The sequence below is a fragment of the Anolis carolinensis genome, chromosome 1 (assembly GCF_035594765.1).
Source record: "Anolis carolinensis isolate JA03-04 chromosome 1, rAnoCar3.1.pri, whole genome shotgun sequence".
Lineage (NCBI taxonomy): Eukaryota > Metazoa > Chordata > Lepidosauria > Squamata > Dactyloidae > Anolis > Anolis carolinensis.
Genome location: NC_085841.1, coordinates 261,533,020 through 261,821,377, shown reverse-complemented (window position 1 = coordinate 261,821,377; position 288,358 = coordinate 261,533,020). Strand labels below are relative to the sequence as shown.

At 40.2% G+C, this 288,358-nt stretch overlaps 2 protein-coding genes across 7 annotated transcripts; both read left to right on the top strand.

The window, feature by feature from the left end:
- The first annotated feature begins 32,099 nt into the window (after nucleotides 1–32,099).
- c1h11orf24 (chromosome 1 C11orf24 homolog) lies at nucleotides 32,100–75,200 on the top strand. Of its 6 annotated transcripts, XM_062967569.1 has the most exons (6): nucleotides 32,116–32,253; nucleotides 34,586–34,664; nucleotides 55,719–55,963; nucleotides 64,135–64,375; nucleotides 68,162–68,275; nucleotides 71,763–73,771. In XM_062967569.1, exons 4-6 carry the CDS (start codon nucleotides 64,222–64,224, stop codon nucleotides 72,881–72,883), a joined length of 1,389 nt encoding a protein of 462 aa, XP_062823639.1. In that variant the 5' UTR covers nucleotides 32,116–32,253; nucleotides 34,586–34,664; nucleotides 55,719–55,963; nucleotides 64,135–64,221; the 3' UTR covers nucleotides 72,884–73,771. The 6 variants fall into 6 exon arrangements, with proteins under 6 accessions (XP_062823642.1, XP_008106877.3, XP_062823643.1 ...); XM_062967572.1 differs by lacking the exons at nucleotides 34,586–34,664; nucleotides 55,719–55,963 and adding an exon at nucleotides 73,818–75,200 and having other exon boundaries at nucleotides 32,100–32,253; nucleotides 71,763–72,915; XM_062967570.1 differs by lacking the exon at nucleotides 34,586–34,664 and having other exon boundaries at nucleotides 32,112–32,253.
- Nucleotides 75,201–132,737: 57,537 nt separating this feature from the next.
- Nucleotides 132,738–272,989, top strand: lrp5 (LDL receptor related protein 5). Its single transcript, XM_008108703.2, has 23 exons — nucleotides 132,738–132,980; nucleotides 178,166–178,562; nucleotides 192,394–192,591; nucleotides 196,083–196,279; nucleotides 200,835–200,966; nucleotides 214,788–215,184; nucleotides 216,194–216,365; nucleotides 236,704–236,920; nucleotides 239,720–240,009; nucleotides 240,234–240,460; nucleotides 244,153–244,337; nucleotides 245,951–246,274; nucleotides 247,709–247,911; nucleotides 251,066–251,277; nucleotides 252,344–252,534; nucleotides 256,463–256,672; nucleotides 260,530–260,655; nucleotides 263,623–263,859; nucleotides 264,483–264,593; nucleotides 266,432–266,668; nucleotides 267,430–267,569; nucleotides 269,050–269,147; nucleotides 271,694–272,989. Exons 1-23 carry the CDS (start codon nucleotides 132,860–132,862, stop codon nucleotides 271,953–271,955), a joined length of 4,884 nt encoding a protein of 1,627 aa, XP_008106910.2. The 5' UTR covers nucleotides 132,738–132,859; the 3' UTR covers nucleotides 271,956–272,989.
- The last annotated feature ends 15,369 nt before the right edge of the window (nucleotides 272,990–288,358 follow it).

Genomic DNA, 288,358 nt, shown 5'->3' with positions numbered 1-288,358 from the left:
TCCAGCAACTAAAGAAACTATTCACCTCCCAGCCAATTCTACAGCACCCAAATCCTGGAACCCCTTTTGTGGTGCAAGCGGACGCCTCTGATGTGGCAATTGGGGCTGTACTCTTACAACCGGTGGGAGATCACCTCCACCCCTGTGCCTTTTATTCTCGTCAACTAACCACACCAGAGAGGAATTACACCATTTGGGAAAAAGAACTACTGGCCATAAAGGCAGCCTTTGAAACTTGGAGACATTGGCTAGAAGGGGCCAAATTTCCCATTGAAGTCCACACTGATCATCGTAATCTAGAACATCTAAGAACTGCCCGCAAACTAAATCAGAGGCAGCAACGTTGGGCTTTATTCTTTGAACGTTTCAACTTCCAGATCCATTATGTGACCCCAGCCCAAACCAAGCAAGCAGACGCCCTGTCACGTAAACCGGAATACGCTGCAGGACGCAAGGAGACCTTTGAATCCCAACTGCTACAACCTGAGAACTTTGCCACGCTCACGGTGGGGAACACCAAATCCATTCCCATTGGTTCAACTTCCCCTACTCCAGGACCCATCTGTGCTCAAGAAATCAGGGCTAGTCAGCAAGCAGATGCCTGGGCGCAGGACCAACTTCGCCAAGGTCTGCATTTCCCCTTTTCGCTTAAAGATGGGCTGCTCTGCTATAGAAATCATGTTTATATCCCACCCGGACCGGGCAGGGAAAAAGCGCTTCGTCTGTGTCATGACTGCAAACCAGCAGGACACTTCGGACTATTTAAAACTATGCATTTGATCCTAAGGGATTTTTGGTGGCCAAGATCCGCAAGGATGTGGAAAAATATGTCAACACCTGCCCAGTATGCCAGCGCTCCAAGATACGAAGGGAGAAGCCCTCAGGGCTTTTACACCCCCTTCCTACCCCATCTCGCCCATGGGAAATAATTTCCGCGGATTTCATCACTGACCTACCACCTTCCTGTGGATTCACCACGATCTTAGTGGTGGTGGACCTTTTCACCAAGTTAGCCCATTTCATTCCCTGCGAAGGCCTCCCCACGGCCAAGGAAACTGCGGATCTATTCCTTCAACATGTTTTCAGACTACATGGATTGCCCAAGAGTTTAGTCACAGACCGTGGATCTCAATTCACCTCTCGTTTTTGGAAGGCACTACAAAAACTATTGGGCATAGACTCTCGCTTATCTTCAGCTCATCATCCCCAAACAGATGGGCAAACGGAGCGCACCAATGCCACTTTGGAGCAGTATCTTCGCTGTTATGTAAACTATCAACAGGACAATTGGGCTTCTCTGTTACCACTGTCTGAGTTTGCCTACAACAATGGAGTTCAAGCTTCTACAAAAGAAACGCCGTTCTTTGCAAACTACGGCTTCCATCCACGTTTCTTCCCCCCTGTCATTGAAACTTCAGAGGTTCCCGCAGCAGAGGATTGGCTGCAGGAACTCACAGCGGTGCAACAACTTTTGCTCCAGCAACTGGACCAAGCCAAGGAGGACTATAAACGCCACGCTGACAAACATCGCCAGCCGGGCCCCGAAATCAAGGTAGGAGATCGGGTTTTCCTGTCCACTCGCTTTCTGCCCTCCCACCGCCCTTGCCGGAAGTTAGATGCCCGTTTCATTGGTCCCTATCCAGTGGTGGCGCAATTAAACCCCGTGACTTTCAAACTCCAACTTCCGCGTTCAATGCGCATTCACCCAGTGTTTCACCGTTCCCTGCTCCTTCCGGCGGATGGTGTGCGACCTGATACAGACCAACCGGCCCCCCCTCCTGTTTTGATGAATGGGGAGGAGGAGTTCGAGGTTGAGGACATTTTGGATTCTCGCTTTCACCGCCGCCGCCTACAATATCTCATTGACTGGGTGGGTTTTGGCCCTGAGGAACGCTCTTGGGAAGACGCCTCCACAGTCCATGCTCCTGATCTAACCCGTCGCTTTCATCAGACCTATCCCACCAAACCACGACCTCGCGCCTCGGGGAGAGGGCCCCAGTTTGGGAGGGGCCTTGAGGAGGGGGATAGTGTGATGACCCATGGGCCTTGTAGTCCTGCTCAGGACATTGTAATTCCTGATGAAGATGAAAACTTGGGTTTTTTACCTTCCCAGTCTGAACTGGATTCCTCTCAGCCAGATCTTTCCCAGGCAGATCTGGGAACCTTGCACCTGCAAGAAAGTTGTCTCCCAGAAGTATGTCAAACAAGCCCAGAACCTACTTCTCCCGTGTTCTTGCGCCGGGAGTTTTGTAAACAACAGAGAAGTTTGGAATCAGCTTCGCGCAGGAGTGCGAGGATTGCAGCTAAGAATGTGGCCAATTAAGACTGCTTCTCGTGAGAATCTTTGGGGAGTCTCACATCTGGTCTCAGAGTTTAGCTTTCGGTTCTGATTCCCAGAGAACTGCTTCGGCGGGAAAGTTAGACTCTATTTAGGTGTTTTACCCGCGTAGTAACTTCGCGGAGTCAACTCGTCAGCCGACGGAGCGAGTTGTGTCTGGACAGCGCGCTCCGATTCAAGCCTCGCTCCTGCTCAAGCCTTGTCTTGCTATCCAGCCTTCGCCTTGCTTCCCAGCCTTTGTTTATCTACGGACTTTGCCTTGTTTCCCAGGATCAATCCTTGCCTTGTTCCACGGATTTTATCAAGTATTCCACGGACCTTGTTCTTGTTCTTAGTACCTTGTTCCACGTTCAAGCCTTGTTTCAAGTATCAAGTTATTTCCTAGCCTCGCTCAAGTTTCATGGACTAAAGGACCTTGTCATCTCCCCTCACTTTGCTTGGCAAAGTGAGTGTTTCGGTTATTGGATTACAACTTTGGACCTTAATATTTTTTATTGGACATTGCTTTTTTGGACTAATTCTGACCTTTCCTGAAAGGTCTAATTCTGGACTATTTTCTACACTTGTTTTTATTAACTTTATATATTCCTACAATAAAGATATTAGATAGATTCTGGCCTCTGTGTATGGTTATTGGTGCTCTGCAGCCTGGGTCGTGACACTCACCCTAAATGATTGGTGAATTAGCAAAGTAAGATGAACTGAACAGAGTGGTAATATACTGGGGTGAAAGTTTTAGTAAGTATGCTAAACTCACCCTGTTTTTTCCACCTCTATATAGAACCAGTGAAAGGGAAGGTAAAATAGCCACCAATGCAAACAAAGTCCAGACATATCCCATGGTGCAATTTCTCCAAAGGAAAGATCCATGGAAAGCCAGCACAGTATTGTGATTTGAATGTTGGATTAGGATTCTGGAAGACCAGGGTCCAAATTCCCTCTCAGTCATGGATTCTTACTTGGTGACATGGGCACATGACATGCTCAGGGGAAAGCCCTCTGAATAAATATTTCCAAGTAACCACAGTGATGGGGTTGCCATCAGTCAGAAATAACTTGAAGGCACACAACAGCAGCAGCTCATTGAGTTTGGGGGGATGAGCTTATTGCCAGACAAATTTTGGATGCTGCCAGTGATACCCTTACAGGGAAGTAAGATCATAGACACCTCCATGGATTTTTACATCTAAATAAAAAAAAATCTGCTGTGGTGTGGTCTGTGTGTGTGATGCAAGATAGAGTAGGCCTGTTGTTGCATTGTGGTGTACCCTAAAGTCAATTCTAATCCATGGCAAACTGAAGGCAACCCTGTCACAGGACTTTCTTGGCCAAATTTGCCATCACAATTCCTCTGAGAGAGGTTTGACTTGCCTAAGTGTGTTTCAATGGCCGAGTGAAAATTTGAACCTTGGTCTCTCCACTTGTTTACTCCCCAGCAAGCAGGGTGTTTTTTGTTGTTGTTGTTGTTGTTGTTTGTCTAAGTGGCTCCTTTTTTTGTGTCAGGAGCAACTTGAGAAACTGCAAGCCGCTTCTGGTGTGAGCAACTTCTGCCTCTAATAGGAAGAAGGAGAGCTATGAGGGGAACAGCTAAATGCATATATCCTCCTCATCTCAAAGCACAAGGAGGCTTCTTCAGTTTGACAGCTTCTTGGGGTTGGAATTATTGAGCTTTTCAGAGTTTGCTTTTGTGCCTCCAAAACTGAAGGAGAATCTGAAGCCCTTAAGGTGAGTGTGTATGCAGTGCCGCATCCCTGCTATCTCCTTTTATTCTTTCCTTGAGAAGGAGTGAGGGATGGACCAGCTTCTGGTGCCCAGAAAGTCAAATGATGGGAGAGCTGGCAGTCAAATGATGGGAGACCTGTTTGGTGGGCACTCACATCTGGCCAAGCTTCTCTTGCGAAACTTCACACAAGTATGCAGGGCCGTAGCCAGAAAAAAAATTGGGAGGGGTTTTGAAAATGTCGGGGGGGGGGGTTGAACCCCTGACCCCCCTCCCCCCAGCTACAGGCCTGTCAATATCTGCTTGAGATAGTGCCTGGAGGGCCTCTTAATGTTTTGCGTCTCATAGACTTAGCATGGGGCTTTGGTTAATCAGTTAAAATTCATGAATAAACCAGGGGTTTTTTTATCTGAAAAATTTCAGGGAGGGGGGGGGGGGGGTTGAACACCAGTTAGGCTACAGGCCTGCAGAAGTATGTATAACTTGGTGATGTTGGAAATGCAACAATGCGTAGCCTCACAGTGAGCAGTAGCAATAGGGTTAGCTACATAGGGTATCCTCCCTCTATGTCTACCTAGCCTGACCCCTCTGTGATGTAAACTGATACTTTTAGGGGTGTTTGTCCACCTTTTCTTCTTTCCGTGAGTCCTTTCTCGACCTTCTAAGATATAGCTATGTTAAATCAGCACCCTGAATAACCTTCCTATCATAGAATGGAATCTCCACAATAAAGCTTAGTTTCCTTCTCCAAGCCACTCACGTGTTTACTCCTTAAATCAAAATTTCTAACTACTGAATGCATTCTAACAGCAGGAAGGTGAAAAAGATGCATCTCCTCCTTTGTCTTCCCTCCCTTATTTTCCTAGAGAAAAATAGCTCTGCTATTCTTTTCTAGAGGACAATAAGATATGTTTTTTTTGTCCAACAGGAATTCAGTAGGAATCTGTCTTTGTGTCTAGTAGTACCTTTTTGATTAAGGGAGGGAAAGCATTCACTGCAGGAGAGATGGAAAAAGAGCCCTCACATGCAGGCTCTCTGCCATGGGAAAAAATACATTCAGGGTGTTGTTTTTTTTTTGGGGGGGGGGATTTCTTGAGGATGAATACTTATGTGTGGATGCATGCAACCCCTTTATTGCCATTCTCCGCTGGATGCCATTTTGTCCAATTGATGGGTTCTAGGATTGCCAACTGGGTCAAGTTCAGCTGGATGCCACAGGAGGCTGTTTTGTTTAGGTATGTTTTTTGTTGTGTTTGTTTTGGCTTGGGAACATGGTCTGGGCAAGCCTCTGAATGCTAGATGCTGCTTTTCATTGTTTCTCCCTCTTTCTTTGACATCTGAAAGCAAAGTGGGGGGAGGAAAAGGCAGTTTCTAGCAAAAGAACACTTCTTGCTGTGGTCAGCTTGCAGGACAGGAAAGGGGTGGCAATGCCAAGAGTGGCACATTCACTGGATCATCACACAAGATTATTCATCTCCCTAACTATTCTCACATGGGAAAAATAAAGACAATTCAAAAAGCAGATCCTATGTTGCAGGACCAAAGGGAAATCTTCTGAAATGTAACATAAACAGTTGGATCAATGTATTTGAAAAAGGCCAAACCCACTTTTAAAAAATCTGTATGAAATGTTTGATGAAAAATTATCAATTACTTTATGGAGTCAGATCCTATTAAGTCTGTGATCATAAATCTACTAAAACTTCCACATGTATTTTTTCTTTGCATTCCAAAACAGAGTAATTATTTTTGCATTTAAATAACACAAATTATGGTATGGTATGTTGATCTGAATTCCGGATTAGGACTCCAGGACACCAGGGTTCAAAGCGCTGCATGACCATAGAAACTCAGTGGATGACCTTGAGCAAGTCACACTCTCTTAGCCCCAGAGGAGGGCCATGGCAAACCCCCTTTGAACAAATCACACTAGAGCATGAATCCACTTTAAATCCAGTTTCTGCTTCCTGCAGAATTCTGGGGTTGTATGTTAATGAGGCCTAGGGCCTGTCTGGCTGTCCAGTTTAAAAGCCCCTCCCTAAACTACAAGCCCCAGAATTCTTCAAGAGGCAGAAATTGGATTTAAAGTGGATCCATGCTCTGGTGTGATGAGGTCCTAAGGAGCATAAGAAGTCAGAAATTACTTCAAGATATGTAACAACCCAAAATGACTTAGATCTTAAATCTGTTTGTTTTTGCATCTGTTTGTGATAGCTTCCTTAAAACGTGAGTGTGTGTTTGTGAGCATACATGCATGCATACATTATGATAAGTAAAGCCATATTATTTCAGAATACTGTCACTCATATATTGGCTGGATTGACACTTCTATATAATCCATTATCTGCTGCCAGATTATTTGCTTTGAACTGAACGATATGAGTCTACAGTGCCATATACAGGTAGCCCCTAAGTTACGCCCCTGTGGTGTTTGTTTTGCTGTCTGTGCCCCTGCTGAGAAGATTTCACCTCACTTTCTGTCCCTGTTGTTTTCCAATTCATTTAAAGTGGAAAACAAAAAATAAGTTTATATTCATTTTTCAGGATGTCGTGAAAATAATAAACAGAATCAAGATATTGTTTATACACGTCATGGACTTCAGAGCTTCAAATATATATAATTTAACTAATTGCAAATGAAGATGAAATGAAAGCAATTTGTCTTACAAACCAAAATAAATCCCCGAATGCTTCAACATGCATGCTGCATCTGGTAACTCAATAATAAAAAAGACAATGACAGAGTAAGGGAACAGATTTCTAATCCCATGTGCCAGTCTTAGTTGCACTGCAATATCTAACAAAAACGAAATGCTTTGTTTAATTTGCATGGAAAGATTAATGTTTCAGATGGGAGGAAAATTGAGATAATCTGTACAGGCATGTTATAGTCAGATCATGAATTTGCAACATCAGCCATTCCAGCAAGCTAGTGAGCATTATAGGAGCTACATGCCTCTCAAGGCTGACTCATATCATTTCCATACTGGGTTCCATTTCTAAAATAGGAGCCTTGAGTTGTGGTCTTCTAGATCCTGAAGCCGTCAAGAATCCTAAAGATAGGCAGAGTATATACAAAGCAGTCCTAGGTCTAGCTGGATAATTCCCAAAGATGGCAAATATACTCAGAGGAATAAGCAAGAGGGAAAGCCAAATGTACATTCCAGGGTCAAAAGCCTAAAGTCCACAAGTCCAAAGCCATTGTCTGAGAGTAGTCCATATTCCTGAGAGCACGAGAGTTCAAAGGTCCAAGTTCTTTACTTAAGCACTGATGTTGCAGCCAGCAATTAAGTAACAAACTCCAATCTATTAAATCCTACTTTCAGAGGTGTTGCCTGTTGCTTGTCCTCTTCTCAGTTAGCCTCAACTATCTTCTCAGCTGAGACCTTTCTCTCCTTAACCCCACAAATGCAGAAACAGTTAACTCCTCTTCATCCTGCTCAGCAGAAGTCTCTTGTATTTGGTCAGCAGGCTGAGTAGTCGTTTTTTCAGAATGTGGCTGAAGGAGTTGCTGTTCATTGCTAGGCTCTGGTTCTACAGCTGAGCCTTCTATCAGCAATCCCTCATCCACTCTATCTATGACAGAAGCGCTCCAACTACCACCAGCCTTAGTGGACATAATGACTGTTAAGGGATTATGAAAGTTGCAATCTGAGAACACCTGGAAAATCACATAAAGTAGAGTCTTGCTTATCCAACGTAAACAGGCCGACAGAACGCTGGATAAGCAAATATGTTGGATAATAAGGAGAGATTAAGGAAAAGCCTATTAAACATTAAATTAGGTTATGATTTTACAAATTAAGCACCAAAACATCATGTTATACAACAAATTTGACAGAAAAAGTAGTTCAATATGCAGTAATACTATGTAGTAATTACTGTATTTACAAATTTAGCACCAAAATATCACAATGTATTGAAAACATTGACTACAAAAATGCGTTGGATAATCCAGAACGTTGGATAAGCGAGTGTTGGATAAGTGAGACTCTACTGTATTTCACATACATGGCCAATGGACATGCTGCTTAAGAGCTATTATATCAGAGAGTAACTTCTCCAGGCACTTTCCTAAGGCACGAGGATAGACAGGGTGACTTGCCACAGAAGAGACAGATGTATTACTACACTAACTGAGGCTAACCAACAGGATTCCAATCAATGTATGCATCAGGCCCATGTGATACCATATTTTTCTAACAGAAGAGGAATTTTCATAATTTACTTCTATCAAATGCAAGCCTCTTTGGAAAAAAAATAAGTATGGCCAAAGCCCAATTGCTAGATCCACTAAATCAATTGTTGATTTGTATGTCGGCACTTCTAATAGCAACATTAAATAGTAAGCCAACATTCACACAAATCCAATTGACTGAATGGGTCTACTTAATTGCCACAAGCAACTGATTTTAATCTGATATCTTCAGTTCCAAGAGCAGACTGCAGTGCTTCTTTTGCCAGAAAGCAAGTTTCCTACATGGATGATTAATTTATTTGGAATAGAGGTGGGTCATGAATGCCTGGAAGAAATAATGAGCTGGATGAGGAAAAACAAAATGAAACTGAATCCAGGCATAACAGAGATGCTTACCATCAAGGGTCCTAATCAGGGATGGAGGTGTGTCAACCGGACCTGGATGGGATTACCCTCTCCCTGAAATACTGTGTTTGTAGCTTGGGGGTACTCCTGGATCTGCCTCTCTAAATGTCAGCCCAGGGAGATGTGATGGTCAGGAGTGCTTACTACCAGCTTTGGCTGATATGTCAGCTGTGTCCCTTCCTAGAATCCGAGGATTTAAGGATGGTAATGAACGCACTGGTAACCTCAAACCTGGACTTCTGCAATGCGCTTTACATTGGGCTACCTTTCGGAAACTCCAGTTAGTTCAAAACCCGGCAACCAGACTGGTTACAGGAACTTCCAAGAGTGAGCATATTACACCCATATGAAAGTTGTTCCACTGGCTGCCAATTAGTTTCTGGGAAAAGTACAAAGTGTTGGTTTTCACCTTTAAAACCCTTCAAGGTTTGGGTTCAGGTTGCCTACAGGGTCGCCTTCTCCTGCACAAACCGCCCTTTAGGATACTTAAGTGGGGGGCATTTACTCCAACCAGCCAGAATCCGACTGCCAACCATCACCCAAAGAACCTTTTTCATCGGCTGCCCCAAGACTGTGGAACGATCTGCCAGAAGAGATTCGACAGCAAGATCAATTTAAAACACATTTGAAGACCTATCTCTTCCAGCATGACAACCCAGCTATTTTAATCACAAATTTGAAACTTGTGTCTTATGTTTAATCTTTTTTTGTGTATTTTAATATGTATCTTGTAGAAATATATTTTAATATGTGTATTTTATAGAATGTTTTAGATGATTATGTGTTTTTAGCAATGTTGTAACCTGCCTCAAGCCACAAGGAAAGGCGAGTAAGAATTTTTTAAAAAAATTATGTACTACGTAATCTGCAAGATGAAGAAGCCATAGCCAGACACAAATGAACTAATAAAAAGGTCATTGTGTCCCTGAAAAATCTGGAAGAACTGCCAAAATTTTGCCGTAAGATTTTGGTAGCCTCTGCTGCAGTAGGAATAGAATGCTAGTGTTGTCAAGTTCAATTCTTTAGCATGCAAGAATGTACAGTTAAACTACTGGTCATCCAATATCCATGCAAAGGCCTCCAAATAAGGAGAGTCCACCACCCTCTGCAATAGTGTTACACCGTCAAGATCCACAAGAATGCCACTGAGATGAATCTGACAATTTCAAATATAGAGAATCTTCTGATTCTCTCCTCCATCAGATCCAGGACATGCTTGACTTGCTGTGCTCTGCATCCACTGACTCAACTCATGCTGGACTTTGTGACTGAGGGAGTGGGGTGGAAAGCACAGCTTCAGGATGGTGGCATTGGCTCGCAGTAGAAAAAGCCAGTAGAAAATGCAGCTCAAAACTTGGCTATGCACAAGTTGTACTACACATAGTAGAACTGATTTTGTTTAAAATAGTCACGTTTGTTTCCATGACCAAATCAGATTGTTTAGTGACAGCATTACAGTTTTGCATATTCTTTGCAAATGTTAGATTGGTTCCTTTTTGGGGATCTTTTAAATTGGTACACCTTTTTTAAAAAATCCAACAGGTTGTTCATTATTTTAATTTAGCATTAGCCACTGCAACATGGTTAATATGGAAAAGCTATGGGTTGGGAAATAATTTTAAGTCCTGGCATTAGAACTGGCAGATGGTCCCCAATTCCAAAGCAAAGAGGCAAGTAAATCCTGAATAAGCATGACTTTTTAATAGAAACAGGTAACCATTATACCAGCGCATCTGAGAAATATTTCACATAAATGTGGTTTTTCCCTTCTCTTTTTAGGTCTTATATAGATGCAAAGCATATACCAATCTCATTTTGTGTCTTGTATGATCTTTACATATCCATCTTTCAATATTTGTTTTTCATTGGGAAAAATTAAAAAGCAAGGATCATGCTCAGAAATTAAAGAAAAACATGATTATCACAAATCAGTCAACAGCTGGGCAACTTGGAAGGCGCTGAAGAGACTGTGCTCTGATGCCACAGAGCCAGTCTTAAGAAATGAGGCTACAAAGTGGAGTCCATGGCATGAGAGTGTGGAAAAGAGCAAACCACAGACCACTTACTACAATGCAGCCTGAGCCCTGCCACATGCACAATGGAGGATCTTCTCACAGTGACACCAGAGGCACTCCAAGTGGCCAACTTCTCATTAAAGGAAAACTAGTATAATGCCAAGTTCTTAACTTTGTTTGTGTGTTTTTAAATACATAATAACTGTACCCTCAATTCACTTCTGACACGATAAATAAATAAGTCAACAGCTTATTAAAAAGCTGACAGGTTATTCAATTTCTTTTTTAAAAAGAGATGCAAGGACATAAACAAGTGGAAGTAGAAAATGTTCACAGAGTTAATCTCCAGAGCAGGAAAATATGGGTTTCAAAAAATAATGTAAACTCAAGTAATAATGATACCTGCTGATTGCCGTATAAAAGTTTAGATTCAATTGGGAAAGTGAGTATTATTGATATCTATCTCAGAAAAGGGATTCAGACTTTCTGTCTGAAGTTTTTGATTCTGTCACATTGAATGTAGCAAAGATAGAAAATGTATTCAAAATTGCACACCAGTTCTATTATACTGTGGTTGGGAGTGATCAAACTGTAGTCCAACACATTTCAGAGGCAGCAGGTTGTGGGAAAGAAAGTCATGCTCCTGAAAATGAAGTAAAGTACATTTTTTCTATATTTGAGGGATGTGTGACTATGATTATACTGATGGTTTCAATTGTTTCATTGTTTTAAATTTGTTTTTAACCATAGTTGTTAGCAGCCTTGAATGTTATTTCTTTAGTGGGAAAGTAAGATTGAAATGTAATAATTAAAATAAAGTCATAGAGAACAAATTATGAATAAATTGTAATCAATTACGCATGGTCATGCTAGAAGAGCAACCACATATGTAAGCAGCTCTGAATGGCTGGTATTTTTTCCTGGAATAAGAGTTGTTGAACAGGAAATGACAAAAGCTCATATTTTACACTTGTTACATACATTTAGGGGAGCCCTGGTGGCAAAGTGTGTTAAAGCACTGAGCTGCTGAACTTGCAGACCAAAAGGTGCCAGGTTCAAATCCCGGGAGTGGAGTGAGCGTCCGCTGTTAGCTCCAGCTTCTGCCAACCTAGCAGTTCGAAAACATGCCAATGTGAGTAGATCAATAGGTACCGCTCCGGCGGGAAGGTAACGGTGCTCCATGCAGTCATGCCGGCCACATGACCTTGGAGGTGTCTACGGACAACGCTGGCTCTTCGGCTTAGAAATGGAGATGAGCACCAACCCCTAGAGTCAGACATGACTGGACTTAACGTCAGGGGAAACCTTTACCTTTACCTTACATACATTTAAGGATAATTTTGAGAGGTCTTCGCCCCCCTGTTTTATTTTTCTCCTGCCTTTTTCACAATTTCTCTCCAAATTTAGTCAAGTAATATTTAATAAACATTCAAATATGAACTTTTGTCTATTGATAATATATTTCTATTTGCATTTCTAAGGATCAATTTTGTAATATAGGCTGCTTTATGTGGTTATGCTTTTTTCTACAACTTTGAATACTTTCGTATGAAATTAGGCTAAGGCTGGATGGCCATTTGTTGGGAGTCCTTTGTGTGTTCCTGCATGGCGGGGGTTAGACTGGATGGCCCTTGTGGTCTCTTCCAACTCCAGGATTCTATGATTCTATGAAATACAACAAACTTCTTTAAAGTAACAGAAGCACTGTGTTTGTCCCGTATGAAGAGAGCAATAAGAATTATCTGTTGCACAAAGCTTGGACAAGGAGAAATCATTCCGCTGCCCAAAGCTTTCCCAGGGCCTTTTCAGTGGCTGCCCCAAGGCTGTGGATCCATCTCCCTAGAGAAACTAGAATGGCTGTAGGTCAAGATTTTTGTATCCTGACAGGCTTTTAGACTTCAAACTTTCCAGGAAAAGGCTTTTGAGAGGGTGTTTTATTGTTTTAAATTCTACTGCTTTTTATTTCCATATAAGCATATGTTTCAAATTATTTTAATATTGTTACTGGTTTAATTCCAATTTAATGTTGACCTCCTGTATGTTTTTAACTACAGTGAGCCCTCAGTATCCAGTGGGGTTTGGTTCTAGGACCTCCCATGGATACCAGAATCCATCAATGTTCCATTATATAAAATGGTTTAGCAAAATGATTTCCCTTATACAAAATGGCCAAAGTTTGGTTTTTGGAGGGGTTTTTTTTTCTTAAATATTTTCAGTGGTTGGATCTGTAGATGCAGAATCTGTGGGTACAGAAGGCCAACTGCATATTGTGATCATTTTAATTCATGAGGTTCTTAAGTCTCAATTTTGGGAGATGAATAAATTATAAATAAAGACTACTGAGAATAATGGGACATGAGAGAAGCCTCCCACATGATGGTAAAACATCAAACATCTGGGTGTCCCCTGGACAAAGTCCTTGCAGATGGCCAATTCTCTCACACCAGAAGTGACTTGCAGTTTCTCAAGTTGCTCCTGATATGAAAAAAACTGAGAATAACAGCACAAACCAAGTTGCTAGTACCAACTAGGTTTGATCAATTGGACCAACTGTTTGATGGTAAGTCATTAAACCTCACTGATTCCATAGGTCTACTGTTGGTGTACTCAATAATTTTACTTTTGCTGGATGGATCAACATATGTTCCAGTAGTGGATATTGTCTATATCATGCTCTCACCCCTCAACTTTAAAAATAACTAGGAGATTACCCAGAGCTCAAAAAGTTTCAGATTTATCTTTTTCAGTTAGTCTAGGGCCATTCCTAGCTTCAACAGTCAAGCCATAAGGAAAGGTGGGTAGATCCCAAACTGCAACTGAGGAAGAGCCACCTCCTTATTGTATTATGTGGGAGAGACAAGTTGTTTTATGGACAGTGGTTGTGTGCTTTCTGTCTGTCTGCCCACCTACCTGCCTACCTGAACCTTTTGGCCTAAGTAAGGCAAGTGAGTGCTCTTTTGTGAAGCTGAGGTGCTCTTGCTGCTTTCCAAACAAGATCCACATTCCTCTCTCTCCATCACAGAAGAAAACAACAGCTATCTCTGAAGCTGGCAAAGCACTCCTAGGATATCACCTTCCCAATCTCTGAGCTATTTGTTTTAAAAAAAGAAAATTAAAGAAATGAATTGACATTGTTCTCATTTATATAAGTTTTTTAACACCTGACCATTGAGCCTAGTAGAATAGAATCCTGTCCTACAGCTGAGAGCGTCCCTGTGTTTGTGTTTTCACATCCTTTCTTATATTGGTCATGTTTAAATGGGATATTTCCTGACTTCAACCACTAGATGTCATCAGCATTCAATTCTACACGTATCTGGGCTTTTTAAAAAAAGAAGCCAGCCTAGCACTAAAGATCTTTTTTCCACAGCTTGGTTTCTGAGAAGAGTTGTCTCTATCATGTTGTATAAATGTGTGCCTTTATGCCCCCTGTTGACATATGGCAACATCAGGAATTTCACAGGATTTTCTTAGTCAAGGAATACCAGCCCAGAAAATATAATCTAAAAAGTTCCACCAAGGATGGGTAACATATAGGGCTTCAACTCCAAGGATCCCTCACCATTAGCTAGGTTGGGTAGGGCAGTGCAACTCCTGGAGGACCTCACCTCCCCCAGCTTTGAATTATGGCTGTCTTCTGCACATTGATTCGAATGTTAGCTAAGCTTGGAAATGATGTGCTAGTGACAGACAGAAGCTTCTGTGTCAATGGGATTGTAAACCTACTTTAAGGAATAAACTTTACTAATCCCTACTTCAAAGTCTCTGTCCAAAGTGCTTAATCCCACCTACTCCCATTTTTTTTTCATTGCTGTAGATAGCTCTTTCAAACTTCTGACTACAATAATACACCCCCTGATACTGAAACTGCTTACTAACATTGGCCATGTTATTTATAAGGTGTCACTTTTTGCAATAAAGAGGTGTAATTGCATCCTTTTGAGGTTTAATATTAACATTAGTATGTTGTGCGTTCTGGCACCTAACAAGTCATTTCCAATTTATGGAGACCCTAAGGTAAATGTGCCATGGAGTTCCCTGACAGGAATTTTTTATTCCGAGAGTCTTCCTTTGAGGCTGAGAGAGTGTGACTTGTCCAAGGAATTGGTTTGTTGAGTATTGTTTTGATTGAGATTTTGCTGCTGTCTTATATTCTGCTGTTTTATCTAATTGTGTTTTATCTAGATTGTCATATTTTATCATATTCTTATTTTCTGTTTTTGCTTTAATTGATTGCTTGTATTGTTTTTAGTGTCTTGTGGCCATTTTGCCCCATATGTAAGCCGCCCCAAGTCCCTTTGGGGAGATGATGGCGGAGTATAAGAATAAAGTTGTTGTTTTGATATTATTATTATTACTATTGTATGACACAGTAAACAAGATAGATATGCTGGATTTTGTTTCACAAAATCACAAGTCAAACACTTCCCAAGTGTCTAGGACTGTGTGATGTATTTTCGGATGATGCGCGCAGATCCCAGTAGGGTGGCCTTTTGCAGTTGGCAGATTGTAATTTTGTCAATGCCGGCTGAGATCTTTTGGCATGGCACCCAATGTGCCGATCACCACCGGGACCACCTGCACTGGTTTCTGCCAGAGTCTTTGCAGTTCAATCTTGAGGTCCTGATAGCGGCCGAGTTTTTCTTGTTGTTTTTCGTCAATTATTATTATTATTAAGGGAGTTTCCAGGGCTGAGCTGAGATTAAAACAATGGTCTCCAGAATTATCATCCAATGCCCAAAGCACTACATCATGCTGGCTGTCTGGGTTATGACATAATGAGTAATATTTGTTCGTCATGTCAAAAATAATGAGCATTTGGAACCACTTTTGGACATTTTTCTATTTTGAACTTTAAAAAACGATACCAATTAAAAATTAGTAATGTGATACTCACAAAATTGCAACTAACATACGTTTTAAAAACAACAGCACCAATGTGTTAACTGATTTTACCAAACTAACATATTAAGGCACTAGGTGTACTTCCTATTGAATTCTGAGTAGGCACACATAAATTTCTGGCTGTGCTCTTGCTTCAGCTTGTAACTATTCCAAATAATGATTAATTCTATCTCTAAAGATCTCAGGCTTGAAGCTGAGCATTTTACTTATTTTAGTAGATGGCGTCTTAATTTATATTATATTCCTCACCAAAAGGGTTCTCATGAAGAACCAGCATTTGACCATGATTTTATTTAATACGTCATTTTCAGAAGAGCTTTGATCATACAGACATAGGTATGATCTATGGACACCCTTTTTACTGTGATTGATCAATGCTTTGGAATCCTGGGATTTGCAGTTAAAGTGGTGTTAAACTTAAAACTGCATTAATTCTACAGTGGAGATGCATCCATACTCTTTCCAGAAAGAATGGCAGGCCAGTTGGCTTTCCATACAAGGCCAGTCCACGACAATTTGCTGGCTAAGGTGAAGAAAATAGTCTGGTTTCTACTGGGGCACTACACTAGCATAGGAGTACAGTGCAATGGTGATATCACTTTCTTCATACTCATGCAGGGGGGAGGAGAATGCTACTATTAATGTGTTGTGGGTTTTGGCATGCTGCCAGTTTTCTGAATGCCTGGCTTCTGCTCTGTGAATATATATGTGTGTGTGAGTGTGTGTGTGTGTGTGTGTGAAGTGTCAAGGGAGCATGCGCAGCGGTCCTGTGCCACAGTACCAGTAATGTTGAAGCCGTCCCAACAATCAACGGCTCACAGCATCATCCATTCATAGACCACCACTTTGAATAGCAGTGATCTATGATACTGCGGCTACTACTGCTACCACAGTGTGCGCTTCAGATGAAATATCAGGGCTATCACACTACTATAGTCCTCTCCTGCTGCTTTGGATAAACTAGGAAGGCTATTTTCTGTTTTCCCTATCACTGGCCAGGAAATCAGAAGACATTTACTTCTTGGGAGGAGAGCAATGACCAATCACGATAAAATACTTAAAGACATCACACTGGCAACCAGGGCCGGCCCCACCATGGAGGCCACGTGAGGCGGCGGCCTTGGGTGCAGATCCCCGGAGGGCGCCGTCAGGCTTCCCCCGCCCCAGCGGGGACCATGGGCCCGCTCGCCGGTGAACAGGAAGGTCTGTTCGGCGACGAGCGAGCTCAACATGGCTGCTGCCGGCTGGGTGCCCTGCCTCCCACCCAGTGCGCCCTGGCCTCGCTGGGCTTGTGGCCTGGCTGGCCTTGCCCAGCCGGCAGCCGGCCAGGCAAGCCTTGTGGCCTGGCTGGCCTTGCCCAGCCGGCAGCTGGCCGGGCAAGGCCGCGCACTGGGTGGAAGGCGGGGCACTGTCAGGGCGGTGCCCCGCCTCCCGCTCAGCGTGCCCTGGCCCCGCCTCTCACGCTGCGTGAGAGGCGAGGTCAGGGCGAGCAGCGTGGGAGGCGGGGCCAGGGCGCGAGAGGCGGGGCCCGCCAGTGCTGAGGAAGGCGTGGCCTCCCGCGGCACATGGCCACGCCTCAAGCGGCGCCAGCGGGGGGGGGCGCTTTTCCCCACCCCCGCTTAATATTTAAAATATTCTCCGGCCGGCCCTACTGGCAACAAAGGTCTGCATAGTTAAAGCAATGGTATTCCCCGTAGTAACCTATGGATGTGAGACCTAGACTATAAGGAAGGCTGAACAAAGGAAAATAAGATGCATTTGAACTGTGGTGTTGGAGGAAAATCCTTAGAGTGCCTTAGACCGCAAGAAGATCAAACTAGTCCATACTCCAGGAAATATTGCCTGACTGCTCACTGGAGGGAAGGGTATTAGAGGCAAATATGAAGTACTTTGGCCGCATAATGAAAAGATAGGAAAGCTTGGGGATGATAATGATGCTGGGGAAAATGGAAGGAAAAAGTAAGAGGGGCCAACCAAGGGGCAAGATGGGTGGATGGTATCCTTGAAGTAACTGGCTTGTCTTTGAAGGAGCTGGGGATGGCGATGGCCAACAGGGAGCTCTGGCGTGGGCTTGTCCATGAGGTCACGAATAGTTGGAAGCGAATGAACGAATAAACAACAATGCTGGCAGCTGTGCAGTTGTCAGTTAGCCAGAACAGGGAAATGCTGGAGACTCATTCCAGACATGGCTAAATCCTGGGAGAAACTGGGATATTATATCTCAGTTCCTGCTGGGATTTAGTCCCCGTCCCTACCTCAAATCCTGGGCTTTCTCCGGTGGGGGGGGGGCAACATGCCCTCCTGGGTCAGAAGGTCATGGAGCCAGTCCCCAGTCACCACCTAAACATACCTGAGGGGCCTGGCTGCATGCTCAGCCCCTCCGTTGAAAACTCCTGGCACATCATAATGATTTGTCAGGAGGTTGGGGGGGGGGAGGATCTTTTAGTATATGTGCTGCCGAAGCGAGCACGGGGGGGGGGGGGGGGGAGGATTTTTAATGCAGAGCAGGATATAAATATCTATGTTCCACAATTCTAGGCTTGCCAACTCAGTTACTTCTTGTTATCAAAAATTGACTTCCCTCTTCTTTTTTTGTATTTTATTACATTGCCCCAGACCAGGCTCAACTCATTAAAAACGTCATGTCTATATACATATAGGTTCTGTGGTTACTGAGTACTATGCCTTTCTTTCTGGATATTCCCTAGACAGAGCCAAGTCTCTGCAAAGCAAAACCCCTATTCAACCCCATATCTATAAATATTAAATAATAACTAATGGAATCATTCCCAGATATTAAACAAGTCTTCCCAAGGTTTTCCCACCCTTTACAGGAAATCATAGAGACACTAATCAAATCAACCCTTCTTTGTGATTCTGAGGGATTCCTCAGAGCCAAGATTAGGCTGTGACTCCAACTCCTCAGGGTTGACCTTCCCTTCACCCTCGAACCTTTCCCTCTCTGCCCCTAGATGAATGGATTAATAAAATGGAATAAAATAAAGAAGACCAATTTCTTCTAATCCTGTCACCCCAAGAAACTGCAATACGACATATAAGAAATCATACTTTTCTTTAACAAGTAAACCAAACTTTCCCTGGCAGGTCCCCTGGGCTGTCTCTTTCTTTTTTCTCCCTACTAAATTCTTCGCTGTTGCGAATCATCGCATAGCTGAACTAACAGCTCCAATATGTTACCATTCTATCTCTACAATTAGAACCCTCTGATACAGCGAACCAGCACAAGATCCACCAGACTCAAGGTTATTGAATATAACCAATAATGTGTGGTGGTTACGTGACTTTGAACAACATGCCTTCTTTGGGAAACAACATAAATTCTTCCAGTGGGTGAGGTAACTTCCTGCTGGGAGGTTGATTGCCAGCAACTCCCAGGACCTAAGACTTTATTTACCCACTTGATTGACTCTCTGGTTTCCCAAGTCACACCCTATGTGAGGGATTATTCCAAGCCCCCAAAACCCATTAGTGCAAAGTACCCATTATATCTAACCTGGACAATAGAGCCCGTGCCTCTCAGAGGTAGGGACAACAACAGACCTTTAATTTCTAAACCCTACTAATCCCAGCTGTTCTCTCTTCCAGTCACAGGATTCTCAGGATAAAACCAGTATGCCACCTCATTTGGAGTGGAAAACATTATTCCATTTCCATTGTGTCGACACAAGATTAAATTGTCTTGTTGGATTGAGGCAGGGTGCCATCCTTTCTCAGGAAGCAAAATATTTTGAGCATCTCTGGTCAGCAGCAGCACTTTGCACTGGTGCCTTGACATGTTCAAAAGTATAAATACTATTTTTGGATAACCACAAGAATGAGTTCCCAATCTGTCTAACTGAGGAGACAGCCCCACTGAGTTCAATGGAATTTATTCCAAGGTAAGTTTGTGGCCTCCATATCAAGTAGCTAATGGATCTGGCAGGTTCTGTCAAGGCCTATTTAAAGTAACCAGTCTTGCTATTTAAAAGGGCTGATCCAGACAAAACTAATTGAATACATATGTTGTGTAAACATTTACAGTAGTACAGATGGACCCTATTTTTTTAAGGCAAGGAAAAGTGTAGCACGTTAAACAGGTTCATAGGAGTGGTTGCATCACTGTGAAAAAGTTCCTATGCCAGAAGCAATAACTAACATCAATAAAGGCAAGCATTGCCACCAAGTAAATTATATATATGTTATTGCTGATGCCAACTCCTGCCCTTACTTAATACAGCAAAAAGAGATGGAGATGAATCAGACAAAAATTGTCAAAAATCAAAATTACCAGGATCTACATATAAATGGAACTACTGTGAGACATTGGATATGTTTTGCTAGAATGCTTTTGAATGTTGGTTTTCTTGGGATGCTTGGCCATTAACTTCACTTTTATAAATGATGCTTGTAATAGAAGTAGATTTCTAAAGACTGGAAGCTCTATTATTTTTCCTTTTACCAGAACATACAATGAGGATGGGCTCCCGGGAAATAAATGGGCTGAAATTTAAGGAATAAGTCAACAATTTTCTAGTGGGATAACCCTTGTAGTCTGTTGCAGGAAAACAAGACATTGAAGCTTGTGGCAACTTTTTATTTGCTAAACTTCTGTAAGTGGCAACTTCTTTAGATATATTTAGACACAGTCCATAGAAGTTCAGATCAAATAAATATCAGGCTGAGGGAGTGATTTATAATTCAAATAAATAAATCTAAAGTTACAGATGTATGAGTGTCGGTCTTTTTCCCTTGAGAGAAGTGGACAAGTTAAACATGAGCCAACAATGCGATACAGTGAAAAGAAGAAAAAAAAGGGATTTTGGCCTGCATAAATAGGAGTATAGTGCCTAGATCCAGGGAAGTCATCCTACCCCTCTATTCTGCCTTGGTCAGACCACACCTGGAACACTGTATCCAATTCTGAGCACCACAATTTAAGAGGGATATTGACAAGCTGGAATGTGTCCAGAGAAAGGTGACTAAAATGATCAAAAATCCCCCCAAAACTGAAGGATCTAGTAACAATACAAGAGACAAATAGAAATGTGTCCTGGTACCAGTATTTTCAGATCAAAGAGGCCTATAAAAGAGATAAGTTGGTGGGTTTTGACCAAGAACAGGGTTTCTGGGATAAATTTATTCTCATAAATAAGAAAAATATAAGTATAATGTATAATAACCTACTGGCCTGGGATACGGAAACAGTGACTGTAACAAACGCAATGGTATTATGGGCGAGAAATATAGAAAGGCCCATTCAGATGTATGAGTGGGAATCCATTTGGAATAAAAAAATTAAGTATACATATTCCGTAGACCTGAAGGAGAATTGGCTCAAACTCTTACACAGGTGGTATCTGACACCAAAAAAGATTGGCCAAATGTATAAAAATACAAATAGCAAGTGTTGGAGATGTAAAAAGCTATATAGGCTCCTTCTTCCACATGTGGTGGAAATGTAAGAAACTAAGGAAATTTTGGACTGAAATCCTGGAGGAGACCAATACAATATTGAAAACTAAATTTGTTAAAAAACCAGAATTACTATTATTAGGCTTATATGACCCTGAGGAGAAGGTTGACCCCAATACAGACAAACTCTTCACCTTTTTTATTACTGCAGCAAGACTCGTTATCGCAAGACTCTGGAAATCCACACAAATCCCAACAAAAGACTTATGGCTAGAGAAATTATTGGAAATCAAGAATATGGATCAATTATCCTTTCTGATCAAAAGAATGAATGGAACAGCAATGAAAGCCACTGACTGGACTTATCTCGAGGACTATTTTAGGGAAAAAATACAAACAAGTTAAGTCTGATTAGGAACAAGATAAGAAGAATCATAGATGGAAGTCCAAATTACACCCACCCGCACCTCTTTCTTTCCCTTTTTTTTTTCTCTTTCTATCCCTTTTCTTTTCCTTTCTCCTTCTCTCCTTTTGTCTGATTTTTATCTATTTGATTATTGTATTAATGTCACATTGTTTTAAGGTGAATGTATATCTGTTTATTTGTTTGTTTGACTGTTGAGAAACTTCACTAATAAAAATCATTCTGAAAAAAAAAATGATCAAAAGTCTGGAGGACAAGCCCTATAAGGAGTGGCTTAAAGAGCTGGGCATGTTTAGCCTGTTTAGGGGAAGTTACAGGGAGGAGAGAGCAAGCTTGTTTTCTGCTGCCCTGGAGACAATGGCTTCAAACTACAGGAAAGGAGATTCCACCTGAACATTGGGAAAAACTTCTTAACTGTGAGAGCTGTTCAGCAGTGGAACTCCCTGCCATGGAGTGTGGTGGAGGCTCCTTCTTTGGAGGCTTTTAAGCAGAGGCTGAATGGCCATCTGTCAGGGATGTTTTGAATGTGATTTTCCTGCTTCTTGGCAAGAGATTGGACTGGATGGCCTACAAGGTCTCCTCCAACTCTAGGATTCTATTATTCTAAGTCGAATTTCTATTTCTGTAGTACAATGAACAGGGAATTACAATGGTATGTGCAGATGGAGTGCTTGAAAGCAATGAAGAACAAAAAAGGAAGCTAGTCAGAACCAGTGCAATTTACTAAAGAGTGACCTGTTTTCAGGAGTAATTAACTTCAGGTTACATAAGATGAGCTTTCATTCTCATCTGTTACCTGGTCACATATGCACTGAAATAAGTGCACACATGAAATCACTGCACATGAAATCTCCAATATTTTCTTTTCCAAGGAAATCTGCACTCTTCATATAGTGAGTCAGCAGGAGGACTAAATGCTACATAATGTAAAGCTGTAAGTTAAGAAAGAAATTATTCCACAAGACGTGAGATAAATTGAGAGTGTCTAATAATACAAAGAGATTAACAGCAGCATAGATAAGGTTTCCCCTGACGTTAAGTCCAGTCATGTCTGACTCTGGGGGTTGGTGCTCATCTCCATTTCTAAGCCGAAGAGCCAGCGTTGTCCGTAGACACCTCCAAGGTCATGTGGCCGGCATGACTGCATGGAGCGCCGTTACCTATTGATCTACTCACATTTGCATGTTTTCAAACTGCTAGGTTGGCAGGAACTGGAGCTAACAGCGGGCGCTCAAGCCGCTCCCGGGATTTGAACCTGGGACCTTTCGGTCTGCAAGTTCAGCAGCTCAGCGCTTTAACTGTCACGACCCAGGCTGCAGAGCACCAATAACCATACACAGAGGCCAGAATCTATCTAATATCTTTATTAAGGAAATATATAAAGTTAATAAAAGCAAGTGTATGAAATAGTCCAGAAGTAGACCTTTCAGGAAAGGTCAAAATTAGTCCAAGAAAACAATGTCCAATATGAAATATTAAGGTCCAAAGTTGTAATCCAATAACCGAAACACTCACTTTGCCAGGCAAAGTGAGGGGAGATGACAAGGTCCTTTAGTCCATGAACTTGAGCAAGGCTAGGAAATAACTTGAAACAAGGCTTGATACAAGGCAACAAGGAACGAGGAGCGAGAACAAGATCCGTGGAATTACTTGGCAAAATCCGGAAAACAAGGCAAGACTGAGTCCTGGAAAACAAGGCAAGGTCCGTGGAGGTAAACAAGGCTGGAAACGGGAACGAAGGCTTGGAAACGGGAGCGAAGGCTTGGAATCAGGAACAAGGCTTGAAACAGGAACGAGGCTTGGAAACGGAGCGCGCTGTCCACACACAACTTACTCCAGTAGCTGACGAATTGACTCCGCAAGATCCCTTTGTGGGTAAGACACCTAAATAGGGTCTAGTTTTCCCACCAAAGAACAGTTCACTGGGGAACCAGAAACGAAAGCTAATCTCTGAGTCCAGATGCATGACTCCTTAAAGTTTCTCATGGAAAACAGGCTTAATCAGCTAAATTCTTAGCAGCTATCCTAGCACTCCTGCGAGAGGCCGCTTGAACTCCTCTCTGTTGTTTACAAAACTCGTGGCGAGAAAACACAGGAGATTTAGGCTCAGGGCTTGTTTGACAGACTTCTGGAAGACAAATCTCTTGCAGGTGCAAGGTTCCCAAATCTGGCTGGGAAGGTTCCAATTCTGACTGAGACGGTGAAAAACCCAAGTTCTCCTCTTCATCTGGGACTACAGTGCCATGAATGGGACTACATGGCCCATGACTCATCACACTATCCCCCTCCTCAAGCCCCCTCTCAAACTGGGACTCTCTCCCCGAGGCGCGAGGCCGCGGCTTGGCGGGATAGGTCTGATGGAAGCGGCGGGTTAGATCAGGAGCATGGACTGTGGAAGCGTCTTCCCAAGAGCGTTCCTCGGGGCCAAAACCCACCCAGTCAATGAGATATTGTAGGCGGCGGCGGTGAAAGCGAGAATCCAAAATGTCCTGAACCTCAAACTCCTCCTCTCCATCTACCCAAACAGGAGGGGGGGCCGGCCGGTCTGTATCAGGGCGCACACCATCCGCCGGAAGGAGTAGGGAGCGATGGAACACTGGATGAATGCGCATTGAGCGCGGAAGTTGGAGTTTGAAAGTCACGGGGTTAAGTTGCGCCACCACTGGATAGGGGCCAATGAAACGGGCATCTAACTTCCGGCAAGGGCGATGGGAGGGCAAAAAGCGAGTGGACAGAAGAACCCGGTCTCCTACCTTGATTTCGGGGCCCGGCTGGCGATGTTTGTCCGCGTGACGTTTATAGTCCTCCTTGGCTTGGTCTAGTTGCTGGAGCAAGAGTTGTTGCACCGCTGTGAGTTCCTGCAGCCAGTCCTCTGCTGCGGGAACTTCTGAGGTTTCAATGACAGGAGGAAAGAAACGTGGATGGAAGCCGTAGTTTGCAAAGAACGGGGTTTCTTTAGTAGAAGCCTGGACCCCATTGTTGTAGGCAAACTCTGACAACGATAACAGGGAAGCCCAATTGTCCTGTTGGTAGTTCACATAACAGCGAAGGTATTGTTCCAAAGTGGCATTGGTGCGCTCAGTTTGCCCATCCGTTTGGGGATGGTGAGCCGAAGATAAACGAGAGTCTATGCCCAATAGTTTTTGTAGTGCTTTCCAGAAACGAGAGGTGAATTGGGACCCACGGTCTGTGACCAAACTCTTGGGCAATCCATGCAATCTGAAAACATGTTGGAGGAATAGATCTGCAGTCTCTTTGGCCGTGGGAAGGCCTTCACAGGGAATGAAATGGGCTAACTTGGTGAAAAGGTCCACCACCACCAGGATTGTGGTGAATCCACAGGAAGGTGGTAGATCAGTGATAAAATCCGCAGAGATTATTTCCCATGGGTGGGATGGGGTAGGGAGGGGATGCAGAAGCCCTGAGGGCTTCTCCCTTCTTGTCTTGGAGCGCTGGCATACTGGGCAGGTGTTGACATATTTTTCCACATCCTTGCGGATCTTGGGCCACCAGAAATCTCTTAGGATCAAATGCATAGTTTTGAATAGTCCGAAATGCCCTGCTGGCTTGCAGTCATGACACAGACGAAGTGCCTTTTCTCTGCCCGGTCCTGGGGGGATGTAAACATGATTTCTATAGCAAAGTAGCCCATCCTTAAGCGAAAAGGGAAAATGTAGTCCTTGGCGAAGTTGGTCCTGTGCCCAGGCATCTACTTGCTGGCTGGCCCTGATTTCCTGAGCACAAAGGGGCCCTGGAGTAGAGGGAGTTGATTCAATGGGAGTGGATTTGGTGTTTCCCACTGTGAGCGTGGCAAAGTTCTCGGGTTGTAGCAGCTGAGATTCAAAGGTCTCCTTGCGCCCTGCAGCGTATTCCGGTTTTCGTGACAGAGCATCTGCTTGCTTGGTCTGGGCTGGGGTTACATAATGAATTTGGAAGTTAAAACGTTCAAAGAATAAAGCCCAGCGTTGTTGCCTCTGATTTAGCTTGCGGGCAGTTCTTAGATGCTCTAGATTCCGATGATCAGTATGGACTTCAATGGGAAATTTGGCCCCTTCTAACCAATGTCTCCAAGTTTCAAAGGCTGCCTTTATGGCCAATAGTTCCTTTTCCCAAATGGTGTAGTTTCTCTCTGGTGCGGTCAATTGACGGGAATAAAAGGCACAAGGATGAAGATGATCTCCCACCGGTTGTAGGAGTACAGCCCCAATTGCCACATCGGAGGCGTCCGCCTGCACGACAAAAAGGGTTTCAGGATCTGGATGCTGAAGGATTGGCTGGGACGTGAATAATTTCTTTAGTTGCTGGAACCCTTTCTCTGCTTGATCTGTCCAGCGGAAGGGCTGTTTCCCACGGATGCAGCTGGTGATTGGGTCAGACCAGCGGGCAAAGTCTGGAATGAACTTGCGATAGTAGTTCGCGAACCCCAAGAATCGTTGCACCTCTTTCTTGTTGGTGGGCGCCCGCCATTCCAATACTGCTGAAACCTTTGCCGGGTCCATGGAGAGCCCTAGTGGCGAGACGCGGTACCCCAGAAAATCTACCTCTTGTAGATCAAAAGCACATTTTTCCAGCTTGGCATAAAGTCCATGATCCCGCAATCGTTGTAACACCATTCTGACGTGGTTCTCATGTTCTGATTGTGATCTAGAAAACACCAAAAAATCGTCCAGGTAGATGATCAAGAACCGATCTAGATAATCCTGAAAGATGTCATTGACAAAATGTTGGAACGTTGCGGGAGCTCCACATAATCCATAATTCATAACTCGGGACTCGAATAATCCGAATTTAGTCTGGAAGGCGGTCTTCCACTCGTCCCCTTCTCTGATGCGAACTAGATTATACGCCCCCCGAAGATCCAGCTTGGTGTAGACCTTGGCTCCTCGAAGTCGGTCTAGTAGGTCCGAGATTAAGGGCAGGGGATAGCTGTTCCGCTTAGTGATATTGTTCAATGCTCTATAGTCCACCACCAAGCGTAATTCCCCTGATTTCTTTTTCACAAACATCACTGGGGAAGCGGCTGGGGATTGAGAGGGTCTGATGAATCCCTTGCGAAGGTTTGACTCTATAAACTCCCTGAGAGCTTCTTGCTCCGGTTCAGTCAGGGAGTAGAGATGTCCTCGCGGGATCGGAGCCCCCTCCACCAAGTCAATGGCACAGTCATAAGGTCTATGTGGGGGTAATCTCTCGGCCTCTTTTTCATTGAATACATCCCAATATTCTGAGTACTTCTTGGGCAAGGTGATAATGGGTTCAGTGTCTGTGGCATGGCAGACCTTGGCTACAAGGCAATGGTTTTGGCAATATTTTGAAGCAAACTGCAGTTCTCTGTTGGACCAGGAGATGCTTGGGTCGTGAAGTGTCAGCCATGGAATTCCCAAAATCACAGGGAAATGGGGAACCTCGGTAACAAAGAAGGAAATCTCTTCCATATGTTCCCTTATCCACATTCTGGTGGGTTCCGACCACTGGCTTACGGGACCCGTCTTGAGGGGGCGGCCATCGATGGCTTGCACCACACGGGCATTCTTGAAGTCATGGTATTGTAATCCCAGAGAGTCGGCATACTCTCTATCAATGAAATTGTTTGTGGCTCCTGAGTCTATCATGGCATGGACCATGACTGGCCCCTTTTTTGCTGACCACAAGGTGACCACTAGAAGAAATAGGACCCCGGTTGGCGGCTCTTGAGTGGGTTTTTTGACCGGGTTGGCGAGCCTCTCTACGCCCGGTCGCTGGCTTCCCCCGCCGGCTGTGCGCCAGCCGCCTCAGACGTCTTCGTCTCCGTGGAGGACGCCGCCGCCAGACGGGCGGCGGGCTTCCCTTTGGCTGGGCACTCTCTGGCGAAGTGGCCCCCGTTTCCGCAGTACCAACAGAGATTTAGGCGTTGGCGGCGGGCCTTCTCGGCGGCATCTAACCTGGGACGCACATTGCCCAACTGCATCGGCACCTCCTCGCTCCCCCTGGGGTATGGGGCTGGTGGTGGGGGTCTCCATACTGGACGCGGCTGAACGCTGGTGGAAGCGGGAGGTTTCACCCCAGCTCTACCGCTCTGGCCTCGGACCCATTGTTTTCTGTTGGCAAGCATGACTTCAGCTCGTAAACATTGATCAATGAGTGCTTCAAGAGAGTGGGGGGGATCCACCTTGGAAATTTCCTCCAACATCTCGATGTTGAGACCCTCCCGAAATTGTCCTCTGAGGGCTATATCATTCCATCCGGTGCTGTGGGCCAGCACTCGGAACTCGGCTATGTACTGGGACAAGGGTCTGTCCCCCTGAGAGAGGCGCCGGAGTTTATGGCCGGCTGCCTCCAAATTGTCTTCGATCCCCCAAGTCGCCTTAATGTGATCCAAGAAGTGTTGCGCTGATCTTAGGTGTGGGGAAACTTGGTCGAACAGTGCCGTCGCCCAGTTGGCCGCTGGCCCGTCTAAAAGGCTGTAGATCCACGCCACTTTGATGTCTTCTTGGGGAAACTCGGCATTGCGGGCCTCTAGATAAGCCTGGCATTGGCGACGGAAAACATGAACCTTAGAAGCTTCTCCAGAAAACTTGGTTGGCAACGCCAGGGCCGGGAGACGGATTCCGCGTTCCTTCAATCCCTTTATTTCTCCCTCCTGCGCATTGAGCTTATCACGGATGCGATCCACTTCCTCCTTGTCGATGGTGTAGCTGAGTGGCTGGCCTCCCGGTCCGGCTCCGGTAGACATTCTGGCCTAGGTTAATTGGTGCTTAGGGTGGCGGAGTCAAACTGTCACGACCCAGGCTGCAGAGCACCAATAACCATACACAGAGGCCAGAATCTATCTAATATCTTTATTAAGGAAATATATAAAGTTAATAAAAGCAAGTGTATGAAATAGTCCAGAAGTAGACCTTTCAGGAAAGGTCAAAATTAGTCCAAGAAAACAATGTCCAATATGAAATATTAAGGTCCAAAGTTGTAATCCAATAACCGAAACACTCACTTTGCCAGGCAAAGTGAGGGGAGATGACAAGGTCCTTTAGTCCATGAACTTGAGCAAGGCTAGGAAATAACTTGAAACAAGGCTTGATACAAGGCAACAAGGAACGAGGAGCGAGAACAAGATCCGTGGAATTACTTGGCAAAATCCGGAAAACAAGGCAAGACTGAGTCCTGGGAAACAAGGCAAGGTCCGTGGAGGTAAACAAGGCTGGAAACGGGAACGAAGGCTTGGAAACGGGAGCGAAGGCTTGGAATCAGGAACAAGGCTTGAAACAGGAACGAGGCTTGGAAACGGAGCGCGCTGTCCACACACAACTTACTCCAGTAGCTGACGAATTGACTCCGCAAGATCCCTTTGTGGGTAAGACACCTAAATAGGGTCTAGTTTTCCCACCAAAGAACAGTTCACTGGGGAACCAGAAACGAAAGCTAATCTCTGAGTCCAGATGCATGACTCCTTAAAGTTTCTCATGGAAAACAGGCTTAATCAGCTAAATTCTTAGCAGCTATCCTAGCACTCCTGCGAGAGGCCGCTTGAACTCCTCTCTGTTGTTTACAAAACTCGTGGCGAGAAAACACAGGAGATTTAGGCTCAGGGCTTGTTTGACAGACTTCTGGAAGACAAATCTCTTGCAGGTGCAAGGTTCCCAAATCTGGCTGGGAAGGTTCCAATTCTGACTGAGACGGTGAAAAACCCAAGTTCTCCTCTTCATCTGGGACTACAGTGCCATGAATGGGACTACATGGCCCATGACTCATCACATTAACGCACTTCACCACTGGGGCGAAGCAGCATAGCTTCCACAAATTGAGCAATAAGAAAACCCTGTGAAATTCATTTGGTTGCCAGTAACTCAAGAATCACCTTGAAGAAACATGTACACACAAACATGTGCAACCTTTAAAATGTTAACACTTTCGTATGTACAGACCTGCAAAGAGCTGGGGCTGTTAGTTTTTCTTTTTCCTCACACATAGATATTCCTTGATTGATTTCAAGGATGCTTCAAAATAAATAATTATCCATTACCCTCCCACTTATGCATCTTCCACCACCAGGAACACCCTCACTCCAACAAAAGAAAAGATGTGACAGCGAGGACCTCAAGAAGACAGGATACATTTGTAGTTAATTTCACAGAGCTCCAAGTTTCTGAATGTGATTATATATCCGCTCAGATTATATATTCTCCATGGTGGCATGGAGAATTCACTGACACTTTGCACAGTAATTATTAACCTGGTATGCTCCCTTCTTTTTTCTTTATTTTTTTAGAGTTATATCTCTATAGTGTATCACAGAAATTGCACTTTTGAACAATAACTCTTTGCCCTTCACACCATGGGATCATTCGGGAAACCTGCTTTAAAAAAAAAACCGTCAAAGAATCCTACTGCAGATCCAAGAAAACCAACAAGCAGCCCCCCCCCCCCCCCAAAGAATGGAATGAGCAGACACAGAGGTGGCAACAACTGGCAAAAGTCAAAGAGTTATATGGTGCTGCATGGAAAAATATGTCAAATACTATTTCGAATAGTTGGATATCATATTAGAATTCTCCTGTGGTTTGTGCCAGCTCATATAAGAAGAGAAGCACATAACTTTAATGGGGGTGAGAAGCTACAGTGAATGGGTTGGAAATCTGGGCATGCCTAACTGATGGATTATTTTGGAAGAATTGACCAATCAAAAGATGGGAGAGGGAACAGGGGTCTCTGCCCTGGACCCACAAGCTACTTTGCTTAGCAAAGCAAACGGATGGACTGTTTCTGTATTGCTTTCATTTATTGTATAAATGCTCATCAGAGTACTTTCACTGTCTTTTGCTCAGTGAAGCTAAACAGCCAGGCTGTTAGGAATTGTGGGAGTTGAAGGCCAAAAACACCTGGAGGGCCCAAGTTTGCCCATGCTTGGGCTATACTGACTGAGGGATTCTGGAAGTGCAGTCCAAAAATAACTTTTCTAAGCTCCGCATGCAAAGAAAATTGTACAAAACATAGTAAATCAGCCTAACAGTTTAAAGCAAATCCTGTAAAACATGGAATTATGTAAGAGCAGAATAGAGGCTATCCTCCAGAACCATGTCTTTCTAAATAGTATTAGTATCAGTCTTTAAATAAACATTATATAACTCTCCCAATCCTGTAGAAGCAGCTAAGGAACCCCAATGGAGCCTGAAGTTTGCAGTCGCTAATGCGGATTTCATTTTGCCAGTATCTGGATTTTAAATTCCACATATTGGAATGAATAATGTTGGGTTGGTTGGACTATTTTTCTCATTGAGTTGCTGTGAGTTTTCCGAGGTGTATGGACATGTAATAATAATAATAATAATAATAATAATAATAATAATAATAATAATAATAAAATAACTTTATTCTTATATCCCGCCCCATCTCCCCGAGGGGACTCGGGGCGGCTTACATGGGGCTATGCCAGAAGCAATCTATGTACCAGAAGCAATCTTTCCTGACGTTTCACCTGCATCCATGGCAGATATCCTCAAGGTTGTGAGGTTTGTTGGAAACTTGTCAAGTGGGGTTTATATACCTATGGAAGGCCAGGGTGGGAGAAAGAACTCTTGTCTGTTAGTTTTATTAGTGGCCACAACTACTGCACTTTATCACACCCCACTCTTATTGATTGAACTCTGTAATGAGATCCTTAATTCCCTCTTGTAGAGTCTGATGAATTTTATCTTACAGTTTGTATATTATGTTCAGACTCTAGTGTTCTAATGTTTTATGTTGATATTTTATGCTGGTTTGTATGTTTATACTATTTTACCTATTTTACATTGGTTTAATTATGCTGTATTTTATTGTATTTTTGGAACTAGGCTTGTCCCCATATGAGCCGCCCCGAGTCCCCTCTGGGGAGATGGGAGCGGGATATAAAAATAAAGTTATTATTATTATTGTTGTTGTTGTCTGTTTGAGGCAGGTATGAATGCTGCAATTACTCACCTTGAATAGCACTGGAAAGCCTTGCAGATTCAAGGCCTGGCTGATTCCTGCCTGGGGGAATCCTTTGTCAGGAGGTGTTAGCTGGCCCTGATTGAGCCATGTCTGGAATTCCCCTCTTTTCAGAGTGTTGTTCTTTATTTACTGTTCTGATTTTAGAGGTTTTTTTTAAATACCGGTAGCTAGAAATTTGTTCATTTTGATGGTTTCCTCCTCTCTGTTGAAATTGTCCACAGGCTTGTGGATTCCAATAGCTTCTCTGTGTAGTCTGTGTAGTACAGGCATGGCAAACTTGGGCCCTTTCCAGGTGTTTTGGGCTTCAACTCCCACCATTCCTCACAGCCTCGGGCCCTTTCCTTTTCCCCCTCAGCCGCTTAAGCGGCTGAGGGGGAAAAGGAAGGGGCCCGAGGCTGTGAGGAATGGTGGGAGTTGAAGTCCAAAACACCTGGAAAGAGGGCCCAAATTTGCCCCTTCTTGCTTGAGGGCATCCCTGGCTTCAGCTAACGCGATTTGATGATGTCACGAAGCGCGACTGGGAAATGGGGCGGCAACGTGGGCGGGGAGAGAGAGGGAGCGAAGGAGAAGCCAGGACTTCCGGTTTCTGAGGGATGGTGACGTTTTGTTTGAAAAGGATAGGCTGGAGAGGGGGCGGGGAGGCCACGCCCACGCCACTCCTAGGGGGCGTGGTCCCACGAAGAGGGCGTGGCTTCTCCTCCAGCGCCGATCCCTGGCGTGGGCGTGGCCTCGGCGCAGCGAGGGGCGTGGCTTGGAGGAGGCATGTGGGGGCCGCCCTGCCTCCTCGCCGCCCCCGTTTCGCTTCCGCGGCGCTCCTCGCCCAGCTTCGCCGCCGGACGGAGGTGGGATGCGGCTCCTCCGAGGAAGGGCCGCCCAGCCTTCTCTCTCCAGGTTCCTCCTCATTCCTTGGCCTTGCAACCTGTGGATGGGCTTGGGAGGGGAGCGGAGGGGAAGGGGTGTCCCGACTCCCAAAGTGCGCCTGTGCCCGAGTTCTCTTTGCGTTAGAATCAATGCAGTTTGGCACCACTTTAACTACCACGGCTCAATGCTTTGGAATCATGGGAGCCGTAGTTCGCTCTTTGCCAGAGGGAAGCCACAACCCCTAGCATTCCATCGCGTAGCGCGGTATCAAACTGCATTAATTCTACAGTGTAGCTGCTCCCGAGTTGGCCATTTGTCATCAGTCCTTCTGATGCTACCCAGGGAGGAGGGATCAAACGCGGGGTGGGAAGAGGCTGAGCTGCTTTCCTAGGCCTGTTCTGTTCAGGTAGTTGCTGATGGAGCAGTTTTTGGAAGTGTGTCACTGCTCTGAAACTCTGAAAGTAACATCTGAAAACAGGGGCCTGTCCTGTTGTTAACTGTTCCGTTGTTAACTTTTTTCATCCCGGTGTTGTGGCTGGAAATAGTACTTGCAGGGGTATAATATGCTAAATAAATATGTAATACAACATACAGTAGAGTTTCACTTATCCAACATAAACGGGCCGGCAGAACCTTGGATAAGCGAATATGTTGGATAATAAGGAGAGATGAAGGAGAAGCCTATTAAACATCAATTTAGGTTATGATTTTACAAATTAAGCATCAAAACATCATGTTATACAACAAATTTGACAGAAAGGGTAGTTCAATACGCAGTAATGTTATGTTGTAATTACAGTACTCACTTATCCAACACTCGCTTATCCAAGCTTCTGGATTATCCAACACATTTTTGTAGTCAATGTTTTCATTATATCGTGATATTTTGGTGCTAAATTCGTAAATACAGTAATTACAACATAACATCAATGCGTATTGAACTACTTTTTCTGTCAAATTTGTTGTATAACATGATTTTTTTTGTGTGCTTAATTTGTAAAGTCATAACCTAATTTGATGTTTAATAGGCTTTTCCTTAATCCCTCCTTATTATCCAAGATATTCGCTTATCCAAGCTTCTGCTGGCCCGTTTAGCTTGGATAAGTGAGAGTCTACCGTACTTGCAGGGGTATAATATGCTAAATAAATATGTAATACAATATACAGTAGAGTCTCACTTATCCAACATAAACGGGCCGGCAGAACCTTGGATAAGTGAATATCTTGGATAATAAGGAGGGATTAAGGAAAAGCCTATTAAACATCAATTTAGGTTATGATTTTACAAATTAAGCATCAAAACATGTTATACAACAAATTTGACAGAAAAAGTAGTTCAATGCGCAGTAATGTTATGTTGTAATTACTGTATTTACGAATTTAGCACCAAAATATCATTATATATTGAAAACATTGTCTACAAAAATGCATTAGATAATCCAGAACCTTGGATAAGCAAGTCTTGGATAAATGAGACTCTAATGTAGTTCTTGGAGGGGTATAATATGCTAAAGAAATATGTAATGCAATATAATACTAATAATAATACAATAGAATAATATTAATTATATATTATATATTACAAGGGCCCATGGTGGCACAGTGTGTTAAAACGCTGAACTCCTAAACTTGCGGACCAAAAGGTCCCAGGTTCAAATCCCGGAAGCGGAATGAGCGCCCTCTGTTAGCTCCAGCTCCTGCCAACCTAGCAGTTCAAAAACATGCAAATGTGAGTAGTTCAATAGGTACCTCTGGCGGGAAGGTAATGGCGCTCCATGCAGTCATGCTGGCCACATGACCTTGGAGATGTCTGCAGACAGCGCCGGCTCTTCGGCTTAGAAATGGAGATGAGCACCAACCCCCAGAGTCAGTCACGACTGGACTTAACGTCAGGGGAAACCTTTACATTTATTATATATTACATGTAATATTAGTACAGTAAAGTCTCGCTTATCCAACCTTCGTTTATCCAACATTCTGGATTATCCAACGCAGTCTGCCTCCCACCCAGAGCCACAACTGTTTCTCTGTGCAGCAAGGACTGAACTTTTTACAGATTTAACTTCCGACAATGTTGTTTCTGTAAGTTCATTTTATGCAGTTTGACAGCACTTTAACTTTCATAGCATTCAGCCATGGCAGTTAAAGTGCTGTCAAACTGCACTACAACTACTATTACTAGTGTAGATGTACCCTGAAAGAGCAGCTATCAAAATAATAAGGACAGTGTGCTTAATCCTTCAACCACAACAGATCTGATTGAATCCATAGGTGATTGTCACTGATTCAGTCTCTTGTTAGGATTAGCCATTGCATCTAGACCAGAAGTATTTAACTGAGAGATTGGTATGCAAACATGCAGGTTCAACAAGAAGAGGGAGTGAAATCAAGGAAATACTGAACATAGGACAGAAGGACTTCTTATGGATGAGGAGCTCAAGGTAGTGATTTCCCCCAGTTCTTTCTATTAAAGTTATTATGTATTTAATTTTTTATCCTAGCTGTTTCCCAGCGTATGGACTCAAGGTAGATGATGATAAATATAAAACAATGCAGACTAAAACAATGGATTACAATGTAAATATAAAGATTAAGTAAAGGTAAAGGTTTTCCCCTGACATTAAGTCTAGTTGTGTCCAACTCTGGGGGTTGGTGCTCATCTCCATTTCTAATCCGAAGAGCCGGCATTGTCCATAGACACCTCCAAGGTAATGTGGCTGGCACGACTGCATGGAGCGCCATTACCTTCCCACCAGAGCAGTACCTATTGATCTATTCACATTTGCATGTTTCAAACTGCTAGGTTAGCAGAAGTTGGGGCTAACAGCAGGAGCTCAGCCCACTTCTCAGATTCGAACAGCTGACCTTTCAGTCTGCAAGTTCAGCAGCTCAGCGCTTTAACTCACTGTACCACCAGGGCATAAATAATAATATAATCTTTAATATAAATATTATATTTATAATGTATAATAATACATTATAATAATTATAATAATTATAATATATAATGTAATTTATAATTCTTATAATTATAATAAATAAGTAATAATAAATAAAAATATAATATTTAATATAAAGATTATAGACTATTAATTAAAGGTTAAAATATCAATAAAATATCCCCCCCCCGGTAGGTTGTTAGAAGGATGAGATACAAATGTATGAAATAAAAGACTATTAAGCAATTTATGTTACTGAAACCATTCTAGTTCTCCATAGACCTGAACTATATCTAGGGCGGAATGATTAATAAGATTTGTTTTCTTTGCTCCAAGTCTTCCTGGTTTGAGGTAGGCCATTATGGTCCTCAAGGTGTTTTTGACCCATAGCTCTCATTAGCCTTATTTGTCATAGTCAGTGTTTGAAGCATTAAAGAGACCAGGAGTCCAAAAACTTCTCAAGATCCACAGTTGTCTGTTCTTGACCTAGATGTTGCTGTCTTTTTATTCTTCGCTCTGGCACATCAGTAATCTGAGCACAGATCTTCATTTGGAGTTGTTGTTGTTGTTGTTATTATATTCTTTTATGTCACTATACACAGCACTTTTCAAGTAAAAAGATCAACAGAATTGTTCCCTGGCTTCAGGCTTACAATCAAATGAAGACATGGCACAAAAGGAAAAGGGGAGGCCAGTTTGGGAAGGGATTAAGTCCTGCAGATAGATCTTTTCTGTCATTAGCATTTGGGATGGAGGCAGGGCCCATCCTTGGCTTCTGGGCCTAGGAATGATGATGATAATGATGATTAATGCCATTGAAAATTAACTGTAATGTGTTTTGAGCTACTTTAGGGGCTCTACTCAATACTGTTAAAAGTTTTCTTTTTGATACTGATCATTGAGTGGTATCCTTGAGAATTTGTACATGGAGGAATGCAAGGTACATAAAGCTGGTGTTGGTTATGTCATTTATGGCAATTAGAAAAAGGGCTCCTCTGGTTGGAAGTTCTTGCTGGCTACTGCTGCGATTGGGTGCATTTCTGCACAGGAGTGTGTGGATATGCAAATGGACAGTTATGATTGCTGTTTGCATATTGTTTGAACTTCTCCTAGCTGCTGACACAGTTTCAACAGAGGTACATCTTGAATTCAAATAGAAAATGACCTTTGTACTTGCCGCATGTCCATTTGTCAATTTCATGCGTGCAAAAATGGAAATAACAGAAAAATGTCTGTGAGCTGAAAGACTAAGATGCTACTTTGTCCCATCTTCTTATGTAAAGCCCAGGCTCTTTCATTTTTGTGACATGCCCATAAGTCCTGTTGGCCACCTCCTGTTCTGTACAGGATGAGTTTTGCCTTTCTTTTAGCCTTAAGCTTGATTTGCTTGCTTGGAGCCTCTGAAGATAGGGGCCCGCTGAGCAGATTATATGCCAGAGAACATTTTTTTTTGGAGTTGCGATGCATCTCAGCCTGGACTTCATCCCAGTAGTATGTGGTGTTAGCACATGAATCACCGACTTTTGGCAGGAAGCAAGGCATGACAGTTTTCTAGCTCTTTTTCAGCTTTGTAATTTTAGTTTGAGAATAACAGTTCGTACTAAGGACAGTTAGTACTAAGAATATCTGACCAAGGGAATCCTTATCTCAAGGAATCTTTAAACTGAGGCCAAAGGTCTTCTTGAAAGCTATTGACAAAGTTTCTGGTAGTTCACTTTTAGTGGCGGTTTGTTGTTTCGCTCTTCTGTTTTCATGTATTTTGTAAAAACCTGCAAGACTAGAATGTTTGCTCAGATATCTATCTTAGACCCAAACCAGTTACCTGCACATATATTGGACTAAAACTCCTATGTTGTTTGAAGATGATCAGGATTGTCATCCAAGACATTTTTAGAGCACCAGCATAGACACACACTGTTGTATGGTGACCTGAACAGACACAATGATCTAGTGTTGAAACCAGAAATGCTAAATATGCTAAATATGTTGGTTATTACAATTAACAATTTTTTAAAAAAAGAATGCAAAGAAAGCATATTCTGTTTGTTTGAGAAGTCTCTAAATTTATGTAGGTTGCAGAGCCAGGACCCTTCCACACAGCCTTATACCCCAGAATATCAAGGCAAAAAATCCCATATTATCTTAATGTGGACTCAGATAACCCAGTTCAAAGCAGATATTGTGAGATTTTCTTCCTTGATATTCTGGGATATAGGACTGTGTGGCAGAGCCCCCAGTTGGCAAACTAACAAGTCTCTAAATTTATATTGTACACCATTTCTTCAGAAAAGATGTATGGGCTTTTAATGATCTTGCTCTTCTTTCCTTCTTTCTGGCTTTATCATGTATTTGGGAGTTCTTTCAGGCTTTGAAAAATCATGTTCTTGCTTGTAATTAGTGGTGTGCCTTTTCCTCCTTGTGATCTAGTGTGGGACCCTTGAGGGCTGAGAAGAGGAATGTGTAATTTTTGAAGGCATACTTCTCCCACACACATGCCTCTAAGCTGAGAAACTTACACGTTGGAGGGTGAAGATGAGGGATGGGCGTGGAAGAGAAAACAAGGAAAAGAACCTCTCCTTCCTGTTGCATGGTGTTTGTAGTATTGGGTGTAGAGATACAGAAAGCCTTCTGTAGTCACCGATTCTGCGTTCAGATTCAGTCATCTGTGGCTCAATATTTTTTTAAAAATCCAAAAAGCTAATCTTTCGGCAGGCCTACCCAGTATATTTTAAGTTGTGAATTTTAACCTGCATTGTATTAGTGGATTTTAACTTGCATTTTAACTTTGTGTATCTTGTACCTCTTTTAATAGCATTCTATCTTTTTTTTCATGAAGTATCCTGCCTCAAACCTCAGAGAGAGGCAAATAATAAATTTGTTGTTGTTGTTATTTCACTTCATCCTTTGGGAACTATGGTTGGCTGCTGTCTGAATTATGTTTATTCACTGCTTTTTCTCTCACTGGGACAGTAGCAGAGGTAAGGTTTTAGTTGTTTTTGTTAATATTTCCCATCAAGTCAGCATTGATTTATAAGGAACCGTGGTGGCGCAATGGGTAAAACGGTTGTGCCGGCTGAACTGCTGATCTGAAGGTTGGGTGGCTTACCTAAAGGCTGCCGGTTTGAATCTGTGAGACAGTGTGAGCTCCCATCTGTCAACTCTAGCTTGCGGGGACATGAGAGAAGCCTCCCAGCAAGATGGTAATACATCCTGGCGTCCCCTGGGCAACGTCTCTGTAGACGGCCAATTCTCTCACACTAGAAGCGACTTGCAGTATGTTCTCAAGCAACTTGCACTATGTTCTCAAGCAACTTGCACTATGTTCTCAAGTTGTTTCTGACATGCTAAAAATAAAATAATTTAAAAGGCATTGATTTATGGCAATGCTAGAAATTAGACTTCCATGATGTCCCTGTCATCAACTGCCCTTCTCGCTGTGGCAAACTCAGAGCCATGGCTTCTTTTATTGAATCACTTCACCTGTAATTTCATTTTCTACTTTTTCTACTGCCTTTCATTTTACCAAACATTATTGTTCCGACGAATCATATCATTTCATGTTCAAAATATGATAGCCTCAGTTTAATAATTTGCCTTTGGACAATTGTTTCAATTGGCTGCTATTACTATTGTTGCTGTTGCTTATTATTTATTAGCATCACTATTATTGTTATTCTGAGGGAATTACAACTTTTCAGTGTATTTTCAGTTCAAAGTGGCTTCTATCATCCCACACACATCTGGTACTTTGTAGAAATTAGGACATTTTTGTACTATCATTTTAGGGTACTGGCACCACAATACAGAAACTATATGTTTGAACTTGCAAAAGCTACTTTAAATACAAGATGGTTTGCATGCTTTTATGTCACAGTTTTTACAGGTGGTTCTGACAGTGCTCTGAGATTCAAGTAAAATAGTTTTGCATGAAAGGGTCTTTCTTTGTTTGTGGTTATCTGTTTGCATAACCAAGAGAAGAAAGAATGAATGTTCTCTTGTAATGCAGCGGGGGAAATAACCTAGTGTGATTGTTGTACTACACCTGGTTTGGCTAGCAATCAAACATGAAGCACAGATGCAGGAAAGAAAACACAAATACAGACAATCCCCAAGTTAGGAACAAGATAGGTTCTATAGGTTTGTTCTTAAGTTGAATTTGTATATATGTCGGATATTTGTTACTCGGTGACTGCCTTTCTCCGGTTAAGGGGAGAAGGAATGGTTCGAGAGGAAGAACTCATTGCAAGCAGCTTCTTATGGAGATACAGAAGGTTTTTTTTATCAATAGCCAGCATTAAGGAAGGATTCTTAGCAAGGTATTAAGTAAACTGCTCCCAAGAACACAAAACAAGGAACAATTAGTCTTAATAACCGGCACACCTCTCCTGCAAACAAATCAATGTCAATATATTAAGAGATCAAGTTTCATGGCAAAACTTTCATAGGTTGCTTTGTGTGTGCGGTTGGTTTTAGCTAAATTTTGTACCTAGCTTCTTGTTGTCATAAGCTATGTTTACATCCCTCTTAAGAGGATGGAGTTACTTGTGATATTTGTAACATTTCTGAGGGTACGGGAGAACTTGCAAAACTCCCTGGTGAGTAGGACACTTCCTCATAAGTGATGTAAGGGAAGGAGTGATTGAGACAGTATTATGGATGAAAAGCCATCCTTGATACCCTTGGAGAGATGCTGCACTTTGCTTCACTGGTGATCCAGCTTGTGGACCATGGAATTGAAGTCTTCATTGGTGGTATTTCCCAATGAAATGTGCTTCCTTGTGTTCTTTCTAGATGAATGGTTCTCAACCTGTGGGTCCCTGGGTTTTTTGGCCTACAACTCCCAGATATCCCAGCCAGTTTAGCAGCTGTTAGGATTTCTGGGAATTGAAGGCCAAAACATCTCGGGACCCCAGGTTGAGAACCACTGGACTAGATTAATCTAGTTGCTGTGATACCATACTTAAGTGAATTGTGTTGTATTCCAGTGTCAAGAAAAAGCAGCAGTTCACAGAAGTGTAAGCAGGAGGTAGTCTTCAAGATGTAATAGTTCCTGCTAGAGATGCAAAAATTCTGAAGGGTTTGAAACTATGCTTTAGAAAATGTCTTCTCTTCTTTTCATGGGAAATATTTTAATTGAAAAAAGTTATCCTTTGCAAATCACTTTGTTATTTTAGGAATTATAAAATATATTATGTATAATTTTGTTTGGCCTAAATTATATTTGTTGTATAAAAAGTACAGTTTGTTCAGACAGTAATTACCAATAGCCCAGTATTTCCTGTATATGCATCTAGCCCAGAGGCTGAGAATCTGTTCAGAGGTTTTGGACTACATCCCACACGATATCTTACTCATCTTGATGGGTGCAACTGATTTAGGTTATAACAGAATGAAGTACATGGCTTTCCTTTGACCTTATTTCCATAGTTTTCAACAAAAAAATTGAAGATTTTTTGGGTGGAGTATTTTCTCTCCTTTTCTTGACCTACCAAGCCATTGCCTGGGAATATATAGCACTTAAGTTAAAATTTCATACTAATCCTTTGTGCCAGGGTTGTGAAAATCATAGAGCCCTTCAGATTTTATTAGACTGCAACCCCAAGCATCCCCTGCCATCAATTGTGATACATTCTGGCAAAAGCCATGCAGTGACACTTGCACAGGCATAAGATTCTCACCACTGTTCTGTGTCATGAGAAGAAAGGAGAACTAGGCTCCAATGAATGTACGTACTTCCGCTAATGCTGATGTTGTGGATATGGTCTCCTGAGCTATCTTGGGTACTATTGGAGATGCTGGCTTATAGCAAGTGGTCATTCAGTAACGAATAGAGCATGAGGTGAGCTGAATATCAGCCCAGCCTATGCTAAATTGCTGGGAAAACTGCTGTCTTCTTGTACTGGTTAATCCTTACTGGATTGAAAGTGATAGGAAGAACTATTCCATCCTTCTTTATGGGTTGGAAAGGGACAGACTGCAGTATGAGTGAGCTAGAGAACATCAGGGCAGATATTACTTGTGCTGCCAAGATATCAGTTCACATCATCTTGCCAGTGGCAGTCTCCCATTCAAGACCTTTGCTGTCTTGCAAGTACTAAGTCTTACGGGAGTGGTGATGTCTCTAATGTCTGGCAAGAAAATTGTCCTAATACCTTTGACAGCTGCAGGAATGAAACTGGGATTTGTCAGGAATACTTAATGCTACACTCTTACCATTAGTAACTGTGGCTCAGTAAGTCAGAAGTTTTGGTTTAAGAGAGCCTACATGGACTATGATTCTAGAAATGACTTGAAGTCACAAAAAAAAAAACAACTTAGACTCAAGCATGCAGGAGCTGTGTAAAGGAATCACTGTAATGCCAATAGTAGGATGAAAGGAGACTAGTTCAGGATTAATATGAGTTGGACTACTGCATACATTTTTTCTGGGTTATAAGTGGTGAAAGTCCACAGTACCCGCATGACTCTTGATCTGTGTAAACTACCTATAAAGCTAAGATGCAATTGCCAGAGTTCAAAGTGTATCTTCGAAGGGTTCAGCTGGCAGTTTTCTTTAGATGTACATTATGTTTCTTTTCAAAGTCTTTGTTTACAAGTCAATTCTAATAACTCAGACAAGTTTCTAAAATGTTTTAGGTTTTTCATTAAAAATCAATGCCCTTGCATTCTTGTTCCACTCAATGCAGGAACAGCTCTGATTAGTATTGACATAACAGTGGTTCGCAAATCACACTTACCATTAATGCCACCTAATACTCGTGTTTCCTCAAATACTGGTTTAGAATGAAATTTATTTTATGTGGCTTGAGACAGCAATACTTATTTAGTCTCATAAAGTTAGAAACCCTTTTTAATGATTTGTAAAATGTACAGAATTATCCTGTTCCTCCTAGATGAGCTCCTCCAACCTGGTTCCCCGCAGATGTGTTGAATTCCAGCTCCCACTATTTCTAGTCAGTGCTGGGTGAGGATGGTGAAATTTGGAGTCCAGCCCATCTGGAGGCATTGGCTCAGGGAAGGCTATTTTGGCCGCAGAGGAAGGGAACAGCAAACCTGCTCTGAATAAATATTGACAAGAAAACCTTATTGACCTTAGGCCCACCATAATTTAGAAGTTACATGAAGGGAGCCCCTTCACATTCAACTATTATATATTGATAATGTTAATTGTACTATGAGACTTTTCATTGTTCATTAGTTTTTGTAATAATTTTAATAGTAAATTCATTCCTGGAAATGCAATAGGGATGTCTGTTTACCAGATTCCCAGATCTCAAAAGACTTTTTCAAAATAGCTTTTCTGAAAATGGAGAATATCCAGTTTTCATGAGCTCCTCCTGACCTTTAGCAACTCTCCCTAATAACCAAAGTTCCTGCAATTCATGTTACATTAATTTTTCCCTCATCAGAACATTGAAATTTTTGTAAACTCTTTTTATAAAAACATACATTCAAGATAGCTTTTCACCTTGTCTAAATGCTGATGAAATTAGCACTTCCTAAAATGCACACACATATGCAAATCATAAAACTTGCAAAAAAAAAGTAAATATAGGCATGGCAATAACAATGCCATGCAAAAATAATGTGAGCTATCAGGCAATCCTACCTGGGGCAGCAGGAGCGTAGGATTCATATGGAAACATTCACTATGCCTTCTGTTACATCCAGATTAAAACATACAGAGCTAGATGTCACCTTTTTAAAGCTCCAAGAGCTAAAGAAAGTAATTCTGTATCTTAATAGAAAGATAGTTATTCACTCAGGAATTATTGTTCGGAAATGTAAACTCTGCTCTATCCTTAAAATTCTGAATTATAACAATTTTGTCCTTGTCTAGTGTCTACCACCCTGTGAAGTCTTGCCTAGGCTTTATATGAATCCCTGAGTGGACCAACGGTAATTCTGCCCTCTATGGTGTTAGTCTGATTGATGTTAATCATAGGTATTACCTGGGTTAATTGTATTTTGGCTCATATTGCATGATCACAGGAGTTAGGCAAGTGTCCCTGAGAATTTGAAACACTGCTCTTTAAACTGCAGATCACAGGCTTCTATCGTGGGATCTCAGAATGGAGACATGGCAGTTAAAATGGAATCATAATACTGTATTTATGTAATGTGGAAATGCTTGTTTATAACTAGGCACTTGGGAAATGTTATCATTTATGGGTCAGTTTGGATTGATTCATAAAGTGATATTTTACAGACACACACCTGGCTTATCATAATTGATTCATGGGCTGATGCAGATTATTTAAGAAGTACAATGTTCCTGATATAGTATTACATCAGCATCCTTTCTTAGGCTGTTACAGTGGCAGTCCTGCATTGTAGGGGCTATTGCTGTTCGAACAGCCACCACAGTTGTTAAATTTGTGTTTGAGTATTGTACAAAACTCTTTGCGCCAGAACATCACTGGGGCAAGCCTTTGAGGGTGATTTCCTATGCCTCCTGCTTTTTTAACCAATCTATACAATTATGTTGATTATAAACACTGCGCAGCTATAGTGATTATTAACTTTGCAGCCTATATGTGGTATTAAAGCAGGATTGTCACTATTATAATGTTTTATCTGTTTTGTTGTTGGCTTTGTTGTATTTTCTCAGATACTTGTAATAGGGGATAATCTAGTGTGGGTGCTGTTAGCTGCCCTGAGCTCCAGTGAAAGAAAATGAAGATTATACATAATCAAACAAATAGCATTGCCCTAAACTGTTTCATGGAGGCTGTTCTTTCTTTTTCAGACTACAGTGGAGCCACAATAAAGGGCAAGGCATTAATTTCAAGAGTATTTATGAGCAACTGTGAGCTTAATCCCTATGGATAAATTTTAACACATTGAAAGCAATCCCAAGTATCTAGGTATAGGAATTTTGTAGAATAGCACAAAAACAGGGTTAGACATGGGTTGACTTCCAGATGTTGGACTGAAATCCCATTTACTAACGTTGGCTGATGCTGATGAAAATTGTAATTCAGAAACAGTTGAAGGGTATAAATTTCCCATCTCTCCACTAGGCTTGAGCGATCCATGAAAAAATTGATTCTAAACTCGTTTCAAAAGTAGGGGGCGCCAGCGTTTCGTTTCTGATGTCATTTCCAAATTTTTCCCCCAAAAAAATTCGAAATTAACGAAAATTCGTTAGTTTCAAAATTAATTCGTTAATGGCGGACGCGCATGCGCAGTGGCCAAAAAAAAACAGCACGAGGGGAGATTTTACAGGACTCTCCCGCCCTCATTTTTTGAGTGATCTTCTTCAAACTTGGTACAGTGGTAGAACACATCTAACACTGATAGCTCACCAAAATTTGGAACGTTTCCCTTATCCTCTGATTTTTGGCGAATTTTCATAGCTTTTATAATAAACCATTTTTTAATAATTGCAGAAATCTGTTCCTGGTTTGAAAGTCTTATTTCCTGTTAAATTGGGTTGTCTTTACTGTGAAAGTCATTGTTCTACTTCAGAAACTTTGTTTTTGTGGCTGAAACTTTGTTAAATTGGTGTGTGTGTGATATATACTATATATATATATATATATATATATATATATATAGTCCCTGCATATGTGTGTGTGTGTGTGTGTGTATAGGTAAAGGTAAAGGTATCCCTTGACGTTAAGTTCAGTCATGTCTGACTCTGGGGGTTGGTGCTCATCTCCATTTCTAAGCCCAAGAGCCAGTGTTGTCCATAGACACCTCCAAGGTCATGTGGCCGGCATGACTACATGGAGTGCCATTACCTTCCCACCAGAGCGGTACCTATTGATCTACTCACATTGGCATGTTTTCAAGCTGCTAGGTTGGCAGAAGCTGGAGCTAACAGCGGGCACTCACTCTGCTCCCGAGATTTGAACCTGGGACCTTTCGGTCTGCAAGTTCAGCAGCTCAGTGCTTTAACACACTTCGCCATCGGGGCTCATTGTGATGACTCATGGGCCATGTAGTCCCGTTCCTAGTGCTGTTGTGACAGATGAAGAGGAAAACTTGGGTTTTCCACCATTTCAGCCAGAAAGGGAACTTTCCCAGCCAGAATTGGAGCCCTTGCACCTGCAGGAGGTTTGTCCTCCAGAAATCTGCCAAACAAGCCCTGAGTCAAAATCTCCCCCATTTTCTCGCCGTAATTATTATCAGCAACAAAAAGGAGTTCAGCAGGCTAATCGCAGAAGCCTGAGAATCGCAGCAAAGCATTCAGATGATTAAGCCTGCTTCCATGAGAAATTTTAGGGAGTCATACATCTGGGCACAGAGATTGACTTTCGTTTCTGATTCCCCAGAGAAGTGTTCTTTGGTGGGAAAACGAGAACCTATTTAGGTTCCTTGCCCTTTAGGAATCTTGCGGAGTCAATTCGTCAGCTACTGGAGTAGTGTGTGTGGACAGCGCTACTCCCGCTCCCAAGCCTCGTTCCTGTTTCCAAGCCTCGTTCCTGTTTCCAAGCCTCCGCTCCCAGCCTTGTTTACTCCCCGGATCTTGCCTTGCTTCCCGGACCTTGCCAAGTAATTACCACGGATCTTGTTCTTGCTCCTCGTTTCTTGTTGCCTTGTTTCAAGCCTTGTGTTCCAAGAATCAAGTTACTTCCTAGCCTTGCTCAAGTTTCATGGACTAAAGGACCTTGTCATCTCCCCTCACTTTGCTTGGCAAAGTGAGTGTTTCGGTTATTGGATTACAACTTTGGACCTTAATATTTCATACTGGACATTGTTTCTTTGGACTAATTTTGACCTTCCCTGAAAGGTCTACTTGAAAGGTCTACTTGAACTATTTCTTACACTTGTTTTTATTAACTTTATATATTCCCTTAATAAAGATATTAGATAGATTCTGGCCTCTGTGTATGGTTATTGGTGCTCTGCAGCCTGGGTCATGACAGTTTGACTCCGCCACCCTAAGCACCAATTAACCTAGGCCAGAATGTCTACCGGAGCCGGACCGGGGGCCCAGCCCCTCAGCTACACCATCGACAAGGACGAAGTGGACCGTATCCGGGATAAGCTCAACGCGCAGGATGGTGAAATAAGGGTTTTGAAGGAGCGCGGAATCCGTCTCCCGGCCATGGCGTTGCCAACCAAGTTTTCTGGAGAAGCTTCTAAGGTTCATGTTTTCCGTCGCCAATGCCAGGCTTATCTAGAGGCCCGTGCTGCCGAGTTTCCCCAAGAAGACATCAAGGTGGCGTGGATTTACAGTCTCCTAGACGGGCCAGCGGCCAACTGGGCGACGGCACTGTTCGACCAAGTTTCCCCACATCTAAGATCAGCGCAACACTTCTTGGACCACCTTAAGGCGACCTGGGGGATCGAGGACAATTTGGAGGCAGCCGGCCACAAACTCCGGCGCCTCTCCCAAGGGGACAGACCCTTGTCCCAGTACATAGCCGAGTTCCGAGTGCTGGCCCATAACACCGGATGGAACGATGTAGCCCTTAGAGGACAATTTCGGGAGGGTCTCAACATCGAGATGCTGGAGGAAATCTCCAAGGTGGATCCTCCACACTCTCTTGAAGCACTCATTGATCAATGTTTACGAGCTGAAGTCATGCTTGCCAACAGAAGGCAATGGATCCGAGGCCAGAGCGGTAGGACCGGAGCGAAACCTCCCGCTCCCACCGGCGTCCAGCCGCGTCCAGTGTGGAGACCCCCGCCACCAGCCCCATACCCCAGAGGAAGCGAGGAGGTGCCGATGCAGTTGGGCAATGTGCGTCCCAAATTAGATGTCGCCGAGAAGGCCCGCCGCCAACGCCTAAATCTCTGTTGGTACTGCGGAAACGGGGGTCACTTTGCCAGAGAGTGTCCAGCCAAAGGGAAGCCCGCCGCTCGTCTGGCGGCGGCGTCCTCCACGGAGACGAAGACGTCTGAGGCGGCTGGCACACAGCCGGCGGGGGAAGCCAGCGACCGGGCGTAGAGAGGCTCGCCAACCCGGTCAAAAACCCCACTCAAGAGCCGTCAACCGGGGTCCTATTTCTCCTAGTGGTCACCTTGTGGTCAGTGAAAAAAGGACCCGTCATGGTCCATGCCATGATAGACTCAGGAGCCACAAACAATTTCATTGATAGAGAGTATGCCGACTCTCTGGGATTACAATATCATGACTTCAAGAACGCCCGTGTGGTGCAAGCCATCGATGGCCGCCCCCTCAAGACAGGTCCAGTAAGCCAGTGGTCGGAACCCACCAGAATGTGGATAAGGGAACACATGGAAGAGATTTCCTTCTTTGTTACCGAGGTTCCCCACTTCCCTGTGATTTTGGGTATTCCATGGCTGACACTCCACGACCCAAGCATCTCCTGGTCCAACAGAGAACTGCAGTTTGCTTCAAAATATTGCCAAAACCATTGCCTTGTAGCCAAGGTCTGTCATGCCACAGACGCTGAACCCATCATCACCTTGCCCAAGAAGTACTCGGAATATTGGGATGTATTCAATGAAAAGGAAGCCGAGAGACTACCCCCACATAGACCTTATGACTGTGCCATTGACTTGGTGGAGGGGGCCCCGATCCCGCGAGGACACCTCTACTCCCTGACTGAACCAGAGCAAGAAGCTCTCAGGGAGTTCTTAGAGACAAACCTCCGCAAGGGGTTTATCAGACCCTCTCAATCCCCAGCCGCTTCCCCAGTGATGTTTGTAAAAAAGAAGTCAGGGGACCTACGCTTGGTGGTGGACTATAGAGCATTGAACAATATCACTAAGCGAAACCGGTATCCCCTGCCTTTGATCTCGGACCTCTTAGACCGGCTTCGAGGGGCTAAGGTTTACACCAAACTGGATCTTCGAGGAGCTTATAATCTAGTTCGCATCAGGGAAGGGGACGAGTGGAAGACTGCCTTCCAGACTAAATTCGGTTTATTCGAAACCCTGGTCATGAATTTCGGTTTATGTGGAGCTCCCGCAACGTTTCAACACTTTGTCAACGATATCTTTCAGGATTATCTAGACCGGTTCTTGATTATCTACCTGGACGATTTTTTGGTGTTTTCTAGATCACAATCAGAACATGAGAACCATGTTAGAATGGTGTTACAACGATTGCGGGATCATGGACTTTATGCCAAGCTGGAAAAATGCGCTTTTGATCTACAAGAGGTAGATTTCCTGGGATATCGTGTCTCGCCACTAGGGCTCACCATGGACCCGGCAAAGGTTGCAGCAGTATTGGAATGGCGGGCGCCAACCAACAAGAAAGAGGTGCAACGCTTCTTGGGGTTCGCGAACTACTACCGCAAGTTCATTCCAGACTTTGCCCGCTGGTCTGATCCAATCACCAGCTGCATCCGAGGGAAACAGCCTTTCCGCTGGACAGAGCAAGCTGAGAAAGGATTCCAACAACTAAAAAAAATTATTCACGTCACAGCCAATCCTTCAGCACCCAGATCCTGAAACCCCTTTTGTCATACAGGCAGACGCCTCCGATGTGGCAATTGGAGCGGTACTCTTGCAACCAGTGGGAGAACATCTTCACCCTTGTGCCTTTTACTCTCGTCAGCTGACCGCCCCAGAGAGAAACTACACTATTTGGGAAAAGGAACTTTTGGCCATAAAGGCAGCCTTTGAAACTTGGAGACATTGGTTAGAGGGGGCCAAATTTCCCATTGAGGTCCACACTGATCATCGGAATCTAGAACATCTAAGAACTGCCCGCAAGCTAAATCAGAGACAACAACGCTGGGCTTTATTCTTTGAGCGTTTTGACTTCCAAATTCATTATGTAACCCCAGCCCAGACCAAGCAGGCAGATGCTCTGTCACGAAAACCGGAATATGCTGCAGGGTGCAAAGAGACCTTTGAGTCCCAATTGCTGCAGCCCGAGAACTTTGCCACGCTCACAGTGGGAAACACCAAATCCACTCCAATTGAATCTACTCCCTCTACTCCAGGGCCCCTTTGTGCTCAGGAAATCAGGGCCAGTCAACAAGCAGATGCCTGGGCTCAGGACCAACTTCGCCAAGGACTACATTTTCCCTTCTCGCTTAAGGATGGTTTACTTTGCTATAGAAATCATGTCTACATCCCCCCGGGGCCGGGCAGGGAAAAGGCACTTCGTCTGTGTCACGACTGCAAGCCAGCAGGGCATTTCGGACTATTTAAAACCATGCATTTGATCCTAAGAGATTTCTGGTGGCCCAAGATCCGCAAGGATGTGGAAAAATATGTCAATTCCTGCCCAGTATGCCAGCGCTCCAAGACAAGACGGGAGAAGCCCTCAGGGCTTCTGCATCCCCTTCCTACTCCATCTCGCCCATGGGAAATAATCTCGGCGGATTTTATCACTGACCTACCACCTTCCTGTGGATTCACCACGATCCTAGTGGTGGTGGACCTTTTTACCAAGCTCGCCCATTTCATTCCCTGCGATGGCCTTCCCACGGCCAAAGAGACTGCAGATTTATTCCTTCAGCATGTTTTCAGATTGCATGGTTTGCCCAAAAGTTTGGTCACAGACCGTGGGTCTCAATTCACCTCTCGTTTCTGGAAAGCACTACAAAAACTATTGGGCATAGACTCTCGTTTATCTTCGGCTCACCATCCCCAAACGGATGGGCAAACTGAGCGCACCAATGCCACTCTGGAACAATACCTTCGCTGTTATGTAAACTACCAGCAGGACAATTGGGCTTCCCTATTACCGCTGTCGAAGTTTGCCTATAACAATGGTGTCCAGGCTTCAACTAAAGAAACCCCGTTCTTTGCAAACTACGGCTTCCATCCACGTTTCTTTCCTTCTATTGTTGAAACCTCAGAAGTTCCCGCAGCAGAAGACTGGCTGCAGGAACTCACAGTGGTGCAACAACTTTTGCTCCAACAACTAGACCAAGCCAAGGAGGACTATAAACGCCACGCTGACAAACATCGCCAGCCGGGCCCCGAAATCAAGGTAGGAGACCGGGTTCTTCTGTCCACTCGCTTTTTGCCCTCCCAACGCCCTTGCCGGAAGTTAGATGCCCGCTTCATTGGTCCCTATCCGGTGGTGGCGCAACTTAACCCCGTGACTTTCAAACTCCAACTCCCGCGCTCTATGCGCATTCATCCAGTGTTCCATCGCTCCCTGCTCCTTCCGGCGGATGGTGTGCGCCCTGATGCAGACCGGCCGGCCCCCCCTCCTGTTTTGGTGGATGGGGAGGAGGAGTTCGAGGTTCAGGACATTTTGGATTCTCGCTTTCACCGCCGCCGCCTGCAATATCTCATTGACTGGGTGGGTTTTGGCCCCGAGGAACGCTCATGGGAAGACGCTTCCACAGTCCATGCCCCCGATTTAACCCGCCGCTTCCATCAGACCTACCCCACCAAGCCGCGGCCTCGCGCCTCGGGGAGAGAGCCCTATTTTGAGAGGGGGCTTGAGGAGGGGGATAGTGTGATGACTCATGGGCCATGTAGTCCCGTTCCTAGTGCTGTTGTGACAGATGAAGAGGAAAACTTGGGTTTTCCACCATTTCAGCCAGAAAGGGAACTTTCCCAGCCAGAATTGGAGCCCTTGCACCTGCAGGAGGTTTGTCCTCCAGAAATCTGCCAAACAAGCCCTGAGTCAAAATCTCCCCCATTTTCTCGCCGTAATTATTATCAGCAACAAAAAGGAGTTCAGCAGGCTAATCGCAGAAGCCTGAGAATCGCAGCAAAGCATTCAGATGATTAAGCCTGCTTCCATGAGAAATTTTAGGGAGTCATACATCTGGGCACAGAGATTGACTTTCGTTTCTGATTCCCCAGAGAAGTGTTCTTTGGTGGGAAAACGAGAACCTATTTAGGTTCCTTGCCCTTTAGGAATCTTGCGGAGTCAATTCGTCAGCTACTGGAGTAGTGTGTGTGGACAGCGCTACTCCCGCTCCCAAGCCTCGTTCCTGTTTCCAAGCCTCGTTCCTGTTTCCAAGCCTCCGCTCCCAGCCTTGTTTACTCCCCGGATCTTGCCTTGCTTCCCGGACCTTGCCAAGTAATTACCACGGATCTTGTTCTTGCTCCTCGTTTCTTGTTGCCTTGTTTCAAGCCTTGTGTTCCAAGAATCAAGTTACTTCCTAGCCTTGCTCAAGTTTCATGGACTAAAGGACCTTGTCATCTCCCCTCACTTTGCTTGGCAAAGTGAGTGTTTCGGTTATTGGATTACAACTTTGGACCTTAATATTTCATACTGGACATTGTTTCTTTGGACTAATTTTGACCTTCCCTGAAAGGTCTACTTCTGAACTATTTCTTACACTTGTTTTTATTAACTTTATATATTCCCTTAATAAAGATATTAGATAGATTCTGGCCTCTGTGTATGGTTATTGGTGCTCTGCAGCCTGGGTCGTGACACTCATGTATATATAATATACATACACACAATGTGGAGAATATGTGGAAAGGTAGATAAGTTGGGAGCCACAGCGAAGGCACTTCCTGGGAGCAAGGTCTAATAATAATAATAATAATAATAATAATAATAATAATAATAATAATAATAATAAATCCCTTACAATATCCAAGATGGCTCACTGCTACAGAATCTTGGGAGCTTTAGTTTGGTATGGTACCATTATTGGCAGAGAAAGCTAAGCTGTAGGAGTTGAAATCCAATCATTTATCCTCCCTATAGAATCAATTTTATATGCATTTTTAGCTACAGAAAAGCTAAAATCAGGACAGTAAAAGAACAACACCCAGAAAATGGGAATTCCAGACAGGAAACAATCAGGGCCAGCTAATACCTCCCAACAAAGGATTCCCCCAGGTAGGAAGCAGCCAGGCTTTGAAGCTGCAAGGCTATTCAATGCTAATCAAGGTGACCAATTGCAACATTCACACTTGCCTCCCACAGACAAGAGTTCTTTCTCCCACCCTGGACCTTCCACAGATATAAACCCCACTTGCCTAGCTTCGCACAGACGTCAAAACCTCTGAGTATGTCTGCCACAGATGTGGGTGAAACGTCAGGAGAGAATGCTTCTGGCACATGGCCATAGAGCCCGGAAAACTCATAGCAACCCAGCCAGTAGGCTGTTGCTGAACAACCTATGAACTTTTAGCATTAAAGGAAAAAATGCCCAAGATTTTATCACTTAATACTGTTGGCATGTCTGGAGAAGAATAGAATGCTTCTATACCAGGCAAGGGCAAACTTTGCCCATGTCTGGAATTAGGAATTGTAGGAGTTGAAATCCAAAACAATTTGACAGAAAACTGGGAGTTGTAGTTTGGCATGGTACTGGCTCTCTTCTGCAGGGAAGGCTAGGGACTTTGTAAAACTACAGCTCACATGACATGGCACTGAATCTGTTGCAATTGAGCTGGTGCCAGAATCCTTTCCGGGAGATCTCCTCAGTGGAGATATCTCTTAAAGGGATATTCTCTGGCTCTAAGGATTCCGTTTAGGAAGGCAAGCCTTGTTTTGGTATTCCCCTTTAAGCCTGGCTGAAGAAGCAAAACCAAACGGCGGCTCCAGGGCGAGGAGAAGGCCAAGCGCAGGCAGGCATGGCTCTTCTCTCTTCTCTTCGCTCCCTCCCTACTTTGCGGAAGGCTTCTACTGAGCCGGTGTGGTCCCCGCGGGGGGGGGGGGGGGCGATCCGAAGACATCAGAAAAAAACGAAAAAAGGTACTTTTATTATTCAAATTTGTAATATTTGTAAGGCAGTGAGCAGATGTTTCAATATCAATTCAAAAGTAATTACGAAACGAATTTTAAACGAATTTAATGAACTAACGAAAAATTTGCTCAAGCCTGCTCTCCACTAAAGCTTTAGTTTGAAGTGTAGATCTTTTGCAGCACAAACGTATTTCTTTATTTCAGTATTTCTGTCCCTGCCACCTCTCATGGGATCTTAAGGCAGCATAGAGTTAAAGCAGTTTCAGATAAAATCAATTATTTTAATAGGATTAAAAATAGTAAATAAATCAGCAGATGGAAACATCAGGAAAGGCCAAAGCTATTAAACCCATGTATATATACATGTATGGAGTTAAAATTTCTGGAAGAAACATTGACACCTTAGATATGCAGATGATACCACTCTGATGGCTGAAAGCGAGGAGGAGCTGAGGAGCCTTATCACCAAGGTGAAAGAAGAAAGTGCAAAAACCGGGTTGCAGTTAAACTTCAAGAAAACCAAGATGATGGCAACCAGACTGATTGATAACTGGCAAATAGAGGAGTAAAACGTGGAGGCAGTGACAGGCTTTGTATTTCTGGGCACGAAGATTACTACAGACACAGACCTCAGCCAGGAAATTAGAAGACGTTTACTTCTTGGGAGAAGAGCAATGACCAATCTCAATAAAATAGTGAAGAGTAGAGACATCACACTGGCAACAAAGCTCCGCATAGTGAAAGCGAAGTTATAGGAAGATAGATGCATTTAAACTGTGGTGTTGGAGGAAAATTCTGAGAATGCTTTGGACCGCAAGAAGATCCAACCAGTCCATACTCTAGGAATAATGCCTGACTGCTCACTGGAGGGAAGGATATTAGAGGCAAATATGAAGTACTTTGGCCACATCATGAGAAGACAGGAAAGCTTGGAGAAGAGAAAGATGCTGGGGAAACTGGAAGGAAAAAGGAAGAAGGGCTGACAAGGGCAAGATGGATCGATGGTATCCTTGAAGTGACTGGCTTGACCTTGAAGGAGCTGGGGGTCGTGACAGCCGACAGGGAGCTCTGGCGTGGATTGTTCCATGAGGTCACGAAGAGTCGGAAGTGACTGAATGAATAAACAATAACAACAAAATGTGTACACTTTGGCCCCATCTACACTGCCATATAAAATCCAGATTATCTGCTTTGAACTGGATTATATTAGTCTACACTGCCATATAATCCAGTTCAAAGCAGATAATCTGGATTTTATATGGCAGTATAGAAGAGGTCTTTAAGAAATGTAATAAAACATCACTAAAAAGCCCTGTGTTAACTAGATTCCCTAAAAGAGAACAATTTGGCACTATCTGGGTCTCCAAGGCATTCCATAAATGGGGTGCTACTCCAGAGCAGGTCATGTCCCTCTGTAACATATTGTTCCCAGTGAAATTTAGTCAGAGGTTGGGCTAATGTTTAAAAGGGGAAAGGACATATCATTTAAATAAAAGTTGGAATGTTCAAAACCATCATTTTTTCTTGTGTTTGGGATGCCTCCCTTGATTCATAATGTTTCTACTGCTTGTCATTGTAAAATAAATAAAGCCGCTTAAGGAAGTGAATTACATTCCTGGGCACCAGGTTTCACCAGAGACTGGTAGCAACATACATATTTCCTGAGATGGATGTCTGTAGAACAGGTTTAGCAATGGAGCCCCTGCCAATCCAGCTTCCCTTTCAATATTTATGTGGCATTGAGTTGCCAGCTAAAGGCAAAAGGAGCATGGTGGAGCTGATTTAATGTGATCTTTGGAAGGAAGGGAGGGGAACTTAGCCATATCCTCACAGTGTGACCCTCCATGAAGGTGATGTTTAAACACAACTCCAGGTTTATGCTGCCCTAGGTTTCATTAGCATGACAGCTATTTTCTGTGTGTTTTGATGTCAGCTACTTTTGTGTGTCTGCATTTGTGGAAACAATTGGATTGATGCAGGCAGGGTGGGGTAGAATAGATGAAGAATAAAACTGGTATTTGGCAGTTGCACAGTTGTACTGCGACGAAGAAATAAATCAAGAATTAAAGATGGGCGGTGTGACTCTCATCAAAATAGTGCTTCTGGGTGTTGGTGAATTCCTGGTCTGTCTGGTTCACCACTACTTCTTGAGACAGCAAAAACATATGCTATTGTACACTATATTTGGGAGCTCGTGTGACTGAATCCTCTTTTATACATGCATGAATGCACATAATTTAATTATGGAAATCTAGAAGTAGAGAAGAGTTCTATCCCTGCTTTCCCCCCGATATACCTGTCAGCCTAGAGTTAAAGTAAGATCTTTATGGAAGAGCCTTTATCCATGTGAGGACTCCCCACCATTACCCACCCAATGTGCCACGCAGGGTGAAATTATATAATCAAAAAATAGATTGGACAAATTATGGCGCTACAGATGTTGTTGAAGTCCAACTCCCAGCATTATTAAAAAATATTGGGTACAGAATAGCCTTCAGGCTATATGTATATGAACATAAATGGTTTTCATGTTTAGACTTGGGCCTTGTTTCCAAAATATCTAATTATGTGTGTTCATAAAAATACAGGTATTTCAAAATTCTAAGAAATTCAAAATATTTCTGGTACCAAGCATTTCATATAAGGGGTACTCAATCTGTACATGCATCTCTGTTAAATGTTGATTCAGTTACTATTACTGGTATTAATGTCTCGTAGCTCATAAAGTTAAACTTGCTGATTAAGTTATCTATTTATTTATACAGAGACAGGGAAATGGTTAGTAATAATAAAGTAAAAGTAAAGGTTTCTTCTTGACATTAAGTCTAATCAAGTCCGACTCTGGGGGGTGGAGCTCATCTCAATTTCTAAACCGAAGAACTGGCATTGTTCGTAGACGCCTCCTAGGTCATGTGGCCGACATGACTGCATGGAGTGTTTTGCTACCTTCCTGTCAAAGTGGTACCTATTGATCTACTTACATTTGTGTGTTTTTGAACTGCTAGGTTGGCAGAAGCTGGGCTAACAGCAGGAACTCACCCCACTCTCCAGATTCGAACCGTCGACCTTTTGGTCAGCAAGTTTAGCAGCTCAGCGGTTTAACCCACTGTGCCACCGGGTTAGGAATAATCAACAATAATGAGAGGTGTAATCCAAAAACATATCAGAAACACCAAACTGCTCATTCTTGGTTTACAGTATAATTTTCTGGGCATCTTTCAGCCAGCAACATGGAAAAGTAAAATCACAGGTATGCCACACAACTTTTCATAACTTTTGCCATTAATACATTAACATGGAAGTTAAAGTCATCCTGATTCTCTTTAAGTCTCACAAAGAAAAAGAAAACTTTTAGGAGTTTGTCCTCTGAGTTTATGGATTTCCGAAAGCAAACTTCACCCAAGAACCACTGGGGAAGTAGGCTTTGAGCTGCTTTGAGTTTCAAAATGATGTTAATTATGTGCAGCATATGTGAAAAGTAACAAACCCTTCATTTCCTTACGGAGGCTATGCATTTGCAATTTCGGTTGTGCTTTTCAATTATGATTAGGCCCAGGAAAGCAGCAGTCCAGTTTCAAGGCAGAGTTTTATTCCCTGGAGGTGTTTGCATTGACAGATTGATTGTCCTGTGCTGGCTTTTATAACCAGAGCGTTTGGCAGTTCATTTTTCTTTTTATTAAACCGGATTGTTTCAGATATGCCAAACCTAGTGTCATGTCATAAATACGAACCACAGCCTAGTCATTTTTCACAGGAAAGCCTTCAAAGAGCAGTGTAATCAACCATAGCGGCCTATACAACATATTGGCAAACAAAGTGGCAGGTGAGAAGTACTGTATGTGAGAGATATTAACTTTGAGCCAAGTTAAAGCTTTAAACGTATCCTCTTTGCCAACACAGGCAGGAGCCCCATAGCCCTCATGTATACAAGTAAGACTTTTGTTTACTGGAGGCACTTCATTTTTTGGTGATAGGTTTGGATCACGTTCTTGATCAGTTATGCACCTATGATCAATTTGTATGACTTTGTATAATCCTCATTCTTGTTTCCATGGACGGAATTTCAATGTCCAATCTTTTTCATATGGATTCATATGCTGAAAAAGTTTGCCAAAGAAAATGAGTCCATTATAGAGAATTTTAAAGTACGCTTTAGAACAGAGATGGGAAACTTGTGGGATTACCAGATATAAGGCCTGTAATAGAGTTCCCTATCTGGCCTGCGTGCTTCTTCTGATACAATCTCTAATTTATAACAGGAAATGGTTTGTTTGAACTTTGCAACTTGGAGGGCTATAAAATTGAGCTGTGTTTCATATGTTTGGTAGGGAATTGTCAACTTGGTAAGAATTATGTTTGCATTGTTCAATGTGCACTGACCCGGTTTGTAAATACAGTCTTGCCCACTTCAAGAATGCAGATCCCAAGACTCTTCCCATATTGGAATAGGGCTCCTGAACTGAAGAATGCTTCCTATTATTTGGTCCATTGAACAACATGATCTAGAACATGTTGGATTCTCCAGGAGCTTCAGTTCATAGGAGGAGATAGTGGTTTGCAGTGTTATCTTTTAAGCAGAGGTTAGAAAATTATTTCTTTGGACTACTAGCTTGAGAATTCTAGGGGTTGTAGTCCAAAGAAGTAATTCTTCCATAGTCTTTTAGAGAGGTTGTCCTGTCCTGGATGTCTCTTTGTTTTATATTATGAGCTGAAAATGAACTCCGGTTTACTGGAGTTGTTTGAAGATAACATTGCTCTTGGGCACAAGGAGAAGCCATTTGCTTCCTACTCAATAACTTCATGTTTCAGGTTTTTGTTTTTTTTAAAAAACTGGTTTACGATGTTTCCAAATATAAAACAACCATGATAATTTGTACTTGTTTTAAAAGTTTATACTTCAATTTCTCAAGTATTTAATAACTAGGTATCAGATTAAAGGTATTTTTATGTAGTTTCTAAAAATGTAATATGTGTGGGTCATAGATCTTGATTTTTAGATATTTAAATTTAAAGTGAAAATATATGTATAAGAGATCTTTCAAAATTCTGTTTCTCGGATTCTAATCAACATTTGTTGGTCAAATTTGAACACTATTATAGATTTTTTTGTGTAGTTTCATTTGTTTTTACCCCATGTAATTATCTTTAATAGTTTTTGAAATATTTTTTTTTTAAAAACCAGAAAGTAGTTACTCCTCTCTTGATCTTCCCCCTTTGGGTGCTCTCTCTTACTCTCTTGGGTGCCTTCTTGCTCCTCCCACTGGGGTATAAAAGGAAGGCATGAAAACAGCTGTGGGTCATTCCAAAAACAGCTGTTTTACTGTGCAGTTGTCTGCTAGCTTGAGTTGCTGTTCTGAGACTTAACACCCTGTTAGTTGCTATTAAGGTTTCCTTTTATCCACCTGACTCCAGAAGATGCCTAAACATCTATCAAAGCAACTGAACGTTTTTGAGTTCATGGCAAAAAAGAAAAAACCAAATATTGAAGACCAAGAAGGCAGCAGGTACTGATGAAGACCCCAGAACATTCACACCTGGGTTGCTGGTGAAAACTGAGGAAACTGTGGAAACTGAGGTGTCTACCACTGGTTCATTTCATTCAAGCCCTGCCAAAGAACCCATGGAACAGGAGCAAAGACAAGAAGCTGTATTATTGTTATACCTTGGACTTTATATGAACAAGACTGTTTCTGATAAGCAACTGACAGCTCAATTAGTGCAAAATCCATGGACTCCATTGTCAAGATATGTATTTCCTGGATAAGAGGAGGCGTCTAAGTTTTCAACCCAAACTGTTCAACAGATTTCCCAGATTAGCCTATTCATTTCATGTACAAGGTGCACTCTGGAAGTACTGTTTGTTGTTTGGCCACTGCAGTGCCCACTCACTAAATCTAGCCTTGGCAAAGACTTGCAGCATTCCACATGTCAGAAACTGCCAAGGAACAATATCATCTGTGTGCAATTTCTTCAGAGCTTCATCCATCAAACTGGAACTGTTGAAGAAGAATATAAAAGACTGAATCAAGAACAAACATCCTGTTGCCGCTTTGTGAAAACCATTGGGTTGAGTGACATGCTGCAGTTTTGAGTTTCGTTGAACTGTACAGTGTGGTGGTGAGAATACTTTAAGAACTAAAAGAGTCCTCTATACAAAAATGAGACTTCTTCTCAAGCTGGACATCTTCTTTTAGCTGAATTTGTAGTAATCATACACATCCTAAGAAAGCTTCTGTCATCTTCCCGTCAGCTTAGCAAAACATTACAAAGAGTAGATATGGACATTTTTGGTAGTCTGCAACATGTCAACAGTCTTTTAGAAAAAGCCAGGGAGATGTGCACAGAATCTGTGAAAGAATTTCAGGAAATCTTTGATGCAGCAAGATCAGTGGTTGAGTGTATGGGTAGAAAAGTTAGGATTTTTCACATTTGTTCAAGGCAGACTTGTAAAAGCAACCTCCAGGCAACTTCATCAATATCAATGGAATACTTGAGGCCAAATGTGTACATCCCATTTCTGGACTTTTTCTGTAGTCAGCTTCAAGAAAGGTTTACAAGGCACAGGGCTGTAATTCAGGAACCACTAGTGTTCTTCCCTATTAATTGTGGTCATTTAAAATTCAACTTGAATAAGTGCACAGGACTTTACAGTGGATGCCTTCAAAATATTGACACAATGATGGAAAAGTCTGACCTGTGGTGTAGAAAATGGAAAAAGACCACACCTGCAAAAAAAAAAAAAACCGTTCAAATGCACTGGAAGCATATCTTGTCTGTGATAGACAGGGTTTTTTTTTCTGAATATGAAGAAACATCTTTAGATTTCTGCAACATTGCCAGTGTCAACAGCTACAAATGAAAGATAATTTTCAATTCTTAAACGTTTGAAAACATATATAAGAAGCAGAATGGGACAAGAAAAATTGCCTGGACTCTTGAATGTTTACCGAAGTTTATCGATAAAGCCTGATTTCTGTCAAAGTGTATTGACACAGTTTTCAGGTGTTTCCAACAGGCGTTGTGGTATTCTTTTGTAACTACTGAATTACCAATTAGAAGTTGTTTTCAGAGGGTTTTTTAAAAACTTTGTTGCTGAAGTAGAAATTTGATTTAATTAAGTCTGTATAACACCCTCCCCCCGAATGTTTTGTTCTGGCTACGGGCCTGTCTACACAGCTGAAGTTGGATTTAGGGCAGGTCTGTACACCCTGTGGCTCTCCAGGTGTTTTGGACTTCAGCTCCAGAATTCCTGGCCATTGGACAAGAGGTGTAGGACTTCTGTGAGGGAATCCCAAATACTTGGAAGGCCACAAGTTGAGCAGGCCTGATTTAAAGCATTCACAGAGCACTTGATGCTTCTTTTTAGCAACATTTAAAATCTTCTTTAAAAGTTGCACCGTCTTTGAACCATAGTTATGACACTGAGTCAGGAACTGCAAGGTTCTGCTTAAACCTGGTAGGATAATTGCCATACCTCACAGCAGAGCTTTTCAAACATTTCATGTTGGTGACACACCTTTTATGCGTGCATCATTTCATGACACAGTAATTCCATTTTATTAGCAAACCATAGATTAAACCAAGATATATGGGCACACACATACATTGTAATAATGATACAACATATTTCATGAAAATCTTTCATTTATATATTTTTAAAAATATATGATTTGTAAGATATTTGTTATTTCATGTTAAGTTTGTGCGACATACCTACACACAGCAGTCCACACATTAATATGTTGTGACACACAGTTTGGAAAGTTCTGCCTCACAGGCTTGTGGTGCAATTGTTTTGAAATCTACCAGGTTGGTAATGGTATAGAGAACTACAAAAACAAGATAACCTCAGGAGAACCCAGGAATGTAGAAACTTGGGTAGAAAAATCCTCTGAATTCTCAGTAATTCTGAAGGCTGCGAGTTGTGGGGGGAAGGGTTGGTGTAGAAAAAGTCAGAAGGTAAAGTTAAACAAGAAGTAGAGCAGGGTTTTTTGAAGTTCTTTTTGCTGATGGGAAATTTCTCTTGCGGTGGTAAGTGGTGTCTAAAAGAACTTTAGTGGCATCCTAAGAAGGGAGCCTTCATTGCAAAGAGGGAATCACTTTTGCGAGGTTCTGATAAGTGGAGTGAAAGAGGGAACAACGGAAACCATTGGAAAGGGAGCTAGAAAATGTAGAAAATCTACAAGAGTAAATAAGAAGGGATACAGGACTACTCTGTACTCTGTGGCTGGGTTTTTGAGCTTGCTTGTAACTTATCAGACATTCTCTTGTCCTCTTCACTTTTGCACTCCTTGCAGGAAGCTTGCAGGTGGGATTGTGGGCACAAAATGAAGGCAAGAGACAGGGCAGCCTGAGAAGAGGGGCAGATGCAAAGGTCCTGTCTTCCAGGACCACACCAGAGGCCAGCAGGCCCCAACTGTAGCCATAAAGAGGATGTTACTAACCACTATGCAAGCATGAGCTGAGCCTTTCCCCAGAATGGAAAAGTGTTTCTCTATGCAGATCATAAAAAGCTGGGTCAAGCATGTATTTTTAAAATAATCCATCAGAAACCCAGACAGATGTTCTTCGTATTTCTAGGCCTGGGTTATGTGACCAAAAGATTACTGTTTAGTTTGGGACATGTCAGAAAGCTGTTCAGGGCTATTTATGGTGTGCAAGATTTAAACCTTTCCAAGAGATTTTCCACATCATTGTGTTACATATAGAGGCTTTGGCTGTGGTGCCGTGATAGACGCCATACACGAATTGGAAATACTTTGTATTGTTAATAGGGTATTCAGTGTTGAGCCAAATTCTTATATACTTCTATGACTTTTTCACCGCTGTTTAACATCTTACAGGACACCCACTCCTGTTGGGGAAAACATTTATTCTTCTTCCTCTATGCCTTTTCTATACTCTATTTTAAAATGCATCATGAGTTTCCCTTAATATTATAGCTGTAGACTTGACATAATGAGTGAATTTTATTTTGAGAGTCTTGACCATATGTTACATTCTAAAATGGAGCAAAGGTTAACTTTACTTTTTTAAAAGAAATATATAATTAGCAGCCTTAAAACACAAGTAGTTTGAATGTATGACCTTGGAAAAATGGTTCTTAACTGTTGGCAAACATTGACTGGCATCCTGCTGGCTACATATATGCATGTAAGATTCCCTTACATGTGTGTATAGCTATGCATTTCTTTTTCACAATGTGTCCCACTTTTAGTGGCATGATAATTCTTTTCAACCTCTAACCATCTGTTTGAAGCATTTGTGGCATCGATATTTTACCATTCTAAAATGTTCACAGCCACTGTGAACACTGTTTCTCAACAGAGGAATGGTGTTAAACCTAATTTTATCTTTGCAAAATGCTTCCGCATATACTGTGAATTTCACTGAGTTTGAGAAACACAGTTTGCTTACACCATATTGAATCATCCAAAGGGAGCCCCCGTGGCTGCTTTCATTAGGATGTTTTGTGGACTTGGAGACAATTGCATTGCATGACAAGGTTGTAACCCAATTATATCTGCAAAGATTTGTTCCATTCCATCTTAAAAGCTGAAACATTTTGCAGATAGACATACAAGACACCATGCCTTTGCTCTGAAATGGAATGTACATTCCTGTAAATATACAGTACATGCAAGCAACACTTTATTTTGCTTTGGTGAGCATTTGCAAAAGGTGTATACTAAATTGTGAACCTTGGTCGGTCTTAACTATAGTGGTGTCTGTGAGTGTTTTCTTACTATGGGAATAATAAGGATCTTCCTCTAATATTCCTTCAAAATGAAGTTACTGTAACATGGCCAAACACCAATTACTTGAATTAAAAATATTCCAGATTCATTATGATCCATACTTTCCCTGGATTAATTTATGCCATAATAAATGTAAATCTTCAAGGTGCCACAAGTCTGTGTTTTTGCAGAAGTGGACTGACATGGTTACTCCTCTAGAAGCTGAATAACAAATCTTTCTTGTGCAATGATTTAATTCTTCCTTTTTAATTTGCTGCAATCCTCTAGCCCAAGAAAGCCAGATGTGTATTCCAGCATGCTTTTTTAAGCACAGAGCAAACACTCTTAGTTGTATCAAAAATATTAGTACAAATAATTTTTTTCTTGAAGGAAGCAAATAAATTCTTAGAAGCTGCAATATACAGAAAGGAGATTCCAGGCGATGAGACATAGAGAAGCCTTTTGGCAGAGCAAACACATTGTTGTATGAATGGCAACAATATTTTGATTGCACTCCCTATTGAAATTGCCAGTGAATATGATGATTTCCAAATAGACTAAATCTTTTGTGAAAAATATTGAAATACCCCATGACAGGATGGGCATCTACTTAGAGATCTACATTTTACATATTTTAAAGAATCTGTGATTAATGTTAAGTCCTGGATCAGCTTCCTTGTTTATTTAGAAAACGTTATGCAAGCAAGCAGTATGAACAACCACAAAGGGAATCATAAAAGTGTTCAAACTATGGGAAGTGGAAAGAAAAAAGGCTTTCCTATAACAGCACATTTGATGCTGTTTCTATTAGCTAACGTGATGGAGGATGCCATATTAAAGTTGTTTTTCATACAGTAATATAATTCTGGCAAGCAGCAAATTTGATCCTTCAGTATTTCAACCAAATAGTGAAGGAGCTAATTGGAGTCTTTTATTAGTGAAGTTTTATTAGTTAAAATATAGATTAACAAAAAAAAAAAGGAAAACTGTGTTTTCAAAGGCACATTTCATCTTCCATTTCTTGCCTAGATATGATACTATGTAAATGTTACATACTGGAAGAATTCAGATTGGCTAGCTTGGAGAAAAGGGGTAAATGCAGAAATGTTTTTCCATGACTAGTGAGTGAAGGATAAGTAAAACTAGTGGCTGTTTTCCTGAGCACTTATCCAGTTCCAAGGATAACACAAGTGAATACTTTATGAAGACAGAGAAATTGTGTCAGATACTTTGACTCAATTTCACTTGTGTCAGTTGAACTTGAGCCAGTCGCTCATCTTAGCCTAGTTGATGACAGGATTATTGAATTAAAAACTGATTGGTGAGAGTTGTCTTTCAATGTGCTGGAGGTCAGTATAAAGATTGGCCATCTTCCTCCTCCCCCAAATGCCAGAATTAGGGGGAAATTGGAGGGCATGGAAATCTGTAGCACCCTCTGCTCAGAGCCTATGAAAATGACATGTCTATCTGTGCCAAAGACGATTCTGTATTCTGAGAAGCTAAAGAGCACCATGAAGAAAACTACTATTGTGGCATCTTGCATTGACAGTGTCAACATCTTTCTAATTCTTTTTAAAAGCTTGAGGATTGGTTGGGGGGGGGGCTGTAGCAAACAGCTGGTCAGAGGCTACAAATGTCACTCAAAAACTTGGAAAGTATATGTTGGCTTTTTTCCATTCAACAGATGTGTCACTTAAGGCCATGACTGACTGGTAAATCTGGAGAACGCCATCCAGAGAAGCTTCATCTTCTTCCAAGACAACCCTTCAAGATGTGGGCAGCTCTTGTTTCCTGCTTCCTAATTTCCCTGTGTGTGTCCGAAAATGGGAGCTCCGTTTTAAGGGAGAGTGGGGTCCAGGTAAAACACATACAGCTCACTAGTGCTAAGCAGTGTGAACAAGCTTGTAAAGGCCTCACGGCTTCAGGTACGTCTATCCTGCTTCACCATCAATATTTTCTTTTGTGGGGAGTTGGGTTCTTCAGCCGACCTCTTTTGCAGCATTTGTAATTACGGCTTCTATATGCAGCAGCTGAATGACTTCACAGTTTCGGCTAAATTGAAAACAGAGCAGGGGCTGTCCAGACGTTTACAGTGCAGCAAGCACAGAGGAGTCTTTGTATGGAGCACCAGCCTGGAAACTGTTACATTACTTAACTTGCTGCACAGCCAGATGTCTAAATTTGGTGATGTTTCACATTCCTGTGTATATTTCTTGCCTTATTGTTGGGAGGCCTTAAAAAGTATTTCAAATTCAATTTGATCTGGATTTCAACAGTCACTTGAGCCAGCCCTCTTACAATTTGAGGCTGTTTTAGAGGTACATTGTCTCTAATAGAGTCCTCTTAAGTTTTCTGACCTCAGAAGATCAGGATTCACATGGCCTTGCTTAGGGCTGGGAAGGCGCCATTGTCCCCATAATGCTTCTGGACTTCAAGCCCCATCCGTCTCAATAATTGGTTGTATCACTGCAGCTGATAGAAGTTGTAGTCCAGCCATATCTGGAGAGCCACTGGGTCAGCATTCCCTACCTTGCTTAGCATTAGCCTTGTTGCCGATGGAGAGGTAGTCATGGGATGTAGCTTCAGTGCAGTCGTTGGGGGTAATTTCCAAGAAAGGAAAAAAGGTTTCAAAAAGTGTTAAAGCAGCAACAGCAGCAGTACAGCAGATCTGAAGCTTCCAGTGACAGCAGTAGAGCAAGTGAATTTCATCAATACAGGAGCGGAATCAACCTTAATTCAGGACTTTTATTGAAATAATTACATTTCTATATCGGAAAGTAAAACCAACTAGTTAACGCACAGCAGGCATTTTGTCTCTCCGTGCTCACAGAGAAGAACAAATAAAAAAGACTCAGGGGCTTGCCATATGATCAGAAAAAGAGGTGTGTCCCTGAGAAGTATCAGTCTAACCAATACGATGATAGGAGGAGAGAATAGAATGACAGGCAGGCAGAGAGGCCAATGGGGAAGGGCTTTTTCCTGTCAATTTACTCATCTACCGATCTAAGTTCTTGATGAGAACTACAAGCTTGTGCAGAATGTGGTTGAGTTCCAACAATTTTAGCAGTATCATAACATTTTAACTGATAGGACTCTATCTTATGAAATCCAAGAATTTAGTTTGCTGAGAGACTTTGAATTTCCTGCCACAGAAGCCTAATGTAAGGCATACCTGAATACCTCACAATCTACCAAATCCTATTATTTCATAGCATGGGACTGAGGTAGTTAAAATGGTAGGCAGCTATAGCACAAATATACAAACAATCTCACTTCCTTGTGGCAGCTTCATTAATCCTTACACCTCTGTCCCCCAAACCTCTTAAATAAAACATACTCTACATTTGTCGTGCAATGTGAGTTTCCAAATCTTTATGCAGACAGTTTGTCTGTCTAGTCCCAACTGGGAGTCATTCCCCGTGGCCTCAGGCATAGTCCTCATGCAGTCCTGCTGTCTGACATACTTTCAGCTGAAGATAGCAGGGATGGTTCGGAGGATGTTGTGCATGCAAACATATGCTTTGCAGCTGAGCTTCGGCTCTCTTCTTTGTGATTGAAAATCCAGGTCTGCTATGTCTTTGTGGCTGCATTTCTCTGTTTTAATCTTGTTCTCTTTTCCTTTTCTGAAAGGACAGGTTGTGAGCTTGAATATTTTCTGCCCTATTAACATATAATATGTACAGCAGCATATTATTAATAATACTTTGAATATAATTCTAAAGGCTTATATGTACAGACTAGTTCTTTTCTTGTCCCTGCTTCATTCCCTATGTCTAAGGAATTTAGACAGTATTGTTGTCATGTCACTGCAGTCCAATATCATCCCATGTTCCTCTCAGGTTGGATATTTTATTTGTCTAGGAAACCCTGGCTGGATAGGTAGAATAATAGTTTCTACTTGGCTCTATACCATCACTTACAAATTTCCAGTTTGTTAATTGATTCTCCCTGTTTTTGTCATTAAGTCTTGCTTTCAGCCAGTGGATTAGTTGTGAATAGCATCTGAAATGTCCTATCTGTAGCTTCCTTTAATTGCTCCAGTGCTAATTTTGAGAGAAAGGGCTTTAATTACTAACTTTCTTACAGTCTGTTATTAAGGACTCCTAGAAAAGACACTCATAAAAAAAGGCAAAATGGCTATTTATCACAAATATAAGGCAAGATAGATGGGAGAAGCTTTTAAATTAAAACCATCTCCATACAGGGGGTTTACTGGAAAAGTGTGCTGTGTCCTTAAGTCCCTATGGAACATCTATTTTAATTTCACTGTCAGCTGATTAGGAAAGAAGAGCTCCTGAGGTGCTACAGTGGAAGCTGTTAAAGCCTTGAAATAGAAAGAGTAGTGCTTTTGTTTAACTTTGTTGTTGATATAAACCTATAACTTTGGAAAGCTATTTTATTTATTTATTTACTATATTTCTACCCTGCTCTTCTCACCTTGAAGGGGACTCAGAGCAGCTTACAGTTTGGCCACCTCAGTGCCACATTGCAAATAAACAGTGTATGAATATAATACCCATACAAATCAAAGCATATTTAACATAAAATACAAGACAAAAGTCTCACCTAGCATAGTAACGTCCAGAAATAAGATATAAATAAATATTAAGCATTAAAAACATTAAAAACTAATTACAATTATTGTGGAGACACATCCATTAAATAGTATATTTCGCTAAGCTTAGTCATCAGTGATAAACATAAGTCAGCAAGAAAATTAAGATAAGTCTCCATAAAATAAATAAATGAATAAAAATAAAATAAAATCTGAAAACAAGACTAAAATAAAAGTCCCCACTAAAGCCAAGGAGGAACAGAGTAAAATGTTGAATATGGCAGAGAAGTCAGCAGCCCCAAGCAAAGCCTGGTTTTAGTACTAAGTTGATGGTCAAATGAGGACTGGTTGGTAAAATTCCCAGTACTGTCATCATATATGGTATCAGTGACTTGAAGTAACTTCGGGCAGTGGCTGGCTAGCTAGCAAAGAGGTCACAGCATGGTAGCGGGAAATGGTGGCGATGGTAGAGTGGCTTTGCTACACCAGCTTCTCCAGGTTGATGCTGAGCAGTGGGAGGGAAGGCCAAGTGGAATGCAGATCAGGGAAGACGCCAAGCGGGTTGCAACACTTGTTGCTTTCACTGGTGGTCGGGTCTGCGTGAGGCCATAGGAGCCCTAGTGGAATCAGGCCCTCAATAGAACGCTAATCAGCCGGATAGCCGATGGAAAAGGCTGCTCCGGAGCAGTTAAAGATGGCAGAAGGGTCTCTCAGCGGCTGTTGGAGAGTGCCTGGTTGTTAGGCTGGCTCCCTCCCATTTAGGGCCGGTGGCATGGCAGATTAATGGTTTTGGGGGATTACAATTCCCAGAATTCACCATCTAGTGGCTGGCCATGCTGGCTGAAGACATTATAGAACTTGCAGTGTTCCAGGCTCAGCACAAAATTGACAAAAATATACCAACAAAGCAATAGTATGTTAACAAACAAATTAAAAAGAAACCCCCCAAAAATCAGTTCAGCCTTCCCACAATATGGGATTAGTATCAATTTAATTCCCATCCTCCTAGTTATTGGCTAGAGTAGAGGTTAGAGACATGTCAGCTCTGAAGGGTTTTCCTTGCCTGATATATGATGGGGTACTGAATCTAGTATAAGTATTGGGTTCATTTTATTCCAAATGAGAAGTATGATCTGCTTTTCTTGTGACATTCTAGGTCATCGCTATTGCTGGTCAGTGCTTTATCAGAGCCACTGTGTCCTCCTACGATGTCCCCAGCTGAGCGCATGCCAGAATGCCAGTACACAGGATATCAAAGAACTAATGGGAGGTAATGTGAACTTAATGGAATCTGGGTTTAATCCAGTGCAACCACCCATCTATCCCCAAAAGACCCCATAGGTTTGACTTACAAGGTAATATTCTGTTATCTAAGGGAAGGGAACTGCAAATCCCAGCAGACTATAACTAGGATAACCACGGGTGAGGAATGCTGAGAGCATCTGGATGACTACATGATTCTCACTTTGCCTAATCCTTAATTTCTAGATGGTTACCATGTTGACAAAGAGTTCTGGTGGATTGCCACAAACTCAGATAAATAAGTAAAAGCCCTTATGAATTGTGATTGCAGGGTTTTTTTTAGATTGATAGTTTATGATAAAATACCATATTTACTCAAATCTAATGCTCTTACTACTTACTTAGGCGATCCCTCGTAGACCGAGGATGATGGCCCTCCAAGTGTAGTGTCTTGGCGGTGGGTCCATAGGTGGCTGTGAAGCCCTATTCTTCATCCACATGTTCCCCCACAGTGAAGACATCGGTTTCCAGGCAAAAGGCGGACCCATTCAGGGTTGGCTTGATGAGCCTTCCTCTTGGCACGTTTCTCCCTTAAGCCCTCCATTCATGCCTCTTCGAATTCTGCAGCACTGGTCACTGCTGACCTCTAGTTAGAACGCTCAAGGGCCAGGGCTTCCCAGTTCTCGGGTGTCTATGCCACAGTTTTTAAGGTTGGCTTTAAGCCCATTTTTAAATCTCTTTTCCTGTCTGCCAACATTCCATTTTCCATTATTGAGTTGGGAATATAGTAACTGCTTTGGGAGACAGTGATCGGGCATTTGGACAACGTGGCCAGTCCAGCGGAGTGGATGGGGTAGGAGCATTGTTTCAGTGCTGGTGGTCTTTGCTTCTTCCAGCATGCTGACATTTGTTCTCCTGTCTTCTCAAGAGATTTGCAGGATTTTTCGGAGGCAACACTGATGGAATTGCTCCAGGAGTTGAGTGTGGCGTCTGTAGACAGTCCATGTTTTGCAGGTGTATAGCAGGGTTGGACAATGGCTCATCTAATACTGACCTTTATGGATAAATTACATAGCCAAAAGTGGGCTGTGCATTAGATTTGATAGTGCTTTAGAATAACAGAGGGACACAGCTTCCCTTACTTGGGAAGCCACCACTCGACTTGATGGGGGGACATGGCCTCCCCTTGCCTGTCAGCCATTCTGAGGCAGAAAGCAGAATGGCCAACGGCAGCATATTCAACAACAAATCTTTCCAGTTTTTTTGCAATGCGCACCTTCAAAATTGAGATGTGCATTATAATCGATGGTGCATTATACTTGAATAAATATGATAAATACCACCTGATAGTTTACACAGAATAGCCATTTATGATGATTTAGGTTAAACAGTGTGACAAAATAACATAACCAAACAACGACACCGACGAAATAAAAGCAGAAGAGTGAAAAAATCAGAGGAGAATTCACTTTCCAAAAAACCCACCAAGCCTGGTAAAATATAGTTTTCATTGCTCACTGAAAAGTAGGACTCTTGACCCAGTTGCCAATTACCAAGAGATCCTGGCCCCAGAACCATTTAGAGCTTTAAAGGTGAATGTTACCACAGTTTGAGCATACAGTTGAGAACATTTCACTTAAAAGGCATTGCCAAGTAGCAACTAACATTTTATTTGAGGATGTTTGAGTGGCCAGGAGATGGGATCCTCATATTATTATCTGCACCAGAAGCAGGCAAGAACACGCACCAGTAAGGATATATGGGAACTCTGCAGCCTGCCAATTGAACCTGAGACCACATGGGACCTCTTAATCCTGGAGGGCCAGAAGGAAGAGGGTGGATTGAAGATCAAGGCACGGAGTGAGCAGGATCCTACTGTTGGGAGGATGGCAGCTGAAACAACAGGCATCTGACTAGGAGTCACAACACAAAAGTTTGAGGCAGTCCTAATCAACACAAAGCCCCTAGAATATTTTAGTTCAGGGAAAGAAAGAAATTAAACTCTACAGAAATTGAATCACATGGGGGTTTTTTTTGGGGGGGGGGATCCTTTGAGATGCTCGCACTTCCATTCATCCTTTGCATCTGTAGTTTCCTGGGCCATAGAGGAAGTCTTGCCATTTGTATTCTGTTGGCTGTCAAGTCAAAAACTGGAGGAAGAGTGTGTAATTAGAACGGTTTTAGCATTAGTGGCGATCATTGGATTAAACTGCTGCAAAGTGCCTTTTGTTCTAATTCAAAGTGACACCATACAAAATGGAGCATGTTAGCGACTGAGGAAACAGGCTTGTAAAGCGTATGCATGAATTCTACTGTACATATGTTTTTAAAGGACTGCTTTTCATGGTTATTTCGGGTCCACAAAAGGCTTTTCAGGGATTTAGCAACCAAGTTTAGTTGTGTAGATTTGTATAAGACAAGAAGGGAATAGATCTAATGAGAAATGTGTTTTCTTTGTTTCCACTGTTGCTTTAAAAAAAAAAGATATTCAAATATTTAAGTAAATTGAGTAAGGAAATCTTTAAAAAGACTTCGAGAAATTGCGAAACCCATAGGCAAATTATATTTAGGAAGCTCAATACAATCTCCAGAGCAGAGTAATCTCTTCTGCAGATATTGATGAACTGCCATGCTCATCAGGCGTCATCAGACTGGCAAGTGCCAGTGAGAACTACAATCCAATAAGATCTGAAGGGCCACAGGCTCCCTGCCCATTGTCCAGACCTAGTATATCCACTGAGTACTCCTCCACCAGTTATAAGTTCAGTCACCACATCCTGTAGAGACAAAGAGAGTTTAATACCCCAACAGCAGCAGCACTTTCTCCAGTAGCGACAGAGGTTTGGACTTCTTTAACAAATCTTTGGTAGCAACCAGACATGTGCAGTCTTTTGGGAGATGATCCCTGTTTTTGCTGTTCACACTGGAAAAGGTAGGGGTTTAAGACCCATGGGGCCCCTGGTGGCACAGTGTGTTAAAGCGCTGAGCTGCTGAACTTGTGGACCAAAAGTTCCCAGGTTCAAATCCTGGAAGCGGAATGAGCGCCCTCTGTTAGCCTCAGCTTCTGCCAACCTAGCAGTTAGAAAACATGCAAATGTGAGTAGATCAATAGGTACTGCTCCAGCGGGAAGATAACAGTGCTCTATGCAGTCATGCTGGCCACATGACCTTGGAGATGTCTGTGGACAGCGCCGGCTCTTCGGCTTAGAAATGGAGATGAGCACCAACCCCCAGAGTCGGACAGGACTGGACTTAATGTCAGGGGAAAACCTTTACCAACACACACACACACACACACACACACACACACACATATATATATAAAGTCAAGAGCTACCACATATCATGTGTGCAAGATCCAAATGAAAGACAGATGTGTTGTTGCTAGTTAATGTGGTCATTCATCCGTCTTTGAGACAACAGGCACCCCAAAATAAATTGCCCTTCAATGTACAACTTTTGGGATTCGCATCTAATAGCTTTATGGTTCATGTCTTTGTTTTTGCTTTTTACAGAATTCATGATCCGTAAAAGAAGAGACCATGATCTTTTCCATAATATGAATTATATAGAAAATTCCAAAGAGAGGATGAATAGGATGAATGAGAAAAATATAGAAGTGCCTCTTTCATCAGCAACTCAGGCAAAGTCAACAACAGAAAGCACTGCAATCCACAGAATATTAACGACCAAATCCGTTATAAAGGAAGTTACTAATGCCAGTTCTGTAAATGCTACCATTTTCCAAGATAGGGCCAAGTCAACAGCCATAAGCAATCGCACTAACAGCAAAACCACCGAGCCACAGAACGTAAATATCAACAATACAAATATGAAACCAGGCCCCAGCCTTCCCACTTACACCACATTAGCTACCACACCTTTGCTTTCAGGAAATAATACTAATAATGTTAAGATAGCCAAAAGTCCTAAAGGGGCGAATGACAGTATCTTGACTCCAGAAGTAGTTGAGATAATAACACCAACAAATATTCTTCTAAGGACTACTACTGCTACAACTCTTCCCCCAATAACAAAACATTTTGTGCTTCCCAAAATAGTGACTCCACCCAGCACTTCTGCCCCAGAAAACATCCCTTCAGGTGCAATCACCCACAGTCCACCATTAACTGCCACGAACATACCTATAACAACTGCAATGCCAACTATAGGAACAACAACCAGAGCAACAACCTTTGCATCAACAGTAAAGTCAGCTGAATTCACAACGGTTGTGACAGATAAGACAAAGACTTCTGTAGGTGTAGTAACTCCAGCAGTCACCACAAAGGGTGCTGAAATATCCACAACTACGCAGCAAACGGGACCTTCCAGTCAACTGGTGGAGGCAACACCTTCTACACATCCCTTGGTGCTGTTCACAACAAAAAGTTCACCAACTCCATCCAAATCAACAACTGTAGAACATGGCAAAAATCAGCTGGACATAAGTATTGAGAACAGATACCGGGAAGTAGATTTCACCTTGCTCTCAGCAGTGCTTCTCTTTGGAGTCCTGTTCTTTGTAACAATTGTAGTTCTATTTGCCATACAGGCCTATGAGAGCTATAGGAAGAAAGACTATACTCAAGTAGACTATCTAATCAATGGAATGTATGCAGACTCAGAGATGTGAAAGCAGTTGAGATGGAAAGGATGACGCTGAAGGTATGCAGTGGTTGTTGAAGGAAAAAGAAAAGCCCCAGGTGGCTTGTCTTTCCTTTTTAAGCCTCTAAGACCAACTGAAAGTGCTTCCAAATTACTTTTGGTGCAATGTAGGAGAAATGCCATGTATTCTACTTTTTACAGTTTTTTTTAACACACACTTACAGGTTGCCATGGATATATTGTTTCTCAAACTGCAGCATCACTTGTAGTGTACTCATTTTATCTGTCATTGCCAAGGGCTGTCAGCTACTAAGGGGAACTCCCTTCTCTGAGGACCATTTTTCCTTCTAAATTACCTTGAAGCCCTACCTACTTCTGTGAATCAATGGTTTAAAAAGGTGTTTCGCCTTTTAAAAAACAACAAATAGTAGTGGCATTCCTGACACTTGCATAACCCTTAGGAACTGTGTTGACTTCTGGTGATCCAAATGGCTGACCAAGAATAAGATTCTTGCAGATAGCCTAACCTCAAAGAGTGCCAAACGCAACAAACCATAGCTTTGCGTAACTTGTGATCTCTTTAGTTACGGTACAATTCTCTTCCCTTCTAGCTACAGTAGAAGCTGTTGGTTCAACATGCAGCCTCAGAACCAGTGCTTGCTCATGTTTAGAAAGATTCAAAGTCCTCTATAATTACTAAGCATTCCTATTGTTCCCTGTTTGGGGAGGGGGGGGGGGGGTGGAGTAGCCATCTTGTCTCAGTGACCTCTCTGCTTGTTGAAAAAAAATCTATTTAATAGACTCTGTTAATACCGTGCTGTTTCCTAATCATGGTGGTTCTTCCTTGAGGGGCTTTGCACCTTTATATAATTTTATTTTTGTACTCATTCACTTAATAAATGAGGCCTGGAAGGCATTGTACAGGTGTCCTGACTGTGTCTTTCACCTTCTGATCCCTCCAGCCCTGTTTTCCCAATTTCTGAGGACACAGAAATCTTTTGACAACCTGAATTTACAACCTGAATGCTGTCTCTCTCAATGAAAGGTGGAAGTTCCTGAAATGGGTCACATCTCAGTCTCACTCTGAAAGGAAGGAATGGCACAGTCCTTTGTGGAGCACCTTTAGTAAGAACAGCTCTTCATTACTGTCTCATACTCCCTTTTCTTGCACCTGTTTGCTTCACAATATCTTTCCAACACAAACACCAATAAGAAAGTTTGTAATAATAATAATAATAATAATAATAATAATAATAATAATAATAATAATAACAACAACAACTTTATTTTTGTATCCCACCTCCATCTCCCCGAAGGGACTCTGGGCAGCTTACATGGGGACAAGCCTGATCAGACATAGATTAAAACCTTCCTCCTATCCTTCAATGAGACTCCCTAAGTGGGAATTGTCTCTTACATGCACCCACTGTACCCATCCCTCATGGACCAAAGGAAGCTAGTCCAGGACAAGAGTCAATGGAGAAATCTGCCAGGCAAGCAAACAAGTTCTACAGCATCAGAGCACTGCCAACATCCTACCTGTTGGAAAGCTTGGGATGAGGCTAAAGATCAGCTTCATGCTTTGTGAAAACAGGGCAGAGATATCTGGAAGCATCTCTGGTCTGTGGGCACAGTCTAAACTTGGTCATATGAATGTTGTGTGGCTTCAAGTCATTTCCGACTTACAGCAACCCTATGGGGATTTCTGGGCTGAGTGTGTGACATGCCCAAGGTCACCCAGTGGATTTCCATGGCTGAGTGGGGAATCAAACCCTGGTCTCCAGAGTTGTATTCCAATCCTCAAACCAATCCCTTACACCCAGTAAAGATCAGTGTCCTTATCAGTATGACCAAACCATTCTTCTTAGCTACATTACTTTTTATAGCCATGGTTTATCTTAGTGAATTATTCCATTTAGTGCATTTAGACTACAGACTAAAGCATGCCCAACAGATTTCCTGGCCAACAAAGCTTACTGCTAACAAATGCCAACTCATGATAAAGAAAGCACTACTATGTTATGAAAAACTACCACTTGTTTCATATATGATAGTAAATTCAGTGACAGTAAAGCCATACAGCCAAACCATGCAGAATAAAAAATTAAAATGTAGAAAACATCCATTTTGAGGGAAGACATGGCTAGTCCACATGGCTCCTTTGTGGAAAATCTGTATTTAGAAAAACAATGTGTATTTGAGAAAGCGTGCACTGGGCCCACATAGCAGAAAGGACTTTCCATATCATGCCTACCCAGTTTTTGTAAAACATGGGGTTATCAATAAGCCTTCATTTCCATTGGATGTGGTTGACCAACTTTTGAATAAATCAATAACTTTCCTGAGGTCCTTGTTCTGTCAATAATCAGTGTGTGTGTGTGTGTGTGTATACATATATTGCTTGCATTGTGCCTTTCTCCCAGAGCTGAGTCTCAGGGTACCTCACATGATTAAAACAAGTACAGATAAAAGCAGGAAAATATAAAAACTGACAGCATGTTAGAGTTCAAAAAACTTCAGCATATCAAAACGCGCACATATCTTTTTTTTAAACAAAATATCAGCAGTAGTCTGGTAAAATCTTTCTCAACAGGTAGTCATCTGATGAAAACCTGCCTGCATTTAAAGGTTGTGGAGATGTTGTTTAACTAAGAGCGATATTCACCCATGTGAAGGACATAGAAAAGGGGGAACATTACTGGGATGTGTGGACTAGAGCTTAGCATCCTCCCCATTCTAGCCATATTGTATTCACGTATGCCCAAACACTTATGTTCAGAGGTTGGACTGCTGCTGAACACCCCATACCCTGAACTGTATGAATTGATGTTCATGGTTTAATCATCTGTTGTATGTATTTGCTCCTTTGAGCAATTTTTTCTCAAAACTTGTTTTGCAAATGATTCCATTATAGAAAATGAAATTGACCTCTCTCACCCTAGACTTTCCACAGATATATATTTACCTCTTTGCTTAGTTTTCTCCATACCTCACAACCTCTGAGAATGCCTGCCATAGATGTGGGCGAAACGTCAGGAGAGAATACTTCTGGAACATGGCCATACAGCCCGAAAAACATACAACAACCCTATTATCCCGGCCATGAAAGCCTTCGACAACACATTACCGTTTTCTCATTTGTGTCTGCAATTAATGTATATTTCTTTGTTAGATGCATTTGTAGGGATGAGCCAATAGGGGGTGCTGTTGTGCCACTCAAGAGGCACATGGGGCTCCTAACATCTCCAGAGATTCTGGGTAGCAAGAGATGCCTCCAGGACTTGAGCTTCCTTCCTGCTCTGGTGTGCTCCTCCTCCTATTTCCTTGGCTGAAGATTTTCCTCCTCCTTCCCTCTGTCCAGCTCCCTAGTGAACTATGTTTGAATTAGAGATATTCAACTTTGCATTGAGCTGACCCAACATCCTGCTGACCCCAATTAAACAGATGGAAACTATTTGGGTAGGAATGTACAGCTTTTAAAACAATATAAACAGCAAACATTTATGTGCATAGTTCATTCAGTGTCTAAGGCACTTAGCTCCCAGCAGACAGAAGTCAATAAGTATGGTACATGCCAAGACTTAACCATTTATTAGATTCTCTTTTCCTTCCCAGGATCTAACAACATAATATTTTAGTTCGGTTTTTGTTTGGTTCAAGTTATGTGCCCAGGTCTCTTCCCCAAATCCCTGCAATCTTAAATTCAGCTTGAGAAAAAGAGGACAAGGGAAACAAAGGTAAAGAGAGAAATTATGTGTTTCAATTATATATGCTTAAACGTATTACATTTAGTTACCTAATAATACAATTCTTCAAGTAGATTTAAATGATAAATGAAATGTTCATTGACGGTAAAACCAATGCGTTGCAAAACAATTTGAGCAAAGACAAATAATGCGGCTTAGTTGGAAGCAGAAGTGAGAACAAATGGCCTAAGGAAATAAAAAGGTACAGTATTTAGTTTAGGAACAAAAATAAGGATGGGTGCCAGGGAAATTACTTGGGTCTGAGTATTTATATTATTGATGGACCACTACTAAGGAGGTCTTATGGCTAGGAGTCATTTGCAGGTAAGATCACTGTGGGAGGACCACAGAAGATGTCAAGGTCTGATTAGATATCAAAGTGAAGGGCAATCCTTCACTTTCCAAGCCTTAAATGTTAAGATCTGGTCATAGAAATAAGCCTAGAATTTGACAGGGGAACCAATAAAAATGGCATAACGTATTCATAACTCCAATTAAACTAAGTTCAATAGAATCTACTTAGTTTAAATGCAGGTTGGGGAAACATTACCAGAACTTTCAGGATATTGTATTTTGGGGTTCTTTTTCATTTGGGGTCACCTGGCAAAATAAGAGCAGGGCTTGGAACATGTCCTTTCTGGAGTACAACTCCCAGCACTTCCTAGCCAAGCAAGATTGCCAGGTCTTAAGAGCACCAGATTGGAGTCTTTGGTATTTGATATGCTTTTCGAAAACTTCAGACAGGCAGAAAAATCTCAAGGTAAGTGGCGTTACAGGAACAGAAGATTTTGTGCTTGTGTGTGAAGTGGTTTTAATACTGAGAGACCTCTCTCTTCTCATTCCCCACAGCTTTCTGGCTTAGCAAAAAATCGTGCCAGTAGACCAAGATTTCAGGGGCAAGGGGAGAGCACTGAGGAGGGACAACATTAGTCTGTAGTACCAGATGTAGCAAGAGCCATACCTTGCTAGATCTGGACCACCAGTGTCATGAATAGTGAGCTGCTCTGTTGAACAAACCATGACAGCAATGGCAGGAGGGGAGAGAGTTGTGTGTAAGCCTTTGATAAGTCCCAATAGCAGTCTAAGGAATGAAAAAACGGCCCACTTGTATAGGAGAGGGCACATAGGATGAGAGCTTCAGCAGGAGCCCTGTCAACTAATGCTGTTACTACTAAGGGCATATTGTTATCTGCCTGTTGCATCCACTCACTATGATGGCATATTATCTGGTGAGCTAAAGTCTGTCCCCATTTACCCATGTTGCCTTCAAACAACACACATTTATCTGATACGGAAGTAGTGTTTGATTCAGCCCAAACCATGTGCCTGTCTTGCCCATGATACCAAAATGATCGCGGTTTGTTGTGCAACAACTATCAAAATCACTCAGAGCAAGTTTCAATGGTTTGTGGGGCAACTTGGTTTTGTGGCAAGAAACATATGAGCCGGAGGATGTATGTGGCAATTGATGTTGGTAATGTATCATTTGTGTGTTCAAGAGAAAGTCTCACTCCATTCACACACAAAAAACATACATTTTGTCCCACAGATCTTAAATGTGCAGTTATTAGAACATTTTTAAAGATAAAATTTCCATTGGTATTAATTCTATGGCTAACTGTCCTAGAAGGAAACATGTGAGGAAGGTTGCAATTGCTACATTTGCCATCCCCAAACATACAATTTCGGTTTTATAATACCTCTGTTTGTGTCGGTAACATCCTCTTTTTTCCAGGTTGAATTTCTATTTGAAGGTGAGCTGAAGCAAATCATAGCTGGAGAGAGAAATGTGTTATTGTGGATCTTAAAGTTTTTCTGACATAGTGACTCTTAAGACAAGGCAATCACGGGCTTTTCTAGGCAAGATTTATTCAGATGAGACTTGGTTTTGCCTTCCTTTCAGACAGAGAGAATATGAATAGTCCAAGGTTATCCAGTGGGTTTCCATAGCTGACTGCCACTATACTATGATGGACCTCCACAGGGAGATGATAACTCTCCCCAAAAGCAGAAATGCGCCCTCCCTCCAATGCACAACAATAAGACTTCTATTATTGCCGATTTTAGAGCTTTGAAGGTAAGGCCTAAGTCTAATAATAATAATAACTTTAATTTTTATAGCCCACTTCCATCTCCCTGGAGGGACTTGGGGCAGTTTACATGGGTAGCAAGCCCAATACAACAGAGATTAAAACTAACCATAGATTAAAATATAACTCAATAAAATAAACAACATTTCAAAAACAATAACATAAGTCTAGGTGAGCCCAGTGGCACAACAAAGATTAATATTTTCTTTGGGCACTTTCAGACCCAGGTATCTATGAATGCTTTTTAAAGGTTGAGCTTTCCCAAGCAACTGTTCAAAGGTATGCCAATCATATTGTGGTAACCTAGTATGCAAGATATCAAATTAGGGATGTTTGTCACTGGTTCCTTCTTGCTCCTGAGAGGATAGAGCTGCCACCTCAGCATGTAGGAAGAGAGAAGCTAGAGGGCAGAGGCAAAGTTGCGAACCTGACTCCAGAAGAGAGTGTAACCTCAACATGAACAGGTCAGACACTATCCTCAAATCCTTGTCTGGATTAATTTCGCTGTTTACACTCTCATTAAGTCTGATTTATCCCAGACACCTGTTATAAACCTCAAAAGGCCACTCCCAAAGAGATGAAAAGTAGAAACAGAAGTAAATAGCATTAACACACTGATGACGCAAAACCTCTAGTTCTCAATTTGCCTCTCCCATTGTTTTTATGTGGCTGTTAAGTAAGATGTTTCCATGGGAGACATCATGGCACATTTGCCCAAGGGCCAGGCCATGGAGAGGCCATGTCTCGGAAGCTTCAACAGAACTACTCATCAAAAGCAGTGTAAAAATGATGCTTGCTATTCCACTCCCAGCAAGGCAAAGCCAAGGTTTTATGATATAAATCACCTAGTAGTGAGGACTTTGCGGAAATGAGACCACAACATCTGAAGGCCCAATGTTTGGGAGCTTCTTATCTAGAGCTCTTTGTAGATGGTTGGGAAACATACGGCGGTCCCCCCTCAGGTCTAGCCAGACTGGCCAATGGTGAAGCAAAATGAGAAAAATAGGTCATCCACATTAGACAATCTGAAGATTTCCCCATTCCTGCTTCAAAAAATGGATGTCCCATTGTCCATAGATCTTCCAATGGAGGGATTGTGGAAACTTAATCAGAAATTCATGGAAGACTAAACCACACCAAGCAGCACTGGGGCAAAGAAGTTATAGAAATCTCTTGCCATTTAAAGATTGTTATTTTCCTACCCTATATAGATCACAGCATTAAGGCATATGACTTTCTATATGTGTGCATGGCTAGAAATCATTTGGAGAAGCCCCTTGTGCTTCTGTGAAAGCCATGCAATCCTGAATCCTGTGTCCTGTTCAATAAGTTGGAGAATGAAGCATGGATGCTGATATCCCTTCAAATATGTATACTCTGTTGTCTCAAGAGTCAATCACGAGATACAAATTCTGGAAATAATGATATACTTGGGGTAGCTAGAAAAAGGAACACTGTGCTTCCATTACTTCACATTTTGTGAAGGCACCTTAATCCAAGCTATAAAGGGAGCACAATACTCCACTCTTGAACTTGTGAATTTCCTTCAAGATTCCACCTCTCACCCATTCCCCACATTTCAGATCCTGGGGATGATATGGTAACAAAGCACAACAACCTGTATCTCTGTCTTCCCATCAAGCTCATGTCGGTGCTGCACTAAGCAGATGGCAGGAAGAGGTTTAAAACCACTTTGCCTGGCTGAACAATTACATATTGCATGGCAATTTTCCCACTTACTGACCTGGCATTTCACAACACCTCAAGGCTAACAGGAAGTTCTTGGTTGAAAGAAGTCCTTCTGCTGAATCACTATGACCATCTATAGTCTTGTGACAAGTAGCTTCTATGGCTGCTGGCTGTAAGTCAAAACCCAAAACTACTAGAAAAAAACAGCAAATGAGATCAGATTTCTATATAAGAATGAATTTCAACAATGCAGATTTTTTTAAAATGGGGTTATTTTCACTGACAGATAAATTCACCAAAATAGTTTCTAGACTGCAATTATAGACAACCCTGAGCGATGAATAATGATTTAATTGCAAAGTTAAGCTTGTCCATGTGGCTGTGCATGCTCCTAAATTTCAGGGACATGATGATCACCAATATTAAGAAAAAGCAGCTTTAAGAACCAAATTGTCACAGAACAGGGCTAGCCACGGAGAGCTACTTGCAGGCTCTTCATTTCAGGGTTTTGGCTCAGTTCAGAGTTTATCCCAGTTCAGTTCAGTTAGGCAACTGGGCTGACCTGCAGCAGAAGTATATATGTGGGAGTTTATGCCACTTCTACTGGCATGTGTTGCATTTGCTGTGGTCAGATTATAGAAAGAAGGGCATTTGATCTAGGACATTTAGGAAAGAAAACAAAAGGACAAAGATAAGCATTCAACCTTCTGTGTTCTTATGCATCACTCTTGTCACCTTTTCAGCCTTCATCATTTTGCTTAAGCATTATGTAAGGCACTTAGATTTGTTTTGTATTTTAATTTTTTTAAAATAGTTGTGATGATCAAGAGAAAGAGAGATTTTCAAAACACTCAATCCCATGGGTAACCAAACCTACTTTTTTGAGATGGCAATCCTCAGAATCTCCCAGAATTTTAGTCCAAAGAAAAGGTAACTTTCTCGGGATCTAGAGTCAACCACAGATTTTTAAAACATTTGAGTTAAAGCATGAGTCACCATATAGTAGAAATGTACACTAATATAAAAAACAGGCAAGCTTTTTGAGGATCAGCATTTTTGCCTTTAGGTTGAGTGTGCAGTTGGCACAGCAGGTCAAGTTGCGGAAGATATGTTGGTTGATTGAGAAATGTTCAAGCTCTGGGCTGAAAAGTTATCATGTATGCTCCTTGTGAATATTATCTCCTCGCATAAAGAAGTTGATAATTATATCATGCTTTGCATACCATTTGAGAGCCTAGCCTACCAGAAGACAGAATGAGGAAAGACCATGGGCAGAAAGTACTGGGGGCAGTGGAGATACACATGCACACATCGCCATTCTTTTCAGGTACAGGACAAAGCTGTGTGTGGCATACACATACCCCTCAGATTGTTATTGTGGTGGAAAGACACTTTTCCATCAATAATATGGAAGTAAAATTGAAGTGCCAACCCAGTTCAGTTTGAGTACCTCTTATCTGAAGTGCTTGTGAACAGCGATGTTTTTGGATTTTGAAAATACCTGTATTTTCATATATGTACATAATGAATGTCTAAACACAAAATTCATTTATGTTTATATTCACCTAATTCACATAGCCTGAAGTTAATTTTATAAACCATTTTGAACAATTGTATGCATGACATAATGTGTGTATGCACTGAACATCACGAAGCAAACATATCTCTATTTCAGCCACCCATGGAGATGATTTCGGAGTATTTCAGATTTAAAATTCCAGTTAGGGGATGCTCAACCTCTATATAGATAGGGTGTAGAATGAATATCTCATACTTTATCTCAGGTAGAAAAAAATGTTCAAGTATCTTTACACTGAACCTTGCTGTTAAAACAATTATATAAGGGCTAAACTAGATATTAAGTGGACTGGATATTCCCTGCAGCCAAGCAATTTTCTTCCCATAAATGGATTTTCTGAGAGATTACATGTCTCAAAAATCAGATTTGCAAATTAAATTCATGTTTACCTTCTAAAGGCTCAAGGCAAGACACACTAAATGTAAAACATGTAAGTGTTGAAAATTGTGAGCTCTCAGGAACAAACTTCTTTTACTTCTTGTTGGGGTACCTCTGCACAAATTGGGAGAAATCTATTATCTGGTTCAGCAGTCAGGAAAACACAGTATTTCTGGTGTTGCTAGGGACCATTTCCCAGCGTTCCTTACAGTTGGTAGATAGGGCAGAGAGCTGCCTTATAGCAGATTGTAATACAAGCACACTTTACTGCTGTGGTTTTCCGTTCGTATTATCCATTGGTGAAGTTAATTGATAATAGTCTAGGTAAAGTCTTCATAACTAAAACAAGGTCTGACCAAGTTTGTCTTACCAGAGGTGGTCAAATTGCTTCCCACACTGCCATCTAGCAATATATTATATTCTCAATTTTGTGGGGGAAACAACATTTTAAAAACTTTATGTCTTTCTAAAACATGCTTGAGAAGATTTGCCAGAATGATTCCTTTCGGAGCCTGAGAGCAGAAACTATGCCAGGGAAGGGCAAGTGATTCTATAGGCTTTTCATGTCCAAAACTGGTATGTCTTGAACCAAGTGCAAGCAGCAAAATGGAATGAGGGAAGGTGTACAGAACTGCTTACCATTGCTTCATGGCAACTTTAGCACACAGCAGTTTGAAGCAAGCTAGTATCAGCAGCTGTTGGACAAAGTCAGTAGAGTAGTCAGGAACAGAATGAAGCAACTGCCTCAGGTAGTGAAGGCTGGGAGGGAATCACCAATAGCAAACCCTCAGATGCTCCTCCTGAGTCCCAGAGTATTCTCCCTCTAATCTGTCCTGTAGTCCCAACACCAAGGATAGATAAAGTGCACCCTCTCCCACTGGTATTCTCTGCAGCCTATGGCCCACACCACACACCCGATGCTCTCTTAACCAATAAACAAACAAAAAAGCCACCAAAATATTTCCATTGATTTTAAGGTACATCTATAATGTAGAATTAATGCAGGTTGACATCACTTTAACTGCCATGGCTCAATGCTGAGGAATTATGGGAGCTGTAGTTTGTCACCAAAGAATATGCACTTTCAGGTTTCCACTTCCCCTTAAAATGGCCCATGTCCTATGGTGCTTGACTACTGATTGGGATTACTGTTTATGTTTTAAGTTATTTTAACTTTTGTGTTATTATACTGTGATTTTATTGTGTTACTGTTTTTATTGATCTAATACTGTTTTGGGCTTGTCCCAGTGTAAGCCACCCCGAGTCCTTCAGGAGATGGAGTGAAGTATAAATAAAGTTTTGTTGTTGTTGTTGTTGTTGTTGTTGTTGGAGCACCAGCACTCTTTGGCAGAGAAAAGCGAAGACCCTGTAAAACTGCAGCTCCCAGGATTCCATAGCCTTGTGCCATGGCAATCCTTTAATGGGATCAAACTGCATTCATCCCACAGTGCAGATGCAGCCTTGGAATCCTCCAGAAGCATTGAGTCTGTGCTTAAACAGTTGACTAGGAGAGCGTCAGCTGTGTGGCAGGAGCCTCCTCTTCTTCCTTTCCATGCAGAAGACAAAAAAGGAAAAACTAACAGTGAGGCAATTCTTGATAACATCCTCTAAACTACGTTCTGGCTGCTGGCAATTCTAGTGTGTCAAAAATGCCCAAATATGGTAAAGGGGTTTGGGAAATACCATGGTGCAAATGTGAGGTGGAGGGAAGGGAGGTTGAGGAACAGATTTCCTGTAACTGGGTTTGGACAACGGGATCTTTTGTAGCCAAACATTATCTTGGGATGTTTAATGTAGACATCATCATTCATTACGAGGTAATGATAAACAGCCTTTTACTGCATAGTTACTAGCATGATTGATTTACACTTGCTGCATTTTTAGTCCATATTCAGCCAGCTCAGACGTCTGGTCATAGCATAGGCTCTGATGATTTATGCCTCGGAAGATCAATTTGAGAATATGTAGGTAGGAGCCAGGCAGGAAAAAAATACGGCAACCACACGGGAGCCTATATCCCATGGGACACTTTGAGTATCTCTTGAGACATTAACCACAACACCCTTTTCGACTTGTGTGGGATTGGAGGGAGAGAAGGTTTCTTCAGATGTTTATCACAGGAACAGAGCTAGGCCCTGTGGAGCTTCTGCAGAACATCAGACTGCTGACTACCAGGATAAGTGGACCACGTCTCCTTGTGGGACTTGGAAAACAAATAAAACACAACAGCAAGAGAGAACATTGTGCACTAGCAGGAAAATGTAGACAGGGAGCCAATATATCTAGTCATTACCTTTAATGTCAAAGAAGGTAAACTGCCTTAAATGAATCAGTAAGACTTCAGTAAGGCCTTCAACAAAGTCCCCCATGACCTTCTTGCAAGCAAACTAGTCAAATGTGGGCAAGGCAATGGTACTATTAGATGGAGCTGTAATTGACTAAGCGGCTGAACCCAAAGCGTGCTCACCAATGGTTCCTCTTCATCCTGGAAAGAAGTGACTAGTAGAGTGCCACAGGGTGTGGTCCTGGGCCCAGGTCTGTTCAACATCTTTACTAATGACTTAGATGAAATCTTAGAGGGCATGCTTATCAAGCTTGCACATTACACCAAATTAAGAGGGATAGCTAATACTCCAGAGGACAGGATCAGAATTCAAAATGACTTTAACACATTAGAAAATTGGGCCAAAAATAAGAAAACGAATTTCAACAAGGACAAATGTAAGATACTACACTTAGGCAGGAAAAAAAATGAAATGCAGAGATACAGAATGAGTGACACCTGACTTGACAACAGTCCATGTGAGAAAGATCTTGAAGTCTTCATGGACAACAAGTTGAACATGAGCCAACAGTGTGATACAGCAGCTTAAAAAAGCCAATAGGATTTTGGGCTGCATCAAAAGAAGTATAGTGTCTAAATCAAGGGAAGTGTTGGTGCCTCTCTATTCTGTTTTGGTTAGGTCTCACCTGGAATACTGTGTCCAATTCTGGCCCCCGCAATTCAAAAGAGATATTGACAAGCTGGAAGGTGTCCAGAGGAGGGCAACTAAAATGATCAAAGGTCTGGAGACCATGCCCTGTGAGGAGCATCTTAAAAAGCTGGATATGTTTAGCCTGCAGAAGAGAAGGTTAAGAGGAGACATAATAGCCACGTGAAAAGGTGTCATAAGGAAGAGGGAGCAGATTTGTTTTCTGCTGCCCTGCAAACTAGGACTCAGAACAATGGGTTCAAATTACAGGAAAGTATATTTCGCCTGAACATTAGGAAGAACTTCCTAACCATATGAACTGTTCAAAAGTGGAACTCTCTGTGTCAAAGTGGCGGTGGAAGCTCCTTCCTTGGAAACTTTTAAACAGAGGCTGGATGGCCATCCGTCAGGGATGCTTTGATTGTGCTTTTCCTTCATGGCAGGGGAGTGGACTAGATGGCCCTTGTGGCCTCTTTGGACTCTCTGATTCTATGATTATGAAGATACAATTGATCCATTATCCAGGGAGAAAGATAAAAAGGGTGTGTTGACAAATGGAGTGCACATTTCTTCTCCCTCCCCACAGAGACTAGTCCTGCCACAGCTTTATTGTCTGAATTGCTTCTCACCTCCATCCTCTCCGCACCAGTAAAGAGCAGCAGTGGTGCCCCCCACCCTGTGCATGTGAGTCAATAACAGGATTGTAGTTGGAAGAACAAAATTAATTTAGGTACATTTGTTTAGAACAATGAAAATAAAATAATGAGATTGACAATTTAAAAAAAAAATCTCTACGTATAATTGGCACTCCATATCCATGAATTCAACCATCCAAGGCTTGGAAATATTCCTCTCCTCACTCCAAAAACAAACTTTAATTTTCCTATTTTATATAAGAGTCTTGAGCATCAGCAGATTTTGGTATCTATGTGGGGTCCTGGAAACAAACTCCAGCAGTTACCAAGGGCTACCGACTTACAAAAGACAGAACTGTTACAAAAGGACAATTAATGTTCCATCATTTGTCCATTACTTCCTGGGCAATGATTTTTAATGACCTCTAATTTCATCTTCATTGACGAGAATGACAGCATAATTATGCTCAAATCCCGGCAAATTGGATATTTCCATGGTTAAGTCTATGCATTCCACCAACTTGACATCATTTGCTTTGCTCTTTGTCATCTTGACTGATTTCAGGCCCAAACATCTACAGCTCTGGTTGTCCTATATAGTTAACATCTAAGCTCAAACATGTTACAACATTACTTTTCATTCTTTATACGAAAGAGATACACTCCAGACTGCTGTCCTCTAGTTACCAAATGTACAAAAACAAAGCTTCAACAGCAAAAGCTCAGTAATTATCTTCCATTATAATAGCCCACCATTTATCTGAAATATTAAAAGCTCAGCACTTGTCCTATTTGCTACGTACATGTACTATTAACTATACCCGTAAGTATAATTTTTAACTATGAATTTTAAACTCATGGCCTGTGTTTACTGGATTCTACTCTCTTCTGTGTCTTTCAATATATGTGTTTCATAGAAATGCATTTTAATATATGTATTTTGTATAATGTTTTATGAAGTGTTTTAACTATGTTGTGTCCCATGTTGAGTTGCAAGGACAAGTAAGAAATAGAATTATTATTATTATTATTATTATTAATAATAATAATAATTCAATATTGTCATAACATTGATAGACTACATGATTTGTCTTATGCATCTATGAATAAATGACATCAAAATACCACATCCCTTTTGAAAATGTTCTTCAAGACTAAAGGTTACTCATGTTTAATAAACTTTGTTTTTTTGTTTTGATTGTTTTCAAGTGCTGGCCAAGGTCTTTAGGCACTACATCCAATGTGCCAATCACCACTGGGACTTCTTTTACTGGCTTGTGCCAGAGTCTTTGCAGTTCGATCTTTAAATCCTCGTATTGCATCAGCTTTTCCAGTTGCTTCTCGGCGATTCTGCTGTCACCTGGGATTGCAACATCGATGATCCATTATTATTATTATTATTATTATTATTATTATTTCCTTGCATGCTCCTGTCCATCTATTATTTTAAAAACCCTTAGTTTTCATCCTTTGTGAAAGTTACATATACTGTATTAACAAATCAGTACAGTTCTGAATTTTTTTCTATTGCATGAATAGCTTTGCTTAACCCCTTTTAAAACTAAGGTTTTATCGAATGACAGTATGATCAAATTATATATTAAATAATGCCCTAGTTGTTTATTATTATCATGAATAGTCTGGAATTCAGTTCATATTGTTAACCAGCCAAGTCCCCCTTACAGATTTATATGCACACACACACAACATGCAACCTTTGACCAGGCTAGCTTGCCACCCACCCACAGACTTTGGATGTGGGAGATCTGCTGAACAGATTGACTCTGGATATTTTATTTCCCAGGGGCCCATTTTCTTGACACATAAAATATATTTTTGGATAAGGAGAAGCCATGATAAGAATGTTTATTTCCAGTCCTGTGAAATAGCTCCCATTTCAATGTGCATAAGTCATGAAATATACTAATAGAAAAAGGGGACTCACTCAATTTGTCTGAACAGCAGGAAGTTTCTGAGAACAACATTCTCTTCAGGTCCACCCCCCCCCCCCCCCAGTTTTATTGGAGTTACAGACTTATAGGGTCTTTCCACAGTCAAGCTCTTTAATATTGCTGAGGTCTTGCCCTTGCACAATGAGCAAGGGCTAGACCTTTGTATGTTGTGTCTGCAATGTCGGTGCACCAAAAATGCACTTTGGCCCATTTTTGAGTAAGTGGGGAAGGAAGCACTCCGCAGCATGTTTATTTATCCTTGTTGCAGCAGTTTTGACAGCAGTGCACAGGGGCTAGGGAAACCCATACCCTGCTCACCCTCTCCAACATTTCACAGGTGACAGACAACCGGGGCACATGTCACCAACCAATATTAGAGTGCAGTCAAGATGATTGAAGTTCTTAATGAGGAAGTTGTACTTTTCCTGCATGGCAGGGGGTTGGACTAGAGGCCCATGTGGTCTCTTCCAACTCTATTATTCTATGTGTCTATGATTCTAAGTTCACAAAAGGTAGAAGAGGATTTGGCCTCTGAATAAGAAAACAACAGTTCTTCTCTCTCAGGTGAACCAGATCTTTGCTTGTACAATAAACCATTGTTAAAAATAAACCTTGAGGTAGCATTATATCCCAAAGAGGCCTGACCAAAACCCTAGGTGGTCCAGCCCTGTGCATAGTGATCAGACAGAGAACTATAGGAAGCCCAGAAAGGAGGACATGTGTATAAAGCACATTACTATTCATGTTCCTAGCAACCAACATTAAAGAGCATACTGTCTTGGATACCAGAAATAATATGTAATGACCACAGGCAACTAAAAGGTTTCAGCGGTTCTCAACCTGTGGGTCCCCAAATGTTTTAGTCTTCAACTCCCAGAAATCCTAGCAGCTGGTAAACTGGCTGGGATTTCTGGGAGTTGTAGGCCAAAACATCTGGGGACCCACAGATTGAGAACCACTGATCTATCTATACTAATTTCCAGATCTAGTGTTTTCTCCCTTCATTATTGTTAGATAATTGTGTGTTGCACCTAACACGTCCTTTCCAAAATGTTTTCTTATTACATATTATATTTGTTTTGCCACTTTTATTTGTATCATTTAATGCACCTAATGTTAAAATTAACTATGAGGGAAAGACAGGTGTTGTGGCATATTACCATTTCAGTTTTTCAAATTGGCTTCAACTGCTATGCCTACTGCTCGTAGAACCATCTGACCAATTCAAAAGGAGCATGTCCTTTTCACTCTCTAATAATTGGAGAAAAGAAGGCTGATAGTTGAGACACAGCAAAAACAGACAATGGGAAATCGTTTCACTTAATGTCATCAGTATTTCTTCACATTACACTATAGAGTGCAATGTTTCTATAAAAGCTAATCACTCTGAACCTAAGACAGAATATTTGCCAGGCTGGTTTAAAGAATGGCATCCATTCTGCATATTGCTCCCCCACAAGTGCACTCCAATTCTGTTTCCTGGAGAAGATGGGCACAGTAATCCAACACATCCTGGAAGGCACAAGGCTGGGAAGAGCTGATGTAGCCAGAGAAAACTGTCAAGAGCAGTAATAGCTAAAGACTAATATACCTCTAACGTAGTGGCCTAAATCCCTATGCTAGCCTCTCCCTACTAGATCACACTGATTGAATCAATAGAATTTGCTCATGTGTTGATTGATTCAGTGGGTCCGCTTAATGATGCACACAGTGTTTCTCATCTAAAGAATGTGGATGATAAAATCAATTGCCAGTTATGAGATTCTGGAATCAAGCCTAGTCCATACATACAGTTCTTTTCAAAATATCCAGAGAAAGTCTCTGCTGATTTCTTGACAGAGTATGAAAAGCATATCCAAACCAGTCCCAGCTCCAGCAATTGCTCTTTATTAACTTAACTCGTGGATTCCTTTATCTGTGCCTGTTCTCAATAATGGCACTCTTGTTTTCCTGCCAAGAGTGTCCCACTTGCTCCCCACGGCTTCATTTAAAACTGCAAGGATCAGCTGAGGGAGCATGCACCCATTTCTGTGGGCTCTCTTCCCCCGATCCTAAACCACAAGTGAGTCACCACTGCATTGTCACCTCCTCTGCCTGATGGGGACTAAGTGGAGTACAGAGAAAGGATGCCATTCTCATCTGTGAGCCAGAAATCCTGATAGCAGGAAACCAGGTTGAGGAAGTTACGTAACTCACCAGCAGCCACAGCTGTGACTAAGTCATGCCTGGTGCAATAAAGTGGGCTATGGAAAACCCATTAACTATTGCAGAAAATGAAACACAGTAACTCAGCCTTGCTCTTGGCTCCTGCACTACTCTCGTGCTACAAATGGACCTGCCAGTCATCTCTTCAATGAGGACATGCTTTCTTCTTTCAACATCAAATTCTGAGAAGTGAACAAAAAGATACCAATACAGCAGGCATGGGATACTGAAGGTATTCATTTTCCAAGTGGCATAGGCAACAATAGTTATGCGGGAAGTTGCAGTTCCACAATATCTAAAAGGTCATTTCTAATTACTAAGTTAATAAAGAGTAATTGCTGGAGCTGGGACTGGTTTGGATATTCTTTCAAAAAAGGTCTATTCTACAATAATCCTGCTGCATTGATATAATTTTGTGAAGGGGAAATTGAGATCTTCCATATATAATCCTCCTAGATTTTACCATTGCTTTTCGCATATTGATTTCAGCTATGAAACAATTACCTAATGAGGAAAAGACTTGTGATTGCTATTGCCAAGAGTTTGCTGCTCAGGAATCTGTCTGATGAATTGTACAGGAGAAAGATGATCTACTCTATAGTCTGTTGAATAAAACCACTCTCTCTCATTCTCTGCTAAGAGCATTTTAGATATAATTTTTCTCTAAATGTCAAGGACAGAACGCCACAAGGTTCAAGATAACAGAGTTTATTGGATTACAGAACTCAAAAATGCCCGTAAAATACAAGGGCCAGGCAGTATTAGCCTTTAGGAGCAAAAAGGGGCAAGGAAAAACGTTCAAAAGATAAACCGGATTAAACCGGAGTTTAATCCGGGTAAAAACAAACTGCTTGCTTCAGCCTGGGGATAAACAAAACAAAAGCCGAGGAACAAAAGATACAAAAGAATGCAACTAATTGGCAGCAGATTCCTCTCTGCTGCCAACACTGTGCTTAGAGTAACTTGCGTCGCTCCCACACACACAGCAGACAGGATTTCCAACACGAACAGATCAGCCAAGGATTGTAGCAGTAGAGTAGACCCAGTTCCTTTCCGTAGTTCAAAGCCAGAAGCAGACGTTTGTAGATTCCAAGTCCAAGAAGGGGGGAAGACAAGCCGTGGTCAGTTCAGTCCGAGTTTTCAAAACAGGAGATGGCGTCCGTCAAGAAGACGACGGAAGGTCAAGGTCTCAGCACAGGAAAACACACCAGTCTTCAGGAAAGCGTCCCACACAGATCCCAAGCGTTCGTCCAGATTACCTTGCCCAACGCAATTTGCAATTGCTCCCAAGCCCCATTTTATGCCAGTTACAAATCCTCATCACTGTCAGCTGTCCTCCTTAACCCGGGCGTTTCCTCATCACTTTCCTCATCAGAGCTGGAACACCTCTGACTACGCCCCACAGCATCTCCAGCTGTGGATCCCGTCCCATCCCTCCAGCTAAGCCATGGGTCTAATCCTGAAGGTCCCCATTCATCTTCTATCCCATCATGACCAGTGGCACCCAATTCCTCCCTTACCCGAGTCCAATCCATCTCATCCTCCTCCGAGCTAACCAGCCCCTCCTCCATTCTCTCCGTAAACCCCTCAAAAGACTCTTCGTCAGATGGTGCTGCAAAAATGTCTCGCAGTCTTTTTCTTTCTCGCTCCTCGAGAGTATCTGACTCTCGAGGAGTCTTACGCCCACGTCTGTCAGTAACAGAGCCATGAGGCTCAATCATAACACTAAACATTCATCTCAAGAAGAAGTGTACATTTAAAAAATGTGAAATATCCATGAGACATGCTTGCGAGGACATGTATCATTAAATATCATTCATGTCTATAAAATTCAGCCCAGTTTCTGAAGAGCACATAATCCAATTTAGTTTACATTTTAAAAGCCTTATGACAGAGTTGTGTTAACATCAAAGAACACTGGGGTTAATCCTTTCCATAATGCATACATTAGCTTTATGCTTTGGATTTCTTGAAGGATAGGAGGAGTGTATACTGATGTAACACTAAACCATGGTTGAGCTCAGTGACTTTTAATCTTTGGTCATTCATAACTTTTGGCCTTTATCTCCCCAAATCCTTCAACCTCTGATCAAGCTCTTTAGAAACTTCTGGCAGTCCAAAACACCTGGAGGACCCACATTTGAGAACCACTAGACTAGCATGAAGAGCGTCGTCTTCAGGCAAGTACACCTCCCCACTTTCTCTTCAGTTGAATAGGTTTGCTCACAAAAAGACTCTCCCTTTTTATGTGAACCCAGCAATTATGGGTTGCATACAAGGCAGAATTGTTCTCATTTACCACATTGCTTAGCAGGCAAACTATGATTGTGCATTTTACTCAATTTGGAAGAAACTGCATTAGGAATGGCATTAATAAAGTTCATAATGAACTTCAGGTTGGTATGCTGTGTATTTCTCTCACAGGCAACTATGTATTAATGCCATTCCTAATACAGTTTCTTCCATATACACACACTCTGTGTGTGTGTGTGTGTGCGCGCGCGCGCCATATCATTTTAAATCTGGAAAGCCTAATAACAACTAAATTTAGATGAGCTGGACTCTAGGCAACTACATGAGAAATAAGCTGGTGGAGTGGATATATACTGGTGCATATGAAATTGCCACCTCTCCCTGCACCCTGTCAGTCTAAAATCTGTCTGGCCAGGAGATCTATTTGCATTACAAATGCCTTTCTTCTGCTCCCTGTTACAGAAACAACAGCCGCCCACTCAAATAAATATCAAAAGAAAGATGCCCATTTAGTTTAAGTCCCTACCCCCCCCCATTGTGAACTTTTAAAAACTGACTGCACAAATAAGAGTGCCCCACACCAGTTTTGTACTGTGCCGCAGCCATGAGTGACTGGAACACTGAGCAGAACTCTTGGACTAGTTGGAAATGTAATGTGCCAACTGCCATAAACATGCCTTTAGAGTGGCTGGCAGGACAACTTTGTGCATGGCTTTGACCATTTTACTTTTACTTACCATAGCTAGCAGCCCAATGGTTAATGATTATCACCCGTTGGAGTCCAGCCTGCTGCCAACAGCTGTTATTATTTTAACACTGGTGTTAAGTGAAGCCACTTGAGTAATACTTTTCTAAGCCTCGATGAAAGACAAAGAAACAAGAAGCTAAAACCTTTACTAAATAAAAATGGATGAAAGATAAAATCCTTCTGCACAACTGTTTACAATTCAAGACTCTGAAGCATGAAAAAAGGCTAGATCACTTGAATAAGAGTGCTTGCAACTTACATACAGATCCTAGGAATAATTCCCTACGGGAGATCACCTTAAGGAGAGAAACAGACTGGTTGTTCCCACACAGCCCAGGACCCCTTTGCACTGAGGTTTTCTGCAGTCAGCTGCATTTCTAATTGCAGCAGAAGTCCTCCTTGATTGAAGAAAGAGCACCCATAATATCTTGCGATGTTCTGTCCTTGTAAGTGGATTGCTGGGTGGTCCTATCTTTCAATCCTATCTTTCACTTATTTAAAACATTCACAGAAGCAATACACCTCCGTGAGCCTCCATGTATTGCCTCCACCCACCCACCGTTTAACTTTCTCCACATGTGACTTGGGCAGCTCACCCACCCACACATAAAGATGCCTGAAGAATTTGGAAGGGGGCTGAATTCTGGAACAAAATTACCTGATCCACAGTTCATAAATTAATGTGCAAGACTGGAACACAATTTGCTCTGGAATCCATACTTCTCCCAAATCCTGTGAAGTGGTCCAAGGACTGCCTTTAAGTTTTCTTAACAGTTTCTTGCCATTCAAAGCAGCAACAATCCTCCTGCCACAGAGATTTAAAGGGCACCTGTTTTTGAGATAATAATCATTGTTAGCTGAACATAAAGCACTACCGCTGTAGCTTCATAGGAGGTCCAGAAGGGAGAGATGTGGGAAAGCAATGGCACAACACAGGTCTCATAACTGCACCCTTCAGCCATACAGTGGTCCTTTGTGTTGTGAGAAGTGCAGAGCTGCTCCTACCTTCATCTGGTCTCATTTTGCAGTCTGAGGAAAATGTCTTTGTAAAGAGGTACCTGGATATGACACATATAATATATACAGTAGAGTCTCACTTATCCAACACTCGCTTATCCAACATTCTGGATTATCCAACGCATTTTTGGAGTCAATGTTTTCAATATATCGTGATATTTTGGTGCTAAATTCATAAATGGGAATTATAGGAGGGATAGCTAACACTCCAGAAGACAGGAGCAGAATTCAAAACGATCTTGACAGACTAGAGAGATGGGCCGAAACTAACAAAATGAAGTTCAACAGGGACAAATGCAAGATACTTCATTTCGGCAGAAAAAATGGAAATCAAAGATACAGAATGGGGGACGCCTGGCTTGACAGCAGTGTGTGCGAAAAAGACCTTGGAGTCCTCGTGGACAAGTTAAACATGAGCCAACAATGTGATGCAGCAGCTAAAAAAGCCAACGGGATTCTGGCCTGCATCAATAGGGGTATAGCGTCTAGATCCAGGGAAGTCATGCTCCCCCTCCATTCTGCCTTGGTCAGACCACACCTGGAATACTGCGTCCAATTCTGGGCACCACAGTTGAAGGGAGATGTTGACAAGCTGGAAAGTGTCCAGAAGAGGGCGACTAAAAAGATTAAGGGTCTGGAGAACAAGCCCTGTGAGGAGCGGCTTAAAGAGCTTGGCATGTTTAGCCTGCAGAAGAGAAGGCTGAGAGGAGACATGATAGCCATGTACAAATACGTGAAGGGAAGCCATAGGGAGGAGGGAGCAAGCTTATTTCTGCTGCCCTGCAGACTAGGACACGGAACAATGGCTTCAAACTACAGGAAAGGAGATTCCACCTGAACATCAGGAAGAACTTCCTCACTGTGAGGGCTGTTCGACAGTGGAACTCTCTCCCCCGGGCTGTGGTGGAGGCTCCTTCCTTGGAGGCTTTTAAGCAGAGGCTGGATGGCCATCTGTCGGGGGTGCTTTGAATGCGATTTCCTGCTTCTTGGCAGGGGGTTGGACTGGATGGCCCATGAGGTCTCTTCCAACTCTACTATTCTATGATTCTATGATTCTAAATACAGTAATTACTACATAGCATTACTGCGTATAGAACCACTTTTTCTGCCAAATTTGTTGTCTAACATGATATTTTGGTGCTTCATTTGTAAAATCATAACCTAATTTGATGTTTAATAGGCTTTTCCTTAATGCCTCCTTATTATCCTACATATTCGCTTATCCAACATTCTGCCGGCCCGTTTATGTTGGATAAGTGAGACTCTACTGTATACTTTGATTCCAAGAAGCCCATAGTAGAGACTTGGGAATCTTACACTGAGTTAGACCATTAGTCCTGAATGTTAATAGCACTTCGGAATTTCAAGGTAGGAATCTTTCTCAACCTTGCATGGAAATTCCAGTGATGACTGAACCTGGGACCTTAACATTGATAGCTCACTCAAGTGATAAAGCTCAAGGAGTTTATCAAAGTTTCACCCAGATGAAACTTTTCCCGAGAAACTAAAATGGGAGCTGGTTTTTTTTATTTTTAAATAATGTCCAGATTCTCTGGGTCTTTCCTAGGCCTCTTCTACAGTGCCATTAAAATCAATTTTATCTGCTTTGAACTGGATTATATGGCAGTGTAGACTCATATACTCCAGTTCAAAGCAGATCATGTGGAATATCTGCTTTCATAATCTGGATTTTGTGGCAGTGTAGAAGTTTTAAACTAAAGATGCTGATAGACTTCTATTTTTACAGTGTCAAGATGGAGCAGCTGAATTGTTCAGTGGAGGAAAGGAAAAAAATTCAGTGAATATTGTCCATAATCGCCTGTCAGGCTTCCATGTTATAGAAACATAGATGAAGTTGGTTGGTCTCTCCCCCCCCCCTCTCTTTTTCTCTCTCTCCCCCCCGCCCCCCCTCTCTCTCAGAAGAAGAAAATTCTTCCCTCTGATGTCACTTTTGTATCAGCATGCCAGCACAGAAACAAATCATGGTCATTCACAAGTTAAACTGCAAAACCGTAGTGCAATCAGTGGCTAGGTTGGCATTCTCCCTACCATCCTTTAAGAAACAATTGAGAACCTGGATGTTTGGGCTGGCCTTTGGAGAGACAGCTATTGGATGACCAGCCTCATTATTCTGAATGTTATTAGGTTCCTTTCATCGGGGTATTTTAATCTAATGATTTTATCTTATATTGCTGCTATAGTCCCCCCCCCCCCCCACCTTTGAAGTTGGCTGAATTGCATTGATGGTTGTTTGATATTATTACTGTTGGATAAACCTTTGTTTTAACTTTTGTTTTATCATCTTCTTGTGTTTTAAACTGTGTATATTGTTAATGTATTTGCACTGTTACTTTTGTAACATTGTGAGCCGCCCCGAGTCCCCACAGGGAGATGGTGGTGGGGTATAAATAAAGTATTTTTATTATTATTATTATTATTATTATTATTATTATTATTATTATTATTATTGATGAGTTTTGCTCTTTATGGGTTTTTTCCCATCACCAGGTTTGTCACAGGGAGGTGACAGAACAAATGGCTTTTACTTTTGGAAAATGGCATTCATAATCTTTTAGAAAAACATCTTTTGGGGATCATAACATTCAGAAAAGCATGACCTTTCAGAGAAGAGCCAAAACCCTTTAGAATAGAATCTTCTCTTGTGTTATACAACCAGATGGAATTGCAAGGCAGTGGTTTCAGTTGTTAGACTGAATAACCTGATATCTCTGATCTGTTAGGAAAATAGAGATTTTGCCAGTGCATAAAAACAGCAGTGCTTCAGAAGTGTTTTTCAGTGCCCAAAAATATATACTCTCCCATAAAACAACTTGTTTTACATCATGCACTCAAGAGACAAAAATGAAGTAGACGTTGATTGAGATAACATATTTGGTTAACTCACAACCTTCATGTGTTCAGCATACACAGGAACAAAACTTATCAGTACAGTTTCATATATGTTTGAGATAATTCTCTGTGCCATCTGGCCAAGACATCTCTAACAGCAAGCAAGTGTGTGATCTGAGGTCTGAAGTAGTCTGCAGTCTGTTATAGTGATCATGTGGTCTGCAGCCCCTTTTATAATGTCTCAGGAACCATGGAGTAAAGGACGCTGCATACCAGAACATGCATGCAGGAAACAGTAAGCAACAGGATCATAGATAAACAGATGACAACCTTTTTCAAGCCTTCTCTGGTAATTTCCAATATTTACAGTGTTGTATGATAGGTGACATCCCTGCTTCTATGCCAGTTTGCTACCTTTGTGTGACAAAGTCCTCCTTTTTCATTCCATATTATGCTCGCTACTTGTTAGGCTAGAAAATCTGGACTTTCAGTGGTGAACAAATTATTTTATTTGGTCAATACCTGAAAGAGGGCACATGGAGGTTACTATTAGGCAGCTGCAGAATGTGCTTCCCATTGACTTCTCTTTGTCCCCTAATGATGTCTCAGGAATGCATCCTGTGATTCTGTGTCAGTGCCAGTCTGCTTCCTTGGGTCTTGTCTAGCTGGCACATTGCAAAATGGGCAGTGGCATTCCGGTGAGAATGTTTCTCCCATCTGTTGACTTAAGACAGACTCATCTCGCCAGCAGCTATTTATGTAATAACACTACAAAATAACTAAACAGATTTTAAATTAGCTACAGACTACTCTGAAAGGAAGAGATCTGCGAAGCTTAGCAAGTCTGGGCTTGGATGGGATCTGCCTGTGACTCTGTCTGGAATGTTCCATGCTTTGGGTTCTAAAGAGGCTTTTCCAGTCCAGAGGGCACTTCATCTTCCAGGGACAGGGCCGAGATCAAGCAAAGGGTCCCATCACTAGATATTGGTTTGGATTTATGTATTTGGATTGTTTGGATCTGTATTTGGATTGTTTGTATGACTTTAATATGGTGTAAGCCGCTTTGGGTCCCATGAGGAAGAAAAGAGGGATATAAATAAAGAATTATATTACTACTACTACTACTACTACTACTACTACTACTACTACTAAATAGGGAGAGGCAACTTCTGTGATTCCTCGCTTTCTTCTATAGGCATCCACACTGTTTCAAAGGATCCCCGGCTCTCCAGAACAAATTTCCCATTTCCAGTTATGACAAATAGACTGGTAGTAAAGGTAAAGATAATGGTTTGCCCTTGACTTTAAGTCTAGTTGTGTCCGACTCTGGGGGATGGTGCTCATCTCCATTTCTAAGCCGAAGAGCAGGCATTGTCCGTAGACTCCTCCAAAGGCATGTGGCCAGTATGACTGCATGGAGTTCTGTTACATTCCTGCAGGAGCAGTACCTATTAATCTACTCACATTTGCATGTTTTCGAACTGCTAGGTTGGCAGAAGCTGGGTCTAACAGCAAGAGCTCACCCCTCTCCCTGGATTTGAACCTCCAACCTTTTGGTCTGCATGTTCAGCAGTTCAGCGGTTTGACCTGCTGCACCACCAAGGGCTCCTCAGATTGCTAGTAGAAGGTGGAAATTATGACCATCACTTCCCTGCTCTGGTGGGATAGTCTCATGGGTGGGATGCTCTTCCTTGCAAGAGCCAATACCAGTATCTGTATCTCAATGGATGGTGCCTTATAGAAGGGGTGGGTAACTAAGTAAGGTCTGGGGACAGCCCCCACAACACTCCTGGAGCTGCATGAACTACCAAAAAAATAAAACAACTTCTTTCCCCTGAGGTGGCTAGAATTCAATTTCTGGGTTTAAAAAACTGATGTTTCCTTTTGTTAAACAGTACACAAGATCCTAAAATCTAAAAACTAAACTATTGAACCTTTAGGACCAGCAATACACCATCTTCTTTTTGCCAGAAAAGATCAGTCTGGAATTCTGGAGCTTTCAAGGGCTGCAAAAAATATCCTTGTGGGCCACATGCTGCCACAAGGCCCATATAAAAAATATTGTAAAAAGGCATGGAATAGCCATGATAGAATAATATTTATACAGTGCTATCTGGTATAGGAGCTGTTTAGAGTGCCCCATTTCCAAAGCTCTTGTTGAAGGTCTTGTTGATTTCAGCAAAACATATTTTCATGCAAGTTGCCTCACTGCCAATAATCATTTCTTTACTATTTTCCAACAAAGCATCATTGATTTCTCCTTTAGCTTTCTCTAGCATTGTTTTTTAATGAGCAAAATAGGCTAGTGATCCGAAGAGCACTGTGGTAGATGGATCAATAAGATCAATGTCATGACCCTTCAATAGTGACTCCTGGCCTTTGGAACTCCTACACTCATGTAGTTTGCCTTTCCCTGTTAACCTTTTGAAAACCCGTCAAGCCTTATTTTATGTCAATTGGCTCTTAATGTTTGACAACTATTTCTTGCTTTATTTATTTCGTGTCAAAAGCATTGCATAATAAATAAGTTTAAAAGTGCTTTTTTGTTGGTACCTTTGTGGCTGACCGTGCTATTGTTCATATTTTTCTTGTATTAACAACTGATCTTCACTGTTGCCTAGAGGCCTATAAGTGCAAAAAGGCTCTAAAATGTTAGGATTCTGTAAAAATGGTCCAACAAGGAAGCTTTGTTTATTTATATTTGTGTGTGTCTCTGTGCGTGCCATTTTGAAGAGTAGGTAAAGCACCATGAGATGGACGGAGTCTAACTGGCTCCATAACACAAGAATAATAATGTTAATAATTTCAGGCAGAAAGAAAGTCTGGGAAAGGTTAGCACCATTTTAGTGTGTTGCTGACACAAAGCACTTCATATGTGATTCCAGGTGCTTGAGCCAGTTCAGAGAATGCCAAGTTCTGTAGTGTAAACAGACCTTGGCATTATGTTGCTCAATAGTGTTGGGAAGCAGAGAATAGTAACAGATTCCAGCTGGAATTTCAACAGAATTTTAACTAGGCAAAAGGACTGGAATTGGTTACAGTGGAATTTGGCCCAAACGGCAGATTTCAATCCCCCAACTCCTGAGAGAAGTGCCACAAGTGGCTCAGGATCTCAGCTTTCCATCTCACCCGCCCAAACTTGGCTCCTCCTGCAGCCAAGCCGATCCTCACGCTGTGCGAGGCCACTTCGTAGCATTATATAAATAAGCATGTCTGGGAAGCATGCCACCTATTGAATCCCCTCTTGAAGCATAAAGGCTTTCCTTCAATGCCTTTGATTTAAGCAGTGCCTCGGCCTCAGCCTTGCTCAGCTTCTGAAATCTGACAAGACTGTTGCCCGAGGGAGAAGATGGCTTCGGGCAGTAATAAGGTTCATGAGGTAATTAAGTCGTACATATTAAATTCCTAATTAAACATCCAACAGCAGTGAGTGTGATTTAGGTTATTAGCTTCTGTGAAAATGCTTGCTGCCCAACATTTTGCTAAGAGGTAGGGGACATTTAGAACAGAATCCCATCAAACAGAATCGTGATGTCTCCTTTGGGTTAGCCATCACTCTTAAAATGTGTAAGGTCTGTACTTGTTCCAAAAAGAGATAGCAAAACAACTTGCAGCATGGAGAGTACTATTTCAAACAAGACAGCCAAGTCAAATGTATTGTTTAAATAATATATTTCACGTACAAATACCACAGTGAGCAAGTGATTGCTCTTCATTACAGTACTTTATAACATGCAGTTTCAATACTGTTTTAAACTACTACAGTAGTGTCTCGCTTATCCAACCTTCACTTATCCAACGTTCTGGATTATCCGACGCAGTCTGCCTCCTGCCTGGATCCACAACTGTTTCTCTAGGGCAGCAAGGACTGAGTTTTTTACAGATTTAACTTCCGACAATGTTGTTAGCATAAGTTCATTTTATGCAATTCTATCTTTATTTGTTGTCAATGGTTTTAATACATTGTGATGTTTTGGTGCCAAATTTGTAAATACAGTAATTACTACATAACATTACCGTATATTGAACTGCTTTTTCTGTTTTGGTGCTTAATTTGTACAGTCATAACATAATTTGATGTTTAATAGGCTTTTTCTTAATCCTTCCTTATTATCCAACATTTTTGCTTATCCAACGTTTGGCTGACCCGTATATGTTGGATAAGTGAGACTCTACTGTACTTCTTTCTGGAATTGCTGCCTTCTCCCAAGTAAATATACAAAGGACTGGCAATTATGATATTTCAGTGTAAAATTAAATTACAGTAGAGTCTCACTTATCCAACACTCGCTTATCCAACATTCTGGATTATCCAACGCATTTTTGGAGTCAATGTTTTCAATATATCGTGATATTTTGGTGCTAAATTCATAAATACAGTAATTACTACATAGCATTACTACGTATAGAACTACTTTTTCTGCCAAATTTGTTGTCTAACATGATGTTTTGGTGCTTCCTTTGTAAAATCATAACCTAATTTGATGTTTAATAGGCTTTTCCTTAATGCCTCCTTATTATCCAACATATTTGCTTATCCAACATTCTGCCAGCCCGTTTATGTTGGATAAGTGAGACTCTACTGTATACTGGAAGGATAAGGGAGTCTCTATCTCTCTGGGTTCTGTTTGGGGGGAAACAGTGCTCTTCTGGAAGTCTTTCAAAAGAAGGAACAGGTGTTACTTTACAGTGAATAGAATCAAGTGTATTTCTGGAGAACAAGAAATATGTTTTACAATGATAAAATCAGAGTATTTATTGAAACAAGAATTATAGATGTCCTTTGATTTCTTCTCGGCCAAATTGATGTAATGTCACAAAACTACTTAAGAAAAGAAATGAAAGTACTTGGTTGTAGAAATTTCAGTGGCTAGGGCACTTTGGGAAGTGGCAAACAAAGGATGTAGAAAGGCAGAATGCATTGCAAGCTGGGTAAACACAATCTAGTGCAGTGGTTCTCAACTCAACCTGTGGGTCCCCAGATGTTTTGGCCTTCAACTCCCAGAAATCCTAACAGCTGGTAAACTGGCTGGGATTTCTGGGAGTTGTAGGCCAAAAACATCTGGGGAGCCCGGGTTAAGAACCACTTGGTCTAGTGTTACAAATCAGCCCTATCACAAATATTGTTTGACTATCCTGTTGCACTCTCACAATAGTGTTTGAAACCTCATAGTAGTGATATGGACAAAGGGGTTTAATTCCACATAATATAACAAACCACTAGCACAGGGATGAAGAATTTCTGGTCTTTCAGATATTTTTGAGCCATTGGCCAGATTGACTAGGCTTGTTGGGAACAACTGTCCAAAATCTTCTGTAGGATCAAGGTTCCCAAGATGTGCCCTAGCAGCTTATGCAAAGGGCAATATACCCTTCTAGCTATGACTTAGAAGATTGAATTGTCTAGTATAGATATTTATCATATACACCCAAATACAGTTGTCCCTCTTTATCCACAGAGTTTGTATTCACAGATTCAACCAATTGTGGCGTGAAAATTTTTGCAGGGGGTGGGAATTGGGGGGGGGGGGGGAATCCAAAAAACAAACCTTGGCTTTTACCATTTTGTATAAGAGGTACCATTTTCTATAGCAATGTATATAATGTATATAATGGGACATGTGCCTCCACAGAGTTTGGTATCCACAGGAGGTCCTGGAATCAAACCCTTGTGAATGCCAAGGACTCACTGTACATTTTATTCAAGAAGCTTTCATTGACAGCAGCTCTCCAGTATCTTTGTATTACCCACTATAGGCTATTTGATTTCTTTAGCAGAAGATGTCATTGGTTAGACCTTTTGTAGGCAGAGTATGTGATCTATAACTGATTATAGATCACATACTGTATAGATTATACAAAATGGTAAAAGCCAAGATCTTCGACAAATCTTTAAGCTTGAACAACTTCACAGATTGTGGTGAGAATAAAGGCTGAAGCCTGCATTCTAGATCCCATGGACTCAGTCCAGCATCCTCTCAGCATAGTATAAATATCCGAAGGTGGATATATACCAAAGCAGCACAACCCTATACAGAATAGCAACATCAATGTGCAACTGCAATACAAAGTGTAGGATGTTATTATTCTGGTGTTCCTTCAAGTGATTTCTGACTTATGCTGGCCCTAAGGCAACCCTATCATGGGTTTTTGTGTTTTGTGTTTTGTTTGTTTGTTTGTTTTGTAAAATTTGCTTTCCTCTGAGACTTGAGTGGATGCAATTTGCCCAAAGTGGGTTTCCATGGCCAAGTGGGTTTTTGAACCCTGGTCCAGAGCTCAAATCACTATGCCACAATGGTTCTTCAAAAGTATAGAATGTAATACTTACTATCTGCACAACTCAACTTCTGATGTTCATTGCACCTTGGTGACTTTTTGGCCCTGTTTATGTAATTTGTCTAAGTATGTTTCCCTCTGTGAATTCTGGCCACAGTGAGAGATAAATATGATGCACCAAAGAAATTCCTTATTTCCACAATATACTTATTCATCCTGTGTTGTTACTGAGAAGGCAGAAGAAGCCAGGTAAACTTTGGTGTCTACAGTCACACTTCATGCCATGAAGGTGTTAAGGGATTCTTTCTTGCCTATCTTGAGTTCTTATTGCTCCCATTTGATTGCTTCCAAATCTCTGTTTTGACGCTTTTATACTTGCTGATCCCATTATATTTGAGCAGCACACACATGCTTAATTAGCTCAGTCTGTTTTCATCTTTTGCCTTTCTCAATAAATTACTAAGAAATCATTAACATTTCAGCCTTTTTCATCAAACTTTATTATTTTCCTACAGGTAAGCAGTTTCATCTCTGTAGTAGCCTTTCCAAAGTAAGCCACAATGTTCTTTGATTTTCAAAAGTTAGGATCTAATCTTAGAGGCTACTTAGTACTTAATGTTTCTAAGGGCAAAGCTAAATCTTATAAAAAGAACATAGGGTCCTCATCTTTCTGTTTTCCTTTATGGCAGTAATGCTGGGGACATTTACCAGGAAGAATAAACAGCAGACAAATTTGCTTAACCACTTGCCTCCCTGTCTCCAGGCTGATTATTGCCTGAAAATGCTCTAAGCAGGTTGTTTATAATTACCTAAGCCAAATAGATGAACTCAGGGACCCTTTCACCTTATGCAATTATAGTGCTATGATTCAATTGCCTTGGCTGTATCCTATAGAATCTTGGGGTTTACAGAGTACACTACATATTCTCCCAAAACTACAAATCCCAGTTTCCTATCAGAATTTGATTTCTTGTTTTCCAGATAGTTTCTCTTATGTGTCCATTTAGACATCATTAGAGGATTTGCTGCAACTTGGAGATTTCTTATGTCCCAGCAATACAAAGGGAAATGGGTAACTAAGCAGAAGGAAAGCATTTATTTACTAAAAATAGATACTGAGGAGAAGGTGGAAAATGGTTCCTGGTGTTTTAAGATGAAGAGAGATTAATAGAGCATTTGGGGGCAAAGTCAAAAGAATATTGCTTTTGGTGAACCACATCCTTCCCAGAGTCACCACAAATAGCTGGCGGGTGCGGAAATATAAAAGATAGTCAGCATTAAAATACAGACCAGAGAGCTGGTGAATGATGTAGGAGTTCTAACTGGTATTGAGAAACCTCTAGTCCTCTTTTAATTGCTGAAAATGAAAGAATGATAAAACAATGTGATACACCAAATATGTTGAGCATAGGAAAGAAGTGCAAGGGATACACCTCCACCACAGCAGTTTAACAGCTATCATATTTTATGTGTTTAAGCTGAAGGGAGAGGGAAAAAATACAAACACAATTAAATAACAGAATACCTAGGAGAATGGTGGACAGTAGGGAGAGAGAACAGAGTGGCGGGTGAATTCAGAGTGAATGCCAAATTGGGAATATTAGTTCAAAAGTCATTCAGGAAATGGGGCTGGGAAGAATAGTTGTGGAAGGACGTAGGTGAATTAAGAACTGAGTCAATTTTATTAGCTTCCTTTATCATGCAAAACCATTGTGAAATAATTATTAGTTTGAATAACTGTTGTCTAAAAATAAATACATTGACCTATTTAAAAACAGGAAGATGTTATGGCCTGGGGGATTCTAGAATAATTTTTCTCACTTACCAATCAAATATTTAAAAGAAGATTGGTTAAAATCAGACCACTAGCCCCAGGCAGACTAGACAGATCAGTGGTCCCCAACCTGTGGTTTGTGGACCACCAGTGGTCCCCATGAACTAAAATACGGTCCCCAGCTTCATCATTACTACATCATTGTAATGAGAGTGACTGGTCTTGCAAAACCCTCTTATAGTGCAGAGGCAATGGGGATGTCGGGAGGGAAGAAGCTGCCTACCCACGAAAGGCACAACAACAAGCCTCCTGTCTGCTGCTTCTCCTCCTCCTCCTCCTCCTGAGCAGAGCTGTTCCATGTGGCGCCTAGAAGCAGGGGCACCTTGGTGTCTTTGTTTTTAGGCCTGTTCCTGGGGTTATTTGGGGTGCTGATTCAGAAAATTACATTGAATAGACCACATTAGCTCTAGATTACTAATATGGTTTTCTGTGAGCAAACAGATGGCGACTACTGGATGGCATATCAGAAACTAAAGCTGATGTGGTCTATCCAATGCAGTTTTCTGAATCAGCACCCCAAATAACCAATCCAAATCTAAAGTTGACCAAAAACTGATTTGTAACCCTTTTGGTACTAATGTTGGAGAGTGATCCCTGGTCAAAGTGATCCCCAGTCAAGTGGTCACTGGTCAAAGTGGTCCGTGGTCAAAAAAGGTTGGGAATCACTGTATTAGATCAATGGGAACTTGGTAAATCATCACTGATGCAAGTCCCCATGATTTAATGGGTTACAAGGTTACCTATTGCCAGGTGATTCTGGAAGCTATAGCCCCAAATAAAGTTTTCAAGCTCTGCATGACAGGAAGGCTCAAACTGGAAGAAAAGTCACCTAGACATTTCATAAATTCTATGAATACAGCAATGAAATTGCACACTAAAAACCACATCCAGAAGATGTTGTCCTCTATGTGGAACAAGCAGATAGTGCCTGCAGTTTATTTGTAGAAAGGTGGTAGAAGGCTGGATGCAACAAACAGGCTGGAAGAATTACCTAGCAACCTCAAGGATCCAAGGCCTTCTAGGAGGCCCCTTCTGTTGGAGATAGCAACCTTCTCAAGCCTCCTCTATCCAATGTTTTGTCTGTTTATAATGTCTCGTTTATTTCCTGAAGTCTATGTTTTCTTTGGTTTGCAATTTGCTTAGCTCTATGTACTTAAGGCAGTGGAAGGGGCTGCAGACCATGTGACTGGTTATGTAACTGTTTAGAATGCAGTTTAAAAGGATGACAGTTGACGAATGACAGTTTGAGTCTTGAGTCTGTTTGAGTACAGAAGCCAGTGTTAGAAGTTAGAAGTCAGTTGAGGCTTGAGTTCCTTGAAGTAGACTGTTATAAAAGAGAGCTATACAGAGAAATATAGTTTTGAAGATACTATTAAAGACTATAAGTTAAAGATACAAACTGAAACATTTTAAAGCTTAACCTAACAAGAAATGTATCTGTATATATAAATAAATGAAGTTGTGAGTGAAAGAGTCATGTCATTTTAAAGAACTTGAATCTTTGTCTGCTGAGAGCATAGAATAGAAACAAGATATTTACACACCCAGTGATCTTCCATTATCCAATAAACTAAAGGAACACTCCTGAAACTCTGAAACTCAATATGTTATGATTCTAACAGGCCATAATCCCAAATAGGTTATGATCCTAATAGGTCATAATCCAATAGTCCAATACCTACAGCAGCAGGCAGAACATGATGAAAAAATTCAGACATTTCATTTTCTTAGGAAACTCAACCAAATCATTGACAGTTCCAGTGTTGATGCCCACAATAATAATTGGAGACAGCCCTCACTCTCTATCACACGACAAATGTACTTAAGATGACAATTTGGCTCAAGCCAGAAATTAATAGACATTGAATCCACCCTTAGAATCTAACTGCAGGTACTATGATTAGTTCACTGTCTCCGAGAGTGTGCCTTCTTTATGCCTGTTGGAAATTACAACATTCTTCATGCCTCCTCTCGTAATTTGTTTATCTATAATCCTGTTGTTTTCTTATTGTATGTATGTTCTGATATGCAGCTTTCTTTCCTTGCCCTATATTTTGCTGAGAAATTGTGAGAGGGGCTGCAGACCACATGATCCACTCTGGGGTGAGCACAGAGCACAGACTTCTTTTAGACTTTGGGACTGAGAAGATTCTATTCAAACGGGTTTTTGGCTCTTCTCTAAAAGGCCAGGCTGTGGCACAGCTAGTTAGTAGCCGACTGCAATAAATCACTACTGACTGAGAGGTCATGAGTCCGAAGCCTAAGTCAGATTGAGGGTCCCGCCACTGAATAGCCTACCTCATTGTTTATCTAAGCAACTCGAAAGACAGTTGCATCTGTCAAGTAGGAAAATTTAGGGACTGCTTATGCAGAAAGGCTAATTTAACTAATTTATGTCACCATAAAAATGTTCAGCAGTGTGCGTGCAGAAGATGAGGAAATATTCCATCAAGAATTTGGTGTCACAGTGGATGAAGCAGCATCTCCCCCTGTGGCCAGAATCGAGCATACCTTCATGAAGCCGGAAGCTGGAAAACGTTAAATTACCTCTGTGTCTGTATCCGTATGTCTAATCATAGAATCATAGAATAGTAGAGTTGGAAGAGACCTCATGGGCCATCCAGTCCAACCTCCCGCTAAGAAGCAGGAAATCGCATTCAAAGCTCCCCCGACATATGGCCATCCAGCCTCTGCTTAAAAGCCTCCAAAGAAGGAGCCTCCACCACAGCCCGGGGCAGAGAGTTCCACTGTCGAAAAGCTCTCACAGTGAGGAAGTTCTTCCTAATGTTCAGGTGGAATCTCTTTTCCTGTAGTTTGAAGCCATTGTTCCGCATCCTAGTCTGCAGGGCAGCAGAAAACAAGCTTGCTCCCTCCTCCCTATGACCTCCCCTCACATATTTGTACATGGCTATCATGTCTCCTCTCAGCCTTCTCTTTGCAGGCTAAACATGTCCAGCTCTTTAAGCTGCTCCTCATAGGGCTTGTTCTCCAGACCCTTAATCATTTTAGTCACCCTCCTCTGGACGCTTTCCAGCTTGTCAACATCTCCCTTCAACTGTGGTGCCCAAAATTGGACGCAGTATTCCAGGTGTGGTCTGACCAAGGCAGAATAGAGGGGGAGCATGACTTCCTTGGATCTTGACGCTATACCCCTATTGATGTAGGCCAGAATCCCGTTGGCTTTTTTAGCTGCCGCATCACATTGTTGGCTCATGTTTAACTTGTTGTCCACGAGGACTCCAAGGTCTTTTTTGCACACACTGCTGTCAAGCCAGGCGTCCCCATTCTGTATCTTTGCATTCCATTTTTTCTGCCAAAGTGAAGTATCTTGCATTTGTCCCTGTTGAACTTCATTTTGTTAGTTTCGGCCCATCTCTCTAGTCTGTCAAGATCGTTTTGAATTCTGCTCCTGTCTTCTGGAGTGTTAGCTATCCCTCCCAGTTTGCTATCATCTGCAAACTTGATGATCGTGGCATTGAATGTTTGCCCTGTATATGTACATTGTGATCCACCCTGAGTCCCCTTCAGGGTGAGAAGGGCAGAATATAAATACTGTAAATAAATAAAAGAAATAAATCTCTAAAATGTCATGCTTTTCTAAAATGCCTTTATAGCAATTAGATACCACTCAAATGGTTATGGTTGCCATTCTGTGGAATCTTGGAATTGATATTTGATGGAGAATTTAATAACCTCTGCCCAAGAGTTCTGCTGTACTGCATCCTTGGCTATCTGATGTGTGGAACAGGATGAGAGCAGAAGTGGTGCAAAGCACCTGATAGCTTATATGTATTCTTCAGGCCATGCCGGGCTAATGTACCACAAGAGAAAACTTATGGTGGAAGGAAAACCAATGATAACTGCAAGTCACTAGAATTGCGGCTGAAAAGAATGAATGGGAAATGCTGCTCTACTTCAGTGGGCATCAGATCAAGCCCACAGACCAGAAATAAGTACATTAGCTGACATCTGCTTTCAGTATGGTTTCTAACTGTTGTTGAGCTGCATCATTACAAAAGAAATAAGGAAGCAATAGGAACACACAGTCCCCTCTGCAGCTTAATTGAAATACTGTAATAAATTCAGCAAACCTCATTGCTACTGTCAGTATTCAAAGGAATTGGCATTCTTGAAAGGTCAATATAAATATAGAAATATAGAAATATAACAGCATTTATTTTAACTTTGATACTTCTGCAAATTCCAAAATTAATACTCCCATTGATATCATACTATTGAGTGCCCATTATGTTGAACAGGCACATACACAAATTCCTGCCCTAAGGATTTTTTCTTATTAATACAATTATGAATGAGATCAAATTTAAAGATGCCACAATTATAATATATTTACAGAGAGAGGGATGATGAAAAGGTTTATTGTTTTAGCTGGATTTCACATGTTTATTATTTATTTTAGTTATTTAGATGTCTTTTTCACATACACACCCCTCCTGACATATTCACATATAATAATAAACAAATGCAAGATTTAAGAGAGACCAAAATAATACTGTTGCATTATGGTTAGATATGACTTTTACTTCTTGCCTGCTTCTCCTCATGGCTTGAGGTGGATTACAACATTGTAAAACACACATTCATCTAAAAACATTCATTAAAATAAACATATTAAAACATATTTCCACATAATACATATTATATAAGGTGAAATCTTGCAATGCAGTATAAAAATCAGATATTTATTTGTATCTAATTAAGTGGATAAGTCTTTTCCCCCTGCCATTGTTCTTTGCCACAATGTTGAGTTGATATCACGAAGAAAGGCCACTGCTAATCTCAAACTATGAGCTCTAAAATAGGATTTTACACTGGCAGCTAATTTGGGCCTGTGATAAAAGACTATTTCATACTCTTTTACATGTTTCTGAAAGTTTGCCTGATAGAACACAATTTTGTCTGATACAGGATTGGGAGTACGAATCTGAAAATGGGAATGCTTAGGAAAGAATGGAATAATATCTCTTTCTTTTATGGATTCTCTGCTTAAAACTGCATCATCTTTAGAATGGGCTTCATTAAAAAATCAGGACTTAATTATATATATTTCTAAATGGTATACAGTTGTTCCCTCACAAGGATGGTCCTAAATCATGTTGGTACCTGAGAAAGAACACTACATTTGATCTCCTCTGTTTCTACTCTCAATCAAGTCAAGGTACGTAGTATCCAAAACATAAATTATTTTGGCACATGATGCAGGTAATCCCATCTTTTTTTTTTTTACCAACTTTTAGAACAGAGCTCTACAAACATTTCATGTTGCTGACACATCATTTTTATATACAAACGGGAAGTGAAATCAATTCCTTATAAGAAATACAAACACATACATAAATTGTGATAATGAAATGTATGGGCTCACAATATATCTCATGAAAACCTTCCATTCACATTTTCAAATATATAATTAAATATATGCTGTATTACCTATTTCACATAGACTTGGGGGTTTCTCATTACATTTGTGCAACACACCTAGACATTGCAGCCGATACTCTAACGTGTTATGACAACACAGTTTGGAAAGCTCTGTTTTAGAGGATAAAAACACACCAATGAAAACAAATTAAATGTCTGTTATTTGACATTTCCTGATACTTATAGTTTGAGATAGTCACCTCCCCCCCTCACTGCCAGTGATGCCCACCACTTGCTTTCAGAATAGATGGCAGCTACAGACTTGGCTGTCTTGCAAAGCCATACCGAAGAAATCCATGGCACCTAAAGCAGTGGGAGACACAAACACAAACATTTCCTACCCTATCCTCCCCCCCCCCCCCCAATGGTGCTTGTCTGAGGTGGTTGACTAATCAAAGGTGTATGAGAGACAGAAGATAAAAGGTGTGTCTAGTAAGAACCAATTTGGGTTGGAAGATCATGAGGCTTTGCTATCATTTCTTTAAATAAAGAGAAGTAACAGCACCTGTACACCACCCCAGGTTAGGCCTGATTTCTTGTACATGTACTTGCCTTACAGGAGACGGCTGCCAGATAATTCCATCAACCTAAAGTATTATAATCCCCATTAATTGGGTGTTAGTAATTAATTTTTATTCAGATGTCTAAAAAGCAAAACATTTGTCAAAGGCAGTATGTCAAGCATCAATTCATAGACATAATGGGCCAAACAGATTTTATTCCTTTACTTGTTCAGGGTGTGTGATGGCACAAAGAGAAAAGGTAGTTATCAATGAGAGCTGAATGGGGTTTGAAGGGAGTGTGAGATATTTGGAATTCAGATAGTAGAGACGGCAGATATGACATAGGTGGGGAGAATAAAGCAGACCAGGAATTGCCACTTAATCTTTTGCATATGCATATAGATTTTATCATAATCGTTAATGTATGGTCGGATAATGTATTAAATTCCTGTACTCAATAGGCCCATTTACCAAATGGTTAGAGGCAATGGCAAGGAAGCAAGGATGTTGCCCTAGAATTGAGGTACATACCACTGCTTTAGAAGAGGTTAATTTCCTGGTAGTTCTAGTAAGAAACTCCTCGGATAGAAGAAGCTATTTTAAATTAAATCAGATCACTGATCCTTCTAATAATAACACTTTGCAAATATGATGTGTTATTCCTAAATGATCACGCATCCTGTGCAGTTAACTATGCTTTTTAGGGTTTTTGTAACAATTTCACAACAAACCCAAAAGTAAGAGCAGTACATAAAGTCCAAAATGAATTGTAAGACTGAAAGCAACTGGTTTTTCTGAGGCCACCTAATATGTTTACAAATGAGCTCAGAACTGAACAGGGGTGGAGAGAGGCAACCATGTTACAACCCAGGTAGGGCTCAAGATTAGGGTCTTCTTCACACTACCCAGTTAGCATTTTGGTAACAGTGACTTTTGTAATGACTTTTTGTAGTTTCATGAAGGACTTAAAATTCTTTTATCAGAGAGTTCCTCTACTGCCTCAATAGGCTAGACATTCTAGGATTCCATAGGATGCAGTCGTGGCATTTAAAATGGTATACAAGTGCTATAATTGTGTAGTACAATAAAGACATAGAAGATTTATGATGACTTTAGTGGTTCACCACATACATGGTTGAGGAATAGCATAGTGGTTGGTGGCTTGTACATGTGGACTTTCTTAAAACTCTAGACCTGTGTGATCAATGAAAAAATGTTTCAATACTCATTACTAAATTGGGGGGGGGGCACAAATAGTTTCTAAAATGTTTCTAAAATATCATAAGGGGTCCGTATTGTAACTATAACGATATAACAAAATTTCCGTTACTTTTTCGTTATGTAATTGCGCAAGTGGAGAAGCTTCCGGGGCTCCTTTCTCCCTCAATTTTAGAGCTATTGAGATGAAACTTGCTACAATTGTAGAACAAATTCACCACTGCCCCCCCCCCCCCAAGTTCAAAACATTTCACACATCCACAAATTTTGGGGAATTTTAAAAAGTTTTTATGGACAACAATTTTTTATGTTGAATTTCTCCTTGAATTTCTATTTTCAATGATACAACATAATCAGGGCATCATTTCCCCCAAATTTCAGAAAGATTTGCACATCCACTTATTTTTAGGGAATTTTTGCTGTGTGGAAAGACCCTTAGTGCTCTTCCATGCAGCCATATAACCCAAAATATCAAAGCAGAATAACCCCAAATATCTGCCTTGATCTGGGTTATCTGAATCCACACTTCTATTTAATCCAGTTCAAAGCAGCTATTGTGGATTATCTGCCTTGATACTCTGGGTTATATGGCTGTGTGGAAGGACCTTCAGGGCTATTCCACACAAACATATAACCCAGAATATCAAAGCAGAATAACCCACAATATATGCTTTGAACTGGGTTAACTGAGTCCACACTGCTCTATATCCAAGTTCAATGTTTGGTGATAAATTTGCAAATATAGTAATTCCTACATAACATTACCATGTATTTAACTGCTTTTTCTGTTGATTTGTTGTAAAACATGATGTTTTGGTGCTTAATTTGTAAAATCATAATATAATTTAATGTTTAATAGATTTTTCCTTAATCCCTCCTTATTATCCAACATTTTCACTTATCCAACACTTTTATTTTTCAGTGATTGGTTGGGGGGGGCACCAAATATCTGTTCGCTTACACTTGAAAATTACCTAGGGCCGGCCCTGTCTCTGGATCAATCTTGCGTGAGACCTCCAGTACTTCCGTTTTGTCTAGATTAAGCTTAAATTTGTTTGCTCTCCTCCAGTCCATTACTGCCCTTAGGCAGTGGTTCAAGTGCAGAACTGCTTCCTTGGCGTCAGGTGGAAAGGAGTAGTAGAGTTGGGCATTGTCTGCATACAGATGGTACCGAACTCCCAAACTCCAGATGATCTCTCCTAGTAGTTTCATGTAGATGTTAAACAACATTGGAGATAATTATAAGCCCTGCAGCTGTTGTTATTTTAGGTGGTGTACCTTCAAGTTGTTTCTGACTTACAGGGCATGATGTCTTAGCAAGATTTGTCCAGAGGGATTTTCCACTGTCTTTCTCTGAGGCTGAGAAAATGTGACTTGCCCAAGGTCTCTCAGTGGATTTCCATGGCTAAGTGGGGATTTTCTCTGGTCTCCAGAATTATACTCCAATAGTCAAATCACATTACTCTTGGCTCTGCAAATATCCTAATGCTGCTCCTTTTCTGGCTGTAAAAACTGTAAATTGCGTCTCCTAGAGGTCTTCAAACAGCACACTTATAGAAGGGGGCAGCAAGAGATTCCTTTATAAACTCTTTACATAGATTTTTATATTCAGATTTGCACATTTTTCTAGTTCTGAAATGAATGCTTGCAATTTTCTTTAAAAATATTATTCATTTGCTCTGTGGATGTGTTTTGAACAGAATATATATGTTTGTGGCTTAATAACTTCTCCTCTTCTAAAATGTAAGTTTGAAACTCTTTTTGGATGTTTTCTTCAATTAGTATCCCATTAATCCTTATTCTTTGATAAACTATGCCTGCTGAGTATGTGCTGATACAGTTGAGCCAAAGGAGCCTTTTGAAGACAAAAGGTGATCTTTAAGAAAACTGGCACAAAACACCTTAAGCAAAGTGGGAATGTGATCTTCTGCAGTACATACAAAAAACATAGGAAAACACATCTTCTGTTTCCTGTTTATAAATCAACTCTGAAAGAGGGATTTTGAGTAGGAAATTAGTGGGTAAAGGGATTTACAAGCCTACCACATGATTGCCATAATGAGAAAATGTACACAATATATAAAATTAGGTTGTTTGGATTTGGAGGCCTTGAATATGGCAATTACTCTGCCGAACAGTGGGATTGGCTCTGAATTCAAAAATTCCTATAGCTGAGCTGATGGCCAATTAAGCACCTAATGGAATTTAGTGACTGGGGGATAGTTGGCCAAATAATTTCAGTCCATAGAGGATCTCTTCAGAAGCAGTCTTACAGCTGCCTGGGAATTCATTACGACCTCATCACATTAGGGTAAAATCGGTGGCATGTGCCAATTTTATCCTAGATCACCCATGGAGCCAGCAGGCTCCTATCACATGATATCATGCCAGCTTTGTGGGTGAAGCAGAGCGGAGTCGGCACATGCCACCGCCAGGGCGATATGGGAGAGCTTCCCTGTTGCCATACAGTCTGTGTGGGAGAAACTGTGAGCATCTCATGCGCACATGCTTCCCCCCATGTGATCGGCCTCCCTTGGATCCAGGTGATGAGGGGCATGGGGTGCAAGATTCCCCATGCCTTGTGGTGGAGCAGCTTATGATAAGGTCATAAGTCTTAAACATTGGGAAATGTTGTGGATTAAATCTGGGTCCTTATGTGAATAAAGCTTGTGATCCAGACCAGAGTTACTATCTCAAAGGTGTTGATACATTTGCCCTAGCAGATAAGAAGGAAAAATATCCAATGGGGGAAAATGAATAAACTGAGAATATGTTAAAGCATCTAAGCAGGGCTGACAAAAGAGAAGCTGCAGATCTAGAAAGGCGAGGATTAAGACTAGAGGAAAAAATGGGAGGTAGCATGTTGTGGAGATGTCTTTTAGCTGTAAGGTATTAAACGCTGCACTTGGATGCCTGAGAATAGAAGGCAATAGTGGAGAAAAGGAGCCGTGGAAAGAGCGGCTGCATGCTCAGTCCTTTTGACCACCTGAGCTTTTCATTCCCACTCCAACAGGAGCTATACACTCTTAAAACATTCTGTTAAGAAACGGTAGATTTTGTACATTGTGCATTGACACATATTACAATCCCAAATGTGCTCATAGCTAGTATGCATTTCTAAAGTTTACAAGTTTACGTGTCATTTTTGTTCATCCTAAACTGAACATATCTGAATACGTATAGCACTGACAAGAGTCAGTCCGTTGTCTGTACCAGGAATGAATGGTTGGTAGACCAATGTTCTAAAAAGCTATCATGTTACTGTCATTCAAATAAGAAACAACTTATTCAACAAACGAGGAGTGTGTATGTATGCACCTGAAATTTCCAGCATCAAAGGAATGTCATTATGTTTTTCTTACTGCAGAAAGTAATGCTTTAGAAGTAAAGTTCTTTGCAGAATATTTCAAAGAATTATTGTGACATAGTAATGATAACAGTAACAAAACAAGCAAAACAATAACAATGTTTTAATCAGGATCCAAAGAACAGCACACTTTCATCCTGTCTACACTATTTAATGCTGTTCATAGCTAACTTTAGACTGCAGTAGCCTGACAACAAACTCCCACAAAGCTGCATGAGAGAAAGCCCTTAATGTGGATCAGTTGTCTGTGGTTTGTGTACTCACAATCTGGTTCTCAGACTTGTTCCAGGATTTCTTATCTGCACAATGAAAGCACTTTCTTCAATAATGCTTTGAAACTGACTTAAGTGGTTAGTGTAGATGTGCCCTTAGTTCTAACTGCCAATGGGATGGGTGGAGTTGTATTTGTTGTCTATAACCCTTCTGTGCCACGTGGTAAGTCTCTTTTCAAGTGCGCAAACATTCAAAAGCATTCTGGTGTAATATGGGGTAACTACAGGAAAGGAGATTCCACCTGAACATCAGGAAGAACTTCCTCACTGTGAGAGCTGTTCGACAGTGGAACTCTCTCCCCGGGGCCGTGGTGGAGGCTCCTTCCTTGGAGGCTTTTAAGCAGAGGCTGGATGGCCATCTGTCGGGGGTGCTTTGAATGCGATTTCCTGCTTCTTAGCAGGGGGTTGGACTAGATGGCCCATGTGGTCTCTTCCAACTCTACTATTCTATGATTCTATGATTCTATGTTTGTTTGATTGAGAAGGTTTAAATGATTCATACATGCCTCAAGACCTTGGCCACTATTATTATTAACTGCAGAGTTCCTGGAGTTAGTAAGTATGTAAGTGTTCCATTTCTTGCAGCTGGATTATTGAGTGAAATTCTCTTGGCTTAGAGTTCAGAGGTACCATTTGGTCTCTGCCAACTTGAGCATTAGCCAAAAATTAGAAAATATCACCAGAGGTAGTATACTGGTAGGGATGGTCAAACAAACAGTCCTGATAATGTGATTTCAGAAATATAGGAATTTAGATCAATACTGGAAAGGAGTATTTGGATTCCTATACACCATGGGTCTTGCTTTATAGCTGGTGTTTCTTGAAACTGCCTGGGTTGTTTTTCAGTTCCTTGTGCCAGAGATTATTCCAGAGCCAAGTTCAATATTTGCACCATGACTAGTGTAACATCATCACTTCCTGGGAAAGTTGAACATTATTTAATTAGTTTGCTATTTATTTGGAGCAGCAGCTATAATTGTACCAGGTGTAGAATATCTGTGAGGTTTTTTACAACAGATTTTGAGCATTGAAAAGAAAGACCAAAACTAAAAAGAGCAATTAAAACTTGAGGAAAGTGTAATTGTCTCATGTTGAAATTTGGTGGTTATGATTCATCAGAACCAATGTCCATTGACTATAATCTTCAACAGGGATTTTCTGCTCCCCTGCAAAATGTTCTAATTTCCCAAGATTTCTAACACTGTAAAGAGTGAAACATAACACTCATTCACACCTAAAAATCTTGTATATGCTATGTTCACATTCCCTTGGGGACCTCTGCATGTTTAATTTGGATGCCTAAAATATATCCATAGCTGACATTTTAACTTAGTGAAATACTAGAAGTTGGAGAGTGAAAGAAAAATTCATTGGAGGGGGAGGGCAGAATTCTTATTCAAAGGGGGCAATGCCTAGATAACCATATCAGTATAAATATAAGAGAAAGATACAGCAAGTACTCTGAAATCAGGATGTGAACCTCTCACGTACGCAAGTGTTAGGAGTCTAGTTGAAATGGATTTGATATTGAATGTATTGGAATGCACAAATCCTATTGCAACCTTTATAAATTGCTTAACAGAGAGAAAAAAGATCACTGCAACCAGGTCAAAGTTGAAAGGGGGTGGGTATCTGATTAAGTAGTTTTTTAAAAAACTATGGTACATGTATGTAACCTTGCCCAAAATTGTCATAGTAACAATTTTCAAAAACAACTTAAAATGTGTAAATAAAATATAGGGTGGGCTATAAAGACCACCTACATTTTGAAGGTGTATACCAGGGGTCCCCAAACTTTTTAAACAGGGGGCCAGTTCATGATCCTTCGGACCGTTGGAGGGCCGGACTATAGTTGGCCACCGAGCAATAATAATTAATAATAACAACAACAACAATAATAAAAACGAGGGTTGGAAAAGACCCTTTGGGCCATTGAGTCCAACCCCCTTCTGCCTTTGTGTGCCGAAAGCACAAGCAAAGCACCCCTGACAGATGGCCTCCCATCCTCAATGTTAATAATAATAATAATAATAAAGAGGTTTGAAAGAGAACCCTTGGGCCATTTAGTCCAACCCCCTTCTGCCTTTGTGCACCGAAAGCACAAGCAAAGCAGCCTCAATGTTAATAATAATAATAATAATAATAATAATAATAATAATAATAATAATAATAATAAGGGTTGTAAGAGAAGAAGAGACCCCTTGGGTCATTTAGCCCAACCCCCTTCTGCCCTTGTGCTGTGGGGGCCGGATAAATGGCTTCGATGGGCCGCATCCGGCCCCCAGGCCTTAGTTTGGGGACCCCTGGTGTATACAAAATGAACAAAGCTATCTAGAAAAAAAATGTATATATTTCTGAAAAGTACATAATACACTTTTGTTTTAATTAGTGTTCAAAAGCAGTTCGGAGAAATCATTTTGTAAAGATGCCATTTTAAATCTGCATGCAAAACCCACCTCAAACTCCAATCTGATATCCCCACAGGACCATGGCATGTTTATGAACTGATCGCCTTGGCGATTGCTAAGTGGATGCTCTTACTGCTTCCACATTTTCTGGCATTCTAATGGTCCTAGGTCTGCCAGGAATTTTCTTTTCAATGTGGATCCAGTTGCCTAAGGATCCATAGCAAAAATCGTACAGATTCATTTCAACTCAGCGCAATGTGTGTATGAAACACTCTCTGCATTGTCATCACAGAACAGTTGTTTTTATAATACACTCGGACAACAAAGCCCCAATGTTTGCTGGTACAACTCATGATTGGTACTGAAAACGGCTGAGCCTAACCTTCCAAATTAGATCTACCCCACTGCTCTACTCCCACTACAGCCCACACAGTGCCCTCCCAAAATATGGGAGACCTTAATGCCCCAACCTGTATAAATAAATAGTAATGAGTTAAATGAAAGATACATTCAATCATTAAAAATACTTGGAAAATAAAGATATCTTTGGTGCTGAACGTTAGTGCCAGATAGAAAGGGAATTCTATAAATGGTGTGCTACCAGTGAAAAAATCTTGAACAGTGCAATGGAAAAAATTATTAGAAACTGAAATTACAGGCATCATAGGGCTATGTGATGTAGGAACCTTACAGAAGAGAGGTACATAAAGGCAGCCTTCATCCTAGAGTAAAAATCATCTCCACTCCAAGTCCACTGGGGATTCACTGCTACTATTGAAATTTGTTGGTTGCCAAGATTTCTACCACTGCTATAACTGCAGCCAAAATTCAGCAATTATTAGAGCATTTTGTAGTGCATGCCGGCACATTGAAACTCTTTCCTTTCTGTAATGGAAGAAAAGACTGGAAAGCTGGATGAAACTGGAAAAACTGGAGAGCTGGATGAGGGGACTGTGTCCCTGTTGGTTCTCCTGGATCTTTCAGTGGCTTTTAAGACAATTGATCATGGTATCCTTCTGTGTCATCTTTCTGGGATGGGACTTGGAGGAACAGTTTTTCAGTGTCTCCGTCACTTCTTGGAGGAACAGTCTCAGAAGATGGTGCTGGGGGACTCCTGTTCCACTCCTTGGCCACTGGCCTGTGGGGTCTCTCAGGTCTCTGTGCTGTCCCCATGCTGTTCAAGATATACATGAAACCACTGGGAGAGGTCATCCTGAGTTTTGGAGTGCAGTGCCATCCATCCAAAGATGACACCCAACTCTATTAGTCCTTTCCACCTAATTCTAATGCTAAACTAGTTCCTATGCTAAACTAGTGCCTGACAACTGTAATAAACTGAATGAGGGCAAACAAAGTTTAATCCAGACAAAACAGAGGTGCTCCTGGTCAGTCGTAAGACAGATCTTGGAATAGGGATTTAACCTGTGTTAGATGGGGGGGGGGTCACACTACCCCTGAAAACGCAAGTGCACAGTTTGGGGGTACTCCTGCATTTAAGTCTGAACCTGGAGGCTCAGCTATCAGCAGTGAACAGGAGTGATTTTGCATAGTTAAAGCTAGTGCACCAACTGTGCCTGTTCCTGGAGAAGCTGGACCAGGCCATGGTGATAATATGTCTTGGTTACATCCCAATTGGACTGCTGTAATGTGCTCCATATGAGGCTGCCTTTGAAAAATGCTCAGAAACTTCAGTTGATCCAAAGAGCAGCAGTCTGATTGCTAACTGGGGCTAGCTACAGGCAGGGCCAGCCCTAGGTAATTTTCAAGTGTAAACGAACAGAATTTTGGCGCCCCCCCCAAAAAACCAATCACTGAAAAATAAAAGCATTGGATAAGTGAAAATGTTGGATAATAAGGAGGGATTAAGGTAAAGCCTATTAAATATCAAATTACATGATTTTACAAATTAAGCACCAAAACATCATGTTTTACAACAAATCAACAGAGAAAGCAGTTAAATACATGGTAATGTTATGTAGGAATTACTATATTTGCAAATTTAGCACCAAACATTGAACTGGGATATAGGGCAGTGTGGACTCAGATAACACAGTTCAACGCAGATATTGTGGGTTATTCTGCTTTGATATTCTGGGTTATATGGCTGTGTGGAAGAGCCCTGAGGGTCCTTCCACACAGCCATATAACCCAGAATATCAAGGCAGATAATCCACAATAGCTGCTTTGAACTGGATTATATAGAAGCGTGGTCTCAGATAACCCACATCAAGGCAGATATTTAGGATTATTCTGCTTTGGTATTCTGGGTTATATGGCTGTGTGGAAGAGCCCTGAGGGTCCTTAGAAATCCATAGGAATTAAAAGGCCACCAAAAGGGAATCTGGCTATTTAAAAAAAACTCTTAAATCAGGACAGTAAATAAAGAGCAACACTCTCAAAACAGGGGAATTCCAGACAGAAAACAATCTGGGCCAGTTAACACCACCCAATAAAGGATTTCCCCAGGCAGGAATCAGTCGGGCTTTGTGAGGTCTGGCTGCTTATTGCTTGGGCATCCTCTACAGAAAGGAGCAAAACATGAAAATGAAGAAAATCTGGCTAACAGTATTTTTAAAAGCTCTATAATAAGGACAGTAAACTGAGAGAGAAAAAGGGAATTCCAGACAGGAAATAATCAGGGCCAGCTAACAAAGGATTCCACCAGGCAGGAAGCAGCCAGGCTTTGAAGCTGCAAGGCTATTCGATGCTAATCAAGGTGGCCAATTGCAACATTCACACTTGCCTCAGACAAGAGTTCTTTCTCCCACCCTGGACCTTCCACAGATATATAAGCCTCACTGTCCTAGTGTCCATCAGTTCTTCCCATTTCCCCTGGGAAAAGCTATTGATGATTAATCTGAGGCTTTCATACTTTGGTCATATCATGAGAAGATATGATTCACTAGAAAAGACCAAAAAAAAACCCCACTCTAAATAAGGTAGAAGGCATTAGGAAGACCGCATTACGGATGGATAGATCCAATAAAATTTCTATTTTAGCTACAGAGTTTCAAGTCTAAAAAAAATTGAAAATAATTCTTAATTGGTAATTTAGTAGTTACAAAAGAATACCACAATGCCTGTTGGAAACACTTGAAAACTGTGTCAATACACTTTGACGGAAATCAGGCTCCACTGATAAACTTCAGTGGACACTCAAGAGTGCAAGTCCAGTAAGTCCTTCTTGCCCCATTAAGTTTCTTACGTGTTTTCAAACATTTAAGAGTTGAAAACGACAATTCATTTGTAGTTGTTGAGACTGACAAAGTTGCAGAAATCTGAAGAAGTTTCTTCACATTCAGAAAAAAACTGTCCATCACAGACAAGATATGTTTCCAGTGCATTTTATGATTTTTCTACAGGTGCAATCTTTTTCCATTTTCTACACACAAAAAACAACACCCCACCTTATGGGCTTCTGAGTTCAAGGGCTTATGAGTACCTGTTGCATTTTGAAGGTTTTATTTCTTTCCTTCATTGTTATGACATATCTATGCCATCTTGACATTTAGAAATGCCTTTTAGAAGAGCATGTCAAGAGGGATGGAGAATATACTCAACTAATGCAAATAGTACACTGCCAAAGGCACATTAAGCTAGTTGTGCAGTTGTTTGGATTTTGTCAGCACAAAAAATAAATGATGTTCATAGAATCATAGAATCATAGAATAGTAGAGTTGGAAGAGACCTCATGGGCCATCCAGTCCAACCCCCTGCCAAGAAGCAGGAAATCGCATTCAAAGCACCCTCAACAGATGGTCATCCAGCCTCTGTTTAAAAGCCTCCAAAGAAGGAGCCTCCACCACAGTCCGGGGGGGAGAGTTCCAAATTTGTTGTCAAATTTATTTGCCTGAGCGAAAGTTGCCAACATTGAAATGATGCAAAGGCTTCTTAAATGAAATATGTTAAAAACAAGTTAACTATATTGACAAGAATAGTTCATACATCTTCTAAATGTTAATATAATCCATAAACTCTTTTCGCTTTGAGTAATGATAGTGACACTCATTGCTGCCATCTACAGGGCAAATCTCCCTGCTACATCCACACTGTGTGTTAAGTACAACAACGTGAGTTTATTATCTTTTAAACAAGGATTGCAGAGCCCCCGGTGGCGCAATGTGTTAAACCCTTCTGCTAGCAGGACTGCTGACTTGAAGGTTGAGTTGCTGACCTGAAAGTTGCCGGTTTGAATCCGGGGAGAGTGTGGATGATCTTCCTCTGTCAGCTCCAGCTCCCCATGCGGGGACATGAGGGAAGCCTCCCACAAGGATGGTAAAACATCAAACTTCTGGGTGTCCCCTGGGCAACGTCCTTGCAGACGGCCAATTCCCGCACACCAGAAGCGACTCGCAGTTTCTCAAGTTGCTCCTGACACAAAAGAACTGGGATCGCAAATTTTAATTGAAAAGTTAAGAACCACTGGCATTCCAGGTCCTGTGGACTGCACCTTCCACAATCCTTTCCTACTGTTGATGCTCAAAAAGGTTGATGAGTGTTTATTTATCACTTATCCATTTATTCCTTCATATCCCACCTTTCTTGCTATAATGGGACTCAATGGAACAACATATTTAAAGCAATACAAAACAATTCATGTAGGATTAAGAACAATTTATAATTGTTTGTACAATTTATATAAATATAAGATTTAAAATCAAACAATCTATAAAGTTACAAATATTTAAAGAACATTAAAATTCATTAAAAGGCTATGTATAAATTTTAAACATCTTAAATCCCATATTTGATGACTCATAAACCATTAAAACATGTCATCTGATGTCTCCTAGAGATGTCCCTTCCTTTCTTAGAAATAATTGAGAGAACATTGCCCTGAAAGTTGATATTCTTTTTATTTTGTTTTGCCAGTTTTACTCTAAAATAGACTTCCCATACCCTAAAAATTAACTATTAACCCACTTCCAACACCTATAACCAAAATTTAGAAATGATCAAAGGGACTTTCAGCTAAGATTTCTGGAACACTTTGGATGGTTCAGGAAAATAAGCATAGAGAATCTGGGCCAAAATCAGTAAAACAAACAAAACGGAAACATATGAATGTGAACTCATTTGCTGGTGAAGAACATGCATAGTAGTGCAGGAGCAAGGAAAAACAATTCAGATGCAATGAGAGGAATAGGGAATGGGAGGAAGAAAACCTTAACCAAGTTGCTCATCCTCAGTTTGTGGGTAAATCCACATTGTATAACTACTATAGCTTTTTAACTGCTATGGCATATCCTCTGGAACCCTAATATTTGTAGTCTGGAGAAGTACTTACAATTCTCTACTATGGTCTCTTGAAGTACAGCATTAGAACTCCCTGGTAGAAAATTCTAAGTATGGCTCAAAACTACAAATCCCAGTATTCTCTATCATGGAACCAGAACAATTAAAGTGGCATGAAATTGATAGAATTGTGTGGTGTAGGTACAATAGAGTCTCACTTATCCAACATTCTGGATTATCCAACATATTTTTGTAGTCAATGTTTTCAATACATCGTGATATTTTGGTGCTAAATTCGTAAATACAGTAATTACTACATAGCATTACTGCATACTGAACTACTTTTTCTGTCAAATTCGTTGTATAACATGTTTTGGTGCTTAATTTGTAAAATCATAACCTAATTTGATGTTTAATAGGCTTTTCCTTAATCCCTCCTTATTATCCAACGTATTTGCTTATCCAACGTTCTGCCGGCCTGTTTATGTTGGATAAGTGAGACTCTACTGTATTCCCAAAGGTGGCTAAAGAAAATCAGTTATATGTATGTGCTTCCTATTAAACCATATGTGTCAGATATATTTAATTTCCCCTTTAATGGACACTTATTTGGCATTCAGCCTGGACATCTTGAAAGCAGATTTTAGGAATTTAGACTCCATCTACACTGACCATTTAATGCAGTTTCAAACCAGTGTTGAATAATGTGGTTATACAGGAAATCCAAGAACTAGTTTGAGAACCAGACGATGATTACACAAACCACATAGCACTAATGCGCATGAAGAGCTTTCTTTTACATGCTTTTGTGGGAGTTTGTTGTCTGGCCACTACAGTATGAAGCTAGTTTTGAACAGCATTAAATGGTCAGTGTAGATGGGGCCATAGTATAGCTTAGACCATTCTAACCTTTTCGTATATTAAATGGCTTTAACATCCACAAAGGTGTTCAGTTCTACCTGTTGTTGATGTTTCTGCTCCTTCTTATACTTACATTGTATTGTTCTACATCTTGTAGTTCATGATGTAGAACATGAACTACAAGAATTATGTGGCTCTACAGATGTTGTTCAACTGCAGCTCCCAGCAGCCTAATTAGTGTAACTAATGATTATGCTGCTGGGAATTACAATACCTGCAGGGAGATAGATATATATATCTATTTCCAGTTCCCACCTTTTGTGTATAACTGAAGCATAGAGCCAAATGTGGCATGGTGGGAACCTATGGCCATCTCTCAGGTGAGGTTGCCAATGTATCCCAAACAAGTGGGTTAGGGAGACATTTATATTTCTCCTTGGGGAGAGACAAGTGAGGTGCTCAATCTTACCGCATTTGCTGTTCTCCCTGTGACATAATCTATTCGTATTCGCATTTTATGCTGTTTTTTTTCTCCTGGTGCATCTACATCATCAAAAGAATTTGTACCAAAAGAAAAACTGCCCAGAAAAAAACAGTTTCAGAAGGGAAGGTGCAGATACATAAAGGATTAAATTCCTTGCGCATGTTCTCCACCATAAATGTGCTGTCTTAGGAAGATGTCTTATTCTGTCTAATAATATGGCTCACCCTGACAGTACAGTACTTGTGGGTACAAGTTAGGCCCCCATTTTGGTAAGAGGTTTATGAATATCATCCCTACGATTCTTTTTCTTGTAATCAAAGTGCCTTGAGGTAAGTTTGGATCTCTGCCCAGCCTTCTAGTTAGTAAGTGAGAAGGTTAAACATTTTGAGACAAACTTTGGTGCATGTCATGATAATGTCTTGGGAACCTGCTTTCCGTGGGTTCATCCTTCCTACATTCTCAGGGCATGGCTGTAATGTTTAAAGTCATGTCCACCACAAATGCCTCTCAGGCTGAATTGGTATTTCAGTAAGAGTTTAACAGAACTTGAGAGTCTTAGATCAAAGACAAAACTGCTATGAAATGGTTATATTTATTTTAAAAAAATAATCATTTCATATTATGCTTTTGTCAGGTGATGTTAAAGGACAAATTGGCCAGTGCTTGGGGACCTCCTATTTGTTGCAGTTCAAAGTCTAACCAGTTTTCCTTTGATTTTCATTTTCTGCAACCCAATTAATGCACTTCTGTTCATATAGTTCTATGTCAGCCATAGTTGAATAACAAAAAATGTGAAGTTAGAGTTCTCAAATGCAAATAGCCATGATTTAATTTTTTTTGCAGAAGTTCAGTCTTGCATAGGACCAGTCCAATGAAATCTGTGTGTGAAATGCGACATGCATAAACACATGCAAACACTGAAGGTGCTATAGTAGTGGCTCTCAATCTGTGAGTCCCCAGATGTTTTGGCCTTCAATTCCCAGAAATCCTAACAGCTGGTAAACTGGCTGGGATTTCTGGGAGATGTAGGCTGAAACACCTGGAAACCCACAGGTTGAGAACCACTGTGCTATAGGATTCCTATATAAGTTTTCATGTTGAAAAAAACTAACACATTTATCTCTTTGAACATCATAATCAGTAATGCAGTGAAAGTTTTAACAAGTAACAGAAAGCATAAATGTGTTAAATTACAACGAAGAAGAAAAGTGGATCCTGAGTAACCTCAATACCATCTTCAGAAATTGTTGTTCTAGGAGGTCTCCAAAATAGCAAACCAAATCATTAATAATTTGCTGCTTATTTAAATCTGCTGCCCAAAAACATCTACTTCTCTCTACCTAATGCTAAGGTCCTGCATGTGGCCCTGAACACCTTGAGGCCAATAAATTAGAGCTGGGCATGTATGCAGCTTCTCTATCCAATAACAGACTAAAGTGTCCACACATCAGTTTGAGATTAAAGAAAGTACTTTGTACTGCTGTCCTTCTTTTGCAATTCTAGATAAAATTACTAATCCTACTTTGATGCAAGAAATTGTTGCAACACCTGATCAACACTGCTGCTTTTGAACACTGTTTGGACTGCCTTTATCTATACTTAAACAAACAAAATAACCTACAACTAAGTCTTATATTTAAAAGGGCAGGGCTATAAGATTATTTGCTCAAGGGTCACCAGGATCTATGTATTATTGTAAGTTCCTTACGCCAAAGCACTGCTGTTTATGGTCTTACATACTACCTAGTCATTTTCTTCATAAAAGCAACAGAGGTTTAAACTTGCAATCTAATTTGAAAATGGTTTAACTTCCACCCAAGAATATTTTCATAACAGTTCTAAAAGCATGCCCAACAGTTCTAGCATGAATGCAAAGGTCAAAGAAAGAGGGTATTTTTAAAATTTCCAAATATCATCCTATTGCTTTCTATAAGAATTCAAAACATTTTGGGTGTGACCTTTTTTAAAAAAAACTTCAGGTAAACAGGATAACAACCAAACCATGGCTATAAACATAATCTATGGCAGACAAGCCTCAAAATGATGGTAATTTAACTCAGCATTTAATTCAACTTATTTCTGAATAGATGTAAGCATTCAGTAACATTAATTTCAATTAGATGTATGGCTCAATTGTGCACAAACCTATGTGCATGGGCTAACATATAGAGAGAGTCACCATTATGTTCAATAAGTTGTATTCCTGAAGACGCAATAGAGGGATAACAGTCTTGATCATGACCTTTGCAGAATAGCAGTGCAAATTGATACAATCTTCCCATCCTTCAGGTAGCTCAACAATGCTTTCTCAGGATACAAAATCAGAACCATCTCTGCAGGACCAAAATTTTAGAAGAAAACAGGGAACACTCTAGCCAACATATCTGGTTTCTATTTAATTACTTATTAATCCTACAGAGAAAACAGGCAGCATGGAAGCTACCTCTAACTTTATCTGAGACCATCTAGCCAATTGTAGTTACAATACATTGACTTAAAATTTTAATTTGTTCCGTGACTGAGCTCTTAGCTCAAAATATTCTTATCTCAAACCAAATGCCCATTGAAATGCTATTAATCTGTTCCACCCTGCACACACCCCTTTGTTGTTAAGTGTTTTAAAATAAGAAAATGTACTTTATAAATAACAAGTAATGTATACATTCACATTCACATGGAAAAAGGAAAAAGAAAAATCAACATTAAAATGGTAGAAGCACAAAGTTGTGGCAAGGAAACACAAAACAGAAAGTCAAGAGACAGAAGCACCATTTTCTTCATACTGTACTCATTCCAGCATTCCTCCCTCTTGTCCTCTCTCTCTTCATGAAGCCAAACACACCAGGAATAAAAACCACACAAAATCAACTAACCTAAAGTTCCTCAAAGCGGACAAGAGCAAAGAGTACAGCAATCTTCCAAAGATAGCACGAGGCACAGAAGCACGAGGCACGTAGGCTGCTCCCTTGAAGCCCGAAAGCCCTGGACTCTCGCGCTAACACTCCCTCTGGGGCTTGCTGTCCATTCAAAACACTGCTCTTATGTCAAAGTGAAACCAGTTATATGGCTGTTATGGCTCTTAACTCAAAATGCTCACAAGTTGGGGTGCTCTTAAGTTGAGGTTTCATTGTATATGCAACATTAACATTTTCTTTTCTCCAAAGTAGCTCGTGGTGGCATAGCTGGCCCCATTCCATCTGTATCCTCACAACAATACTGTGAAGTTACAACTGATTCACACAATTGTAACTTCATTCAGTATCACTGAGTGATCTGCACGGCTGAAGGCAGATTTGGAGTGGTTCTCCACAGTGTAGCTGAAGCCAGTAACTAGCAAGACCCTAGATTTTACATAACCAATGTAGTAAACATTGAGATTGTGTGGCGGAGTTGTTTGAGAGTTGAACTACAACTCTGAAGAACAGGATTCAAATACCCTGCTCTACCATGGGTGTCCTTGGGCAAGTCATATACTCTCAGCCCCAGAAATCCCCTTAGGAGTCCCATAAATTGGAAATAACTTGAAGGCACACAACAATAAAACTTTGATGCTTTGCATTTTGATTCTGTGGTCACAGAAGTATGCTGCTGCTGCTCAGTTGTTTAAATATAGGCAATATCTATCATCACAGGGTGGGGCTGAGGTGTATCTGGTTAGTAGCCAGGTGCAATAAATCACTATTGACTGAGAAGTCATGAGTTCAAAGCCCAGGTTGGATTGAGTGCCCAACCATTAAATAGCCCCAGCTCGTTGTTTACCTAAGCAACCCGAAAGACAATTGCATCTGTCAAATAGGAAATTTAGGGACCGCTTATGCGGGGAGGCTAATTTAACTAATTTACATCACCATAAAAATGTCCAGCAGTGTGTGTGCTGGAAGATGAGGAAGTATTCCATCAAGGACTCAGCGTCACAGAGGATGATGAAGCAGCAGCTTCTCCTGTGGCCGGAATCGAGTATACCCTCATGAAGTCAGGAAAATGTTAAATAGCCTCTGTGTCTCTGTCTGTGTGTGTCGTATGTCTAATGGCAGTGAATGTTTGCCATGTATGTGTACATTGTGATCCGTCTTGCGTCCCCTTCAGGGTGAGAAGGGTGGAATATAAATACTGTAAATAAATAAATTTCTCCCACATGTGCCAGGGATTAATACTCTATTCCTCCTGGTTACTATTCTTTCTTCTTCTTGGGAAAACAGACACTGGCACCTGATGGCTTGTTGATTCCCAATTTGAGTAGCATTGCCATAAAAACATGTGACATTATTTTAACTATGAAATCCTTTAGAAAGAGAAGAATTGTTTGTTCTAATTGTTCCTATGAAAACTCATAATAGTCATGTGCTACCACCCAAGTACTGTTTGTTAAAAAGCCAGTGATATATTAATGATACACCCTTCAGTTCTCCCTCACCCTAGCATATCTCTCTCTCTATAATAACATGCCAACTAAAGCAGTACTGTGCATCCAAACAAGTGGGCCTACAGTCCATGAAAGCTTATGATACAAAAAAGTTCTTAATCTTGAAGGTGTCACAAGAGTTTTTGTTGTTTTTGCTGCAACAGGCAAACAAGGCTAGCAACCACTACCCTCTAATTCCCAGTGACCTCTTGGTCCCTGACCATTCATTGAACAGAATCAGTTTGACATTTTCAAATTCCTTTGAACAAAAATAAAGGGAACAACTGTGCAATCACTGTCTTATGACAACATGCTATTTCCTGGCTCAAATTTAATGCAGAGGTGCTTGAAATCTGTGGAATTTCTGCTGATGGGTTTATCTGGCCTTAGATCCATTTTGGGTTTTTTTTGGTACATCCTTTTCAGTAATAAAGAAATCAGTGACAACAACTCCTTGCAAAGCCTTCTGCGGATTCATGCCTTTTTTCTTTTTCTTTTTTTACAAAGATGCCAGGCTGAAAACTGGAAACACCTCCTGTAACTTTAATAGTTGTGTAGAAGAGGGAATTTTGACAGGTTTTGCTTCTCCTGCAACAAGCAACACCTCTTCTACACAACTGGAGTCCTCTCCAATTCGTATTCTGGCAACCCTCCTTTTTTACCCCAGAGCCTTGTTTTGAAGCATCCTTGTTTTGGAGTCTTATTAGACTGAGCTTTCCTGGAATGTGTTGTTGCTGTTGTTGTGTGCCTTCAAGTCATTTACATACAATTTAGCCCTGCTGCAGATTGATCGGGTAATACAGGTTTATTATCCTTATCCAAAATACTGAAATCCAAAATACTGAAATCCAAAGTCATCCACATGAGGGGCTGAGATAGTGAAACCTCTCTCTCTCCCCCCTCTCTCTCTGTGATGTTTTGGTGTATACAAACTTTGTTCCATGCACAAAATTATTATTAAGACTATTGTGTGAAATTACCTTCAGGAGACATGTATAAGTTGTATGTGAAGCATAAATTAATTTTGTCTTTCGACTGGGGTCCCATGTCCAAAATATCTCAATATGTACCAGCAATCCCATCACATTTGCTGTGAATAGGGGCACAGGGCACCCACAAAAATGAAAAACCACAAATTAAAAAAATAATTTTTTCAACCTGAGTTATCCCTCCTCTAGGAATTTCTACATCCATCAGTGTGACTCTATGGCATTCATGGGCAAACCAAGGCCCGGGGGCCAGATGTGGCCCCCTGGATGCTTACCTGAGGCCCTCATTTGCCCTGTCCTCTTGGCATAAGGACATAGTGTCCTTATGCCAAAAAGATGGGGGAGGAAGGCACGTGGCAGCTGAGAACCCTTTGGAGTGCTCTCAGCCACTGTGTGTCTCTCCTTCCTCCCAGCATAAGGATTGTGAAAGCGGCCCCATCCTTATGCTGGGAGGACAGCTCAAGGAAGGCACGCAGCGGCTGAGAGCCCTCCAGAGCACACTCAGCCACTGCCACAGCTTGGATAAGTGAGACTCTACTGTATATGGGAGAGACATGTATATGTGTGTGTGTGCATGTATGTATATGTATGTAGAGTATCACTTATCCAACATAAACGGGCCGGCAGAAGCTTGGATAAGCGAATATCTTGGATAATAAGGAGAGATTAAGGAAACGCCTATTAAACATCAAATTAGGTTATGATTTTACAAATTAAGCACCAAAACATCATGTTATACAACAAATTTGACAGAAAAAGTAGTTCAATGCGCAGTAATGTTATGTTGTAATTACTGTATTTACGAATTTAGCACCAAAATATCATGATATATTAAAAACATTGACTACAAAAATGGCTTGGATACTCCAGAAACTTGGATAAGCGAGGCTTGGATAAGTGAGACTCTACTGTGTATATATATATATATATGAGAGAAGGGGGCCCTGGTGGCACAGTGAGTGAAAGTGCTGAGATGCTGAACTTGCAGACCAAAAGGTGCAAGGTTCAAATCCCGGGAGCGGAATGAGCACCTGCTGTTAGCCCCAGCTCCTGCCAACCTAGCAGTTCGAAAACATGCAAGTGTGAGTAGATCAATAGGTACCGCCCTGGCGGGAAGGTAACGGCGCTCCATGCAGCCATATGACCTTGGAGGTGTCTATGGACAACGCCGGCTCTTCGGCTTAGAAATGGAGATGAGCACCAACCCCCAGAGTTGGTTACGACTGGACTTAACGTCAGGAGAAACCTTTACCTATATGAGGGAAGGAAATGTGTGTCCAGTGTGTGTTTATGTGTGCATATATATGAGGGAAAGAAATGTGTGTCCAGTGTGTGTGTGTATGTGTGTGTGTATGGGAGAGAAATGTGTGTCTAGTGTGTGTGGCTATGAGGGAGAGAAATGTGTGTCCAGGGTTGTGTGTGTGTATGAGAGAGAAATGAGTGTCCAGTGTGTGTGTGTGTGTGTATGAGGGAGAGAAATGAGTGTCCAGTGTGTGTGTGTGTGTGTGTGTGTGTGTGTATGGGAGAGAAATGTGTGTCTGGTGTGTGTGTGGCTATGAGGGAGAGAAATGTGTGTCCAGGGTTGTGTGTGTGTGTGTGAGTATGTGTGTATGAGGGAGAGAAATGCGTGTCCGGTGTGTGTGTGTGTGTATGTATGAGGGAGAGAAATGAGTGTCCAGTGTGTGTGTGTGTGTGTGTGTGTGTTTGTGTGTGTATGTATGAGGGAGAGAAATGTGTGTCCAGTGTGTGTGTGTGTATGGGAGAGAAATGTGTGTCTGGTGTGTGTGTGGCTATGAGGGAGAGAAATGTGTGTCCAGGGTTGTGTGTGTGTGTGTGAGTATGTGTGTATGAGGGAGAGAAATGCGTGTCCGGTGTGTGTGTGTGTGTATGTATGAGGGAGAGAAATGAGTGTCCAGTGTGTGTGTGTGTGTGTGTGTGTGTTTGTGTGTGTATGTATGAGGGAGAGAAATGTGTGTCCAGTGTGTGTGTGTGTATGGGAGAGAAATGTGTGTCTGGTGTGTGTGTGGCTATGAGGGAGAGAAATGTGTGTCCAGGGTTGTGTGTGTGTGTGTGTGAGTATGTGTGTATGAGGGCGAGAAATGAGTGTCCAGTGTGTGTGCGCGTGTATATATATGAGGGAGAGAAATGAGTGTCCAGCGTGTGTGTGTATTTATGTGTGTATACACACACATTTCTCTCTGTCACACACACAGGTATATCTCTATGAGAGGGAGAGCCAGCCAGCCAGCCAGCCCGGTGTTGACTCTGCCAGGGGCCCAACCTGAGGGCGCCTCCTCCTCCTCCTCCTCCACCTGGCGCTCTCTTCCCAGCAGCAGAGGAGGGAGGGGTTGGCGCACGGGGCTTCCCTCTTCCTCGCTCTCCCTCCTCCTCCTCCTCCTTCTTCCCGCCGGAGGAGAGGCAGGGGGCGTTTCTGGGGAGCGCCCGCCCCTCCTTCCCTCTTCCCTCCTCCTCCTCCTGCTTCCCTGCTGGCCCAGCGCGGCGGCGGCGGCGCGCAGGGAGGAAGGAGCGAGCGGGCGAGCGAGCATGGAGCCCGCCTGAGGAGCCCGTGGGCAGGCGCTGCCTCGGCGGCACACTCAACATGGAGGCGAGGCGGCGGGGGCAGGGGCCGGCGAGGGCCGCGGGGCTGCCGCTCTGGCTGCGGGGGCTGCTCCTGGCCGCCTGGCCGCTGCTCCTGCGCTGCCCCGCGGACGCCGTCGCGGGTGAGTGAGCGAGCGAGCGAGCCTCTCCGCGCCTTTTGTGGGGGGAAGAAGTTCAGGGCAACTCCCCGAAGAGCGCTGCTTATGGAGGGGCTTCCTTGTGCGGGGGAGGGGGGAGAGAGTCGCTCCAGATGGCAGAGAGAGGAAACAGAGGAGCGGAAAAAAGTTTCCCTCGGAGGCGGGGAGGCGTTTCCCTGAACCCCGGAGAGGGTCTTCTCCCCCCGTTTCCTGCCTGGGCGTGAGGGGCTTCTCCCAGCGCCCTTTTGCGCCCCCGGAGCCAGACAAAAGTTTCCTCTCTCCTTCTTTCTCCCCCTTGGCTTCCTCCGCCTCCTTTTTGCGGCCCTCGACGCAGAGATTTCCCTGGAGTTTGGAGGCTCTGCTGGTGTCGGGTGTCGATCAAACTTTTGGCATCGGCTCCTTGGAAAGGAGGGGAAGGGCTGGATTGGGGGGGGGGGTAAATGGAAGAGAGAGAGAGAGAGAGAGAGAGAGAGAGACGCTTGTCTTTCCCTTTATTTTAAGTGGCGGAGGCAGAAAGAGTTTGGAGAGGAGAGAGAGACTCGCCTGACTTGTGAAACGTAACACTTGGCAAAACAGACTTCTGAAGAGGAGGAGGAAAGAGAGAGAGAGAGAGGAGCTTGGTCTGTCTGTCTGGCTTCCACGACAGTGAACATTTGTTCTGTGCCCTGGCTTCAGACAATCACCGACGTTTCCGTCTCGAATTACATGAATTGTCGCGTTTGGGAGGGAAGGGCTCCTTCGCTTTCACAATGTGTTAGTTAGTTCTGGCTGGGAACTTTTCTGCACTGAGCTGCGTGGAGACGGAGGAGGGAGATGTGCGCCCCCCGTGTGGTGTTTTCCTTCCATGTCGTCGTCTTTTCTGCCGTGTTTTATAACTTTCCCCTCCTTCCTGCACAAAGCACGTGTTTCCTCATCTATACTGTAGTATTAATGCAGTTTGACCCCGGTTTAGCTGCCAGGGCCCAATGCTATGGAATCCTGGGAAGTGTAGTTTGGTGAGCGCTCTTGGGCACAGAAGGCTAAAGACTGTGGGCCTTCCACACAACCCTATATCCCAGAATATCAAGGCAGGAAATCCCACATTATCTGAGTGTGGACTCAGATAGCCCAGTTCAAAGCAGATGTTGTGGGATTTTCTGCCTTGACATCCTGGGATATAGGGCTGTGTGGAAGGGCCCACAGACATATAACTCAGGATATTAAGGGCCCTTCCACACAGCCCTATAACCCAGAATATCAAGGCAAAAAATTCCATAATATCTGCTTTGAACTGGATTATATGGCAGTGTGGACTCAGATAACCCAGTTCAAAACAGATGTGGGATTTTCTGTCTTGATATTATGGGATGTAGTGCCGTGTGGAAGGGCCCAATGACAGAAAATCCCACAACGTCTGCTTTAAACTGGAATATATGGCAGTGTGGACTCCGATAATCCAGTTCAAAGTTGATACTGTGGGATTTTCTGCCTTGATATTCTGGAGTATATGGCTGTGTGGAAGGGCACTCAGATAACCTAGATCAAAGCTGATATTGTGGGATTTTCTTCCTTTGTATTCTGGTTTATATGTCTGCGTGGAAGGTCCCCTTGTCAAACTACATAGCCCTCAATAAGGTTTTAAGGATTTTAACTGTTTACTTTTAATACTATTCATGTTTGATTCTATTTTAATGTTTGTATATGTTTGGGCTTTCAGTTTTGTTTCATTTGGTTTTACTGTAAGTTGCTTAGAGTCTTTTTCATAGAGAGAGAAAGCAGGGTATAAATAAACATACTAAATCATAATATAATAGGAATGACTTCCAAGATGCCATAGCATGAAGCCATGGCAGTTAAAATGGTGTCAATCTGCATTCAGTCTATAGTGCAGATGCATCCGAAGGGACCCTTGTCTGAGGACTTGTCTTCTTTACTTCCAGAAATCCTTTATCACACTTCAGTCCCTGCCACACAGCTGAATAAAATCCCACATTTTCTACTTTGAACCGAATATTGTGGGTTATTCTGTCTTAATGTTCTGGATTATATGGCTGTGTGGAAGAGCTCTTAGGAAAGCCAGATCTGCTTCTTTTCACTTCTCTTCAGCAGTTTTGGTGCAGTAATGAATGTTAATTGTTGTAATTTCCCAAGTACTTGAAAAAATAAAGTAATGTGGCCAACACTCGGTAGAATATTCCCTCTGGGTAATTCTTCCCAGGCCACCCACTTTTGAAATCCTGCGCAGTTACCAGAATTGTCAATTAGTATAGGCGCTCTGACCACTTCTCCCCACAACTATTGTAATTTGCTTTATAGACTGGGTTAACTGTGGTTGTGTATTAAATTCCATGAGCAATCAGATATATAAACATCCAAAAATATTTGCACCCTTGATAGTTGCAGCTTTTTTGATAAAGCATCTGAGGCAAATGTAGTCCAGAATCTGGACTATATTGTTTCAGAAGTTTCTTGAAGCACTGAAATAAGATAATACATATTAGTGTTATTTTTGGTTTCTATAGTGGTGTAAGTCTCTCAGGCCCCTTCCACACAGCTGAATAAAATCCCACATTATTTGCTTTGAACTGGAATATATGGCAGTTTAAAGCAGATATTGTGGGATTTTCTGCCTTGATAATTCTGGGTTATATGGTTGTGTGGAAGGGCCCTCAGACATTATTACATCATGAATGGAACAGATCAAAAATCATGCCTTCAAAGGAAATGATCTCTGAAACCATTATATTTTGAATGTATCAGTGATAAATGTGTCTATATGCCGCAGCTAAATGCATGCTACTTGGAACAAAGTTCTTTTTCTGGAACATAGTCTATATACAAAAGAGGTGAACAAGTTACTTTGGTTGCCATTTAGTTGACCTGTTTTCTGACTAATCAAATAAAGAATTTTCACAGAATAAAAAACTCCAATCCAAACATTTTCAAATAACTCCAATTAATGACTGGAATTTAGCATGGTTTTTAACTAATAAACTGTTTGGGAAATTGAAATCACAACTGGGTTGTTTTTTTTTTTGTTTTTTGTTTTTTTGAGAGAGAGAGAGAGGTTAAAACAACATTCTGTGTAGTTTCACATGCTTGGGCTGTTTCTGTCTTTTGTCTTTGAAACTGGCAATTGGTTGACCATAGCTAATTTCTAGTTACAGACTGTAATTTCTCAGGGGAGGCAATTGTTAGTGCAGTTGTTTGTTTGTACTTCCTTACCAGTGACTGTGTCTAGACCAGGGGTCCCCAAACTTTTTAAGCAGAGGGCCAGTCCACAATCCTTCAGACTGTTGAGGGGCCGAATTATCATTTGAAAAAAATACAAACAAATTCCTATGCAAACTGCACATGTCTTATTTGTAGTGCAACAACAACAACAACAAAAGAACAATACAATATTTAAAAATGAAAACAATTTTAACCAACATAAACCTATTAGGATTTCAGTGGAAAGTGTGGGCCTGCTACTGGCCAATGAGATAGTCAAGTTAATTAGAATTGTTGTTGTTGTTGTGTGCCATCAAGTCATGTCAGATTTTGGCCGAGCCTAAGTCTAAAATTAATTATTTATTTACTGCATGTATTTACTACATTTATATCCCACCCTTCTCACCCCGAAGAGGACTCAGAGCAGCTGTATGTACATACAATATATTATATTATTAGCATAACACAATATAAGCATTATATATTACTATATTGAACTATATCATTATACTATTATATAATATGTAATATATAACATATAATTAATATTATTATATGGTATTACTATTAGTATTATATTATATAACATAAGATTATTATCAATATTATATGTATATACAATATATTATATTATTAAAACTAATAAAATATTATATTATAAAACTGAGGGCGAGGGCCAGGTAAATGATGTTGGAGGGCCGCATCTGGCCCCCGGGCCTTAGTTTGGGGACCCCTGGTCTAGACTCTAGAGTAGACTACAGTTTGTCATGGCTTGCATTTGGATCTGCAAATTTAACTAATGGTCATGGGAGGAGAAAAGTGCTGTTGATTTTACTACTGTGTGTCTCCAAATCATTTCCAACTCATGGCAACCTTATTGTGGGTGTGCGACTTGCCCAAGATAACCTGGTGGTTTTCCATGGCCAAGAGGGGACTGAAATCCTGGTATACAGGGTTCTAGCCCAATGCCAAAACCACTACAACAAGCTATCTCTCTAGGGCCCCTTCCATACAGCTGTATAAAATCCACATTGAACTGAATTAAATAGCAATGTGGACTCAGATAACCCATTTCAAAGCAGATATTATGGATTATGTGCCTTTATATTCTGGGTTATATGGCTGTGTGGAAGGACCCTAGGAGGATACTACTGGTCTGGATACACTACACTGAAACATTTTCCCATTCTTATTTATTCCCCACTTCAGCCTTCCCCTACCCAGTATGTTGAAACAAAAGTGCTAATGCCTTGCTCTAGAATATGAAACAAATGTTAAGTGGAATTTCCAAAAAGGCTTGTTTTTGTGTGTGCCTTCAAGTCATTTCCAACATATGGTGACCCTACCATGGAGCTTTCTTGACACGATTTGTTTAGGGAGTTTGCCATTGTCTTTCTCTGGACTGAGAGAGTGTGATCTGCCCAAAGTCACCTAGTGAGTTCCATGGCTGAGCAGGGATTCAAACCATGGTCTCCAGATGTCTTCCAAAAGGGCATTGTCCCCTCAAAAGCACATTGGCGTCACATATTTCTGTTTTTTGTTTCAACTTCCTGTTTTCCATTCATAAATTATGTACAGTGCCAGAAACTTATGAAAACTGTTCATCTTTCTGGTCACACACTAAACTGGATTGATGCCATGATGCTTTCCATAGACAGCCTGAGTATAGTCATATGTGAACCAAATAAGAAATTGTTCCTTGTTTTTCTAAGTACAGATGTTGTAGCTGACGGCAGCAGTGTTCAACTTAAACCAATGCCGCTCAGCCAATCTGATGTGGGGAACTAGCTTTTTTGTTTTTATGCTGTGCCAGAGATTGTCACCATACAGTAATTGTTCCTCTGTAGTCACAGTTCTCTCCCCCCCCCCCCCTCTCTCTTTTGGTTTCTGGTAAACTTGTCAATGACCAGCAGGCAGCATCTCAAGGACAAGGTCCAGAGACTGAATAGCAATGACTTAAAGGATATGCATGAGAAGTTACCTCATTATCTTTACACCTTGAAGCTGATTTCTTTCTGCTGAATAAAATTCCATGGAGTTTTCTCTGCTAGTTTTCAGAAAAATGTTCTTAGAATTGCAGCCTTAGCAATGCTCAATTAGGATGCCTGAATTTCAATCAAGGCAACAATTATCATTGTTCAGATTTCCAAAAGGAAAAACCCCCACACTATTTTATATTATCAGTTTCATTTTGGGGTGTGCAACACAGTGGGTCTGCAGACCAGCTTTCTGCTTCCAGGACTCTCTTTTGACCTGCATAGACGGTCAAAACTGCCAATAGAAAAAAAGGTGAAAGTGACCAGAAGTCCACTTTTGGTTTTGAAAAATTGTGATTAATTGAGGTTAAATGGAGCAATCTGGTAAAAAAAAATTCTAGAGGCTTTCAGAAATGTAATCTAGTATAGGATTATGATTAACTTTTTTTTCCTCCTCACACACGCTCAATTCCCGCTTCAATGCTGTTTTTAAGGGTTCCCCAGTACTTTGGAGCAGTTATTTTGGCGGTACAGGGACTGACTGCAGTGAATAAAGGGAATCAGAAGTCACCCCCTTTCTTCCAATGGAAGACTATCCTAGAACAAAGAGCTTTTCTTCAGTGACAATGCTGTTGGATATAACTATATATCGAGAAGTCAACACTAGGTCTAGAACTAAAAAAAATATAGCCTACAGTCTACTGTGTTATATTTGACTGTGCAGTGGAAATATCAAATACTGAATAAATAGCAAAAACAGCCTTTTAATCTGATGTCCCAGTTTAATTCTCACAAAATAAATTTTCCAGATCTTTTTTTGGAGATCAGATGTAGCCTCTTGCTGCCTTCTTGCTCTCCCCTACGTCACACTTCTTCCTCCATTCTTGGATAGTGGTAACTATATTGGTTGCTGTACTTTGTTATTATGGCTGTAATAGTTAACTATGGTTAGACCAGGCAGAATGTAGGGAAGAGAAAGTGTATGTGAGAGAGAACAGAGAAAGTGTATGAGCCTGAAGGGTGTTCCTTGTCTCCAAACCATGATTGAAAGGTAGGATTTGCGAAAGCTGAGTGAGTGTGTCTACTGGAGGGTCATGAGCTAGTGTGGAGACTTATGTTTTAACGTTTGTGAATTCAGTTGAGATTTCATTTTAAAACCATATGATATTTCTGTTTTCTGCTTAACTCTTTTAAAAATTAGTTTTACTATGAGTCCATCTGTGTTTGATTGATTAACCAATAAATATCAATAGGATTATTGCTGAAACTTGTTATTGCTGAAAACTGCCTGTTTCTTTCAAGCAGTTTTCATTTCTTTAAACTGTTTTCAATTCTTTAAACTGACTGGTATAGTGCTAATTTTAAGGAAAATGCATTTATTGTATTTCAGCAAAAGGATTTTATGCAGCCTACAGGCTGAAAGCAATAATTATGTACCCCTATCCGAACCTGAACATGCTCAATCTCTTCTTATTTCGCAAACTATCATGCCTGGTTTCTACTTGGGTGGGAAAGACCATCAGGGATCTCCAGATAGTGTTAGTTTTTGGGGGTTTTTTGGTCAAAAACATGGAGAGCAACTGCCAGTTAGAGTTCACAGTACCAGTCTTCATAAACCAGTGATTCCCAAAGTGGGCGCTACCGCCCCCTGGTGGGCGCTGCAGCGATCCAGGGGGGCGGTGACGGCCACAGGTGCATTTTTTTTGTATTACCTTTCTATTCTGAGTTCAAAAAATAGTTTCATAATTTCAAACTTCAATGTTTCTAATTTACACCTTTCTTTACTATATTTTACTAAAAAGGTAGAAACATTAATACATATATCTTTCTGTTTAATTGCTATTAAAATTAAAAAATAATAATTTCCAGGGGGCGCTGAGTAACATTTTTTTCTGGAAAGGGGGTGATAGGCCAAATAAGTTTGGGAGCCACTGACATAAACCAATGATTATGTCAAATGGCCCAGTGCAATCTGCAAGCACATGTATTTTAATATTCTGGTTTTGATTTCCTTGTGTCTTGTGCTTCTGGCTGTATAGCTTTGGATTTCAAATTAATATCTTACTACAAAGAGAGCACCATTGTATTTCTGTTTTATTGTACTGAACTAGTTCTATTCAGAAATGCTTTGGAATTGAGAAGACATATTTATTCTGATTGCTTCTGAAAAAGGGAATTGTACCATATTCCTAAAGGACATTGGGTTCTAATACATTCAGATACTTTCAGCAATGCATTTCTACTTCAGCTCCTTGTTTCTTCTAAAGCGAGTTTATAGTCTGTTGTGTTGCTGGGCCATGTCTAAGGTACATCTGGAGTTACAGGTTTCTCATTAAATATAAGTTAAAAATGACACATAAAGCAAATGAGCAAATTTAACTGCTGTTCACCAGTTCTTGCTTTGACCTGTTAATCAACACAGTAACTTGTTTGTTGCTATTTTTAAAATACAAGCACTAAAATAACATATGAACTTACCTGATTGATCATTATGCCTATAATCTTAGCTGGAGTTTAACATTGACTCTTTGCCATAGAAAAGAAGTCAAGGGCACAACACCACTTTTTAAAAAAAAACTGTGGGAATTAACTGTGTCAAAGCCTCCCTGTTGATTTTTGCTGGCCTTGAATATTTTGTTTTTCTATGAATTAATATAAATAGATTTATTAGACATGTGGTTATTTATTTACACCATTTATATGACATCCTATAAGACTTCTGAGAGCAGCTCGTAACAAGATATTCATTTAGTAGCAATAAAAGCACAGTACTGGATAAAATACATATCATGGAAAGTAGTAATAGCTTAAAGCCAAGTTGAAGCAAAGGCTTGTGCAAATTAAAAGGTTTCTACCTAATACTGAAATGACATGAAAGTAGATGCCAGATGGGCTCCTCTGTAGAGGGAATTCACAGCTGGGACACCATTACTGAAAAGGCTCTGTCCATATCTAGTCCCTCCAACATCTCATTTGAAAGGGGCACTCAGAGAAAGCTCTCTTGAAAACATCTCAAGATTGATTAGAAAGGTTGTGCTCAAGTGTTTGTCTAAAGCTACATTCTGGGCCTCTCTAAAATTATATTTTGGTGACGAGGCTTTCACCCTAATCTTTCAAATATACTGTCTCAGAATGAAGTTTACAAGCAAAACATACAGAGGTGAGATGTGGTTTGAGCAATGGGAAGCACCTCACCTCAAAATTATCAGGGTGAGTCTTGGGGTCCTTCTCCTGCTTAGACATTTAGTCCTACTTAAGGTATTTAAGGGTGAAATTCAGTATTATTTAGTGTATTAATAACATTCTCTAGTAATTTTATTAATTTTTTTCTTTTAATTTCTGTCCCTCACATATCCTTGATATGCTGTATGTCACTCTTTACATATGGATGGGGATTTGCTTACTAGGTGATGCTAGATATTTTTACAAAATATATTGTATTCCTTATTTTCCCTTTGTATTACATGTTTAGCTGTCTTGATAGAAAATCAAATAACCATTCCTTATTTGGTTTTAGTATTTAAAGAATCACAAATTCATAGATGCTTATAAACTATAATATACCATACTTCTTCATAAAATGGATCATACCATAGAAGAAGGAGGATTTGAACATTTAAACTAAGTTGTAATTTCTGCTCATTTTGCTTGGTAAAGCAGTAACGTAAGATTAATTGGCAAAAATAATTTCTTGGTGTGGATAATAAATCTATTGGGTTGACATGAGTTTTAGCCCCTCCATGGGCTTGTTTATTCCTTCCCCCAAGACAGCTGCAAGTAAGAAGTGGGAGGTTTTTTGTTCCATGTTTTTGTTAACAAACTGAACTCAAATTACTCTTAATTACAGTTAGCGGAAACGAACCCACTTCAAATCATAACTTATATGTCACAATCTCTAGTTATGATTAACCACAGTTTTATAGGTTTGGTAACACAATAAACCATAGTTAACCTGGAATAGAAGGTTTCTTTCTAGTTATAGAGGAAGTAAGAAGGGGTGCGTATCTCAAAAGTGGCGGCAACATTGTTTTTGTAACCTTCAACCATAGTCTAACACTGCATTCAAATATATCAATTATGAAAGAAAATTAGCCTATTCTGTCCTCTTCACTTGGGAGCTCCAGAGTCTGGAAGAAGACAATTGGAAATTTGTTGGCCACTGCTACTAGGAAGGGATTCAAAGTACTTTAAGCAATGTATGTGTCACATCATTCCCAAACAATATGGTTAGCACTTCTGAAGGACACCAAATTGGGAAAGGATGTTTTGGCACACTCTGGCAGCCCATCAAGACTTTGAAAAGAGCTAGTACACATAAAATATCTCCTTTAGATCTGAAATCCCCTTTCTCTTGGGTTTACAGTTTGACAGAAACATTACTTCTGAGAGCAGAAGAAGCTTTCTGCAAAAGCACCTTTGGATCTTATCCGGTGTCCTATGGTGTTTAAAGCCTTACTGGTTTCTTAAGGCAAGAGCTGTCCTCATCAGATACATGGAGTACACACCCCATGTGGGTTGAGGTACACAGAGGAAAACCATATATTCCAGTCCACTTCATGCTTTGAATGAGGAAGGCTGTTGTCTATGGAAGCTCGTACCACAATAAACATTAGTCTTCCAGATGCATCTGGATCTAGTTAGCTAAGCTGCATAAATTGTGACTTAAGCAGAGTTGAGGAAATACTGTAGATCCAAAACTAGTGCACAAGTAATAAGTTAAATTTCCATTACTTGAATGCTACCCCCATGCAATTCCTAGAATTCACAATAAGTCTGTCTTCTCCCTTTCCTCTCCCTGCACAAGCTCAGCCAGCCCCACAATTTGCTAAACTGATTGGTCTCACAAGAGTTATAAAGCCAAACCACAGTCGATGACAGCTATTTAGAAAACTGCTTATCCTTTTAAAATCCTGTGGCAAATTTGAATACTGTATAAGATCAAAATAGAAGTTTTGTTATTTGTCTAAAGCTATAGTAATTAAGCTACCTATTATAACACTGGGAAATTGTGGAGGTAGCTGCATTAACCGTAAAACAAAAGCCAAAGTTCATATTGTGGTGATACCTTTTCTAGATACAAAATAGTGCCTTTTGTTGTCCTAAGAAAGATATTGCCGCTATCTTTGTACAATAAGATAGTACAAATGAGAATCTCTAAAAAGAGATGTCCACTGTGTTGTAACTTAATAGCAGAAACATGACAATTCTTGAAACATTATAGAAACTAACTCTGAATTTTGCACTCCTTTCAAAGACAAGCTGATTGTCTTCAGAGAGTAAAGATTGTTGATGTATCTTTGAAAAACAGGAATTAGTAGCTGGCCGTACCTCTAGATATTGTTAGGTTGCAGCTCTCAGCAGCCTTAAACAGAAGGTGTGTTTTAGCATTATCATAAGGGTTGGATGGAGCTCTCTCCTGATATAAATGTACACAAATCTATGTTTGAACACACACATGCACATAAAGAGCCATAAAGAGCCTCCAGATGTGCATGGAGGGTTGACAGGAGGGCAAAAGGATGAGACATCCTATACAGCTTTTGTGAGTTTTTTTAAAAATACTGTATTTGTATTTTTATTTTAAACGACTTTTAAAAATTATTTTTAATTTACGTATGGTTGAATATGCGGGCCCAAATCCTATGGATAGGAAGGGCCCACTGTATATTTTGGAGGCAAACTTGAGGACTATCATCTTGTTTGACCATCTGGAGGAATAATCTTATAATTTTCTACTAATTGCCATTCAGATATAAATATGTCATAAAGAGATGTTTTAGCCTGTATTTTCTTTCTAAGAAGCAGACTGTTTGAATCTATCCTGTTGAAAACTAAGATCTATTTAAAATGGGCATAAAAGTGACTGAGGTAATTCAGTGAATTTTTTAAACTATTTCGCAAGCATCTCAGGTGCAGAAGGGTTCACTTTTCCCCCCGCTGAAAGCTGGAAGAAAGATAAAAGCATTGGCTGCATCTGGACTGTCATCATTTTCCATCTGTACTTGTGATGCTATTCCATTTGATTTAATAAATTTAGCAAGCTACACCACTTGGAATGGCAAATAGTTTTTCCCCTAAATTTCAAGCCCTCAATTTAATTTTAATTTCATCCCTTTAACAAATCTTACTTTTTTCTTGCCACAACACAACACACTTTTGACAATTTTTCAAAGGCTCCCCTCCATGGTTGAAAGGAATAGTCTGAAATGAAGATAGAAACATAGGCAAAACATGAATGTGTACTAATGCTGTTTAATGGAAAGCTTTAGTTCTCTCAATTTCTGTTTGACATATGAATATATTTGTGGTTTGATGAATAACTCAGCATAAGACATAAGAGTAATTAAGACATGAACTTGGATTTGTTTCTGGTTCTCTACCAAGGTGCTAATATAAAACAATTTACATTTCTCATAATTCATTTTCTGCCCAGAGTGTTCTCAAAAGCCCTCCATAATTACTTTAAGTTTTAGGATACTTTTTTAGCTTCAGAAAGAAAAAGGAGGGTGTTGCCTTTGTAAAGGCTGATCTTATGTTCTTAATGTTTTATTATCACACCTTTGATGTTTGGACCCCTAGAAATATGCTCAGCTAAGGCTTCCAGTACTAAGACGGTGGTAAAAGGGGGCATCCTTACCCAGTACCCATGGAACAGCAGGAATGTTTGGAAGGCTATTAATGTTCCCTTCAGTTAGTGAACCTCTATGGTTTCTGAAGTACATTTTGAAACTTTAGCTTTTTGTCTTGTGCCTGAGGAGTTCAAATATGTATTTGCCAATTAAGACAATCAAGGGGTTTAAGTGCATATAAGACAAACAGTGCAAGTTGAGGTATTACTCTTCCCCACCTCCCCAGTATGTTATTTTTTAAAAACCTGTCAAACTGCAGTGACCAAATTTCTTCCAAGGATAAAGCCCAATTAATCTAAATGTATACATTTACCTCTAAAAATGTTAAGCATAGTGGTGATTATGGGATAACAATTTTATGACAGTGAAATCAGTCTGCAGGACATTACTGGATCTCAAGTATTTGGACTTAGATATGGCTACAATACAAACATGTTTCCAACTTTTGGATTGTATTTTCCTTGTTGGTGTCATTTTATAACTTACTTTGGTGTGGAAAGTAGCTCCAAATGGAACTTGGCATAAACATTGGCAATATAACTACTGTAACATTCTTTAATTTTTCAGTGGGCTGATATTTTTTCCCAATCAATTACAGATCAGTTTAAAAGATAACTTTCGATTATCATCCAAAGTTTTAACTGGAAAAGTGTCCATAAATTTGGATATTTAATTCACACATTGTAAGGCTCAGCTGTATAAAGCTCACTATAATATTCTTTGAATACTTTAGAGCAGTGGTTCCCAATCTGTGCTCTGCAGCCACTCCAGGAAAATAAAATAAATAAAAATAAATACATTGAGATATTATGGTAAATTTCAAAGTTTTTAGAATACAATTTCATTGCATGGACATTGCACAATTGTTTAGATATCTCTTTACTTTACATTCCTTTAGTATCTATTACCTCTTCCTCCCCCGTAACAATATTCCCAAACACCATTAACTTGTAAAACATAGGGTCTGGCCTAAGGGGCTCCGTCATATAAATTGATTCTAAAAAGGACTCCACAAGTCAAAAAGGTTGGGAAATGCCTGCTTCAGAGATTACCCTCAGAGAGAATGGCAAAATCCCCCCCTTTCTACTTGGAAATGTTAATTGAACTCTTTTAGGGTTTTTGTTTCACCACCATAACCAGCTGCTTAGAATTTTTGTTACCAGATTAATAATAGAAACTTTGTCTATAAATAAGAACATTTCTAACCCAATCCAGTTCTAGGATTTCTATTTCTGCGCTCCACACCAACAGTTCATTCCAAACCTCACATTTTCTTTTTCTTTGTGTTATATCAATAATTCTTGTATTTTTATAATTTTTGTATCCCTGTAACTTTATTTTAAGCTACTCCTTTTCCCCCCAAGAAGGAATCTTTTTTTAAAAAATTAATGTTAAGAATAGTTTTTAGAGAATCCCACCGGAAAGCAGAAGTACAGTAGAGTCTCGCTTATCCAACGTAAATGGGCCGGGAGAACGTTGGATAAGCGAATTTGTTGGATAATAAGGAGAGATTAAGGAGAAGCCTATTGAACATCAAATTAGGTTGTGATTTTATAAATTAAGCACCAAAACATCATATTATACAACAAATTTGACAGAAAAAGTAGTTCAATACGAAATAATGCTATGTAGTAATTACTGTATTTACGAATTTAGCACCAAAATATCATGATGTATTGAAAACATTGACTACAAAAATGCGTTGGATAATCCAGAACATTGGATAAGCGAGTGTTGGATAAGTGAGACTCTACTGTAGTGTTAGGTGACACATTTTATTTATAAAACAGTTGTGTCTTCCTATATTAATGCATTAAATAAATCATCAATTTTCAGCTTCCAGATTTGAATTTCAGAATGCTAACCATTTGACTTTTTTACGGAATGTCTTGATCCTGAATTGGGACAAAGTTGATATCAAATCAAATTAAGGTGATTTAAGAAACAGGATGTGATCTATTCCAGAATAAGTATGTAAAATGTATCCCTGACTATTAATCATAAAAATAGCTTGTCCAGAGTTTGGTGTGTTCCAAGCCCTGAGGGTTCATTTCTAATCACCACTTTTATTTTTGTGGTCATGTAAACAACATGTGGCCTTATATCAACATGCTTTGGAAGCCATTACTGTACCCACTATGATTTAGGTGCCTCCACTATATTGTTCTTCAAAATGAGGATTGGGGGGATACATTCCATCCTCAACTTTTACAGGAGTTATGCATGCAAGACCCCTACAAAAATTGGGAAAAATTGAATAAGTCCCCAAACCATGTTTAACACACATACACAAAAGGACCTTTACTGGCAGTATGCTTGGGCCTCTACATGGTTTCCCTGTTCAGACAGGAGGGAAAGGAATGGGCAAGTAGGGAGAAGGAGGTGGGAAGGGGTAGAAGGAGAGTGCACTTTCCCCTGCACACTCACTCACTTGAAGAGGGAGGGTGTGTGCCTTCTCTTGCATATTAACTTAGGCAGGTGATAGGATAGGAGGGTACATAAATTTCCTTCTGCACTCACTCAGTGGGAAAGGATCAGAGAGGAAAGCTAGAGGGGTGGTTAGTGTGCAGGGTCTCCCCGGCAGACAGAGGGAGCAGGGTGAGGAAGGGAATGAGAAAAAGGTGGAGCACGTAAGTGGGATGGTGGTGGAAGAAGGTCAAGAGTAGTGGGAATGGTTTCCTGCAGCTGCTCTTACACTCTCTTCTTCTCATCTGGAGGACCATACACCACATGCCTGCCCTACTATTCCTCCGCTCATTCCACCCCCTTCTCCCCGCTTACCTAAGAAAGTGAATGGGAGAGTGAGGCAAGAAGCATGAGTGAGTGAGTGAATGAATGCACATGCCCTTCCTCTTCTTACCCCGCATCCTATTCCCTTTTCTTTCACCCAGCAAGTGATTGTATGAGAGAGGGACTGTACCTGTAGCCAGGCTCAGCCATATCCATCAATTTGATGTCCCTTCCAGTGATTTGGAAGTCACTGACTAAGCCTGACTTCCAAGACTGACACCAGTGTTATTGAAGGTATTATTGATGGTGTAGAGCAGCAGCAAATCATCCGCAAATAATGAAATCTGTGAAGGTTAAACCCACAATTGTGAAAGGATGACTGTACTTTCTGTGTATTTTTTCTACATACATTTCCTGAAGCATAATAATGTCAGGTTTCAAAGACTTAATAGCTTTAATTACATGATACTGCTTTCCTGGGGTTCCCAACTCATTAACATTAAAATAAGCTGTCTTTCTTGGTAATTCTTAGAGTAATAACTTGACTGTCTTAGGAAAGGACTTCTGTTTTCCTAAAGCAGTTATTTAAAAAACATTTGTTGTTCAAGTATTGCATTTCTTTCAGTCTATCCACCTTCTTTTGTTCTATTTACTACATTATCTATAGCTTCCATTTCTTTTGGTGTGCCTCATCTCAAAGGGGTCAACAATATCTGTGAACAGTTAACTTTGGGTATTATGTTGTGATTTGTATTTTCTGTGTTATAGTGAAGTATTTATGAGTGGTAACTAAGAAGAGTGACCCTGAAGCTTTTACTAGAGTTTTTTTTAATTCTCTGAAAGTTTTGACTTAAGTCTCACAAAAATAACCAGTAATTAAGATGTCAAGTGTTTACTCACCATTGCCACACTAACTGTGTAAATATAATGTGTAAGCCCTCTAAAGGAAACAAGGTAATGTTGCAATCTGTACCATAGTACCACATTCTTCAGGGGATTTAGATTTTGTGCTGTCTCCAAATAAATCAGAAAGATGGTGGAATGCTACATATCTAGCTTAATTATGTGCAATAATAAACAATGTGATTAATGCATGCTTCAGTTATTGCAAATGATAGAGAGGAGCTTGAGTAAGATGTTGTAGGCTCTTGGGGTTTTTTTATTTAAAAAATCAGAATGCTTACTCAGTGGTATTTTTTATCAGGCTCTGTGCCACACCTATGGGTTAAATAAGAGCTCCAGGATTCAACAACAGAATACTTTCTTAATCTCAGAAAGTGAGTATTGTAAATCCACAAGAGCTGCATCTGATTTGAATGTTTACAAAGGGCTTGTCTACAATTCTCATGGATTTGTGTTGCCTTCCAATGCATGTAGGAATTTACAAGGAATGGTGAGTGCATGTTTGTCCACATTGAAACAGCCAATCGCCCTGGATGTCCCAAGTTAGGACCTCAGGAAGAAGGCTTGACCCAATCCCTCTTTTGGAAGTTTTTAAATCTGTTGTGAGCCTGGTTGTGGTGTTGGGGAGTGGTTGCAACCCAGTTAATTAAAATAACCACACAGGCAAATCTGAGGTCAAACCTGTTAAACAACATTAGCAGATGTGAGAAGGCCATAGATACCTTAAGCAGTCCTCAGCCCACTTTCTACTGCTTTAACAATCAGCTCTGTCCTGCCTGTTGGGAGAGGTGGGGGCTTGGATATTTCAGAGACACATTTTTTTAATACAAAGAATGAGTTGACCACTTATTTAAGGCAAAAGGTCATTCACTTTATGTTTTAACCTTGCCAAATAAGGTTTAATTACTAGCTTTTAAATCTTTAGTAGCTAATAAAAAGCAGGCCTATGTCTTATGTTTAACTTTGACTCCTTCATTCACCCCTTGTATAACCACTTGAAGCAAAGTTGTGTAAAAGAATATTTACTTTGTATGCTGAGTTGTACAGAATGTAGGTTTTGAATTCAGATTTCTGTTACCAAGACACTTTTGTAGGATGAGGACTGGTTTGTTAGAAAGTTCCTTTATAAGGGCATTTCTTATGAAAGGTGGAGGACATGAGTTGCCACTTACTGGGTGACTATGATGAGTTATAAGATAAGAAAAAAGGAGGGAGAAAAAAGGAATATGACAAAAGTTTTCCTTGTTTGCTTTACTAACAGTTTGGCAAGGTGAAGTGGCACTCAGTGCCTTCTCACTTGTATGTCAAGGAGGACCTGACCAGTTCAGACAAAAAGTGATATATTCATGTTGTAGGGTAGGTTCAGTTTCAGATAACACTGTCCACCTATAGGTTAGTGGTTCTCAACCTGCGGTCCCCAGATGTTTTTGGCCTTCAACTCCCAGAAATCCTAACACCTGGAAACTGGCTGGGATTTCTGGAAGTTGTAGGCCAAAAACATCTGGGGACCCCAGGTTGAGAACCGCTGACCTATAGGTTTATTGGAAATGTGCAACAGGCTACAACTACAGCAGAGTCTCACTTATCCAACGTAAACGGGCCGGCAGAACGTTGGATAAGCGAATATGTTGGATAATAAGGAGAGATTAAGGAAAAACCTATTAAACATCAAAAAAGGTTATGATTTTACAAATTAAGCACCAAAACATCATGTTATACAACAAATTTGACAGAAAAAGTAGTTCAATACGCAGTAATGCTATGTAGTAATTACTGTATTTACAAATTTACCACCAAAATATCACGATGTATTGAAAACATTGACTACAAAAATGTGTTGGATAATCCAGAACGTTGGATAAGCGAGTGTTGGATAAGTGAGACTACTGTATTGCAAATCATAAAATGAAGAATGCATTTGAAACGTGTGGGTTTGGGGAGAGGAAGGAGTGCATTAGCTTATTGCATGTGTTGACTGACTAATCTGTGGTCCATACTGAAATAATACTAATCAAATATGGTGCACATTATATGTAGATGTTTGAACTAGGTCACAAAAATACTTGACAGAAATTATAAATAAAATGTTATTCCTGCTAATCTTTTAGATTGCAGGCAGTTCCCAAACCACAAATAAGATAGATTCTGTAGGTTTGTTCTTAACTGGAATTTGTTCATAAGCCAGAAGAGGTACATTTTAAAAGTGCAACTCCAGATAAATAGATAGATAGATAGATAGATAGATAGATAGATAGATAGATATGCTTTGGATAGCACAGGGAAGGGTTAACACCCCTGTAGTGCTTGTTTTGCTCTCTGTGCCCCTGTTCAGAAGATTTCACCTCACTTTCTGTCTTTGTGGTAATTGGATTCTGAAAAATTGGCTTGTTGTGGAAACAAAGATTGGCGAGAAAGCTTCAGTGGAGACACCTTTTCCCCATTATAACTCTTTCAGGAGTGATTTTCCCTTCCTAGGTGTAGACTTCTCTCACTTCCTATTGTCTCGCCCCATTCTTAACTATGAGTGGTTAGTAAGGCGGGTATCCCTTTTGAGTTTTAGAAAGAAAGTGAAGAGCTGACTATGCTAGCAAGCATTCAAAGAATAAGTTTTGTTGGCTTCGACTCGGTCTGGACTAAGGTTTATGTGCAAGATTTTGTGGATGAATGGCTCAAGTATTTTGTATTATTTTAAATCTGTATTTAATTGCTTATATTTTATTCTTTTGTATTGTTATATATTGGCATTGAATTCTGCCAGTTTTGTAAGCCGCCCTGAGTCCCTTCGGGTGAGGGTGGGATAGAAATGATGGAAATAAATAAAACAAACAAATAAATAAATTTGTAACTTGGGGACTGCCTGTACTGTTTCTTCATTTGCTTTACCAGTTACTGCGGTATTGCAGGAAGAACTGGCCACAACTGGAACAAAAGAGGGGAAAAATCACACCATAAAAGTATGGATGAATAAAATAAACCAATATTGATGTATCAAAATTAGACGCTTATCAAATGTATTTGAGACTGTATATGTGGTAGTGAGGTCACTTGTTCTGGGGAAATAGCCATATGATAGGAAAATGGGGGTATTTCTCTTCAAAATAACAATTCTCCCTATGACATTTTCTTTCATTCTTCAAATTTAAGAGGCACTGAAAATAGTTCACATCTATAATATTTTCCATATTCACATTTTCTCAGTATCTTTGCCTACCCCTTTCTTTGGATGGCAAAGCTTCTTCTTGGTTGAAGTTACTGTGATGCTGGAATGTGGGAATGAATGAAAGCTTTGAGAAGCAGAATTTTTATTTGGGGGACAGAGCCCTCATTTTGCCTCTTCCATAGCTATACTTGTCCCGCCTCCTTCCCAAAAAAGGTCAAAGTCTGTTCCCCCACCCTTTTATTTCCCTGGCTTAGATTGATGTCTGCCACATCTCTAGTGCTTGTGTGCTCTCCAGTCATGAAGGGTTAAATATTTTATTTGCCTTTGCTCAGTTTGTATAGGAACAACTTCAAACAATTTCTTATTTTAAAATGTTCCAGGTGCCATATGTAATAAAAAGTGCTCCCTGGGCTCCTATTTAGATTTTAGTGTGGGATTTTTTTAGTTGTTTTGGTTTGGACAACGGCTTAGCCAGGAGTAGACTTTGTGGCAGGGAAGGTTTTTAATGGCAAGTAAATTAAATGATGGTTTTGTTATAATGGAAAATTTGACTTGAAAAAACACAGTAAGACGTCAGTAAATAAAAAGTTTCACAAAGGTATGCTTGTTTCTGATCGCTCTTGCTTCTAGTTCCAGATGTTGGTTCTGCTGACTCCAAACTTCTGACTAGGTTTCAGGAAACTTGGAAAGATACATTGCCTTTACCATCTGTACTGAATATACAGTGCACATACTTGGAAGTGAAATTAATCTAAAATTAATCGGAAATATACAACATTGCTCATAAACCCACATAAGCCAAGAAGTTTCATGCTTGGAAGTTGAGTGCCTTGTTCCAACATATTTCCACAGTGCCTCAAAATAGAGATATTCCACCCTTAATTTTTGATGTTTTTTGTGGCCTACACTTCTAATTTGTTAGTGTCCTTTGTGAATGAAGCAGGTAAATAATGAAGTATAACTAACTTAATTTTTAACTAGTTAAATTGCTATGCAAAGTCTGTGTGGTATGGCTGTCTAAGCCATATATACTTTAGCTTCTGACATCTGAAAATAGGAGGCAGTGGGTTGAAAATAGAAGCCACAGATTTTGCAGTATCAAAAGAAGGTAACAATAATACCCACTGGGATTGGTTATGGCGGGAAACAAGGAGTTATCAAACATGGAGCCAGCTTGGTTTGCTATGTACTCATTCTCTTTTGCAAGGTATTAAGGCATGTATAATAATAAACAAATAAAAAAAAGATTGTGTAGTATTTTAGTCTAGAAAAGCTGGGTATTGTCAGACTTTGCTCTCTGATGAAGCTGGGGCTTGGTCTTGGCCACTCTATAATCTTCCAGTTACGCACATCACTTTTTGAACAAAAGGTTTAGACGTAGAGAAAAGAGTTTAAACATAGCAAAACCGTTTGCATTGGAGCGCAGTGCAAAAGGAATGGGAATAAACTTTTGCATGTAGTAGGACTTCAAGTGAAATTCATAAGGGTTATGATAATGAATCTCGAAAACAGCATGAAGTCTGAAATTTTTAAAAGCTCAAAATTGCTAATATAGTAAAACTAATTTTAAAAGTTAAAAAGGAAAAAAATATCCAAGATTTGAAGTTGTTGAAATGGAATGGATAGTATATCATCCAGTTGTTGGAAGTTCAGAGTTAAGGGTTTTTTTATGTTGGAAATATATATATATATATATATATCCCCCCTTCTGGAATGCTCTAAGAAACACTCTTATAGTGATTTAGGTTTTAAAAATGGTAATATATGCCTAAGACTACTTTTAAACAGAAGTCAATTGAAAGAAGCCATGCTGGCAGAAAGGGAAAATTAGGCCCTGATCCCAAAGTAGAACCATTTCTCTATAGACATATTTCTCTGGCTGCAGTAACACATCACATGGAAAAGAGAATCAGGAAGCCATTGCACAAGTGGAAGTTGAGTCACATGCCTATAAAGCAGTGGGTGGAAGAAATCTCCTCCATAAAATAAAGAAAAACAATATTTTTTATTTAATCCAGAAGCAAGGCAGAACACAAGGAGAAGTGTGCGATTATAGTGGCAATTGAGATTTTGGGTCTGGGCACTGCAACTGGAACAACAACATATCGCATGAAAAAGGGAAAGTGGGGCAAAGTAAAAGTTTAACCTACAGTAGTGCAAATCAGATGGGTGGTTCCTTTGTCTGAGCTTTAGAGCAATGAGAAACCACACTCCTTTGAGTCCCCTTTGCCCTGATCTGCAACAGTATATGGGGCAGTGACAGAAAAATGCCTCTTTGCATAAACACTACCACAACCATTCTTCTCCATTTCCATTATTCCTTCCATTCAAAAGTAATAGAAGCAACAGCACAGTACGGCATCCAATTTGCTGTCTGCTTAGAACACAGGAGGACATGACTACATTAGTCAAGACTAAACATGGGAAGCAAGTTCTGAATACCCAGACTTCAACTTTTTGCGAGAGTGGTATACCCTTGTATGGTTTTCAGAAAGTGCAGCAGAATGCAAGTTTGCTTTGTAATTCCTTCTGCCTTACAAGGCAAACCACTTCATTTTGCTAAGTCAGAAGGAATTTGTAGTGATCTGTGTTGCATTCTGTACATGTGCAAAATACTCTAGAGCTGAAGTGAGAGGAGAAAAGGGAATGGAATAGCTGTAGCGTGAATGGTGTGTACATACACTAGGGAATACACAAATGGGAAATGGAATCAAGACTACTACCGTATAACTAACACTGCTCTACCAATTTAGGCAGAATAGATATGTCCTAATATTCAGTATATCATGTTACACTTATTCTGTCAAGATACACAATAATACTACCAAAGAATATAATGATATTCAGTGAATTCTGTCTTACATAAATATATTTAACAATGGTCATATTGTATATTTTGAAGTACTGAAACATTGCCATAAATGCATTTTACCCACTCTAAAATATAATGCATTTCATAGGATTTTGTTTGCTTTCCCTTATACTTGATTTTCTAATCCTACACTTTATAATTTTCTCTTTGTTTTCATTATTTAATGAGACGTATATAGAAAACTGTACCGAATTACATATGTGAAATATTGAACAATATAATGCACAATATCTTTTAATAAAAATGGTTAGGAATTAATTATTATTAGTTTGACAATTATTTAAAAATACATGCTTAAAAATAGTCTTTGTTTTAAAATGTTGTCTTTCATTCTACATGTTCACACGTGTATACATTTGCCTTTCCACCCAAACATCTTGCAGATCTCTATAGGAGATCCTTTTGCTTTAGTTGGGAACTCTGGTAGAGGTCAGTTCGTTTCTTAATGGCACTTTCTGTCAAGGTCCAGGAGTGCTTTGTGATTCTGGAACTAGATGAAGGAAGATTCTCAATGTTCTTTACTATTGTTGTTCAAAAACTCCCAAGTGCTGCTTTTGATACTATAGAGACAGTGAGTGGAGAGTTTCTGGGGCAAGTGTTCTTTATTCAGACACATGCAGCACAGTCAGGTGTTGTGGACATACCAGTGATTTATTTTGTATTATTGCAAACTTGTTTCTTAAAGATGGACATAGCGAGAACTGATAATATAACAGTGCAAGGGTACATATCACCCAGTCTCCTCCTTTTCTCCTCCCACCACAACCTCATTGTTTTAGCATTTTTATGTAGTGCAGACTGTCACTATGATCCATGGCATCTCTGTTTTCATTCATATAAAACCTAGCCCTTATGGATTTGTACTATGAAGTTTGAAAAGTCTCATATCTGTGTATCCAGGAGGATTGGACACTACAAGCTTCTTTTCAGGCCATTTTATTTCATTTGATTTCTGTTTGGCTGAAAATTTCAGTAGATGAAACATATAGAAGATTCTTCTGATTAAATTCCGACTCAGACTGCTCCGGAACAACCTAGAACTATTTCCTTTGCATAATGAAGAAGCAGGCATGTGGCAAAATCCAAGACATGTGGCCTGAGTGAAGAACTCACACGTGCAATTGAATGTTTTCTTTATGTAAAGAAAAAGCTTTGCAATGTTCTGCTTTTTTATTGGGGTGTTGTTTTAGAAAAGAAATATATTCAGAAGTAATAAGAAAGCACCAGACAAAATACAGTTATTTAGTGATTAAGTCTAATAGCAGGCAGTGCCTTTAAAATACTGTATATACTCGAATATAAGCCAACCCGAATATAAGCCGAGGCACCTAATTTTACCACAAAAAACTGGGAAAACCTATTGACTCGAGTATAAGCCGAGGGTGGGAAATGCAGCAGCTACTGGTAAATTTCAAAAATAAAATTAGATACCAATAAAATTACATTGAGGCATCAGTGGGTTAAATGTTTTGAATATTTACTGTATTTCAAAGAAAAACAGTAAACTAACTCTATAAGTGGAAAAGCAACAATAACTTGCAACAATAATCATCATCATCATCAACAGCTTCATTTGTACCCTGCCCTATCTATCTCCCCCTGGGGACTCAGGCCAGCTTCCATCATAGTAACAGGCAAACATATAATGCCTACATAAATAATGCAGAGCTAGATATAGATCTATCATTATATATACAGTAGAGTCTCACTTATCCAAGCCTCGCTTATCCAAGCCTCTGGATTATCCAAGCCATGTTTGTGGTCGATGTTTGCAATATATCGTGTTATTTTAGTGCTAAATTCGTAAATACAGTAATTGCAACATAACGTTACCGTGTATTGAACTGCTTTTTCTGTCCATTTGTTGTAAAACATGATGTTTTGGTGCTTAATTTGTAAAATCATAACCTAATTTGATGTTTAATAGGCTTTTCCATAATCCCTTCTTATTATCCAAGATATTCGCTTATCCAAGCTTCTGCCGGCCCGTTTAGCTTGGATAAGTGAGACTCTACTGTACTAATTTCACATGTGTATTTCCCCCTGAAACCTTTGCAAATCCTCTATGTGCATTTCCCTCCTGCAATATTTGTAAGCCCTATTTATCAATGTTTATATCTATCTAGACATCTGTGTGTGTGTGTGCACGCGCGTGCATTTTCCCTCCGCACTTGCAAACATGTGAGGGTAAAATTCATATAAAATCTATATATATAAAATGATAAAGTTGTTTGCGCAGTGACTATAACAACAAAACTAAACATCCCAGAAATACGAAATTTGGCAACACAATGCAAAAGGCTTGCCTCCAGGTTACAACAACACAACCACACCACAAAACCACAATCCGGACCCACAAAACTCACAACAACGCATCTTGCGATAACAACACAACGAAACGCCCCAGAAATACAAAACTTGGCAACACAATGCAAAAGCCTTGCCTCCCAGTTGTAACAACACAACCACACCACAAAACCACACAGGACCCACAAAACTCACAACAACGCATTGTGACTATAACAACACAACTAAACGCCCCAGAAATACGAAACTTGGCAACAAAACGCAAAAGCCTTTCCTCCAGGTTGTAACAACACAACCACACCACAAAACCACAATCCGGACCCATAAAACTCACAACAATGCATCGTGACTATAACAACACAACTAAACGCCCCAGAAATACGAAACTTGGCACACAACTAAACGCCCCAGAAATACAAAACTTGACAACACAACACAGCCTTGCCTCCCGGTTGTAACAACACAACTACACCACAAAACCACAATCTGGACCCACAAAACTCACAACAACGCATTGTGACTACAACACAACTAAACGCCCCAGAAATACAAAATTTGACAACACAACGCAAAAGCCTTTCCTCCAGGTTGTAACAACACAACCACACCACAAAACCACAATCCGGACCCATAAAACTCACAACAACGCATCGTGACTATAACAACACAACTAAATGCCCCAGAAATATGAAACTTGGCGCACAACTAAACACCCCAGAAATATAAAACTTGACAACACAACGCAAAAGCCTTGCCTCCCGGTTGTAACAACACAACCACACCACAAAACCACAATCCGGACCCCCCAAATACCCAACAATGCATCGTGACTATAACAACACAACTAAACGCCCCAGAAATACGAAACTTGGCACACAACTAAACGCCCCAGAAATACAAAACTTGACAACACAACACAGCCTTGCCTCCCGGTTGTAACAACACAACTACACCACAAAACCACAATCTGGACCCACAAAACTCACAACAACGCATTGTGACTACAACACAACTAAACGCCCCAGAAATACAAAATTTGACAACACAACGCAAAAGCCTTGCCTCCCAGTTGTAAGAACACAACCACAACACAAAACCACAATCCGGACCCAAAAAACTCACAACAACGCATGATGACTATAACAACACAACTAAATGCCCCAGAAACACAAAACTTGGCAAAACAATGCAAAAGCCTTGCCTCCCAGTTGTAACAACACAACCACACCACAAAACCACACTGGACCCACAAAACTCACAACAACGCATCGTGACTATAACAACACAACTAAATGCTCCAGAAATATGAAACTTGGCAACACAACATAAAAGCATTCCCGCCTGATTGTAACAACACAACCACACCACAAAACCACAATCCGGACCCACAAAACTCACAACAGTGCATCGTGACTATAACAACACAACTAAACGCCCCAGAAATACAAAACTTGGCACACAACTAAACGCCTCAGAAATACAAAACTTGACAACACAACACAAAAGTCTTTTCTCCCGGTTGTAACAACACAACTACACCACAAAACCACAATCCGGACCCACAAAACTCACAACAACGCATTGTGACTATAACAAATACAAAATTTGACAACACAACTCATCCACCTCCCCAATCCCTACATTCACACTTGGCCTCCAAAAAAACAATTACAATAATAACAATGAAAACAACAACAACAATAAGAATCAACACCATCACAGGCAAGAAACAGCCAGGCACTGAGGCTGAGAGGCCAGTCAGTGCTACACTGGGCCTCCAAAAAACAATACAGTAGCATCTAACTTTTCCAACCTTCATGACCACAACAACAACAACAATAATAAACACCTACACAGGCAAAACAAAAAAAGGACTATTGTACCACAATAAAAATATAACCCGCACTCAGCAGAATCAGACATTACAACTAACAACAAACCAAAGACAACAGGGATCTCAAGCAATTATCAATCAACACAAAAATTGAAGAAGGTAACAAACTTCAAATACTACTACTAATGTGAGTATAAAGAAGGTGGAGGTCACAGCATAAATACAACCTAATGTAGACTGACCAACACCACCAGACTAAGCCACAGCAACGCGTGGCCGGGCACAGCTAGTTAATATATAAAATTAATGTATACATATAGGAACAGATATACAGGTACATGGAAATCTCTATCTATATTTACATAGGATTTGCAAAGACCTGTAAATATATGAGGTGAAAATTAATATATTAATGTATTTGTAGGGGGAACATCTATATAAATATTTAGAAGCTTTGGGGCATGCATTTACCCAAGGAAGAAATGCAAGCAAAGTCCCCCTAAAAACAACTTTGTCCTCTTTTCTCCTGCCCTTTCCCACCTCTTTTCTTTCTCCCTTTTTCAAACTCTAAAAGTAGCCAGAAAAGGCTTTTTAAAACTTCTCTCCCCCTCCCAAAAAAAACCCACCTCATTTTTGTTTCCTTAGGAATAAAAGAAATACACACCTTCTGTTGCTCTTTTCCCTCCTTCCCTCCCTTTGGACTCAAATGTTCTTGCAATAATAGTAGTAGTAGTAGTAATAATAATAGTAATAGTAATAGTAATAGTAATAGTAGTGAATTGTGCAAATTTGCAAGAATATCTTTTTTCCTTCCACTTCTACCCATGCAATCTGGCTTGCAAGGGTTCTCCTTTCGCTTTTGAAAACATTCGCTTCTTGTCTCTGTCTCTCAAAAAAATAAGATAACCAGCCTGGGAGGAGAAGCGAAGAAGGGAGGTTTTGGAAAAGAAAACATACTGTGGCCTCCAGGCTCCGCTGCTGGCTTGACCTTGACCCGAATATAAGCCGGGGGAGGCCTTTTCAGCTCATAAATAAGGGCTGAAAAACTCGGCTTATCTTCGAGTATATACGGTATTTGTCTTACTTTGTATAAAATTGTAGTTGAAATATATTGCTAAATTGGATATTTTCTACATAAATCTTCATAATTACAATTATGTGTAATCTTTTCCCTATAATTTGAGCAAACCTTCTAGCTTAGAAGTTTTCAACCTGTGGGTCCCCAGATGATTTGGCTCTCAACTCCCAGAAATCTTAACAGCTGGTAAACTGGCTGGGATTTCTGGGAGTTGTAGGCCAAAACACCTGGGGACCCACAGGTTGAGAACCACTGTTCTTGTGGTTTTCATGTTGTCACATATTCTGGTTTGCTTGTGAGGGTTTTTGGTCCTTGTTATTATTCACAGAACTATGTCTCAAGGCACCTTGCAGAAATTAAAATGAATAGATAAAAACATACAGTTATTACTACAATGCAATTATACTATCTGTGGAACTAAAACCACTTACAATGTATACATTAAAATAATAAAAATAAGTAGAAAACCATTTTTAAAAGCTTGTTGAACCAGAAAAGCTTTAATCTGATGATGGGGCAGCTAAGAGCAAGTCAGTCTGACATCCCTAGGAAAGTTTTTCCAAAGTCAGTTGGAAAATTCTTGTATTACTCCCAGAGTTATTTCAATTCAGAAACCAGAAAAGGCTGCAAAAAGTGGATTGCATCTGTCATGTCACCTCGCGATATGTGAGATATATATATATATATATATATATATATATATATATATATGTGTATATATATATTAGGCTTGTCCGATCGATGGAAAAAATGTTTCAATTCTCGTTTCTAAAGTAGGGGGTGCCGGCTCTTCGATATAAAAATTATTTCTTAATGTTTCACCCAAAATTTTCGGATATTTCCGAAAATTCGTAATGTTTCTAAAATGGCGGACGCGCATGCGCAATCGCCAAAAAACAGGAAACCGGGGGGGACCTTTCTGGGGGTCTCCCGCCCTCATTTCTTGAGCTATTCGCATCAAATTTGGTACAGTGGGAGAACACATTCCACACTCTTTGCTCAACAAATTGCAGAATGTTTCCTGTCTCCTATGATTTTTGGCGAATTTTCATAACTTTTTATAATACACTATTTTTCAATATTTGAAGAAACCTGTTCCTGGTTTGAAAGTTTTATTTCCTGTTAAATTGGGTTCTTATCACTGTAAAAGTCCCTCTTCTACTTGTGTAGACTTTGGATTAGAAATGCAGCACACGCCAAGCAATGCCTTGACAGGATTGGCAATGTCCTTTGGAAACTATTATTTTCAAGTTCCCTCCCCCTTTCAGGATTGCAAAGAAGGGCTGATGTGGTGATTGCTAAATTCCAAAAAAAACCCAAAAAAAACCAGAAAGGCAAAAGGTCTCCCACAGGAGTAGATGGAAAGCACCCCAAGCTTAGCACTAGCAGGGACGCAGACGTCCTTTGGAAAAAAAAGTTCCCTAAAGCCAGCCACAGCAAGGACTCTGCCCCAAGCCAATTTCCCCCCAAAAAAACACAATATCGAACCAGCAACAACAGAAACACTCTACCCCCAATTAGCCCTCTCTCCCCCAAACAAGCAAGCAGCAGCTTCCCAGCGCGCGCCAAACACCCTCTCTCCTCGGTATCCCAACCCAGAATGGCTTGGGTCGGCTGCGGTTGAGGATTTTTATAGAGATCCTCCACGTGGACACGGAGGACGCTAGCCCCCTTTGGCAGCCATCGTGCAAGACTCTAATTGGCCAGGGAGCGGCCATGTTAGGCTGCGCTAGGCTCCCATTCATGTTAGGTTGCAGAAACAAAACAAAAAAATAATAATTTTTAAAAAATATTAAAAAAAAATTTTGGAAGGAAAAAAATTAACGAAATTTTTAAGAAACAATTAGAGAATGGGCCAACGATGGTTCGAATTACATTGCCAGTTGCGCCCAGGGAAAAAGTTTCAATACTCGTTTCAAAAAACGAGAACAATCCGAAATAATTACGAAACGAGAAACATAACGAATATTTGGACAACCCATATATATATATATATATATATATATATATATATATATATATATGAAAAGTAGTAAATTAGCTGAAATTAGCTGTCATAAAATATGAGCCGGCTCTCCTATATTACGTAATATTTCAACAAATGCATTTTAAGCGAATCCTGGTGATAATGTATGCAGTTAAGAATTTGAAGGAGGCCGTGTGTTTTCAGTACTGATTCAAGTCTATCTAGTCAATGCAGTTTCAAGGGGTGGGCATGTAGATTCTTGCCTTTTGTTGGCTATGGTTCCTGGATTGTACATGTTTATTGAGCTTTCTATGCCTCTTTACCACTTGACACTAAAGAGTCAGATAAATACATAGAGTCTGGATTTCAAATCTTTTTTGCCTTGAACTCATTCGTGGCTGTAGCTTATCTGCTGTTTTTGAATTTTATCTCTCTTTCCCCATCCTTGCTCTACAGTACCATCAGCCCCATGTATCCAAGAGTTTGGCATACACTGATTCAATAATATTTGGGGGGAAACCCCTCCAAATCTTGCTCTTTGGCCTGGTTGCACTAGATTTGTGTGTGTGTGTGTGTGTGTGTGTGTGTGTACATGTTTCTGCATTTTCAGTTGGTGATTGATTAAGTCTGCAGATCCTGAGCCTACAGATCTCAAGGGCCTGCTGTAATAATAATTATTTTTGGGAGGAAATTAACAAAAATCTAATTCTCTATAAAGATCATTAGCCCCTACAAATCATTTCTCAAAGGCATGCCAGAAAAAGAAGTTATTCACCATGCTGTGGGAATGTAGTATGTAGAGTACCAGTCTAACCTGTCTGGGAGGGGAGCAACTATGGAAACATCCATCTCCCATATTCATACCTATGGTATACCTATGGGGTTGGTAGATCAGAGAGAAGGACTTTCCCAGAACATCTCAAAACATAGTCATGTTTCTATGGGAGAATACAAATAATGTAGACATGCGTGTTAATAGCATTTTACTGACTTAGATGACTGGTTTGCATTCTGCCTTAAAATGAATTGTCAGCCAGTGGAGTTGTTGCTGGATATCATAGAATCATAGAATCATAGAATAGTAGAGTTGGAAGAGACCACATGGGCCATCTAGTCCAACCCCCTGCCAAGAAGCAGGAAATCGCATTCAAAGCACCCCCGACAGATGGCCATCCAGCCTCTGCTTAAAAGCCTCCAAGGAAGGAGCCTCCACCACGGCCCCGGGGAGAGAGTTCCACTGTCGAACAGCCCTCACAGTGAGGAAGTTCTTCCTGATGTTCAGGTGGAATCTCCTTTCCTGTAGTTTGAAGCCATTGTTCCGTGTCCTAGTCTGCAGGGCAGCAGAAAACAAGCTTGCTCCCTCTTCCCTATGACTTCCCTTCACATATTTGTACATGGCTATCATGTCTCCTCTCAGCCTTCTCTTTTGCAGGCTAAACATGCCCAGCTCTTTAAGCCGCTCCTCATAGGGCTTGTTCTCCAGACCCTTAATCATTTTAGTCGCCCTCCTCTGGACGCTTTCCAGCTTGTCAACATCTCCCTTCAACTGTGGTGCCCAAAATTGGACACAGTATTCCAGGTGTGGTCTGACCAAGGCAGAATAGAGGGGGAGCATAACTTCCCTGGATCTAGACGCTATTCCCCTATTGATGCAGGCCAGAATCCCATTGGCTTTTTTAGCTGCCGCATCACATTGTTGGCTCATGTTTAACTTGTTGTCCACGAGGACTCCAAGGTCTTTTTCGCACACACTGCTGTCAAGCCAGGCGTACCCCATTCTGTATCTTTGCATTCCATTTTTTCTGCCGAAGTGAAGTATCTTGCATTTGTCCCTGTTGAACTTCATTTTGTTAGTTTTGGCCCATCTTTCTAGTCTGTCAAGATCGTTTTGAATTCTGCTCCTGTCTTCTGGAGTGTTAGCTATCCCTCCCAGTTTTGTGTCGTCTGCAAACTTGATGATCGTGCCTTCTAACCCTTCGTCTAAGTCGTTAATAAAGATGTTGAACAGAACCGGGCCCAGGACGGAGCCCTGCGGCACTCCACTTGTCACTTCTTTCCATGATGAAGACGACGCATTGGTGAGCACCCTTTGGGTTCGTTCGCTTAGCCAATTACAGATCCACCTAACCATAGTTTTGTCTAGCCCACATTTTACTAGTTTGTTTGCCAGAAGGTCGTGGGGGACTTTGTCGAAGGCCTTACTGAAATCCAGGTAGGCTACATCCACAGCATTCCCTGTATCGACCCAACTCGTAACTCTATCGAAAAAAGAGATCAGATTAGTCTGGCATGACTTGTTTTTGGTAAATCCGTGTTGACTATTAGCAATGACCGCATTTGTTTCTAAGTGTTCGCAGACCACTTCCTTAATGATCTTTTCCAGAATTTTGCCTGGTATTGATGTGAGGCTGACCGGACGGTAATTGTTTGGGTCGTTCTTTTTTCCCTTCTTGAAGATAGGGACCACATTCGCCCTCCTCCAATCTGCTGGGACTTCTCCCGTTCTCCAAGAACTCTCGAAGATAATTGCCAGTGGTTCTGAAATAACTTCCGCTAGTTCCTTCAGTACTCTTGGGTGTAGCTGATCTGGCCCTGGGGACTTGAATTCGTTTAGAGAGGCCAAGTGTTCCTGGACAACTTGTTTCCCTATTTGGGGTTGGATTTCCCCCAATCCTTCGTCCATTCCGTGTTGCTGAGGTTGAAGATGGCTTTCTTTTTCTGAGAAGCCCGAGGCAAAGAAGGCATTAAGTAGTTCTGCCTTTTCCCTGTTCCCTGTCGCCATCACCCCATCTTCTCCTTGCAATGGCCCTATCGCCTCCTTTTTCTTCCTTTTTCTACCAACGTAAGCAAAAAAGCCTTTTTTGTTGTTTTTTATGTCCCTGGCAAGCCTGAGCTCATTTTGCGCTTTAGCCTTGCGAACCTTTTCCCTACAGGTGTTGGCTATACGTTTGAATTCTTCTTTGGTGATTTCTCCCCTTTTCCACTTCTTGTGCATGTCACTTTTGAGCTTTAGCTCAGTTAGAAGTTCTTTGGACATCCATTCTGGCTTCTTTGCACTTGTCTTATTTTTCTTCTTTGTTGGCACTGTTTGCATTTGCGCCTTGAGTATTTCACTTTTGAAAAACTCCCATCCATCCTTAACTCCCTTGTTTTTTAATATCGGCGTCCATGGAATGCCGCTCAGTAATTCCTTCATTTTTTGGAAGTCAGCTCTCTTAAAGTCCAGAATGCGTGTTTGACTTGTCTTAGTTTCAGCATTCCTTTGTATTGCAAACTGCAGGAGCACATGGTCACTTGCCCCTAAGGATCCAACCACTTCAACTGTATTGATCAGGTCTTCCACATTTGTTAAGATTAGATCAAGAGTTGCTGATCCCCTTGTTGCCTCTTCTACCTTCTGGACCATAAAATTATCTGCAAGGCAAGTGAGGAATTTGTTGGACTTTGTACTCTTGGCTGAGTTTGTTTTCCAGCAGATATCGGGATAATTGAAATCGCCCATGACTACTATATCTCTTCTTTGTGCCTGTTTGGTCAGCTGTTGACAGAAGGCTTCATCAAGTCCTTCCTCCTGACTCGGAGGTCTGTAGTAGACACCCACGACAAGATCTTTTTGAGTCCCGGTTCCCTTGATTCTTATCCAGATGCTTTCAAGCTGGTTTCCCGGATTACAGTCTTGCATTTCTTCTGCAACGTAACTGTTTTTGACATATAAAGCTACTCCCCCTCCTCTCCCCTTTGTTCTATTTCTGTGAAAGAGGTTATAGCCCTCAATGGTTAAATTCCAGTGATGGGAGTCATCCCACCAGGTTTCAGTGATGCCTATGACATCGTATGTGTGGTGCTGTGCTAGGAGTTGGAGTTCGTCTTTCTTATTTCCCATGCTCTGAGCATTAGTGTAAAGACATGTAAGCCCCTGTGACCTCCCCTCGAACTGTTTATTTGGGATTATTGTGCTCTCTGTACTTGGTCCTTGCTGTGTTTGTGCAGCCCTCCGTTTAGCCTTTCGGCGGTTCCCTGTGGTCGTGGGTAATATAGTGTTCGCCAGGCTGTTGTTCCCCTCCCCCAGTGGATCTAGTTTAAAGTGCGCCTGATGAGGTTTGTGAGTCTGTGTGCAAAAAGATGTTTTCCTACTTGTGTGAGATGCACCCCGTCGCTTGCCAGTAGTCCATCCTCTTGGAAGAGTAGACCATGGTCAAGGAAGCCAAAATGCTCCTCTTGACACCATTTTCTGAGCCAGTTATTGACCTGTACTATTTTTCCGGCCCTTGTAGAGCCGTGTCCTACAACCGGGAGGAGGGATGAAAAGATCACATGTACATTATACAGTTTTAGCTTTGTTCCCAGAGCTCGAAAATCATTTGTGATCTTTTGAAAAGTATGCCTAGCGGTGTCATTGGTACCTACATGAATCAACATAAGGTGGGGAGGGTGATGGGGCTTTAGGAGCCTGCTGAGCCTCTGAGTGATATGGTGTATTTTTGCCCCCGGGAGGCAGCATGTTTCTCGAGCCATCCCATCCGGTCTGGAAATGATGGCTTCCGTTCCTCTAAGGAGGGAGTCACCTACTACCAAGACCTGTTTCCTTTGAGGATTGACAGGGTCCCTTTTGTGCAAGACAGTGTGTATGTCCCCTGAAGAGTGTTCCTGTTGAAGTGAATCATGTAGGTGTAAAGTGTTGTCCTCCCCCTCAACATCCCCAGTGCATTCATCAATGACAATCCATTGAGATACATCCGAGAGCCCATTACTCTCCCAAGGATGTTCCTGTTGCTCCTGGTCTATGATTGGGGATGGAGCATTTGCATGATTACATAAGTGTGACTGTGGTGATGCACTGTCCCCATCAGGGCTATCCCCTGCGCATTGATCCAGGGTGGTCCACTGAGTGGTATCTAAGAAACTGTGGTCCTCCACAAGATGTGTTTCCTGATTGTATGTTAATGATGTAAGAATTTCAAATCTGTTGTGTAAATGCAGCTGAGCAGAGGAGTTCTGCGGAGGCTGCCTGGTCCTGCGTCTCCTTCTATGGGTGACCTCCTTCCAAGCCTGAGGGTTGTCTACCTTTGAGTTGATCTCCCCATAAGGTTCCTGATCATGGTCTTGGTGGTGTTGGTGTGATGCAGGCTGCTGATCTACAGCAGCGTGTTGTGCAGTGTCCAAGAAGAGCTCAAGTGCCTGAATGTCCTTAAGGGTCTTAATACGGTGCTCGAGCTGTTGGATCCTCTGCTCCATCAGAGTCATCTGTTTGCATTTGGAGCAGATGTAGTTGTCTAGTTTTTGTGTGAAAAAGCGGAACATGCCACAGCTGGTGCATGTGATGGGAATGTTTTGCTTTTGTTGCATCTCTTGGTGAGCGTGGTGGCCAAGTGGGATCTTTGTACAGTTAAGTAATATGCACGCACTTTATGTGCAAACTGCAACAAACCACCTCTTTGTGTATTTGTTTATGTTGCTTTGTTTCCTGTATGTACTGCGAAGGATAGTTAGTAAAGGTGCCTTTTTCAAATAAAGCTTTCCCAGAAACTGAATTAACAGGGGACAATGCCTGCTGTCAATCAACTTAAGTACCTGGCTCTCTTTCAACACAACAGTCAGACTTTGACCACAGGAGCCAAGCCCACACTCAGTTTAAAATCTTAGCCAAATCCTACCTGAAGCCAGGAAGCAAAAATGTCCTCCTGCTGCCTCTGCTTCTGCAAGAACCAACTGCCCTTCTGGGATCAGGCTCTGGCAGAAACTCACACTGGCAAATAAAGCTTTCCCAGAAACTCAATTAACAGGGGACAATGCCTGCTGTCAATCAACTTAAGTACCTGGCTCTCTTTCAACACAACAGTCACACAACAGTTAGACTTTGACCACAGGAGCCAAGCCCACACTCAGTTTAAAATCTTAGCCAAATCCTACCTGAAGCCAGGAAGCAAAAATGTCCTCCTGCTGCCTCTGCTTCTGCAAGAACCAACTGCCCTTCTGGGATCAGGCTCTGGCAGAAACTCACACTGGCAAATAAAGCTTTCCCAGAAACTCAATTAACAGGGGACAATGCCTGCTGTCAATCAACTTAAGTACCTGGCTCTCTTTCAACACAACAGTCACACAACAGTTAGACTTTGACCACAGGAGCCAAGCCCACACTCAGTTTAAAATCTTAGCCAGGAGTCCATGCTCAGTAGTCCATTCTTCTCTCTTTTGCCTTGATGGTGGGTATGGGACAATGCAAGAGCATTTCATCTCTTGTGGCTCCTTTTCAACAACTTTGCAGGCCAATTAATAAAGCACTGATGTGGGAAAGTGGAAGGTGGCTAGGGGTTTTGGCAACCTATTGAAAATGGTGGCAGAATCTTGAAGAATGGCATTACAGTTTGCACCTGGTTTACAAAAACAGTGAGAGTGAAATGTGTAAAATAAATTTGCAGAGTTGCTGTTAAGGAAAAGATGCCCTGCATTTGTGGTCTTATTTAAATCCTCCTGGGCTTACTTCTTTGGGAATAACTAATCATAACCTTCTCACCTTCCAAACTCTTTTCCAGTGCAGGGGGAGGATAGAAATCTTTATATTAAAGCACTAGTGCTAAATATTACTGTAATTGTAAATCTAACCTGCTTCCCAAGCATATGGTGAGAACTCAACTAGAGTAGAATACTTGATTGCCGGATACTGTATACTTTGCTTTTTTACTGCCTAGAGGGGTCTGGCATGTCTGTGCATTTAAAATTATTATGGCGCAAAAATTGAGCAGACATCTTACAAACCACTTTCTGAAGACATTTTTTAAAAATCCTAGATTTTACTTCCTTTTCGGTAATGGTGAAACAACAATTCCTTCTTAAGAAGTTGCAGATATGCCCAGGGGCTAAGCACTTTTCAGAAAAGCATTATATAGAAAAAGATACTTGAGGTGGAACATTGCATCCAATCTAATGGAAAGTCCTCAGTGCAACAGAGATGGGGCGAAAGGAAGCAGAGTTAGCAAGCAAGACAGTTTTCTTCAGTATATGAATATACTACACAGCAGAAGTGAAAAAAACGATGATAGGTTTCCATGAAAATAATTTTTATGTAAACTGTATAATTTTCCTTTGAAAATTATATTCTCCAAAGTGTATGTCTTGCTGCTTTTTAGTCTTTCTTTTTGTTTGCATTTTTGCTTTTAACCCAACTGGTAGATCGAAATAGAAAAAATGGAGCCTGGAAATGAACTGCTCTAATCCTTTTCTTGATTATGATTTTAGGCACAATTGTTTTCAGGCCTGGAATACATTGCCTAGATGATGCTGGTATATAGGCGCTGTACAGGCACACAGGCAAGCATGGGGCGCATAAGGTGGGCAGATGAGCATATGTGTCACTTTGGGATCTGTGCCTGGAGAAAGATGAGCTAAAAATAAAAAAAATAGGTATTACCACTCACAACATTCACTCTCATTGTGTTGTCGAAGGCTTTCATGGCCGGGATCACAGGGTTGTTGTATGTCTTTCGGGCTGTGTGGCCATGTTCCAGAAGTATTCTCTCCTGGTGTTTCACCCACATCTATGGCAGGCATCCTCAGAGGTTGTGAGGTATGGAATAGCTCACAACCTCTGAGGATGCCTGCCATAGATGTGGGCGAAACGTCAGGAGAGAATACTTCTGGAACATGGCCACACAGCCCGAAAGACATACAACTACCCTGTTCACTCTCATGTTTTTGTAATGTGCTTGCAAGTGATTTCCAATTCATTGAAACCCTAAAGTGAATCCATCACAGAATTTTCTTGGCAAGATCTGTTCTCAGCCCTGAGGCTGAGAGAGTAGGACTTGCCTGAGGTCACTTAGTGGGCTTCCATGGCCAAGATGTCTCCAGAGTTGTAGACAAAAGTTTCAACAACTGCACCTAGCTACCCAAAATGCTGCCTCAGTTTTGGACCAAAGCTTACAAATGCTTTGTTTGGTTTGATTTGGTCTGGACAGTTTTCTCCAACTTCTCATTCTGGAAGATTAAAAAAATATGAGTAGTAGACCCAGTTGAGCTCCCACCACTTTGATAAATTTATGAAAGTTGGAATTTGGGTAGGTGTATAGTGGCTATTGTATGCATGATGATTTCCCAGTGATGTGGGTAGGGACAGAGAACAGAAAAGGATGTTGGGCAGTCAGGGGCAAGAAGAAAAAATCATGTTCGCTCATAAATGCAGCTAAAGGAATACAAACACATAGAGATGGAATGCTGAGTGGATATGGGAATAAAACGAATGACTTGGGAGAAGATGGGAGCATGTGCATGTTTTTATGTGTATGGTTAGGGAGAGAAGGTGCTAAGGCACATTGGCTGGAAGGGATTTGTTTATGCTTGGTAAGCCATAGTCAGGGAGGTCCCGTTGATATTGTGGGTGACATTTTTATACTCTTTTGCATGCTCCAGGAATATAATGAATCTGATAAGCTTTTCTTATTGCTTTGGTACTTTTACAAATGTACCTTTGTCCACTTTGCCAAAAAAATATGGGCTTTTTTGTTATTGTTTTGGGTGATGTCTTATTGACATTAATCTCTCCAGGGAAATAAAGTAACTATGTTCAAATGAAACGAAATAGTATATAATCAGAGGGCTATATTTCGTTGTAAATAATAATGTTAGTAGTAACAACTGTAGGCTGCCAAGTAAAACCAGGATTCTGAAATAAATCTCTCTGGTTTCTGAAACCCTATAATTAGTGCAAAAACTTAACCTACACAGTACCGAAAATGTATCTTTTACAAGATCCTGAAAATGTGCAGTGCTTGCTTGTGCGAAACAAATACCCAAGGCGAGCTGCCCAAATTGTCTAATGTAGGACAGGGTGATGCTTGTTTGCGAATCAGGGATGTAGGCAGAGCAGATAAGTACAGTTCTGGGGTTTTCTGGCACATAATAACTAACACGTTGGGGCACTTTATATGATGGAAAATCCCTAGAACATGAACCAAAAAACCTCCCAACATCCATTTATTCAGCTTGCCTTTCTCAAGCAAATTCCCTTTTTTATACCCATCTCACAGTGTTGCTATAATGTTTAATATATAAGAAATGGCTGCAAATTTTACTACAAGTTAGGTTTCTTTTTAGCTTAGGTTGCAAGATCTACGAGTCATATACTTTACAAATTAGGAAGCATTAAACACTCTCTAGAAAGGAGCATCAGAATCAAGTATTGGAAACAGTTCCTAAGCTTGATGTCTATGAGTGGTGGCTTAAGAGACTAGTGGGTTTATTATGGCATGAGGTTTTCTAAACTGTCCACTTCACCAGATGCATGAAGTTTTAACCTCATTGTCAGATTTATATGCACATCTGGAGTGAGTGGCATGGAAATTGTCAGTGGCAATAGTCTGCTTATGCTCTTAGCGATATCTTTCTTTCTTGAATTATGTTCTTTTAAAACATTGAGGACTCAGACTGTATTTTCTCTTTGCTAGTACGATAATCCAATACAACGTTTAGTACACATGAAGCTGACACTAAAATAATTCATATTTTGAGATTTAGGTTTGGATGAGATTGCTCAAAGTATAGGCTGTTAAAGTTTAAATAGGGGTGAAAAACCATACTCTGCTATCTGTGGCATATTGTGCATAAATTATTCTTACAAAGCTAAAAATAGATTTTTGTTTCTACTCCCCCAAATTACAAACATTGCTTACATGCAGAATTTTTTTAAAAAAAGCCAAATGAAATGTCCTCCTTTAGCAACAGACATGTTTCTCTTTGGCCATTTAAAGGTGAGTTATGAATTTTGCAGGCTATTAAACGTTAATGGCACCATTGAAGTAGGTATTATAATTACACCATTTACAATTTATATAGTGTGTTCCTAGCCAAAACTGTAATAATGAGCTTTGCAGATGCAGAAGAAATGGCACGTAACAGTCAGATAATGGTGGAGTTGAGGGGATTTTTCAAGAGGCATAATCTTTAGAATTCTTGATGCCATTTTTAGCTTTCAACGCTCTCTTAACTTGTAGTAAGGATTCCTGGACTCTTTTGCCCAAGCTGGGGCTTTGTGGGTTTGTTTATTTCTACGAACATGATTCCTATTTACGCAGGTTACAGTTGTAATTCACCAAGGACTAGAGGTCTCCTAGCTTGGTGTGTGGGTTGATTTTCCACTTATGTTTTGTTGTTAAAGAAAACACTTCACTATGCTATTATTGTACTTGTATAAAGTGAGCCCTCTTTATAACACACACAAGCATATACACTATTCCAAGATGAAAGGAACAGTCTTCCATTCTTTATAGAGCTACATTCAACATGTTTAAACTCGGGTTGAATACGAAGGAACATTGCATGAAAATTAACATTTAATCTTATCTTTTGAAGTTGGTGATCAATGGATTTCAGGTGTTCTACTGTAGTAGTTGCCAATGAAGTGGGTTGGGTAAAAAAGGCAGAGCAGTTAAAAGATATTTGTGTCAGATAATAATTCTAAATAGTAAAAGAAGTTTCTTTTCTCCCTTCTTGTTTCGTAGCCAGCTACAGCTGCAACACTCTGCATCTTTTCCTGGTAGCAAACCCCACTGAAAACAGTGGGATGTTTGTCCAATATACTATATTGCTCAGTTCCTATGTTAGTGGGGAGTATCTACGTGTGTGTCTTTGGCCCCTTCCACACAGCTGAATAAAATCCCACATTTTCTGCTTTGTACTGGAATATATGGCAGTGTGGACCCAAATAACCCAGTTCAAAGCAGATATTGTGGGATTTTCTGCCTTGATATTCTGGGTTATATAGCTGTGGAAAAGAGCCCTAAGTTGACTTCTTCCTTCCCTTCCTTATGCGGTGTCAGAATATCTTCCCCACTGTTCCCAAATCCTGTCAGATATTTCTACCCTCATCCTCAGGCACAATTTTTTCCTCATCTTTCAAATGGCATTTGTCATTTAATGTCGCTTGAGATGTGCATGGCTGTTCCAGTTTTAAAACTTCACTCCTGGATTCCTGTCCGAATCCAGGCATATTTTACTTCCATGTGACTTTTACTAGAAGTTAGCCTTGTCATATAATCATAGAATTAGAAGAGACCACAAGGTTCATCCAGTCCAACCCCCATTCTGCCATGCAGGAATACCCAATGAAAGCACTCCTGAAAGATGACCATCCAGCTTCTATTTAAAACTTCCCAAATAAGGAGACTCCAGTCGCACTCTAAGGCCGCATATTCCTTTGTCAGCAGCTCTTAATAATTTATTTCTGCTATTTAGGTGGAATTTCTTTCCCTGTAGTTTGAATTCATTACTCTGTATCCTAGTCTCTAGAACAGCAGAAAAACAAACTGGATCCATCTTCCATATGACATCCTTCCATCTATTTAAACATGGCTATCATGTCCCCTCTTAACTTTCCCTCCTTCACACTAAACCCTAAGTCACTCTTCATAAGACTTAGTTTCCAAACCATATTTATTTTGGTCACCCGCCTCTGGACATGTTCCAACTTGCAAGTATCTTTTATGAACTGTGGTACCCAGAATTGGCCACAGTAGTCCAGTAGCTTTTTGGACTTTGATCTTTTTTGGAATTTGGAATACCTCTATTTGCATATGTGTACATATCGAGATATCTTGGATATGGGACACAAGTCTGAACATGACATTCATTTATGTCAGATATACAATCTATACAGATATCCTGGAGGTAATTTTGTATAGTATTTTTAAAAATTATTATTATTATTATTATTATTATTATTATTATTATTATTATTAAACTTTATTTGTACCCCGCTAGCATCTCCCAAAGGACTCGATGCGGCTTACAAAGGCCAAGGCCTCAACACACAATATAACAATATAAAACAAAAGGCAAATTAAAACAATTAAAACAGTATAAACAACAAGCAGTAAACAATACGCTAAAACACAATAAAACTGGGCCGGGCCAGAGTAATGGGTACAAGATTAAAAGTGCTGTTGTGACAGGTGAAATATAAGGCTTATAGGGCAAGTGCAGGGTGCGATATGCAATCTAAGTTCTAATAAAGTGCTTATAGGACTTGGTATTGGAGATTTCCTATTAATCTGGGAAGGCACATTGGAACAGCCAGGTCTTCAAGTTCTTTCTGAAGACTGCCAATGTAGGGGCCTGTCTGAGATCCAGAGTCAGGGGGCCACCACAGAGAAGGCCCTGTCTCGTGTCCCCACCAACCGCGCTTGCGACGCAGGCGGGATCACGAGCAGGGCCTCTCCAGATGACCGAAGTGAACGCATGGGTTCGTAGACGGAGATGCGGTCACAGAGGTAGGATGGTCCCAAACCGTTCAGGGCTTTGTAGGTAAGCACCTGCACCTTGAATTGGGCTTGGAAAATAAATGGCAGCCAGTGGAGCTCCTTGAACAGGAGGGTTGACCTCTCTCTGTAAGGGGCCCCAGTTAACATCCTGGCTGCCGCTCGTTGTACGCACAAGCAAAGTTTATGTAAATTGAACCATCAGAAATCAAAGGTGTAACTATCTCAGCCACCCATGTTGATAATTTTGGAGTATCTTCCAGATAAGGAGTACTCAACTTGTATTACTTCCCTCGATCAAGACACTATATTTCTATGGTGTGGATTTGGCTTATTTAGCTGCCAGGTCACACTGTTTTTGGCTGCCCAATCGCCAGTTCTCTCCCCAACTCCTTAATGGCAGCTTTAAGTAGAAATGTGGGCTTGGATCTCTTAGCAAATGAAGATGTGATCTGAATAGTCAAGTAATAGGTTTTAGAATGCTGTCATGATTACCCCCAAGGTATGATAGTATGTAGTGTTGCATTCTGCAGACTACATCTTGCTTTTATTATAGTTTATTATTACTATTTTTATTTGGGCAACACACAGGCTTTCATGCTGTTCTAGGTTTCAGCTTCATTTCCCAAAGAGAACAAGTGTGGTTTCATTTTGGCTGGCGATTTCTCTCTTTCTTGAAGTACATTCCTGCCATAGCCCTGTGTCCTGTCTCTCCAACCAGACATCTCCTGTCTGTCAAAGACATTTGAGAGGTGTTAACCACTGATGAGGCAGTGGCCATTAAATCAGGTGTTGTTCCTCAAGGCTGGGCTTTTGCTGCAAGTGAAGCCTTTCTCTGAAAAAACTCAGATGTTTTCTTTGTAGGTTTTGTTTGCTACCAAAACATTTTTCCTTCAGAACAGAACATGTGGGCAGTGTTTTTTCTGTCTTAGTGAGCATGCTGAACAAGGACAGGTATGGAATGTCAGCAAAATATATTTTTCTGGTATGGCAAAAATGTATGGTAAAACAGTAAAACATTTGTGCTTATTTACTTAAGGAAAATTGCATACTTCATTGGACTTTTGAGTAAACATATACCAGCTGACTAGAGCTGTAGAGTGATGGGAATTCTGCATGAGATGGTCAGCACCCTTCTTGTGAAAGACAAATTAGTTGCTTTTAGAGGTGTGAAACTTCCAGGAATTTTGAAGCTATGGAGGGGAAAAACATTTTGTTCCATTTTTTCAGGAGAAAAAAATGAGAAAATTGGGAAAAAATGGGCAAAGTGTAATATTAGCACCTTTTTCAGAGTCACTTTGTTGGTTAGGGAATATAAAATGCAGTATATGTAACTTGGTCTGACATAAAATTATCATGTTTGGTATCTTGAATTTTGTTGCTGTTATCTAGTGTTTTCTCTTAAAAGAAAATCAGATCAGATAACAGTTCTAAAAACAATACAACGTCCCATTTAAAACCTAAACATATAAATATAAAAATTGAATTAAATCAAAGGATTATTAAAATAAATAATTGAAGCAATTGAAATAATTAAAAACCTATTAAAATACATAAACACGATTCAGCACTACTGCTACTTCCTCATCCTCCTCTTCTTTATAAACTATAAAACTGGTTTATTCAGATAATAAATAGAAAATTAATCTACCTTTAATTTCTTACACTTGCATAAGAAACACCTGAGCTACAAGGGACTTACTTGGTTTTTGGCAGTTTATGAGAAGCAGGGGAAAACCCACAATAAAAACAGAAGACAGCATCAGCATTACTAAAACAAATCATAATTTGTCTTCTCTAGTTTTCCTAGTGCAAGGCAAACATAAAGGCTTCATTCCCATAAAAGGAACTGAGAAGAGAAAAACAAGACCAGGAATTTCAATTATGTAGTATACTCCGCATAGTCTTACATAAACATTTACCTGCTACATAGCTTTTTGAAATAATGTGTTAGGAGGAATCGGTGTAAGTAAGGTAATCTTTTATTAATCATTCTAAAAGAAATATCCCACAATCCCCAACTTTTTCTGGCAGGGGGCACAATTATTCAGTGCATAACATGAATTAAGAAAATCATGATAGAATTGAGTTGGTGCACTATGCTAGCAGATGGACTTTTTCCAAGAAGGCAAAGTGAGGAATGATAGACATAATCTGCTGGCTGTATCTCCAGTGGCTCACATCCAGTAGCTCACAACTGCTGCTCCTTTTCCTCCAGCTGCCATGGCCCATGCTGGCATAGGACACGGGCATAATTCCCGACCAAGTTTTACATATGGGGATGAAGTTATAGTTAAGAAAAAAACTAACAATGACAAATAGAGGCCTAAATACTATAATGTCACCAGATCCTCTGATCTTGGAAGCTAAGCAGACTCATCCTGGTTAGATTTTGAATGAGAGACCTCTAACAAATGCCGGTGTTCTAGGCCAGTGGTTCTCAAGCTGGGATCCCCAGATGTTTTTGGCCTACAACTCCCAGAAATCCCAGCCAGTCTACCAGCTGTTAGGATTTCTGGGAGTTGAAGGAACTGGGGAAACCACCTCTGGCTAAGCATGCCTTGCATAAGGAGTCTGTGAAATTCATGGGGTCACCATATGTCAACAGGTGACTTGAAAGTACATATAACACACCCAACAATGACAGATACAGTAAATATATTGGGCTGAAAGTGAGGCAAGCGGATAGTTCTTGCTCAAAACCGGAACATTGCAGTCACATGTTTTAATGAATCACACATATAAATTTATATAGCAATATAGAATGGGATAAAACCTGTATGGTGGAACCTAGACAAGAGAAATTTGAAATGTGGTATTGCAAGGAAACCAGTTTTAGATATTGCAGTATTTTTACTGTTGTATGTGAACTGGAAATTCTGGATTGAAGACTCTGTGCTAATATATCTGTCAGTGCTGGCCCAGTCTGCATGTTCTTCTTGGAGTTGACTGACAAGTGTTTGGGTCTATGTGCATTTAGGAATCTAAAATATCAGCTGGAGCTTGTAGGGAAGCCAACAATTGGTTAGTAAAGGCTTCAAACAGCTGCTGCTGGAACTTGTGTAACTGCTGCAGAGGGCTTGAAGTGACAAATAATTTGGCAGAGTAATTTCTGTGTTAGTTTAGGCTGAAAAGCTGCTTGGCTGGGCAAATCCCAAATGAATTTTGGCTATTTGCAGCTCAGTCTTTTGGTATATAATATTGTTGTTCTTTCCCGTCAAGCTAACTTCGACTTTATAGTAATTGTATGGATGAAATACTTCCAGCAGCTGTTGCCTTCACCCACCTTCTTTTCCTACAGTCTTCTACTTTAATTAAGTAATAAGTTTTCTGACAAGTCACATCATCTCATGATATGTCCAACATACAACAGAATCACTTCTAGAAAGAGTCAGATTTACTGGGATCCATAGACTTCAATTTCAGATGTGTACATTTTCTTCCTGTCAACTCATTTTCTTCTGTCCTCTCAAGTTATATTTGGTGAGGACATTAAACCTGGAGTATTTTTTATACAGCAGTGGTGATGGGCACTTTTGAGTGGAAACGGGAGCACTCCTTTTCAGATTCATTACTTCAACCATGAAACTTACTGTGATTCCTGGTAGCCCTGGTCCTGTCTGCAGTGATATCAGAAAATATACTCCCTGCTTTAGCCGTGATCATGTTCATACTTAAAAGTGGTGACTGGAAAAGTAAAGCTCTCTCTAATAATTGCCTTCTAATGCTTTCATGTATGGGAGCTCTTTTGGGCATCAGTTTTCCATCTTTGAGAATGTAACAAAGAAGTCTGTATATTATATGTATTAATATCATCAGGAGGGCAAATAAAAATTGAAGGCCCTTTTTGAGTGAGGTCATATAAAGAAAAGTATTTCTCTACAATTGAAGGGTGAAGTATACCTTTATGTTGGAATGAATTTAGAGGAGAACCAGTATTTTGATGGGTTTCCAAAACAGTAATGAAATAAGCTTCCAGGTTTATTGGACAATTCAGCTGATACGATTAAAAAGAATTGTTGAAACATGAAGAGTATTAAATGTTTAGAACCAGTCTTCTTTTGTCAAGTGGTTGAAAAAAATCAAAGGCAAATTTGCTTTAGTTGTGTTTAAAATCTTTAGAATAACAAACATCACATTCCTTGCTTACATGGCAAATCCTGGATTGTTTGCAATGGTTAGACATTGCTGCTCCATTTTATTTTGTTGAGAACATATGAAATAGTGAAGATTTTATATATTCTTACAATATTTTGTGTTTCTCCCCTTCTACAGCATCTCCACTGTTGCTTTTTGCTAACCGACGAGATGTTAGACTGGTGGATGCTGGAGGAGTGAAGGCGGAGTCAACAATTGTCGTCAGTGGCTTGGAAGATGCTGCTGCAGTTGACTTCCTGTACTCTCAAAGTGTTATTTACTGGACAGATGTGAGCGAAGAAGCCATCAAACAGACTTACTTTAACCAAACTGGGAATCTGGTGCAAAATGTCATCGTTTCAGGTCTGGTTTCTCCAGATGGTCTGGCATGTGACTGGATTGGTAAAAAATTGTACTGGACAGACTCCGAAACAAACAGGATAGAAGTTGCTAATCTCAATGGAACATCTAGGAAGGTTCTCTTTTGGCAAGACCTTGACCAGCCAAGAGCAATAGCCCTGGATCCAGCTCACGGGTAAATGTCTTTCTTTCTTTCATTTATTTATATATTTTATTCATTGGCATGAAGGACCTTAGTTGTTTAGTTAGGAATTTTTGCCTTGCTACACAAAATATAATTGCTTATTTCAAAATCTGTTTTCTTGAGTACTTTTTCTCTGAAGATATGTTTAAAGAAAACATGGGAAGAGATGACAGGCAATGTAAGAGCACCCTGATTAAACTGCCAAAGAAAACATTACATCCATCTGGTTTTTCCAGCTTAGATTTGTCAGAAATCTTACTTTATGAATTACACTATTGAACAAAATTTGAAAAAAAGTAATTGTGCCTGGTTTGAAAGTGTTATTTCTGTTTAAGTGTGCAGTACTTACTTTGCAAGTAGTTGTTATACTCCAGAAACATCGTTTTTGTGCCTGTGTTGAATTAGTAGAGACTTTATGAAATACTCATTGAAAAACTACAGCAAAATGTGTTGCTGGATATCCCACAAAAACAACGTTTTTGCAATTTAGTAAACATTTTCCATGTTTTTATGATAGAACTAATTAGGAAATGACATTTATAACCCAGGAACAAAAATCGTGTTATGTAGTGTTATTAATTTTTAATTAACATGGCCAGTTAAAGCAGTTTAAGGAAGTTTTGTGTTTTCATGAGCAGTAGGTTCAGTTACATAAATCTTACTCTTAACAAGTTTTCATATTTTGTGCTGTGGAAAGAAGAATCCAGTGTCTGGAGATGTACACTGCATTATAAATACTGACAGGTAAGAAAAGACTCTGCAGTTATTGTACCCTTGAGATGTTTCCAGTCTAAACAATCATTGCAGTGGAGAGGAAAAGAGAATATGCAGACTAGGAATTTGGTCAGAGATAGGGAGTTTTGACTGACCTGGAACAGACTTTGCAGTTTTGTGTCAAACGTGTGCTTGGAAAACCTGTTACAGATCATTGCACTAGCACACAGAGAAATTCACTGTTGTGTCAGGTGCAATGAAGTTTGTAAGAAGAAAAAAATCTTACAAGATGTATTATAAATAAACAAGGCACTGGAACAGGCATGAGGTGGATTGAACTGTAACAAAATTAAATTTACTTAATTTTCCCTTTGTATTTTACCCTAATGTTAGGATTCATACACTGACTTGTTTAATAACAGATTAAAATAAATGTTATACAGATAACATTTAACAATTTGTAAAACACAATTCTTTTTGTGTTTACTCAGAAACTAATCCCACAGGCATAGCCATGGGAGTGTCCTTAATAAAAGTAGAATTCCTGTCATAGTCTTGCAGTGTACTTCCTATAATTTGGTGTCCGTCATGAATATTTACCTTGTGCAGATTTTTGAAGTATGGTGATTGGGATTTTTAAAAAATATGTTCTGAGAAATTTTCTCTCTCCTCTTACCTTTCTTTAGACAGCAATGATGGAAAATGTAGATTTTCTAAAGATCTGTTTGATTATTCTATTTGATTGTCCTCCTTTAGAGGAACATGCCTCATACATATCCAGTTTGTATTACAGAACTGGTTTATACATATGGAAATATGCTGTTGGTTGTCAGAGTTCCTGTATTCTAGTTAACCACACTTAATAAATGTGACTGTACTGCCATCTAGGAGTATAAATTCCTAAATAATCCCCCCCTTCCTTTCTACCCCTGTTGCCTTTACCACTGGAAAATATTTTAGACTTAACTTTCAGGGGGAGAGCAACAAAATACCCCTTTATGTGATCCACTTCATCCGATGTAAGTTGAAAACATTTTGTCTTTTTGTGCCATAACTTTAGCGCACATGCTCCTCTTGCAATTTTTTTTGCCACATTTTCAGTCTCATCAGTATAGGACATAAGGTCAAGAATTATAGATATTTTTTTACAAATAATTCTTGAAGACCTGCAACAGATTTAATATCTTGTTGTGGAACATGAGTGCTTTTATTTTAGATGGACAGGTTCCCTCGTAACTGGATCAGAAAATATGTACAGAGTTGTTCTTTCGGGTTAATCTCTTTTACAGATCAACACCCAAACCCGGAGTGTATGAGAATATTTCAGCAACTAGGCCGTAGAACCAGTAGCGTTTATAGATTAGATTGTAAAAATGTTGGATCTTTTGCTTGAGGGACCTTCAAGGATCCAGTTCTAGAAGTCTCGGTGGAATGTCACATTTTGTTTGTTTCTCTGTAAAACATTTACGTCCTGGCCTTCTATTGTAACAATGATGCTAAGGGCAGTTTGCATCATATTAAAACAATTAACAAAAGAGATAATAAAACCCAGCAATAGAACCAGTGACACAGACCGTAGCAAATAACACCATTTTAAACACAGCGAGTAAATAAAAAAAACTCAGTTAAGTAGGCCAAAACCCTGCTGATACACAGATGTCTTGGCCAAGAAGGGGGAGGTCAGGAGAAGGAGATGGGCGTAAGTAGCATGAACTTTCCAAAATAGTTCCATGACAGTCCCCTCCATCATTATGTCTCAGACATAAATTCTAATTTACAGGAAAGAGCTCTTGTATTATAAATATAAAAGGCATGTTTACAAATGATCTCTTGGAAAAACTTTGTTATGTTACTGTTTTATCTTCCAGCTAGATGCCTCTTCCATAACCAAGACAATGCACCTAGTTCATATCTGACACCTTTATTGAATATTCAGTGCAAGAGATTTCATTATTATAGTTTAGTGTCCTTTTTAGTAGATGTTTTCAATATCGGGACATACAAGGTATTTTCTTAGCATATGAAAGCAGTAAAGTTATTCTGAACTCAGGAAGAAATGTTATAACACCCACAAAATATATGCATTTGCTAAGTTCACTTCCCCACTTCTAGATGTTCATACTGACGAATTATAACTAGAATATATTGATGGCATTTTAAAATGTTGCTGTTATTGCAGAAAATAACATTGTTTTCAGTATAAACAAAATGCAGTTGCTTATTGGAGGGAAATCTTTCCATGAAAACTGATTCTTTTCCAAGTGCAAATGCAGAACATGCAGAAATCCTCTGTTGGCATAAGGTTTGCTAGTAATTTGGAGTTGGATCAGTACCATGCAACATTCTACCACCCACTTATAAAAGAAAAAAATCATTTTCCTGTCCTGTACTTTTTATTATTATGCTTTCAAAATCTGCAGTACCATCTATTTCAAACGTCTGGTTTTAATCAAACTTTGGCCTGACATCCTGGACGATGAATGTAAGATTTGTTCTGCCAATGCATTGTCCTTCTGTTTAGCCAAGTCCAGAGCAGGTGGTCTTCTCCTCCCCAGCCCCAGTTCTTGGCCATTGACTGTCAGTTTCTCTCTTGACCGCCCCCTTCCCTTGGTAGACTATTCTTCCTAGATTCTCTTTGCTCCGATTAGGGATAAATACAGACCCCTCCCCACTCCTAGGATTGCTTATATTTGTCACTGCTGATACATCTCTTGAAGATACTGAATAGAAACAAAAAAATGTGTGTAATTATTTTTCCAGTAAATGGAACTAAGTTACATTATGATTGCAGTGCCATGTTGTGTAGGTTGATGTCCTTGTGTGTTAGATCATTCTTTTGACACAGGATGTGTGCCACTTTACTATTCAGGTGCTTGCTTGTTTTTTTAATGGCACCAAGTGATTTTACAGCGTTTTGTTGTTTTTTAAAAAACAAGTCAACTAACACACTTCAGAAAAAACTGTAATATTGAGTAGGATTTTGTTGCACCAACAACTAGTTTCACAAATGATTTTTTTAAAAGTGTGGGACTACAATAATTGCTATGCTTCCGAAAAGCAGCCTCTGTGCACCTTATTATTATATTTATTTATACCCCGAAGCGGACTCAAAGTGGCTTAACATAAAAACATTAGCATAACCATTAAAATATACCAATATATGAACATTAAAACAGGATTAAACATAAACATTATTTTAAAATTCCCAGTTAAAAACTATTAAAACAAATTCAAAGTTTAAAAACCACAGCACCCCCTGAATTTGATCTTAAACACCTTCATCTTTAAAAGCCTGCCTGAATAAAAGTGGTTTAGCTTCTGGTGGCCTAGGGGATAAAAGCCTCGTGACTTGAAGGTTGGGTTGCTGACCTGAAAGCTGCCAGGTTCGAATCCCACCCGGGGAGAGCACGGATGAGCTCCCTGTATAAGCTCCAGCTCCATGCAGGGACATGAGAGAAGCCTCCCACAAGGAAGGTAAAACATCAAAACATTGAGAAAGAAGGCTCACTCTCTCAGACCCACCAACTGAGCTTGAGATAGAGGTGGGACCAAGACAAGTGCCTCTCCTGAAGAGCTCCTGAAAACCTTGTAGCACATATTGACTGGGAAGCAAAGATACATATATAGTATCTAGTTTCACTCAAGTGTTTCTTAAACTTCACTTTCTTGAATTGGAGTCCCTCTTGGCCATGTAGTAAAATACTTTTGAAATTGAAAGAACTTTCACTAGCAGTTTAAAAAGATAGGTTGGAAAAAGTCTAATGGCCAAAGAAGAGGACTCAAGTATCACCGCCATTATCCAAATGTGCTAAAATAACATTAGTTTTCATATTGGTTTATCTTTTGATGAAGGCTTTCAAACTTCCCCCTTCAGTTAATAAATGGGAATGTTAACTGTGATGATTCTGAGTATGAATAATGTTTACAAACTCAGTTTGGGGACCCTACATAGCTGCTTGTCCTCACTGATACGTCTGATTTCCTACCATCTGAATTCTAGGTTTCTGGTGAAGGGGATATGGAGGTTCTTCAAATATTTATTCTATTTCATGTTGATTACTGTGGTGTTTTGTTCATTAGTCCTTCTGACACAGATGTTTCACTTTATATTCTAAATGTCCATTCCTCTATCTGTCTCCCTTCTTTGGTTTCCCCTCTTGTTTGATCTTCTGCTTTGGTTGTTTTCTCTGCTGGTCTTTTTGTTCATCATTAATAAGCATTAGTCTTGCTCATAAATAGGAGAATAGTGTCTAGGTCCAGGGAAGTCATTCTACCCCTCTATTCTGCCTTGGTCAGATCACACCTGGAATCACACTGTGCCCAATTCTGGGCACCGCAATTGAAGGGAGATGTTGACAGGCTGGAATTTGTCCAGAGGAGGGCGACTAAAATGATCAAGGGTCTGGAGAATAAGCCCTATGAGGAGCGGCTTAAAGAGCTGGGCATGTAAAGAGACGAGACATGATAGCCATGTATAAATATGAGGGGAAATCACAGGGAGCAAGCTTGTTTTCTGCTCCCTAGAGACTAGGACGCAGAACAAGGGCTTCAAACTACAGGAAAGGAGATTCCACCAGAACATTAGGAAGAACTTCCTAACTTGAGAGGTGTTCAATAGTGGAACTCTCTGGTCTGGCTTTTAAACAGAGGCTGGATGGCCACCTGTCAGGGGTGCTTTTAATGCAATTTTCTTGCTTCTTGGCAAGAAGCAAGAAAGCCAACTATGATTCTGTGATTCTATGATTCATAAACTTCTACAAATATGTTATTATTGTCCCACTGTTTTTTTTTTCTCTAATGAGCACTTATGGTGAGGAATTGATTTTCCTTAGGTGTTTGGTTGGCCTTTACTCAGTGTCACTGTTAGAAATTGTGACATTTTAAAAATTTTATTTCATATTCCTAGATTTTCAATTTTACATTTTGAGTTTTTTTACCCAATCAAAATTGTTGCTTTTTTCATGATGATTCTTTCCTGATTGTGTGTGAGGTTTGTAAAGATTGGAGGACTGCAGGGACTGCAGGGAAGGACTAGCTATCTGTCTAAGACATAGCAAAATGCTTTATAAGCAATAAGGGGCTGAGGTGATGATATCTGAATCTTGTTTTTAATATGCTTGTTCTTTCTGGGAATCTCATTTTGCATACTGATAAAATTTATATCAGATAGAGTTGGAATTGTGGAATTTGAATGTAGGCTAGTACTTAAGACATGAATAGCTGTGATCTGAATCCTGGTCTCACAGAAGCCTAGTTCAGTACTCAAACCACTGCACCACACTGTTTCTCCAGCAAGGTTTAAGATGCACGGAAATGACTGAGTGCAGGATGCTTGTAACATGAATGAGCCTTGCTGTCAAACGTAATTACTTAGCCAAACAGTGAAGGAAAGGTATTAATAACATTTTGCTAGAATTTCTGAATCTGCACAAAATGTCAGAGACCCTGTTCAAAGGCTTATCGTACTTTGCTTTCCCAACTGGGAAGAACATAAGACAGTCAAAGCCAGTTCTGCCTGAGGATTATTCCTGAAAATGTTTGTGTTTCAATGGAAATTTGCCCATCTTAACCATTTCCCCACGAGGGATTGTGTGGAGCAGGAAGTAGTCCTTGCTGTTGTCTCAAATTGGTAAAGGATCCCATTGTACACAAAAGGCTTTTCCAGTTGGAAGAGAGAGCAACATGTACAGTTAGGGGGAATCCCTGCTGTTATCTCTGATTCCTGGTTAGAGATAATCTGCTTTCCCCTCCCTGTTTTGTTCCCAGTTGGAAGGGAGAGGAAACTTTAGAAGACAGAGCTAGGGAAGAGCAGGCGTTGGAGAGGGAATTCTCTAGACCAGTGATTCTCAACCTGTGGGTCCCCAAGTGGTTTTGGCCTACAACTCTCGGAAATCCCAGCCAGTTTACCAGCTGTTAGGATTTCTGGGAGTTGAAGACCAAAACATCTGGGGACACACAGAATGAGAACCACAGCCCTAGACCTTCTTAAGGTGAATTTGGACCACTCATGTGCTGAAAGCGCACCAGACATTTTGCTTCTCCATCTAAAGCTGTGTCATCACACATCATCCTTCATAAAGTATATTTACTTCATAACGATTTAGTAAAGAAATGGTGCATGACATGAGCAAGAAGGACCTAGTCTGTGATTCCCAACCTTTGGCCCTCCAGGTGTTTTTGATTTCAGCTTCCACAATTCCTAACAGCTAGTAAGATGGCTGGGATTTCTGGGAGTTGAAGTCCAAAACAACTTCAAAGGTTGGTAACCAGTGACCCAGAACATTGGTACCCCCCCCAAAAGGTAATCTGCTCCAGGCATGAAAAACCATCCATTTATATCTAGTTCATGTATATCTCTTATGTTTTTGCATTGAGAGAAAGAGAGCCTTTTATGAACTAGCCTAGATTCATGTCAAGAGTCAGACGCCAGTTAACATACAAAACAAAGTTTATTCCGAAGATAAGCCAAAAAATAACATAAACACAGGAAATATCCTTGAAACACTTCACTTTTCAGTGTTTCGAGAGTAGATTGGACAATAATAACTCAAAAACGAGCCATGCTAATTTCCCATGCTGGCATTCAATAAAAAACTAAATAACGCTTCAATTCAGCTTTGGAAAACAAATAGAGTTAATTGCTGGAAAATAAACAAACTAGAAAAGCAGTAAAGCTGCTTCCACGGTGCAGATAAGCCGACAGCCTCAAAGGGATGATGAATAGCCGTCGTCAGAAGAATCCAAGGTCAGGTCGGGAGGCAGCAGAAATTCCGAAAGACAAACCAATAGTCAGAAGCCGGGAGTAGCCGTCAGTCAGAGGGCGTAGACAGAAGCCAGGTCAAATTCAATCCAAAGTCCGAAGAGGGTGCAGTCATCCAAAACAGGTCCACGATAAGACGCAGCAAGAGCCAAGCTAGATGATATCAGCAGATTCAAATCACAGTCCAAGTTCAGTCTTCATGGAAACACAGAGATCCCAATGGCGCCTCAGCAACACCTTGCCACACGCAAAGTGCAGTGGCAAACATTCCCATTTTATTCCCCTTCCTCCTGGGTGACCAAACACTCACACCCAAACACCAGGTGTCCCAAATCTACTCAGAGTCTGAACTCCACACAGCTAGAGCTCGTGGATCTGGAGTACCTAGCAATTCGTCGGAGTCCCAATCATCCTGCCCACACTTAGCCCCATGAACACTTAAAGAACCATCCACCCTTCTCCAAGCATCCCAATTGGGATCAGCTCCTGCAGAAACCCCAGGTTCAGAAGTATCCATAAGCCCCAAATCCCCAGACATCTCCGGTGGCTGTGCCCATTCAGTGCCCGCTTCCCCAGCCACCACCTGTTCCTCAGCATCCATCTCCCCATCTGAATCTTCCTCAGAAGATCCCCCATATAGTTCTCTAAGTCGCTTCCTGCGCAACTCCTCCAGTGAACCCTCATCACGAGGGTTTTTTCTTCCTCTTCGAATTCCATCACCATCAACCTTAATCCCTGAAGGCGCAGTCACAACATTCAGGTTGATAGTGGGGACAGAATGCACTAAGATTTTGGTGGAACTTTTTGAGTATCAGTTTAGTTTACTTTAATACCCCAAATATATTTATATGACTTCATTCTATGCCTAATTTCCACCTCCATTGATCATCCTAAATTTTTGAGTTTCAAAATACTGCTGTTTAAATGTTCTTCTGACACTTCGGCCATTTTGAGTATTTTCAGGCCCAATTTATGACAAGAGTTAATTGGATTATAAATTGTTCATTCTCCTCTTGTTGAATTCATCTGCCTCTTGCATTTTGGGTTGATGGAAAGGTTGTTTGTGCTAAGACGTCATGGATTTCAAGCATTTACATAAAACTCTGCACTCCTTTATCTTTCTTTCTTCTTCAGCCCTCCCCCCCCTTTCTGTGGCACAATTCATTAGCTAACAGCGGCATTGCTTATAAAGGGCCCCCTCATTTTTTCTTCCATACTGCTTAACTAAATTTGTGAGCATGTCAGTCTTGTAGGATAACCTTGTTTTCCAAGATTGTTTCACAGACCTGTTCCGATCATAATATGTAGGCTCCTCTGATAATGTTTTTTTAAAGCATTGTTGTCACAATGGCATTTGAAATTACTTTCTCTCAGTGCATTTATTATGTCAGTGTTTTCATAATAAATTATCATCCCAACACACTTTTGAGTTTTTCAATTTAGTTGGAATATAATAGCTGCATAAATTGCATAGGGCAGCCTTTGCTAAACCTTGTACCCTAGAGGTTTTGAACTGTAAGTGGGTTCATGCTGACTGGAAATAGCGGGATTCAGATAATTTTAAATTGGTGCATTTGGAAACAATGCATTTGGAACATAGAAGGATGCATATTAACAAGAGAGAGTAGGGATTGTACATACAAGACACAAGAGTGGAGAAGATTGTTACGTGGATAGAGTATTTTATTTTGCTGTTCACATTCATGCTGGGAATGTTTGACCTTCATTAGGATCACCCTGGTGTGTTTTCTCGCATCCCATTTATGTCATTTTAAAACAATATCTTCTTTAGTTTCATCGGGAAAACTGTCTCATAATCACTGGGTTGTCTGGAGATTGCTCTTTGCAGTGTTCAGTATACAATGTCGTGAATCCAGTTAGTATCATTTTCTGAAGGATGGCTGTCTGAACTGGAAGATGAAAGGTGGGAATTATGTGGTCTTCCAGATGTTGCTAAACTGTTGTTTCTTCAGCATAGGATTGCTGAGAGTTGCAGTTCATGAATATCTAAAGTCTAGGTTGCATGATCCCTATTCTAGCAGTACAGTCTTTCACTAGCAGAATATAGGGAGGGAGTAAGTGTCAGAGACAGAACGCCAGCAAGTAAAACAAAACTCAGTTTATTGAGGTTACAGAACTAAAAACGCCCGTAGGAAACAAAGAACAGGGCAAACACTTGACTTCAATGTGATAAGTAACAAAAAACAGCTCAGTTTGAGCTTAAACGGTTCAAAGGGATAAACCGGGTTAAACAGAAGTATAATCCGGATTAACTAAAAGTGCTTACTTCAGCCTGGCAAACAATGCAAACAAAAGGGAAACAGCAGGAGACAAAATGTAAACAACAGACTGGTGGCAGATTCCTCTCTGCTACTCAGAAACAGCAGGGGAATAAACCAGGCTTGTTTATTCCTTCCTGCAGCGAGCGAAAGAGTGGTCGTAGTCAGGATTCAGTTTAGGGTTCAGCAGCCAACGATATCCAGGTCCAGGCACAGCAGTCAGGGTAACGGCAGTCAGCAGGGTCCCAATCCGGTCCAGAGGTCTACAGCCAAGCGAAGTCTTCAAGAAATCCAAAGGTCTCACCGATAGCCAGCAGAAGGGATAATCCGGAATCGAAGTCAGTCAGTCCAGCGTCAATTCAGTGCGAGTAGGTATTGCCCGTCAAAAAGACGACGGAGGTCAAGCTATCGAGATTAAACACAAGTTGCACAGAGAAAAACCCCACACAGTTCCTCCCTCCGTCTATGCCCAGTGTCCTTGGTAAACTTACGTATCCAGTAACGAATCACACCCGTCTTCAGGAAGTTCCCAAACAAAAGCCCAAGCGTCCGTCCAGATTACCTTGCCCAACGCAATTAGACATTGGTCCCAAACCCCATTTTATCCCAGTTCAAGCTCATCATCGCTGTCAGCTGCCATCCCAATTCCAGGCGCCCCAACATCATCATCCTCATCAGAGCTTAAGCACCTTCGACTACGCCCCACAGCATCCCCAGCTGTGGATCCCGCTCCATCCCTCCAGCCAGTCCATGGGTCTGATCCTGCAACCCGCCAATCACCTCCCATGCTTTCATTGCCTGTTTCCCCAACACCCAAATCCTCCCTCACACGAGTCCATTCCATGTCGTCCTCCTCCGAGCTGGCCATCTCTTCCTCCAAACCCTGAGAAAAACCCTCAAATGACTCCTCATCTGTCGGGTCTGTAAACAAATCCCGGAGCCGTTTCCTTTCACGCTCCTCGAAAGAGTCTGACTCTCGAGGAGTCTTATGACCCCTTCTTCTATTACCGGAGCCCGAAGGCTCAACCATAACAGTAAGGTCCCACCTTTCCCTCTAAACCAGTGGTTCTCAACCTATGTGTCCCTAGATGTTTTGGCCTTCAACTCCCAGAAATCCTAACAGCTGGTAAACTGGCTGGGATTTCTGGGAGTTGTAGGCCAAAACACCTGGGGACCCACAGGTTGGGAAATACTGCTCTAAACTATGTTCTGTGGGAAGTTTCGAAAACCTATGGAACAATGTGGGAGTGGGGTGGGCTGTGATGTAATAGAGACAGGATTCACATAGTTGAAGTCTCAGAACCTGGTTTTTCCAGAGGCTATATCGTCATCTTGTCCCATTCTCCCATTTGGGATTACATTGTCTCCCCTACATTTACAGTCTCACTTATCCAACATAAGCGGGCCGGCAGAATGTTGGATAAGTGGATATGTTGGATAATAAGGAGGGATTAAGGAAAAGCCTATTAAATATCAAATTAGGTTATGATTTTACAAATTAAGCACCCAAACATCATGTTATACAACAAATTTGACAGAAAAAGTAGTTCAATATGAAATAATGCTATGTAGTAATTACTGTATTTACGAATTTAGCACCAAAATATCATGATTTATTGAAAACATCGACTACAAAAATGTGTTGGATAATCCAGAACGTTGGATAAGCGAGTGTTGGATAAGTGAGACTCTAGTGTATCTGTAATCCCTGCAGTTGTTGGATAGGAAAAGGATTTTTTGAAAAATTAAATATTTTTGTATGTGCTCATCATATACCAACCTGCTTGTGTATGGTTTTACAAAGGACTTATTCCTGACAGAAATAAAATTGTCTGGAAATAGTTTTATAGCTGCACATTCGGTTGTTATTATAGAGCAGGATGTGAATAGCTTGGGGACCTCATTAGCCTCCTAGCTATGTTTATGGGTTTTAAAAAGGTCCTCTTCTGGGCCTAGATTGGAAATGCACTCCATACCACCTATGGGACATCTTGAAACATTCCAGGGCAATATTTTTGGCTTGAAACATTTTGTTCCCGAGGGGGGTAGGGGTCCTCCAAACATGGTGGAATTTCCCCCTATGCTCCCTAGAGTGCATTTGGAAAAATTTGTAAGTATTCTAGAGTCTTTTTTTGTCCCCTGGTGGGACCTGGGGGCCACAAGTTTCCTTTGGGGATCTGCACCTTGCCCCTTCCCCTCAATTATGAAGGATATCCCTATGAAGCCCTGTATTTCAAAATTTACCATTACACCACTGGTCATGTGGACTTTAGAGAAGAGGAACTCCCCCCAAATCGCTTTGACTGTGTTCTTTAGGTGGAAGTTCACATTGGAATAAAGACCTTCTCATCAGTTGAGATTGAGGGTTAAGACATTTCATTGGGAAATATATTCTAGATGAAAATGGAGGACTCCTGTAATCAATCTTAAACCGAAATTTGATTTATTAAAAAGTGTCTACCCAGGGTGTCAAAGGGCACTGCCCCCCTACTTTGTCCCTTCTTCAGCTCCGAGAAGGCCTGCTTCATAATGTCTCAATTGAACACTCTGGCAGCTCCCTTTGGGCAGAGTTTCTTTGTGGTTCATTCCTTTCTCCATTTCCTTCTTGCTTGCTTGCTTGCTTGCTTGCTTGCATTCCCTCATCCACCTTCCCCCTATTCTTTCCTTCTTTCCCTTCTCTTCCTTCCTTCCTTGTTTTTCTCTCTCTCCTTCCTTCTCCTTTCCTTTCCCCCTTCTTGTTGTCTTCCTTCCCCGCTCCCCTTCATACATATGTTACCTAATAGCAGCCAAACCTCTTCACTCCCTTTCTTTCCCAGTGACATCACTTCACCTAGCCACAGCCAATCCACTTCCTTCCTCCCCCCCCCCCCTCCACAGCTCTGAACCTGAAAAGGCTGGTTCTTTTCGTTCAAATCCCTCAATTATTTTACATTGGATAAAGAAGGGTGCCAAGTATGATCCAGATCCATCAAGCCATGTAGGAGCCTTTGTGGTACAAATGGACAAACCAACCAACAAACATGTCCTGACTTTTATATATAGAAACGATTATAAAAGGAGTTTTATGTTGTCACCTGCTGGATTTTTGTGAAGCCTTAAATTTAGGGGAGAGGGTGTGAAATCGTTCTTGGTGTACGACTGCTGCTTTTACTAGTAGTGCATTTATCGCTAATATATAGTATCAGACAGCTGCCTTCATGGCAGTAATGTGAGCAGGCAGCCTACTAACAGGTAATTTGCAATTACTGAAACCAGATATGATACATAAGTAATAGTGCCTGTAACTCATAAATGTCTTCTGTCTATATTCTTTTACATATATAAGGTTAAAAAGGTAAAGGTTTCCCCTGATGTTAAGTCCAGTCATGTCTGACTCGGGGTTGGTGCTCATCTCCATTTCTAAGTCGAAGATCCGGCGTTGTCCATAGACACCTCCAAGGTCATGTGGCCAGCATGACTGCATGGAGCGCATATATAAGGTTATTCAGTCAGTAATTAATATTATTTTCAGTTCAGTGATTCGTGGCAACCAAATTAATGACTGATTACAATCATATTATGGTACTGCTTTGTCCATCTGTGCTGGCTGCGATTTATTTTCTTGGCCCAATTCAAAAGGCTTCTTTTAACTTTTAAAACCCTAAATGGCTTGGGCCAGGTTGTGTTGATGGTTGTCTCATTACACATCTAACTACCTATCTGGACCCTGGAATTAGTGTCTAAAGTACTCCTCCAAATACCAAATAAGACAGGACAAGAGACTAAAAAGGAATAAGACATTTTCATTGGTGGTAATATCTATTCTCTGAAACATACTTCCCAGAGAGGTTTACCTGGGTTTCAGGTCTTAGTGGGTTCAGAAAAGCTGTTTTAGTGGTGTGCAATGTTGGACCTGATTTCTGAATGTAGCATATTGCACAAATTACTTTAGAAAAAGAAATTTTGAATTTTTTTTGAAAAAAACTTTGATGTCCTAAAAAAATTCCTTTTACCTTGGAATGATTGGGGGGGTGTATCTTCAGAGTGGTTTCTATTCCCTCACCATAACCCTTGTATTTTTAATTTCCAGATACATGTATTGGACAGACTGGGGTGAGACACCTAGAATAGAGCGGGCTGGAATGGACAGTAGTGTTCGGAAAATAATTGTGGATTCTGACATTTATTGGCCTAACGGACTCACCATCGATCTGGAAGAACAAAAGCTTTATTGGGCAGATGCAAAGCTGAGTTTCATTCACAGAGCAAATCTGGATGGCTCTTTCAGGTATGTTTGCTTGTCAAATAAATGTTAAATTGCTGAAATGCTACATTTCCAAATTTTTTTGTACTCATGAACTTTTTCATAGCCATGTTGATTGCCTTTATTCAGGCAAGTCTTTGGCACATGGTCTCTGGCTGAAAAGATTTTGGCCCTGCCTTTTATTATTGTTGAGCCTGTGTTCCTTATTTGTTTTTATGTGATGTTTCAATTAAGGTTTTCTTTTTTATGTTTGTTTTATCAGAAATGGCTACCTTGGGTGTTTCTTTTGCCAGCATGTCTGATTTCTAAATTCATAAATTAAACAATAGATCTTGCTCAATATATATCAATGAACTAATCTGTATTGGTGTCTGAAATAGCTTCAGCTAGATGACCCTGTAACATAACATCGTGGTTTCTTTCTTTGTCATTCATCCTTGTGCCCTGCTTTTTCCTACAACTCAGATCTTAAGCAACTCCCCCCACCACATTTCCTCCTCTTCTCTTGCTTAAAAACATTTAATCTAATTCTCCTTGATATTTCTGTGTGCCTTTCTAAAACCAGCACCAATTTGTGTTATTTCCAAATATTAAATATATTATGGAAATCAGATGGTGTTATAGAAGACTTTGTTCTGAACAAATTTTCAGAAAGAATGGCACTATGAAAAATTTTGTTGATCTTTTTAAAAATTAGTTTTGGCTCTTTTGTCCCTTAAATTAAATTAATTGAATAGGAACATAGGTTTTTAAAAGAGAAAGAACATTTTGAACTGTGTTATGACAAACCATCTTCTAAATTTTTTCCTGTTTGGTTTTTTGGAAAGCACTTCCAAGCTTTGTGTACTTTCAACTATTTCCTAAATTCTGTTGAACTCATGAACTCTGAGCCAAACTACACAGGCCATATACCTTGAAATTGGTAAGAATCTACTCTATGTCTTTACGTGACCTACAAAATCATCTCACTCCCAGCATGGAACACTTCCAGTCAACATGATTTTGCCCTGTGTTCAGTCAGGTTAGGGACTGTTTTGAAACTTTCCTGAAGCTCCAAAGCAACTTCACACGTTTGGGTGGCGTGAACCAGCCCCACTGTTCATGTGGTCCAGTGCCACTATGCTATAGGGAAAACAGTATGTGCCATTTTTTTCATCACTGTGAAGGCAACCACTGAGCTTCAATGAGCTCCTGACTGTCATTCAGCACCTTTACTAATGTTTGCAAAGGTGTCTGTGCAATTTGGAGAGGGAAGTGGGATGACACCCCCCCCCCTTTCCTCTTTCCCTGAGTCATGTTGGTAGTGTGAAGCTCCATGGCTCCCACCACAACAAAGAAAAAAAAAGATGTGTAGTTATGGGTGGCCGTGCAGCAAGGCTAAACCAGTTTCAGTCCCACTGAACAGTTTGGACTCCATCTTGCCACCCACACAACATAGCTCCACAAGTCATTCCCAACCAACTTTGCAACCCCATGTAGATGTGCTCTTTAGAATGTAGTGTATATTCCTCTCTAACCCCACACTTTATATTGAGGCTAAAGAGGTCATTTTGTCCTTGAACTTGGCTACTTCGGGAAATGACCCAACCTTTTGATTCAAAAAGCCATGTGCAAGTGGCCAATCTGCAATGAGCCTGGTCAGTAAAGTGACACCTCTCTTTTGGGAACTCTGGCACTCAGATTTGCTGCATGGACAGTGCCAAATGGGAACACTGTAGCAAAGAGTTTCCCCAAGCTTAGTTTGCAAGCCCTGAGCAGGGTATTGATGTCAGGGTGACTTGCCGGTCTCTCATTCATAGGGTTGCCATAAATCAGAGTCGACTTGATGGCAGTTAACAACAACAAAGTCCCCATGGAGAATTGCTGCCTTGCTTGTGAGGGTCTTTGCATGTTGAAAATGTGGCCAGAGACATTTGCAGACTGGGAGGAGTGTAGTAGCTGCTTTAGTGTCTGCTTCTGTTTACTGCTACAGTCACTAGGGAAGCTGCAAATCACTTATGTCTTTCCAATCTCGATTGCTTCTGGAAACTGCTTCTGACATGCACATTCGGGCAGGGCTCAGAGACATGGGAGAGAGGGAAGATATCTGTATTGCCCACTCCAGTGCAAACATTGGGGTTGTGAGGGAGCGTCTGGCAATGGGGAAATTGCAATGTTTAGAAAAGTTGCCAATTTGGACTGAAACGCTCTGTATCTCTCAGGATTCTGAAATCTATAGTCCAAAATAGCAACTTCACTTTGTGAAAAAAAATGAGAGCTGCAGAATTAATGTTGGGAGACCTTTCTCCGCTCCCAGAAAGGAGTGCAAGGTATTTGCTATGTGGTATGTAAAAACGTTAGCACCAGAATTCCAGTCAGCTTCTCCTGATTCATGTTACTTTCAGTTAGGATAAAATAGTCAGGCTAGCCTGTCTTGACTGTCAACCCTGTTAAGAAAGCCCTAGACTTGATAATTAAAAATTGTACAAGGCATGTCCATATTTTGTACACAAAATCCAATAGCTAAAATTGTTTCCATTTACAAAGTGCTTTTAATATATCATAGCAATAATTTTAAATTATTTTGGAGAAATAATGGAAATTATAAAGGGACTCTTTTCATGCCTGACTGCCCTTTAGTTCTAATACTGGTATATAACTTAAATATTTTTGATGTTAAAAATAGAACTAACATTATCAATAATGTGTGTTTCTGCCTACTTTCTTCCCATATCGCGACACCTACCCATGCCACCAGTTGAAAGGTAGAAAGAAAAGGTGGTTGAATCAGTTCTATAGCTTACAGCCATTCCTATCAGAATAAGTTGCAGTGTAGAATCATAAAAATCATAAAAGTACTTAGGGATATAAGGACAGAAACAGCACATAAACAATTGTTTGAGGCTGTTGTTTGCTACACAAGGGAGTTAGACATGGTAATGACCTGTTGTAGACTGCTGTCCTTTGCAAATTCTATACATCATTAAAAAATGGCAGTCATAGCATACCGTATATACTCGAGCACAAGCCTACCTGAATATAAGCTGAGGCACCCAATTTTACCACAAAAAAACTGGGAAAACTTGTAATAAGACTTTAAAAAAATAAGACTATCCAACTCTGATTAATGATGTACTCAAGTATAAGCCAACCCGAATATAAGCTGGCCAGGATCTTCACTCAATGTTAAGCTGAGGGAGCTTTTTCAGCCCGTAAAAAGGGCTGAAAAACTCAACTTCTACTCCAGTATAAATGGTAAATATAGTTAAGAGAAATTTAGCACATGGAAGTTGAAGGTGTAGGAAGATGCAAATGGTTACAATATATTACAGCTTTCAACAGCATATATTGCTGTTTTGGATAATAAAACAGACAATGGTGAGGGAGGAATGATGGTTCTGGATAGACTGGAATTTATGGAACTTAGCATTCTTTTATTTAATTTTTTTTAAATGACCTCATTTCTTGGATTAATGTCTTAACTTGCAAAAACTTGCAGTGCAATGATTTTTCAAAACATTTCTCCTGCCTTTTAGGGAAAAAGTTGTGGAAGGTAGTCTCACTCACCCATTTGCTTTGACGCTGGCTGGGGATACCCTTTACTGGACAGACTGGCAAACCCGCTCCATTCATGCCTGTAACAAAAGGACAGGAGAGAAAAGGAGAGAAATACTAAGTTCGCTGTATTCACCGATGGACATCCAGGTTTTGAGTTCTGAAAGGCAACCCTATTGTATGTTTTATATCTTTATTTGTTCTTTCTCTATTTTTAGGAGGGGTGGGGATTATGGGGTCTTGGAATAAAGCGTATAGATATAACAAATTGGCAACAATTTATTCCTATTATTGCACTAGTTAATATGCTTATCAGGTTAGACTGAAATGTATGTGCCTATGTCAACTTAAAATACTATGCCCTTGTGACTTGGCAGTCCTTTTTTAAACAATACTTTAATGGTTTCACTACTCTCATGATCACACAGTACCACAATTTTCACAGCTCACATGTTCAGACTCTTGGGGAATAAGCAGAATAATTCCTGCAGTTGAGAGCTCTTCATTTGATTTGTTCACATGTTTAGTGATTTTTTCTTAATCTGTGTTCTTCCTCTCAAAGTGATTGGCTGATCTGGAATAATTTGGTAGAGTTTTGCAGGTGGAAGACCTACAGTGTTTCTATTATTGGCCTGCTTTCCATTTATTTATTTATCAAGTTAGAAAGTGAATTGATAATACAGTTATGATGTATTTAAAAACACAAAGTTAAAAATTTGGCATTATACTAGATTTCCTTTGACCAGAAGCTGGCACTTGGAGTGCTTCTGGGATCACTGTGGGAAGGTCCTCCATTGTGCACGTGGCAGGGCTCAGTTGCATTGCAGTAAGTAGTCTGTAGTTTGCTCTTCTCCACACTTTCATGTTGTGGACTCCACTTTGTAGCCCCATTTCCTAAGATTGGCTCTGCATCTCATGGTGCCAGGGCGCAATCTGTGCCTTCAAAGTCTTTTGTGTGCCCAGGAGGAAATTTCTCATCTAGTCTCAGCCTGCTTTCCATGATGTCACAGATTTCAGATGTGCTAGAGTAGTCTTTCTCAACATTTTTACCTTTGTGGAACCCTTGAAATAATTTTCCAGTCTCAGGGAACTATACATTAAAATTATTATATCTATAGCTATAATAGATATAATTTAGTTTTTTAGTTTTAGTTTTTTTCCCCAATCATAATCTCTCGAGGAACCATAGTAATTTTCGAGCAGTACAGCAGTTCCCAAGTTACAAACATCTGACTTACAAACGACTCATAGTTAAGAACGGGAGTGAGACAACAAGAGTGAGAGAAATCTATCCCTCGGAAGGGAAATTAACTTCTGAAAGAGTTATTATGTGGAAAAGTTGTCTCAGTTGAAGCTTTCTCCCCCATCTTTGTTTCCACAACAATCCAATTTTTTCAAAATCCAATTACAGTAGAGTCTCACTTATCCAAGCTAAACGGGCCGGCAGAAGCTTGGATAAGCGAATATCTTGGATAATAAGGAGGGATTAAGGAAAAGCCTATTAAACATCAAATTAAGTTATGATTTTACAAATTAAGCACCAAAACTTCATATTATACAACAAATTTGACAGAAAAAGTAGTTCAATACACAGTAATGTTATGTTGTAATTACTGTATTTACGAATTTAGCACCAAAATATCACGATATATTGAAAACATTGACTACAAAAATGGCTTGGATTATCCAGAGGCTTGGATAAGTGAGGCTTGGATTAGTGAGACTCTACTGTATCACAGGGACAAAAAGTGAGGTGAAATCTTCTGAACAGGGACACAGACAGCAAAACAAACACCACAGGGGTATTAGCTCTTCCCTTACATACAAATTCAATTTAAGAACAAGCCTACAGAACCTTGCTCGTAACTTGGAGACTACCTGCATAATAATTGTGTAATAGTGGGAATCATATATTCTAAATTCTTTGAACGTTTAAATTACTTTTTCTTAAATATAATCATGCAATATTGTTTGGATACCATGAACTTGGGTCAGAACTTGGGGTGCATCTGCACTTAGAATTAATGCAATCTAATACCTCTGACTGCTATGGTTCAATGATATGGCATCATAGAAATGGTACCTTTACAAAGTCTTTAACCTTCTCTGCCAGAGAGTGTCGGTGCATCACCAAACTATAGTTCTCAGGATCCCATGGCAGTTAAAGTGGGATCAATCTACATTAATTGTACAGTGTAGATGAACTATATTCATTTCCAAACCTTTAGCTTAGATTGTGAATTACTGTTGATGAATGTGATTCCAAGTGTAAGCTGAACATGTGTTACAAAATAGAGGCAATGAAGTTCTTCAATTCGGAGTCTTCATTTAAACAAGCTTCATCAAGAATTGAGGGTGTAGATACATATTTGAGGATGTGCCCCCGGTGGCACAGTGGGTTAAACCGCTGAGCTGATGAACTTGCTGATCGAAAGGTCAGCGGTTCAAATCCGGGGAGCGGGGTAAGCTCCTGCTATTAGCCCCAGCTTCTGCCAACCTAGCAGTTCGAAAACATGCAAATCTGAGAAAATCAATAGGTACCGCTCTGGCAGGAAGGTAACACCGCTCCATGCAGACATACCGGCCACATGACCTAGGAAATGTCTACGGACAACTGCAGCTCTTCAGCTTAGAAACGGAGATGAGCACCAACCCCCAGAGTTGGACGTGACTAGACTTAATGTCAGGGAAAAAACTTTACTTTTACCATATATATGCAGCCCCCTCAAAAGTAGCTTTAAATGAATAATTCTATGGGATCATTTTTCATCCTGATTTTTTCTCCTACTATCATTTTTCAAAATGACACATTTAATTACTAAGAAATGAATTTCTGATCTTAATCCATATGTACTTGAGCATCCATTCTTATCAACAGGTAGAAATTTTGTGGAAAAAGCTAGAGCAAAGAATACAGCCAGGTCTCCTTTGCAGCCTTTGAATTAAGAAGATGTAGCTTATGGGTGCTAAATGTTGGAAAGCTAATAATACAAATTTCAAAAATTGCCTCTTTTAGAAGACACTAGAATTTAACCAATCTGAAAGATTTGGTCTCTGTATGTGGCAGACTGTACTTGGAATGGGGAGGATAGTTGACAGTATACAGTAAACAAAGGAATTTAGGATCCGTTCTAGCCGAGAAACAGGTGCAATCCGTCAGTAGAAGGCACTGGCTCTGCACTGCAACAGTTTGCCCTTGCGTTCCAGATGGAGTTGTGTGGTGCTCTCTGAATTCCTGACATTTCTCTCAGCTGAGGGAATGTCCCACCCTTGGGTCACAGTATTTCTGGACAGTAGCGAGGAAAACCTGGTGCACAGGGAAATACTATCTGCTGGAAATAGCTCAGATACCACTGTCTCTCGACGAGGATTGGATTTGGATTCCGTCTCTCCCCAAGATGTTTTTGTATATTGGTGGGCCCTTGTATAAGATGACAGTCAAGGAGAGCATAGAATATTAACTTATAGTTTGCTTGACATTCCTGCATTATTCTTTTCTGTGTCATTGATGCAGTTTCTTTTACAAGCCATAATCTGTCCAGACCATTTCCAGGGACATTAAAACCAACCAAAAATACTGCTTAAATTGTTCATTCCAAGAGTGTGAGAGAGCCACAGTCAGGGTGTTCATATAGTACTATTATTATTTTAATCATTTATAGTCTGCCTTTCTCTCAATATTGAGATTCAAAATGGCTAATGGTATATTTAAAAACAGTACAGATTAAGACTTTTCAATAAGAATATAAATGTAATAATTTAAGAACAAGCAATTGATAAGGTTAAAAACATTAAACAATAAAAATATTAAAGTTCAATAAAATGCAACGTGCACACCTTAAAAACAGCACTGCAGAGCATTAAAAACCCACCACCATTAGTTTCTAATAGCCAGACAGCAAAAAAATAATATTTGGGCTGAGGGAAAGGGTATTCTTCTCATCAGTTGAAGTCCCTAGCATTTTGCACTAACTTGTCATCCTTGATTCACACTAATATAACAACAGCAGCAGCAACAACAACAACAACAACAACAAAGTATTTTTTATTTATTACTTGCCTCACTTTATGGCTCAAGGAGGGTGTGAGAGTGAGGTTTCCTATCTAAGATACTTTAAAAGAATATGTTGGTCAAAATCTTGAGCGGCACCACCTCAAATTAGTTTTCCAGAATTTTGACCCATGTTCATTTTTAAAATTTCCTGTTGCAGTTCAAGCTGCTTAAAAATGTTTGGGTGGTGATTAGGACTTGAAATCTGCTGTGTGAGTTCTATAAAGCAAAGCTATACTGTCAAGCCAAGCAGGAATTTCCCTCTAAATTTTTTCGTACGAAATCACCACATTGCTTTTTAAATGTTTCAGTTATATTAAAATATCAGGGGCGAGAGTAATAGAAATGTTGTTGGGGGATGAAAACAATTTGTGCACATGAAGAATGCTGTCAGTCTTGGTATGTTGTATTAAAGTACAATCTTGGTATGTCCTGTTCATGCATTTATTTAAAAAATGCCTTTTGGGAGATACAAGTTATTCTACAAAATGTAATAACAAAGAAGATATAACATACTCACAAGTATATAATTATTTAAATTATTTTCAGGGATATACGGAACAGGTTTTCTGCCTGAATTGGGGTGGTAGTAGTAGGCTCTTCAAGTTTCTACAGATAGCTGAGTTTCTTTTGGATCTTATTCTAAAAATTACTTGCTTTTCTGTCTCCTTGTTTTCTGCAGTTCATACACCCTGTGAAGATAATAATGGTGGCTGCTCCCATTTGTGCCTGTTGTCTCCAAGAGATCCCTTTTACAGCTGTAACTGTCCCACTGGAGTCCAGCTTCAGGAAGACGGCAAAACATGCAAAGCAGGTAAGGAACTTTGATCAGCGATGTCTCTGGACCAGAGAAAGTGTTGCTCAAGAGCATACAGGAATGCCCTATTCATTGAAAGTGAACTTTGGACAAGTTGAGCATTTGTGTGCACTCTCTACAGCCAGGAGGAACAATCTGTTTGCTTTGCTCTTTCAACCTTTTCTGCCTAGTCACTCTCCACCCCACCTCCCCTCAAATTACAGGGTCTTTTGTCTATATGAAATCTGTTGCAGTTAAATTCGCTTGACAGGAGCTCAAGACCCCAAGCTTACATATAAAATGCCTGCATACTTCTGGTTCAGAGTTAGCTCAAAGAGCCCAGCCAACTGATGTGAAGGAAATAACCACACCATAACATCAAGAGAGATGAGAGAGAAATTGATGTGTTCAAGAAGGGCACATTCTGCTTTTATTGCAGCAGCTCCTTCTCATATACAGGGAATAGAAACTGGAGGCAGATGCCCATCTTGGAATGTAGATTTATGGGCTTGACCTGTGCCTCGTTTAAGTATTCATGCATTACAAAGATGTGTGCTTCTCTGTCCGTTTTGTGATTGCTTTCTTATTTGAGATTTTAGAATGCAAGTACTGTATGTAAGAATAATATTGAAGCCTATGTTAGAGTGCAGTCTTTGATGTAGTGGCATTCACAGGTAGGTCAGGACTTAATAAACCTTTTCAGCAAAGATTTGGCTCTTTAAAAATCAAAATGACATTTCATATTGCACGAGAGAGGTATTTGCCAGGAATATTTGCTGAATCTTGTAGTAAACAATGTCTTATATTTCATGTTTAATGAAGTTCCAGGATTCAATCGGGTAAAAAGAGAATAGTCCATATAGAGACATATCATACCTGGATTTGAACAAATTTACTTGGGCCTCTCTTTATGTTTGTAAGTGAGAAAGTGCTAGGAAATGTCTACATAAGAATAGGGAACTTCTCAAGGACCTGGCTTGCATTGCCATGACATTTTAAAAGGAAGACTAAATTAAATCCAGGAGACTTGCTAATCTGGCTCTCCTAGATCTGATATGAGACTGTTGTCTACCTGTTTCTTTATGCACCGATCAGTAAAATGGCTTGCACATAGGAACAACATAGCAAAACCTGGAATAAATGCAGATTTGTATTTACTGTATTCGGCAAATTGCATAACACAAAAATATCTTCACTAGAGCTTTACTGGTATACTACAGCATACTAGTAAGGACAATACATTTTTCTTCAGAGGTCTTCTTACCCTGTGACAAATTATGTCTGTTTGGAGTATTTAGTTTTTTTTATTTTTGTTAATATTGTCTGTTAGTCAGTTTAAAATTAGGCTGCTTATATTTTTGATGTGTTTTGATTTGATGTGTTTATATGTTTTTTTCTGTTGGCATTGAATGTTTTCCATATAAGCTGGAAACTATCATGAGTCCCTTCTGGGGGATAGGGCAGTCTACAAATAAAGTTTTATTATTATTATTATTAAAAGAAAAAGTGCACTAAGAAACACACATTTATATAACCATTTAATATTTGAATGAAGTGACAAGTACTTCTTTGTAGGAACCTCTGTCGCACATCCCTGTACAATAGGTTTCATGATTACCTTCCTATTGATGTGCTAATGTTTGTATAATTATCCTGGTAATATAGTTATTAACCTCACCCTGGAAAACGCAAACTTGAGTCTGGGGGCTCAGTTCAGCAACAGAGGCCATATAATCGTTATTACTGAAATTAATGATTCATTTGTTTGTTAAGTCAGATTGCATTTCCAAATAATGAAAAAATACTTTAGGAATGGGGATATGCAGCCTTGGCTCAACCCATAAACTCATGTTTATTAAGAATACTAGAAAAAACTTTTATTTATCATTTAGCATTTATTAATTAAAATATATATCCTGCCCTCCAGCCAGAGAAATGTAACTTTGTCAATCTGAGCATTTGGGTTGGATTATATCACATCCAAATGCAGTTACAGAGTTTCTGAAGACTGGAAATTCTGCTGTCCATGATACTGGACTCTGTGACTACATTCATTAACCTGTACTCACATTTTCCCTTAAGATTTTTCAAGTAATAAGGCAGCAGCTAGAAGTAGAGGAGCTACAATATGCATCCTTGTTCCCTTCATCAAAATCCTCCTGTGTTGACTAGTTTCTTACGTCGTCTTCCAGAACCATAGAACTATAAGGGTCTTTAAAGGTAGCTAGTCCAACCAGCTGCTAATACTGAAAACTCAAAGGCAGACTTCAAGGGGGTTGGGCTAGATAGCCCATGTGGTCTCTTTCAACTCTGTTATTCTATGATTCTAAGAGAGGCCATCTCAATAATGTCATTTCCAGACTTCTTTGTAGTATGTTCTACGATTTAGTAACTCACACTATGAAAAGAAAGTGTAGGGAATTATTAGAATTACAAGACAGTATGCTTATTGTGGAGTTTTAAGAACGTTGTCTGCAATACTTCGCGTGTTCGGATTCTGTGGAATAGGATTAAAAACAGCATAGTAAGTGTAGTTGTGTGGATACTGACATACAAGGGCTTAGAAATACAGTCATGGTGATTGGGGGGTTCTGGGAGTTGTCCAGAAAACATGTCTCCGCCAAATCAGGAGAATGGGGTGGGTTCCCACTGCATTTTCCTGCTCCCCCTTCCTCTCCCTCCACTTTTTGCAGTGGCTTTGTGTGGCCTTGTGTGCTACAAATTGAACTTCTGTCTACTGGAAAGCAGGACACATTTTTATTTACTCCTCCCGCTTTAGCTGTTTTATTGACATGCTTTCTAAGGTATTGAACGAAGGTTTTTGTTTCCCTTTAAAAACACCTTCTTTCACAGCCTTAGAAACCCTAGCTGAATGCTCAGAACAATCCTTTCAAAACATTCATGTTGACTTTGTGTTTCTGGCAATGGGAAACAGCTCACTGGGCATCTAGCACTTTGGCGAAGGGCACAGGAATGAGTGACTGTTTATATGGCGTTAGCACCTTTCTATTGTTGGGCCAGACATTCTTTAAAGGGCTTTCTGTCAAAAGGGGAGAAAGTGGGATGGGAACAGGAAGTCTGGTTTTGCATAAGAATGTAGCTTTTTGGTTCAGTTTTATGGATTATTTCTTTCCCAAGCTCTGGATCTTTTGTGGTTTTTTCTCTTATGCCAACATCCACATGAATTGATTCCTGGTCTTATTAATTAACTCCTTAGTGTCTATAGGCCGCATTAAACCATTCGCCAAAGTGAAAGGATATTTTTGACTTTCAGATTTAAGTTCATAGTTTACAACTTGCATAGGTCAGTTTGTGTAGTTCCTGATAACGTTTTGAGTGCTTTTGCTCGCTTCGATTTAGGATGCAGCTACTTGTAACGCAGGAGATTGGCGATCAGGACTTACTGCATGTGTGTGTCTTTTTAATGAAGAGCAGCTAATCAACTGGTTAGACCTGGACCATGATGTGGAGAAAGAGTGTTAATCCTTTCTTACTGCCTATTTATCTAATTTAAAATGTAAGCTCTATGGAAGAAACCACAGCACAGTGTTTTTGTTGTTAACTGCTGTCTGGTCCCATAATAGAAATAGTCCCAGTTCTTGTCCTTCATTGCTTCTATGTACATTTTTCTCTTTTACATCACTTCTTTGAACATGGTGCTATGAGATGTGAGCTAACCAGTTTGATCAGGTGGGTTATAATTTTCCACACAAAAATCCAACAAATTGAAACTTGCTTCAAGCTTGAAGCGGTTATTAGTCGCCCCTCTGCATAGGAGCAGCGGCTTGCACACACCCAACATATGACTTTTCGTTCAGGGAGAGTCTTGTGTTGATGAATGTGGAGCAATTAATTTATTCAGCATATGTCTATTTTTCAAACTAGAAGGAATTGTTTTGCAGAAAGACATGGAAGGAAGCTCATCTTTCTTTGAGTTTCATAATCTTACTGAAACCATCTATATATATAAATGAGTGATGGCATCACGGCGACCAACAAAACAACAAAACTACAGGCCCCCCCCCCCCCAACCTCGAAATTTGACAACACAACCCATCATCCATGCCTCTAGGTTGATACAACAAAAAGAAAATAAAAATAAAATCCTAATTAGAGGGAGAGCAATAATTGTTTTTATCCCATTGCTGCCAGTTAGAGGACTAATCTCTGCCCACTTGGTCTCCTAGCAACCAACTCTGCCCAGGGGACAGGCAGACCTAGCCCTCGGCCTGTTCCACAGATTATCTAATTTGCACTGGATTATATGGCAGTGTAGACTCAAGGCCCTTCTACACAGCTATATAACCCATTTATAATCTTGTATTATCTGCTTTGCACTGGATTATCTGGACTCCACACTGCCATATAATCCACTTCAGTGTGCACTTTATACAGCTGTGAAGAAGGGGCCTCATATAATCCAGTTCTAAGAAGATAATATAAGATTATAAATATAATATGTAATAATTACTGTGATATAGAATCATAGAATCATAGAATAGTAGTAGAGTTGGAAGAGACCTCATGGGCCATCCAGTCCAACCCCCAGGAAATCGCATTCAAAGCGATTAATAATAATACAGAACAATATAATCTCTAAAATCAGGACAGTAAATAAAGAGCAACACTCTGAAAGCATAAGCCACAGCAACACGTGGCCGGGCAAAGCTAGTCTCTTTATAATATTGCAACAGTTTTCCTCCTTTAAAAAGGTCCATGTTTATAGCAACTGCTTAGCCATTCATTGGATAGTAAATGCAGTCTTCCCCTCAAGAGTCTTTTTGACAGCACAGCGTTCCGCACTGGGACAATGCAAAGTAATTGTTTCAGAGTAAATACAAAACAATTCACAAAAAGCAAGATTTGTTGCTATTTGTGAATTTGTACTATTTGTGAATTTGTGCCCTTGTTATGTATATAATAGTCCATATATCAAATAGTTTACTTAAGTAAAATAAAACACCCTGCAGTAGTCCTGTTATTTCATGTGTAAAACTGAGTGTTAAAAAACTTTCCTAAAATGTTTTGAAAGCTGGCAAGAACATTAGCTAGAATGACAATGTTTTCTCACCCCCCCCCCCCCCAAATACTCTCACAATCTGCTACAACAATGTTCTCTCTTATGTCATGTAGGGGAAAAAACTTTCCGGATAATTTGATCTTGTATAGTAACTTAATATCTCATCTATGTATGTACAAAAATTCATTTGGATTTAATGCAAAGCATATATTCTGTATTTCAGGATCTTGCACTATATAGTTTATAGTTAAAGTATATTGTTGCTGATTTCCAAAGATGTATGGTTGAGCTGCCAATGTTTTGGAATTTGCAAATCCTCGTCTTCTCCCCAAGTCATTCCCAGCAAAATTGTGACTGCCAAAGTTTCGCAGCTTTTGTCATAGTAGTTGTGGGGAGAAGGCTTGCAGGGAAGGGGAAAGCGGCTAGAGAATGACCTACAATAGAGCATTGTTCTTGTCTGATTAGTAGACAGACAAATGGGAAAGAAATAGCATGACATTCTATGGTGTGGATTAGCAAAGGCAACCAGTGCTGTCTACATTTGTTTAGCTTGGGTGGATAAATTGGAGCATTTGTTACTGTATTGTAGATGCCTTGTCACTTGTCAGATGTGAAGTGGGCCAAGGGGAGACTGGCAAACAGCTCTTGTTTAGCTGAGGAGATGGGCTGCTTTGTTGCTGTCAGCTCTGATTGGAGTTAATTCTGTAAATAGAATGCAGCTGCCATTTCCAGAACTGAAATGTAATTTTTTTTTTAAAAAAACTGCAGCACAACGCAACAGTCTCCAAAAGCATTATACTTGTATTCATGTTTTAACTTTAAAACTAATGATTAAATACAGGCGGCCCTACATATCCACAGTTCTGTATCCACACATTCAAGCCACTACAGATTGAAAATATTAAAAAAATAATCCAAAATCAAACCTGGATCTTGCCTTGTTGATGTGTAAATATATCCTGCTATACCCTCCATTTCACAAATCCTCAGCTTCTGTCCAGCACTCATCTGAGTTGTTTACCATTTTACATAAGCAAAACCATTTTACTACATCATTGTATATATTGGGTCTTGAGTATCCATGGGTTTTTATATCCACAGAAGGACCTGGAACCATATCCCAGTGGATACTGAGGGCCCACTGCTTTGCCATGGCTGCAGAAACAATCACATAACTACTAGGCTGTTGTCCCCAGAAAATAAGACCTAGTAGAGATTTTCCTGAATTGCTAAATATAAGGCCTCCCCTGAAAGTAAGACCTAGCAAAGTTTTTGTTTGGAAGCATGCCTGCCAAACAGAACACCAGAGCATGCAGGACTGGTAAATGTACGTACCATAGATTGCTGTACATGAAAATAAATAGTAGTAACAAGAAATTCTTGAGAGGATTCACAGTTTGTCTGGTTATGCTGGTTTGTGATGACATCTACTGTACAGTATATAATAAATGTTCATTTTTTTGTTCAACAATAATTCTTCAACAATTGAATTCCTCTTCATGGAAAAATAAGATATCCCCTGAAAATAAGACCTAGCACATCTTTGGGAGCAAAAATTAATATATGACACTGTCTTATTTTCGAGGAAACACGGTACAAACTGAGAATATGGTGTTTAGGGATTGGATAAATATTTCTGTTTTCTGTGGAGATTTCAATTTCAACAAATGTTGCTAGGTTTTCCTAAGGCATCTTACTAAAATGGATAGTATAATCCTGATTTTAGTTTGGCTAGCTATATTTGCAAAGGGTCTGTGATGTTTTGGGTAAAAGAAAATACATTACGTGATTTATTGGTGGTGCATTGGTACCAGGGGAGAAGAATTGTATTGAAAAATAAAATAGAAATCTAACTACTTCAGGTGAGAAATCTAAAGAAAGCCCAGGTTACTTGTTTTCCTCTTTTAAACATAAGGAATTTGTGCAGTTTTTCTTGTTAATTAAATTAATCATACGGTGTTATATACACATTCTTTCCTCCTGTTTTTTCTGGCAAATAGTTCTTGATTGATATAGACATAGATTTTTTAAAACATTGAAGGCATGTGTATTGCATTAAATAACACTTTGGATTCCCATTTTGGCTGAGGAACGAATGTTTCAGTATCAGGATGATGGACTTAGACTTCAGGGGATTTTTTTTCTTCCTGTATAGTATGTGAGGAATAACTGGTTGTGTTCTTTAGTTGAAGTAAGCATCTGGAAAAAGCACAAGCTAACATTTTATGGCCTATTTTATATGTGGTGAATTTTACCTAGATAATTCTACTACCAGACATGGAAAGTTCTCAGGTGCCTCAACATTTGATTCCAACCTCCACCTTACACAGCATCACAAACAATTGGCCACATATGTGATCTGGAGGTGTGATTGCTGCTGCACATTTGAACTACACTTCTGGCTAACGGCAGCTGGTGATATGTGGATAGACACTTTCTTTGATTAAAAAAATCACTTTGCAACAGGTTTAATTGGGTTGATCTCAAATTTGAAATTGAGAATAAAGTGCTTCAGGACTAGAAATATTTGTGCCAGGTGATAGTTTGAGATTCACTAATAATGAGTATAAATGGTGGTTTGGATAGCAGATGGAAGGGTAGCAGGTAAGTGAGACTCGAATTTCATATAGGCCAGTGGTTCTCAACCTGGGATTCCCAGATGTTTTTGGCCTACAACTCCCAGAAATCCCAGTCAGTTTACTAGCAGTTAAGATTTCTGGGAGTTGAAGGCCAAAAACATCTGGGGGGCCCAGGTTGAGAACCACCGATATAGACTATATTTTGTTTTTGTTTTGTTTTTTCAGGGAAAACAATGTCAATACATTCTTGATGAAGAAAGCAATATCCACTTTTTGCAGTATCGCTTGCCCCAAGCATGTTATGTTCCTTGTCTGACCATTCCTGGAGACAGCATGGGTCCAGTGTTGACTATCCTAGAGAACATGGTTCAGAGCAATTACAGCTAGGCCCAGCTGTCTGGCTTCAAAATTAGTCAGGCTGCAGATGTGTACTTCTTACAGCGTCTAACTTGGGAGGAGTTCTGCTATGATAACAAACTCCCATCTTTCTGTGTTTGCATTTTGTCCTGGACGCACTCTGTGTGTCAGAAATATATCTCTATTTGGAGTGGGTTTTGCTCTGTATTTGAATTATTTGACCATAACATACTTTGTCCATATTAAGTCGGAAAGTGGAGCAGAAGGAGTTGGTCTGAAATGTTATGATGCTCTTTCTGCACCGCATAAAAGTTTGATAACTTTTTTAAATGTCTGAATCACAAAGTCTCTTTTGGCCAGCAATGGGATATGGAGACCTGCCCCCAACACCAGTGCTGTTTAAGTACAAGCCAGGCTAGCACAGACAGTGTTCATAGCAGCAAATCTTGATTGCTCTCATCTCTTGAAGGAACTCATTTTTCCCAGGTCACAGTGCTAATTAGAACTGTAGTTGACAAATGTATTCTTACAAGTGTCCTATCTCTATGTGTCTCATCTCAAACAGAAGTTATTAGGTCATTAATTTGAAAAACATACACATGAAAGCAGCTGTCCAGCTTCATTCTTCAGTTTCTTAGCCTTTTATAGTCTTTTAAGCAACACTGGGAAACTTCAGTTAAAATGTGCTTCAGTGCATGTTAACTCTGCATGCTGAGAAAGCCTCCTTGATTGTGTACTGAACTGTCTGTATAGCAGAGATTATTCCTTTCAGGAGGGTTCTTGCATTACTTTGGGTTTTCTAAAACTTCTGAAACTTCTCCACAATTAGACAGCAAAATGGGACTCAAGTTGGGTTGGGAGGATACAAAAAGAGCATTGTACATGTTGTTCATTCATATGCAGTTGTGGATATTGAAATAAAAAAATAGGGTCTGAAACTACTTTTTATGCTTAGAACGTTCAAAGAATAAATGAATTATATGCTTCTTTCCAACTATCTCCATAGTGGGAAGGAAGATGGAAGTGTTGTAGAAATCTGTGTGTATGGATGTTTCATTACAATAAGAAGGACCATACTTCTCTTTTTTTCATTTTGGCTTTGTTTTATTTTATTTTATTTTATTTTATTTTTTAAAAAATTATTTGCTACATCCCAACAATTATCATTTTGGCTTTGTCAGCCATCTATTAATACTAAGAGTCCATGGACCAGTGCTGGTCTGTGAGCCATTAGTTGCACTGGGTTTCCAGGAAAGAAAGAAAAGGCTCAGTAATGGCTAAAATTATGTTACTACTCCTTGGTCTTAGTACAGGGCTGTGCAACCAAGAGTATCCAAAGGGAAAATCCTCCTATTTCTACCTGTACTTTTAGATCTCCACAATTTTATCGTTACCCACTTTTATGAAACAGGAAGTTAATACTATGAATTCCCCCATATTTTATTTGTGGGATAAATAAGATGCTGAAATTGAGACATAGAATTTAAATGGACAATTGTGCCCCCTGGAGGTTTCTAGAGGCACAATTGTCCTCTTGATTTTTCATTAATGATTGGTGGAGACCCTGAGGATTGCACAAAAGGACCGGACCCCATTAGGCATTATAAGTTTCACTCTTGCACTACTAACTCAACACACCTTGATAGATTATGTTACTATTTTGGGAGAGAATTGGACTTAGTGTAAATTTACTGGACTAGGGTCATACAGTGCTTGAGTTTAAAACCCTTGATGCCACACAAGAGAACTGGATTTCCATATTGGCACACTTGCCTAGTGCAAAAGAGTTGTTATTTATTTCTGTTTTATGACAAGGTTGGGCAAGGTGTTAAATAGAGCCATTATAGATACAAGTGAACAAGTCTATATGACAATCTGTCCTTTTAGTAGATAGGTTCATATATTCCCAATGATGAATATGTTTTATATAACTTAAGGATGACCTAATTTAAAGGGAAAAAAATTTCAGAAGAAGAATTTAAGATATGGGAAAAATTAATCTGATTTTACAACCAGAAAATAACATAACATAAAATAGAAAGATCAGTGCAATCCTATCTTAAGTAGTTCCCAAGAAACATATGTTTTCTAGCAGCATTTTGCCAAGTAACTTGATGTCTTGCCCTTTTATTAGTCTTAAGCCTTGGATCTTTTATAGGACTAATTTCAAACATAAGACAATCTTTTTTAAAACAAGCACACATAGAAAAACTGATCAAGCACGGCACTGTCATTTTTACAGATCACTGAACCCAAACCTACTAATGCTGCATATATGGGTCATGGTAACCAGGTTTTAACAATACACCAATTAAAAGCCACTGTGTACCTAGTCTCTCTTTCCCTTCTTCATAGACGCTCCTTGGGAAGAAAAAAGATGGGGAAAGTGCTGCAAAAATGGAAGAGGTTTATAAAAGCAGGAGTGTAATGTTTGGACACATACTTGGAAACACACGTGTAAAATTATGTGACTGAACAAGATAAAAGTCTCACTAGTACAAAGCCCCTTGGATGGCTAACATCAAAATCTTTCTGTGGTCTTTCTCTGTGGTTTTAATTCTCTGCCGTTTAAGCCCATCAGCAGTTGATAGCAGTTCCCTGCTTCTTTGCATAGGTATGTCTGAATGCATTGCCATATGTTTACCCGTCTAGTTCTCCAGTTGAGCCAGTCTGGCAGCAGTGACTCTGCTTACTCTCATCCATTAAATTAAGCACCACCTGTCTAGTCTACTGTGAACGTAAACAGATACCCATACATTCTTGCATTTAGTGCTTGCATTTGAATAAATATTCTCCCCATACTAGATTGGTTTTGGAGGGGAGTGGGGCTTGCACATTCTTTGAAGCTTACCGCATGAGGCATGGCATTATATAACTTGTTTTATAGAGAAGCTATTTTTCAATATTCCATTAGGCTGCTCAAGGCAGTTTTGTTTCCCATTCTGAGGCCTTGATGTCTCTCTGTCATGGCAACAGCAGTGCCTGTTGTCAATTTGGTTGAGCCACCTGGACTTTTCTCAAAGTTATGAGATTATGCGCAACTTTGCAGAGCTTAGGTGGCAATGCCACAGTCAGCTGCCATGCCCTGCAGGGGATATTTCAGGCAGCGCACAGAGTGATGGCTCCCGTCAAGCCCTGGGTCTGTAAAAGGGACTTGGCGGCCTGCATCTGGTATGTGGGCTATAAATTACCCATCCCTGCATTGCATTATAGCAGATTGCTGTATACATTTCTTGGCCAGTAATTGAGTCTTCTATTCTTTGCAATGTTTTCTTAGTATAGTACCCATCAGGGGACACTGAGGAAAGATATAAGCAGCCATGGGGAAGGGGGCTTCTATTTGTAGCAAGCTTGTTCCTTGTCACTCAAGGAATAAGCTGTGCCTAAACAGCCACCCTCCTTCTAATCCTAACTACCTTGTACTTATACAGTCTATTTTTCTTTCTGTGTGGTTATCATGAGTTGGCAGTGAGTTGAATGGAAGGAAATCTTATAGTGTGACTCCTATATCTACTGAAGGGCCATCCACACAGCCATCTAACCCCAAATATCAAGTCAGATAATCCACAATATCTGCTTTGAACTGGATTATCTGAGTCCACACTGCCATATAATCAATGTGGCTTTTATACAGCTGTGTGGAATGGGCCATAGATACATAGAACCATGGATAATCGCAATCCTATTACTTTCAGTTGGATGATTGGTAAATGTGTATAGAGTGTAGTTTGTTTAGGAGGCTTTACATGAATGTGTGAATAAATGAAACCATAGATAAATGAAACCACATATATCAGTTTATGAATAAGCAGGGAGGTCGTACATTACTTGCTTACTAAGCAGAATAAGTTTGGGTGAGGAGGAGAGCAATTCTGGCCACTGCTACAACACTCAGTGGCCAGGAGATCTTGGATCTTAAGCTAGAAATTCGAAAACAAAGCTTGGGAAATTATGTTGAAAAAAATGAAAATAATGATCTGCTGAAGTCATTTGGGATCCAGGGGCTCTATCATGGCTTGCTCCCTTGTGAATGGCTTTGGCATGTAATTTTATTCTGTCTTCTTAATCAAAACTTCTGTCACTAACATCCTAAGACTGCAAATTCTGGGAGATATTTGAGATTAGATTTTTTTTCCTGCAATGTAGGGAGTGATAGGGTCTCAAGATGTAGAAGAAGACCCACAGAGATAGAAGAGCCCCCCTCCCCCCCCAATGAATCCTGGGACATTGTTGGTCCTTCACATAAGGTCTGGATTTTTTGGATTGTTCTGTCTTGGATATATCCCATTCTATCCAAATTGTATGACTTACTTGCTATTATTTCTCTTTCTTTTTGTGGAACCATCTTCATTTGATCGATAAAATTAGGCCCACATGTAGTAATATGAGGAGAAAATACAGAACTTAGTCATGACGAAGAGTATACACTTGCTATCTGTGTATGTTGTATAATTTCATTCAGTAGCCTCAGTTTCCATCAACTATGAATGGTCTGGGGACCAATTCTTACCCGCTGTAAGTGAAACGTCCCCCACCTAAAAGTAGACTTCTGATTTTTCTTTTTCTTCTTCTGCAAACAGTACATGTGGAGATATGTGAAATTGTCTGAAATTAAATTGAGGCTTTTAGGAGTACAGTTCTTCTCTTATTTTGTAAAAGCATGTAAGTGGAGGGTTCTCCCATTGTGTTCAATTTGCTTTGTAGTAGACTATGATTGTCTTTCATTGTATGTTTGTTTTGTAGCTTTTACTGTGCTACAGTAGTTTAATTGCATGTTGCTTTGAGATCACTTTAAAATGCAAAATGTGACTCACATATTTATATCTTTTGCTGATATATTAAGATGTTGGGAGATTTAAAAAAATATTAACAGCAAACTTGAATACTATCTAATTTGTAGAATGTTATTAATCACCTTCCTCATTGAAATGTGTTTAGGTAATAGACATTTTCAAATCTTAAATATCAATTATTATTTCTGCAATCCTTAGTTACCTGAAAGGAAGCAAATACTTGTAGCAAGTGATCTTAGTTCCATAGTGTACTTCATATAATTTTGGCCTGTCTTCAAATCATATTGCATATTAAAGAGTGCTGAATATGGAAACTGAATTTAATGCTGTGCCTTCAGGAAACAACTGTTGGTTGAGTTGACAGCTTCGTGGGATTTGAAGTCTAGACATTTTTCCCTCTTTCTCCAAAACAAAATTACACAAGCAAAGGATATGATTTCATTGTATTAGCAAACTGAAATCACATCCTTTACTTGTGTAATTCTGTTTTGATTTTTACTTTGTGAATGTGGTATATAAAGCTTATTTTAAAATGTGTTGCCCCTTTTTCAGTGAAAGACAATTAAGTTTAGTTAGAACTCTCCACTTTCATTTTTTTATTATTAGTGGCCAGTCTCGATAACTTAACATTTTGCATTTTGATACTTTTTATTTTGCTCAAAATGTGTATTTTTAACAATAAAATAAAAAAGAGAATAGTTCATAGAGCAAGTTGTATCATGGAGAAAATAGCATTCCAGCTCTGTGAGTATCCCCCAAATATTCTGTTGTCTCTTTACACCTCTAAATGGTTGTCGGCAAAGCAGCTATATTCTTGGTAAAGCCCTTGCACTTTTGAGCGCAGTAGTTTGGCTTGATTTTTCCTCTTACTTACATAGAAATGCTAAAGAGTTGCTAGAAAATAAAAGCATTGAGGTTCAGAAGGTAATGTTTTGTCTTCATGCTGCAAATCAGCTGAAGCTCTTTGCAGCCAAGTTCATTTTTCAATGACTCTAAGTGAACGAATTTGGACAGGCTTATCAAGTCATTGCCTTCTGAATAATAAACGCACAGTGGCAGTTGTTGATTACTGGTGATCCTTTCCCCCCAGGTGCTGAGGAAGTGCTCTTGCTTGCCAGAAGAACCGATTTACGAAGAATTTCATTGGACATGCCAGATTTCACTGACATTATCCTGCAGATAGACAATATCAGGCATGCTATTGCCATAGACTATGATCCGGTTGATGGTTACATATATTGGACCGATGATGACGTCAGAGCCATTCGTCGGGCCTTCCTTGATGGAACTGGAGCTCAGACAATTGTATCAACAGAAATAGACCATCCTGATGGTATAGCAGTGGACTGGGTGGCCAGGAACTTGTACTGGACTGACACTGGTACAGATCGTATTGAAGTTACACGGTTGAATGGGACATCAAGAAAAATCCTAATTTCCGAAAACCTAGATGAACCCAGAGCAATAGTGCTCAATCCTGTGATGGGGTGAGTGTTACAGGATTTTAATCAAGTTTACAAAAATGAAATTTTAGCTTTCTCTTTGTTTTATAGACTACTAGGAAATTTTCTTGACATTGACTGGATTGATATTATTACTTACAATTTGTTTCATGTCAAATGCAATGCAAAATGAACCAAAATCTACAGTTTCTTCCTCAAAACTGAAAGTTGCCTATCACTGGAATTTGCACAAAAATGTCAAATCAAGTCTATTCATCAAGTGGAATGTCAGCCTAAGTGCAAATATCACATTTCATCATAATAAATGTGTATTTTAAAGCATAAACAAGAAAATAAAGAAAAATTGTTTGTTTGTTTTTCATAAGGGTCCCAAATTACTAGATCAGTGGTTCTCGACTTGGGGTCCCCAGATGTTTTTGGTCTTTAACTCCCAGAAATTCTAACAGCTGGTAAACTGGCTGGGATTTCTGGGAGTTGTAGGCCAAAAACATCTGGGGACCCCAAGTTGAGAACCAAAGTACTAGATGAATCAGTTTGAAAAACTTAACTAGGGTCTTGGTTCCTATTAGATAATATAACAAAGTAGGTGGCTTTGAGATCAAGCATTTGGTTTTGTATAGACAGGAAGGCATTTAAAATCATAGTCCAGATGGAATAACAACAAACAGATGAAGCAAACAGATAATTTCTAACCTCACATGGATTCTATTTTCTTGGTGCAGCATGTTTGTATGTCCCAGTGTTTAGTTTTCCAATGAATGTGGCATTGTTAGCCCTCAAAGCCTTCCATGTACCAAAGTCTTCAATGGTTTGTGGAAATCAATTTCATTTCTCCTTCCCCCTTATTAGAAACTGCAGGTATATAACAGTATAAAATAACTTTACAGTATAAGGATCCACACTTTTTTTTCAAATGATGTAAAAATATAGAAGAATTTCTCCTCGTATCAATTAATTGTGAATATTGCAACTTGACGTTGCAGCAATATCACAGATGCAGATGTAAAACGTGCCTTTTTCTGCTTCTCAACAGGTATATGTACTGGACAGACTGGGGTGAAAATCCAAAAATTGAGTGTGCTTATTTGGATGGTTCTGAGAGGAAAGTCCTGGTGAACACTTCTTTAGGGTGGCCTAATGGTTTGGCATTAGATCTTGAAGAAAGCAAACTTTACTGGGGAGATGCAAAGATTGACAAAATTGAGGTAAGTAGGAAACCATGTGTTTTCCCAATTAGTGTGATAATAACTAATGCCCTCTGAGCTATTCTGAGTATTATTAACATTTGTACAATTGTTTTCTTGAAATGTTTTTATGATTAATTTAACCAAGCACAACATGGTTTTGTAAATAGGAGGTAGGGTGGAAATGAGAGTTCTGTGGTTGTTTTATGGTTTCTAAATTCACTTCAATAGGCTTTTGTTTCAATCCTATTTCTACTCTTGAGACTAATTCAATGGAACTTATTCTTTATGGACATGCTTTTGATGGAACTGTCAGAAGCATGACATGCTGGAACTGTACTATTAGAATGAATTTAAATTCTGACTTAATCTGGAATTAATTATCAGACTGAAACTTTAGAGATGTTTTCTAAAACCAATATTGTTCTACGTTTTCTCATCAGAAAATTGTATTCTAACATGTTGTTTATTTGGTAGTTCTCATTCATTCTAAAGAAAGTTTTTTGTGACTTCAGTATATGCCAAGTACAAGTAGTATACATCTGGTAAAAATTACTTTATAATACAGCACAAACTGGAGCCCCCAGTGGCGCAGCAAGTTAAACCGCTGAGCTGCTGAACTTGCTGACTGAAAAGTCGGCGGTTTGGATCTGGGGAGCGGGGTGAGCTCCCACTGTCAGCCCCAGCTTCTGCCAACCTAGCAGTTTGAAAACATGCAAATGTGAGTAGATCAATAGGTACCGCTAATACGGGAAGGTAACATCACTGCACGCAGTCATGCCGGCCACATGACCTTGGAGGTGTCTACGGATAACACCGACTCTTCGGCTTAGAAATAGAGATAAGCATCAACCCCCAAAGTCAGACATGACTAGACTTAATGTCAGGGGAATACCTTTACCTACAGCCCAAACCAATGCTCTCTAGATATGTTGAATTTATCCTTTCCCTGACACCTAGCCATCAAAGTCCAAGGTGATGGAAGTTATACTTGAGCACATTGGGATGGTGGCAGGTTGGGAAAGTCTGCTGCCATTTGTAATTTTTAGAGAAAAATAATGCTTAAACATAAGATGTTCAAATGGCACTTACCATAAAAAGCCTTTTAGGCTATAAGGGGAAAAACCCATTAAGGAGTAACTTTACAACAGGAAAAAGTGTGTTCATGCTAATATAGCTGGATTTAAAAGTGTATGATTTTAATTCTCTCTCTCAATTTAAAAATGCTTTAGATATTAAGATTGAATTAAATGATTTAAGATCTTATAGCTAAAATCTTGTAGCTATACTGCCATTACTGTACATGACTCTTTACAAGGAAAAGAAGAATAGAACAATTCCCTACTCTCAGGCTTACAACCCTAATTAAGACATGACACAAAAGGAAAAGGGGATGGTGTGGAGAAGGGATTAAGTCCAGCAGATACTGTCGATCCATCTCTCTCTCCAAGGCCAAGGCAGTAGCAGTTGAATGAAGAGGGGCTTTCACCTGCTTTTGGGACAAGGCATTGCAGAGCTGTGCCTCCTCCTCTTCTCTCTCTTCCAGAGCAGTGGAAATTGGGATAGAAAGAAGGCCTTATCTGCTTCTGGTGTAAACCATGATGGAGCTGTGCCTAGTTGCTTGTTTTATTTTGTAATTGTCTGGTTTCTCTTCAGATAATATAGACATTTCTGTAACAGTTTGTTTCCTAAATGGTGCACATCATACTTCCATCTTCTGAAACCCCATAAGTGGGGTTTTTTGTACTTAAAAGAATGGAAAGAAAAAAAGTAAAGCAAAGTGTCACCATGTGCTGTTACTTAATTGTGCATCAGTTCATTGGTCCACCTGGCCCTATTCTGACTGGAAAAGTGCATGTCCTATAACTGACCTTATGGGCATTTCCCTTAAGAAATGGATTCCTGGTATCTGAGATTCTTGTATTGATAACCGAGCAATAAAGTATGAAGTACACATTTGAATGCTATGGATAAAGTTGGTATGCCATTTGTTCCCTTTCTTGGAAGATGTAAAGAGGTGTTCTTGACATCTTGTTCACTTTCTTGAAAGGTGTGAAAGAAGTATAAAGAGACATGGAGAGATGTAAGGGGGCGTTTTTGATACCTGTTTCCTATTCATATGAGTTTCCTTTTCCTGAAGTTAAATAAATCCAGAAGTTATTTTAATTCCTCATTCTTTCATTAAAATTCCACTACATCTCTGAATATTTGGGTAGTACACTATACAATATTTAGGATAGGTGGAAGGTTGTGCACTCAAAGAAGGTTTGGCTTTTTCTTCTTGGACTCTAGCTAGAAGAGTCTGGAAGCAATTGCTTGAATATATATATAATTTCCATGCTCCCCTTTTTAGTAAGAATAAAAGTTTGTGGCTGCTTGGCAAAATCCATGGGCAGTGATATTAAATGAACACTTCTGCCCACTCTTTGCCGTTTCACAAAACTTATTGGATGCTGCACTATGTCTCTGCCATAAATGTTTTAAAAGCAAACGACATGGCTGTTTATTTGAGTTGATATTTATATTTATGTGCTCTCATGTCTTCTTGCTCCCTCCCTACCCTGTTTCTTGAGATGAAAGCCCCCATCGTCCTCCAAAGCAGGAAAATACCGCCATGGACGTAGGAGGGGGCGTGCCCTTATTTATGTGTGTAAAACTTCACATGGCAGGAACAGCAGTTATTCTTTCTTGGCAGAGACCTTCCCATCTGCAGCATTCAGCTGTAAATACAAAGGACTCAGTCACTTCACAAGCAGTTTATATCCTGAAGAAACCATTTGGCAAGCCTTGTCAAACCTTGCGTGACAACAGCCTTTGGGGCTTTCACTGCAAATTTGGCACCCTGTGGTAACATTGTTCCCAGCTTTTAAAACTTTTTGCTAAGTTAGTTTGGCAGTATGTGCAGAAGGGTGGGAGCAGAGCGGGGAAAGAGACAAGAATTGTAGGAGATTTCACATAGTAGATGTGGAAATAATATATCTGTGTCAACAGACTCTGCTGCCACAAAGTTAAACTGCATAAATGAATTGAAACTAAATTTAGGACCTTGTCAGAAAAAGGTATTTTTTAGGAACAAACAGATTAATACGGATTACAAGGTTCCAGCGGAGAGTGAAGCAAAGAGCCACTGGCACCCACGTGTTGAAGTCCCTAATTCTTTCTAAAAACTGGTTTTGTCATTTGCTATTATCTTCTTCAGCCTTGGCTTGAACGATCCTGGGGCTTAATTAAACATAGTTGAACTATTTGTCTATTATTAGATGTGTTTCTAATTTAAACCATTTTGAGGCTGAAATTAGAGATAAAATGTCACATAGAGGTTTGTTAGGTATGGATTCCTCCTACTTTTTAAATTCAGAATTTCAAAAACTGTGTAGCTATTTTCATGAAGGATGCAGACTTTGAATCAAGACATTATGTGAAGTATTGTGGTCGGCTAAAAAGTGTCTGTGAAGCATGACAGAGGTCATTAGTGTGAGGTACAATCTTGTTGCTTCCATCTGCAGACTCACATAAGCTCCGCTGATATGGCTTCAGGCTTGATTTTCCTTAGTTTGCTCCCTTTTGTTACATTTGAAAATATCATAAAAATATTTATGTAAGCTTAGAACAATTAATGGCTTTGGTGGGGTGGTGATGGTATTTTTGTGATAAGGAAAGGTTGTGATATTGTTGAATTCTAGTAATTCTAGTAATCATTCGTTTTCAGCAATTTAAAATATATTAAAGCGAATACCTGAAATAATAGTTTTATTATGGCTTAGTGTGCATGAAGAGAAAAGAAAGCAGGAACATTATTTTTATTGGGTGTTACTTTAAAAGAGCACAAATCAACCCACTGTCTTGGAATTCATCCTCACATCTGTTCATTAAAGTGCATATATATTTGTTTTGTGTATAGTTTGTTGCAGAACTCTGAAGGTTGGAAGAACTAATAAATAAATGAAATCAGAATGTATTCAAAATCTGATTCAACATATTCGTTGCAGGGCAAATTGGCATAACCTTTCTCACCCAACACCCAAACTAAAACGTCCTTGTTACAGAGCAAGACAGAGGGAACCCATAGTATGAGACAAAACAAAGAATTTAAGCAAGGCTTCCCTTTGTCTTCAGATTCTAAAGTTTCTAGTTTGTGATTTTTCTTTTTTACTTATTGAAACTTTTACAATTCATCTTTGGAATAGAAGGTTACCTCATTTGTTCTTATACAAGCTGGTTATAGTTAGCCAAGTTTTTAAAAGTTATTAGACAAGCTGTATTTTTTTAGACTTACAATTAATTGTGTGTTCTTTAACCTATGTCAAAATGAACTTTTATTTCAAAAAATGGGACTGGGCAGAGGAGCCCATTGGAACCCCTGAATAGGAGGAATCTGACCTTTTGAACTGTGAGGAGGCTGTGTCAGAAGTAAAGCAATTGCCTTCCCACACTCAAAGGAGAAACGGGCATTGATCATCATGAGCACTACTGAGTTGACTGACCTCCAGGGAACAACTAAAGGCCACTGTGCACAGCAACAGTATAGTTTCTACCCAAGTCTGAAACCCAGATAATGAATCGTTTAGGTCCTTTGATTGAAACAGAATGCTGACTTTCAATCACTTCCTATGCATTTGGTGCGTGGCTTGTGCTTTTAAAGGGGAACCCTCAAGCACAGACATTGCATGCAAGCAAACTTTAGTTTGTGAGCAAAAGTTCTGGCCATTCATAGAGTGTGTGTTTCCAGTGTCATTCACTTCCACTCTGTCCTCTAGCTGCAGATCAGTGCTGCATGGTGTTCTGCTGTGAAGGCTCCCTTGATCTTTTACTATGGTTTTGTAGAAACTCCAAAGGACTACATATGTGAGTGGGTGGGACAGTCCTCCCTGCCCCATGTGAGTGGAAGTGTCTGCATGTTCATGCTTTTTCTAGTACATGGGGGTGGGGGTGTTGGTTTCATGCCAAGGTATGTATTTGAACTGTCTCTGCCCTGTTAAATATAGTAACCATATCAAAATGAAATCCTGAGAAGTCATTAAATTAAAAAGCTAAAGAGCTAAAGCAAGTTCTGCAGTGCTTAAATACTGCTTCCGGTCAAAGGTTATTTTTTCCCATGTAGCATCAGCATGCGTTTTCTGCAGGTTTAGAAAGAAAAGCAAGCATTGCTGCTTTCCTGGAGGAACTATTTTGTACATTTCGAATTGCAGTGGTTTTCAGAATTTAAGTTAGGAAACGGAAGAATGACAGCAGGATCAGCCTTGCTATAAATCTCGCCTATGTATGTCCCAGGTGTAATCACAATGCAATGCTGATTGATTCGTGTCCAGAAAATGTGTACTCTGGTATGCTGGATCAGATAAGAGTGTCTCATAAAAGAAGAAATAAGGTACAAGGTTAAAGTGGTGCACGAGGTGACAAATACAGAGTTCAGAAAAGATTCTGTACCTTCTGAGATTTGACCTTCAAGTTTAATAATGTTGGATGGTTCTCTAGTAGTGACTTGTGGGTTGTTGAGTAAAAGGTTCCTGGTTCAGATATTATTCAGGTTGGACAAACTGCTCAATTCACAGCCTTGCCTTGTTCTATTGATATTATAATAGAAAAAACTGAATTAAAGAGGGCAGTAAAAATCTTGTCTGAATTTTAATGTGAGATTTTTAAGGATCTACATGACTCTGAGTCATATTTATGTTCCATATGCTGATGATGATCAACTAAATTTATTTTCTAGTAATCATTTTTAAACAAAGGGGTAAACTATTTTGCAATGAGGAAATCCTTCCCTTTACTTTAACTCTTTCTTCAGCCGTTAATTTGATGCAGAAGAAGAAATAACTGATGCATACATCTTCATTATTAAAGGAGTAGCTTCTGTGTGCACAGATGTTTTCCACATGTGTATTGAAATTGGGATCACAGACTGACAAAGGTTTGTAGTCCCATGGAAGAGATCCTATTTGTGAATAAGTAGTTGGTTGGGAGATTAATAGATTGTGGATGGGCAGATCTTCCTATTGTTATCACAGGTCATGGCAAAAGCACTGCAAACCCATTTTTGACTATACTCTTTGTTTTAATGTCAGAGAAAGGTGAAATTTAACTCTCATAATTTTTCAGAGGAAGGGAACAACCCAGATGAACTCATGATTGAAACTGTTGATCATATATACCATCCCCAGGCAATTACATTCTAATAATGGTGATGAACAGAAGTCACCATCAGCAGCACTTCAGTCTTTGGTGACTTCCCCCATCAGCCCTGGCCCCCAGTCGAAGAGACTCACTTGAACTCTAACATACATGAACAAATTTTACCTAAGAAAGGCTGCTGATTCCATTATGTTCCTTGCAACTCCAGTCCAATCTATCTGCTATTGTTCAGGAAAGGGTCCGCTGATCCTCCAAAGAAGCTTCTGGGCATTTCAGGTGGCTGCCAAGAGGAAAAAGAACAGTGAGAACTTCTGTGAATTGAGAACTTATCAAATAACACACAATAGAAATCCTATGAGGTGACTCAGTCTACTCTGCCTGTGGTGGTAGGACTTTAGTCTTGGCAGGTGGGACAGTAGTGTGTGAAAGGTAAAAACAGCTTTGGAAATAATCAGCATACACTGGGTTCAGCCAGATTGGCAGTAATTAAAATTTCCTCCTCTTTATTGCTTAGTTTTGGTTGGTAGACCCTAGGGGTTTTTGTTAGTTTGCTTATTTTAAGTGAGCAATTGAACAAGGCTGAAGTCTGTCTACTTCTGGACTAAGTACATTTTCAGACATCTTCCCATTCAGCTTTCCATACAATCTGGGTATTGCATTCTCTGCTGTGAGGTAAAGTCATACAGGATGCTGATAAATCTCTTTGATGTAGGCAGTTAAATAAAATGCCATAGAAAGTATGGTGCTTTATTGCATTGTAGTTTGAGTTTGGTTTGCAATTGAAAAGCAGAACATATTATTTTCTTTGCCATAGTTACCAGTAGACAATTCTACCAGAGAATAGTCAGACTATAGAGTATTTTTGTCCCCTTCCATATTTTCTTTTATAAAAAATGTTCTTGTTGCACACAGCTGAATTGCACCGGAAAGGTTTGCCTATTTGCAGGTCCATTCCTGTCTTCCATAGTTGGAAATCTCCTCCTTCGTCTATCTCCTTCTGATCCACATATGCATATGCACACATCGGATACTGCAATTCTGGATATGTTGTAAATTAATTCAAATGATGTCCAAAAGTAATAATATTGCGTTATATTTGCCTGTAGAACAATTTACCATTCATTTGTACATTGGTATAAGTTGCGAAGAAAACCTATCTGCATTGTGCAGGCATGCAATAGTTTTGTTCATGTTTTCTAACTTAGTCTTATTTTAATTTTTCAGTACAGGGAGACTATTTCTTCTTTCTCATCTATTAACTCAATGCAGGCATATCTCTCTGGCTGTCTTTCTGTGATATGTTATTTTTCCATTCCATTTAGGCAAAGTTATAGTGTAGGTTGAATTACCACTCAGCCCGAATTGTGGAGGGTATCTGTCATTTCAGCTCCATGCTATATCATCCAGTTGGGGGAAAGTATAGTCTGGCTTTATAGGAATATTTAAGCCAGTTCTGTGCAACCGTTGTATGAAATGGTGGGAAGATTTTTATGCCCTCCCCCTTGTGCTTCTTCAGCTTTTTTTGTGCAAGTGTTCGGTGCCCTGACGAGACAGCAGTCACTCAAAAGGGAAGGCTTTCCAAGGGAAGGCTTTCCTCACCACTTTGATTGACTAGAGTCATCCTGTGGGAAAGGAAGCTAACTTGCTCTAAACTGTAGGTGACCCTTGCCTTTTTTTGTGAGCAATAAAGACATAATGGGGGCCCAGCTAAGGTTTAGCAGAACCCCCACAGCCATCTGCACACTTCATTGGCAGAAGTGGCTTTCACTTGAACTTGCATTTGACAAGTGTGTTCTGTCTTTCTCATTCAGAAGGGCCCTTCAAAGCCAACTAATTGAAATGCTTGCACCCCTCCATTCCATTTCCTTGTCTTCTACCCCCCACCCCACCCCAAGATTTGCCTGAATAGCAGGACACTAGTATTCACTGTTAATGAGCAAGGGGGAAAATGCACACAAAAACTTATGCGGTTTTAGGCTTGCATTTTTTTAAAAGCAACACTCTAAAGGAAAGGGCTTTTTAGAGTCCCCATCCCACCCCTCATGTCAATGTCTGAGAGTCTAGTTTGATAAAGAAGCTAAACCACTGCCCCGCTCCCCCAGTTTCTGTTGCACACTTGTTAAAAATTCTTTTTGTCTTCTTAGCCCTGGACTTTATGAAATGAAGCACAAATCAGGCCCTTGGAATGAAAGGTTGCATGTATGCCTTGTGGCATTTGGAATGAAACTATTCACTGCCTGAATGATTATAAATAGAAAGCCAGGAGCTGTCTTATTCCTCCACTGGGGCTCCCCGCATTGAAGCACCCTTCCCAGCAAAGGGTGACTTTTGAAAGAAAACTTTGTTCCTTCCTTGTGGGAATTGAATTGGTCAGGAATTCTTCTTCTTGCACTTTTGGTTAGAAGGCATTAATCTCCAATTTATTTTTAACAGAAGCATTGTGCGCCATAAATGTGTGTGCTTGGACCTGTAGCCAGATATGCCATCTCATCTGCGGAGTGCCCTGTACAATTCTGAATGCAGAACAAACACGGTTCTCTTTGCACTTTGTTCCTGAAAGCTCGCTATTGGCGCCCTTCCAGCGGTCGGCTCCTTTTTATCTTGCATTCATTCTTTAGTAAGGAGGCTAAATTAGCCCTGCACAGGTTTTTTTCAGGTTTTGAAAGACAGAACAAGAATTGTGATTGGGAGAGTTTTCTTATTTTATTTAAGAAAAGATTTTATTCTCCCATTGAACTTCTGAAGTTGCCGACATAAGAACCCCAATAGCTTACTGTTGCAAGTCTTCAGGCAATTTGTTTGGTTGATTTGGCCGTTATGAATGCTGAGAAATCCCTGGTGTTGTGCACTTATGCAAATGCAGTGTCAGACTCCTTTCTCCTCCCCTTTCAGATTTTAAAAAAGAAACCAGGAGATGATGAAGGGATGGAATGAGGGGTTGCTTTTGACTGGTACACTTCCATTGGCTTTAATAGGAAGGAATACATGGGTGAGGGTGGTTAATAAATTATCTGCCTGAGCAGGCAATTTTTTAAACTGTCTCACAGCACAATTGTTTAGGAATCGTGAGAGTGCAAATTCCTACATAACTCTGAAGTTTTCTGCAATATTCACATTGAAACCTGTAGCACCATATGGTTAAAATTGTTGATTTCTCTGCTTCTTATATTTGCTGTTGTATTTGTCTTCTAGTCTTTCAACATTCATTGGTTTTGTTACTATGAAAACTTACAAGTGAATCCCATTGAAAACTAGTTCATTCTTAGTACACTCTTAAGTTTATTTTTTTTTAAACAATAAATAAACAATCCTCAAGGTCTGTCATAGCTTTCTAGAAGGAGATGGTTTAGAGCAAAACTTCAGCTGTTGGAAAAAGCAGTGGAAAGCAAATAAAATGATGTCTCACAAATTAAACTATAAGAGGGTCCTTGTTGGATTTGAGTTATTTTTAAATTCAAATTCTTCCTCTCTGTTCCTGGAAAATTGGCATAGGCAGACAATATGAAGTGCTGTGCTCGTTTTTGAATTATTTTTTTCACTGTAATCTTGGCTGACTCTCAGTTTTTATGATTGTAGACTATGGTATGTTTACATGCTGACTTTGGTGTGATGCCCCATATGTTTTTCTTGTCATCTTTTGTAAGACTTCCTTCGCGTAAGGCACCCCCCTCTGCCCTTTGCATTGGCAATTCCTTTAGGTTCTCCTGCTGCCTTTCCCCTTTCCAGCTTTCCCTTGGGACCCTGTTGTGAACCATTGAAGACATTGAATTCTTTGTCAGTTTTCATCTTGCTTTGTCTCTGGTGACTTTTGCTAAGATTTACTCCAGTTTAACAAGGGTTTTGGAAATGCGGTCTGTCTGCTGTTGATAGATGAAAAGTTCTCTCCAGTTGCTCATAGCTTCATTTTGTTGATAGTGGTGCTATAATCAGATATCTATATAAATGTATATATCTTATATAAAAAGATTAATCTATATATCTAATAGATGTCTTATGCAGATATATAATTCTACCCATACTTGTATCCTGATTTAATTTCCCCTAAGACTGCAGTTATATTTGCAAAATTTGTTTTTGTGAATCTTCCACGTATGAAAATTATCTTCATTAAAATGCCTTAACATATCATAAATTATTTTTTGAGACCATAGGTATAATTAGAAGATTTTCAAGGCCTGAAATGTTTAAATTCTTTAAATTACTCTGATTTGTATGTTTATTATCCAGCACTTTCTGCTATATAAATGTACTAAATTTGCAATAATCTGGTAAAGATTTTTAAATCCTGGCTGTATGTGCTAAGATAGAATATTGTTAACATGATTTTGCATAATAATGATGATGATAATGATAATAATTATTATTTATTTATATCCCATTTTTCTCCCTGAATGGTACCCAAAGCAGCTCACAACATTTTTAAAACAGTACAAAAAACAAACACATATAACAATAAAACCATCTATACAAATGACATAAATAAACATTCTAATATCATTTAACAATTACTCTACATTTTGAACAGAATTGTTACTTCTAGTTTTGCTTACCAAGTTATATCAGGGTATATTTTTTAAAAGTTAATGGTCTGTTTGTGTGCAATGTTACACACCAACAGCTTTAAATATTGCTGAAATGACAAACCTCTTGCAAAATTACTAACAAGATTGTTACTGATGTCTTCTGCAATTGGAATGGTTCTGATTACCAGTTCCTCTTTAGTAATTATCGCTAGATTAAAGCCAGAGGTGGATATTTACAAGGCTGACTGCACAAGAATAGATATGCAAATTTTCTTACCCCACGTTAACCTAAATATGCCATTATTTTTCTTAAGTGCCAGTTTCTTTCTTTGGATCTAGATCTCACCACTTTGTTAGCCTTCAGATATACTGTTCTGCAGGACTATGGTTTGTGTTTTGAAACTCAGTCATCATAATTGTAATGCTATCATGAAGTCAGTATATCATATATGGTTGCAAAGGCTGATGAAAAAAGGAGGGTGATGCTTGTGCATTCTCATAGGGCCCACACAAAGGCTTCCTTGCATCAGGAAGGTTGAGGGGAGATGAAGCCCTGGCGCCACCCCTTGAGAAGCCCCTGTTTGGCTGCCATGTTGCTTTGCAGGTGAAGGATGTGGCGGTAGCACTCCTGCTGCCATGGCCCTCCTGTGACTTCCCTCCTGGGAGCTAGCTCATAACTCGGAGCTAACTCGTAACTCGGAGTGGGGGAAAATCGCAAGTTGGGTTGCTCGTAAGTCGAGGTTTCACTGAATCTGCAAAATCCATTTGAATATCTATTATTTGGCTCCCTTGTGCTGTACACATTTAGTAATCTTACATGCGTTTACTCCGTGCAATCCCTTTTTTGGGGTTACAGTTTCCATTTCCCTCCAATATGGACTATCTGGAGTTAATTAGAGTTATAACCCAATACACCTAGAAAGCCCCAAGTTGTCAAAGACTGGTCTGTATACTAATGTCCCTTTGGCCTTCAAGGTTGTTCATGTTGTTGACCTTGACATAAAATTTCAAAGGGTCTCAGATTCTGTAAGTATATGGATGTCTTCTCCTTGCTAATAACTATGAGGAGAAATACAGTTCTCATGTTAGAGATAGCTCAATAAACAATATAACTACCCTGTTTGTTCTCTCTTTTTGAAAGTACCACACACCAAGATTATTATATCAGTTCAAAAGAGTCAGATGTTACCTGGTATAAGAATACTCAAAAGATTCAGCTACTGCCTGACCAACTCTTTGGTATAAGGTATCTTACTGTAATTAAAACATGCCAACATGATTTAGTCATAGAAAGCTGCCATACATTACAACAAAATAATTATACTTGGATTAATCCAATAAAAATATGTTACAGCAACATCATTCTGATTCACAAACTGGATTTGTGCTATCTAAGGCAAGACAGATATGGTTCATGAAATATCTACTTTTAAGCTCAGAGTCTTAAATAGCACAAATCCAGTTTGTGAATCAGAATGGTGTTGTCACAACATATTGTCTAATCCAGTGATTCCCAAATTTTGGTCCTCCAAGTGTTTTGGAATTCAACTCCCAGAAGCCCCAGCTAGCTTGGTAAATAGCCAGGAATTCTGGTAGCTAAAGTCCCAAACATCTGGAGTGCCAAAGTTTGGGAACTGTTGGTCTAGTCCATTTTATTCTCAGGCCCAGACATTTTTGCTGCCAAATATTGAGTAGCAAATACCATTCCCATACCCACAAAAGTACAGTTACCCTGGGCCACACAAATTATTTTGACATAGGAGGCTGAAATTTTCACTTTTCCCAATCTTTAGTATAGTAGAAAAAAACAGCAATTTGCTGACCCTTTCCCCCTTTTTGTGTCACTCTTAATTCTGCTGTTTGTGGTGATTTCCCTGTTCTGCCTAATGGTTGAGTCTTGCAACCAATTCACATGGCTCACTGTAGTTGCAAATAAACAAGACTATCCCTATGCTGTAATCTCTGTGACCAGCTATGGAATGTATAAAGGGAAATACATGTTAGATGACAGCCCTATTTGGAAAGTTAGATTTTAGTGGGAAGGATAATGGTGGATTCAGGATTAACTATTTAAATTACACATACTGGGTTTTTCTCTCTCTTAGTAGCCAACTTTTTAGATTTTGAACTTTTGCTTGCAGAGCAATGGCTTTCAGCTGTAGTTCCCTCCACCACAAAAGAGGATTTTTTTAGGTGGATTTCCAGAGCAATTGAGGTTGGGAAGGGGGAAACTGGTAGAAAAGGGTGGTCCACCATCTTACACAACCACAAAATGCATATTATCTTGTATAGAGCATCAAATAAATAACAAATTAACTCTATTTGTATTCCGCCCTATCTCCCCGAGGGGACTCAGGCGGATTCCAACCAAAAATGGCAAACATTCAATGCCATAGTACATTCATAAATACAAGTACAAATAACGAACCAACCAGATCCAGATGAATCCAAGTCAGTCAAAAAAAATTAACTCTTCTTTTCATTGGAAACCAAAAGCCACATTGGTCTGATTTTATGATACTTATTAGATAAACTTAAATATTGGTATTTCCATGTTTATGAGTTTAAAGGAGGCAATTGCTTAATATATTTCCCAAATATTTGGCAAACATAATTGTACTTGTGTAGCTATAGGCAATGAAATTCCCTAAAATGTATTAATTAAAAGAAGGGAGAGCAACATGCATTGATCTTTAATTCATCAATGAAACACAGTTTTCAGAATCTTTTAAGGTATTAATGGAAGTGTGTGTTGCCTGAGGGAAGGTGGGGGAGGGAAGGTTGGGATGTGTAATTCATCCTGCCATTATAATTCACTATATTCATCAAATTTCAGTCAATTACATGTCATTTGATTTCAGCATGTCTTGCTTTGGTTTTGTGCGTGGGAATTTTGTACTGTATGTATTACAGTAGCATTTGCTTCAGCTTCCTATGGTCTTGCTGTGGTAAAGATGTTTAAAGAAGAGCTACTTGTTATTGGAGTGTCATTTTCATGCTTAGGGAAAGGTTTTTTGCTTTCAGAAAAGTCTAGTTCTCAATGACAAGATAGGAAGATAGAAAAGTGTGGTTGCTATACATCTGGTAAAGCTGTCCTATATCTGTGAAACCATTGCAACTCATCTCTGCTGCCTGTTGATTTGCCAACGGCTTGTCTTCAGGTAAACTTTGAGAGTAAAAGCCACATGTGTTTGCCAGATTTTCATACTTCAGTACAAAGCTTTGTTCTGGAATCATTCCCTGAAGAATATGTAAAAGAAATCAATAAAAGCTGTACACCTGCAAGGTTATTCCAGAAGCAGAATATATCTACTGTACAATGAATTATTACACAAGTGGAAGACTTAATAAATCCGAGATCCAATTCTGCTAAAATAAAACACATTATTTGTGCCATGGTTTTTAACCAAGTAAACATTTGAGCGTCTTTGAACACATGAAAGGGATTGTACATGTACCAGGTGAAGCATGTCTTTCTAAAAGTGCTGTTCAACAATGGGGGTTATTATGCCCTACTTGTAAAATGCAGACGCATCAGAAGGAATGTTCTCACAGTGTTCTTAAGCATGACACTTTCATTTTCCCCACCGTGATGAATTCACTCTTGTTCGAACGTGAATAGGAATATCAGCAATGAATTTGCTTAAGAGTAAACTTTTGAATAGTATTTCAAAGAATATTCTCCAGCATGAAATTTTCTTTGGGAATTTTCTCTTTAATACTTGTGATATACATTGGGAAGTGTATATCACTTCCGCTATGCTATCACTGTATTTTTCATTTTAAAAAATCTTAATCATATCCTTTACTGCTACTATTTTGATTTGAGAACTGTCAGGAAGTAGTCTCCTGAAATGATAAATTCTCTGAAAATTTCAGGAATGTTGATTTTACTTTTAAAAAATACTATTATTAGATAATTTTCAATACAGTAAGATGCAGTAAGAAACATTAGCAATATATTTGCCCTTGGAATCTGGTGGCAATCATTCTTAAGGGATTCCTGTTGTAGTTTTATGGAGCTAGTTTTTTGTCATCAGTGAAAAATTGATAATGAAAGAGCGAAAGAGAACGAGAAAGACAGAGAGAGGGAGATGTAAGAATACTACTGGAAGTGTCAGTGCATGACAAAATATTACTATTATTGTTACTCTTTTATTTGTACTTCATGTGGTCTCCCTCTCCCTGTCAATCCGCACAGCAATCCTGTAATGCATGTTTATTGAGAGATAGTGGTGGCCCATCGTCGCATTATTAATTCTGTGACCAAACAGAGATTTGAATTTTGGGTCTTCTTGTTTCAATATCTTCAATTTAAACATTTTCTCAGATTACTTGCAGTTCTGGAACATGGTATGATATTTGAAGTGTAGTATGGAGAAATATAACAATGTGCATAATACTTGGATTTGAGGGAGTCGAATATGGCCACCCTAGCTATTGGCCATTTTGGGAGTGGTAATCAAACATTTTCTGACTCTTCATGTTCAGGAAGGGGATGCTGGTGTTGTGAGGATGCATTTGGCCTATAGGTTACACTTTCTGCCCCATATAGTCAGGGATGAGCAACTTGTGGTCCCTCGTGTGTTGTTGGGCTTCATGCCCTGTCATTCCTCATCATCCAATAACTCCTGAAGTACCACAGATTGCTCAGTCATGACCTACAAAACAAAGGGAGATGGATAAGACAAGTAAAGCTGTAAATTTGTCTTTAATAAAAATCTTCAATAACTGGAATTTGCAGGTTCTTGATATAACATAAATAATTCAGGACATTTTCATATTGCCATATGCTAAAGATATTGGTAATTACAAAGCAAAAAGGCATCCAAACAAAGTATTACATATTTTCAAATCTCTGTCCCTACTGATTCTACATAAGCTTAGCAGAACCGTGGTCCATGGTTGTTATATGTAAAATTTAGGCAGTTTCCCCATATATTTATCAGTACATCACATAGATTCAGAAGGGTGCAATCTACAATGTTAACATATGTGAAAGAACATCCTTTTAGACATAGAAACTACAAGAATCTGGGCAGACATCCTCCCCACCCTCTTTCTTGAGGAATCTTTCTACTTTTGACCCTTCAGTATAATCTGATGAGCAGCCTCCACACACAGAGTAAGGCAAAGAAACTAAAATCAAGATCACATTCATGTGTAAATAAAACATGCAGATAAGCTGTGCATATTGAATTCATTATGTGTTCCCAAGAAGGTTCTTTGCTGTTGAACAGCTCTCATATTTTGATATTTGCTTGGATATCCATCTTTAGATGAACCTTTTTTTTTGTGTCTGTGATCTGTCATGGGGTTTTATTAATTTAAAAAATCTCTAGCCAAAAAAGGCTAATGCACAACTGCTGTGTAGCCAGTTCTAAAATTGCCTCATGTTTGCAAATCAGACCGTTTGACACAGAGAAATGTCAAGCATCACATACAAGACATACTGTATTATAATAATCCAACAGAAGAAAAACATTTTCCATAAATTGGGGCATGATTAGAAGAGGTCTCCAGTATTGAAATCTATTTAGCGTAGTTGGGAAGCTACTCCTAGAATAATTGTTGCTTAATTTCAGGATTTGTTTAAGTTGCAGCAGACCAAATGTGTCTCTCTTGTCAAAGTTTTAGTGAAGTTTCTGCTAAGATTTCACTTCAACTAATTATTTCACAAAAAAAGAAATATTCACATTATATGTTAGTTATGTTTGTGCTTGTATCTTATTAGCATAATTATGCCAAAAGAGGATTTGAAGTTTCTTGTTCTGTAACGATTTTGTGGCTCTCATTGCCATCACAGCAAAGTCTGTTCACAATGCAATCCATATGTGCTGAAGACCAGATTGTGCAGGAATTTACAGGGCACAAGAGGGGAGTGTAAATACTGGCAGAGAAAATGCTTCTCTGCTTCTTTTTTTCTTTCTCCTGAAAATTCATACATAAAAGGACTGATAGAACAGCAGGGTCCACACTTTGCATGTGAACTTCAAATGAACATTCAGAGACAATTTAATTTTGGCTGAAGGACCATGGCATTGGCAGGAGAAGTTGGCTGAACTGCAGAGATGTATCACATTTTATAGAAGGCCTGTAATGTATGAGTAGTCTTTGTATAAATAAAATCTGTGTTTGTGCTGATAGTTCTTAGATTATGCTTTGCTGGTGTTGCAAAGGCTAGGCATTAAAATTGTATAACCATTAAAATTGCTATCCCAGTTGTGAATACTGTGCTACTGTACTTCATGAGTATAGTATACACTTACTGTGGTTTTCAAATAGTTTATAAGTTAATAGAATGATAGAACAACAAAAACAGTCTGTTAATAATCTCACCACAAGCTTATCCAGTTAGATGTTCTGGTTTTACAGTGCTTCATTGGGAAATGGAAAATATACTCAAATGGAGATTTAGTCTTCATCATTGGCAAACATGTCTAACCAGTACAATTGGAAGCTGAGACCATGCGTGGAAAGGGGTCTGAGGGCAGGCTGAGTAGAAACTTAAAACATATTAAATCTTCATCAACTAGAGCAGGGGTCCTCAAACTTTTTAAGCAGAGGGCCGGTCCACTATCTTTCAGACTGTTGAGGGGCCGAATGATCATTTGAAAAAAACAAAACAAATTCCTATGCACACTGCACATGTCTTATTTGTAGTGCAACAACAACAACAAAGCAATACAATATTTAAAAATGAAAACAATTTTAACCTACATAAACCTATCAGGATTTCAATGGAAAGTGTGGGCCTGCTACTGGCCAATGAGATAGTCAAGTTAATTAGGATTGTTGTTGTTATATGCCTTCAAGTCATGTCAGACTTTGGCCGAGCCTAAGTCTAAAATTAATTATTTATTTACTGCATTTATTTACTACATTTATATCCCACGCTTCTCATCCCGAAGGGGACTCAGAGCAGCTGTATGTACACACAATATATTATATTATTAGCATAACACAATATTAGCATTATATATTACTATATTGAACTATACCACTATACTATTATATAATATGTAATATATAACATATAATTAATATAATTACATGGTATTACTATTAGTATTATATTGTATAACATAATATTATTATCAATATTATATGTATATACAATATATTATTTTATTAAAACTGATATAAAAATATTATATTATAAAACTGAGGGCAGGGGCCAGGTAAATGACCTTGGAGGGCCGCATCCAGCCCCCGGGCCTTAGTTTGGGGACCCCTGAACTAGAGGGATGGGATCACCTGGTGCTGAAAATAAAATAAAAGCGATACTGGATAAAGGGTAAGCAGCCTTGTGTCTTCCAGATGTTTTGATTCCAGAAGGCATCTGGTTGGCCCACTTGTAAAACCAAATACTAAACCAGATAGCAAGGCAAGCCTTGTGATGCTTTTTAAAATGTGTTCACTGTATATGTATGCATTATTGTTGATGATTGACTTGTTAAGTCAACTTGAACACTTGACTTTGGGTTTGCTGGAAAGGTAGGGTAGGTTTAATCAGTAGGTTGTTTTAGAGAGGCCAAATATATTTGAAAATGGTCAGTAAAATCTAATAGTCCAAACAAGATTTTACCACTGCATCAATAATCTCTTTGCTGGAGTCGTATTAAGTGACACATAAGCTATACTTAATTGAAGAAAGTTTATGACACAGAGCTTAGTTCTTCTAGCACTTCCAGATTGAGACTAGTTTTTGGAGGAATTGCAGAACTATCTAGAATTGCTTGAACCTTCCCTCTGAGTCTAGATGAACCACTCAATCACATCCTTTCTGTATTGTTTGTACTGATCTTCTAAATGGTCAAGTCAATCAATAGTAATGGTGGATGGAAAGCACAGGCTAATATGCTCCAAATTATCTCGCAACTTGTGGTCTTCCAGCTGTTGTGGGGGCAACCCCGACCACCATTGGCAGTGCTGATAGAGCTAGTCCAACAATAACTTGAAGGCTACAAGTTCCTTGCCTTCACGTAGATTTGAGTGAAACTGGAATAATATAGAGTACCAAATAGAAACTCATGCACTAGTATAACATAACTACCACGGGAAAGAACATTTCTCAAGCAGTAGTCCTTCAATATTTTCCAGCTACACATGAAACATTCTTTGCAAAATAAATTTCCAGATGGCTTTTTAAAAACAGTATATTTTCCTCATATGAAAATAAATTGAATACTTTGTTTGGATGATGAGCTTGAGACATTTGCCAGACCACAGTGTTTATGTATCTACAGCACATAATGTACCACAAGGTAATTTCAGTGAAGGAACTGTCAAACCGTTTCACACAAATTGTTACTTGTCCAGGACAGTGGAATGACAATATTACTTGATAGATGGACTTTGCTTTAAGTCCATCAACCCAAGGAAAGGTGTGCTCCTACTTTATTTTTATTTATTTATTTATTTATTTTTCAAACTTATATGCCGCCACTCCCCTAGGGCTCGGGGCGGCTTACAAGAACCGGCTTTAAGGGACAATGCTTAACTTGTCGTGTAACCTTCAGATGTTGCTGGACTGTGAGTGGCATCAGCCCTAGCTAGCATAGTAAGTAGCAAAGGATAATGGGATTTCTAGTTCAACCACATATGCCTAGCCATATATTCCTTATCCATGCTTTGGGTTAGTATATTCAGCAGCATTTTTTTCATACTGTTTTAATTTGATGCACCTTAAATAAATGCCCCATGTGAGAATGAAATACAATATTGATACTCAGGAAGAGCTGATAAGATCAAACTCTTCTCATATATCCCTGCTGTGACACATGGATTTGCAGGTGCCATTAACAAATTCAATATATCTTATTTGCTGAAAGCTCTACTGCTGGCTACTTGATCCTTGATCCTGTTTTAACATGCAGTTTTACAAGTAATCTAACACATGCATATTATGTAGCGCTGACAGCAGCTGATGGTATAGTTAGGAATTATCTTACAGATACCTCCTTATTGGTAATAGATATATAAATTATTTTCCAAGGCAAAGCTACCATTGGATAGTCTTTTAAGGATATAATTATAGACATAGGCCATAGCATCAGATTGAAGAATAGGAAAGTAAATTTGAAGGAGAAAAAATGTTGTGAATTTACCCTAAAGTAGACAGGGAGTTGGGGCTTGAAATAAACACAGTCTGCATTAAAAAAATGCTGGGCTTCACTTTATTGAAGAGACTGACCTTCGTTCTATGGAAACAAACATTCAGCTCAGCTGCTGAGACATTTATGGGCTGGTTATAAACATTCACGATGTGCAGAGGTTCTAGAAATTTTGAGCACAGAAAGCCTAGGAGGAGATGAAACAATAGTTGGAGGAAATGCCGCTAATCAATAGTGCTAATCAACTATTGGACTAACGTTTTCATTGTATTGGATAACTTTTTAAACCATTTTAGATTTCATTCCCCCACCAAAAGGTAAGCAGGACAGAAATTTATACAATTCTTAAACATTCATAGTTAAATAGGACATCAGTGAACAAAAGCAGTATTTCTTTCAATATTACGTGTTGTGAAGAAATCTCTTCATGTCCTGTTTGTATGGTTCAAAATGAAATTTGGCTGGCTGTAATTGGAACCCAGAAGCTGAACCAGATTTGGTCAGATCCTACAAGGAATTTTAAATATAGAATGACCAAACTATTTATTGTTACTGAACTATTTTGTATTTTCTTGTTGCTTTTTTCAGGTAATAAACCTAGATGGAACCATGAGAAAAACTCTCATCGAAGATAAGCTTCCCCATATATTTGGATTTACATTGCTGGGAGATTATATCTACTGGACAGATTGGCAGAGACGAAGCATTGAAAGAGTTCACAAGATAAGGGCAAGTAGGGACATTATTATTGATCAGTTGCCAGACCTGATGGGCCTTAAAGCAGCAAGTGTCACCAAAGCTGTCGGTAAGTGAAAACAATGTAAAGTTACCATGTTGTGCTCCAGAACGATATTTTTTCCATCAAGGCAATGCCCACTCTCCCATAATGGCGGTAGCCATGTCTGGAATGTTTAAGGAGCTGCAAAGTGGGATACTTGAAATGTTACTGTTTTGGGCTACTTCTTCTGGAATTCCCAAACCAAGCTGGGGGATTCTGGGAGATGCAGTCCCCAAAAGTATTTTTTTTTCAATCTCTGTCTACACTACTCAACTCCCATTTTCCAAAAATTCTACAAAATTTCTAATGGCAGGCTATTTATAGATCACCAGGGAGGAAAGAGCCATCTGGTCCACTGTTTCCGATTAATCACACGGAATGGTAGTTTTAATAGAATATTACTCCCCTGGTTTTCTTGCAGACATTCAAAATAGCGTTGATGCATCCCTATTTTATCTTTTCAGTGCTGTAGAAATTTTGTATGGGCAAAATTAGTAATTTGTGTTGTGCTTTTCGCAAATGAGAAACAAGTGTGATTTTTAGAGATGCATTGAAAAAGCTACAATGCATACCCACTTGTAATACCTTGAAAACTCTTAATGTAAAAGAAATGCATTATTAGCCGCAGATCTCATTATGTTCTTTGGACCTATTTTGTGTCTAGTGAGGCTTTCAGATTAATTATGATATCTGAAAAGAGTAATCATTCATACCCTTCATGTCTGTTGAAAGAGCCATATTTAACATAGATGAAAGCTTGCCCTCTGATTTGACTTGACTGAGCATATGTTTCCCAGTTCTTGCACCTGTAAAAGCACAATTCCTCCCTCTAAGTGAGTATAGAGAATGAGATATTATTATTATTACAGTAGAGTCTCACTTATCCAAGCTAAATGGGCCAGCAGAAGCTTGGATAAGCGAATATCTTGGATAATAAGGAGGGATTAAGGAAAAGCCTATTAAACATCAAATTAGGTTATGATTTTACAAATTAAGCACCAAAACATCATGTTATACAACAAATTTAACAGAAAAAGTAGTTCAATACGCAGTAATGTTATGTTGTAATTACTGTATTTACGAATTTAGCACCAAAATATCACAATATATTGAAAACATTGACTACAAAAATGGCTTGGATTATCCAGAGGCTTGGATAAGCGAGGCTTGGATAAGTGAGACTCTACTGTATTATTATTATCGTTAAATACTGAACATGTATATCAATTACACTATCTTAGCATCCTGGAACAATTTTAATTCATACTATGCAACTCAAAATCAAGACTATAATGGTTACAGAATTTTCTTTCTTTTTTATTTAGGGATACATGCCAATATTCTATAAATCATGCATGTTTAGTCTGATTTTTACTATCACTATTAAGTTTGGAAATGGCAACAGAGACATTGTTCATCATTATATGGACAGATTTTTGTCCTCTGTAAAGACCTTTTCAATTAATTTCATTAACTTATGTTAGCTTCCAAAGAGATATTTCATCCCCCTCTTTTTCCAAGGTCCCCTTCAGAGGTTTTTACACTGTTCCCTGCCACCTTACCATTGGATTCAGCCTATATTCAAATTTCTTTGGGGTCCTGGCCTTCTATTTCTCAATTGATAGGCACAATTTACTGTACTATATTTGCCCAAGTGTAAATAGGCCAAGTAGATTCATATTAATAACCTGTCTTTCTGTAAAGATTTTTATCATCCTCTTTTGGGCCTGGAATCAATTGCCCTTCAACAGGTAGATTAGTTTTAGATTATCTAACTTAAAGCAGCAGTTTTGTTGCTGAACATATACTTGGAATTATTTTGTTTTCTTATTAGAACATTTATATCCCACCATTCAGCCAAAAAAGGCTTCCAGGGCAACTTAACATGTTTTAACATGAAGATTACCTGCTCTCTGACTTATACTCTAAAAAGATACAGAACACATGGAAAGGGGGATGATCGAGCATTAAGTTCAGCAAATACTGACTGCTGTAGTGTAATAATTTATTTTGCTCCACTAGTGATGGCTTATGATTTAAAAAATGGTAGAGTTAGAACACATGTGCCTTCTACAGTCATGCACCATCTTTGTGGAAGGGGGAAATAATCATATATGAAGTCGGGTGTATTTTGCACCTTCTTTGTGCTGTTGGTTGAGTTTTAGGTAAGAATTTTATTGGATTACACAAATAACAATAATAGGCATATACCCTTGATGAGGGAGCCCCTGATGCCACAATGCGTTAAACCGGTTCGAATCCAGGGAGAGTGGGTGAACCCCTGTCTGTCATCTACAGATCCCCATGCGGAGACATAAGAGAAGCCTCGCACCAGGATGGTAAAACATCAAAAACCTCCAGGCGTCCCCTGGGCAACGAGAATACAGTTCTCTCACATCAGAAGCAACTTGCAGTTTCTCAAGTTGCTCCTGACATAAAAAAAAACCCCTTGATGGGGCATGCTTCAAGTTCAAAGATGCCTTACATACATTATTTTAGCAATGCATATGGCAAAAATATAAGGTATAGATTCAGTAGTTTGCATAAAGAGCTGAAGCTGAAAGTAGTGACTTGTGATTCATGGTTGAGGTGAACTTTTGAACAATGTGGCATTCAACTCTTATGCATGAGTGAATAAACAGGGAGGGTGGAGCCAGTTTTTTCCCAATCAGAATCATTCTAGAAGACAGACTTGCACACTTGGATAGGATCTTTCAGATATAATTGTTTCCATGGCACTGGTGTTTAAAGCACTGGTGCCATGTCAGATCCAGTTACGCTCCAGCCATGTTTCTTTCTCCTTCATATGATCTTTTTGCTTTCCAGGAACAAATCCATGTGCTGAGAATAATGGAGGTTGCAGCCATCTCTGTTTCTTCACACCACAGGAGTGCAGATGTGCCTGTCCTATTGGCTTGGAGTTACTTAGCGATATGAAGACCTGTATCATTCCAGAAGCCTTTCTTGTTTTTACCAGCAGAGCTGCCATTCATAGGATTTCTCTTGAAACAAATAATAATGATGTAGCTATTCCTCTTACTGGTGTCAAGGAAGCCTCTGCACTAGATTTTGATGTATCTGACAACAGAATTTATTGGACAGATATTAGTCTAAAGGTACTCATTGCATATAAACATAATTGTTCTACTGTACACATCTAGTTTTGATGTTCTCCTTCCTAGGCATTAGTTTGGTGATGGATATGCGGCCTTGTACTTGTTTTCCCCACAGGGAGGGGAAAACAAGAGGTTTTGTCTTGAAGTCTTGTAATATTCTTGAAGTCTTATAAATTGTCTGTATTTCTGAAGTGCTATAACATTTCATCAAAACTGTTTTGTAGACGATAAGCCGAGCTTTCATGAATGGAAGTACAGTAGAGCATGTGATTGAGTTTGGGTTGGATTACCCTGAAGGAATGGCTGTAGACTGGATGGGGAAAAACCTTTATTGGGCAGATACTGGAACCAACAGAATTGAAGTGGCACGCCTGGATGGTTTATATCGGCAAGTTCTTGTGTGGAAAGATTTGGACAACCCAAGGTCTTTAGCTCTTGACCCATCTAAAGGGTAAGGAATATTATTTTTCTTTTGACAGCAAAGTTTCATTATATGAATGACACACAGCGGGTTCAGTTCAGAGGGCATGCTGGCAATCAGAGTTTGAACACAGTACTTCCTGAACGACAACTCCCAGAACCCCCAGGCAGATAACATTATCAAAACATAACTTTTAAAAGATTATTAACAACACAATTTGAGGTTGAGGGTTAAATTTGCCAATTCCAGTTATTTTTACTCATCTGGCAATGATGAGATTACTCGTGCCAGGCAAATGTTATATAGCAGATATGAGTTGTCACATCACTTGGAATAACAAATTGCTTGATGTAGTGCCCAAAATGATTGAATCTCTGGGAGAATTAAATGGACTTTAAAAACATGATGTTTGGTTTTATATCTTTGTTTTTGAAGACTTTTACCATCTGCCCTCCAGCTGGGAACCTCTTAGATACCTTTACTTTCTCCTTCTTTTATAGTTATGAAGGCTAGAAAATGTTGTTGTTTTTTTAATGAAAACTAACAGCAGTTTGAGAGAAGATCTCCTTGCACTGGCTTGTATTAGGAGATACAGCATTTCAGACAATCTGGATCCAGGTTATGTGGGACTTTAAAGAACAAACCAGTGCCTTGAATTCTATGTGGAAATGGGCCAGTGGCTCTGCTTCCCCATGATACCTGTAACCAGCCCCAGTCAATAGCCTAGCCATTAGTCTTGTTCATTTGTATAGTATCGCTATTTGTTTCTGTTTGCTTCATTCGTAAGGCCCCATTTTTGTTTTCGAGTGCCTCTCCTGAAAATGGGTGCCTTTCCAAATGAGCCTTTTTATTCCGTGTCTGAAAATACAAATATTTTTGTTCCATGAGCGAGTTTCTCAGGCTCTCCTTCCCGGCGCATGCTTTAAGGAGGCTTTTTCCCCCTCACTTAAAGCACATGCCAGGAAAGGGCTCCCTGGCTGGGGCTGAATTCACTCCCGCTTGCGCCACTGCTGAGGTCTCTGTATTGGAGCTAGGGGTGGGCCCACGGTGGGATCCTTACACAGGGCTGGGATGCTTGTCAGGGCTTGCCCTCCATCGAGTTTGCTGGCGGCCTTGCTCCGCAACTGTGCAGGCCCAGAAAGGCATGTGTCAAAAATCAGGTGATCAAATGGTTACTATTCCCACTTTCCTTTCATTTCACTATTATGTTTGTACTGGAGGGGGGTGTACCGTATCGTGCCATCCGAATGAAACAAACAATATGAGAACATGAATTAAATGTCTGAAACAGTTACTGGGCACATGACTACTAGCCATAGAATTTTGGACCCACTGAAGTTTATAGTTGACTAATATGACAGTTCCTTGTCCTCAGGCTTACAAATTAAAAAGGCACGACACACAAGGAAGGGGGAATAGCAGTGGTGGTGGGGGATTCAAGTATCGAGGTCTCTACCCGTTTAGGGCTTTGAGTGCCATTGGAAATACCTTGGATTCTCACCAGAAGTATATGGTATCCTTGAAGTGACTGGCTTGACCTTGAAGGAACTGGGGGTGGTGACGGCTGACAGGAAGCTCTGGAGTGGGCTGGTCCATGAGGTCACGAAGAGTTGGAAGTGACTGAACGAATAAAACAACAAAAACGATTCTTTAGTTTAAATGTTTTTGTCTATTACTTGTATATATTGCCTTCGAAGCCCTGGTGGTTTGAGAAGCAATAATTTTTTGTAAGAAATAAAGTGTTAGACCCAATATCTGTATTTGGCAGGCTCTCTCCAAAGTTGTGTAAAGGTCCCTGTGCACTAGCACAGTTCAGTCCCCACCAAGATGTGCAAAGTTAGTAACGCAAGTTTCGTCTTTCAACTTCACTGGAGCCAAAACATGCCGAGCGTCTGCTGAAAGCCAGCCTTCCTGTCAGCAATTCTGTGTATCTTACTAGATGTATCATTCTAAACTGTTTACATTCCTTATTTAGTTAAACTATGTAACTTCCTAGCCTAATCTCATCAGGGAATATGGAAGTGGTTTATAAATATTACACTCTCATACATCCTAGACTTTTAGAATGGGCTTTTGAATGTGCTTTTTGAATGAACTCTTTGTTTGACTGTTTGACAGATAATCTGTGTGTGTGTGTGTGTGTTTTATATGTAAAAAAGAGAAGGAGAAACACTTCCAGATATTTTTACCAGTACTAATATCCAGCCCACGGCTAATATCCAGTCCATATTTTGTGCGTCAGTTCATATGCTTAATTTGTTTAAAACTTATTCTGTGTTTCATTGGACGTTTTGCTGCCCTTCAGTATAAATGGAGTTTTTCTTCCTTGACTTCAGCATAATAGCTTGCTTGTTTTTATTTACTTATGACAGAATCCAATTATCCTGAATTAACATTCCCTTATAGTAATATATGTTCATTTATTTCTGTAACTTCTCATCAACCCAAAAAAAGTATTTTTACAATAGCTTAGAATATAGTTTAGAATCAGGTAAATTGTACAATAAAATGGAAGTACCATCTATACCAGTGGTTCTCAACCTTTGGGTCCCCAGATGTTTTGGCTTTCAACTCCCAGAAATCCTAACAGCTGGTAAACTGGCTGGGATTTCTGGGAGTTGTGGGCCAGATTGAGAACCACTGATCTGTAGTAATGCATATGTTGACTTCAGGTATAAGCCAAGGGCAACTTTGGGGGGGGGGGCAAAATTATGGATTATTCTGAGGGGAGTGAGCACACTGCCTTAGGGGCCAGTGGACCCTGGCCACCACCACCATTTCCCCACCAAATATTCAAAGACCACCACAAGTGACATCATGTCAGAGAGAGAAGAGGGAGCCTTTGTTTCTTTTAGGTTCTTCCAGGTTGCATTAAACTCACTGCTATAGTCAGAAATGGTTCCTTTTTTGATAAGAGTTAAAATATAATACTTACACTGACAATGGATAAGTCAATGCAGTTTTATTGGATTATTTTAAACTATAGTTAAAGAACATGGGAAGAAATAAAGGCACCATCTTAAAGGGCTGGGCAAATGGAGAAAGTTTTCAAATGGCATAAAAAGGATTCCCTGAAGAGGGAATTCCAGAAGTGGGTACCACCAATGAAAAGGGTTCCCTCCCTGCTTTTGTTCGCTTCTATTGTTTCCAGAAAAGGCCTTAGAGAAATGTCTTAACATGGCGGGGAGGAGCATAGGGAAGAAATTTGTCCCTAGATTTTCAGTTGTATATAATTTCTGGACATATCAGCTTCAAAAGTTTGGGTAATGTACATTTTCTGTGTAACTCTTTATCTAGATTAGATTTGTATGTAATAATGAATGCAAATTATGAAGTTATGTTTTTTTAAAACTTAAGTGGGGGTAGGACACATGAAGGATATGAAATGAATGCATAGTATGATGACTTGAATAGAAATTAGGAATGGAATGAAATAGCTGCTGTTTTGTATCACAGTGATTAGATGGTTCTTCTAACCTAGCTCTAGAACAAAAGTGGACAATTCTGGTGGATCTGGGATTCTCTCTCGGGACCACAGGAAATGCCAAAAGTGCCAAAGGGGAGGGGAGTAAATAAGCAAAACAACACAAAAACAATCCACTAGCCAACAAGGTTTTATGCAACTGGGTTCATGTAAATAAAGAGCCCATCATATTGGATTTGTGTGGGTTGAGCAGAAAATCACTGTTTATTCTCAGTTTTGTTCTTACTTTTGATTGCAGGTACATGTATTGGACAGAATGGGGAGGCAAACCAAAAATTATTCGGGCATATATGGATGGTTCAAACAGCATCACCCTCGTAGATAAAGTGGGACGTGCTAATGATCTTACAATAGATTATGAAGATCAGAGACTTTATTGGACTGATCTGGACACAAGCATGATTGTTTCATCGAATATGCTAGGTAACGTACCTTAGAATTTATCAGATATGGTATACAAATTCATTCTGTCTGATTACAGTGCAGTAGGATGCTTTTAATTTGGGAATGCTGTACATTTTGTCCACAAAATTCCAGGCCTTGGCTCTCATTTTTGTTGAAACTGTAAACACCTGGGAATTCGTCTTCCGGGTGGAGTTAACCTTTTGCATATAATTGCGTATTTCAAAAAACTTTAAAATTAAATATTTTATTTAAAAAATCCAGTACTAGCTTGATGCTGGAAATAATAAATGAGAAAAAGAAAGTTGCATTCCACAATTTTTCTGATTTTGCCAAAATGAGCAATTGCGATATAATCCACTTTTTAAATGAAATCACTTCATGTAGATAGCCTGTGTAATTGGACAAACTACACGTGGCATTCCTAGATGATTCTTTGATAATATTGAGATGTTTTCACCCTTAAAAGTATTTTAAAATGCTTTAAATGTAATTTTAATTTTAAAATTAAAAAGAATACAATTGAATTCTAAAAATTAGATTGTCTGTTGTACAGGAGTGAAGTACAACAGGGGAGCAGAGTCTTTATTGCATAGACAATCTATCAAGAGCAGTGGTTCTCAGCCTGTGGGTCCCCAGATGTTTTGGCCTTCAACTCCCAGAAATCCTAACAGCTGGTAAACTGGCTGGGCTTTCTGGGAATTGTAGGCCAAAACACCTAGGGATCCACAGGTTGAGAACCACTGATTTAGAGCAGGAGTGAGCAAAGGACAGCCTCCTGGATCTTACTATGACTCCCATTATCCCCATGCTGCTGGTTAGGTTTGATGGGAGTTGTAATCCAACATCCATCCACCCTAGTTTGCCTTCTTGGGGAGAAAAAAAGACAGTGCTATAAGAAGCTTTAAAAACATAACCGCCCAAACAATATGAAGGTGTTGCCCTTTTCCCACTGTAGAATTCTGGGTGCAAGGAGCCATTTGATCATTATTCTACGTGTACTCTAGTTTATCCAGTTAACATCATTATTTGTATAATTTATATGATGCTTTCTAACTCACAGATGCAATTTTGTCCTGTTGTGTTGAAAAGATCAAATAGAGCCTTTTCTATATAACCTAACTGTCCTCACGTACCTCCCTTAAAATAGCTTTTTGGCAGCCAATAGCTTGTAATGTGGTAAGGATTTGTCTGACCGCAGTATTTTTTGTGCGGGGGGTGGGGGGGGGGGGGTGGATGCTACCTGGTCACACATAATGGAATATCTTTTTTCAGTCAGGGATATACTCAAGAAATAATTGTTGTTATATTTGATCAGCATATACCATGTGCTCCCAGCCTACTCCAGTGCTCTAATTAGGGAGGAGATCCAACAAGAAGTAGAACCTTCCTCCAAAAAGGAGAGTGAGTCAGGACTGCAAAATAGCAGTAATTGGGTAACAAGCATCCATACCAATTAAAAATTATTAGTAACAATTCTGAATCCTTGTGTGATCAAATTAAACTTGCTGTGTTTTGAAAACAAAGAATGTTATTTTGTCATTTGTAGTTAATGTTTTATTAAATTGCTGTGTTTACTATTTAGTCACTCATTCACTGTCTTTATTAAGAACGTATGGCCATGTGTGTTTCAGGGCAAGAGAGGGAAATAATAGCTGATGATCTACCTCATCCTTTTGGACTAACTCAGTACAGCGACTTCATATACTGGACAGATTGGAACCTTCACAGTATTGAAAGAGCTGACAAGATAAACGGGAGAAACCGGACACTAATCCAGGGCCGTCTGGATTTTGTGATGGATATATTGGTTTTTCATTCATCACGACAAGATGGCTTCAATGAATGTGTGCAAAGCAATGGCCACTGTGGACAGTTGTGCCTAGCTATACCAAATGGTTACACATGTGGCTGTGCATCTCACTACACCTTGGAACCGAATGGCCGGAACTGCAGTTGTATGTCTTCATTTTTACTTAAAAGTTTTTTTCTTTGCTTGTTTCATACCTAGATTAGCATATCCATTTTTGTATGTGAGGGAGAATGGTAGAAATTTGGAAATGATCCATAGCCATTGCTACCACAAGCAAAGTACCAGCTGGAGAATAAGCTAGCTTAGGAGTCTGCTCTATTTCCCATTTCAGCCCCTTCCATCTGGTCCAGTACATACAGAGCAAAATAATTTGCACAGGAATAAGACTATATATGCATATACCTAAAGAAGGGGACAAAGGATTTAAAGTTCTACATGCAGGGTTTTTTTTATAATTGTGTTATTTAGGGGGGAAAGAGAGAAGTCCTCCAGATGTTGTACTGTAACTTCAAAACAAAGCACAAATGGTGAGAGAGTTGCAATCAACAACATCTGAAAGACACCAAGAATTAATTGTATTGTAACATTAAACAAATCTATAGTAAAGAAGCTGTAATAACTACTGCCTTTGCCACAACTGTTTTGAAAAACCTGATTTGAAATCTCTAATAACTACAATTTCATTTTTTTTAGAAAATGTATTAAACCACAGATAAAAGGGAAAATAAAGCTGTATTGATTTTAATTTACCAGAATTTGAACACTAATCTTATGTTTTAGGGCAGTGGTTCTCAACCTGTGGGTCCCCAGATGTTTTGGCCTTCAACTCCCAGAAATCATAACAGCTGGTAAACTGGCTGGGATTTCTGGGAGTTGTAGGCCAAAACATCTGGGGACCCATAGGTTGAAAACCACTGTTTTAGAGCCTTCTCTGATGAAAGTAAAGGTGGCAAGTTTTAATACTGTTTTTATTAATTGAATATCTATAGAAAGAGAACAATTCCTTCTACATTTTGACATAGCGAAAAACCCTAAAATGCTATGGAAAGCATGGGAATGCTTTTAAAAAGAAATTTGCACTGCTGTTTGGTACATTGGACTGTTACCAACGGTTGGCATTATTTATCAATGTATGGATCCTCACTGTACAGACCATAAACAGTTTAGTCTCTGTCTTCAGCTTTCTGTCAAAACTAGAGAAATGACTCCACTGATTTTTTTAAAAGATATTGAATAATGCCACTGTGTTTCAGGTTTTCATCTGAAAACATGGTATGTTTGGCAAATAAGAGTTGTTTTAATTATTTTGTTTGAAAAATAATATTAAAATAATTTAATATATGTCTGCAATTTAAAATAGTTTTCTGCTTTGTGTGTGTATTCCTTAAATGAACAGTTATGGGGAATTAGAAGAAGAGTTTTTAAAATAATTAGTCATATTTCTGAATATTTTGCCCTTTTTGCTGTAGACTAATTGATATTCATATGCTTCTAGATGAGAATACCTGTGTAATAAATCCATTTTCCAGAATCCTTATATTTCTAGATTTTTGATGTCATGCTCTTTGTGTTCTTCTAGCACCCAGCAGCTTTCTGCTATTCAGTCAGAAGTCTGCAATAAGTCGGATGATACCAGACGACCAACAGAGTCCAGACATCATCCTTCCCATTCATGGTCTAAGAAATGTCAAGGCTATAGATTATGATCCCTTGGATAAATTGATATACTGGGTTGATGGACGTCAAAATATCATTAAAAGAGCCAAAGATGATGGCACTCAGGCAAGTTTTTATTTTTAAAAATTATTCTATAAAACTTATATAAATGGTATCTATTTTGTTAAATACGTGGTACACAAATGAGACCTGCTAAACATTACAATGGTAAATCTCTGACTCCGAAGAAGAGTGTTCATATTCACATTTTGAAACCAATATCCATAGTGATACTCAGAGATCTTGGATGGTTAGGAGTTTGAGGGAAAAAGAAGCAGATAACTTTTTCTCGTTTCTTTCATCCTTGGCTTTTTTCAGAAGATGGAAGTACAGGCAGTCCCCAGCTTACAAACACCGGACTTACAAATAGCTCATAGTTAAGAATAGGGCTGAGACAATAGGAAGTGAGAGAAATCTACACCTCTGAAGGGAAATTCATTCCTGATAGGCTTTTCATTGGGAAAAAGGTCTCCACTGAAGCTTTATCACCAATCCTTGTCCCGTGTCCCCCGCCACTATTAGAGGAAGGAGGATCCGGTTGTTTCCAGGGGCACAATGGTATTGTGCCGGTCGGCAACAGCAGCACCCCTGGCGCCATTAAGCAGTATTGTTCAGCAGCAGGCTGCCCAATCCCGAATCCATGCACAGCTGCCAACCCTGATTCTCTTCTGTAAGCAATAAACAAGTTGTGGGCTTTTGACACCCGAACACCATGTGTGTGTCATATTTGGGTTTACTGGCAGGAACCATTAGTCGCACATGCCCATGCAAATGCTCTGCCCAACTTACTACATGGAGACATTGTGGGGCGGGCGTTCTCCCACCCGCTATAGCGTCTGTGGAGGGCTTCTCCTTCCCAGAAACCCACTCGTTAGCAGGAAAGTTTCTGTCACCTGGTAGGCAGCCAATAAGAGCTGGCCCCTGTATGCCCCCTGATTGGCTGGGGCTGGCCACCCCCCCAAGCATTGGGCAGCCTTTATAGGGCTGCACAAGGCCACGCTGAGCAACGCGCCTTCCAGTGTCCCAGCCCACCCACCCTTCACAAGTGTTTGAGTGGAGTTACAGTTTCAAAATCAAGCAGTGCAATTGTCATGAATTGGGGTCTTGTTTCCAATTCCCTCTCTCCCCCATGTCCTTTATCTTCATTATTGGTTGTTTTGAATTTAAATCCCAACATTCTCTGCCTAAACTGATTTTAGCTGGAGACATAATTGATCATGGATGGATTGCTTGATTTCTTGTTCTCTAGAACTGCCTTCACATTTCAGTTGCCACCTACATTTTGTAAGTTTGGACACTCATAAGTTCTCCATCATTTTTAGCCTAGATGACCTCCACGGTTAGTCTGGAACTAGAGAGCAACTTTCAGTCACCCTTGCTTGCTCCTGTTTGCAGTTTGCAACAAAATTCAGTTTCCACATTTTGTCCAGATAAAGCAGTATGAGAAGAAAGACAATTTCCTGTATTGGACAAAATGAGGAACTGTTTCTTGTTGCAAAGCAATTTGTATTTTCAAGTGGTCAGGCTCAGGATTGAAGGCAACGTAGTACCATTTTTTTAACGGGGAAGCCACGAAACCGGAACCGAAGTCAGATAATAATATGTTAATCCATTTGTCTATGTGAAAAGTGCCCTTTCTTGGAGTAATGACAGGACTCCAGAAATGGGCAGGTAGCAATGGGGGAGGATGAGAGCACCTTGTTTGGGGTGTGTGCGTGTCGCACTTGAGGACACCCTTGTATTCAAGCTCTTGGGAAGGTCTAAGAAATATAGCACACAATCTTGTGTTCTGCCCTGAGAGGGTTATAATTGTAAATATTAGAACCCTGTCATTATTTCTGCGGTATCAAAGTAGCAGCCGTTTGATGTTTCAGTGAAGTTCTCTTTACTTTCTCCCAGTTTGCCCTGGGCTAAATAACCTTGCATTACCATATCTCTTCTTATTTGGAAGGTGACACACACATATATGCAGGTTTCCAGTGTGTTCCCCTGCCCCCCAGTAGATCCAGGAATATATTGCAAAAAGCTCTATAGCTTATAAACAGAAAAGATTTTTTTAAAACAAATGCCATCTGGACTGATGTGATTAATTGTCTGTAGTATTTTCTTGCTAGATAATGAATTATTGTTTGTAGTAAGAAAGTGCCTTGTAGTGTCTGGCCTGCTCTTTGAGTGATGCCTGCTAAGTGTTAATTGCCAAATGACTTCCCATTAGAAGCCCTTCCTGGGTGTAAATTACCTTGAGGACTGCTTGCTATGACTGTGTTGTTGTAAAGTCTGGCCAAGCGGTTTCTGTGTTTGAAGAAGTACCTCCTTGGGCCATTTTGGTATCCAAATTTACAGGTTTAGTTGTATGGTGATTATTGGGATTTCAGATTCCATGTGTTAATTAGTGGTTTTTTGAACATTTGTATTAATCAACAAGTTGTTTTTTTTTTTTCCTGTTTCTGTTCTTTTCCCAAAATGATGGGGAGAGGGAAAGGCCTCTTTTTAAAATGCTGCTATATACTTAGGAAATGGCTTCCTTGCTTGCACCAAAACATTTAGCTTTGAATAGATCAGATAATCTAAACAATTTGATTATCAAGAAATTAACAACATGTGTGCTCGGAATATTTATGTACGTACATTAGACATTATCATTGTTTAAATTTGCTATTCTTTGCTGCTTTATTAGATAACAAGGTGTTTTTTCCCAATAGCATTACAAAAACAGCTGATAGTGGACCTCATATTTAAAAAGTGGTATTGCCTTTTCTATCTGTCATTGCTGGCAATTCCTTGCCTGAGACATTGACTGCTTCAAGATATAGATGTGAATGAGAGTGTGCTCTTTTTTCAGAAATAAGTTTTTGCTAAGTTAGTCATTAAAGTATGCCACCCTATGCACACTTACTTGAGAGTAAGTCTGATCAAACGCTCTAGAGCATGCTTCATGTGGGTTTTATCATGTGATGCATTAGACGTAGATCCAACTAATAGTCCCAATCGGAGTAAAATCCATTGACTCAATAGAATTCATGTTATTTCTCTTCTACAATTGAGTCAGCGGATTTACTCTATTTTGGACTACCAAGCAAATTAAGACTTTAATTGTTAGATTGGCCACAAATTGTAACTAATGCTTATTCGTTTTGTCTTGATTAGACCTTGTCGTCTCCTAAGGCACACTTTCTGATTAATATTTTATTTTGTCACCCCCTCCCCTTTCTCTTTACAGCCATTCACAGTCATGGGAACCCCCAACCAAAGCCAAAATCCAGAAAAGCAGCCACATGACCTGAGTATTGATATTTTCAGCCACACTTTGTACTGGACTTGTGAAGCCACAAATACCGTCAATGTCCATAGACTTAATGGAGAGCAGATTGGAATTGTGCTACGAGGAGACCATGACAAGCCAAGGGCCATAGTAGTAAATGCTGAGCGAGGGTGAGCATATTTCTTTTTTTTAAGCATTGATGATGGGAGGGAGTATGTGGAATGTGTAGCAAATTGTATGCAGTCTGAATTTTACCATGTTTTTTACCTTGGGAACCTCAAAGTAGTTTGCATGGACACTCTTCCATTTCTGGCCTGTTGACATTTAGACTAAAGCCAAATGTGTTTTCAGCCTTGGACTACCTATGTAAGCTACTAAATGTTTCCCAGGTTTTGATCCACCACGTATTTTGTAATTGAGCTCCCAGAAGCCTTAGCCAATTTGGCCATTGGTCAGGAATTCTGGGAGTTGTCATCTAAAACATCTGCACGATCAAAGGCTGGGAACCACTGCTTTAGAACATATCAGCCTACAGACCATTTGCTGGGACATTTGAAATCCCACTCCCTAAAAAGACGTGTTTCTTGTTTTAAAAACATCTTATATAAATTAAAGATCTTATTTTATAAGCATACACTATCGTCCGCAGAATAGCTGTGGTTCTAAAAGAAATGAAGGAAAGCATCCTAACTGTTCTTAACAGACTGTTTATTTTAATTAGTAGGCAAGGTTCTTTTTGCTTTTCGTGAGAATTCTTTCCTCAGAGAACTCTTGAAAGTACAAAGTACAGTAGAGTCTCACTTATCCAATGTTCTGGATTATCCAACGCATTTTTGTAGTCAATGTTTTAAATGCATTGTGATATTTTGGTGCTATATTTGTAAATACAGTAATTACTACATAGCATTAATGTGTAATGAACTACTTTTTCTGTCAAATTTGTTGTATAACATGATGTTTTGGGCTTAATTTGTAAAATCATAACCTATTTTGATGTTTAATAGACTTTTCTTAATCTCTCCTTATTATCCAACATATTCGCTTATCCAACGTTCTGCCGGCCCGTTTATGTTGGATAAGTGAGACTCTACTGTATTAGCTAGTTAGCTAAACCTGAACATGAAAGTGATACTTGGTAATATCGATGTAAGAGTCCAGAATGGGAATACAGTTATAGATACATCAATCCCACAATACTTGTAAACTGAGCCAGCGTTTCTTCGTACTTTTTATCAGATACATGTATTTCACCAATATGCAAGAACGAGCCCCAAAGATTGAACGCGCAGCCTTGGACGGCACAGAACGAGAAGTGCTTTTCACTACTGGCTTACTCCGGCCTGTTGCACTAGTGATTGACAACAAACTTGGGAAGCTTTTTTGGGTGGATGCAGATCTCAAACGAATCGAAAGCTGTGATTTATCAGGTGAGTTCTATTCCATTTAAATCACTGCCTGTATTTTCTTATTTTTTAAATTACTAATTTAAAAATCAATAGACTATACTCTGAAAGGGTTCAAAGAGGCTTCCACTTTTAACCAAGAACTGACTTTCTTTGCACAACAAAAACAAAATGCAATTTACTAGTATAATGTAAGAATGAAGTGAAAGCTAACCTGATATGGTTATTGATTCATCTGTAAACATGATCTTGCTTGGAAGTACTTAAAAGTCCTAATTTATTACAAAAATATATTTGATGAGAACAGAAAACAAAGCTTTGTTGATATAATGAAAAGAAGAAAGGTATTAGGATAAAAGGGAACTCAAATGCTTATCTGCCAGGCAATATGCATCACATGTTGTGATTCTTTTATTTCACTGGGTCCATTTTAATGCTACTCATAATGCTACCCTTCTGTACATAAATTAATTATATTGCACTTAAATAGGATGTTTCATGTTGTGAAGGCAAAAGACAAAATTGTAGATTGTTTTAAGCTAATTTTTTTGTTTTATATGTTGATTAGTTGTCTGAGGTTCTAAGTTAAACCATGTTGATCAACACAAGTATGCATACTTTGAACCATGAGAAACTAATGATTTTGAAGCACATGCTATTAACTAGTTCTACAAAGGAGTATGATCATGCTCCAAGCCTCCTTGCTTTGTTCTAGTACTTCTGTTCTTGGCATTTATGGAGGAATGGTCAGACAGTCAGAATACCGATCTGACCTGAACAGTAAAATATGTATTATAACCTTGGGGGGAAAACATTCAGTAAATCCTAGATGATTCCACATTATGCTGATATTTCAGTTAATACTGCGGTTCCACTTTGACTCATCAGATTCCACCCTGGCTCAGTAACTGATAAATATCAATATGCCCACAATCAGCAAAGTTTTATCTTGTCTCTTTCTGCCCTAATTCTGCCTCTTGTGTTGTGACCAGTAGTATTTGTGTATTGCTTTTGTGGGTTGTGAGCATAAGCTGCTTCAATAGTAGATGCACTTGTCATAGGGCAAATTGCTTTTGAAATTTAAAATAACCACATTACAGTAAATCCTAAGAAGTTATGCCTCGTGGTTAAGCATACCTAAAGTAACTCTTCCTAGTCAATGTAATTTAAATGTCTTGTCTCCAAGCTTTAGATGAGTGATATGTTAGGAAATGACAGAGAAAATAGCAAGAAGCATTCTTGAAAATTCTTGCCTAATATGTTTTCCACCTTTGAATTTAATTTGTATGCCATGCAATTCTCCTTTTGTGGTGGGCTTTAAAATACAAGCCTTTGTATACTGTATTCTTCTGAATCAATTTAATAGCAGCAGCAAGAAGAAAAAGCTACGTTTGCATGCCTGGCTCAGCTCAACTAATTTTAGTCAGTAAATTAGCCAAGTTGCTTACTTATTAGCATTTTGTGCGCTTTGTATCTACAGCGTAATTTTATTCTGTGACATTAAAAAAATCAGAATAGAAGAAATAGATTTTATATGCAGTATTCTCACAGAGGTATCGAGAGATAATCCACATGGAAGTATTGACATGTGGTACTTATAAAGAATGCACTGTGGAGAAAACGAGAAAAATTATCCCCACCCTTCCCAATTCTTCTCTAAGGCAATTAAATGTCCCCAAAGAACGCTTTTGGGGGAGGAGGGATTGCTAATTTTCTTTAGGGATAGGGAGCATAAGCCAAGGTAAAAGTTTCCTCTTGACATTCAGTCTAATCGATTCTGACTCTGGGGGATGGTGCTCATCTCCATTTCTAATCCGAAGAGCTGACGTTGTCCGTAGACGCCTCCTACTTAGCTCATGCAGTCGGCAAGACTGCATGGAGCGCTGTTACCTTCCTGCCAAAGCAGTATCTATTGATGTACTCACATTTGCATGTTTTTGAACTGCTAGGTTGGCAGAAGCTGGGGCTAGCAATGGGAGCTCACCCCGTCCCATGGATTCGAATTGCTAACCTTCCGGTCAGCAAGTTCTGCAGCTTAGAGGTTTAGCCCACTGTGCCACCACCATACTTTTATTTAATAGAATATTGCATTGGGTCTACTACACTCTTTTTATACCCCTTTTCTTAAACAAAAAAAAAAAGCTGTTGCTTCTTTAAAGCAGCTGTGATGCTTCAGTCAAAGCATCCTGGTGTTCCCGCAGAATGGCCCAGTGAAGAAAATGCCATGTAATGAAGCCGTGAATTTTTTATCCTACTATAAAAAATGTGTAGGCGGTAAAACTATCTTCTGCATTATTTTATTAAGATTAAAAATTAATGAATGACTGTCAGAAATGCTATGATTATCACAATCTCAAGGCTCGTTCAACCTCAGAAGTGACCCTCTTCCTACCTCTACATATCAAACCTCCCTGAGATCACTCCTTTGACTTAACTCTGTCATACATAAAGTCAAGAATGGTATGGGTATGGTTTAACCTTTAATATGAAGTGTAAAGGACAGAAATATTGTACCGACAAAATCAAAAGCTGGACAAATACACATTCTACATTTTGAGGCTTCAGCTCCTGCTCACTGCCATTTTAAATCGAGACTGGGGCATGCACATTGTTGATATCTACTGAAGATCCTGGAGCCAATTCTTTGCAGATACCAAAAACTCACTATAATGTAATTTTTTAACTAACTAAAATTAAATGTGATTTAAATGTATTGAAAATACACAACTTGCTGTCCACAAATTGAGTGTACAAGAGTTATTGTTTTATATATAGTTCATCCAGGTGTTTTCAGCATTGGACTATGACTCGGCAACAACAATATCTCAGCAAAGTAGATATCTGCCCAGACATACCACAGATAGAACTAACATGGAACAAGCAGGGATAGGTTTCAAACCTCATACAAAAAAGAGCAATTTAATGTGTGTTCAGTCAGAACTAATGGAAACAATGAAGCGACCAGGTCAGTTAAGACTTGCAAAAATGAGGGGAAATAATTTGAATCTCCTACAGATCACTTGAAAACTTCTTCAAAGTGAATATTTCACCAGTCTCCACTTTTCTTATGATTTCCATTTTGGTGGCCAGACTTGTAGATCGATGCTTTTTAACCTGCTAGGAATAGCTGGTGAATCAGGCTAATTAATTTCCCCCTTTCTTTTTGTTTTGCTGTTCACACATGCTGAGTAAAGGATTCTAGAGGCAACTATTGTAGGCAGGTAACATAACTAGTATAGGAGCAAATGAGAAGGATCTCATTCTTTCCCAGTTCAGGTTTTATTGAACTATTTAGTTACTGTACACATGTTACTGGAGCTCCCAGTGGCGCAGCTGGTTAAACCGCTGAACTGTTGAACTTGCAGACTGAAAGGTGGTCGGTTCGAATCGGGAGCGGGGTGAGCAGCCGCTGTCAGCCCAAGCTTCTGCCAACCTAGCAGTTCAAAAGCATGCAAATGTGAGTAGGTCAATAGGTACCGCTTTGGCGGGAAGGTAACAGCACTCCATGCAGCCATGCCAGGCACATGACCTTGGAGGTGTCTACGGACAACACCGGCTCTTAGAAATGGAGACGAGCACCAACCTCCAGAGTTGGACACGACTATACTTAACGTCAGGGGAAACCTTTACCTTTACCTTACCTACACATATTACTGCAACCTGGCAATTGAAATTCTGTGTTTCTCCAGGACTTCACCACCGCCATTCATTTCCAGGGCTGTTTAGAAGAACTTCCAGTTAGACCAAAGTCAAGTAGGAAAAGAAGAGAGACTTGATGGGCACAAAAATGCTTTGTAGAGAGGAATTTCTTTGATAGAAACTTCCCAAGCCCCCATGGGAAGAGAGAGTGGGATAGAAATAAAGTTTTTTTATCATATTATATAAGTGTGCCTGTATAAAATAATTTTAAAGAAGTATGTATGTAATCACCAAAGTTACATTTTGCTTTCAGGAGCTAACCGTGTGACATTACTAGATTCCAACATTCTTCAACCAATGGGTCTGACAGTGTTAGGAAATCACCTTTATTGGATTGACCGCCAACAGCAGATGATAGAAAGAATTGAGAAAACGAATGGCTACAAGAGGGCAAGAATACAAGGTCGAATTGCTCATCTGTCAGGCATTCATGCAGTTGAAGAGATCGATATGGTAGAATTCTGTAAGTTTATTATACTTACATACTTTTCCCTGGTGTTTTGTTTCATTAAAGTTTAATGTGTGCTAGTATGTGATACTTTCACAATTTTAAGCTGTTTTTCTACAGGTCACAAAAAACTGTTGTTGGTTAAAAATGACGTAGTTCTACTCTGAAAATATTGCTGTCGCTTAATTATTTTGGGGCCATAAATTGGTAGACTGGGGCCAGCATTGGATAGATTTAAAGGAGGCATATTATGCAGAACGTAGGTGGATTAAACCAGTGAGTTCTTGACACTTTCTTAGAATTTGATAAGCTGCCAGCAATGGAGGAAGACAGTGCTGCATGAAACATTAAGCAGGCCTCCATTTCCAGGCTATATTTAATAAGTCACCCGTGAATGAGAAATGTTTCAGAAGCTGTTTAATTTTGTTTGTATGACCTATTTTAGAGTAAAAAGAGGTCATAAAAACAAAATGCACCACCATCCATGGCACACTACAAGCTCTTTCAGTCCTGCTCCTCCTAAGAGGTTCTGAACATTAAACAGCTTCTTTTACGTTTCTTCATTATTACTTTCCCAAAAACCTTCAGTTGAAAAGTCCTAGGAAAGTGTTTTGCTGATTAAAAACTCAAGTTGTGAGTCACAAAACTACAGTGTTCCCTCACTTATCGCGGGGATTAAGTTCCAGGACCATCCGTGATAAGTGAAAATCGGCCAAGTAGGGACACTAGGCTTCTCCTTAGGAAGGAAGTAGAAGGAGGGAAGGAGGGAGGGAAGAAAGAGGCAGGGGAACATGGTGCCACCTCCTTCTCCTCCCTCTGCCATTTGGGCTCCTTCTCCGCCCTGCCACTCGCACCCGACTGAGACCACCGCCACTGTAAATCATAATTTTTTATGATTTATAATATTATTTTAGTGTTTATTTAAAAACTGCGAATCGGCAAAAAGCTAACTGCGAAGTAGTGGGGGAACACTGTATACCCGTCTAGCATTTATGGAGAATTTTAGAATTGTTTTAAAAATGGCTGAAATGAAACAAAAGAGAATGCATCAAGCCCATTTCACTTCATACAATTTGTATCATCATCGTTTTGTTTCAGAATCATTCCAAATCCTTCAAGTGAACAAAAGCCCTCCACAACTTTGTTGTACTAGATAGGGAATTTCAAAGAGAGCTAAAGTTTTCAACACTGGAAAACCTAAAAATGATGCCGCCTTATTCCCATATTCCATAAGCTTTCTTCTCATGTGTTCCTGGCCCTCTTAGTGTTATAAAATGTAACATTGCATGGGGATCCATCTCCCTTGTTGCTGAATGCTAGAGGGCTCCTGGAAAAGGTTAGAGTATTTCCATTATGCGCTGCAATATTTGTTCTGGGTGCCAGTTTATTAATCTATAAGATTCTTTGGTGTCCTTTGCTTAGAACAAACATGTTAACATGGTTTCATAACAGTGTTTACTTGTTATTCCACAAATGTTACTTTTAAGTGTATTTTTGGCTGTTTTTTATTATTTTAAAATTTAAAAAATAAACAAGACTGGACACATTCAGCAGCTCCTTATTTATTCAGGAATCAGGTTACATCCTTTAAGTCCAATTGGGAGCTAAGTTCAGGTCATCATCAAACTAATCTCCACTATCATCAGTCACTTTTTTGTTCTATGTAGTCACAGTACAAACCAACAGCTTCTCTTGCTCTTAAAATTGGGATGTATCCTAGAAGTGCTAATAGAACGTGTCAAAACAAGTTACCCATGCAACTTGTTTTCAGCAGATTGTTTAGTTTAGAAAGGGGTTTTTCTTGCCATCATAGCAAATGTAATAGATTTAATGGTGGATATAGAAATAGGGAGATACTTTACTGGGCCTTGCTCACTGACTACAAGCATTATGAGCAACTTTTCCAAGCCAAACCTTGTCATCTGGCATCTAAATCCAATAGGTTAATAGTTTAATCAGATAATTTAACTCTCAAACAAGCATGGCTACTTTTCCACCCCTCTGTTTGCCTGTATATTTCACATTGTCATTGCCATTTCTTTTTCATAGAGATCAATTATTACTGTATGTAATAGTATCATGAACCTATAAGTTGAATGTTGACTATTTACATGCAAAGATCAAATCAATAGTAGGGTTTTCTAGGTTTCATACCTGAATCAGCCAGTGGATAGCAAAAACATATCTATTTTTATTAGCGGTGAGTTTTCTCCTTCAATAAAATCCCCCCCCCCCATATGTTCCGGTGCCCATGAATTTATCTACCTTTTGACCCAAGTCCAAGAAAAAAAATCAGCAAATAATACTAGTTAATTAGGAACCTGCAGCCTTGGTGCTTAAATCCAATGCATATTTACTTGAAAGTAACTCCCATGAATTTATTCAAATTTTTTATTATGTAGATGAGTCTGGAAAACACTGCATTTATTTCTTGCCTTATATGTGAACTCCTCCAGATACTCTTGGACTGTTACTCCCATCAGGGCCGTAGCCAGAAAATTTGGGAGGGGGTTGAAAATTTCAGGGGGGGGGGGTTGAACCCCTCCCCTCCCCCCACTACAGGCCTGTCAATATTTGCTTGAGATAGTGCTTGTAGTTCTGGAGGGACTCTTGATTTTTTTGCATCTCATAGACTTAGCATGGGGAATTGGTTAACCAGTTAAAATTCATGAGTAAACCAGGTTTTTTTTTTAACCTGAAAATTTTCGGGGGGAGGGGGGTTTGAACTCCTAACACACACACACACACACACACACACACACACACGGCTACAGTCTGACTCCCATCATTTCTCTTAACTAGCTGTGATGGTCATTGCAACAACATTTGTTAGACAGCATCTTTCTTAAATCAGCTAAATAGCTAATACTGCATTATTCATTTAATTGCATTACAGTAGAGTCCCACTTATCCAACACTCGCTTATCCAACGTTCTGGATTATCCAACACATTTTTGTAGTCAATGTTTTCAATACATCATGATATTTTGGTACTAAATTCGTAAATACAGTAATTACTACATAGCATTACTGTGTATTGAACTACTTTTTCTGTCAAATTTGTTGCATAACATGATGTTTTGGTGTTTAATTTGTAAAATCATAACCTAATTTGATGTTTAATAGGCTTTTCCTTAGTGCCTCCTTATTATCCAACATATTCACTTATCCAACATTCTGCCGGCCCATTTATGTTGGATAAGTGAGACTCTACTGTATTCATATTGTTTCTGGAACCCCTTAAATGTGCAGATTTAAAACAGGTTACCAGACTTAATAGTGTAAAAGATATGAAACACAGGGCCAGAGACAGACTTTAGGTCTTTATTAAGAGCCAACTAGAGCTGGTTTGTCATCTGAACTGACTTAATGGCTCTGCTATTCCACCTCTTTTTCTGCTTCATCCAAGTGGAATTGCCCCAGTTATTTACAGAAACAAACACACATCTTTGTTCCCTCCCATAACACATGCATTCTCACTCACACCTTTATGAAATGGCTCCAATCTCTAATGCTAAGAACGGATAGTTGCAATGGGAACTGGGGGAAAGTTTTGTCATGTGAGTTTCTATTTTTGGGTGGGTAAGAAAAATAAGCTGAAGAATCTGAGGGAAAGGATGAACTCTGCCACTTTTGGAGTTCTGTAGAAGCTGATTTGTACTCTTTCAGGATAATTTTTAGCCGAACGTTTTTGATTATATTGTGCTTTGCATAAGCTCTGAGGGGTTCCGTGCAAGCTTCAGATAAGGGGTTGATGTCTGCATTTAGCTTGGAGATCACAGTTTCCCTAATATTGCTTTAGTTGTTCTTTGTATGACTTCTCCATCAGCTACAAATAAACCTATAGCCTATTTATTTATTTATTTATTTAGCTGCCCATCCTTGCTCCCGGGACAATGGTGGATGTTCACACATCTGTATAGCAAAAGGAGATGGAACTCCTCGTTGCTCATGCCCAGTTCACTTGGTGCTTCTACAGAACCTGTTAACATGTGGAGGTAGGTGATCCAAAAGGAAATTTTCAATGTTTAGTTTTAGTAGACCTTACAAGTTTTTTGCTCCTGGAGGCAATCTTATTTTGGTTTTATTTTCCACAGTTCCCTTATGATTGACAGTTAGTACTTAGATTGCAAACATGATTGTGCTGCAAACTTTTTTTTAAAAAAAAGAAGCAAAGTATACACAAGCATTCATCTCATTTGATCTATGACATTAAATCTCAGATGCTTTTAATGCCTTATATGGGGAAAGTATTATCAGAATGTGTTGTGTGTTACAGATCAACAATTGTATGGCAGATTGTAAACATTTACACTTAGGTACTTTTCTGGTTCTTTGGCCATCAGTATGAGGACAAAGGAAGGAAACATCATTACAAAACTGTCTCCTGATAAATTATAGTTTTTTAAACTCCATGTCTCTGCAAGATATAGTAGGAAACTAGCATGGGAAAAATTACACATCTGCTTTCCCTTCACTTTATAAGAATTATGTCTATTGAGCTCTAATGCCAGTTGAAGCTAGTCACAGTACTCTATTTTCTGATCACACTTGTGATGCAAATTAACTGTGGATTGTATCTAGTTCTTCAGTAGACAGAATGGATGTTAATAGGGTCCAGTGTCAATAGCATTCTGCTTAGCGCCCCATTCTTGTCCTGCATGTTAGAATATATAGGTGACACACACACCCCCCCCCCAAAGTGTACAAACCCATTAACAACTTACAGTTCTGGATATTTTTGCCATTTTCTTCTCTTAACACGATTAAAAGTCACACTAGCAAAGAATTGTCATTAAATTATAAGAGAAACTTTAAGTGAGGTTTGCAATTTTTGTGCTTCAACCATGTGAACAGTACTTTGATGTGTAGGGATAACAACTTTCATAACAGATATAATTTAAGATGAAATTTGTAAATCAGATTAAATCATATTTATTCTTCAGCTGTATTTATTTAGCCTTCAAATAATCAACATAGCTAGTAGCTGGAGTGTTTACATTTGCAGGGAGCAGGATACCCTTAGTGCAGTTGCAAAAACTGGTACCCTTTGTAATCTGCCCTACCTAATAGAGTTTATGGTTTGAGGCAGAGTATTAGCTGGACCTCCATGCAGAGCTGGGATCTGTCAACATAACTCCAGTTAGCCTCCACTGTGGAAGTAATTCCAGAAATTGGTGGGCCGTTAATCAGATTATAAATTGGAGTACACCTCAAACTCCCCTCCAAAGACATTGTGCAGTTGACACTGGAAGATTGCAATTGTCACATATTTTTCTCTGATTGACTGATTGGATCACTCTCATCTGATTGGATTCTAGTAGTTTGGCATCTGCTTAGTTTATGAATTTGCTTTTGATTTACTTTTCCTGGCATATTTGCTCTCTGTCCAGATCATACTGGCTTGGGTTTTTGCATGGTTTTGATTTTGCTTCTGAGTCCTTCCAATTGTTCCCTTGCTGAGAATAAGACAAGGAAGAGTTATAGTAACCCCAAAATAACTAGTAACAAATAACACGTAATCTGGAATTAAATCTTTTCCTCACCTATAATTGCAAGATATTTAAATTAATTTAGGATTCTGACATAATAAGAGAGAACCTCAGCCCTTTCAAGGTACAACTATTTTAGTCACTTATATAATTACAAAGGTGTGGCCTAACCACTTATGTATGAATTGCACCTTGGGCCAGTGGTTTGTAATATTACACAAAATAATTATTCTGTTACTTTTGTAGAATGTAAAAATAAAGATTTACTTTCACATTATACTAAAATGGTACCAAAAATGCCCTTTGGAAGATGTCCTTGAAACTGTGATTATAACTAATTACTTTTTAAAAGTCAGATTCCAAGCTCTGGCAGAAGGAGTTTCCTCTCATGCAAAGCCACAATGCAGTTGCCTGAACTGTATGAGTTGTGTTTTTTAATTTTCAGAATGAAATTTATAGTCTGCCCTTTGAGGAACAGACTGCTTTAGGGCTGGGACTCTTGTCTCATAAACTTAAAAGATACTTTGGGCTTTCAAAAATTATCCAGCTCTAGTGTCTATTCATGCAGGGTTTTTTTTCTTATTTCAGCATATATATTACTTTTCTGTTATGGCTGAAAACATTTAATCAAATATTTGCAGTTAATTTTCTGGAGAATCCAAAACATTTCATCTTTTAAGGAAGAAGTATTATCCAACAGTTCATCTTACTGTTTCTCTTCTGAAGTTTACTTTGGAAGTACTTGCTTCTCTTAAATGGTATATTTGCTGGACTATGAGCTCCCCAGGGAGAGTAATTTTCCTTATAAACAGTTTCGGCCTCAAGACCACAACATGCTTTGTGGCCTTGGCATTTTCATATCTGTTCTGCAGAAAATGAAAAAGAGTTTATTGGATTGTGTTTCTCAGTTGGTAAAAGATCACCAGTATTACTGTAGACGTGTTCATCCTACTGGTTTGTTGCATTCTGCTATAACTCCAAAATAAATTTCATGTCCTCCATGCTACCTCCCCCATTGTTTAAGCCTCCTGCTTCTATGTGTCTTTCTTGACTATAGTAATATGAAATGCAAGCCAAGTACCTCACAATTGTCACAATATCAACCAGCATTTTTTTCAAAATGATTTTTTTATCATTTGCATTTTAATGGCAACTTATTCAGGTGGACATACACATCCTGTGGTGTTGTTAGACTGTAACTCCTATCAGATATATCTATCATTCCCAGTAATAAGGGCTCATGGAGTTTGGAAAAGTGCACCTTTCTGACCCTTGATGGGGAAAGAGAGGGAGAGAGATGGAGAAAGAATTAAGCTACAGTCACCCTGTCTTGGGCACTGACTTTTTGTCCTTCTATGGAAATTTATATTGTTTAATTTTTCTGGGCTTCCTTTTCATCCAAAATCCTTTCCTTCTTTAAAAATAGTGTAATGCTTTAAAAGAGTTTAAAGTAAGTGTACATTTCTTCCTCAGAGCCTCCAACGTGTTCTCCAGATCAGTTCACATGTGCAACAGGGGAAATAGACTGCATCCCGATGGCGTGGCGCTGTGATGGATTCTCTGAATGTGATGATAAGAGCGATGAAGCTAATTGTCCAGTCTGCTCAGCAGACCAGTTTCAGTGTCAAAAAGGGCAATGTATTGACAGACGCTTGAGGTGTAATGGAGAAATTGATTGTCAAGATAAATCTGATGAAGCTGACTGTGAAAGTAAGACTTGTTCTCTTAACTGATCTGCTGATATTTTTCAGAGATAAGGCATAGAAAAGCTAATTTTTGAATTAGTGTCCACAGTCCTCTAACCACCATGAGCTTTTTCTCCCCAAGTTCCAATCCAAAGTAGGCCATTGCTCAAGTTAACAATGATATTGTGCCAAATAGAAGTACAAATGAAAACAACATGGAAGCTGTCTTTGTCTCCTTACAGATCCCATCAATGTTTGTCACAGTGGCAGTTTTCCCCTTCCCTTGGATTACCAGAAGGGCTGTGGCTGCTGATCTGAAGGGTTGTTATTGCCCATCTCAGCTATATATTGCCATATAGACTAGGAACTATTTAGGTGGTGTTGATTGCTTTTTCTCTGCAGGATTGGACAGTGAAGCATATAGAGGATGTTGGAAAAAGAACTCCCTAGTTTTAAGTATAAATACATTAAAACTAGGGAGTTCTTTTTCAAACACCCTGTTATTTAATTTGCATGTAGATAAAAGTGAAGTGTATGTACAGTCTGGAGGCATTTAAAAATATTATTTAATTTTAGCATAACAATCTATTTATCCTTTGATTTGACTGAGAATGATATAGGCTTGTTCCATTGTTCTTTCCTTTTCAGCAATTTGTCACCCAAATCAGTTTCGATGTGCCAGTGGCCAGTGTGTTATCATGAAACAGCAATGTGATTCTTTTTCAGACTGCATTGATGGCTCTAATGAACTTGCATGCGGTAAGGAAATTCTTTTTGCTGATTTGAATGATATTGTTTATTTCTGAATGTCCCTGTGAGAAATTAAACATGGGTTGAGAGGGGAGAATCTATTTTTTAAAGGACTGTGGAGAGCCAAAAGGATACTTTTCACATCTGTTTGTCAGTCTATCTGCCTTGTCTGTCTCTCCCTCTCTTTCTTTCTGTGTTCACGTAAAATGCAATGTCCTTTAAATAATGTTCTACAGTCTTAAAGAAATCAGTGGTTTATAAAAACCTAACCCAATCCACATCCTGTCGAGGAACTACTGTGCTGCATTCAGGCCCCCAACAAGATGTAGCCCAGCAGCAATTTTCAAAAGACCAAAGCGGATACAATTATTTTTGTCTAAGCCTTCGGTGGCGGCTAAAATTGGCTTCAGGCCTGTGTGGTTTGTATTAACCATAAATACTTAGAGAAGGTTGTTGGATAATAGTAGTAGTACTATCTTCTCAGCTCTAGGACCTATACATGGGGGGAAACCTAGAGAGGAAAGCTCTGATGTAATATCAGAAAGCTTGGAATAGGAATTAAATAGGGAGAGTAAAAGCTGGTGTATTGGTTTGAATGTTAGTACTATGAATCGGTAGACCAGGGTTTGAATTCCCACTCAGCCATGGAAATCCACTTGCTCAGTCTTAGAGCAGTGGTTTTCAACCTGGGGTCCCCAGATGTTTTTGGCCTTCAACTCCCAGAAATCCTAACAGCTGGTAAACTGGATGGGATTTCTGGGAGTTGTAGGCTAAAAAACATCTGAAGACCCAAGGTTGAGAGCCACTGTCTTGAGAGGAAGGCAAAGGCAAACCCTGTCTGAGCAAACCTTGCCAAGACAACCTCATGATAGGTTTGCCTTAGGGTCACCATAAGTTGGGAATATTTGAAAGCACACAACTAAAAGCTCTATTCTATACCTTTAAGCAATAACTAAACTGTAGTAGAAGCATTGTATATAAAGAAAAATTGGGTCCATATGAGGAAATACTGCAGAACCTTTCCCAGCATGAAACCTTCTAGATTTTGGACTGCAATTCACACCATTTTCCACATGCTGTTTGGGAGTAGTAGATCTCTACCCAACACACCTGGAAAGCACAGGCGAGGGAAAGACCAATTAGTCTAAAAAGCAGGGATGGTTAATGGTTCAGTTGTATTTGGCCTACAACTGCAATAATCCTTCAGCATTAGCTATGCTGGGTACTACCATTTTTATGCCCAGACATTCCAAGGTGCTTTCTTTTTTTCCCCTTTAAAGTACAGTATTAAGTCTTATCAAAAAAGGGAGCCATTCTCTTTTATGAGTCGAGCTTAATCTGGGAAAACCTAAAAGAAGCACTGACTCCTGACCCCATCTCCACACTTCTATGAGGGGACGAGCAAAAGAGCTATCACCACCATTTTCTTATCCAGGCATTAGGGATGGTGTCATCCCAGTGCAATAATATAATGTCACCCCCATAAACTTCCTCCCATACCACAATCTCTGAGCTGTGCTTTCCCCTCTGGGCTGCTCAGAGTGAGGGAGGTTACTCACTGGTAAGCAAATGGACCCGACCCCCCCCCCCCCCAGCCATTACTCATGCTGGGTATATTCATGCTGTTGTATCATATCATTACTTCCTGCTTGATATGTAGACAATAGTTTGCGCTAGAGTGTTATTCATCAATACTTGTCTTGCTATGTGCCTTTAACAAAAGTATACATTGCTAATGGGAATTTGACTACAGTCTAAAAGCTGCTAGCTAAAGCTAATTGGCAGTACAGCGCCTCTTGGACAGGATATCAGAATAATTGTAATTTATTTTTATTTTGTTTTTCTAGCAAAAATTAAACCATCCTTGGATGACTCTCAGCCTCACAGTAGTGCTATTTGGCCCGTTATTGGTATCATCCTTTCCATTTTTATCTTGGGAGGGATGTACTTTGTTTGCCAGCGAGTGGTATGTCAGCGCTATGCTGGGCCCAATGGACCTTTTCCACATGAATATGTCAGTGGTACACCTCATGTCCCTTTAAATTTTATCGCTCCAGGGAGTTCTCAGCATGGCACTTTCACAGGTAAGAATAAAAGAATATGATAAAATTTTAATGTTATATTCCTTGTATATTTTTAAGCCTTCAAAAGCTCTCAAATAGTATCTTGGTTAAAAATATGATTGTCATTGGATTTCTGCTGTCATGGCAGTTCAGTATTGTAACATGTTCAAAAGAGGAGATTTCAGAGATCTGGATTCAAATCACTGCTTTACTTATTTCTCTCTCTATAACAGTGGTTTTCAATCGGTGGGTCCCCAGATGTTTTGGCCTTCAACTCCTAGAAATCCTAACAGCTGGTAAACTGGCTGGGATTTCTGGGAGTTGTAGGCCAAAACACCTGGAAACCCACAGGTTGAAAACCACTAGTCTTGTCAAGGTATTTGCCTTGTGTGCCTGTTCCCATTGAGTTCTAGTAAGTAAGAATGGACAGAAATCCCTAGAGTAAGATATTGTTTTATTTGGTAGCTTAAGAGCCATCGGCCTGAGTCCAGATTTTTGTCTCAGGCAGTGTAGACCCACTGAATCAACTGAATTGACATAAGTATATATTTATTTATGAACTTGCCATTGAATCAGTCCATTTTCCAGGTGGTAGTAACAACTGGATTGAGCTCCACTGTGTAAAGGTGGATAAATAGCTTTCTGATAAAAATATTTGCAGAATACAGAAATGTATGCAACCATAATCATTGCCTGGATTGATTTCAGAGTGTGCGTTTGTAAGTATTTGTGCCAGTTCTTGGCTAAACTTCAGTCCATTTTCATCTCTTATATCCATGTAGGCATCTCTTGTGGAAAATCTATGATTAGCTCCATGAGCCTTATGGGAGGAAGTAGTGGTGCACCTCTTTATGATAGAAACCATGTAACCGGGGCCTCGTCTAGTAGCTCATCCAGTACAAAAGCCACTTTCTATCCACAGGTAAGTTTGGAAAATACTAGAAGTCATTCTTCCTTCCTTCCTCTATTTATAATTGAGCGGTAAACATGAGATAAAATCTCATACTCAAAAGATGTAGTCAGAACTTGGAAACGCTACAGTTCAGGACTACAGCTCCCAGAATCCCCAAGCAGCATGAGTACTACTAGGATTCCAGAAGTTATAGTTACAAAAAGTAACTTTTTATGGGTCTTCTTTCAGCCTTTAAGTTATTGAATGTGTTGCTTTGTTCACTTTGCTAAACAGTAATGAAAAAGCTCTCTTGAGAACAATCCCAAAGCATTTAGTCTAACCTGGGAGGCTACTAATGAATAAACAGTGGTCAGTTTAGTAGTGCATGCTTTTGTTAAAATGTTTGAGAACATTCCTGAGTGTTTGCATTCCTGTAGCTTTCTCCCCCTTGCAATGTGTAATCATTCTGTGTGTGCCACACTTTTTGATGTTGCTGACCTATTCAGACACTCGGTACTGGGCAGCCCCAGAAGAGTAAACCAGAGTGAGAAAACAAAGGGAGATGCTCCGTCAGAGATGTTGGAGGGCCTCAAAAGCTAAACATTCCACCGGTTGTTTATTTACATTGATTTGGTCTTGGATCAGCATGAGCCAATCGAAATTCCCTGAACTGTTTTTCCATAAACAAAAGCGAAGTAGTAAAGAAAAAGCAGAAGGTGGGAAACAATTAGGACACATTATTTTGAGCCGCATTTCAGGATCCAATGTTAAGGGGACAATGCTTCTCTACCTGTCTTATTTAGTTATGCCTTTAAGCAAGTAAATCCAAGCCATTCATGTCAAAGTTATGGTGGAATTAAAAAAAAAACTTACATAGCAAAACAGTAGAAAATATTTGATTACAACTATTCATTATTTCACAACAATCCCCTTTAAAATATAAGCAGTGATTAAATGACAGCTTTTTAAAGATATCAGTCATTAAAATGATAGTATTATTTAAAGATACCAATATTCAAAAAGATGAATACCCCCTTTTGATTTTTTTAACATATATATATATAGGATCCTGGTAAATTGATTAACAAAAACAAAAGGAAAGGTGTTAAAAGAAAAAGAAGTAGGGGAAAACACTTTGGTGGAGTCATACTCGCTCAGCTTTCAAAGCAATGGCAAACCTCTTCTAAGCAAATTTTGCCAAGAAACCATGTGATAGGGTCCCCTTAGGATCTCAATAGGTCAGAAATTACTTGGAAGGTGCACAATAAGAACAACAAATATTGAACACTTCGGATGAAATTTCTACCAGGCTTTGTCTTTTTGTCAATTTCATAATTGGTTTCTCTTGTTATCTGGTCTCCCCAAGGACATGCAAAAGGTTTCTTCTTGAGATGTTGTTTATAAGAACTGGAACTGAAGGAACTCCTCCATACAAAATTATTTTCAGGGTTTTTGCCTCACCAAGAGATAATAGATATGAACCCATTTTTCCTGCTTTTTGCCTCCACAGATTCTGAATCCACCACCTTCACCAGCCACCGACCGTTCCCTTTATAACACAGAAATGTTCTATTCCTCAAACATTCCATCAACAACAAGATCTTACAGGTAAGAATTTATCATATAATGTTGATACCAGTGGTTTAAAAAATCACCTTTAAAAAACCATCTTTCATTCTATGTTGATTCTCTTTGTTTTGAACATACTACCTTTTGCTATATAATTTTTAATACCTATTTTAGTTGTCTGTAAATAAGTACAGCTTTGCGCAAGTGGTAGAAACATACCTACGAGGGATATCCGGAAAGTAAGGTTACAAGACTCCTTTAAAATACAAAGAATGACTGTATTTCAACAAGACTTACATGGTTCATAGCATAGGCACTACACCACTTTTCCACATAATCACCACTCTGCTCAACACACTGTGTCGTCCATGGGACAAGTTCTCTATGCCTGTGTCAAAGAAATCTCCTGCTAGAGGAAGCAGCAGCAACAGAGCTTGAGCTGGGAGCGGGTGGCAGTGGCAAGGAGGAGGGGCGGTGGTTCCTCCTCTTTCTCCCTGTCGCCACCCTCCTCCTCCTCCTGCTCCTCACTCCGGTGCAGCTTGCCCTCATCATGGTGCAGCTCTTCTGAGGGCTCGGCATCTCGGGGAGCTCCTCCAGCCAGGAGGCAGCCTTGTCCTCACCTCCGCCACCTGCTCTGGCTCTGTTTCTGCTGCTTCCTCCAGCGGGAGACTTCTATGATACAGGCATAGAGAACTCGACCCAAGGATGACAGAGTGTGTTGAGCAGAGTGGTGATTATGTGGAAAAAGTGGTGTAGTGCATATGCTATGATCCATGTAAGTTTTGTTGAAATATATTCATTCTTTGTATTTTAAAAGAGTCTTGTAACCTTACTTTCCAAATATCCCTCATACTTAAGAGGATATAATTCTTCACAGATGTACAGAACACTAGAGCATAGAATAGCTACCTTTGAACTACAGCTCCATAATAGATACCTGGTGGTCTGTGGGCAGGTGCCACAGCAAGTCTCTGGCCTTATAAATTAAATGTTAACATTTACTGATCTATAGCTGCACCCACATTTCTCTTAACAAATGCATGTTCAGCTAAATAGGGAATTGATGCAACCCTTTTCTAACTTCAGAGCAAGGCTAAGCAATTACAAATGGGCAAGGAACAGGCTCTCTGCCCCACCCCAGACCACACCATTGCTGTCAGTGCAACCAATCCTTGTCCTAGGATTGAGAGGTTGAATCCTGGGCAATTTCAGAAATTGCAAAACAGGATCCCGTGGGCTGTTCATTCTTGCATTAGAGAGAATGGAGAAAAGCATATGAAGGTTTAATAGTTTGTGAGAGGGAATCTTAGCTGTATATACACACCTTATATGGACCATGAGAGTGAACAAAATATGTGATGGTAATTTGACAGGACTGTTGTGTTGCTATTATTTAAGAAGAGGCCAAAACACCCAAGGTAGTAGAATATTTTTGAGACCCTTCTCATTTGGTGGATCCCTGGCACAGCATTTCATGGAAATACACTAAGCTGTCTAGCAGGCAAGCACAAATCCACTGGCAAGACTGTTCCAGGAGTGGTCCTGCTAGTCTACTATAGGAGTGAAGGTCACGTAAAGAGGCTTATGGGACCCTAGCAAGTAAGAGGACAGTAGCAGCCTGGGCCACATACATGGATGATGCTGAAATGTATTATTGGGCAAGTGCAGCAAATCGAGGAGAGCCATCCCCTCCCCAGTGCACAAATGAGCCATGGGCTGCCCAAAAGAAACCACAAAGTGGCCAGAGGTCTACTTTTCATCCTTTGAAATATTTAATGTTAAAACAATACAGCGAAGCTTTGCAGCTCATTCAAATGTAAATTGTTGCACCAAGAGGCTTCTTGGGCAGGATTTTTCTCTATTTTTGTCTGAGGGGCATACTTGCAAAACCTTTAGACTAGAGCAAAGATAGAGAACCTTTGTCCCTACATATGTTTTTAGACTTGAATATATGTCCGCATCCAGCATGCTCACTTGCAAAGGGGTTGTATGCATTTCAGTCCAAAATACCTGGAAGGGCAAAGATTCCTCACCCCTGATGCAGAGTAAAATGTAGCTGACATAGTACTTAGCTGATGCCCGTGAACTTGACTTTAGAATCTCTGCTACAAATAGCTTATATATGCACACATTACATGTATGTATTTTAAGATTTATTTTAAAATTCAAGAATGTATTGTTTTAAGAATTTCCAAACCACCCATTGGCCATGCTCCCAGAACGGTTTGGCACTGGAAAACAAAAATAATGTAAAAGATAGATATTGTCTCTAAAATACAATTAGAATAAAAATCAGCAGCAGCAAAAACCTACTTAACTGTTAAAGTCTTAGGAGGGTAAAAACAGCTTTGCCAAGATGATATTAATGTTGATGGTGGCCTCAAAACACAGGCAGGCTGCTGGAGGATAAAGGATGTTCTTACATGAATCCCTGATAGGTAACCTTGGTGTCCTAGCTTCGTCTTAATCATTGCAGCCTCTTAGTTGTCATCCTTGAGACAGATAAAAAGAAAGAGTCATGTTTGTAACCTCACCTTTCTCTGTTAAGAATGCCTTTTAATGTTTATTTTTAAATCATTTTTCAGGCCATACCTGATCAGAGGGATAGCTCCACCAACCACTCCCTGCAGCACCGATGTATGTGACAGTGACTACACAACAAGCCGGTGGAAAGCCAATAAATACTATATTGATCTCAATTCAGACTCAGACCCCTATCCCCCACCTCCTACTCCCCGCAGCCAGTACATGTCGGCAGAAGAGAGCTGCCCGCCGTCTCCGGCCACGGAGCGAAGTTACTTCCACCTCTACCCTCCTCCCCCATCCCCTTGTACAGACTCTTCATGATCTCAGCAGAAGGAACTTTTCTTTTATTTCTCCTGTAAATATATTTTAAATATGAACAAAGATTTTTAAATATATATTTTATGACCTGAAATGGGGTGGGAACTTTTAATAATGTGAATAAAAATGGGTGGGCCAGGGCTGTGAAAATTGTACAGCAAAAGAATATTTATAAGATGTGTTTTTTAACTTAATATTCATTCTTTTGTGCCATATTTTGCCTTTGCATTGAAGTCACACAATTTAAATTGACCTCCAAAGGAGGCAGTAAGTGGGGAATATATACTGAGAGCTTTTTGAAATCACCATTTTGATTCAGTAAAGGGGAATGTGGGGTGGTTTTTTGTGGCTTTTGTTTTGTTTTGTTTAAATATCAAAAAGAGGAGTAAGTAATACTGTGTGAATGAAAGGGAGTGGTGTTTAAATACACGCACAGGAAATTCACAATGTTTGTTTTAAGGGATACTTGATCATAGGTAGTTAACCACAAATATGCACTTTCTTTTGGAAGGCTGAATGCAAAAAGAGGCCCCTCCTGTTGTATTTATTCCATCACCATTTGCTTTCCAAAAGAATCGGTGCCTAAGAAAGCTTGCACTCACTTTATCATTCAGTACAAACCACTCTTAATAGGACGAAATGAGCATGCAATCCCACTGGGCATCTTTACACAAAAACTCCCTTTAGGATTCTGACATCCTCAATATAATATTTAATTGGAAAAGTTAGTGAAGCTTCCACTTTTTTGCGGAAGCCCATACATTCAGTTTAGCAGTTGTCAAGAGGTATGTAACCATGGAACTCGTGATTCAAATAGAAATAGAAAAATCAAAAAAAGTTACCACTATTCATTGTCATGCTTTTCTGAAAAGTCACTGTCGTCCTGAGACAAATTAGCCCCCCTGGTCTGTGAGTGCCAGTTGCCCACGGCACTGTGTCCCCCATTTCTATCCCCAGGAACCATTGTGTTAAAATTCAGAGTTTATAATTTTATTTACAAGAAATGGGACAGCTGAATAAAAATGTTTTGGTTAAAATTGTGTCCCTAGTTCATTGAGAAGGAGATGTATATAATTGTTTACGAATTGGATATAGCAGGTGCCTGCTTAGAAGAAGCATTCTTCCTTCTCTTTCAGGAAGGAATGCTTCTTTTAGGACATCTGCTGACTGAAAGTTGACAAACTTCAAATCGGATTTAAAACTCCAAAGATTTGACAGATTCGACTTATTTTTCATGAAATTGATGAAAAGAGTATTTGCATTAACTCTACCTGGAAGGATTTTTTTTGTGTGTGTCAGGAGTGACTTGAGAAATTGTAAGTCGCTTCTGGTGTAAGAGAATTGGCTGTCTTCAAGGACGTTACCCAGGGGACACCTGGACGTTTTCATGTTTGACCATCCTTGTGGGAGGCTTCTCTCATGTCCCCGTATGGAGAGCTGGAGCTGACAGAGGGAGCTCATCCACGCTCTCCCCAGATTCGAACCAGCAACCTTCAAGTCAGCAATCCAACCTAAAGGTCAGCAGTCCTGCTGGCACAAGAGTTTAACCCATTGTGCCACTGAAGGCTCCTAGAAGGGATGAAATTGCCTTGTAATCACAGAGGTGGAGGGAAACGCAGTAAGATTCTAGCCCTCCAACTCTGTGCTAGATGCACCAAATCCAGAGCTAATGGCTAAAGCATATTTGATATGAATATCCACAATGCCTGTCCCTTGCTATTTAATTGGTTCTGTTGGAAACTGAAAGTAAATGTTACAAAATTGTTTCTATTATTCAATCAATTTTTTTCTAATATTCCTGGAACAAGTATTTGCCCCTTTTTCTGAGTGATGTCCCTGTCTTTTGTAAACAGTAATATGAAATCTCAAGTAACAGTTTCACCATTAACTAAGACATCTGTAGCTTAGGAGCAGCCTGTCAGAGTTATGCATGACCCTGGGACCTCAATAGCAGCTTGTGGTACTAGTATATCATTCCAACAATACTGTTTTGGTACTGTGCTCTGTGGTTGTGTTGCCGGCAAAAGTGTAGGTATCTCCCATCCTAATAGTGATACATCAGGTTTAAAGGTCAGTCTATTAATGAGTTTCACTCTCCAGCACCTGGCTTCTGCTTATCAGGGCACAGTGACTCCCCGCTGATACATCTTGATGCACATATGAACTGTTCGGCTTGTGGGGGTCTATTTTTGTTATACACAGAGCCATTTTCACCTTGGAACTGAGCAGTGAAATCTTGTTCATATATACTCTCCAGCAGCCTGTGGCTTGAGGATGGGACTATTCCCTATCCTACGTCTATGGGATGTTCTCCCTTTCCATACCATAGAGAACCAGCATACAGGCAGTCCCCAAGTTACAAACAAGATAGGTTCTGTAGGTTGTTCTAAAGTTCAATTTGTAAGTCAAAACAGGTGCATTTTTAAGTGTAACTCCAGCTATATAGCTGTGATGTTCGTTTTGCTGTCTGTGCTCCTGTTCAGAAGATTTCACCTCACTTTCTGTCCCTGTGACAATTGGATTTTGAAAAATGTGGTTTGTTGTAGACACAAGGATTGGTGCGAAAGCTTCAGTTGAGACACCTTTTCCCCTGATAACTTTCATGAGTCAATTTCTATTCCTAGGGGTAGATTTCTCGCTTTCTGTTGTTTCACCCCCATTCTTAACTATGAGTCATTTGTAAATCAGATGTTTATAACTTGGGGACTGCCTGTATAAAGCAGCTCTCTCAATGGGCAAGAAGAGAGTGCTGGTCAAAGGTCTGGTCTTTTGCTTGGTGATACTCCTTTTCACGGGAATTTCTAGAGAAAGGGAGCAGCACTATTTGCTCTACCTTACCTGTATGTTTGCAATTTTTGTATGCTCTTATCGCTTTCTGCAGAGCGGTTGGGAGCCAAGTACTCTAAAAGCTACAATGCAAAAGGAGGGGGAAAGAACCAAAATTAGTCTGTTTTCATAGCTGCAGTGGGCATTTGACAATTTTAGTCTATAAAAAGATGGAAAATATTTATTTTTAAACTTGTAGGTGGACTTTTAACTATTTTTTCTGATACATCTTGATATAAAACTAGCCTTGTCAGTTATTTCTTATCTTGTGTTGTCAAAAGCTTTCATGGCCGGAATCACAGGGTTGTTGTGTGTTTTCCAGGCTGCATGGCTATATTCCAGAAGTATTATCTCCTGAAGTTTCACCCGCCTCTAGATGTCAGGAGAGAATACTTCTAGAAAATAGCCATACAGCCCGGAAAACACACAACAACCCTATTTCTTATCTTGTTAAAGTTTTGACTTCTAATTTCTTTTGACATGCCATTCTTTACATCTATCTGTTTCCCTTAGCCTTTGAAACTTGCTGCTTAATTTTAGAAAAGGTACTGAGACCCTGGGTGGGGTGTTGGAATAAGTATCCATTTCTTGGAAGTCAGCATTTTGCAAAGACACAGATTTTACTCCTCTAACAAGCTTCAATATTGTGGGGAAAGATCTGTACATTGAGTCACGTCTGTGCCCATGGATACTGCAAAACATGCCTTGTGTTATTTAAATTTTAGAATGCCATGGATGTGGTGGCACTGCTTATAGCAATGCAGCACAACCTTAATAATGTTTCCAGTTGCTAACTATTCTCAACAGATTTCTTATTATATAAACTGATAGTGTTGTAAGGCATGAGAGTCTGATTCTATCCTATGGTTTCATATCTAACTGATAAGTATAGCATGCACATATATTTTACAGTGGAGATATTGTGAGTCAGTTGTTTGGCTTTGGCATAACTGTGTTCAATATTTTGTGTGGCACTTGTAAAGAGGCTGCGCTGTTTAGCTCTTAACATTACAGATCTTGATTACATATGCATGACAATTTCCAGTTGTCTTACAAGTGACACTGAACATTAAAAGACAGATTCCTCTGAGCTATTGAGTTTCTGTAAAGCAAAACAAAATAATAAATTTACATTATTAGTGGTGCTTACCTGCTTTTTCTGGTTGGAAGCCCCCTTCCACAATGAGCTACTGTTGTCCTGCAGAATTAATGTAAGGCTATAGTAATCAGGTTCCATTTCTCACGCGTCAGCTTGTGCAAACACTTTCATATGTTTCTGAAGGAACAAAATTTAACATTTCACATTTCATTTCACTTTTCTCCTACCGTGTTCTAGCAATGCAAGGCGTAAATCATTTTTGTATGAAACCCATAGCTTTTAAAATGGAGCTGGGAATATCTAGATGCAGTTAGGCAGAAGCTGCCAGCATTCCTCATATGCTTTTTTTTCTTGACAAAAGTTTCATTAATTGAGGAAAGTTCCATTGATTTCTAGGAAATCGTTGAACACTTATTGAATTGTCGTTTCTGAATTTTGTTGAAATGCAGGAGTGCTTTCTACAAAGCAGCATAAGCCCATGCAGAGAATTAAAGCGCTACAGTTTATGAGGGCATCCATCCCCCAAGGCCTCGTGGCTAACCGAATAACCATAAAGGTATTATCACTTCCTGTTCCAGGTTCCAAATATCTTGCTATAACTAAATCTTTTTGACTAAACTAGTTTTTACAATCTTTCTCACTGATTTACATATAATGAGTAATGAATAAAAAATATTTTATTTTGTACCTATTGAGAACTCCTGTCTTTGAATAACCTAGTGTAGTTAACCCAGGATAAATATCCCTGTTTTATTGATTGCCAGGAAGTGCATTTCCAGTAAATGAAATTGCAGAGATGCTTTGGCTGCCCTGGATTTTCAGGATTATATATGTGATCCCAGACATCACTATAACTGTGGTAGAATTCATTCCCTTTTTTATCAACTTGTAGTAATGGGAAGATGCGGTTTATCAATTAAAGGATACAGACTGAAAGTCTTTTTAAGTGGATTTGAAGGTCCACCACTGAAACATGACTCTGATGATGGCAAAATAATTGGCTCATAGAAAGAGTACTTTGAGTTCAAACCCTCATTTTTAATACTTCCATTGCGTTAGCAGATTAAGCCATCCATGCACCTGGATTTCACTGAAGGCTGATGAATTTATATATTAGAAAGTAAGATGCATCAGATCATCTTCAAAACTTATAATCCAGTTGCTTATTTTCTCTTTCTTGTAATATTTCCTTATAGTTGGTCAGTAGATGACTCGCTTGAATTTTTTACCTCTTTTGATCAGATTGGTGGAAACACATTTTGCAGACCTCTTTCTAACCAAATAGATATTGAGTACTTAAGAAGTCTCAAATCCTTTGCCTGATCCTCTGTTGATCTGGATCCAATTAAAGCAGCCATGAGCATCTATCAGGGATTGGAGGCTATATTGTGCCCAGGGAGCCTTGGACTGCTGCAGCCCCATCTGACATGATGTTTACCATCAAATACCATCAATATCCCCAAGGGAGATCTAAAATCAAATTTGATCATCAAGCCAGCTGTATAATGAAGGATTCCACCGCCCTGAATTTGCATGATCTGAGCAGTGCTGGTGCTTTTCTCTCATTTATAAAATCACCCAAAGTTGAAGTGTGAACTTTGTGACAAATAACAATAGATGCAAGAATACTGTTTTGGAGAACCATAGTGGATTTAAAGAAATAATTAAGTTTACAAAAAGGTCATATGAAAATAATCTTCAGAAAATAAAGCAGCTTTATGGAGATCCCCTGTGGTTACCTTTTCCTTTTCAGCGTGTGTATGTATGTGGGAGTGTATGTGTGCTTGCATGGGTGTTGTGGACAGAAAGGTGTAATGTCAGGCTGAAATTGTAAAATAGTATCTGTGGAAAATTCATTGTAAACAATGTAATTGAAGTATTGGCAATTAAGAAACAGAACTGTTGTTTTTTTAAAAAAAAAAAAAAAAACAGCTATTGGCCTGGAACAAAAAAGAAGAAGCAAAATTAGGATTGTCAGTTCCCAGCCTCAAGATTTTCCCTTTGGTCTTGATCCTGCTATGTTATGGGATAGATCAGTCAGCCGCTTCCCCCCTCTTGCTTCCCACTGGACTTGTTGCCTGGCATTTGTCCTGCTTGCTGTACAGTACACTTGGAGTCCTTGTTATAGCAGTTTGAGCTGGACAAGTGACACATATAGATGGCAAAACCATGGGGAAGTGGAGCAGGAGAAGGAGCAGCTGCCACATCACCCAGTTTCAGTGGGACTGCTCAATGTACAAAGATGGATGTCTTGGTTGGCACTTGGCAAATCTGAAGAAAATGCCTGAAGGCGGGGGGTAGTGCTTTGCTGTTACATATGAAATTCAGAGGGCATTCTAAACATCAGCATCCTAAAACCAGGCTGGTTTCTGTGTTGTATCAAAATATTTTGCAATTGCTGCTAATGTAAATGTACATGAACATATACCAATATTGCCGAGAATTGTTATAATAAACTCACGCCAATCCGTTTTGTATTTATATTGTGAAATGTACTCTTCAAACACCCTAAATATTCTAGCTTTATACTCTTATCCTTTTCATAGACTCTATTTGTCATAACACAGAAAAAAAGTGCCTTCAGTATTTTTAAACACTCTATCATATTGACTTGGGCAGATGATAACAAAGCCTTAAAAAGCAAATAGCCTTTTCTTCAATGTACTCTGCTGGTTAATTTCTCACCAAACATTGTGTTGCAAAAATGTATTAATGTGCTCAATTCATTCCAAACAAAGGCATTCATGGGATGGTGGAACAAAGCTTATTTATACATCCTTAATGCAGACATCTCTAAATATTGACTTAGAGACTTGGATGTGATTTTGAGCAAATATTTCCAAATATCCTGTCGGGGTTTGTTTTTTTAAAAAAAATTTTTTTGCTCACAAATGGCTATATTCAAAGGGAGCTTCCAACCAACCATCCAACATACCTTCTTTCGTCTTATTTTATATTTTTACATGTTACGTTATCAGTGTAACACTGTAGTAATAATAATGTTATAAAATGCACCATTAGAGTAACATTGTTTCGAGGTTTGGTATGCACAAAACTATTAAAAATTTAAACCATGAAATTCCAGCTGTTGTTTCACAAGCAGAGGAGTTATTACAGTTACTGTTTAGAACAGGAGTAGGGAGAATGCAGCCCTTTCGATGCTGGGAAGCTATTCCAAGCATTGGTCTGCATTGGCTATGCTGGCTAGAGCTACTGCAGCTTGAAGTCCAAATATATTTACATGCTGTATCATTCCTACTCCTGGTTTAAAGGATGGCATTCAACATATAGAAAAAACTGGTGGAAATACCCTTTTTTCTTCGTGTATTCTGTGAATGCACACTAATGGAGAGACTGCGCCTGCGCGGGCTCCAACGGAAACTCTTCCCAAGCTGAAGTTTTAAATTCTGGCGGTAGCCACGCCCCCCATCCCCGGAGGGCATATAAGGCAGCCCTGGGCGTCCGCTCTCCAGTTCCTTTTTTTCCGCCGCAAGGTTCACTTCGGATTCTCATGTCTACTACATGATCGCCCATGCCATTGCCATTCGTCGCCACGCCTGGCTGAGGTCGTCGGGTTTGTCTTCTTCCTCCAGACAAGTTATTGAAGACCTTCCTTTCGACGCTTTGGGTCTTTTCAATTCTGGCACCGACGATAAACTCAAAACTAACCATGATTTTAAGGTTCTGGCTACCAAGTGTGGTGACCAGCCTCAAACGCACCGCACCAGATGGTTTCCTCAGCGCTTCCGACGCTTTCCGCCCCCGTCTTACCGTCACCAATCCTTCAGGCGTCCCTCGGTTTCAAACAACCAGAACCGCCAACAGCCTCGCCGCTCCGCCCATCCGCAAAAACAACGCGGTCGAACCACTCCCACCTCTGGTCAGCCCCATCGGCGTACCTGACGCCACCTCTCTCTATCAAGACTCTTTCTCCGGTATCGATGCAGGACTCATTCCTCTACCTCCCTCCCCTCTACCACATCAGCCTCACGGCCTCTTTTCAGACCGCCTGGCTCCTTTCTTCCATCAATGGGAGTCTATCACTTCGGATGCTTGGGTTCTCCGAATTGTTCGGGAGGGCTATGCCTTAGAGTTCGAAGAGCTCCCGCCCACGGGTCAGATCCTTCTCTCCAACCCTTCTCAGGAGATTCTCGGCGAAATCGACATCCTCCTCGCCAAAGGGGCTTTTCAGCCTTCTCCATCGGTACAGGACTCTCAAAGCTTCTTCTCCAGATACTTCACAGTCCCGAAGAGGGGAGGGGGGCTCCGCCCCATCTTAGACTTGCGTGCGCTCAATACCTTCATTCGCCCAACCAAGTTCAGGATGGTGTCCATCGCCTCCATCCTTCCTATGCTTCAGCATGGAGACTACTTCGTGTCCATAGACTTACGAGACGCTTATTTCCACGTAGCGATCCGGAAAACCCACAGACGCTTCCTTTGCTTCAAGGTCCTCGACCAAACCTACCAGTTCACCGTTTTACCCTTCAGCCTCATTACGGCCCCAAGGGTTTTCACCAAGGTCGTCGCTGTGGTGGCTGCCCACCTCAGGCCCCAGGGAATCACAGTTTTTCCATATCTGGACGATTGGCTTCTGGTCGGGTCCGACCCTGTCCTCCTCTGACGTCACGTGGACACCACCCTCAGTCTTCTAGACTCTCTCGGTCTCCAGCTAAATCCCGACAAATCTCACCTCTTTCCGTCGAACAAAATCCGCTTCATCGGCGCCTTGTTCGACTCAATCTCTCAAACTGTCTCTCTCCCGCTCGACAGGTTTCTCGCCCTTCGCCAACAAATCACTCTCTGCGAAAACAACCGGAGAGTTCGAGCCCGGTCCATCCAGGTACTCCTGGGCCACATGGCTTCCACAGTTCTCACGACCCCGTTTGCCAGGCTCCACCTTCGGACCCTACAGAGATGGTTTATAGACGTTTTCAAGCCATCCCGCCACCTCAATTCGAGGTTCCTCTCCATCCCGCTCCATGTTCGTCAGTCGCTTCGCTGGTGGAAGTCCCTCTCCAATGTTTGCAAGGGCCTCCCGTTCCATCCGACTCCCCCCTCGATTACCATAACCACGGACTCCCCCAACTACGGCTGGGGAGCCCACATGGACAGTCTCACCGTACAAGGTCTTTGGTCTCGTTCCGAGAGGACCAATCACATAAACTTTCTGGAACTTCTCGCCATCTTCAAGGCTCTGAAAGCCTTCTCCCGCCTGATCTACCAAAAATCTGTCCTCATTCAATCAGACAACACAGTGGCAGTCTTCTACATCAACAAACAAGGCGGCACGGGTTCGAGGAAGCTGATGCTTCTCTTCTCTCAGCTGTGGGCCTGGTGCATAGCCCACAATATACAGCTCCTGGCAGTTCATCTTCCCGGGATCCAAAACAGCTTGGCAGATGCCCTCAGCAGGATGACGAGTTCCTGCCACGAGTGGATGCTCGATCCCGAGACTCTTCTTTCTCTCTTCCACAAATGGGGATACCCCACCCTGGACCTCTTTGCCTCTCCCCAGAACGCACAACTACCTCGATATGGGGCGAGACTTCCTCCGGCCTCCTTTCCAGGCTGCCTGGGAGACGCTTTTCTTCTAGACTGGTCGTCGGAACCGATCTACCTCTTTCCGCCTTTCCCTCTGATACCGAAGGTCCTGCAGAAACTCCGGTCGATATCGACGTCGGCGATCCTGATAACCCCGGCCTGGCCTCGACAGCCTTGGTACCCAGCCCTTCTTCACCTCTCCAGAGGGACCTTTCTCACTCTGCCTCTTCTGCCACACCTCTTGTCCAGAGAAAACGGCAAGATCCTACACCCGGATCTCCCCTCTCTACATCTCACTGCATGGAGAATTCTCGCCTAACCTCCCTCCCACAAAACCTTCAGGAGGTTCTCCGCGCAGCTCACAAGCCGGCTACAACCAGATCATACACTTATAAAATCTCCCGCTTCCGCGCCTTTCTTCGGTCCCGAGGAATTGCTGCCTTCCCGACCTCGATACCGATAGTGTTGGATTTTCTTATGACTCTTGCAGACCAAAAGCTTTCTCTTGCCTCTATGAAATCTTACTTGGCCGCTCTTTCGTGGTGTTTCCAGCAACATGGTAAACCATCCTTATTTTCTGATCTCCTTGTCAAAACCTTCTTGAAAGGATACAACAATATCTGTCCGCCGTCCCAGCCACCTACGCCGGGCTGGAACCTCGAGCTCGTACTTTCCCAGCTCACTTCCTCTCCCTTCGAACCTCTAGCCTCGACCGACCTACATCTTCTCTCATGGAAAGTAGCCTTCTTGGTGGCTATAACTTTGGCTCGCAGGCCCTCAGAACTGGCGGCCCTTAGGGTTGATGAACCTTATCTCCGTTTCCACCATGACCGAGCCGTTCTCCGCCCGGACATCACCTTCCTTCCCAAGGTGGTCTCAGCCTTCCACCTCAACCAGGACATTGTTCTTCCTGCTTTCTTTCCAAACCCCTCGTCTCCCCTTGAACGGAGACTACATCTCCTCGACGTGCGTAGGGCACTTCTCTTCTATCGTGACCGTACGAAGGACATTCGAAAGACTCAGAGACTTTTTATAGCCCATGCCCCAGATAAACTGGGCAATCCTATTTCCTCGCAAAGGTTGTCTCATTGGATTGCACAGGCTATTGAACTGGCTTACGAGCTGGCCAAGCGTCCACCTCCCCCGTCTGTCCGTCCGCGTTTGACGAGAGGCCTTTCCACGTCGACTGCCTTTCTAAGGGGCATTCCCCTGGACTCTATTTGTAAGGCAGCGATTTGGTCTAACCCCCTTACTTTCGTGTCTCACTACAGGATAGACCAAAAAGCCTTGAAAGACTCAGCCTTCGCTAGATCGGTCTTATCATCCTGTCTGTCCTGAGGTTCTCTGACTCCTTACTTTTACTCCTCAGAACTTACCTTCCACACGACCCCCTAGAGGCTCCTCCTCGTGGGTCTTTTCGCTATAGATGCCCCTATGTTTGGTCATCTCGTTATGCTGCTTCTATGTTCACGTTTGCACTGTTTTTCTCTCAAACGATTGTGCCTTATGTACTATTGCCTCTCTCCCCGTCGGGAATGATGCTCTGTACTCGCTCACTCTTATTTGAAATTGTTTATTCCATGACCTACCGAGTTCCTTTCTCAGCGTTATGCTTGTGTTTACTTCTGTGGTTCCTTCGGACCATGTTATTTGTGATTAATAAAGATGTGTTTGGACATCAACTTGTTGTCAAGGTTTGCCTTGTCCCACCATCCGGGACCTAAGCGTGCTAGTCTCCATTAGTGTGCATTCACAGAGTACACGAAGAAAAAGGACAGGTTGCTTACCTGTAACCGTGTTTCTTCGAGTGTACTCTGTGAATTCACACAACCCCGCCCTTCCTTCCCCTCTGGCAAACCCTCTTCCTTTCTCGTTGCCTTGGCGGCGCAGGAACTGGAGAGCGGACGCCCAGGGCTGCCTTATATGCCCTCCGGGGATGGGGGGCGTGGCTACCGCCAGAATTTAAAACTTCAGCTTGGGAAGAGTTTCCGTTGGAGCCCGCGCAGGCGCAGTCTCTCCATTAGTGTGAATTCACAGAGTACACTCGAAGAAACACGGTTACAGGTAAGCAACCTGTCCTTATCCTACAAATACACACTGCAAACCTTTATACAAGCCTTTTGCCAGCAAAAAAACAAAAACAAAAAAAACAATCCATTCAGAAGTAAGCACCTATAGATCCTGTTGATTCTAACCAGAGAAAAATATGCTTATATTTCCTCATTTGATTCCATTAGACATGAAAGTGCCTGTATTTGGCTAAGATTGTAACCTTTAAAATAAATTGTACACAATAAGCTCTTGACATTGCAACCTATAGATTGTTCCATAACACTGCTAGATTTCTGTTTGACGTTACTAGCTTTGTGTATAAAAATACTTGTAAAGTTAACTCTTTGCATTTTGTATTTATAGATTTGTCAATTTTTGTTTTGTAATTAAAATCTTGGAAAAAATGTTTGACACTGCCCGGCATAAATGATTTTTTAAAAATCAAATATTGTTGAGAGTGTGTTTTTCTCCCCTGGGGCAAATTTTCAAATAAAAGGGCACAAACAAAAAATTGGCTGGCTAATGATATGATATAAATTTTGGCTTATGCTATGGCACTGTAGAAACTTTGTTTTAGTCTCACCTCCGTTCCATTAAACTTGGTAAATGCATTTTGCATGAGCAATTATAATACTATTTTCTGGTCCATGCTACTGTTCTGTTGTATGTGGAAGAGGCTTTTTTTTGGCAGTTTCATAGAATCATGGCATAATCGTACCATCTTCCAAGAGGGGCTTGGATGATGATAAAAAGGGAGAGTGACTTTTGGGAGTGTGACTCCCATCCTTTGAGCAGTAAATTGTTTTTCTCATTACTTACGCACTGGCATCCTTTTGGCACCAAGATAAAGACCTTTCCCCCCATTCCTACACATTTGCTGGGGGGCAGTTAGTCAGTTTGAAATAGTGGCTTGATCTCTAATTCTTGAAAGGAATGTTTTACATTCTATGCTATGTTTATTATTTTCAGTTTTTACATTTTTATTAAGATATTTATTTATTTATTTCCAATATTTCTATCCCGCCCTTCTCACCCGAAGGGACTCAGGGCGGCGTACAATTGGCAACAATTTGATGCCGATACATCATTAAAAACAACATATAAAAATATATTACAACCAATTAAATACAGTATAAAATATAAAACATAAACATATGCTTAAAATCTGTTCGTCCAATATCCTCCAACTTGAGGATATCTTGAGGATTCTGTTTTAGAACTAAAGCATCCCAACAAGTAAAGAATTTGCTGGATGATGTTGAAGAATTTCATGAATGTGCTCAGGAGGCCATGATGGATGAAGTCCCTTACTCATCCAAGTTACAGATGTTGCTAGATATGGGCACTGGCCTCTATGTAGAACTTCCTGAATTGCCTTGCCTGAAGCAATGAAGTGGATGAAGATGAAGAGGATATTATCTACACCAGTGGTTCACAACCTGTGAGCCGCAGCCTGAGACCTAAAATAAGGGCCGCGAGACATGCAGGGAAAATTGGTGCTGGGGGTGCGTGCCACCGTTGGAGGAGAGTGAGAGAGGGAAGGAAGGAGATGCCAGCATGTTGCCTTCACCCTTGCCAGCGCTTTCTCAGCCTTAGGAGGCTTCCCAAGCTAGAGCAGAGAAGACTCACCCAGCAGAACAAGTGAGGGAGCAAGAGAGAGAGGGAGAGGGAGAGAAGGAAGGAAGGAGTTGCCAGTGCATTGCCCTCGCCAGCACTTTCTCGGCCTTGGGAGGCTTCCCAGACCAGGGCAGAGAAGACTCACCCCGCGGCAATTTTCTGCAATGCAATTTTCTGAATCAGCACCCCAAATAACAAAATCGAATCTAAAGTTGACCAAAAACTGATTCATAACCCTTTTGGTACTAATGTTGGAGAGTGGTCCCCGGTCAAAGTGATCCCTGGCCAGAAAAGCTTGGAAACCACTGATCTACACAAAAAGAAGGCCATTGCACTCAGTGAGGTATACAGGTAATTTCAGAAGTGTGCACAGCACCAGACTAAAACCTACAACAAACGGCAGATTTACAGGGCATCCATAAAGTTTATTTACTATTTAAAACTTTTAGCATTTTTAAATAGTAAAGAGGCTTTACGGACGCCCTGTATAATCAGACACTGCTTCATTCATGTTTGCACTTGATGACTGCAAATGAAATTAGTGACTTCTGTTATTGCTAAAGTACACATTCAGCTCCATACCTAAGTTGCAGCATCCTCTTGCCCACATGAAGACCAGTTTCAATATACAGTAGAGTCTCACTTATCCAACATAAATGGGCCGGCAGAACATTGGATAAGTGAAAATGTTGGATAATAAGGAGGGATTTAGGAAAAGCCTATTAAACCTCAAATTATGTTATGATTTTACAAACTAAGCACCAAAACATCATGCTTTACAACAAATGGATAGGAAAAAACAGTTCAGTACACGATAATGTTATGTAATAATTACTGTATTTATGAATTTAGCACCAAAATTTTGCAATTCATTGAAAAATTGACTACAAAAACATTGATTACTAAAAGGCAAACTGCGTTGGATAATACAGAACCTTGGATAAGCAAGACTCTACTGTACTTTAGTAACCCCCTTCCTCCATGTTGATCAGAACTGGTGACTACAACTTAACCCCAATAACTTATCTGGGCAATTTTTAAAATACACTGCTTTGCTTTCCCTTGTGTGGTTGTAAAGCAGATTTCTTTGGTAAGGGAGAATGTTGATACAATACTGATTACATAATGTTAAGAAATAATGAATTCTAATACTATAGAAATACTGAAGAAAAATAAATTGACAATTGGAATACATTCTGCTGCAGCAATGTGTATGCTCTCATAGTTAAACAGCTGTGGACCAGAGACAGGGAAAATGCTTTAAATATTAAGTAAGCTCCTTTGTGTCTTAACAGCGTTGGGTGGATGACAGCCTAAATAAATAGTATATTGCTATTCTTAGGGTTGTAGAAGAGTCAATAGAAGTTGTCCAAGTGCTCCAGTTAATACATTATATTGAACTGTTTTACTTCATTAAGCGTGTTAAGTTAATTAATCTCACATTTCCTCCAATAAGTTACAGGTAGCATACACAATTTTCCTCTTATACAGTTTATGCCCCCAACAATGAGTTAAGAAAGGCCATGTTGAGAAGGAGTGACTGTCCCAAAGCTATGCCCTGGTTTTATAGCTCAGTGGAAAGTATTGGGTCTCACAGGTCCTCGTCCAACATGACACTTAACTTTGACTTACCGAGACATATCTCCACTTTCCCTATCTGTTCTGGGAGTTCCAGATGAGTGGTTTTATGCATGCATGTGGTTTAATGTAAGTACCGACTGCACACATACGATTGAAAACAGACCCCAGACACATTTGGGATGCCTAAGAATGGACTCAAGACCAATCTTGCCAACTGTCAGCTTTTCTCTATCCATATATGGAGATTTAGGTCTCTGAATTTCTGAAAATAAAAAGGTTATTTTTAAAAGAAACCACACTGGGAAAAAATATCTCCCCATTTCCATTTTAAATTAAGGCACAATAAAATCATTTTATCCAGAGTTAATGACTTAAAAAAAAGTGATTGCCAATTCCAGTAACAATCTGTCATTGCTCACGGCTCATCTCCGTTGGGGAGATGGTGGCGGGGTATAAAGTTTTATTATTATTATATTATTATGGGTTCACTTTGGAAATTCCAGAGGAAAGGTGAAGGATATGGATTAGTATATGTAATTGTTTTCAACAGAAAATCAGTGGCTCCGTTGTTTTGTTTTGTTTTTTAAAAAATAACCTTTTCTGTTTCTTCTCCTTTCAGTCCTTCTTGGTCAATCTATCACAACTGACAGAAAGGTAACTGCCAACTCTGCTTCAATGCTGCATTGCCCAGCTCAGTAGATTGGAACATTATCTTGTAAAAGAAACAGGGTTGTGTCCACCATACGTGGTGCATCTATCTCCGTCTCTTTGAAGTGCTGATACTCTGATCTATTGGGCAAGACATGGCAGCACTGGAGCAGAGTCTGGGCAAAGCTACTTTTCAAAGTTATTTCTCTCAAATCCAATAGCCATGTTTACTGGAGGATCCTAGAACTTGTAGTCTCATTTCCTGTAAAACAGTAACATTGCCAAGCTCTGAGCTGGATCAGCAGTCTGGTCATGAGCTATACATGGTCATTGGCATTGACCATGTAATCACAGAGTTGGAAAAGAGCACAAGGGCCATCCAGTTAACCTGCCATGCAGGAGCACACAGTGGAGAATGTTTGGCACCAAGTAGCAGTCGGAATTACAACGACAATATGCCATTTTGAAATAGTTAAAATTATATTGTTGTTAATAGTAGTAGTTTTTATACCCCACCTTTTATCTGCCGAAGGAGGAGCCTCTGGTGGCCTAGGAGATAAAAGCCTCATGACGTGAAGGTTGGGTTGCTGACCTGAAGGCTGCCAGGTTCGAATCCCACCCGGGGAGAGCGTGGATGAGCTCCCTCTATCAGCTCCAGCTCCATGTGGGGACATGAGAGAAGCCTCCCACAAGGATGGTAAAACATCAAAACATCTGGGCATCCCCTGGGCAATGTCCTTGCAGACGGTCAATTCTCTAACTCCAGAAGCAACTCAAGTTGCTCCTGACACGAAAAAAAAATCTGCCGAAGGAGATGTTTTAATGCTCTAGTTTCTTGAGTTTCATCCCTAGTATATCAAGACATACATACTTTCAAAGACACTATGACTGAGAGACCTCATTTCTTGCCATTAACAATAACTGCTGCATTTGATTGGGGCAAAAAACCTTTGAGTACCTGCTCAGTTGATCAGATCATCCTTAAACTGCAATTAATTCCCTGTACCAGGCATGAAGCGGGGGGAGGGGGGGCGTTGAG

Excerpts from the sequence above, each read along its gene's own strand:
- lrp5 (XM_008108703.2), top strand. The coding sequence starts at position 132,860 with ATGGAGGCGAGGCGGCGGGGGCAGGGGCCGGCGAGGGCCGCGGGGCTG. Across the intron at positions 244,338-245,950 it reads TGTTTCATCGAATATGCTAG|GGCAAGAGAGGGAAATAATA; the intron begins GTAACGTACCTT and ends TGTGTGTTTCAG. Across the intron at positions 252,535-256,462 it reads CGAAAGCTGTGATTTATCAG|GAGCTAACCGTGTGACATTA; the intron begins GTGAGTTCTATT and ends TTTTGCTTTCAG.
- c1h11orf24 (XM_062967572.1), top strand. The coding sequence starts at position 64,222 with ATGTGGGCAGCTCTTGTTTCCTGCTTCCTAATTTCCCTGTGTGTGTCC. Across the intron at positions 64,376-68,161 it reads TAAAGGCCTCACGGCTTCAG|GTCATCGCTATTGCTGGTCA; the intron begins GTACGTCTATCC and ends GTGACATTCTAG. Across the intron at positions 68,276-71,762 it reads TATCAAAGAACTAATGGGAG|AATTCATGATCCGTAAAAGA; the intron begins GTAATGTGAACT and ends TGCTTTTTACAG.